Source organism: Antechinus flavipes, chromosome 4 (assembly GCF_016432865.1).
Source record: "Antechinus flavipes isolate AdamAnt ecotype Samford, QLD, Australia chromosome 4, AdamAnt_v2, whole genome shotgun sequence".
In the NCBI taxonomy this organism is placed as follows: Eukaryota; Metazoa; Chordata; class Mammalia; order Dasyuromorphia; family Dasyuridae; genus Antechinus; species Antechinus flavipes.
In genome coordinates, this window is record NC_067401.1 from 372,113,944 (window position 1) to 372,402,301 (window position 288,358).

The 288,358-nt window shown below is 35.9% G+C and overlaps 2 protein-coding genes, 1 long non-coding RNA gene and 1 pseudogene across 4 annotated transcripts; 2 read left to right on the forward strand and 2 right to left on the reverse strand.

Moving 5' to 3' along the window:
• Positions 1-61,234: 61,234 nt before the first annotated feature.
• On the forward strand, positions 61,235-192,530 carry PTPN14 (protein tyrosine phosphatase non-receptor type 14). Its single transcript, XM_051998379.1, has 18 exons — positions 61,235-61,543; positions 69,219-69,388; positions 110,107-110,204; positions 115,570-115,637; positions 123,156-123,226; positions 125,471-125,558; positions 131,284-131,372; positions 134,840-134,927; positions 136,011-136,093; positions 139,166-139,223; positions 143,011-143,089; positions 145,624-147,110; positions 152,642-152,776; positions 159,307-159,525; positions 165,245-165,373; positions 168,707-168,941; positions 174,620-174,783; positions 181,686-192,530. Exons 1-18 carry the CDS (start codon positions 61,370-61,372, stop codon positions 181,812-181,814), a joined length of 3,564 nt encoding a protein of 1,187 aa, XP_051854339.1. The 5' UTR covers positions 61,235-61,369; the 3' UTR covers positions 181,815-192,530.
• A 3,816-nt stretch (positions 192,531-196,346) lies between these two features.
• Positions 196,347-283,222, reverse strand: SMYD2 (SET and MYND domain containing 2). Of its 2 annotated transcripts, XM_051998380.1 has the most exons (13): positions 282,990-283,222; positions 282,320-282,764; positions 253,175-253,238; positions 227,704-227,814; positions 222,439-222,499; positions 221,217-221,341; positions 216,437-216,504; positions 211,581-211,683; positions 208,111-208,221; positions 205,897-206,017; positions 203,941-204,115; positions 201,265-201,373; positions 196,347-196,803 (listed from the first exon to the last, which is right to left on the reverse strand). In XM_051998380.1, the coding sequence occupies exons 2-13, from the start codon at positions 282,508-282,510 to the stop codon at positions 196,723-196,725; spliced, it is 1,320 nt and encodes a 439-aa protein (XP_051854340.1). In that variant the 5' UTR covers positions 282,511-282,764; positions 282,990-283,222; the 3' UTR covers positions 196,347-196,722. The 2 variants fall into 2 exon arrangements, with proteins under 2 accessions (XP_051854340.1, XP_051854341.1); XM_051998381.1 differs by lacking the exon at positions 282,990-283,222 and having other exon boundaries at positions 282,320-282,950.
• Positions 235,533-248,030, reverse strand: LOC127562556 (spliceosome-associated protein CWC15 homolog; annotated as a pseudogene).
• Positions 272,431-280,417, forward strand: LOC127562557 (uncharacterized). The gene is made up of 2 exons (XR_007953698.1): positions 272,431-272,834; positions 280,221-280,417. It is a non-coding gene; the product is annotated as an uncharacterized LOC127562557 (long non-coding RNA).
• Positions 283,223-288,358: the final 5,136 nt, after the last annotated feature.

The window sequence follows — 288,358 nt, forward strand, 5'->3', positions numbered from 1 at the left end:
GTGTTAAGCTCTTATCCTTTCTCATTGCTCTCTATTAAAGGAAGGAACTCTTTGATTTTTCTTCTATCAGGGATAACCTAATACTTCCAAACATAAATCCTTTTCTATTTCAGTTTGTGTCTTTCTCTAATAGCAAATAAATATTTACAGTTCTTGGTTGCTGTCTGGATTACCTAGGTGAACTTTTCACTAACAGGTAGTCCCTTAGGACAAAAATCGACCACAGCCACATTTTGTGTTTGCTTTTCTGTGATGCTAATCTGGCAAGAATGATGGAAAATCAACATAGCCATATTAAACCATCTCTTTTTACAGGAATGTTGGATTTCTGACAGATGTAACATTTATGTCCTGTATACATTTCATAAGGATGACTGTTTTTAATCTTGCCTGGAAGCCCGGGGATTGGCTACATTTCATTTGCTAGCCTCACTTTCAAAGGATTGTTTGAAATGCTGTGAATTATTTCTGGATTTGTAAACAACTCCAGATTTCTTATGCTCAAGTAAAAAAAAAAAAAAAAAAAACAATTACTGCAAGGAAGTGTTTTTGTTTTTTTGCTTTTTTACCCCCCTTAGTCACCACACTATGGCTTTATTTGGGGATGACAGCGAGTAGCAGCAAAGAGAATTTAACAATGTGTTGGTTTTCACTAAGTTGTTAGACTTGTCTTCTTGACCTTCTCCAATTCTGGGGAGTCTGGAGGTTTCCATAGGATTCCACTTCCTTGAGGGATAAACTTGATTTAATTCCTGTTGTGCTCATGAAGAAATACCTATGGACTACACCTAGTGAACTTGGAAGAAGTGGTAAACCTATTTGTGGACTGAACATTATAATCCAAGTGATACTCTCAGTTGCAATTTAGCAAATATATTTATTGTTTAGAAAAAGCATAAAAATGAAGGGCAGAGTATCTTCTTTTGTTTGTTTTTTCAGAGAGAAATTAAAAGAAAAGAAATTTGAGTTCAGCCAGAATTAACTTAATAATCTCACTCTTAATTTTTAAACTCAATGAAAAGAATTGTAAATTTAAAAAATTCATCTCATGCCATCTGTTCCAAGAACTTTTCCCCCCTGATAATCATAATTCCTACCTAGTTGTTTTGCATTTACTTTCTTTATATTGTATTATATTTATATTATACATGCTGTTCTTTTATTTTTCCGTCCCATTAGCCTCCTATACTTATGGAAGCTCCTGAAAACCCAAAAATATTTTGCTTTGGCATTTAGGTGGGTGCACTGGATAGAACATTAGACCTGGAGTCAAGACAGTCCTAACTTCAAATTCAGCCTTAGACACTAATTGTGTTCTCTTGAACAAGTCATTACAATTTCCTCATCTGCAAAATGGGGATAATAGTATCTACCTTCCAGGGTTGCTATGAGTATAAAAATGAAAGAATGTGTAAGTAGCTTGCATATCTTAATTTTCTCAACTTATACTAGCTATTATAATACTGTCCTGTATCCCCACGGCTTGGCACATAGTAGAATATGAATAAATATTTGTATTTCTTCTTCTTTTCTTCTTCCTCTTTCTCTTCTTCTTTTCTCTTCTTCCTCTTCTTTTTCCTGCTCCTCCTCCTCTTCTTCCTCTTCTTTTTCCTCCTCCTCCTCCTCTTCCTCCTCATCTTCTTCTTCCTCCTCCTCCTCTTTCTCCTCCTGTTCCTCGATATTGATGTAGAATTAAGAAGTGTTAAGTACATAATTATTTTGATTCTTAGAATAATCTTAAAGGATAATTTGCATAGTGATTAAAGAGGTAGGTAAGAAGTCTGGAAGATCTGTTTTATCTTTTTCCATCTCTCTTAAAATATTGACTACCTTTGTGATGCTGAGCAAGTTACTGTGAGTATTGTTCATGTCTTTTTATCTTTTGTCAGTAATTTCCACCCCCACCACTGCCCCTTGCTCCCCATTGCATCTTTACTTTTGAAAAATACAATTCTATACAGAGATTTTGACAAAGTGTGCAGTTGTCTACCATATTAAACTCTACTTCCTATTCCTAAGTTTTCTACTGTGAGGGAAAAATATATTTTGTTATTTCTTCTCCAGGCCTTCATTGTTTTTTCTGTTACTACAAAGCTCAGTTTTCTTTTAATGATCTCTTCATTTACTTTATGGTAAATCATCAGTATGTATTATTCTCCTGGTTTTGCTCATTTTGATTTGTATGAATTCATTTCAATTTAAACCTTCCCCTCCTGAATTCCTTATACTTTCCATGCAGTAATATTCCATTATATTCATATATGAGATTCTTCAATCTTTCCCAGGTAACTTACTTTGTTTCTAGTTTTACCACAAAGAGTGACTTGAATATTTTGTATACTTAGGGATTTTTCCTGGAAAGGAGGAAGACCTTTGTACTTACTCATTGTTTCTGAAAAAAGAGGTACTATGCTATTTACTTAGTTTTGTTGAGGGATGAGGAGTTGACTAGAGGACTCAGGCAAGATACTCACTTATTAGTATCTGATTAGATAATAAAGGGACTTATTGGAGAAAGATGACTGGGAAAGAAATAATTCTGTTGTCATTTAGATAATTTATTCAGAGCATAATGTTAAAGAATTTAAAATTATGGACTTAGTAGTATAGATCTGTTAATTTGGACTTTCCCTGACCCTGGATTGCAGCTCTGTTTTTAGGAAGCCATCTGGTAAATGTGTATTTTGCTTAAGAGGTATTCTTATATTATATTCTTGTAGAGAAACAACTCAAAATATAACCTTAAATTTGAATAAAGTTTGCAAATTTTACTTTTATTGTCTTGCTTAAACCTTGCAGAGCTCTAAGAAGGTGTTTCCTTTTTACAAATGAGAAAACAGATTCAAAGAGATTCTGACTTTCCCAGATACAGTGGGAGATGTCACCTGCAACCCAGATCTTCCCACTTCAAAATCCAGTACTCTTTCCTTGATGGCGTTCATAAAATTCTTTTACATACATTTCATCATTTCAAGATTCCTTGGAGATATGTAGGTTGAGTTTTATGCCCCCTGTTTTCCAGATGAGGAAGCTGAAGCATGTCTAAGGTTGGCAAAGTGGTAAATAGCCAAGTTGAAAGTAGGACACATGTTTTTGGCGTCGTTGGCTAGTGATATTTCTACTGTCCTATGCTTCCCTTTCCTGATTCCAAAGGTAGGAGAATGGGTTAATAATATCATATCTATCCATGGCACACTATTAGTAACTTTTCTTCTTGGCAGGAAGCTACTAAAACATTTGATTTATTGCTTCCTAAAAATTAGTCATTCCCACTTAATGATCTCAATCTATTAGTCTCTTAATGATCTCCGTTTATTAATTTGGCTCTTCTGTGCTCTGTGTGGCTTTGGAATTTGCAATCTGGAATTGCACAGAAGAGATATTAGATGTCCTTGGTGTTCCCTGTCAGCCCTCAAAATAGATCCAGTGGCCAAATTCAATGAAGATTCCTATCTCCGTTTAATTCATCTGACATCTTTAAGCATTTAATGTGTGCAGAGCACACTGGTAAGAGCTCTCTGAAATAAAGAATTCAAGTAGAACTCTGCCCTTCCTCTCAGAATTTTCATGACAGTACAGAGTGAAGGGTCTTTGTCCCTTCCCCACTTAATCTTTTCAAACTTAACACACTGCTTTCTTCAGGTATCTTTTAGGAAATTTTTTTTTTTCTATTTCTTTAGGTTGGTTATCCATTGATCTGAAGTTCATCTGGCCTACTCCTAACCAGTCTATCAGGGAAATAGATTGACTGGTTTACATTCTATTGTTTTAAGATAATGTTCTAAGTTTAAGCCAAATGAATTGGTGGTTGGAGAGGAGATTCTAGCTTGTTAGCTTTACCAACTCTAGGGTAATGACGGTGTCTTGTGATGGTACAATAGCTTTATTCCCAGCTCTCCCAAGGTTTTTTAAATTACTTCTCTTAGGAACTTCTATGGATGCTTCAGTGTCTCATTTTGCCTTTATAGTCAAGGAAGATAGAGATTCACCAATTAGCTTAACTGTTAATTAATTCTCAATCTTAAAAAAAGTGGGTACTGGTGGCTAGATGGTGCAGTGGATAGAGCCCCAGCCCTGAAGTCAGGTGGACCTGAGTTCAAATCTGCTTTGAGACAGTTAACACTTCTTAGGTGTTTGATCCTGGGTAAGTCACTTAACCCCAATTGCCTCAGCGCAAAAAAAAAAAAAAAAAAAAAAAAAAAAAAAAAAAAAGTGGAACTGCATCCCAACAATCCTTCATATTGGGAACCATGTCATCTATGATGATATGTACAACAAAGTTATCTTTTCAGTTTTGAGGCAGCTGAAGTTTCAAGTGACTCTTAAAATTAAGCACACGAATATTAAGAATTAATTTTATTTTGGATTTTTAGTCATCTAGGAATAGCCAGCATTTGATTCTGAGAGATTTGATTGAGGCTAGAAAAGAAAGTGAAGATGGTAACTCCTTAGAGAAGATGGAAAAGAAATTGGGAGTAATTTAGAGCAATTTTTTTGTTGTTTTGCCATAAGAGAGATTTACAAAGTGATATGTGTTTGTGTATAAATTCTAGCTGTTCTTAATAGTCATATGTATATGTTTGTAGTTAGTTATCTGTAAATGTATTTAATTCTGAGAGCCTTCAGTAGAATGTAAACTTTTCGAGGGAAGGGACAATTTTTGTTTTTATATATCAAGTTTTAGTTCCTGATGCATGTCAGATATAAAATTGACAATATTTGTTGAATGAATGAATGAATGAGGGATAAAAGAGAGAGTTTATTGGGATAAAAGAGAGAGTTTTGCAAGTTCTCAGCAAAACTCAGAATTACTTTAAAAATCCTAGGGAGAAAATGTATCCAGTTCATGTATGAAGTATCTAAAGGGATAGTATCATTGAAAATATAAGTTATGAAGAACTACCTGTTTTGTTTCTCAAACATCTACAAAAAGGGCTGATACTTATACCATCTACTGATTTCAAAAATAATTGGAAGTGGTACATTTGTTAAGGTCTTGACTTTTCTCTCCTCTGATTATGGCATTGACCAAGGATTAACCATATTAGGGATCGGTGGAAGCTAAAGAGACATTCCTGTCTTTTTAACAGCCTGCTTTGCTGTAGGTGGGGGATAGAAGAAGAGAGTTGCTTGGGAGTATTGTTGGGAGAGGAGTTAATAGTTAACCACAGCAACATGCCAGACATAACACCTCATATTTGAGTTTTGTGTGCTTAGAATGAGTAATGCTTAACTATTTGCTATTATTGACTAAGACGATATGCCTTTTAAAGTTGTATATTCTTTTTATGCATGTAACCATAATTTTTTTTAAATTTAAAAAATATTGGATGTGATTCTTTTGCAGAGGGAAGATAATCCCTTGTGTCTATTAGTGAATTTTAAAAAATCATATAATTATGCAAAAACATAATGAATTAAAGAATATTTTGATTATTTTTTGTGCATATTTAATAGCTAGAGAACATCTCTTTGTCAAAGTTTTCATCTATGTAATAATTTCTACAAGTCCATATATACTACATATATACTACATTTATGCACATACATAGAAACAAAGAAAGATACTCACAAATTGTACTTAAGTTTGGTTATGCTTCTAAGGTGCTTGAAGACCAAAAAATTCGTAAAAAAAAAAAAAAAATCAGTTCATTGTGTTTTAACCTTGTATTCCACAAAAGAAAATATTCTATAAAAGTACATTCTCTTTGTCATATAATGTATATATAAATATGATATATAAGCATACTATATGTATGTATGTATCTTGTGTATATAATGTTAACAATGAAGGCTACTGTGCTTTAACTGAAGAAAAAATACTTTAAAAAATATCATATTTCATTATGTTATTGCCCATTCTTCTGGCTGTATATATATACTAATGTGAGAGAAAGAAAAATTTTTTAACAGCAGTTTTTTCCCAACAAGAGAAAAAAAAACTTTTTTTGATTTGATCTCTTTATATTCTGATACCTCAGCTAGATCTCAGCTTCTGCTTCATTAATCAGCTAATTATTAGCTATCTGTAAATTAAATACTTAAATTTGTTCCTTGATAAAGTATATTAACAAGGGGCAGCTAGGTGGCACGGTGGCTAGAGCACCAGCCCTGAAGTCAGGAAGACTTCAAATCTGGCCTCAGACACTTAACACTTCCTAGCGGTATGACCCTGGGCAAGTCATTTACTCCCAATTGCCTCAGCAAAAATACATAACTAAATAAAGTATATTAACAAAATTTAGAACATATTAGTAAGATGGTCTAATTTTATAATATATTTTTTGGTACTGTACAAAACATTCATTTTCCCAACCTGTACAAACCATGTATCCCCCAAACATATTTCTTGCTTGCAATTGAAATGTTATGCCAATTCTTATATCACTAGTGATAAATAGTATAAATTAATCCAAGTATCAACTCCTTTAGTGATGTTCAATTAAAAATCATCTTTCTCCAGATTTTCTTGGAATTCTTCTCTCTCTCTCCCCCATAATATTTTAACTTGTATGTGTGTGTGTATGGCTAATCCCTCCTTTTGAACTCCAAGCTGCTTGAAGGTAGAAGCTGTATAATTTTAAAATCTTATCTCCATAGTATATTACATGATGTAGCCACATAATAAATGCTCATTGAATTGAATTTGCATACTCTTCCCCAGAAACTCCAGTTTACAATACACAAAAATGACAAGATAATATGTAATTCACAGAGAAAATTTTCATGCCCAATTCTAGTTATGAAAGTAGAGTTGGAAAGTGGTGAAATGATCATCTATATTACCCTTGCCCTTTTTGAAAACTGAGGTTCACATAGGTTAAATGACTTGTGAACTATTACAAAGAAAGTAGTTAGAAGAACCTTGTGGCAGGATATCAGGTCCTGTGATTTTATGCCTAGCACTCATTATCATACTGTGCTCTGTCTTGCCTTTCTTTGTTACTTTGGAAGCTTCCCAGATGAGATACTTGGCTTCAGTCTCTCTATGTGGGTGATAGGAATTATGGTTGTTGCTAGAATATTATTTAGAGGATTGAGGTGTTAGTACAAGATTCCTTTTTGGAAATCTTACATAAAAGATGCTTAAGTCTTTAAATATTATTAAAGCATCAAAAATGTATTTTGATTGACATTAGGTGATAGAAATATCAAGTGATCTGTTTCTAAGATAACCGTTATAATGTGGTGATTAGTAAAGATGGTAGCAAATTTCTTGTGATTAATTTACAATTGTCTTTAGGATATATTTTTAAGTCTATTCTGAATAATTCAGAGAAATGAGGGAAGATATGAATTGATACAAAGTGAAGTAATAAAAACCAGGAGAACACATACATGATTTACAGTACTATAAATGAAAAAACACAAAAATGTGATTAATTTCAATAATTGGTCGTCTTACTGAAAAACAGATAATGAAAGACAAGAAAACACAATACAGGCATATATATATGACTTTGCCTGATAGAGGGTAAGAGTTTTTACACTAATCTCCATAATCTTTTTTTTGATTCTTCCTATAATCAATGCTATACATTTGTGAGATGGTTTTCCTAGAGTAAGAGTAACTGCCATAGTAATGTAACATGATGATACTATTTGACTACCAGGGGACTGAATCCAGGAAACTTTATCTTTAACAGAGCCAACAGCATTAGTACTTTTTGGATTTGGGCTTCAAGTAAAGAGCATATCCCAAAGTTCTGTTTGGCTTATATATGGGTGTAAAACTGATTGTTGCCTTGAACCTCGCCAAGAACAGAATTTAAGAACTGAATATGGGGCAGAGATTTTGGTCTCGCAAAGTCTCTTGCCACATTTTATTAGAACCAAATGAAGAAATCAAGAAGTGGTGATGTCGTCATGATTGGTTCTTGGTTCAAAGATGACTTTCTTGAGACTTTCTGATACTTCTTAAAGGAAAGAAAGTGCAGGCCAAAAACTGTTCCATTGTTCTATAGACTACTAACAACCTTAAGCTTTCCTCAATCAAAAAAAAGAAAAAGAAAAAGCATTTGTTAAAGACCTTCTTTATACCTGAAACTGCTATGCAATTGCAATAGGGCCTGGACTTGGAATTTCATTGGTTTAGGGAAGATTTTGCAGCTCTACTAGTTCATACTTTCTCTGAAACTTTGTTGTTTGTCCTTCATTCTCATAAAAGGCCGTGACATCAGGGAGGTGATGCCATGACATGGGAATGAATTGGATTTAAGTGATGGTGAGCTGTGCAAAGTCATCAGCCTCACTTTTTCCTCAGTGTCTGGGTCCAGTGGCAAGATATATACATCAGGAAGACTAGAAATGATGCTTTAAAGCATCTCTGAAACTTTAAAGTTTAAAGAGTTATTTACAATACTAAGAGATTGATTGACTTGCCCAGGGTTATACATGTCTAAGAGCAACTAGTTGGTACAGTGGAGAGAACATTGCCCTTGAATATAGAAAGACATCTTTATGAGTTCAAATCTATCTTCAGACACTTATTACAAGCTTTGTAATCATGAACAAGTCTCTTAATTCTTTTTGCTTCAATTCCTCTGTAGAATGAGGTGGAGAAGGAAATGGCAAATCACGCTAGTATCTTTGCCAAGAAAATCCCCCCAAAAGGTCATAAAGAGTTGGATATGACTAAAACAATTCAACAACAACAGTACTTACATGTCTGAAGTTTGGGGATTCAAATATAAAAATAAAAATCTTCAAGAAGCTTATATTTTGAGGAGTAGAAGGAAACCAACATGTAAACATATAAGTAGATGTAAAATGGATAAATAATAAATACAGGGCAGTTTCAGTTTGGAAGGTGAAGAGAGGGGAAAGACTCAGAAGAGGGAGATACTTTCATTTTGGAGGCATAATGTTTGATTTGAGATTTGAAGGAAGCTGGGGGTTCTAAGAAGTAGGGATGAAAAGAGAATGCCTTCCAGACATTAGGAATAATTTGTGCAAATAAAGAGAGAGAAACATGTATTTCCTGGATAAATAAATAGGCTAGTGTGAATAAACAATAGATTATAGGAAAATGAGTAATATAGATAAGTCTGCAAAAGGAAACCTGAAATCAAATTGATGAAGTGCTTTAAATGGCAAAAAGGGGAATTTACATTTATCCTACAGTTAGCAAGAGCAGGGACATTGAAAGTTCCTGAGCAAGGAGTGAGTTGGTCAGATATGTGCTTTAGGAATGTCACTTTGGCAGAGAATGAATTTCAGTGGGACTGGATGCAGGGAGACATTATTTAAGAGAGTATTGCTATAGTCCAGGTGATGACCCAAGTAGAATGGTAGCCTTGTGGAGTGGAGAAAATGGGATGAATGAACAAGAATGGTCATTTGTTGTATTTCTTTTAGAACTAAAAATGAAATTAAAATTTCTGTTGGTAGTCAGGGTCTGGTGTAGTATGAGGCACAGGAAGAAGTGCTAATTGGGAGTCTGGATCAGGTTCAAACTATGAATCTTTTGTTTTGAAAACTGCCTAAAATCACTTAACCTTTAAGATTTTAGTTTCCAAATTTATAAAAGCTAAGTAATTCCTGTGGTCTGTTGCAACTCTGACTAGAGTAATTCTAAGTAGTATTTTGGATGTGGTTGAATAATAAAGGCTTATCATTATTGACGCACCAAATAAATTCTTTGGGAATTAACAATATTTTTTATGTGGATTTTTTTCTACCTGGTTTCCTTTTAACCTAGGGCCAAATGATAGCTTATTTCCCTAGGATTCAGAAAACTCTTAGGCCTTCTGGTATGAGAAGGCATCAATTAGCTTGACCCTTGAGTTGTAAGTTACCATCAAATGAGACTTGAACACTGATTTCAATTTTTTTCAATTTAGTTTCTCCCCGCTTCTCTCTTTAAAGGTTTATCTTTTCTAGCACATGAACAACTGCATACTGGAGATAAGAATGGAAGAGTAGCAGCCAAGCTTCAGATTTATGACCACAGTCTATTTCCTGTGTTTTAGTGGGATTCATTCTTTTTATTTTTTAAATTGCTTAACTATATCAAAGATACCATATCTTTTTTCAACTTAACATGCTTTTTACCTCCCCATTCCTCTTATTCACCCCTTTTTTTTTACCCCTCTTCCCCATTTCTGAACATAATACAACCTAGGTCATTTTTTTCTGAAGCTAACCAAAAATTTACATTTATTTAGCTTTACATTTACTTAGCTTTTTCTTCTTAAATGTGTGTGTTCATCCCAATTCTGGCTAATCTTATAATTTTCACAAGTTGAGATTAGAAATATAAACCATATTAAAATATAACTAGAATCACATAACTTTTTAGAATTAGAAAGGACCTTAGAATGGAGTCATAAAATCTCAAGAAATGAAAGGGTCGTTAGATACCATTTAATCTAACACCTGGACAAAAATCTCCTCTTCAACACACCTGACAACACCTGACAAAATAGTCATCTGGTCTTTGCTTATAGACCTTAGGTTTGAAAGGGAAACTTCCATGTCCTGGGAAAACCCATTCCACTTTTGGACTGTTCTCATCGCTAAGCAATTTTTCCTTATGCAAAACCTAAATTTACTTCTTTGTAAGTTCCCATTCGACTCATTTTTCTTCTCCTTAGAGCAAAATTGAATAAATGGAATCCCTCTCTTCCTTGTGATAACATTTGCAGCAATCCTAGGGGGTAAGGAGAACTCAGCAGTCTTCTTCAGGACAACTCCCCCATCCCCCCAATTTCTTCCATGGGATATCCCATTATAGATTCTCTATTTGTCTCTGTCTCTGTTTCTTTCTTCCTCCTTCTCTCCTCTCTTTGCCTTCCCTTTTCCCTCTTCCTCTATTAATGCTTCTACAGCTAAACTTTTTTTTATAATAGCCTTTTATTTTTCAAAAAATATATGTAAAGATATTTTTCAGCATTAACCCTTGCAGGGATAATGTTGTAAAAAATTACCCTGGCATGGGTTCTGTCAATAAAAAGTTATTTAAAAAAAATTCCTGGGGGGGGAGGGGGGAAACATTAACCTTTGCAAAATCTTTTGTTTCAAATTTTTCTCTCCTCATCTCCCTCTTTCCCTACAGAAAATAATCCAATATAGGTTAAACATATGCAGTTCTTCTCAACATATTTCCACATTTCTCATGATGCACAAGAAAAATCAGATCAAAAGGGAAAAAATGAGAAAGAAAAAAAATACAAGCAAATAACAAAAACAAAAGGGAAAATACTATGTTGTGTTACACATTCAATCCTCATAGTCCTCTTTCAGGATGCAGATCATTCTCTCCCTCACCAATCTATTGGAATTGGCCTGAATCACCTTGTTAAAAAGTAGCTAAACTCTTTGTATTGTGTTAAATGCATTTCTAGAAATTGACTGGTCATGCTATAACAATACCAACAATAATAATGTTTAAATGTTTCTTGAATTTCTACAGAAACTTTCTTCCAAAAACCTAGAAAAGACTGTCATTAACTATGTGACTACTTCTGTGTTGGCAGAGCAGTAGAAGCTTGTAGAAACTTGTGAATGAGCCCTCTGGTTCAATGATTAGCAAATAATAGGAGAGAAATCCTAAGTAGTCTGTTACTGGTTTGATCAAGAACCTTAAGATTACTTACTTTCCATCTGTAAAGGAGGAGTGAAGAGGAAGGTTAAGTGCCTTTGAAAGCTTTTTTTTTTCTTTGGATGAAAGCCCTTGAGTAGCCTCTGAAGTATGAGACTTTTGCTTTATGCTGAGCTCATGGAGAATTCTATTGATGACTTTTCCTTCTTAATGACAGTGGTCTTTTGACTCAGGGGGAAGTCTAATATTTTTCAGGAGTTAAAAATAATTGCTGCCACAATTTAATCATTGTTTTGGATATGTATGTATATATATATATACTCACTTGTATTGGGGGTATGTATATTGCTCACTTTTCGACTTTACTTTTTTGGGGGAATATTATATTTGTCTCTTGGAGATTTTGAGGAGTGAGAATGATCATTAATGAGACTCTGTGATTTCAGTTGCTGTGGGACTATTCCCAGTGAGAAGATTTTGTCTACCATTATCATCACTGGGGATACAAAGAAAGACCCAGTCCCTGCTTTCACTTTCTAATGAAGGAAACAACATACAAATACTTATGTACATGTAAGATATATACAATGTAAATGGGAGGCAGTCTCAAAGGAAGGAATTTAGCTGTGGGAAGACAATGAAAAACCTTTTGAAGTAGAAGCTGGGAGGTGGGAGAGAGAATCAGTGAAAAGTCTTGGAGTCAAATGATGGAATAGTGTTTGTAAGGATAACTGAGAATGTCATTGCCACTGGATTATAGGTGAGTTAAGTATATGAAGAGTGGAAAGACACAAAGGTTTATTGAATAGTGGGGTGACATGGCTAGAAGTGCAATTTAGGAGGATCACTGTGGCATTTCAGTGGAAAATGTACTGGAGGGAGGAAAAATCCAAAGCAAGGTAGCCAAGCAGAAATGTGTTGTGATAGTACAAACAAGAAGTGTTCAAAGGCGTGCACCAGAGCTGTATCCATGTTAATGGAAGTAAGAGAAAGTAGAGGAGAGTATTTGTGAGGGTACAAGGAGAAGACTTCGTAACAGACTGAATATCATATGGGGGAGCATGAGTGAAGAGTTGAAGGTTATGGTAACATACAGGTTGTGAAGTTGGTTACTGTTATGTTGGTGGTACTGTACATAGTCATAGGGAAGTCCAGAGGAGAAGAGTGTTTGGGGGGAAATAGGAGTTTTGTTTTACCCATGTTGGGTTTGGGTGTGAGTTATCTTGTTCAGTGGGTGCAACCGATAATTGGTAATGGGAGGCTGAAAGTTCAGAAGGAGTTAGAGCTAGATAAATGGGCCCCTTAGCTGCTTTGCAAGTTTTAGACTTGGTTTCTAGCGAACTGTCTGCATCTTATTTAAATAGGTTATCATCATATCCTTTATTTCTATTTTGGCTGCCAGATAGGTGGCAGATTTTCTGTGGTTGTTATTGATGGTGTTGGCAGAGGAGGTTTGTCCCCTTCTCTACAAGCATTGTTCCCCTCGATGGTAGTATCAAGGGCCACTTGCCAGGGCAGAATCCAAGTGTGCTCATCATATTACACACAAAAGTGACCTAGGTTAGGATTCTATTCCTCACTACTACTATTCCTCTGGTGTAGAGGGCTGAAACTATTGAATCGATGCGCTGAAGTCGGGACTGCTGAGCACTTGAGGCTAATTACTGATGGGACAATACTTTGTGGACATATGCTTGAAAACTGGTCCTTTCCACTATCCGTGCTGGCTCAATGATTGGTGTATACAAAGGATTGTAGGAGGGGCTAGGGGATGGAGTAAGACGAGCCAGAGTCACTCTTGGTGGTAGACAGTGGAGAAGGTGGTAGTGGAGATTCTGCTTCCATCCTGTTCAATCCTGCATCTAAAGATTAAGGACTTTTGCTTATCCTGACTCCTGCTGATTCTGGGGTGTCCTGGTTGCTAGTGTGGTCATCACACTCTGGGAGGATAAGAATTGTTTCTTTGTTTTCTTTTTCAGTTTTTATTCACTTTCACCCCAATGCTGCATCCTATTAAGCCATTTTAAGCAGAAGGAGTTTAATCAATGTTTGCTAAAGGAGTGAACACATGGAATAGCACCGCCAGTGCTACCCATACTGGGACTCTAAGCTAATGCTTGAAGGGCTCTCTATGGGGAATATGGGATGCTTGTTCAACTACTGGATGCTCTAGATGATTTCTGCTGTTCTTTCCAGCTCTGGATGTTTGGGACCCTAAGAATGAAAGAATGAAGAGAGATATTGGCACTGATTGATAGAAGTGCCTGAGAATTTGAGAGAAAGAGAGACAGGAAAAAAATCTAGCTGTCTCATCTTGAGTTTATCACTTCTCTATCAGTTTGAGGATCTGGTGCAATCCTATTGGTCATTGGATTGCACTGATCTGAGTTCTTAAGTCTTTCAAAGTTATCTTTACAATATGGTTGATTGTCATTGTTTAAATTTTTCTTCAGGCTCTATTCACTTTATTGGCAGCAATTCCTATAAGTCTTCCCTGGTTTCTCTGAAACTATCCCTTTAGTAATCTCTAACAGCATAGTAATATTACATTGCATTCTTATATCATAATTTAACTATTTTCAAATTCATGGGGGTATTTATTGCATTTTTGTCTTCTTTGGTGCTCAGGACCACACTACCAATAGTAGTGTGCTCAGTAAAAATGTGTTTATTTATTTCTTTTGCACCATAGTGTCTGTAGATTGCACTGCACTATGACTTAAAATACTAGAGTATCAAAATGTCAGAATGGGGCAGGATCTTAGAGATCAACCAAACTATTGAGTTTTCTTCTTTATAAAATTCTGAAACTGCAGTTATGCCATAATGTTAATAGAGACATTTGGGAAATATGTATACATGATATATGCAGAGTGAATGGGAGGGAATATCAGACTATGACAGGTCTCTTGAAATAGAATTTGGGAGGGAACTAGGAGAACTTTCCAGGCATGAGGACAACAGCAAAAAGCCCCGGAGTCAGAGGATGGAATAACATGAATGGAAAGATACAAATGACCCAGATTATATAGTGCTAATTAATAAATATTTCCTTTTCCTTCCTTCCTTCCTTATCCCCAAGGCAGTCCCAAGGCATTTAAAACAGGGATTATTAAACTTTTTTTTTTTTTTTGTCATGGCCCCCTTTGGCAGTTTGGTGACATAATATTCTTAATGTATAAAATAAAATAAAATATGTAGGATTACAAAGGAAATCAATGTATTTTTCCATCCAAATTCAGATTACTTTAGGTTATGAATTCCTCTAGAAAAAAGCAAAGGAAAATTGACAAAGGATCAGTGTAAAATTGTGAAAAGAAATGTAGTAGTTTAAGAGATGTTTTAGAAGGAGGAAGATAAATGAGTTGTGGATAATGAATGATGGTGGTTTGAAAAATGAATGGTTAGTTTTTCAGGAGAAAGCTGCTTACATATAGGTTTTATAAAAGAGAGATTTAAGAAAGAGAGTCTTAAGTTGGACTTAAAAATACTTTTCCAGTTATAATTCTGCATTTCTTATTTCTATCACTTTAAACTTACTGCCCAGTTTTTGCCAATTTTGTGGTGTCACTTTATTTCTCAGCAGCAATTTTTGACATACTTGGTAACTACTGAAAATTTCCAGACCTGAAATGATTTTTCAAAATAACATACTTTGTTTTAACTATTAACAAAGCATTTCTGAAAAGTAACTACAACTGAAGCAAATCTTATACTATAACTGGTCATTTCAGATCATCATTATATGCTTGACCATGTTATTCTGATGCTCATTTTATAATATCTGTGAGTTTTCTATTATCTAAAATTTTTTTAGCTTAGTCCAACATATTTGACTTGATTTGCAAGATATGTCCAGTTTTAATTTTAAAGAAGTCAGGGAGACATTGAAATAATATGTACAAGACCTTATGAAACTAGCAAGTTGAGATTACTACAAAGTTGAAGAGCTCATGAACTTGAGTTGGATTTAGAGAATTTCAAAGTCCGCAGGAAAAAATGAGAATACAAAGAGGATGCAAACATGAAAATAGATTCAGCACAAAGAGGAGTAAATATGATTTCTGTGAATTTATAGAAGTTCTAAAGAAATCACTAAAGTGCACTCCCTTAATTTTACAACTGACAAAACTGAGCACAGTTATTATTATTTAAAATGCTTAGCAGATGCATTCTTCCCTTTTTGGAATAATTTTTTGTTAAATTTTCTGAATTTTATATTATGTAGAAAAGTAGTATGTACAAACTGTTCCATTAGGGCTTAAATTATTTAATCAAGCCTGTAGCAAGAGAGTATAAGAGTTAGGTTTATAATTTAAATTTTGTGGACTTGTAGACCCCGGCTTAGCTCCCTGTGCTGTGCTATATCTCTGTCTGATTCCAACCCTATCCTGTTACGTTTATAAAGTATGTTCCATGGTATGACCTTCTGCCACAGAACACTCTGCACACTATTATTCCAGATTTCCTCTTGGATACCTTTTTCATCTGTTCACTGGGACCTAGTTATGCAGAAGCAATAAATACTTCAGAGCATAAATATTTTTGTTAAGGACCAAAGCACATTTCTAAACTAGTGAGCATAAGACTGAAATGGAAAATTACAGAGCACATTTTTAAGCTCAGGACTGAGAATGACAATCTAGTTGTTTTTGTGTGTGTGTGTGTGTGTGTGTGTGTGTGTGTGTGTGTGTGTGTGTTTAAAGAAACATGAAGTGGTGGTTATCAGTAGTGTGAAAAGTATATTAAAACAAGATACATCATGCTTTTTCATGAAGCATTTTTCTTCCTTTTTCAGTTTGAAAACTTCATTCCTACCCAATTGAAAGGGCTCCTAAAGTAGTTAAATCCCTATTATTCTTTATTGAGTTACATTTGAAATAATCTAGGATTCTTGGTGGGTATTTATTTCAGACTCACCCTGGTGCTGGTGAATATTTCCTGGTCCTAGAGGGTTGTAATTAAACTGGAAGGCTTGCCATTTATATTCTTATATCTTATATCCATATATATATAATGGAATTTTATTTTGCTGTAAGAAATGATCTCGGAGAAACCTTGGAAGCTTTGTTTGAACTGATGCAGATTGAAATGAGCAAAACTAGGAAAACAAGTAATAGAATTACAAAATTGTAAAGAAAAAAAGCTTGAGAAGACTTCAGAACTTTGATGCATGATTAATCAGGCTTCCAGAGATCCTGATGGAATATGCTAAACTACCTCCTGACTGAGGTAATGGTTGTAAAAAATATAATAAGGTGTACATTTCTCTTCATGACCAATGTAGGAATGTTTGAACTGACTATGAATACTTGATAAAAGGACTTTATTTTTCTTTCCTTTTTCCAAATGTATGGGCTGTGGTGGAAGAAGAGCAGAATTAGGGAAAAGGTTGTAGATAAAATAAGCATTCCATATATTTGTGTATATATATTCATATATATGTATGTATACATGTGTAAATACATATGAAATCACCTATACATACATACCTTATGGTGTTGTTTAGAATAAAAGAATTTTAATAATTTATTAATTTTATGTTATATATAAGTTTATATATTTCATAAGCACATAACTATATGAGCATAAATAAAATACATAAATGTAAAATAAAAATTTATAATTTAATAATTAGCCCATAGTCTTGATTTTTCCCTTTGAAAGGAAGACAGAATAAAAAACAGTAAACTCCAGACTTCTGCTCAGATTGGGATTGAGATTGAGAGTAGGGGAAATATGTTGGCCAATGAAAGCCCTAAAACAGGGATGGTTGCTGCTTAATCCAGAAGTGTTAGATTTCTTTCATTCAAGACTACTGAGAAGTTTCTATGAGTCTGGACTCAGAAATCCTCCCAAATTCACTTATGGTTGAGATAACACCTAGCCAAGTAGATTCATTTTCCCTCTTTTACTACGTATAAATTCACTTTATCTCTCCCATACAGCTTTTGTCTTTCTTCCTGCAATCCAGTTCTTTGAAGAGTGAGAATTTTTCTATTTTTGTCCTGTTGCTTTTTTTTCCACTTTATTTGGCATGGCAATTTTCATGTCAGAAATATTAATGTAAAGCTCCTCTTTTCCTTTGTTAATGCATTACCTTTTTTTTTTTTTAAATAGCTTTTTATATACAAAACTTATGCTTTGTTGGAATACAAGGGAGAGCTGTTGGAATACATGGGAGCCATCTAACAGTGGCTGCTGTAGATCCAACCCAGAATGTATCTCCTCTTGTGAAATGATGATACAAGGAGACTGAGAGGCAGTTGCTGTTCTCTGACCTCTCTGACTGAGAGACTGTTGTGCTGTCTGACCTCTCTCCTCTTCCCTCTGCCTCCAATTTATCTCATTCCTAGTCTGCAACATGTGTGTCAGCAAAGGCTGCCCTGCAACTCCTTCAGATGCTTATGATCCACAGCTGTGGAGGCTCTCGGAGAATTGACCTGCCCCTTAATAATGCATGAGTAATTTTTCAATACTGACCCTTGCAAAAACTTCTGTTTCAACTTTTCCCCTCCTTCCCTCCACCCCATCCCCTAGATGGCAGGTAGTCCCATACATGTTAAATATGTTAAAGTGTATAGTAAATACAATATTTGTATACATATTTATACAGTTATCTTGTTGCACAAGAAAGATCAGATTTAGAAAGACGGTAAAAATAACCTGAGAAGAAAAAACAAAAATGCAAGCAAACAATAACTGAAAGAGTGGAAATGTTATGTTGTGGTCCGTATTCATTTCCCAGTGTTTTTTCTTTGGGTATAGCTGGTTCTTTTCATTATAGATCAATTAGAACTGATTTGGATCCTCTCATTGTTGAAGAGAGCCATGTCCATCAGAATTGATCATCATGTAGTACTGTTGTTGATCATGTATGTCTCTCCAAGCCTTTTTGTATTCATCCTGCTGGTCATTTCTTACAGAACAATAATATTTTATCACATTCATATACCACAATTTACCCAGCCATTCTCCAATTGATGGGCATCCATTCATTTTCCAGTTTCTAGCCACTACAAACAGGGCTGCCACAAACATTTTGGCACATACAGGTCCCTTTCCCTTCTTTAATATTTCTTTGGGATATAAGCCCAGTAGTAACACTGCTGGATCAACTTTTTGAGTATAGTTCCTTATTACTCTCCAGAATGGTTGGATCTGTTCACAACCCCACCAACAATGACGTGTTACTTTTTAATCAATATTCTTTTGCATCATTTTCCTTTTCGAATATGACCATGTTATCTTTCCTAAATAAAACCAAAAAAAAAAAAAAGAGAGAGAGAGAAAAAATAATCAGCAAAATTAACACATCTACCAAGTTTGACTCTTATAATATATCTTATGCTTCATACCAATTCCCCCTCAGCTCCCCCCATTCCTGTAAAGAAGGGAGAGAGATGCACTTTTTCATCTGTCCTTCACGAAAGCCAATGATGGTCTTGGCAATTATATGGAGTTTGGTTTACATTTTTGTGGTTTTCACGTGTATCAAATATAGTCTTAGTTTGACCCAAGTATCATTTCAATTAGAAGCCTGTCAGATTACCTTCCCTTTGATATTGTATATACCTTGTTTGTGTTTATGTAATAATTTTTATATAGTTTCTGTAACTGGAATGTGAGCTGCTTCCTAGGAGGAACTATTTTGTATGTATGTATTTTTTTTTTATATCCCTGATATTTAGTATAGTGCCTAACATATAAACCTTTGATAAGTGCTTGTTGCTTAACTAACTGATGTTGTGCTGATTGAAGTTACAAAATACCACAGTATTCAAAGAATCCAAAATTAAGGCTCATCCTCCAAAGTCAGTGGAAAGATTTGTATTTGGCACAAGTGAGAAATATGTGGAAGAAGTGATATGACAGAGGATCTCTGAGAAATGCGATTTAAAAAGAAAGCATGAACTAATTATATAGCAAAAGTAAGAGACAGCAAAAAGACAGATGGACTACCTGTGGGTTGAGTTAGCATCCATACATTATAAAAAGAATTCAAGGGAAAAAGAGAATTCAAGGGATGGATTCTGTCTTTTGACTCTGTAGGAGGAAATGGATGAGAATTTCACACAAAATGAACAACATTAGGTTGGATTTTGTCAGTGTAGTTAAAGGAAATGTCAACCTTGATGAGGTCCCAAAACCATTGTTGTTTTAGAATGTTAGCTAGAACCCATTCTTTATATTTTATTGTAAAAAAATGTAAACCAAACTCCATATAATTGCCAAGTTTCTTAAATTATCAAGTAGATTTTCTCAAATTAAAGGTTAAAGTTCAGTCATTACAATATTTCTGCTAAAAATTATGTGGCATCTTTCTATGGAATTTTCACTTAGATGTATGAATGAAAATTCAATTGACTGCTTTGTGCCTAAGGCATTTGTTGGAAAGAAAGATGAAAGATTTGTTCAACTACAAGGTGTTTAATATGCAGCATAATCCAATTAATAAGCAATATGATCTTAAAATATTGCCACACCTTCACATGTTAATTTATAATACCACTTAACTATTTTACTGTATTTTCTGAAACTGGATTTATTGAATTAGGTTACCAACTCCTAAAAAAGCTCTTATTTCAGGGAAGAAAGTTGAAAATATGATTATCTAGAAAAAATTTTTTAGATTGAGAAAAAAAGAAATATTGAAAAAAATGAAAGCTACAATAATAGTGAATAATAATTTGTTATTCAGTCATTTTTAGTTGTGTCAATGTCTTTGTGACTCCATTTGGAGTTTTCTTGGCAAAGATTCTGTAGTAGTTTGCCATTTTTTCTCTAGCTCATTTTACAGATGAGAATATTGAGACCAAAAGGGATAAGTGACTAGCACATAGATGGTAAATGTCTGGGGCTAGATTTGAATTCAGGAAGAGGAATCTTTCTGACATCAGGCTGAGTATTATATTCATTGTACTACCTTGCTAGCATTTACATAGAATTTTAAGGTTTGCAATTTTATCCTCCCTACAACTCTGAGAGTAGGTACTATAATTATCTCCATTTTACAGATTAGTTCAATTTGATAAGCATTTATTAAGCACCTGTGATATACCAGGCACTCTGCTTAGTGTTTATGAGGTTGGTAAATGTCTGAGGCTGAATTTGAACTCAAATTTTCTTGATTTCCTGACTCCAGATCTAGTACTTTGTTAAGGTGAATAGATATAAGGGACTTTAAAGTCCATGTCATGCAGTGATTTCCAGAATTTAAATTTGTATAAGACCTTTTGATTTGAGATGGGTAAAAAAAAAATGCTGTGCTGACAACAAATTCTGGGGAAAAGAGGATTTCAGTGTATTTATCTAGCTGGGAAGCCCTCCTTCCTATCATGCTGCTGTTACGATAAAGAGATAATAGAACTGGAGAGACTGTTCTTGGTTACCTCTGAAAACAGCTTTCTGGTTTTGCCAAATATCTTATCACCTCCCAATTCCCTCCCATCGTAGGAGAAGATCTGTCTTGTGCCTTTAAGTTGTGGTAAGGAAGATAATAGGGTCATAGATTTAGTCTATTATATTATTTAGTCACTTGGAAGTGACCTTGGGTGATAATATTAGGTTCAACCTCCTTACTTTACAGATGAGTAAATTGAGACTCAGAAGAGATTGATGGATTCCTTTAGGGTCTCACAGGTAGTAGGCAGGATTTGAATTCAGGTGTTCTCTTTTTAAAGCACATTACTCCCTCTACTCTGTCCCCTAAACACCATCTTGAAACCCTTTGCTTGGCAATCCCAGAGACAATATCCCTTTCATTATTTGTAGAAGTTATGATAGCTGAAATGAATATGAGGTTTTTCCCATTTGATTTTGAGATTTGAATAGATCAAATGTAATCATGTAATAGTTATATTTTAGCAGTTTGCAGTTAGTTTTTAGCTGTGTTCTTAGGAAATCTGTGAGAAAAAGCAGACATCGAACCATCACTGGATCCATTTTCAAATATCCATCAAATCTCTTCAAATGTATTTGTCAACTTCCCCAAAAATGCCTTATGAATTCTGTTTCTCTTTTGAATGTCTTCTGCTACATCCTGTTGTGTTGTAATAGAAACAAGATAGAAATAATGAAAAATGAGATAAGACTTGTATAACACCTTAGTACTTAAATGTATCAAGTTTAGTGTCATGTAACTAAGGTGTTACCCACATTAATTTAAATCAAAGATTCTTAACCTTTCTGTGAAAATTCTGTGAACTTTCAAACCTCCCCCCTCAACATGTTATACACATTTACACAGAGTTGTGTATATACTTATATAAAAATCATAAATATATATTTGTTATCTTATATATATTACATATAATTATAGAATTAATATATAATAATATATACTATAAATATATTAATATATTCTATGTGGTCTATGATATATTTTAATATATCACATAGGATAATATATAAAACTGTATTTCAGTATAATTGGCTTATTTTGTAATCCTATTTATTTTATGCACTTGAAAACAGGGATTTGACTGCCAAAGTGGTCCATGAAACAAAAAAGATTAAGAACCCTTGATGGAAGTTTAGTTGCACCTTTTAAAGAGGCAAATCATGAAAAAGTGAATACAAAATTGCCCTCTGAGTCATCCAGATAATAAGTAGAGAATCCCAGCTGTGACAAATATTGACTTTACAATCCTGTCCTCGTCTCAGTGCTTCAGGCATCACTTAAACTTTGAAAGATTAGTATATTGAATATTTTCACTTCCTGTTTTACTTTGTGTATTCATTCTCACATTCTAGGAATGTGAGGTGTGGAAGCTCAGGAACCTCTCCTGTGTCTTGATATCTTTCATGATCTCTAAGAGACTTGGCATTCCATATGGCTGTCAGTCTTGTTAATATAAGCTGTGATAAATTAAAGGCTGCAATACCTTGTGTTCATCCCTGCCTACTTAAGGAAATATCCTCATGTCCCTAAATTTTTTTTAAAAAAAGAATTGCTCAGGCAAATTCTCACTCTAAAACTTTATTTAAAATTCTTTTTTAGGGATCATTAATAGCATATGGTTTTATTGTAAAAAATTCCTGTTCCTTCTTTTTACCTCTATTAAAAGTCTCCTATATAGTTGAAGTTAATCTAACCTCTGAGACGTGTATCTACTTCAATTTGGTACTGTGTGTTTTTTTTTCCCCTCTCTTCTCTACCCCACCTTCTTTCCCTCCCTCTTTAGGCATATCTGAACTGCCCACAGATCACTCATTTTGGGATATGCCCGGGCAGATCTATGTAACATGCTTTAATTTGTCAACATTGGGACAGACCCAAGATGAACAGGCAGAACAAAATTTCCCCCTCATTTCTGGATTTGCTTGCAACATATATAAACACAGAGACTTGTTTTTATATCTGTAATTCAGCCTGTGCAATGGAGGTTATGTTTAGGAGAGTAATAGGCTGGAGATGCTGACAATGAGATAGGATTGGGATAGAAGTTATGTGAATCTATGGGACTTGGCTTGGGCTTTTCTATAATTCCTGGACTTGCCTGTGATGAAGGTCAGTTTCAGGAGGTCAGTAACCTTTTTGCTTGCTTATTTCTGGGTAGGAAGAATGGAAAAACTGAGGGAGTTGATATTTTTCTTTGTTTTTCTTAGTTTTTAAACAGATATAGGGATCCCTGCTAATAAATACAAGCTGGATAGCTGAAACTAAAGACAGAAAAATAATGAATTCTGATGCCCAGTTTTGGTCTTTTTCCTTTCTTTGTTTTGGGGCTGCCTAGCACAGCAAGTTTTGTTTTCCTTCTGGATACATTATTCTTCCATAGGGGCACTTGATTCTAGGAAAAATTTACTTTCCTGTTTATGAGACATTGACACTAAGGCATGTACCTTGGAGTTGTTTTTCTTCTGATGAGGAAAGATTTCCATGATTCCATCTGGTTTCTCAACCAGTGATACCTATGGTCAGGGATTGTACATTTGAGAGATAGCAGGCTAGAGATGAAAGAACTTATTGGATGAGATCAATGACTGCATGGAATTACAATCAACAGAACTAAGCTGTCAGAATTTAAGACTAAGTACTATAAACAAAGACACATAGAATGTCCTGTGTTTTCTGAGTTGGCAGTGTTCTCTTATGGATTGAAATTTAATGTAAATCATTCAAAGTTGGCTAAAGGAATGATTTTATTGATATTGTTTGTTTGTTTTTAGGGAGAGTTAAACTGTCTCAGATTGCTTTTCTTTCTTGTTTCTTTTCTTCTCTCTCTGCTATCCCCATCCTCCTCCATCACACTCCTTCGAGTTATAGAGTATTTTAAGAGAAATACTGCATGTTCCTTTCCAAGAAATCCTAGATTCTCCACATCCCCCCTAATTCCTCCAATATCTAATGTTTGCCAAGTTCTGTCATTTCTGCCTTCATGACATCTCTTGTATGTTTGTCCCCTTTTCTTCTCTAACTTTGCCACCAGCATAGTCTCATCATCTCACTCCTGGACCAATGCAATAAAAGCTTGCTGGGGGGTCTCCCTATTTTAAGTCTTTTCTCACCGCACTCCATCCTCCCTTCTGCTGTCCAATTTATTTTCCTGAAGCTTAGGTCTGACCATGTCATTCTCTCTAGTCAGTAAACTCCAATAGCTCCCCTATTATCTTCAGAATTAAATATGAATTTCTCTTTTTCTGCCTGTAAAATCCTTTATAACTTGGTCTTTTTCTACCTTCCCAGTCTTCCTATAACTCACTACTCTTTATTATTTGTGATAAAGTTATGGCCTCTTGGAGATGTCTAGCTCAAGATGCTCTATCTCCCAACCGAACATTTTCAACGACTGTTCCCTAACCTATAATATTCTTTTTCGTTGCTTTATAGTTTCTCTAACTTCCTTAAAATCTCACTTAAAAGTCTTACCTTCTACAAGAAGCATTTCCTAATCCTTCAAATTAGTAGTTTTCCTCTGAGAATATCTCCAATTAATCCAATCTATATCTTGTTTGGGCAGAATTGTTTGCATGCTGTCTCCCTTACTCTACTGTACATTTCTTGAGAATAGACACCATTTTCTTTGTATCTGTAGGGCTTAGCATAGTATTAGCTCTTCAATGCTCATTGGGATAGCTAAGTAATGTAGTAGATAGAGTACTGGGTCTGAAGTTGGGAAGTCTGATTTTCCTCATTTTAAATCTGGCCTCAGATATTTCCTAATCTTGTGATTCTGGATGAGTATTTAACTCCCTTTGCCTCAGTTTCCTGATCTGTAAAATGATCAAAAGAAGGAAATGGAAAACTACTCCAATATCTTTGCCAAGAAAATGGGATCATTAAAGAGTCAAATATGATTGAAAAATGACAGAACAGAAAGGCTCATTGATCTGACCTGAGATAAAGAAATCATTCAAAGTTGGAAGCGTTCTTAAAGATGACATCATCTGTATTGTCCTAGAATCATGTAATATCAGAATAAATAGAAACAATAGAAATTAATCAGTCAAGCCTGTAGAATATTCTCCTTTAAACTGCATATATTCAATATATAATGGGTCACTTGCCAACTGGGGTGGGGGTGGAAGAAGGGAGAGTAAAAAATTAGAACACAGGATTTCAGGGTTTTGTAGGGGTGAATGTCAAAAATTATCCATGTATATATTTTGAAAATAAAAAGCTTTAATAAAAAAATAATATAAATGCCATACGTGGGCATTCCTCTACTTTCTTTTTCTTTTTAATTTTTTGACATTTTTATTTAAAGTTTTGAATTTCAAATTCTCTTCTTCTCTTTCCTCCCCTCCATCCTGAGACAATAAGTAATCAGACATAGATTATATATGTGCTATTGTGTAAAACATTTCCATATTAGTGATTTTGTACAAGACTAATGAAAGGGGAAAAAATGAAGGAAAATAAGTAAAAAGTAGCATATTTCAGTATGTATTCAATCTATACAAGTTTTTTCTCTAGAGGCAGATAGTAGGCTTCATCATTAGTAGTTTGTGATTGTCTTGAATGGGTATTGTTGAGAAGAGCAAAGTCATTCACAGTTCTTCATCAAATGATTCTGTGTATATTTTCCTGGTTCTGTTCACTTTACTGTGCCTCTATTCCTGTAAGTCTTCCTGGACTTTTCTGGAATCTTCCTGCTTGTCATTTCTTACAGGACAATCATATTTCATTATAATCATATTCCACAACTTATTTACCCATTCCCAATTGATGTTATCTAATTCTTAACTATCACAAAAAGAGAAATGCAAAAAGGTCTTTTTCCCTTTTTCTGTATGTCTTGGAAACATAGATCTTCTTCTTTTTTTTTTTTTTAATTTAAATTTTATTTTATTTAATAATAACTTTGTATTGACAGAATCCATGCCAGGATAATTTTTTTACAACATTATCCCTTGCACTCGCTTATGTTTCGTTTTTTCCCCTCCCTCTCTCCACCCCCCCCCCCCCCCAAGATGGCAAGCAGTCCTATATATGTTAAATATGTTGCAGTATATCCTAGATACAATACATATTTGCAGAACCGAACAGTTCTCCCGCTGCACAGGGAGAATTGGATTCAGAAGGTAAAGATAACTCGGGAAAAAAATCAAAAATGCAAATAGTTCACATTCATTTCCCAGTGTTCCTTCTTTGGGTGTAGCTGTTTCTGTCCATCATTTATCCATTGAAGCTCAGTTAAGTCTCTTTGTCATAGAAATCCACTTCCATCAGAATACATCCTCATACAATATCGTTGTCGAAGTGTATAATGATCTCCTGGTTCTGCTCATCTCACTTAGCATCAGTCCATGTAGGTCTCTCCAAGCCTCTCTGTATTCATCCTGCTGGTCATTCCTTACAGAGCAATAATATTCCATAACATTCATATACCACAATTTACCCAGCCATTCTCCAATTGATGGGCATCCATTCATTTTCCAAGAAAACATAGATCTTCTGATGGATCAAAGGATACGAACAGGATTATAGTCCTTTGGGTATAGTACCAATCTGCTCTCCAAAATAGTTGGATCAATTAATAGCTCTGCCAACTGCATTAGTATCCCAGATTTCCTGCACCCCCTCTAACATCTAACAGTTCCCCTTTTTTTGGTCATATTAGCCAATCTGATAGGTCTGGTTTAGTACCTTAGAGTAGTCTTAATTTACATTTCTCTGATCAGTAATAATTTAGAGCATTTTAAATGTGATTATAGTTTTCATTTCTTTATCTGAAAACTGTACGTTCATATATTTTGGCCTTTTATCGATTGGGAAATAATTTGTATTTTTATAAATTTGACTCAATTCTCTATATGTTTGAAAAATGAAGCCTTTATCAGAGATACTTGTTGCAAAAATTTTTTCCCTCATTGCTGCTTTTTTTATAATTTTGGTTGCATTATTTTGTTTGTACAAAAACTTTAAATTTTCTATAATCTGGCAGCTAGGTGACACAGTGGATAGCGCACCAGCCCTGAAGTCAGGAGAACTTGAGTTCAAATGTGATCTCAGACACTTAACACTTCCTGGCTGTGTGACCCTGGGCAAGTCACTTAACCCTAATTGGCTCAGCACCCTCCACCCCCCCAAAAAAGCAATAAATTTAATATAATCAAAACTATCTCTCTTACATTTTGTAATGTTCTCGATAACTTCTTTAGTCCTGGATTATTTCCTTATACATAAACCTTATAGATATAAGCTATTACATTGTTTAATTTTTTTACGTATAAATCATGTATCCATTTTGACCTTATTTTAGGAATACAGTATTAGATATTGGTCTACACTAATTTCTGCCTTATTGTTTTCCAGTTTTCCTGAGAGTTTTTGTCAAATAATGAGTTTTAATTTGGGAAAACTTGAATCTTTGGGTTTGTCATATATTAGATTACTATAGTCATTTATTATAATGTTATTTATACCTAATCTATTCCATGCCTCCACCATTCTATTTCATAACCATTGCCAGATTATTTTGATAATTACTGCTTATAATACAGTCTAGTATGGCTAGATTACACTTTTACTTTTTAAGAAATTAATTCCTTGATATCTTTGCTTTTATTCTTCCAGATGAATTTTGTTATTATTTTTTCTAGCTCTATAAAATAATTTTTGATAGTTTGATTAAATAGGTTATTTTAGATAGAATTTAAATTTTTATTATATTGTTCAACCTACCCTGTTTGCCTTGGTTATTACACTCCCAAGTATTTTATATTGTCTACATTTCTTTTAAATGGAATCTCTCTTTATATCCCTTGCTTATGAACTTTGTTGGAAATATATAGAAATGATGATGATTTATATTGTTTAATTTTGCATCTTACAACTTTGCTATAGTTATTAATAATTTCAAATTAATTCTCTAGGATTTTCTAAGTATAATATATCATCTGCAAAGAGTAATAGTTTTAATTTCCTAATTGTCTATTCTAATTCTTTTAATTCTTTTTTCTTCTCCTATTGATATAATTTACATTTATGGTACAACATTAATTTAAGTTAATTAATGTAAGTACAACATTAATTAGTGAACAACATTAATTTAAGGATGGTGAACATCCTTCCTTAACCCATAATTGTATTGGGAAGACTTCTAATTTCTCCCCATTATAGATAATGCTTGCTGATGGTTTTGTATAAATATTGCCTTTCATTTTAAGGTAAATTCCATTTTTTTCCTATGCTCCCTTGTTTTTAACAGGAATGGATACTGTATTTCATTGAAGGCTTTTATTTTTAAAATAATCACATGATTTCTATTAATTTTGTTACTGATATAATCACATATGCTGATAGCTTTTCTATTATTGAAAAAGTCTTGCATTCCTAGTGTAAATCCCAGCTGGTCATAGTCTATGATCCTTGTGATATTGCTTTAATGTCTTTGCTAGTATTTTGTTTAATTTGTGTGTGTGCGTGTGTGTGTGTGTGTGTGTGTGTGTGTTCATATTCATTAGAAAAACTAGTCTATAATTTTCTTTCTCTGTTTTGGCTCTTCCTGGTTTAGACATCAGTATCATATTTGTGCTATAAAAGGAATTTGGTAGGACTCTTTCATTTATATTTCTAAATACTTTATATAGTATTGAGATTAGTTGTACTATAAATGTTTGGTAGAATTCACTTTTAAATCTATTTGGTCCTAGGATTTTTTCTTAGGAAGTTCATGGATGCCTTGTTCAATTTCTTTTTCTAAGATTAGGTTATTTAAGTATTTTATTTCTTCTCCTGTTATTATGAGTAATTTATACATTTGTAGATATTCATCCATTTCACTTAGAAGGTCAAATTTATTGGCCTATGATTCCAGGGCAAAAATGACTCCTAATAATTATCTTACTTTCCTCTTCTTTGGTGGTGAATTTATTTTTTCATTTTTGATACTAATAATTTGGTTTTATTACTTCCCTTATTAAAATCAAATTAACCAATGATTTATTTTATTGCTTGTTTTCATAAAATCAGCCATTAATTTTATTTATTAGTTCAATGGGTTTTTTTTTTTTTTTGCATGTGTGTACTTTCAGATTTATTAATTTTTCCTTTGATGTTCAGGATTTTCAATTTGATGTTTAATTGGGGATTCTAAATTTGTTAATTTTTCTATTTTTCTAGTTGCATGCCCAATTTATTGATCAGCCCTTTTTGTATTTTATTGATGGCAGCAATTAGAGATATGAATTTCCCCTAAGTACCATTTTGACTGCATTACATAAATTTCATTGTTGTAATTTTCTTTAATGAAATTATATATTGTTTCTATGATTTGTTCTTTGAGGTTCTTAATTTGTAGCAATAGATTATCTAATTTCCAGTTAATTTTTAATCTTTTTTTCCATTGTCCATTATTGAACATAATTTTTATTGCATTATGATCTGAAAAAGATGCATTTACTATTTCTGGTTCTCTGCATTTAGTTGTGAGGTTTTTATATCTTAATACAAGATCACTTTTGTGTTGGTGCCCTGTACTGCTGAGAAAAAGATATATTCCTTTCTATTCCCATTCAGTTTTTCCCTGAAATCTAATATATCTGATTTTATTAGAATTTTATTCACCTCCTTAATTTCTTTCTTGTGTATTTTTTGGTTAGATTTATTTAGTTCTGAGAGGAGAAAGTTGAAATCTCCCACTAAAATAGTTTTATTATCTATTTTTTCCTATAACTCATTCAACTTGTGAATTTTGGTTTTTAATACATTCTGCTATCTGCTTCTGTTTTATGGGTGAGTTCATGTCATTTACATTTATCATTATGATAATTGTGTATTTCTGTCCATGCTATTTTTTGCTTGTTTATCCCTGTCTCTCTCTCATACACCCTTCCCCCCAGACTTTTCCTCCTTACAAATGTTTTATTTCTGGTTACCACCTTCTCTAATATACCTTCCCTTTTATCAGTTACCTCTTCTCTTCTGTTATTCCTGTCACTTTTTACTTCCTCATAGGATGAGGTAGATTTCTATATAAAACTGAGTGTATATATTATTTCATCTTTGAGCCAATTTTGAGGAGAGTAAGGTTTAAGTTTTGCCCACCATCCCTCCATCTTGCCCTTCATTAAAATAGCTTTTTCAGATCTCTTTTAGTGAGATAATTTACCTCCCTTAATCTCCTACTTTTTCCCCTGGGAGTTTTCTTTTCTCATCACTTTATTTTGTTTTTTGGGGTATTTTCTCATCAAAGTCACCTTATGTCCACACCCTCTGTCTACATATCTAATTGTTTTTGAAACTAATAAAATTTAGAGTTACAAATATTATTTTGTCATATAGAAATACTAGTTTAAACTTATTGAATTTCTTGTATTTCTCTCTCTCTCTCTCTCTCTCTCTCTTTTTAACTTTTTTATGTTTTCTTTTGAACCTTGTATTTGGAGGTCAGTTTTTTTTTTTTTTTTTAATTCAACTCTGGTCTTTTAATTAAAAATGTTTGAAAATCTTCTATTTTGTTAAATGTCCATTTTTCCCCCCATGAAAGATTATGTTCACTTTTGTTGGTTAGGTGGATTAATGGTTGTAATCTTAAGTTCTTTGCCTTCCTATTCTTTAGTGTGAAAACTGACACATCCTGTATAATTCTAATTCTAGCCACAATATTTGAGTTGTTTCTTTTTGGCTTCTTGGCAATATTTTTTCCTTGATCTGTGAGGCTATAATATTCTTGTGAGTGTTCATTTGCGGATCTCTTTCAGGTGATGATTGGTGCAGTCTTTCACTTTTTAATTTCTAATATTTTGCCCTCTGATTTAATACATCGGGGCAGTTTTCTTTAATAATTTCTTGAAAGGTGTTTTCCAGATTTTTGTGTTTGTTTTTATTTTTATCATGGCTTTCATGTAGTCCAATTATTCTTCTATTATCTGTCTTGGATCTGTTTTCTTTCTTTTTTTTTTTTAATTAAAGATTTTTAATTTTCAAAAGATATGCATGGATAATTTTTCAACATTAACCCCTGCAAAATCTTGTGTTCCAGTTCCTCTCTTTTTCCTCTATCCCTCCCCTAGATAGCAAGTAATCCAACATATATTAAACATGGTAAATATATATATATATTAAATCCAACATATGCATACATATTTATACAGTTATCTTGCTGCACAAGAAAAATAAAATAAAAAGGACAAAAAATAAGAAAAAAAAAATGCAAGCAAATATCTACAAAAAGAGTGAAAATGCTATGCTGTAATCCACACTCAGCTTCCATAGTCCTCTCTCTAGGTGAGGCTCTCTTTATCACAAGATCTTTGGAACTGGCCTGAATCATCTGCCTGAGGGCAGAATTCAAACTCAGGTCATGACTCCAAATGAACCATGTCTATTTTCTTATTTACTTAGCCATTTGTAAGAAAAATCTGTAATTTCATGTACAATCCTCATTTTCTGTTGTGCTATATATTTGCAAATGCAAATGATGTTTATGTTCAGAATAAAAATTTGAAAGGCAGCTCTTATTTCTTTTAAATCTTTTCTAATATAAAACCAATTCTGTTAACTGATCATTAGATGCCATAATGTTGGGGCCCTTCACCCTTCCAGATTTTTTTCTTTGAATGGGCCTATGTTAGTGAACATCTTCCCTGGGCTGTTGTGCCCAAAGTTGGTCCAGTAATCCAGATGTGATCTGAGTGAGTAAGCATATGGAACCCTCATTTCTTTCATTTAGGCTACCATGCCTCTTTTTAAGAGGCCAGAATCTTAAAAATTACATCAGTGTTTTTTTTTTTTTTTTAAATTTTTGACTGTCATATTACTTTGTTGACTCATGCCCCAAACCCTCAATTTACAGATGAGGAAACTGAGATCCAGAGAAGCCTTACTGCTTAAACAAAGGAACTTGGTTCCTCTGACTCCAAATTGAGTCCTCTGTAATGTAACAGACTGCTCCCTTGTTCAATTATTCTTTTTCTCTGGGTGCCCCAGAATTGGGCTTGATTCTGAATTAGCTGCTTTCCTGACTTAGAAGAATTCCACAGACTGCTTCATCAGCACTCAAGAGACAGGCATTCCAAGCTGCTGTTGGTTTAGAGGCAGCTCATGTTGCTGCTCATCATGTGGCAGCCTCCTGACTTCCAGGGAGACATGAGACTTGCTACTTTTCTACAATTGTGATTCACTGGAATTTCTCCTTTAAAATAAGAGTTTTGATGTTTGTTAGCATTACTTCCATTAGCATGGCTTTTTGAAATTTAAAGTTTTTAATTTGGCAATGAGTTCATTCATTAATTGCTATAAAAATGAATTGTTGATAGAATATTGAAATTCCAGAGCTAGAAGGTCCTTAGAGGTCATCTAATTCAATCACCTCTGCCTTTTTCTCCCAATAATAACTGGATCTGACTTTATTATTCTTTTGCTAAATTTTTAAAAATGGATTCCATATTGTTGATAGGCTTTTGCCAACTCCTTAGCCTGATATTTATAGGATCTTCAAAAATTTCCTCCAACCTAACTTTCTAGCCTTTATATTCACTTTCATGTACTCCATTTCAGCCTATCTAGACCTCTTAATTATCCCATGATCTCATGCTGCACTCTCCCATCTCCATGCATTGGTCTATACATATCCTATCTAGAGCATTATCATGCTCTCTTCATCTGTGCTCCTTGGGTCCCTCTCTTCCTAAAAGCCAAGCTTTTCTCTTATTGTTTTGGAGTGAATTGGAGATCTCAGGTTCTGTACAAGAAAGAAATAAGGCTGCCAGACTCAGCACAGTGTGAGAAGGGAGCTAGCACGATTAGGGAGAGAAAACATATATAGAATTGAAATCAGAAAGTTAAGTGTCATAAGTGAGAATAAGAAGTGATACTGGGGTTACATGAGCCTATTACTGGCTCCCTGAACAGTAATAGGAAGTTTCAAAGCACTTTTGAATGTGCTTTAGAGGAAAAAGGAACACGTCCAGTCAAATCAAGTCCACAAACAGTTCAAGATCTAAAGGCAAACACAATCCCTTCCCTCAAGGGACATTCTAATGGGGAAGACATCAGGCAAACAAATAAGTACATATAGATCATATACGTAGTCAGTGAAAGAAGATGAGAGTAAGAAGGAGGGCCAGACTGGGTAGGAAGGTGGAATTTTAGCTGATATTTGAAGAGAGATGAGGAGGCAGACAATTATTTTAAGAATGGGGAACAGCCATTAAAAATTCAGGAAGATGGGATTTAGAAGGGAGTAGGTGTAAGACTGAGAAAGTAGAAAGGGACCAGCTTATTGTGTGGTAAGACCCCCTTACCCACATTAATGAATCAGAAACATCTTCATATACAAAGAGAAAACATTTATTCAGTCCCTGCAGGAAGAGACCCAGACACATCCAGGAGACAGCTCCCAAAATGTGCTAGACCTAGCAAGCAGGAAGTAGTAAATCTGGTTAAATCGTAAAGACCCAAGTTTTTTCATTGGATGGACTAAAAAAGAAGTAACTGTTATTGACCAATGGTCACCAATGTTGTCTGCTTCCTGTGGGTCATTCCTGAAGCTGATTTAGCGGCTGACCTTTAGAGATCTGCCTGTAATCTGGACCCAAGGTCTGATCTTCCTGCTCTGCAGACCTCTGGGAATAGGGATCACATGACTTAGGGCTAGTCTGACCTACTCCATTTCATAGACTTTTGAGAAAACTTCACCTGATCTCACTCGTTATGAAAGGTTTTATAAGCCAAACAGGATTTTCTATTTGACCCTAAAGGGTAATAGGGAGCCACTGAAGCTTAATGAATGGGAAGGGGGTCAGACCTAAGGTGGAGAAGGGTGGGGAGGTCAGACCTGTGCTTTAGGAAATTCACTTTTATAACTGAGTGGAGGATAGACTAGAATGAAGAGGCAGAAAAATCTCGAAGGTTGTTGTAAAAATCAAGATATGAGGTAAGGAAGGTCTTCAGTAGGGTGGTTCCAGTGGCTGTGTGAACAGAGAGGAGAGCATAAATGATAAATATTGTGAAGGTAGAAACAACAAGATTTGGCAATTAATTGGATATGGAGGTGAGAGAAGGAGGTAAGGATGACATTTAGGTTGCAAATATGGATGAATAGGTTGGTGATAATAGTAAGACAAAAGTTAGAAAAAAGCATTTTGAATTTGAGATGTTTATTAGATGTCCTGTTTGAGATGGCCAATTTGTAATGGGTGATAGAAGACTGGAGCTCTGCAGGGGTTAAAACTAGGTATATAGAACTGAGAGTCATCTGTAATAGTGAAGGTAACGGAACCCGTGGGAACAGATGTATCCCTAAGGGAGGAAAATAGAGACCTCTGGTATCAATCTCAAGGAAAAAGGGGAGCCACTTAACCATATCTGATGGCTCATATTGACTTAGAAAATCCTTTATTAATACTATCTATTAATTTTGTTAAATTGTTCCCAACTTTATTTATTTATTTGCTGAGACAATTGGTTAAATGACTTGCCCAGGGTCACACAGCTAGGAAGCATTAAGTGTCTGAGGTCAGATTTGAACTCAGGTCCTCCTGACTTCAGGGCTGGTGCTCTGTCCCCTATACTAACTGGCTGCCCTCCCCTCTTCCCCACCTCCCATTATGTTTTAATCAGGTACTTCTCAATTATATTTTAATCAGATTAGGGTCAGATTTGGGAGTGACCTGGGCTACATGTATGTTCAGTAGCACTGGAATAGACAACAGAGCGAGAAAAAATGGCCTATGACTAAACCTTGAGGAAAACCCAGAGTTAGTAAAGGGTATAGTGTATATAAAGGTCTGGCAAAAAAAGATTGAGAAGTAGTTGGACAGGTAGGGGAAGAACCTAGAGAGGAGATAATCAGGAAAGGATTATCTGACAGTCCCAGATGATGAAGGGAGGTCAACAAGATTGATGATTGGGAAAAGATTTAGCTCTGGCAATTAAGAGAAATTGGTAACTTTGAAGAGCAATTTCCATTGAATGATAAGAGATCAAAACTTCTTTTAAAGTGGACCACAACATAACATTTTCATTCTCTTTGTTGATATTTGTTTGCATTTTGTTTCCTCTCAGGTTTTTTTTTTTTTTTTTTTTTTTCCACCTTGATCCGATTTTTCTATATAAATATGTATACATATATTGGAGTTAACATATATATTTAACATATATTGGACTACCTGCCATCCAAGGGAGGGGGTAGGGGGAAGGAAGAGAAAATTTGGAATAGAAAGTTTTGCAAGAATAATTGTTGAAAAATTACCCATGTATATGTTTTGTAAATGAAAAGCTTTAATAATTTTTTTTTTAAAAGAAAGAAATGAAAAAAAAAATGCGGAATGGAAAATGCACTGAAGAGGAGTATGGATGGAATGTCAGGCCTAGATTCATCTTCCTGAATTAAAATCTGGCCTCAGACACTAGCTGTATGACTGTGGGCAAGTCACTTAACTCTACTTGCCTCAGTTTCCTCATCTGTAAAATGAGAAGAAGAAGGAAATGGTAGACTACTCCAGTGTGTCTTTTCCAAGGAAATCCCAAATAAGGTCATAAGAGTCAGAAATGACTGTACTACAACAAAATACTCTCCCAATCAGGGAGTCAAATTTGGGGCCCAGCTGGTATTTCTTTTCAGCCACAATATAGAATATTTTAAAGAAGTAATGTGTAATTAAGGGGGAAAGGTAATTTGAATCTAGATGTAGAAGACAAGATTTTGTATTTTATCTTAAATATACCTTTTGACTAAATTAGAAGAGCCTTTATTTTTGGTGGTTATTTACCATAGCTCAGGCCCTCAAGCCAAGGTTATCTTGTAATTCCTTCTGTTAGGTTTTCAGTCCTTTGTTCATCCTAGCCCACAGTCCTCTGCCCCAAATATTTTATAATGTCATGCAGTCTTTGTATAATCCCCAAACCTGGAAACTTTCCCTCAGTTTATGGGGCCTTATCTGTCTCTCAAGCTACACCCATATTGTGCTCTTATCTAACATTTCATATGGCCCTTGGTGGGTGGGAGGAAAGTTTAGCTTTTGTTTTTATTTTTGGAAAATAACATTTTTATTTAGCGCTTAGTGAATAATTGTTTAACTGAGAATAACATCTAACTGTAAGGGGGTGCTCCATACATCACCGTGTTGTATTTTACTAAAAGAACGACAGTCACTGCTTGCCTGGATGTTTTCATATTATGTTTTTGAAGTCTAATCTTAGTGACGTTGCTACCAGAATTATGATTCAGTGACACATAGGGTAGCCAGGGTGAGGGAGAATTGCTTAAACTCCCCTGCAGCTGCTGTAAGGCTGCATACTATGCAAACCGGGCCAGTTGGGGCAGGGTAGGAAGGTCAGCCACTCCCCAACTTTCATGACACATAAAAGTACAAAAGGTCAACAGTGGGTCTTTGCTTTTCCATTTTTTTTTTGCTGGCTGGCTCCACCCCAACCTGGGATGAGAATTTGTGAGCCTAAGAGTTAGAAGGAAAAGAAAAAAGGTCCAAGGGCCCTCCCTACTTGAGGAATGAATTCTCTCCTTTGGACTCCCTCTTTTAAAAATTTGGGATCTACAATTTCATCAATATGAAGAATTCCTGGTTGTCAAAATTTGTTTACATTCTTAAAAGAGTTGCTTGTATGAACTGAAGAGTCTATATAAACTGTAGGGCCACTAAACCATACCTGACGGCAGATAATGACTTAGAAACTCCATATTAACATTATCTGTGTTTTATTAAATTTTAATTAATTTTGTTAAATAGTTCCCAATTACCTTTTAATCAGATTTGGGCCACTCTTAAGGAGTGATCTGGAACCATTAATAGAGACCATAAAGAAAAGAAGATGAATCTTGATTGAACCTTGAGAGAAATATAGTTAGTGAGTATAATTTATCTAGAAAAGAATATTAAGCAGTCAGACAGGTTGGGGAAGAACCTATACAAGAGACATCATTGCCACCCAGTTTGTCTGAGAGTAGGATTTGAACCAAAATAGTCCTTTTTTTCCTATAGAAATAAATGTACTTTATTTTATTATTTTAAAATAATAACCTTTCATTCAAAATATATGCAAAGATAATTTTCAATATTCACTCTTCAATACTTTGTATTCAAAAATTTTTCTCCTTCCCTCTCCTTCATTCCCTCCCCTAGACAGCAAGTAATCCAATATATATTAAACATGTTCTTGTGTAAAATTAGATCAAAAAGAAAAAAAATGAGAATTAAAAAGCCAGCAAACAATAACAACAAAAAGGTGAAAATACTATGTTGTGATCCATATTTGGTCCCCACAGTACTCTTTCTGTCTTCATCACAAGTTTATTGGAATTGGCCTGAATCACCTCACTATTGAAAAAAGTCATGTTCATCAGAAAATCATCATCTTGTTGCTGTGTACAATGTTCTCTTGTGAATCCAAATATTCCTTACTTCAAGGTCCTTTATGCAGCCTAGCTGCTTTTACAGAAATAAATTATTTATAAATAAAAAGATGACAGTATAACTCTAATCGTGTCATAGATTTTGTGTAGGAAGGAATTTAGAGATCATCTTGACCAGTGCCCTCATTTTATAGGTGAAGAAATCGATACTCAGTTTGAATAACTTGCCCAAATTCAACTAATGAGTTATATCTGGCATTCAGACCCTACTCAACCTTGCTTTCCCCTTCTCTTGATTGCCTTTATAGTAAAAGGTATTTCCTCTACTTCCTAAGAAATGTTGGTTTACTAAACTTAAGCTTTATAAATAAGTGGCAAATGCGGAATTTAAAACTTTTTAAAAATCTCTAAAAGCATGAAGAATATACCTGTGTGGGACAGGTCATGTGCAAGACCCCCTTCCCAATTAACTAATCAGAGATATCATCAGGTACAAAGAGAAAGCATTCATTTAATCCCTTCAGGGAGAGGTCCAGACACACCTGGGAGCCATCCCAACTCCACCATGTGCTCCTGGAACCTGGCCAGCTTCCTGCTTGTCCAGAGTTTAAAAGCAAAAGACTTGAGCTTTCTTATTGCATAGACTGAAAGGATGTAACCATCTTTGACTAGTGGTCACCAGTGTTGTCTGCTTCCCACAGGTTACATCATTTCCTGCAACTTCCTGTATCTCTAGGTTCTGGAAAAAGGCATCATGTTACTCAATACTGAGAAATACTTCATCCAATCAGTCCCATTCATACCTTATTGCAATAATTGACAGAAGTCATTAACATAAAGTTAGAGATGGGAAAGTTTGAATAAAACAGTTTATAGGGGGAAAGAAAACCAGGTTTCTTTTTTCTCCCACCACCTCTCCAAAAAATTGGAAAATTTGGGAGAGAATTGGAATATAAATTTTTTTGGAATGAAGGACAAAATGTAGTCTTTTGTTAAATGATTTTCAAAAACTATATCAATTATGTATGTGTATATGCACATACATGTAAAAATCTCTATAGTAAGTAGTATTTCTTAAAATGTGTGATCCAAGACACTGTGATAAGGGAATTTTAATGCTTACAGGTAGTTCTCTCAAAAATATTGAAGAGGAAATGTGTATTATCATAATCCTTCTGATATGTGCCATTATTTTTGCTTAATTTCCTACCATTTTGATTGAATCTTCTTCCTTCCCTCCTCCAACTCTCCTATGTGTATTTATTTGGATCCACAAAGTTTTCTCTGGCCAAACAAGTATTGGCTAATACACTGTCAAGGTAGTTTAGTTTTTGTGAAGCTGGTTTTATTTATTGAAGAAGAAATTGAGACCAGAAATAGAGGATAACAAACTGTTGGTTCAACAGAATGACTTCATGCAAAGTGAACTGTAAGAACCTTGGTTTCCTAGAACAATAAATATGTTTTATTTCTTTTCTATTAAGGTGTTTGGGATGAGAGAGATTAGTAAATTTTAAATAATCATAAAGACTCAGATGAGTTTTTTGGGAAGAAGATAAAATAATATTTTTTTATTAAAGAACTAGAACATTTTAATTTTATTAGAGAGTTCCTATTCTAAAAAATTATCTGTCATCATAATCAGAGATAGAGGATTAAATAATGATAGAAAAAGCACTAGATTGAGAGTCAAAGGAACTTGTCACTCTGAACAAATAACATCACCTCTTCAGCCATATTCAATTTGATGGTCATTTTCTTGTCTCTCTCTTTATGCTGTGGAACTTTTTTTCTTTACCATGTTCTAGATACTATCTCACCCTGGAAAATTTTTCTTTAGCTCCTTCCTCTTGGAATCTCAATTTTTAAGAAAGTGCCCAGACAGCCATGCTTACTTTTTCATTCCTCTCTAGACTTCTTTCTTCCTCTGGCTTCCTTCTCTTCACTTCCTCAAATTTTTTTTTTTAATGTTTATACCATTAGAATGTATTGTCTCTGAAGGTGAAAGCAACCTCATCATCATCATCATCATCATCATCATCATCATCATCATTTTATTTTATTTTTATATTCAGTTCTTATACTGCCTGGCACGTTGATAAATACTTGACTTGATTTGACAATTTGGCATCAGTTTCTTTATGAAATGAGATGACTGACGATAGGTAGCTTCCTAAGTCCCCTTTTAGAACTAAAATTCTTGCATTTTCTGAAGTTTAAGTGATAACAGTTAAGTGATAACCCTGTTATCAGGGTTAATAACAGCCTATAGGTTACTGGACATATTACATCTTTCAGACGTTTTTGGTGACTAAGTGCTTGCATAGCAAGATTTCTCATTTGCTTCAGGTGCCTTCACCTTCTTCAGCAGTGAAGAGATACTGGATTATGTTCATGTAGCAACGGGAGTATCCTTACATGTGGGTCTCCTAGAATAGGGCTCCTTAAACCTTTTCTACTCAGGACATCCTTTTGTTCTAGAAATTTGTTAATAACCCTGGGTATATGGGTATATAAAATAGGCATACAAATCAAATATTGATAAAAACACACATTCAGTTATGGGTCACGAACCCTCAGTTTAAGAAATTTTGTTTTAGAGTACCTACTCAGGATTTAAGGTGCTCTCTGATTCCATATTTACTCAAAACTAGCTCATGAGGAAAAATTGATAACTTTACTTCTTCCACCAGTTTGCCAAAGAATACAGTTAGGTAAAAGGAAGGACTTTTCATGAAGTGACATAGTAAGAAAATTCATAATAGAACATTCATTTGATTAACCTAGGGCACTCTCACAAATAAATATATATATATATACTAGCAAGTAGGGAGAATTATAAATCACCCATGGAAAAGAGTGTACAGGGAGCACACTAAAAGAGTCAACTCATGTCTCCTGGTGCAGGACTACCTTCAAGTCCCTGCTGATTTTGTAATTCCTACCGAACACTGTTGCTTACTTCTGGCCTCATTTCTTCAGACTCATCCAGGCTGTTTCAGTTCTCATGAGTTGGGGAGAAATGACTAGAACTTGTCCTTTATAAGATCTGGCTGTTGGGTCTAGTCTTAACCACCAATTTTGTAGACACATGTTTGGCAGAGTGTCTCCAGGCCAAGGTGGACTTCTTTGTATTTTAGGATAAGATCACAGAATTACAGATATCTCCAATTTAGGGTTAGCTATTCTATTCCCTAGGTCCTCTCTAATTTAGTATGCAAATGAATTTCTGTTGGGCTAAAGGTAAGGTAAGGTAAAGAGACCTGGTCTTTGTTTTCCACCCAATTTGCCTGCATTCCTTTCTTTATTATGCAAATATGCCAATTGCAAAGCTTGATTTTCTTGGATTTTGGCCAATGAAAAACCTCCTTCTCCCTTTTTTTGGGAAGGATTTAACATCAAGAAATAAACGTTAAAGAGCAGAGAAACCTGTTTTAATATGAGCAGATCTTCAATCTTCTGAAGTCTGCTAAGATGGTAAAAATAAATCTTTTAGAAGAAAGTAGAAGCCATTGTTACCGAGGACTCAGAAAACCAGACAAAATTCTATTCAGTAAAATTTTGGTCCCTCCACTCCTCTTCAATTCATTTTCCCCTATTCTTTTTTAAATCAAATTTTCTTTTCTTTTTTTTTTAAACTGTAAAAATTTGCTCCTCTCACTTCAACCCTATCCCTCCTCCCCACTATTCATGAGGAAAAAAAGTAAAACAAAATCCCTATTACAAACATTTATAGTCAAGAAAAACAAATGTCCACATTGGCCATATATTTTTAAAAACTCATTTTGTGTACTTTGTCTTTTAGAGAACTTATTTCTTGAACAAGTCTGGGGAGAGGACTTAGTATGAAAAAGAGAGGAAAAAAAGAATCTACCAGTGTATAAAATTAAAAGTGGAGACCATTACTGTCAAATTGTTAATATTTTCGTTTCTTTTCCATTTTTTTTCTCTAGCATCCTCATTTCATTTCTTTAAAAACATTTCAACAGTTTTAGTTGAATTTGTATTCAAATTGTGTTTGAGGCTTTGTTTGCTCCAATGGTTTTGGAGCCATTCTTCTCTGAGTTTTTGTCACTATAATAGCTTTTTGTGGTGGGGTTCTTTTTTTGTTTGCTCATTTTTACAGCTTACTTCCTAACTTTGGGTTTTACATTAAGGCCGGAGAGAAGGTCTGGGCCATTCTTGCTGCCACATTTTTTTCATATTGAGTGTTATGTTATTCTAAGATCTCAAAGACAGACATGGTACTAAGCATTCAGTACTCTCAAAGTAATAATGACTTTGGTTCAAGTTTGATTGCTGCTGTCCTAATTTGAGCTCTGCAAGTTCTTGACTTGTGTTTATACCTCCTTTAGAATTTCAGTGTCTTTCTGCTGGACTATCACTATAAATCAGCTGGGAAGCTATTGATTCCTGCTCTGGTAATTCTGCTTTAGCTTCAGATTAGGCTAGAATTAAGTTCCTCATCTGTTCCAGGAGTCAGTCTTGAATCTGAATTTGTTACTCACTTATTACACACCCTAGGGCCTAAGGTCACTCCTTACTTGAATGCCACCCCTGGACATCTAGTCCTTTGAATACAGGTCTCTTCCTCAGCCTGCCTTGGATCTATGATCCAGAAGTACGTCGTGACCCACAGAACTACTAGTTGGCACCTGTACCTGTATCCTGGAAGCTGGAATACTTTGGGATGTGTGCTCCTGGGGAGACCTAGGCCAGAGATTCACATATTGCTCTGTTTCCCTGTGGTGGAGAGGGACTGAAAAAAATGTGTTTGACTTACAGTGTGACTCTTAGTTTTCCCAGTCAGGATTGAGTCTGATTTTCTAGATATGTTTGGAGAAGTTTTGGAAGTGTATATGTGTGTGTGTGTGTGTGTGTGTGTGTGTGTGTGTGTGTGTGTGAGAGAGAGAGAGAGAGAGAGAGAGAGAGAGAGAGAGAAGCTTTCTGTACTTCCTGCCATTGTAATGCCAGAGAAACTGAGGCAAGATAGAGATTAGAGAGTTTTTAATATTTTATTTGAGTTTCTGAGAGGGAGAGATTTTCTGCTGGGCAGATCATAATCCATTTGTCCCCCCAGGGCTGAATTGAACTTTTCATCTCAAAGAATTCAGAATTGAGTGTGAGATTCTAATGATTTTTATATGGCTTTAGAGATAAGAGATGACAAAGGCAAGAGGTGGAGTCCGAACACTGGTGAGCATGGGAATTTCTAGGAAGGGACAATCAATTCGGTTCAGGTTGGGGATAGGACCATAAATTCTTGATAACTTAGGAGCCAGGTTGTCTGAACTCCCCCTTATCTGAAATTAAACATTTATAGTTTATGATCCTAGAGTAGCCAGCCTTAAGTTATATCAGTCCTAATAGTCAGGAAAGAGGGATTTGCAACCAGGGGGATTGAGGCAGAACAATTCAAGGAACTGAAGCAGAACAATTTAGGGTAACTGAGACAGGACAATTTAGGGAAACTGAAGGAGAATAATTTAGGGAAACTGAGGCAGAACAATAAAAAGAACACTGGCATAACACTATTCCGCTATTTTGGCTCTTCCTCCTCCATAATTTTCATAAGAATAAAGAAAGAACAAAGAAATCTAATTTAATTGGTGCTGTACTTTTTGAATGTGGTCATGTAAGAAATGAGGCTGCTTCATGAATGAATATGCTCTATTAATTGAGGTTTCCAAGCAGAGATCCAATGATCACTTGTTGGTTGTATTGTGGAAGTATTCATTAATTATAGGATTTGGTCTAAGACTGGTATTCTTAAGACTTTTTTCATCTTGACCCCTTTTGGCCTTTTGGTGAAGCCTATAGATTCCCCTCTCAGAAAAATGTTTTCAAATGCATAAAACATAGAGAATGTCAAAGGAAGCCAGTTGTATTGAAATACAGTTTTCAAAATGAAAAAAAAAAAAAATCCAAGTTCATGGACTCCAGGTTAAGAATCCTGCCCTAGATGATCTTTGTATTTAAGAGGGTATTTGATTTGCAGATTTAGGACTGAAAGGGACTATAAACCACTAAGTCCAAGTCCTTAATTTTGTAGATGAGAGAACTAAGTCACAGAGATGTTAAATACCTTGGCCTAGGTCAAACAACCAATCAGCTCCTGAGACTATTTTCCTTAGTCCTAAATTCAGTGCTCTCTCCACTTGGTCTTCCATTGCATTCAGGGCCATCTTCAGTTGTCCTGTTCTATACCTGGCCACTGGACCTAGATGGCTCTGGAGAGGAAAGTGAGGCAGGTGACCTTGCACACCTCCCTCACTTAAATCCAATTAACATTCATGTCATAGCGTCATCTCTCTGATGGCATGGTCATCTTCATGAAGGAAGGACAAAACAACAATAATAATTCCAGAGCATGCACCGTATTAAAGTTAATTTGTTATTATAAGAATGCTTTTTAAGAACTGAAGGCATTTGACATTTGGTCTCATGTCCTTAAAGGTACATATACCATGCACAGTTATAATTGCCATTTCTCCTTTTGCAAGCAGAGACCTAGAAGGCAAAACTAGATTTGTTCAACTCAAGAAATCTTCAATTTGGTGGTTACTGCTCATTACCTAGACTAGGGGTCCTCAAACTACAGCCCGCGGGCCAGATGCAGCAGCTGAGGACTTCCCCCTCACCCAGGGCTATGAAGTTTCTTTATTTAAAATCCCACAAAACAAAGTTTTTGTTTTTACTATAGTGCGGCCCTCCAACAGTCTGAGGGACAGTTTACTGGCCCCCTATTTTAAAAGTTTGAGGATCCCTGACCTAGACTGATGGTGAGATGAGGAAAAAAAATTTTTTTTTAAGAACACTTATTATGCTAGATGAGACATGGAAAGACACACAGTTTGATATGTAGAATTCAGAAGAATATGGAATTGCTTGTATGAATTAATTTCACTTAAGAGTAGTTATTTAATAAACAGAAAAATAGTATATGCAAAGATTTCAGTAATGTAAGTGAAAGGAACAAATATTGTTTAAATATTATGCTTAAGATTTGCATTGGAAAAGAGATGAGGAAATGCATGTGTCTCTTTTCTTTAGAGAGATGAGTGATGACTGCTATGGACTGTTGAATATTGTATTTTCTGTTTGATATGGTCATTTTTAGGCTTGGCTATTTTTCATTGTTAAAAGGGGAAGGCTCAATAAAAGTGGTCATATTACCAAGAAATGTCTATAAAATTAAAACAAAAGGAATACCAAGTGGTGTGTGAATGTGGTTGTGTGTGTGCAGACACACGCACATGTGGGTCCACACCTTCACTTAAGTAGCTTAGCCATTCCTCTTTGGAAGTTTTATTTTCCTGCATAGTAATTAACATTTCATTGAATCAGTTCAGATTACACAACACTTTAACAGCTGGCACGAGTTCATACCTGTTTTCATTCCTTTTTATTTCTGATTCAATCACTTGGCTTTGTAGGAATGATTGCATTACCTGCTCATAACACTTGTGAAAAAATAATACAACTCACATGGTACTATTACTTTATCAGAAGCTGATAGGGAATTGTTCATCTTGATTTAGAATGAAGGCTTGTATTCACTTGCCCTTCCTTTATGTTTAGATTCATCATGTCTTTTGAAGTCTTCTTTTTTTAGGCTCATTCCGAATAGACTAACCAGTTAGCTGTAAGGCAGGTTAGTAGGTATCTAATCTTATCTTAGATTCCCTGAAAACTGCCCACACTCCTTTTAGCCTCCCATTTTCCAAATCTGTTTACTAAATTAATGAAAATATGTGTTGTTGTTGTTGTTAGAATTTAAGATCATGCTTGTTAGTTTTGTTTCCCTAGTACTTATAATCCTTGGCACTTGATAGGTGCTTAATAAATATTTATTGATTTGACTTTAGGAAAGAATAGGAAAGGGAACTGTAGTACAGTACTAGGAACAATAAACCTGCAACTTAAAAGTTTTAGGTTCAAATAACAGCTCCTGCCTCATCTCATCTGTGGGACTTTGGATAAGCCATTGACACCATTCTATTGAAAACATTTATTAAACATTTGCTAAATAACACTAAAACACTCATTAAACACCACTTATATAATACAATGTGCAAAGCACTGGGATACAGGTAGAAAAGACCATCCCTATTTTCAAGTAGCTCATGTTCTTATGAAGGAGAGAACATGCAACTGGTCAAATAGAAAGGGCCCATGGCCCTTTGGCTGTAGTGGTGAAAATGATGGCAATGAATTTTCTTTAATTTCATTTCCACCAATGAAATCATCAGTTTTTGATATGACAATTTCTAGGAATTTGATGGTAAGAATTTTTTTTTTCTAGGTCTTTAGTCCTAGTTCTGCTGAGTCAGATAGCTACCTGTCAGATGAAAAGGTCCCATGGTCTTTTGGCTGTAGCGGTGAAAATGATGATAATAAATTTTCTTTAATGTAATTTTCACCAATGGAATTATAAAATTTTTTGATATGGCCATGTCTGGGAATTTGATGGAAAGAATTTTTTTTTTTCTGGGTTTTTAGTATTGGATCTGCTCAGGTGGTAGGGCTACATAATTAGTTGCTGAACTATTCAGGATCATCAGGTCTATAGGATTGATGGTGGTAGGGGTGGTAGGCCTTTGGGGTTATGGGTCCTAGAATAACTATCAAGTTTCGATGAAATGTGATTTGGATGGTTTGATCTTCTTGGTATATTACCTTTTTTAGGTTGTCTTGCTGTTTCAGTCAACCTCTTTTTTACCTCATAGTACCTCATTGATTGGTATTTCTGGCTCTTTGTATGTAGGAATTGCTTCTCCAGATGATGATTGCTGGGGTTGGGCTAGAAATGGAACTGCTGGTCTTGGGTGCATTGTATTCAGGGTCATGGACTCTTGATCAAGCCTACAAGAAGTTAGTGGTCAAGTCAACAAGCATTTGTTAAACATCTATGTGCCAGGCATTCTATAAGCTAAAGAAAGGTAAAAAGTTTCTACTTATAAAACCATCACAGGGTAATGGTGGAACTCCATGCAAACAAGTCTACGCAAACAAGATGGTGATGGAGGCTTTAACTGGCCCATGCTATCCCTCTCTCCCTCGGGATGCTTTACCCTCATTTTACTTGCTTTAACCTCATTTTACTTCCTGGACCTCTATCCTTATCAGTAAAATGAGTGAGCTGTGTTCCTTTCAGAATCCTTTGACCTGATAACAGAGTTCTTTCCTTAGTTTGGATTTTTAGAGTTTGTTCCAAGACCATTGCTTGTTCACATTCCTTGTCCTAGTGGTCCTTGCCAAATCAGGATATATTCTTGCTAAATGAGGCTCCTAGTTCACAGAAAAAAAAGTCAGAGCAAACTAGGCTTTGTTCCCTGGAGTTTTTACTGCTAGAACCTCACATTTGTAGAGAAATAAGTGGAAAGTCTTCATGAAAATCACCACATCCAACAGTGTCTGGGTCTTTCTTCCTTTTATCATATATTTCTTCACTTTGAACAGATCTCCCAACTCCACCTTATACTTTGTGAAATAGAGAATTAAAGGTGCTCTTTGTTGGTTTACCTGGAAACAGGTGTGGTCTGTGGTATGTGGTCTGTTAAGTCTTTTGCCTAGGTGATCTTGTCTTTTGCCTGGAGGCCGATTTGGACTCTCCAGGTGCTTTTGTGTTTGTCTTTTTATTGTTTGTACACAGGAAAGGGAGAGAGAACTTTGGATGTCTTTTCTACTTTTCTTGGAGTTGTTTTTACTTCATCAAACCAAGCAGCTACCTTTAGAATGTGAGCTTCTTGAGGACAGGCTGTTTTTGTTTTTCTTTGTAATCCTAGCTTTTAGGTACCTAGTAAATGCTTAATACTTGCTTACTGAATGATTATTTACCTAGGTAGGAAAAGGAGGTGCGGCTCTACTCTCTGTTACTGCTGTGCTTATTGAGTAGGAGTCATTGATGATCATGGATTTAGAGATGGAAGGGATTATAGAGGTCAAAGAATCAAACATACTAATTTTTTATAGATGAAAAAATTGAGGTACCATATGGACAAAGCACCTTGTCCAGGGTCAGAAGGTCCTAAGGGGACATAACTAGAATTTGAACCTAGGATCTCTGATGCCAAATTCTAGCATGTGGTAAGAATGAGACAGCTAAATGGTTCAGCAGATAGATTGTTGAGTCTGAAGTCAAAAGGATCTGTGTTCAAATATGGCCTCAGACACTTGCTTGGCTATATGATTTTGGGCAAGTGAATTAACCTCAACTGTAAAAAGTGGGTAATGATAGCACCTACCTCACAGGATTATTGTGAGGACCAAATGAGACAATAGTTCTAAAGCCCTTATAGTAGATACCTAATAGATGCTTGTTCCTTTCCCATTTTCTGAGTTTTCAGACTGTGTGTGTGTGTGTGTGTGTGTGTGTGTGTGTGTGTGTGTGTGTGTGTGGTGGGGGTGAGAGACAGGGGAGAAAGGTAGAATGGGAATGAAGTTAACATTTGCTTTCCTTAGGAAGAAAGGCCTTCTTTGGTGTTTCAAAATATTCACTGTATGTGAAGAAAGGAAAAAAGAGACTGGATATAGACTCAGAGTTGAATTATTACTGATGATTGTTATGCATTTTTGTTGGGAGGTGAGGTGAGGGAATTTTTTACCTCTTATTTTATTACTATAGGGAGCTCTTCCTGTGGGCAAATAGGTAAGAAGCACTTATTAATACCTGCTATGTGTCAGACTAAAGTGCTGGGAATACAAAGAAAGACAAAAGTCCCCAAACCAAGCAAACCAAAATAATACAAAAAGCCAATTCCTGCTCTTAAGGTGCTCATAGTTAATGGAGGAGATCACATGTAAGTAGTTTTGTACAAATAAGATTTATGGAGTGTGTGTATTTTTATATTTATATGCGTGCACACACATATATACACAATATATGTGTCTGTATACATAATGCATTTATATAGATTTACCACACTATGTACATATCTGTATCTATCTATCTATCTATCTATCTATCTATCTATCTATAAGACATGATTTCAGAGGATAGATACTACACTTAAGGAGTCCAAGGAAAAGCTTCTTGTAAAGGTTGAGGCTTCAGTTGAGACTTGAAGGAAGGGAAGATGAACAAGGAGACAATTCCAGGCATGGAGCTAGCCATTGAAAACATCTCAATCAGTAGCTGGAGTGCTTTGTGTGAGAAATCTCAAGGAAGCCAATGTTTTCTAATTGCAGAGAATAAGGAGGGAAGAAGATTTAAGAAGAATGGAAAGGTAGGAAGAGGCTAAGTTAGGAGGGTTTTAAAAGCCAAGTGAAAAATTTTATATTTCATCCTGAAAGTAGTAGAAAGCTACTGGAGGGGATTAGATTAAAGGGGTGACATGGACAAAATGATGACTCATTTGAAATATATTAAAGTCTGAATTTCTTGGGACATTAAGAGATTAACCTGCTTTAGATCACATTTTTAAAATATGTCAGAAGGAGGTCTTCATCTATTAGATCATGCATATTGTCTTATTAAATTCCTTTTATGAATCGTGGTCACATTCAAAAGGAAGCAAAGAAGGAAACAAGCATTTATTGCTTACTATGTATCAGGTACTACAGATAAAAATACAAGCAAAACCAAAAAAGATTATTCTTCTCCTCAAGTAGCTTGCGTTTTTAATAAGGGGAGAACAATGATATAAAGAGATATGAAAAGGGAGGGATAAGAATCACCTGTTGGTAATATGATTTTGAAGTTCAAAGAAAGTCAGGAACAAAGAAAACCTGGAGAAGAATGAGAATAGATGGGCCTGGGTTTCTTTACAAAATGGAGACTCCCAGAGGAACTCACCATTGATAGGAGGGATGGTGTAATCTTGGGGAGAAGTATACTAAGGTTAAGTGGGTCAAGATAGATGATAGGCTATTCCAGGGAAAGAGACTCATGGTACTGAGGGAAATTCCTGGATGAGCTAGTATCCCAGTTTTGATGTCAGGAAAAGTCAGGGTTAGGGCCAGGAGGGGAAAAAATAACAATACTTAAAGATTTTGTGACTCTAATCCCAATTCAAAAAGCTTTGATATGATTTTCTTATTATTCTGTAACTTTTCCCAGGGGATCAATAGCATTGTATAGTGTAAGAAAGACTGGATTTAGAACCAGAGGATCCAAATTGGAACCCATACTATGGTACTTCATTCTTTTTGGGTCAAGTCTTTGGATCTCATTCTCCTTTTCTATAAAATTAAATTTTTTGTCAAGTTTTATGTATTATCCTTTTGAACATGCTTAATCCCACCTTAATATCTCAATACTGATAGCATCTCTGTGGAAGGGAGACAGTAACTATTTAAAGAGTGGGTGGACCCAGTTGCAGATCTTCCATCTCTCAAAGGAAGGTGGAGTCTCCCAGGGCAAAGCATTTCTGGCATGAATAGAGAGAGTTAGACTTATTTGAGAAGAAAAAGTTTCAAATAGTTTTCAGATAGGATCAGTTGTGCACGTTTAAAAGGAGGAGTTAATGCTTTTCCTGAACTTCTATAATCCGTGTATTTCAGCATCTAACATTCTATGAAACTTGCATGTCTTTTTTTTTTAACCAAAGATAACTTTTTCTGAATTCTTACTAAAAGGTCATTTTTAAATGAATAATATATTTTAAATATAAAATAATTTTTTAAAATGAAAGGGCCAGAATATCTCAGTGAAAATTAAACCGCCCTTCTGTACATAATTGTGTATTTGCTTGAACCTTGATCTCCCTTTCCACTCCCCCATTCCCCAGTAGAATGTAAACATCTTGACAGTATATTTTAAAAATATTTTTTATTTGTATCTTCAGCATTGGCCATATAATAGGTGCTTAATAAATGCTTATTGATTGATTGATTTGGAAGAGGAGTTAAGGAGAGGCTGGCTCAATTTTATCTTTTTTTTGTCATCTGTCAAGTGGGACAAGCTTTGGAAAGTTTAGAATAATCATTTACACACATTTATCTCAGTGAATCCATCTTGTAGTATCTGGAACTCAAGGAAAAGGGTTAATTAAGGACACAATATTGTTATATTTTCATATTGTATAACTCTTGTTGTATTGTATAATTACAGTCTCAGCTTTCTAGAAGTCTTAAGTCAGGATAGCAAATTTTTTCTGAGTAGTTGATTCCAAATATTGTCTTAACTGTTTGGGCTGAAAATATTTCCCCTATTATTAAACAAAATATTCTTAACATCATCTAACCTTTGCTTAATGACTCAGGTTAATTATTAGAAATACTGCTGGACCCTCAGGACCTATTGAGATATGGAACTCTTTGCCCCATAATAAAACTTTTCAAACTCCTACTATTTTTGTATTTGTGTTTTAATATTTCTTTCTCATTTCTTGCTGGAAGTCAGTATTTTTCATCGATTGGTAGCCTATGATAATTGCTCTCTCATTTTCTAGTTGATTTTATTTTCTCATTGGCTACATATTGTAAACTAAGAGTTAATAAATTTGGAATGAGGGTTTTTTTTTGAGGGAAGTATGTCATCAATTTTTAGTGTTCATACTTTATATTATTTATTTTGGCTACTTAAAGGTATTTTGTTTTTATTTTGTCTTATTTTTACTACCTTCCTGATTCTTGGTGTTATGAATAAATGAGATTGAGAGACATTAGGCTTATGGATAAGCAATAATAATATCTAACATTTATACATACATATTATAAGTACTATGTGGAAGGCTCTGTGCTAAGAATTTAATGAAAATTATTTCATTGATACTTGGAAAAACCTTGGAGGAAGGTGCTATTGTTACTCCCATTTTACAACAAAATGAAGTGATTTGCACAGGGTCGCATAATTAGGGAAATATTTGAGGCTGGATTTAAACTCAGATATTCCTTCAGCCCAGAACTCTATCCACTGCACTATCTAGTGAGATATTTGGATATTCTGGAAGGAATCTTTTCTTTCTAACTTAATGTCCTTTGATAAACAAAAATGATGAGAAAGGTAAAAATATTACGGTTTAAAAAACTGGATAAAGCTAGAACTTACATAATATTTTATACTTTGCAAAGTGTTATGCAAATATTATCTGGTTTTACCCTTCCTGCAATTCTAGGACATAGATGCCATTATTATCCCTATTTTATAGATGTGCAAACTGAAGCTGAGAAAAGTTTAATGACTTGTCAGGTTCTCATAGTAAATGCCTGTGGTAGAATTTGAACTCAAGTTTTTCTGCTTCTGAATCCAATATTCTATCAACTATACCATCTAGCTACCTCAGTTATGATAGATAGAATACATGTTTCTCATTGTCCTACTCTTTTCATCATGGAATTATGAATATCAATTAGGAGAAGAGAAAAAAGGGGTTAATGACAAAAATGTGACTTCTGGGTATATATATGTATATATACCCACATATGAATACACATAAAATTTCTCTATAAACACATATACAAATAAACACACACACATACACACATACTTCACCTGGCAATGTTATGTTGGTATTTTAAGCCTTTCATGAGACTAGTACTTTGTTTTTACCTTTATTTCCTCTTAAAATGTAGCACAATTAATCCCAAACCCATCCAGTGTTCCAGGATATGATTACAATTTTATGTGTCATCACAACTTAGTGGAACGGAGCACAGCTAAGTGAAACTTAGGGAAGAAAATTGCATGTTGTAAATGAATTTTGAGGCACATTAACTTCCTTTTGGTTCATTTTTTGGAAAAGATGCAGATAGAAATGCCAACGAATAAATAACCACTTTTTATTTTTCTTCAATCTCCTTTCATCTATTCATCTATTCCTTGTTTCCCCTACCTCTTCCCAACACATACCTTCCTGCTCTTCTCCTTTTCATCAAAAGCATCAAACTTTTCCCAGACCCACAGTGTTTATGTGCAGGTTTACATACAGCATGAGCAAGTTGCATCATTTTTCCCTTCTTATATCCATACTAGGGCTGAATAGTTCTGTGAGGTGTGCTCAAGACCTGTAGTAATAGAACTAGTGGAAAAATTCCAGAGACTATTGGTAAATAGAAGATTCTGCTGAATAGCAATTAGATGCTTTGGGATATTTTGGGCCTTAACTTAAGGGAAGCAACAACAACAACAACAAAAACCTCATACTCCCAATAGCCAGGGGAAAATGAAAAAAACTAAACCAAAACCAAAAAACAAAATTTAGCTATTTAACATTTATTTGTGTTCCACATTCAACTGCATTTCCCTGGGAAAACAAGTGGGTTGCATTTTGATGTCTTTTGTTGTTATTGTTATTTTGTCTTGTTACCTAGTAGCATGTCCATGATAAGGCTGAGTTAATTCAGTTTAGTGTATTGTTGTGTACTTGGCTGATATTATTTTCCTGTTTTCAAGAGAGTATAGTTTCCTTTCTTATAACATTGAAAGAACTTTAAATGAGCAAAAGATTCATTTATTTATATTTTTGCTTAAAAAATCCTTATTTTCCTCTATCATCAGCCTAATTTCTCATGGATACATTTGGGAAAAATAAATGAGCACAGGAAATAATGAAAATTGTTATTTTTGGGTCAACATGTTGCTTTATCAACCTGGGAAGTCACTTAGGATGAACAGAAACACTCTTTCCCATCTTTAAGATCTATCTTGTCCTTTTGATTATAGTGTTCTCCTTCTCCCTCTCCCACGTCCCTTTTTTCTCTCCCATTTTCTCTCTCTTTGTCTCTCTGTCTATCGTCTCTCCCTCTGTGTCTCTCTGTCTCTGGTTCTCTCTCTCTCTTTTTCTCTCTCATTCCCATCCAATTTTGAGATTCTGTGATTCAGTAAAAACGAATAGATAATTGAAACAAGAATATGACATTTAATCTACAAACATGTTCTGGTCCCAATTTCTTATCCATTGTGTTTTAATCCCACAAATCTAACTTCTGATGCCACTACTATATTGAAATTACTCTCTTAAGCACTACTAATGATCTCCTTATTCCTCAATTCTGTAATTTTATTGATGGTTCACACCTTCCCTGCCCTCTTTGGGAATATACCTTTGTCACTTTGATTTATCACTTTCTATTCTTGTGCGCTTATGGGACACTAATGATTTCTGGTTTTCTTCTTATTTGTCTTATTGTTTCTTCTCAGTTTACTTTGCCAAGAAACATCATCCATCTCAGGTGTTAATGTTCTTTGAAATTTCATCTATTGCTGGGATCTCATCTGTTTTTTTCCATTGGTTCAATGATCATGTCTATTTGGATAAGGGGTGTGTGTGGTGTGTGTATGTATGTGTGTGTATGAAAGAAAGAGAGACAGAGAGAGAGTAAATAAATATTTCCACTGAACCCTAATCTGTTTTTTGGATTCTAGTCTAAATTTCTTTTTTTTTTTTAAATAACTTTTTATTGATAGAACACATGCCAGGGTAATTTTTTACAGCATTATCCCTTGCATTCACTTCTGTTCCGATTTTTCCCCTCCCTCCCTCCACCCCCTCCTCCAGCTGGCAAGCAGTCCTTTACATGTTGAATAGGTTCCGGTCTAAATTTCTACTGGTCATCTCCACTTTGGAAGTTCTGTGAACTTCTTAAATATAATTAAACTGTTACTCACTTTTTATCTCTCTTACTTCCCTACCCAAATAAACCAAACCAAACAAACAAAAACCCAACAAACCTTTTCTTCCTTTAAATTTACCTATTTCTTTTGAGGTAATCCCATCCTCCTGATCCTCTATGTTTATCACATTTGTAATCTAGCTTTCTCCTTGATTCTTCTTTTTCCTTCACCCCTTACATCTTAATTCTTCTTTCTCCTTTGCTTCCTACATCTGATTAGTTGTCAAGTTCTGCTAATCTACCTTCATAAGATCTTTCATATCAAATGTCATTGTCACCCTTTATGTATCTTGGTTCAAGTCTTTACTACCTGTAGCTGAGCTTATTTTAATAGTCCGCACTCCAGTTTATTCTTAAACACTGGCAAAAATAACTTCCTTATACATATCTATGAGATTTTTGGTTTATACGCTCAGTGGGATGGGAAATCAAGATTGTGGATACTGGTGTGTGTGTGTGTGTGTGTGTGTGTGTGTGTGTGTGTGTGTGTGTGTGTGTGTGTATGTATGTAAAATCCCCAGCCTAGCAAAATACCATGTAATAAATATTTGTTGAATGCCACGGAGTCTCCCATTTTCTTCCATTAAATTTTTAGCTATCTTGAATCAGGATTGCTCTAGTTTCTAGTGTCAGTTTAAGAAAATTCATTGGACCTAGTTGTGTGACCCTGGGCAAGTCACTTAATCCCAATTGCTCTCAGAAAAAAAAAAAAGAAAAGAAAAGAAAAAGAAAAAAGAAAGAAAGAAAATTCACTGGAGTCTCACTGAAAATCTTTTACAATTATAAGAAGTATCCTAAGATGGAAAAGACAATTTTGGGTCATTTTCCCCTGAAAAAAAGTACATTTGAAAGCAGATTGGCATAGTAGATAGTTAGCTATGAATTCAGCAGAACCTGATTTTAGGGACTACTTCAGATGCAGGCTAATTCTATGACTCTGGCCACATTTCTAAGACTCTGAGTGACAGAGAATGTTTGCATTAGGAGAGGATGTTCCTAACTGAGGGCTCCCAACATGAATAAAATCTCTTCTCCAAACAAATCAAATCATATATACTGCGAGGTTTTAAAAAAGTATATAATCTCCTCCCTGTCTAGGATTAGCTCCTAATCCTACAACTCATCCAGTTAGCATGCCCTTTAACTATAAAAGCAAATGTCTGAGCTTTAGTGATAAGAGATGCTTATGGGAGTGGTTGGATGAAAGCTTGGTGCACTTTTACACTTAATCTGTCTTATATTTCCCCTGGTACTTTTATTGCTTAGGTATAACCATTAAAAAAAAAAAAAAGCTTCCCTAAAGAATATGGCAGGATCCTTTAAATTGACATTGTAGTCATTTTTCTTTTAGAGGTATATTTATAACCTATACTTTGGGAAGCTCAAAAGTTATACTGACTGATGTATCATTTCTGAGACAAAATTTAAAAATACACACACACACACACACACATATATATATATATATATGTATCATGCTAGTTTTGAGGATTGACATGTATAGTGAGTAGTTCATCTTAAATTTGGGTAAAATAATAGAGGCTATGGAATCTTCACAGGAAAGCTTAAAAATAGGGATAGGTATTTTATAAAATTATAGCAATTTAGAACTGGAAAGTCCTTTAGTGATCACTTAGTTCTTACTCCTTAATTTCTAACTAAGGAAACTAAGATCCAGACAGGTTATTTGCCTTCTGATTTAATTGCCATCCTACCTGTAGCCTTGGAGTCATTTAAGTGGTCTCTCTGAGATCTCTTCCATCATGCTATAGATGTAACTCCAAGGAGTATGTATCTGTTCAAAATGCCCTGGACTTTGCATTTTCTTGGTTTGAAAAAATTAGCAATTGAACTGTGCATTTATGCAGGTTCAGCAGCCTTATTCAGAGAAGTTTAAAAATACACATTCGCCCCTGTCACATGTTGATTCTCTCCATAGATCATATATCTAAAATTAAAACCAGATGGCTGGGTATTTTTAAGAGAGATGTTGTGAGAGCTGTGTGCCATTATGGATTTTAAAGATGATATTCCTCACCACCATCGATATGTCAATGATGTTTACTTTTTAGATCGATTTTTTAAAGTGGGATTGGGAAGTTAGATATGTAAGCCATTCAAAATTTTCTTTATGTGTGTACACATGTACTTGTACATGTTACAACTTGGTGGGATGTTCTATCCATATAGTGTGGCATTTTGCCAGGGTTAGGGGTAATGGTATATTTCATAGAGGGGATTTTTTTTTTTTTTTTTTTTTTTGCTAGAAGCCACTATTGAAATTGGATCAGTGGCATCTGATTCTTCTTCTGAACACCATAGCACCATCCCATAATTCAGCAGTTCTTAAAGTATAGTTTGGGGAACCACAAAGGGGAAGGGTATATTGATATTCAGGAGAATCCTGTGGTCAAAATTATTTTCATAATAGTATTAAGACATTTTAATTTTTAATATGGTAAATATCAGTAGATATAGACCACAAAACTAAAAGCTCTTTGGAATCATCGGTAATTTTTAAGAAGTCCTGGGATCAAAAAGTTTGAGATCTTCTGTCATAACCAATTGAATTAGGTCAATCAATATTTTTATTGATTATTAAGTATCTGCTGTGCAATAGATATTGTGCTAAGTTATGGAGGTACAGAACAAAGCAAAAGATAGCCTTTTCTCTCAAGGAACATACTGTTTAATGTATGTTAATAGTTAACCTTTATATGTTGCCTACTATGTGGCAAGTCCTATGCTAAGCACTTTGCAATTGTTATCTTATTTAATCCTTGCAACAACTCTGGTGGGAGGCTTTTGTTATTGTTTAGATATAACCAACTCTCCGTGACTCTCTTTGGGATTTTCTTGGCAAAGATACTGGAATGGTTTACCATTTCCTTTTCTGGCTCATTTCCTGTAAATGAGGAAACTGAGGCAAACAGGGTGAAGTGACTTGCTGTGATCACACAGCTGGTAAGTGGCTGAGAACACATTTGAATTCAATTTTTCCTGAATTTCAAGGCCAGTACTCTCTCCAATTTGCCACTTAGTTGCCTCAAACTAAAACTGTGAATTTGACTTCCGGCTTAGCTGCTGATTATGGAACTTTGGGTAGGTCACTCTATTCTGGATTCCTTCCACAGATCTTCCATGTGTAATCTAAGGATAAGCAATGCCAGTGTACCTTGTAGGTAAACATGCTGATCTGCCAACATAAAGTATTTAAGAAATGCTAATGCCTTTCAGACTGTTACTTAATCAAGTCATATGCTCTAGCATCTATGCTTTAAACCATCAAAGAAAAAAATAACTTGTCATACGAAGGAATGTGCTATGGGGCTAGCAGGAGAAACATGGTATGGCAGTCCAGGGTAGTGTTTTGCAGTGTTGTAGAAAAGTACCCTGACAACCTGTGTTGAGGCTTGTGGTGCTGGCATGGAGTAGTCCATCAGCATTATTGAAAAGCTTTTATTTATTCATTAAAAAATGCCTATAAGAGCTTGCTGTTCATCTCTGTGCATCCCTGGGGCATGAGGCAAGGGAGAAAAATTCTCTGTAGTGGAATGAGGGAGCTGGAAAACAGGGTGGCTCCACAGTGACTTAGGTCATTGCTATCATTTGGGGACAATTAGGAAAGACTGAGAGTGAGAGGATAGTGAGCCTTGTGCTATACAGGAGGATGGAGAGAAGAGATGTCAGAGCATTTCAGTTTTCTAGTGAGTTTACTGAGCCATGCAGTTATAGAGTTATTGGCATGGATGGTATTGGCTTTTGTTTGTGTTGCTTCTTATAGTTGCTGTGACAACTTGGTCAGAACTGTAGATCATGCATCCAAATCTGAATAGACATAGGATCATATTCAATGTTGGATGTACTATAGAAACAATCTAACCTAATACTCTTCCCATTTTACAAATGAGGAAACTGAGCTCTAAAGAGGCTAAGTGGTTTCCTTAAGGTTACGCTGCTTGCAAGTGACAGAACTAGGATTCATCTTTACTTTTTTTTTAATTGAAACTTTTTATTTTCAAAACATGTGAATGGATAATTTTTAAAAATTAACTCTTGCAAAGCTTTATGTTTCCCCCACTTCCTCCCCTAGAGGGCAAGTAATGCAATATATATTGACCATGTTAAAAATATATAAAATCCAATATATGTAAGCATATTAATCAACTATCTTGCTGCACAAGAAAAATCAGATCAAAAAGGAAAAAAATGAGAACGAAAATACAATGCAAGCAAACAACAAAAAGAGAGAAAATACTATGTTGTGATTCAGATTCAATTCTCATAGTCCTCTCTCTGGGTGTAGATGGCTCTCTTCATCACAAGATTTGAAACTGGCCTCAATCATCTCATTGTTGAAAAGAGCCACATCCATCAGACTTGATCATCATATAACTTGTTGTCGCTGTGTATAATGATCTCCTGGTTCTGCTCATTTCATTTAGCATCAGTTCATCTAAGTCTCTCCAAGACTTTTTGAAATCATCCTGCTGATTGTTTCTTATAGAACAATAATATTCCATAACATACCATAACTTATTTAGCCATTCTCCAACTGATGGGCATCCACTCAGTTTTCAGTTTCTTCCTACTACAAAAAGGGCTGCCACAAACATTTTTGCACATGTGGGTCCTTTTCCCTCCTTTATGACAGTTCATCTTTACATTTTACTCTTGAGTACACATCAGGTTATCAATAAAATTTGTTACTAAATTAAATGTGGTAACAAAGTTTTGAGGTTAAATATGTTGAAAAAGTGGGACTATGGTAACAGTTTTTAATATTCAGTTTTTAAAGTATTTACTGAAAAGGGGAAAAAAGCAGTAATTTTAAATGGATTGAAAAATCTGTGTGGTTTTTCCCTTTTTTTTTTTTTTTTTTTGAGGCAATTGGGGTTAAGTGACTTGCCCAGAGTCACACAACTAGGAAGTATTAAGTGTCTGAGTCTAGATTTGAACTCGGGCTTTCCTGACTTCGTGGTTAGTGTAGTATCCACTGTGCCACCTAGCTGCCCTCTTTTTCTTTTTTAGAAAAGCCAAGTCAATATACTTTAAATGTATTTCCCCTCCATAATCCATTCAGTTGATCAATTCCAGTTAATTATTCAATAAACATTTATTAAGTAACTACTATGTGCATAAGATCTGAAGGACAGCAGAGATTATCTGCCTTCCCAGAATTAAATCTCAGGGGAAAGGTGGAAAGAAGGTACAGATACAAATAAGGGTGATGTTACTAATTAATTTTGTTGATCTACTACTTCCCTAACTTGTCTTATGAATCCTTTGAGTAATTAATGTAAGAAAAGAAAAAAAAGTTAGAAACAAAATTAATCAATAAAAATTGAGGAAAATATTAACTTTTGGAAACGTGGCTTCATGAAGGAAGTGGCTCCTGAACTGGCTCTTAAAGGAAGAAAAAGATATAATAAACAAAAATGAGGAAGGAATGTGTTCCAAGTACACAATACACTCTACGAGAGTGCACAGATAGGTAGAAAAATGCTGGTTAAGATGAACAAAGAGCTGATTATCCATAGGTATTTTGGGGACAGATTATAGAGAACCTTAAATGCCAGGTTATGGAGTTTATATTTTTTTCTTCCTAGAGGCAATATGGAATCATTAAATGCTTTTGATTAATGGACATGACTGATTTATGTATTAGGAAGTTTATTTTGGTTGGTATGTGAAATATGGAGTAAGAGTATGAAAACATAAATGCTTTGAGATACATATATACTTGTGTGTGTTTGTAAATGTGAAAACATTCAGAAAAACACATTTGTGAGAAGCTTGAATGAGGAATGAAAGCTGGACAATCTGAGTGTTCCACTTGTTCCCTCAAAATTTGGAGAAGGTAACGAAGGCCTTTAGCATGTTGAGTTGTTGTCCTTTGGCACACTTTTGGTAAGAGACACACCAGAAAGATAGGAGTGGATAAGTTAAAATCTGCTTTGTTTGAAGGAACTCTCAAATTAATGAGATCATATGCATTTGAGAATATGTTTGTATATATTTTTGTAGATATATTTGTATGTACATGAATGTGTGTTTTTTAAAAGTAGGTATGAAGATATCTTATGTAGAAAGTAGATATGAAGATATATTATGGTGGTTTGAATAAAGCCTGGCTCTTCCAGCATCACAGAATGGAAAAAAAGAGGAAGAAGATTATCTATTTCTAATTTGTTTCTAAATTTTTATATCACTGTAGCTCCCTTTTGCTGCTGTTACTTCATCCTATAAAACAGCCTACAAAACTTGTTGTCTGCCCCTTTAAATTATGAAAGCAAATACAAAAGCATTTCTCCAAAACTTATTACAAATGCTGGGGGATGCAGTGGATAGAGTGCTAGCACTGGAGTTAGGAAGACCCAATTTCAAATCTGCCTCAGATACTTCGTGATCTGGGACAAGTCATTTTACCTATATGCCTCAGTTTCCTTATCTGTAACATAGAGATAATAACAGCATCAGGGTTGTTGTAAGGATCAAATGAGAGATGTAAGGATCAAATAGCTACTATTGCTACTGCTACTGTTACTACTCTTACTATTACTGCTACTAATGTTACTTCTATTACATGTAGATACAGACAGGAGAGAGACAACATGGAGGTCTGGCTTTGGAATAGGATTCAAATAGGTCCAAGTTCTGGCTCTGACACATTAATTGTGTGCTGATGGACAAGTCACTGGCCTTCATAATTCCCTTCATAATTCTTCATAATATGAAGAAGTTGCTGGTGCATGCATTCATTGGGGATTTTGTATACCAGAAATGTTCTTATCACGTTGATATTATAAGTGTGGAATGACAGCAGCAACAAAAAATAAGTAATGATAAAGGTTTAAAAATAGATGCATCAGATAGAACACCGCACCTGAAGTCAGGAAGATTCATCTTTCTTAGTTAAAATTGGCTTCAGACACTTACCAGTTGGGGAACTTGGGCAAGTCATTTAACTCTGCTTGCCTCAGTTTCCTCATCTGTAACATGACCTGGAGAAGGAAATGGCACACCCACTTTAGTATCTTTATCAAGAAAACCCCAAATGGAGTCATGATGAGAGTTGGACATGACTAAAGTGAATGAACCATAAAAAAAGTGTAATAATTGATAAGGGCACCTAATTCAATGCTTGGCATCCTACTATACCTCCATCATAAGTATCTCTTGTTTCTAGTCTCTCCTCATTTCCTTCCTTCCTTGCCTATTTCTACAACTAGTACCCAAGGTACTACCTTAGGGCTCAAGAGCTTAGGAGGACTTAATTGAGAATGTAAGTCTTTTTGTTTGTTTCTCCTTGGGATTTGCTAATCTTCTATCCATTCTAACCATGCTTTTTTATCTTAGTTTGCAGCGGTGCCGCAGGACTGCCTTGTTGGGTATGGACACCTCTTCCCATACATGGAGGATCAGACCAGCTAGAGAAGTCCCCAAACCACAGGATTGCTGAGGAGCTTCTAAGACAAGGCGGGCAGCTGCCTTTGGCCACATAGCCATGCCATTTGGGCTGAAACTTCGCCGGACACGGCGCTACAATGTCTTAAGCAAGAACTGCTTTGTCACTCGGATCCGCCTGTTAGACAGCAACGTGATAGAGTGTACGCTGTCAGTGGAGAGCACAGGGCAAGAGTGTCTGGAAGCTGTGGCTCAGAGGCTGGAACTCCGAGAGGTAAGACTGAAGGGAAAGAACCAGCCATTTGTCTCTAGCATATTTTTCAGTCTAAGCAGACTGTTTATGAGGATCCTGTTATTATTAGCCATTGGCATGATTTTATCAGGGAGGTTTGTGAAACTCGATGGTGTGAGAAACAAGGACACCACCTAGAGTTTGCACTGTGTTTTGGTCCCTATTTGTTTCTTTTTGGGAAAGTGGCTTTTCTGGGAGCTGGAAAAGAAAGGCCATCTCTCCAGCAGATGGTTTCCAATTTTGAAATAGTTGAGTGGTTTGGTGCTTTTGTTTCTGTATTTGTACTTGACTTTAAAAATAACATTGAGAATAAAACTCCTACAGATAGGTTTATTACAGCTTCTTTGGGGTTTCACTATTGTCCTACAAATTGAAGGAAAGAGACAATCACAAAGAGTGAAATCATCATTTCATTTGTGACAACTTGTAAAATAGAGAATGGGAATTGTTATTTCCTTCGGGGTTCTTAAACATATGACTTTTTTGCTATTATTCTTCATTCGTGTTTTGTGAACGCATTTGGGGTTTTCTTAGCAAAGAATGGCTTTCTATTTTCTCCTCCAGTTTATTTTACAGATGAAAACTGAGGCAAATGGGGTTCAGTGACTTGGTCAAGGTTACATAGCTGGTAAGTCATACAGGTAGTAAATGTACAAGGCCAGATTTGAACACAAAAAGATGGGGCTTTTTGGCTCTAGACTACTCTATTCACTGTATTACTCAGCCGTCCTTACCTACAAGCAGTCATGCTTATGGAACTCTTGGTCTTTTTTTTCTTTAGAAAACAAAACACAGATCTCTTTGATGACTTCTTAGATCAGATACATCTAGCAATCTAGAGTATCAAGTCCAATTTTGCTCTCTCCCAGTTTTAAAGACCTCCAAGGAAAGATGTTATTAAAATGTCACTCTTGTTGACTGGAAAGAGGTGGGGAGTCTTGCAGCTTTGGATGTTCTATGTCTGGAATCTGCACAGTAAACATAAGATCTTATTCTAAACATGATTGTTAAAAAGGAATGTCATTAAAATGCACAGTTGGATATTTGCTCAAGAGCCATCAAAGGTGAGACCACCTGATTTGAATGGAAGCTCCAGTCTACAAGGTTAAAAGTAGAATCAGACATACCTGAAATGTGACAAAAAGGTTGTGCTCCAAGTGTATTGAGTGTTGAAAAAAAATTCAATTATAAAAAATGATTCATTATTAAAAAGAGACACAGTTTTCAAAGAGCACTTATTTCATAATGAAGTTGATGAACATTTCAGTATAAAATATAGAAAAAAAGTATTGTTAATAAAACAATGTCTGATCAAATTAGATAACACAGTAAAGCATTTATACTGCCTGGTACATGTAGGTACTAAATAAATGCTTGTTCCCTCTCCCTTCCAGTACTTAGCACAGTGTCTGGCATATAGTAGGTATTTTCTAAATCTTGATTGAGTCTGTCATTTTTTTTTAAAGTATATATTAAATTTAACATAAAAATAACAAAACTGCTTTGTGCCTGTTTTGAATTTCCTTCTGCTCTTCTCTTCTGTCTCTCTTTTTCTTTCTTTCTTCTTCCTTCTTTCTTTCCTCCTTTGCTTCCTTCCTTTCTTCTTTCCTTCCCTCCTTCTTTCCCTCTCTCCCTCTTTTTCTTCCTTCTTCCCTCTCTTTCTCTCTCTGCCTCTGTCCTTTTGTCTTTCTCTGCCCCTTTATCCCTCTCTCCTTCCCTCTCTCTATCTCTTTCTTCTTCCAACCTGCTTTGTCAGAATTTATTTTAGTTATATTTAAATTTGTACTACCTGATAGAATTTAGGAGAAATCTTAGTCTCTTGGTGATGTATTATGAGACATTCTAGTCTTAGTAATTAACAGATTCAAACAGAGGTCAGATGATTATATTTAAACTGATCCCCAATGAGTATGAATGATGAATTCTTTGAAGTCATTATATTTTCAAATTCTCTTTGTATAATTCCAGAGGCCTGGAATCAATCATTATATTTTATGCAATTTCTAATAGTGCAAAATCAATACATGGCACTGCTTTCTTGAATTCATCACAGATTCACCAGAGTAGAGAAGTAATGATATGTGTGGGATTGGACACTTCCCCAAAAGAAAGGCATTGGCCCAGTGTCCCATTTTTTCACTCTTTTTTCTAACTGTATGACCTTGTCCATCTCTTCATTTGTCCTAAATTAGGAGGTATTGATTTTCAATATTGGGTAAGAAGTTATCTTTTAGATTGTCATATTTCCCACCCTATAAAAAATTGTTGTCCCAAGTGTGTGCAGGAAGCGTTTGCTATGCTATTGCTCTTTGAGGCAAAAATAATTTTGTAGTTGTACAATTATATAAGAAGTCATTGTAAAATATGTTCAGCCTTGTAGGAATTTTATTATGAAGAAATTTTATTCTGTACTTTAAATTGAGGTTTTCATTAGAAAAGGTTTACTTTGTCATTTAATTATGCAGATGACTTAAAGCCCTTGGTTAACAACATTAGATTGCTAAAATTATTTGATAGAGAGAGGAGAAAAACAAAGGTCCAGAATCTAAAGAGAAATTAAAAAAAAAAAAAAGTAGTGTAAATAAAGTGGTCCTTGCAGCATCTGATTTTAGATTACAATACAAAATGATTTTTTAAAAAGTTGGTACTGATTAAATTTGGAGAGGTTGTTGATTATTGGAACAAATTATTTATATAATGTAAAGAAATTAGTGAATCTATTAGACTAGTGTTTGATCAGCCCAAAGATTCCAACTCTGGGGTAAAGATCCACTTGGTTAAAAAAAAAAATCCTGCAAAAACTGGAAAGTAGTTTGGCAGCAGTTGTTTAGATGAACACAATATTGTATAGCACAATTAATTTTGGATGGATATGTGACTTAAATATAAAAGGTGTATGAATTAGAGTAGCAAGATAGAAATTACCTTTTAGATCTGTGGATAAGAACAAAACTTTTGGTGAAATAATGAATGGAAGAAGATCACAGATGATAAAAATGCATAATGTTGATTGCATAAAATTTAAAAAGATTAGGAATAAAAAAACTAATATACCTAAGATTATAAAGGAAAAATTAAGAAGAAAGTCCTGACAACAAGTTTTTCTGATAAATATCTCCTTTTTGAGATATATGAGTAGGATCAAATTTGGAAGAGTAAGATGCATTGTATGAATAATAAGGGTCAAAGAATGTGAACAGGTAATTTTTAGTTTTTAAAGGAATAAATCTAATCTATTTAGAAAATGTTCCAACTCATGAATGATCATAAAAACAGAAATAAAGTGTTCTTAGGTTCTGTCTCATATCCAGCAGATTGATAAATATGACAAAAAGGGGACCACTAGAAAACCAGGTGCATTATAGCACTATGGTTGGGGGCATTGGTCCAACCATTGAGTGCTATGCCTCAAAAGTTTCTAAGCTGCAAAACTACTTCTAAGTCTATAAACTGTAGTGACAGAAGAAAGAGGCAAAGGACTCCTGGGTATACATATATATCATGTACAGCCCCTCTTTTTGTTGTGGCAAAGAACTGGAAAGTAGGGGAGTGTCCATTAAATGGGTAGGGAATGAATAAGTTGTTTTATATGAATTAGTACTGATATGTACAATATAATAATAATAATAAAATTGATGATGTTATATAAATATAATAAAATATTTTTGGCTACAGAATTCACAAAGGGAAAGTTTTCAGAGGAGTTTGGGAATAAGACTTATATGAACCTGCTGCAGAGTAAAGTGAGGAAAATTAAGACAGTTTTTACAATAACCCTATAATATATATAACAACATTGTACAAACAACTTTGAAAGACTTAAAAACTTTGAGGAATGCAGTGGCCAAATATGATTTTACAGGACTGATAGGGAAGTAGCTTACCCAAACCTGGACATAATGGACTCAAGATTCAGAATAGACGTATAATATGCAATGAGGGAATTTGTTTTGCTTGATTTTTCCCCAGTGGAAAAAATGTAGGAGAAAGAAAATGAATGCTTTTTAATTGGGGGGAAAAATTTAAAATAAAATAAGTTACTCTATTTAAAAAAAAAGATGACAGCACCAGAATTTGAAGCTAGTCTTTGATGTGTTTTTCCACATTTTTGAAAGGATTTTACTTGATTATCTGCACAGGGAAATGGGAAAGAATAAATTTACAATGGATCAGGAATATATTTTGCTACTACAATCCTTTTGTTACTTAACATGTTATTGTATATACTTCATTCTATAGTTGGTTAAATGTTGCTTTCTTATATATAACATTTAATTAAGACCTTATATGACAAGAACGTGTGATGAAACATGTGTGCTTACTTTCCCTTAATCAGCCTTGAAAAAAGTTTCATTATATATGTTAATTTTATGCAAACTCACCATTGGCCTCTTGTTGTAACTTTTGTTTTCTTGAGAACAAAGCTTCTTAAATAATGGATCTAGTCCCCATATGGGGTCCAATAACTGAATGTAGGGGTCTTGAAAAATTTGGCAATAATAAAAGGTATCATACTGCCAAAATTTAATTCTTTATGTAAAAATAAACAAGTATATCCATCTCATTAGTATGCAAGTTTGCTTATCTTTAATAAATGGTAAACTTACATGTATGCCAAATAATCATTGTAAGATAATTTTTTTTATCAGTATTTGATTTGTATTTATTTTATAAACCTATATACCTGCGACTACATAAAAATTTCTTGGGCAAAAATTTCGATTATGAGTTTATGAAGCCCTTATGTAGAAAACATTCATCCTAAGGCAAATCTGCTTTGGACCTCACTCAGGGTAGTTTTTTCCTTTTAAACTAAAATACCAAAATGATCTCATTATCATGGATCCTTCAGACAACACTACATTGATGAGTTAGTATATTTCAATTCTTTAAATATGGCCCAAAACAAAATCCTAGGAAATATAATGCCTTAGAATCTATTTTCCTCCCTATTTTTCTGCTTATTCTAAATTACTTTCTAGTGTTGCTTACCACCCTCATCCCCCATACAGTCTTACCCGCTTCATTCCTACATGATTTCTTTTGTGGTGCTAGAAAATGTGTTTGTTGTGATATGAAAAAACAAGCAGGATCTTAGGAGAAGGAATTATATATAACATTGCTAAAATAATTATCCATACGGGTCCTCAAACTTTTTAAATAGGGGGCCAGTTCACTGTCCCTCAGACTGTTGGAAGGCCAGACTATAATAAAAACAAAAACTTTGTTTTGTGGGCCTTTAAATAAAGAAACTTCAAAGCCCTGGGTGAGAGGGTAAACGTCCTCAGCTGCCACATCTGGCCCGCAGGGCATAGTTTGAGGATCCTTGTAGAGAATCAGAGGATTTTAGAGTTAGCCTATTGACAGTTGCCTATGCTTCTTTTCCACATCACCAGTAATATTCATGTTGAGACCTAGATATTTCACAGTTGCATTAACACCAAGGGGAAAAGGTCTTTTGGCCCCAATTCATTTAAATTAGTTTATCCTTCCCATTGCATTATTTTGCCACAGAAACAGTGCTTTGGCTCCATTTGTTGGCACTTTGCAATTAAAGCGTTGTGGTGAGTGGGTCCTGTTGTAAATATGCCCACTCCCATATCCTAAGAGGAATGCATTTTAGTTTTTTTTCCTCTTCCTGTTTCAGATATGGTTGTGAATACACTTGCAATCCCAGTAGTCACTTGACTGTGTAGCCATGTGTGCAAACAAGGCATTTGGATGAATAGCTAAATAGGCATCAATTATGTAAAGCTTCTTAAGGGAGTAGAAATTGTTTTTTTCTGCCTCCCTCCCTCTCTCCCTTTCTCCCTCCTTTTCTCCCTCTTTCTTTCCTCCCCTCCTACCCTCTCTTTTTCTCCCCCCATCTCTCGCCTTCTCTCTCTGAAAATGCTTAGTGTAGCTATATTGCCAGGACCTAGAGTTGTTATCGTCTGTCCTTTGTTTTTAAGAGGACTAGTGATCACAGGGTGATGTCTTGACTTTCAAGTGAATTGGTTTTGAGTGAGTCAGAATTGCACAGAATCATCCCTTTCTCACTCCCTCTTCCTGAGTCACTGAGGTCCAGTGGCAGGACAAAAATAAAGATAATTGGCAATGTCCTAGGATGCTATGGATGACCTTGGCATTTTCAATGCCTGACCAAACTCTTAGCGCTTCCCAATGCCTGCTTCTGCTGCTTTCATGGCTATTGGAACAAATTGTTCTCATCTACTCATCTGCCAGGGGAAGTCCTCACATCTTTGGGGTAGGTATCTCCCCAACTCACTGAGAGGTTTAAAGTCTGTTGGTTACCCTCACCCTGGTTTAGTTTTTTACCAAGGTGTTTTACTGGATATGGTTGATGAGCCTGCTATGGCTTCTTGGAGCCACAGGTGAGAGTTGGGTGAAAAGTGGATAATCGGCCTTGAAAAGATCTTGACAAACTCTCACACTTATCCTGAACACCCCATCCATCCTGTGCCAGTACACACAGTAGACACTTAATGAATGCTTATTGATTGACAACAGCTCAGTCCTAATCTCTTATCTGTAAAATAAGAGGGTTGAACTTTAAGCCTCTAGATTTTCTTCTATCTTTAAATCTATGTTTTTATCATTGAAAGAATGATGATTTGATAGTTACATCTAAAGGTGAAACACTGGTTATAATAATAGGGCTTAGAAAGAACTTGAGCCTTAATACAAAACTGATTATATTTGAGAAGTTGAACATTGCAGTTTTACTCTGGTGGCTGGAAAGAAGATTTCCAGGTGCATTACAAACAATTCCTGGAGAGAATATAGATTTAAAAGATTGCTTCAAAAGCAGTAGTGTGCTTTTCAGTGATTGCTGTGCTAATCTAGAAATCCTAACATAATATAATAAATACTTAGAATGCCCATGTTAATTATTTAGCATGTTGTGCCAGACTTATAGTGGTTAAAGCTTCAAGTCTAAAGATGAAAATCTCACTTTTATCTATGAAATCCCATAATAATCCATCAAGAATAACCACTGGGGGCTCCTGTTGCATCTGTGGAGTGGAAATCCTTCTGCTCTCAATGCTTGGTAGCAGAGAGTGAAAGGATTTTTATAGCAGGCCACATATGATCAACTATTGGGGTAGAATATGTTTAAAGGCATTTTATTAAAGCTCCAAAGAGATAAATCAATTTTCTGTTAAGATCCCTTTTTTATTGTTTGGAAATATCCTACTACATAGAAGCATTCCATTTATAGTAGCCTTGGTCTTAGGAATCAGGTAGTAATTACTGTGCGGCAGATGCAAGAATTGCCGGTATGATTCATATAAGATTGTGGAGCATTCAGATAGTATGTCAGTTAAACATGTCAATTTCCAGATATTAAACAGAAAAATCAATCACTACTTCTATAAAGTGCTAATGTCATCTGCCCCCATGATCTCAACAGAGCTTTTTGTAAATGTTGTTTGAATAAACAACAAGAATTGAAGTGGACATATGCTGCATCTTGGTTTGCATGTTGATAGATTCTTCTGATTAACCAAAAAGAGCAAAAAGAAAAGTTTCTTTTTGTGGAATGGATTTTTGCATTGATGAGGGTTGGATGGATAGAAATTGCCTGCTCTTTTCTATGTGATCCCGAGATGCCAGTCATAAGAATCAACTGATGTTATTTTGTTCCTTTATCTAGACACACTATTTTGGCCTCTGGTTTCTTAGCAAGAGCCAGCAAGCACGATGGGTGGAGCTGGAAAAACCTCTGAAGAAGCAGCTGGACAAATTCGCCAACGAGCCTTTGCTTTTTTTTGGAGTCATGTTCTATGTGCCAAATGTGTCACAGCTTCAGCAGGAGGCCACAAGGTAAGAGCATTTTCCTTCTCTGCACCCTCTAGGTGTAGATGAATGATGTGGGGCTAAGATAGTGCAAATAAGTCTGAGAACTGGGTTGGAGGGTGTCAAGATTTAAATAATTCCTTTATAATTTTGATGATTTTATTTTGAATGATGTAGTTAGCTCTCTCAGTTCCTAGGAGAGTCAATGAAAGAAAATATCAAGTAAAATCTGTGTGTAAGTCATCTTCCTTGGATCAAGTGAAACTCAAGAAAATATATGTTTAGGGCAAACATCTAGATACCCAATTAGAAATTAAACATCAAACCACGTGATCCTTTGGGGATGGGATTGGAGAAAACTAATTGTCCAGTTTCCAGATTGGGGATAGACTCAGTTCCTAAAAAGTAGGTGAACTGGGGAAACCAAATTTTTAGTAAGCAAGAGTTGTTTTATAAGCTCTGATTAACTGAAGGGGACATAGGTTACCATTTGGGATTCTTTTGACAGGAAGATGGTGTTTTGTTCCTGTGCAAAAGGATGAATTCTTTTTGTTTGATGTAGTCACAGACAATTTCTGTGACAGTATCATGAAAAGTTAAAGAGTCTCAGGCACAACAAGGCATTCAGTGAATAAATTGTATATTTCTGAAATAAGAGTAAACAGTGTTAACCTTTCATATCTCATCTTTGGCACACAGCCTAAGAACCAAAGATCCTAAATGAAGTGACAAGATATTATACCTAAAAGAAGGTGGCTTACTTTGGGTAACTTTGGGTATATGGTCATTGTACATGTAGGTCTTATCTTTTTGTGAGATGATCAGGCCACATTTAGAATTCTGTGCCCATTTCTAGGCACTGCTCTTAGATAAACATTGACTTGGTAGAACATTTGCTGCCAAAGGAGTGTGACCTCTCAGGATGGTGCTGGGGGTGAAAACAATGCCATATGAGAAATAATTGAAGGAACTGGGGATGTTTATCTTAGAGAAGAGATCACCTAAGGTTCAAGGATAGGAAGCATAGTAGAAGTCTTAAAACATTTGAAGGTCTACCATTTTTGTTTTGAAAATTACACTTAACTCCATCCTTAAGAACTAAGAAAAACTAAGACCAGTGAGTAGAAATTAGGGAAATAAATTTATTCTTGTAAATTTGTAGATATTTAGCAATGGAATGAAACCATGTGAGTTAGGATGACCATCTCAGGAGTTCTGTAAAAATCTTTCATTTATTCTGAAACAGACTAGACAAGATGATCCATTCCACTCAAAAGTTATAAATGATGAAGTATCAAAGCTACTAGAATTGCTGTTATTATATATTATTGAACTTTAACCATAAGGGCCTTTAAATTTCAAGTTGAGATTAGGGTAGTTATCATTGATGGGAATGAAGGAGGGACCTTCTATACTTATTGCACAACTAATCTGTTCATATTATAGAATGTAGGCTGGGCTGGTTGTATGGGGATCTTCCTGGCCTGAAATTTAGATACTATTTCCTGAGAGTTTTGAAACCATACTTTCGTGTTTTTGGTTGACACTCAGACCCTAGCTGGAAACCTGTGTACTTCAGTGTCATTCATTCATGTAATAGGAAGGAACATGACTGAAGGAATGTTACTGTGATTTCCTTTTTGTGTGTTTGCTAAAAAAGGAGGGAAAGGAAAACTTTCCTTCTTTGTGTCCTCAAGGGTTAGATGTACTGTTGGTCAGCAATAAGCTAGTCGGTTAGCAGTAGGCTAGTCAGCTGTGGTGTTAAAACCAATTTTAACTTCTGCATAACAAAGAGAGGGAGAATAAGTGGTCTGTTCTTCCCATGCCTATAGTAAAATATACATTTCCATGTGCCTTATAGCTTTCTTAGATGTCTCATTAATACAAAATTCTTTCATATAATCTGAAAGATTCTTTAACTCAATGGGAAAAGTAGAAAATATAGGAAGGAACATTTTGTAAAACTAGGCATTGCCACTTTCATTTAACCCATGAGTACAGCTCATTTTCTTTTGGCAAAAAGGGTCCTTCAAAGACATTTGGAGCTGAGGGTACTGGAGCATTAGGAGAATTGCCTTTTTTCTCTATTGTTCAGAAATCTGTAGCCTCTTGACCCTTGGAGGATACCAGTCCTATTAAGCTATATCCACAGTATATAAAAGAGAAGGAAAAAAGGAAAGGAAATGAATATGTTCAGATTAGAAAATGATGCGGAAAAAAGAGAATTCATTATATTATATTATGTCATGATATATTAATTATAGAATGCCTTTCTCAATTTCCAGAGGCAATTTGGTACAATAAATATTGTACTATTTATTATCTTTTGTGACCCTGGAAAAGTCACTTAATCATACTTAATTTCTATATATGTTAAAAAAAAAATCATCACTCAGTTTCCACGTGAGTTGGCGTAGGTGGCTGCTAAGGTCCCTTCTAGTATTAAGTCTAATAATGTGCGTTAAAAACACTAATAAGTTAATGACTTCTGTAGTAGTATATTAGGGAAAAAATACTGCTTGGACAAAGTGACATTTCAGAATCTCAGGCTTTTTGGTTTCATGGTTCTAGCCAAATTTTTCAGCTCCACACATGTTGCAGACTGCTGCTAAGTAGTCATTGGGAACTCCTGGGAATCTGAGCCCACTTGGAAGTTTTAGAAAACAGCTGTGGGCTGAGTGGAATATTGAAATTCTCTCCCCATCATTGCATCCAAAGAGAAGCTGGGGGTGGGGTGCAGAATTCCAGAGGAGTTCTTCCCAGAATGTCTAAACAACATTCATTAGGAACTAGTTAATGAATAACTCTCCAGTCATCCAGCTGTTATCCGAGTTACCCAGTCACAGGTGGAGATGGGCTTTGGCATCTCTCAGAACACCTGGGATCTGGAGAGTGGCTGACATAAAACAGTTAGTCTTTGTCATGCCCTGCAGAGTAAAATATTTGCATAGATTAGAAAGAGAAGTCTGCCTTTCATTTGTGGGTAACCCCTTGGAGGAGACTACCATTCAACCATCTGTGCTTAAAAAATAAGCCTTTGTCTGTAACCAACCAAACTTGTTTTTACCTAACAAATGTTTTCACTAGTCCAAGTCCCCAGGTTGAATATAACACCATTTTCTGTAGCATTAGCATGTCTAACCTTATCTCCTCTTTGAATTGGGAGCAAGTAGTCCAGAGTTGATATTATAGTTTCTGAAGTATATCTGTGAATTAGATCATATAGATATGATCACAGATTCATTGTGATGATACTTGAGACATAGGACTGGTATTAATTAGTATCCCGGGGTCAAAGGGTAGTATGCACATTTTAGGTATTTTGTGTCTCTCGTTTCTTCTGCAGATAGCTATCAAACTTGATATTCCTAAAGCACAAGAATGGTCATGTCACTTCCCTTCTGAAAAAGATCCTTTGACATGTTCTCGCCTCTAGAATCAAATGCAGACTCCTCTGTAGTCTAGTGTACACAAATATTCGAAATAGCATTATTGATAAAAGTTGGAAAGAAATTATGAACCCGACAATTGACCTGGTTGGAAAAACTATGGTAAATGAATAGAATGGAATATTGCTGTATTATAAGAACTGATCAATATAAATAATTCAGAGGAATATAGGACAATTTGTTATGAAGTAACAGAATAAAGAAAGTAGAACCAAAAGAACACTTTGCATAACTATAAATAAGGTTAGTAGGGAGAGGGAGTGGTTCTATATAGTGATTAGTCTTAATACTGAACTATCTGAGTTAAAAGGCACATCTATCCTTGCTGCTAACAATTCATAATTTGTTTGGGGAAGGAAGGGAAGTAAGTGATGTACTTTGTAAATGAGTTCAGATATTTCTTGGGAAGTAACCATTGTGTCAAAACAGAATATATCCAAGTGGGACATTTTTGAAGGGAGAAGATAGATGGGAAGAACAAAAAACAGAAAACAATCACTCACAGTGATAGAGTAAACACAAATGTTTTGTGTGTTTACATATATCTATTTCTACAAAAATACACAATCTACATAGAAGTATAATATATATTCTAAGTCTTGGGGTTTATTATGCTGAGTTGGAATATGGGAGCTGGTAGATTTAGGATATAAATTTGAAGGAGGAAGAACACTTTAGGCAGCTAATTCCACAGAATAAAATTAATTTCCTCAAAATTTGGTCATATATCCAGTCTGGTAACTATGATTCAACTGAAGTCTCCCCCAGTCCCCCATTTTATTTTATTTTCCATGTTGCTTTTTATATTTTTTCATTGCCAGTGTTGCTGTTTGAAAAAGGACTCTTGTTAAAAAAAATACCATCTTCCTCCCCTGTCATTCTGCTTCTGACTCAAAGGGAAGATTTCTGTAATGTGTTTTAATCATTTGCATAGCAACAGTTTTCTTATAAACACACGGGTTTCAAATTTTTCTGGACACTGAAAGAAAAGATGGTTTGTAAGACGTGGAAGAATTCTTAGTCAAACAGAAGTATATTTAATAATAGCAAGCTAGAGCCAGGAATCTGTTGGCAGTGACCATCACTTTTTGTTTAGCTATGGGGTTTTTCCAAGTTTTCCCTGGTGAGGAAGTCCCTGCTTGATTTCTCAGGTTTTTTTTTTTTCCCCTAAAATCCTTTATTTTTTTTCTTATTATTTTTGAAGGTTAAACTTTAATTCCTTAAACTTAGTTGTAGGTGTACATTCATAGTTACTGTGTTTTGAAATTTGTTTGGTTATTTTCAGAGAAATACTATTTACTTTTGCATTACTGATGCAATGCTGTTTTTATAATATTAGAGAGCTTCTCATTGTGTTGCTGAGGTCATGTAACAATTTCTCCATTTCCAAGACTTGTTTAAGGCCCACATGGTAATCCCAGAATATTTGCCTTGTTGATATGTGTACTGTACAATTTCAAGCAGTGTAATTACATTAGCCAGCATAGTACTTGTACTTAACAAAGGAATCCTAAACTGTTACCATCAGCTTTATGGATTCCAGGAGCTCAACACTCACACACACTCATACATATACCACTGTTATTTATTGTTTGCAATTTGACCTTGTTTGTCAGTTTGGGTAATAACAACTAGCATTTATATAGGTCTTTAAGATTTGCAAAGTGCTTTGCAAATATTGTTTTATTTTATCCTCTTAAGTCTAGGAAGTGGGTGTTATTATTATTCCTATTTTAAAATGAGGAAACTGAAACAGACTGTAGTTAAGTTAACCTGTCCAGAATCACACAGCTAGTGTCTGAGACTAAATCTGAACTCAGGTTTTCTTGACTCCAAGTCCAGAATTCTATTCAGTGCTCTATTTATTGTATTTATTATAATATAGCAATTTTGCTTTGATAATATACATATGTAGATATGTACATATAAATAAACATGTGTGTTGGATATAAAGACATAGATGTATATATGCATATATATTTTTGCATGTATATATCACTGAGAAATATTTATTCTTAAAGCAAGATTAAATCTTGGAATGGGTCACAGAGCCTTGTGTGGTTGCATGCATTTCTGCTGGAGAGACGATGCCTGGTAAATCATTTCAGAAGTTCTGAATTATCGAGGACTGTCTGCATTGTCTGACACCTATTTCGTTTTGGGAGTGGGATTCCACCGTGGGAAGAAGGAAGCTTACTAGGTTGCCTAGATAGGGCCAAGATGGTCCAAATGGGGAAAAAAAAGGAAGTCAAAGCTCTGTATTGATCAGTAGTGGCTGGTCAGATCCCTGAGTAGCTGCTGTAATTCCATTGTGGATGAGATAGGGATACTCACTCTCAAACAAATCAGAACAAATACTCAGGTATAGAATCTTGGACAATTAGGTGGTGCAGTGGATAGAGCTCTGAACCTAAAGTCAGAGTTCAAATCTGGCCTCAGATACTTACTAGCTGTATGACTCTGGACGAGTCATTTAATTCTGTTTGCCTCAATTTTCTCATCTGTAAAATGAGTCACAGAAGTAAATGACAAACTACTCCAGTATCTCTGCCAAGAAAACCTCAAAAGGGCTCACAAAAAGTTGGATACAACTGAAAATGAAAAAGATAGAATCTTTGGTTGGGGATTCCAGATGACATTGAATCCAACTTGGGTTCTGGTCAGTGTTCCAGATAACAACTTCTTATGCTTAAAAAGCTTCAGTAATAAAGAGCTTACATCCCCTAAGATAGTCCATTACATTTTGAGTTATTCTGATAAATTGAGAATTTTTCCTCATTTTACTGAAATTTACCTCCTTTTAAACTGTTTCTCATAGTTATGGCCTCTGGGACCAAGTTTAACAGTTTAAACGTGAAAAACCTACAGTTATTTGAAGAGTGCTCTCATGTTTTCTCAAAGTATTTTCTTACCCAGACTAAACATTCCTCATTCCTTCAATTTAACCTCAGATGTCAAGACTTTGACTCCTTTTACTGGTTGCCTCCCTTCCATTTTGTTAATGTGCCTTGTAAATTGTGGTGCTCCTCGTTGTGTGAAGAGAAGGGAAGAGAAGGGAATTAGCCTTTATATAGAAGCTACTATGTGCCAGACATTGTGCTAAGTACTTTTGCAAATATGATCTCATTGATTATTTGTGGTCTGATTATTCAACTAACATTTATTAATACCTAGTATATGTTGGACCCCTGACATAGAGGCTGACTAAATGCTGGGAATGAAAAGAACCAGCAAAAGTAGTTCTTGCTATTAAGGAATTTATGTTGTAATAGGGGAATGTGTGTATACACACACACACACACGTATACTTTATACACACACGTACATATATGTGCATGTGCATATAAACAAGTACACATGTACACATATATGTATATATGCATATATTTATATCTCATATCTCTTATATGGGGAGAGGGTCAGCCAGGTAGTCCAGTATCTCTGCCAAAAACCAACTTAATGGGGTTACAAAGAATCAGACATGACCAAAACTAAGGAATAACATCACTATCCCCACATGGAAAGTAGTCTGAGAGGAGAAGGCATTAGCAGCTGGAGCACCTTTGAAATACTTTCTATAGCAGGTGACACATGAGCCGAGTTTTAAAGGAAATCAGGTATTCTAGGAATAGGAAATGAAGAGGGAGAACATTCTAGGCATCAGGTACAGCCAGGGCAAAGATATGGAGATGGGAGTGTTGTATATGAGGAACAGCAAAGAAACCTATATGACTGGCAATTAAATGTACAGAAATATTAAAAGGGGAGAGAAAGGAAAGGGTCAGATTGTGATGTTTCAGATACCAAACAGAGGAGTTTCTAGGAGCTATTGGAATTTACCGAGGTAGTGGTGGGGGCATTTCACCATTCATTTTCTATCACCTACTCTCCTTAGTTCATTTATATGAACATCATGCTTCTGAGCCAGATCCTGGACTCCCTTTCTGATTCAGCTCCCTTTTATTTATTGTCTTCTCCCATTAGATTAGAACCTCCTTAAGAAGAGAAAAGCCCAGGGCTTAGAAGAATATAATAATCAACTTCTTGGTTCTGGAACTTATATACTTATTAAAGCAACTTAAGATTTCATAAGTTTTATTTGGTAGCCCCATTATAGAATCCTTTGTCCAGGGTATTTGGGAAACAAATAAAATATCACTTGTGAATTTAGAGCTGGGTGGTTAGTATGTATTTGCTGAAAAATATTTTGAAAAAAAGATTCCAATCAGTATAACTTTATATACCTTGGTTTTCTTAAAACCCAGTAGCTTATTGATCTGTTTTTCTTTGCAGTAAAATTAAAATGTAATTTAGTATTTATAGAGTTCTGATCCTGTTCAATCTTGTGAATAGTAAAAGAATTTTGGGGGGGAATGAATCAAGAATATACCCTCCAATACCTTTCAGTTTATCATACATTCATATGTATATTCATATTTTTTATTTGAGTGTAATTGTTTGCATGTTAGTTCTTCATAAGAACCTATTTGTGATTTGGAGGGTTAAATTAGGAAAAAAGTGGAAACCAAAACAGAATCAACCTTCCTAATTATTTTGTACCCTGTCAAAAATAATGGCTTAAAGGTGTTTAAAGAAAAGCCAGAATACCATTTCCGTTCAAGCTAAACATGATCCTGCTCTTTTTGCATGCCTGATTTTAATATGGTCCTGCTCCAGTGGGCCTCTAAACTTATGGGAAGCACATTCACAGGAAAGGGAGGGAGGAAACAGGTTTGAGTGTAGATCCAGGCTACTTGGCAGGATTGAGTATTCGGATTATATTGAAGGAAGGTCAAAGATCATTCCTTGTTGAATATTGGTACCACAGTGCTTGTAAGGGTAGTGTATGGGTTCCCTTTGGTTATATTCAGTGGCTTAGAACAGTTCCATCTCTACCTGTGGAAATTAGAGTCCATAAATATGATGCATCTTATGTTTCTCCTCCAAGTACAGTAGAATAGTGGGTCAGGAAACTTAATGCCAAATCCTCCAGTGCAAGATGTGTCTGATTTCCTGAAGTGATGACTGTTGCCAAGGTGTGTCTGAGGCACTTGATTCAAATCTTTGACCCAGCAGTGTAACTAGTTAGAAGTTATAGAAATTGGAAACTTCTACCCTCCTAGGGCTCTTCCCCCAAAGATCATAAACAGTCACTTGCCTGAATACTGCTATATACTTGAGTGGGTAAGAGTTCCTGATGTTTCCCATTGCCCCTAGCATAGTCTGGTAGTTAAGGGTTTTCCTAAGCTAATGTGCTACGATGGGTATCAAAGGCTAACAGAATGAACTTGAGCAAAAGAAAATTGGGTTCGTTATATCATCAAAAGCATTGTTCAGTATCACTTTTTATGAGTGATCTTGTATCAGGTATCATATATTGTTAAACAGACGTATCCTTTATCCTAGGAATGAGACCACAGTGGTATGGCTGAACATATAAAGCACACATGACTCAGTCAGCATAAAATAAATGTATACATTTTAAAAGCAGAGAGGATAAATGCATTTTGTGGGCATGTGAGTGACAAGGGAATCAGGGAAGTTGCATTTTTAGACAGGGTGGGGAACCTTTCTTTTCCTATTAGTCTTTATCTCTTCCCCTGGGACCATAATGGAGGAGGGAGGAGGGATGGTGGAGAATTCAGATTGGGTGAAGTGGTGAATTCCTGTACAGAACACAATGGTGTTATTTTTTAACCTGGCCCCAGGCAGTAGCTCCAGTGACCTCGTGAAACTTTTCTCACTTTTTGCTGCTTTTAAACCAGACCCTTTTTTAGTCTTACATTTCAATATAAGGCTGGGTTATAGCCTGTTGTAAACAAGTTAGTGTTCAAACAGTTTCTAGAGTGTCCCTCTTAAAAGCTTTAATTATGGTGCTTTTCTATTTCTTCTTACAACACCCTTTATTTTCTTCCTCTGATTCCTCTTTTTATTTTGAAATGTAATTTTAATAGATGCATAAAGTTTGACTGTGGGCTGAGAAAAAGTGACTCCCTTCAAGTCAGACTTAAGATGTAGCATTAATTAATTCCCTGTTGCCAAAATAATTTGCTGAGAATGGCAAATCCTGCTGGCTGACTCTAGCTAGTGAATAGAATCTTGTTCTCTCTCACTTGATTACTGAAAGCAGAGTTGTTCCTGTCAGCTTAAAGAAGCTGGTGATTTTGAAATTTAATTTCAGATACTATTTTCTTCTTTTTGTCATGTGATGGAAAGAGTATTGGATTTGGAATTAGGAAGACCTGGGATTAAAATGTGCCTTTACCATTTCATACTTGTTACAGGATAGTACCGTGCATAGAATGCCAGTCCTGGAGGAAGGATCCTCTTCCCTGAATTTAAATCTGGCCTCAGATACTTCCCAGCTGAGTGAGCCTGGGCAAGTCACTTAACCCTGTTTGACTCATTTTTCTTATCTTTAAAATGAGCTGGAGAAGGAAATGATAAACAATTTCAATATCTTTGCCAAGAAATCCCAAATGATTAAAGGCACCCTGTCTATTTGAGTTTGATAGCATTGCCCTACATGCTCCTCCTGTCTTTAACAAGATTAAATGATAAGTTCATGAAATAGCAACTTAACACACGGAATAACCAACCTCTATAAGTCTCAGTTTTTTCATCTATAAGGTGGAGATAATAATACCTATAGGACTCACCTCTTACAGTTGTTATAAAATTCAAATGAGATAATGTATGTTAAACTGTTCTAAAAACATTGTATAAATGCCATTTAGTTGTAATAGCTTAAAGAACTCCTGAATTACATAAACTTTTCTAAGAGAAAGCTTTTCATGGCTTTTCATTTCCTTGCTGCTATTGATATTTGCAAAAATTTAAGATCAGATTGTATCACTGAAACAATAATGGATTAATTGTTGCTTCTTGGTAGATATTAATTCTTGGTTTTAGGTCTCAGCTTCCTCATCTGTAAAATGGGGATTATATAATTTATCCTACGTGATGAGATGCTTAGATATGAAAATAAATGAAATCTCTTAAAGATGCTAAGATTGTGGTTGTCAATATCTTCTTTTTCCTCCATCCTTCTTTCTTCGTGTTCTTCCCTTTATCCATTCTCTCTCCATCCATCACCCAAGTACATTTAGGTTCAGAGGTGGACAACTAGCATGATCAAAAGATGTGTGTGTGTGTGTGTGTGTGTGTGTGTGTGTGTGTGTGTGTGTGTATGTGTGTGTGGGAGAAATTGGGGGGGGAATGTGCATGCGTGTTTGGAGGTGTGTGGGTGTGTTTTAGATAGATGAGGTATTTGGAGTATGTCAATTCCAACAGCCCAAAATATTTATTATTCTTTAGATGAAGTTATGAAAACATGGTTAAAAAGGTAGGGAGGAGATTTGTTCACCAAATCTTAGAATAATGAAAATATCATTGAAATTTGAAAGAAGTTTAAATTCATATCATCTGTTTACTTTTGACATAACAACAATCATTATCATACCACAAATCAATAAAAATAATTATACAAGAAATCTATAAAACCTATTTTCATTTTTTCTGTCCTTCCTTGACTGATTGATCCTCCTTGTTTCTTCATTACATTTGCCATTTTACACTAGTTTCAGATTAGGCTTTATGGATGAATTTTGGATTCTTATGAGGGGAATAAGGAACTCTAGAGTTTGGGATTGTGGTTTAAGAGGAGTTAAAGAATTTGTAAGAGTTACTATAGTTGTGATCTAATTCAGCAAGAGAAGTATGTAGGGCAGTGCTATCAAATAGAAACACGGGGCCTTAAGCCATATGTAAATTTTTCTGAAGGCCACATATTTTACTTAAAAAACCAATCACATATTGACATGATCTATGTTTTACTATATTATCTGTGTTTCATATAATTAATAATAATTTTATTTATTTTGATAAATATTTCTCACTTAATCAATAAACTTTTATTTAGGGCCTACTGTGTGTCAGGTACTGTGCTAAATACTAAGGATAAAGAAAGAGGCAAAAGACAATTTCTGATCTTGAGGAATTCATAATTTAATGGGAAGAGACAACATGCAAACAAACATAAAAATCAAGCTAGATACAGGATAAATAAAAAGTAAAGGAAGTAAAACACTGAAATTAAGAGGGGTTAGAGAAGTCTTCTTGTAGAAGGTAAGATCTTGGTTGGGACTTAAAGGTTATGGGGGATTGATGGTGGTGTAATAATCTTCAGAGATTTGTAGGAAATTTTTTAACCTCAACTCTTAAAATTCTATTCTTCCATTTTGGATATGTTATAAAAGAGGCAGCTAGATGACTCAATAGATAGAGTGCTGAGTCCATAGTCATGTAGTCATGAAGACCTGAGTTCAAATCCAAACACAGACGCCAATCCACTGGAGAAGGAAATGGGCAATTTCCCCCCATATATATGCCAAGAAAATCCTATAGACAGTATGGCCTAGAGGTCACAAAGAGTTAGATAGGACCAAACAACAAGAAAATATATTGTAATACTCATTTTTATAGCATCTTTAGTTATTCTGGTGCAATTTTATGAGCCATTTCTTCTATTCACAGTCTCCCACAAAAAGAAAGAATTATAAATTAACATTCCCTGGTCTATGTGTTGAGCATCTACTCTCTGCATAGAGAAAGAGTGCACTATGGAGCATTATGACTGGAATATTTCTATACATATTTTCATTTCTTACCACTATAAATTTCTTGAGGTCTAGACTCTGGACTTGAAGTCAAGAAGGCCTGAGCCTTTCTTGGGCACTTTTTTTTTTTTTAGTTAATTTATTTTTAATACACATTGTTTTATGAATTGTGTTGGGAGAGAAAAATCAGAGCAAAAGGGAAAAACTATGGGAGAAATAAAAAACAGGAAAAAAAATGAATATAGCATGTGTTGATTTACATTTAGTCTCCTTGGTTCTTTTTCTGAATGTAGATGGCATTTTCTTTCTAAAATCTATTGGGATTGCTTTGGTTCTTGGATACTTTGTAATCCTGGGCACCTCTTTCTATACTTAACCTCTTTCTCAGTCTACGTTTCCTCATCTGTAAAATGAGTATTATAACAATAACATTGATCTCCCAGCGTTGTTGTGAAAATCAAATGAGATAACATATGTAAAGTGGTTGTTATTCCTACCTCTTCTCTTCTTTCCTCTAGTCTGATGATGAGGTGACACACTTGAGTCAGGAAGATGAGTTCAGATCTGGCTTCAGTTTTACAAACTTAAAGTACTGTATAAGTGCTAACTGCTGCTGCTCTTATTTTCATGATACCATTCTTTTCTGGTTCTCTTCTGTCCTGATGTCTCCTCAGTCTCTTTTGCTATCTCAACATCCATATTATCCCCTTTACCCATGGTTACCTGAGGCTCTGTGCTTTCTTTTTTTCCTCTACATCTTCAAATTAATCAGCTCCCATGGATTTAATTATAAGTTGATGACTTTCAAACCTATATATAACGACTCTAGTTTCTCTTTTCAGTTCTGCATTATCGGTTGCCTATAAAGATAACTCAAATTCAACATGTCAACAAAGAAACTTATTTTCTTTTCCATCAAACTTTCTTTTTTTTTTCCTCTCTTCCAAATTTTCCTTTTTTTTTTTTTTTTGAAGGCACCACCATTCTTTCCTTCTATTGGGATAATATCCTTGACATTATCCTCAATCCTTCACTTTCCTTACCCTACATGTCCAAGCAGTTTCCAAATCTTGCTGTTTCTGCCTCTACAACATCTCTCTTATCTGATCCCTTGATTTTCCTTCTACAACAAGCACCTTAGTTCTGGCTCTTCACTTCTTGTTTGGACCTTGGCAGTGGTCTACTAATGATTCTCCCTGGCTCAAATTAGTCCATTGTTTAGCCTGTTGAGGACATCATGTATCTTGAGAGCAAATCTGACCATCTCATTCCCTTAATAAACTCCAGTGGCTCCTTGTTTCCCATAGGGATAAAATGTAGACTTCTTTATTTGCCTTTTAAGGCTCTTCACATCCTGGTCCCAAACTCTCTTTCCAGCCTTTGTATACGCTATGGCCCATTCAAACTAATCTTCTTTCCATTCTTCACACATGAAACTTCATCCCCCATCTTCATAACTTTGACTGTTGCCTTTGCCTTGCATACACATTCCCTTCCTAGAATGGGTTTCCCCCTTTTACAGAAGAGCTGTTCCCCCCAAAATGGAATGTAAGACACTTAAGAAAAGTGATTGTTTTATTCTTTGAATTTGTGTCTTCAGTGTCTAGCACATAGTAGGTTTTTAATAAATGAATACTAATTATTAACAATATTGAAAGCATTATCCTCAGGCTCATAGCACTATTAAAAAAAACTTCAAAAAATAGACTCACTTGAAAGAAATAGAAGAGATTTGGCTATATAAAAGTAAAAAGTATGAGCAGAAAGAAAAAAAAAAACTGTATTCTTTAACACCTGCTTCATTGAACATCTTATCTTCAAAGGGATTCAGGAAGTATGAAAGTACTGAACACCAAAACATGCATTTTAAATTTCCGACTTCATATGCTAATTAGGTAATTCATACAAAATTGTTTCATAATATCTTCTAGCTCTAAATCTATGATCCTGTGAACCTAGAATATGCTCAGAAAGCTAATTAGGTTTTTTAGTATCTCTAGCATTATTGCATAGGAGAAGAAATTGTAAGTAAGCATTTGTCTTTGAATACAGGGAATGCATTACATCTGGATTTTTAAATTCTTTGGTGCATAGATAATATAGTACTATTTTGAAAGAGAAATTTACCTTTTTGTGATACATGTGGAATGTTTTACAAATATATACATAGATCATCAATAGTTTGGCAAATCTTGCCTCCCTCTCCTCTCCAGTCTCCAGTATGATGTGTCCCCAAGTACAGAACCCTTCAGAATTGAGGTAACCTCAAACTTTTTAGGGAATGAACTGCATTTAAAAGAATTCCACTCGGCATCTTTGCATAGATTTTGCTTTGTGAATTTGTTTAATTGTAACTGTCTACAGAGGGAGTTTACATATTGGGAATTCTTTTCAGTGATGGAATTACTTCTAAGCACTTCTTCTCTTAAATTTTTTCACCCCAATTTTATCACAGACTTTTAGATTTGAAAGAGACCTTAGAAGTTATCAAGTGTAACCACATGAATATGTCTAACGCATGAATGTATGCTTCCCTTTTAATCTTTGAATCACAGAGTTTTAAAGTTAAAAGGGGCCTGTCATTGATTATCCAATTCTCCCTCCTCATTTTAGAAAACGGAACCAAAGTCCTACTAAGGACATTAAATGATTAAGATCACACAGATATTACTTGTAGAAATGAACAGAATATAAATCTTCTGTCTTAGATTTCAATATGTCTTCCCATATTCCCCGCAATTCCCCCTTCCCTCTTTTATACTTACCCTATTCTTCATACTCAGAGGAAGAAGGTTCATGTTTAGCTTTTTTGAAGCTAGTTTCTCCATTTTTTTTTTAATAATCAAAATCTATCCCTTTTTGCTTTCTTTATCCCCAAGAATTTTATACCACTTTGCTGGCATCTTGTTTATTTCACAAAATCAGACTTTCTGAATTAGAAAGGACATCAAATTGCTGTAACCTGTCCCAAATGTTAGAGTCCTGTGCCGCCTACATATTCTTCATTGTAGCCAGCTTAAAGATCTCCTAGAAGAATGGTCTTAGACATTTTCTATTAAAACAGCCTACTCCATTGTTGAGATGTTTTAATTATTAGTCAGTTTTCCCTCGCATCAAACTTATGGCTTCCTTTTTTTACTTTCAACCAAAGTTATTTTGTCAAATAAAGCATGCCTAGGCCCTGTTCCACATGGCATACATCTCTCATATTCTATTTTCTTTGCTATAACTCCAGTCTTCTTTTCTTCTGACTAAGCATACTCAGTCTCTACAAGCATTCTCAACTTTGATAGGCAAAAGGGAGGGGAAAAAGCAGATCAAATCTCAAAAGTCATATTCCCTTTGGCTCATTGTCCTGAACTGGAGTTTATTCCCATGTATAAATGAATATAAATATGGGTTATTGCTTTCTGAGTGTATTTTGCATATAATTATAGATTTAGAACTGGAAAATATTAGGAACTATTTTCTATGAATTGCTATATCAAGATAGAAATAAAATATTTTTATTATTTTATTATAATACATTTGTTATTTATTGTATTAACATATCAAATATGATTATTTATAAATTCATTATTTTTAATGTTTTTTATTATTTATAATAAAAGTATACAATACTTCTATTTGACATCATTATCCTGTGTAACAACTTCCCAAACCCCTTTCTCTTTTTTATGCCAGTCTTTTCTTTTTTTTCTGTACCTTTACCTCCATTGTAGTATCTTTCTCATCTTCTTGCCATTGCCAGTGGACTTTTTAACATCTTTATCCATCTCAACTTCTTGGGAACATTTATAATTTGTCCATTCACTGCTTGAATTCTCCTTTTCCTCCTCTTTTCCTTTCTATTTCCCTTCCTTTCCCCTTTTCCCCTCGTTTTCCTTCTTTCTTTTCTTCTCTGTCTCTGTCTGTCTCTGTGTCTTTCTTACCTCTTTTCTCTTTGCTTTTTGTAATACTATTATTTTCTGGCTATCTTTCTAACAATCTAACCTCTTCTATCTTATGTTGGTTCTAATTCTTATTTCCTTCTTTTAATTCTAGTAATCTTCCAACGATCTATTCTTGACCTTCATCTCTTCTGTCTATTTAGTCAGTGATAAAAACTTCTCCATTTTTTCGCCAGTTTCAATTTACTAAATGCAGAATTAAGTTGAATTATAAGCATCTTCAGCATATATATAGGGATTATTCTTAGAATTGCACCTTTTGCCCTGACCCTTTAGCTATGTTCCATTCATATATTTTCAATTGCCATTGGGTATATTCAGTGGAATATACTTGATGATGCATAGATGGGCAACATGATTTTCTATATGGAGTATGGCTTTGAAGTCAAGGATACCTGGATTCAAATTTTGTCCCTTATATTTACTTGCTGTTGGATTGCAGGCAGGCCACTTAACCTGGACTGTTTCCTTTCTATATAATAATACTTTTTTTCTCCAGGTTGTTGGAAAGCTCAAATGAGATAAATTATGTGATTTATATATTTACATATAAATATCCTTACTGGCTGTATGACTCTAGGAAAAAAACCTTTCTCAACCTCACTTTTCTTCTCACCTCCCTTCCTCCTTCCTTCCCTCCCTCCCTCTCTTCCTCCCTTGTTTTCTCCCTCCCTCTCTTCTTCCCTTCTTCCTTCTTTCCTTCCTTTCTTGTTTTCTTTCCTTTCTTGTTTTCTTTCTTTTCTTTCTTTGTAGTTGGGGTTAAGTGACTTGCCTAGGGACACACAGCCAGCAAGTGTTAAGTGTCTGAGATTTGAACTCAAATACTCCTGATTTCAGGGCTGGCACTCTATCCACTGCACCATCTAGATGCCCCTAAACCTTACTTTTCTCATAAGTAAAATGTGTATAATAACTATACCAGAGTTGTGAGAATCAATTGAAGTAACATAAAACACCATTCAAACCATAAAGTGCTACATAATTGCTAGCTATTATAATTATAGTTACTGGCAGAAGTAGGACTAGAATCTGGGTTTTATATTTTCTAATCTATTCCACTTTTTAGAATTCCATGTCATCTTTTCCTATTAACTCTGATGCATTCTTGCAATTGGTCATAACTGATTATTTTTATTTCTTTTTACTTTTTTAGGGGGTTAGGTTTAGGAATTGGACTTGATAGGGTTCTTCCAGAAGAAGAAATACTTTTTACCAGTGCAAGTCAGCACCATATCTTTAATTTATAGACTTAGGGAATTGCCCAGACAACTGACAGGTGAATTATCTTAATGAGAGTCACATAGTCACTGTGTTGGGGATGAAACTTGAATCCAGAACTTCTGATTCTTAGATCATCTCTTACATACTGTGAAATGCTTCTTCCCAAAGATAAATATAAATTGTTTTTATTCCTCATCTGGTATTAATTTTTTACTTTTGTTCTTGTTCAATTTATTCAGAAAACATTTATTGGAAGGTAATATGCTGTAGTTGGACTGAGAAACTTGATACAGAACCTCAGCTCTGAAACTCACTGCTCTGTAACCATGGACAAGTCACTTATCATCTTAACACTTAAGTTTCCTGATCTGTAAAATGGGAATATAGACCAGTGCTTTAGAAATCTCAAAGCTTTATATAACTCTGAGCAGCTATTGTACTAATCCTATTCTGTATAAAGCATACTGTACTGTATAAGCACTGCCCACAGTGCTCACCTTAACATCAAAAATTGTATGTTATTAGAAAACATGGTAGGGTGAAAAGTGCTTATTGAAGTGTAGCAAATTTAACTGAATTGGTATAAATCTGGTTGTGAAAAGCTGAGGACTAGAAAGTAATAATTTATATTCTATTTTTGTCACTACTGTTAATTCATCATAGGAGAATTCTGTAGACTCTTCATTTTTTTTCTGTTAAATATTTTCTTTATTTGAGGTCTTTTCCTTTAGAATTTTAAAATATAAATGTATATAAGAATTGTGAATATTTAACATATTGGATTACTTGCTGTCTAAGGGAAGGGAGGGAAAAATTTGTAACACAAAGTTTTACAAGGATGAATATTGAAAACTGCACATATTTTGAAAATATAAATTATAGGAAAGTAATACAAAATAATTTGACTTTCTTCAAAGAAAGGCTTATTGAGTTATTATTATTACTGAATTTGACGGTTTTAGTGTTTAATCTGTATCCTGCAATTGAATCAGGTATTTTGGGTCCTGCATTAATTCTTTCTGCAATATGGTGAGGTAATCATTTGCTAACATCATTCTAATAGATTGAATGTGCACAATGTTGAGTTTTGTTCTGATCAACATCATTGTGATGAAAACCTAAGTTAGAGGGGATGTCCATCAGTTGGAGAATGGCTGAATGAGTGATGGTATATAACTCCTATGGGAATATTATTGTTCTATAAGAAATGATCAACAGGATGATTTCAGAAAGGCTTGGAGAGCCTTACATTAACTGATGCTAAGTGAAGTGAGTAGAACCAGGAGATCATTGTACACAGCAATAATAATTATATAATAATGGACTTGGCTCTTTTCAACAATGAGATGATTCAGACCAATTCCAATAGACTTGTGATAGAGAGAGCCATCTGTATCTAGAGAGAGGACTGTGGGAACTGAGTGTAGATCACAACATAGTATTTTTTGTTGTTGTCTGCTTGTTTTTTTTTTTTCTTTCTCATTTTTTTCCTTTTTTATTGATTATTCTTGTGCAGAACAATAAATATGTATAGAAGAATTGCACTTTGATCTGTATTGAATTGTTTGATATCTAAGAAAGGGATTAGAGGAAGGGAGGGAGAAAAATTTAGAATACAAGGTTTTGCAAGGATGAATGTTGAAAACTATCCTTGCATGTATTTTGAAAATAAAAAGCAATTATTAAAAATATTTAAAAAAGGAAAAAAAATCTGAGTTACAGAAAGGTGTTCAAATCCCATTGGATGGATTTATTTAACACATTTATTGAATTCCATTATGAGAATATAATTTTGTAGTACCTTTGAGTTTAAATTGTTATATTCCCTTCTAACTCCAATTCTATGATTCTGGGAGAGCCTATGACTAGTTTAGATTTTAATCCTATGAATGATTTATTCCTATAGAGGAAAAATATCTGGATCGAACATCTTCAATCTCAGAACAGAATCTTCCTGGGCACACCTAAATACTTTCATGCCCATGTACATGGCTTAAAAGAGGTGCTGTAGAATGTGCTGGCACATGGGCAAGTGGTAAATTTGCAGTTGGGGCTGAATGTCTTACGTGGAATTTATGCAGGACTTAGCTTGCTAGCCTAAAAATAGTGTCAGTTTTAGGTGATGTCTTATAAAAACAAACCAAGCCTAAGTCAATGTCAGAGGAGAGATAAAGAATTATAATATTCAAGCTTTGCTCTAGTTTTTTTCCCCCGTTTCTTAGTTTTTTCTGTTTCTCAATTTTTTTTTGTTTTCTTAATATTCTTATGGTTTTAATGTTTAAAGTAAAATGGTTAACCTTTATTTGATATTTGTCCTCTCCCTTCCCCCTGACCATAGTATAAAGATCTAGTTCTCATTTTGTGCATGTTTGTACTTCTGATCCCTAGTATGGGTCTCCTAGCAGTCAGTCAACAAGCTTTTATTAAGTGCTTTTTACATGCCAGGTGCTGGCCTAAAACACAAGAGACATTTAATAAATGCTTGTTAAGTTGAATTGTGATGAGCTTCAAGTTAGGCTAGTATTATAGTTCTACTACTGTAGGGTTCACATGAGAACAGGGTCCCCCCAGAGGATATTATTACTGTTCTCATGAGAATCAGATCATAGATAGTGAGTAGTGATTAATGTTTATTAAATCCATACATTTCTTTTCTGTCTTTTTATGGGAATTCCTCAAGGAATTAACATAACTAACATTAACATTACTAACATAAATGATCTTGGGCCGTCATTTAACTTTTTAGTGCTCTAGGCAATTTAACTCTCTGAGATGATATGAATGAGAGAACATGCTGACCTACACTGATAGGGTTCCTCATATCAATGAAATCACAGATGTACTTCTTCTCTCCTATCCTTCGTGCCTAATTTAGTGTCACAGACACATAGTAGAGCCTAGTAAATGTTAATTGAATTAAAATTTACCTTTTCTTTATCTGTGATAATAGTAGAAACAGTGGTTTTAGATCCTAACACATCTCAGCATATGATGTACTCTGTGAGGAAGTAATAGTGATAGTTAAGAAGACAGGAAGAGACTGAATTGACCAGATGTTTATAGAAGAAATCTGCTCTGAATGACACAATTTGAAAAGCATTCAGGGTTTGATTTAAAAAAAAAAATTCAAGTTTTAATGAACCTAAATAAATGGAAAAGGACAGTTCTTACCAAAAAAATAATAAGTAATCGAGGTCAGTAGCTACTGGTCCATATGGCTGCCTTCTCATTTTATAAAATCTTTGTAAGAATAGACTGCCTCCATCCCAGTGCACAGCCTGAGTTGGCAAGCTGATAGATTTTTTTCAGATTCTCTCTTTGACTGACCAGTCATATCTGACTGAGAAGTTAAGGACCTGCTGTGTTTATTGTTCATTTTTTTTTTTAAATGAAGTCTTAAACAGAATGACTTCCAGACATATGTTAAAGTCATAGTAGATTATGTGATGCATGTGATCATGGAGATATTCTATTAAATATTAAACCCAACTAGACAAAATGGGACAATTGAGAAACCAAATTGGAAAAAATCATGTTTAACTAAGGTATTTTCTAGTGTGACAGAAGATATTGTGCACAAAGTTCAAAGAGAAAGAATCCCTCTTGTTAATGTAGTTCTACAGATGCTCCTGTCACATGGTGTTAGTTTCTTCAAGTCCCAGAACTGTATAGTATTTCATCAGTACATTCAGTTCAATCAACAAACATTTATTTCTAGTTGTTAAGGATACTGCCACTCCTTCCCCTCACCAATGAAATAGTCTGACCAAGCTATTTAGTTTTGGAAAATAAAGTTGATGAAGAATGCTCCCCTGACAAATTGAATGAGCAGCCTATTAAGTTAGTTCATCTCTATATAGAATCTTATTATATAAGAGCTGCTCTAGCTAGGAATGAGTGTGACCTAGAATTGAGTGAGAGAAGAGCATTAGATTGTATCATAACTGGGCAGTCATTCAGTCCTTATAATGCACCCATGTTATTTAATTGCTCACCAAACTCATTCTTTTATATCATTTTTTCCCAATGATACTACATGGCTAAAAACTGTGGAGCATGATTATCATAGGAAAATCAGAATTGCAAGACTGAATGGGTAGTTATAAGTTAACTGTAGCAATTGCTGATGATATATTCATTAAAATGGTTTGCATGTCATCAAAGATAACTAGGATTAAAAAAGGAGATGATTCTGTGAAATAATATCTTATACTGTGTCATCTACAGAGCAGTCAACAGGAAGATCATTGATAATAACTTGGGCGAAGGTCCTTTTCTCATCAGTGATGATGAGACCTCTGAATGACATTTGTTCATCTGCCTTTAAGATACCACAGTCCTGTGCAATAGTCCATTTGTTATCTGATAGCAATGGAATTCATGGCTCCTAGATCACACTTGATTCTTGAGTGTGTTAACTCATGTGAGGTAATTGAAGTTAGGAACTTCCAAACCATCAATCCCTTAACATTTGGGCTTCTTAAACTCTTCATATTGTCACGTTATATCCATGAGACATATGAAGTATAAGTCCAAGAGATAAGAGAAAAACATCTTTACCTTGGTAGTTAGAAAATCTGATTTTCTGAACTTCCTTATGGCATTATAGTTATAGCTTTGAAATCAGGGACTAAGTACTCATTTTTGTCATTTCTTACAAACATGGCTTCAACAACTCCTGTAGATACCTCATAAGAGAAGGTGAAGAAGGCATCTTCATTTTTCCATAAATATTCAATGAGTTCCATCTTTGCACAGGAGGCTTTCTTGCAGTTCTGCTTTTGGAGATAAACCATGTAACATGCATTAAGTTAGTTCAGCTCTATATTGACTCTTAGTATATAAGGGGTCAGACCTGCAATGATTTTGGCCAAGAACTGAGTGAGAAGAGGACACCAGTTTGTATTGCAGTTGGGAAATCATGCAATCCTTACCATGGGCCTATGTTGTTTAATTGTCCCCCAAACCCTATTGATTGATTTGGTTTCCATTATAGAAACTCAAGAACTTGCTGTAACTTTAGAGGCAATCTAGTCTAATCATACTTGATAATCAAGCAATTAGGTAAGCAGTAAGTACCTATTTACTGCTTACTATTTCCTAGGCATTGTGCTAAGTCTTAGGAATACAAATATAATCAGAAAAAAAGATGATTTATTCCCGAAGCATTTGCATTCTACTGGAGGAAGACAACACATAAAGAAACCCAAAAAATAATGGGAGAAGGAGACTAAAGTAAATAGCATCCAAGCATGGTAGGGAAAATCCAGACTGCTTCCTGGAGAGGAGCAAGGGTACCTTTTACAACATACCTGCCAAGTAGCCCTTCAGCGTTTGCTCAGCCTAATGACTGAGAATCCATCACCTCGTCCATCAGTCAGTTACATTTTGGGATTGTACCAATTGTTAGTAATTTTTTTCTTTAATCAAACCTAATTCCTTTTTTTTTTTTTTTTCCATTGTGCTTTGTTTAATCCTCTGGGTCAGGATCGTATAATCATAGATTTAGACCTAGAGGGGATATTAGATGGGCAAGTAGGTGCACAGAGCACCAGGTCTGGAGTCAGGAAGACTCATCTTCCTGAGTTTTAACATATTTTAATATGACTTCAGATACTTACTAGCTATATGATCCTGGGCAAGTCATTTAATTAACTCTGTTTGCCTCAGTTTTCTCATCTGTAAAGTGAACTGGAAAAGGAAATGACAAACCACTCTGGTGTCTTTACCAAAAAACCCAAATAGAATCACAAAAGAGTTGGATGTGGCTGAAAAATGACTGAACAACAAAGACACTTTAAAGGTTGTTGATTGAGTCCAATAATTTCATTTTATAGACATGACCCAAAGAAAAGTCACATAAACAATAAGTGACAAAATCAGAATACAAATAGATTCTCCAATTCCAAATCTGGGTCTCTTTCCATTGCTCTATGTTGACTAATTCCTCTTCTACCAGAAAGTACTTCAAATAAAAATAATAATAAGTTTAATAATAACACTCTTAAGGTTTTCAAAGGACTGTACAACAACTCTGGGAAGTAAATGTTATTGTTATTCCATTTTTCAGATGAGGAAACTTAGGTAGACCAGTTGAGTGACTTGTCCAGTGTTACACAGCTGTTAAGTAGCTGAGGCTAGATCTGAATTCTGGTCTCCCTGACTCTAAGACCATTGCTCTGTTCACTGGTATGTAATACACCCGTTATGATGTCTTCCTGAAACGACAATCTTATCAGGTGATTTGACCATATGTTACCTTAATGATGTCACTTCTTTCATGTGTATCATGACTTGTTGTTAGGGACAGCTTTGATATTACTGTAGACTTTGCCCACTAGTCTCTTGGGATAAAAAGGTGAATTTACGAATACTTACCTCCCTAGGAGGTATGGGAGTGTCTAGTACAAGGTCTCTTCTCCCACAAGACAGAGTCTTGACAAATTAGTCATAGGAAAATGCATTTCATATCAAAAAACTGTCAATTTCTTTTTTGTTAATTGATATTCCTACCCATCAAATCATGGTCTAATCACTGATTGAGTATGAGACAAATGGAATAATAATTTGTTTTACATTATATGTAAATCTTTTAAATATCTCTTTTCCAGAAGTTTTTCCATTCTCTCTGTAGTTCTTCTTTTTTCATCTTCCTGCTTTGAGATATTTAAAATCTAAAAAACAAAACAAAATGTAAAAAAAAAAAAAAAAAAAAAACCAAACAAACCACACTCCACAAGCAAATGGGAGGGAATATATGTTCATTTAATCCTCAGTCCTCACAAGGGATTTGAAAGGAGGATTTGTGTGGAGGCTGTTCTTTCTGCACTTGAAAATATCAGCAAGAATTTGGCAAAAATTGCAGTGTAGGAAGATGCAAGATTCTTGGGCTATGAGTTGTTGCTGGATTGGCATTTTATCTTTGGCAGCTGTTGCCACACTTGATATCTTCAGCTGTTTTTTTTTTTTTTTTGAAGATTCTACAAAGACATAATTATTCATTTAATATACTAAAAATCATCTTGCATCCCAGTCCCTGGATTCATGCAGTAATGTGCTGGCAACTTTCTGCTGGTTGGCCTTTTTTTTTTTTTTTTTTTGATCTCAGTATTCTACTCTGGATCTGCAGGAGCTCCTACTGCCTATTTTTTTGATCCTATCTTCAGTTATCCTTTGATTCGGGGAAATAGTTCCAAATTTTAAGATTCTTTTCTAGAAATATTGGGTATCACACGTTTACCACTTGCTCAGGCAGTCTTGGATGTGCTGATTGGTTTCTTTTTTATTTACAAAACATGTGCATGGGTAATTTTTCAATATTGACCCTTGCAAAATCTTGTGTTCCAAATTTTCTCCTCCTTTCCCTCACCCTCTCCTCTAGATGGGGGGTAATCTAATAAATGTTAAATAGTTAAAATATATGTTAAATCCAATATATGTATACATGTTTATACAGTTATCTTGCACAAGAAAAATCGAATCAAGAAGGAAAAAAAATGAGAAAAAAAACAAAATGCAAGCACAACAACAAAGAATGAAAATGCTATGTGGTGATCCACACTCAGTTCCCACAGTTCTCTGTCTGGGTGTAGACGACTCTCTTCATCACAAGATTATTGGAACTGGTTTGAATCATCTCATTGTTGGAAAGAGCCACGTCCAGCTGATTGGTTTCTAAGGTTTATTTGGTTACTAAAACCAAAGTTCTCTTCAGTTGCAGAGGTTTCCAATGGAAACATTAGAAGTCTTTGGATACTTATGTTGTCCTTAGTGTAATACAGGGTTCCTCAAAATACAGCCCACGGGCCAGATGTGGCAGCTGAGGATGACTATCCCCCTCACCCAGGGCTATGAAGTTTCTTTATTTAAAGGCCCACAAAACAAAGTTTTTGTTTTTACCATAGTCCGGCCCTCCAACAGTCTGAGGGACAGTGAACTGGCCCCCTATTTAAAAAGTTTAAGGACTCCTGGACTGTAATATCTTCCACTGAGGTTGCTTTGATATTATAATTATGAAACCAACAATCCTTTAGTATTATAACTAATTTTTTCTACTTATTTAGAGTCTTTCTTCCAAAAGAAGACATAATTCAGATTTTCTTTTTTGAGGGATATTGGGGGGAAGTTAATCAGCAAAGATTTATTTAAAATCACTACATACAGAGACACACACAAGTATATTAAGCATTTGGGATACATATTGAAGATAGATTTTGTTACTCAGTTTTCTCAAAAGGAAAATTCTCAGAAGGGTCTCGGAAAGAACCTTAGAGCACCTTGAGACTAACTTGTTTCTGAATCCCTTCTATAATATTTTTTCTCAGAAGTCCTCTATCTTTTACTTGAAAACCACATATTAACATTATTTATCCTCTATTGTGTTTTTATTTATTTTGCTAAATATTTCCCAGTTACATTTTAATCTGGTTTGGCAGATGATTTAACACCACTGTTGTACATGCTCTTCAACAATCCAACAGCCACTTCATTGAGGTATTCCTAATTTTGGAGATGAGTGAGAATAGGTCTCATCTTTGTGTGATGGATTTGGTCAAAGGAGGAGAAGGGAAGACGAAAGAAGGTGAAAAAGAGGAAGAATTGGAAGAGGATAGGAAAATTTACTACCTCGTAAGACAATCATTTGACTTTTATTTTATTCTAATTTTTAGAAATTGTTTTTCCTCTTTGGAAACTCATAGTGTGGGGTTACAAATTTAGAACTGAAAAAGATTGTAGAGGTTATCAAGTCCAGCTCTTTTTTTTTTTTTTTTTTGGCAAGTGAGGAAACTGAGGCTGAGGACATTAAGAGTGTCTAATCCAGGGTTACACAGTTAGTAATTATCTTCTTGCTCCTAGATCCAATACTGTGTTCCAGACTGCTTGTTCCACATGTTTTCTTTAGGTCTTCCTTTTGGAGCCAAATAGAACAGATCTGTTTTTTCAGTACTGTGACAGTTGTCTAAATCTGCTCTTGTTGCCATTGAAAAAAATTATTTCTGGACCATTTGACTTCAGATATTTACTAGTTGTGTAATCCTGGGCAAGTCACTTGAGCTCTGTCTGATTCAGTTTCCTTCACTGTAAAATGGGGATCATAATAGCACCTACCTTGCAAGGATCAAATTACATAATATTTGTAAAGCATATAAATAGATGCATAATAAATTCTGGTTCCTTTCCTCTCCTTCTCCTCTCATCTCACAGGATTGTTCTGAAGATCAAATGAGATAATATGTGGAAGTACTTTGTAAATCTTGAAGTGATCCTTAAAGACCAGGCAGTATTATAAACTTCCTGATGGCAGGCACCATAATTTTTCATTTTGGTATGTGAAAAGTAGGTTTTTTTCAACCTGTAGGTAATTAGTAAATACTTATTTACTAATTTATTCTAGATTTAGAATTGAAATTGATTTTTAATATGATTTCTGGCTTCAAATAATCTGTGGCTTAAATAGAGAAGCTATGTAGGTCAATGTTTGTTGATGGGGGGAGTAGCATCACTTCAGGAAAGCCCATGTTTCTGATTGTCTGGCAGGATATTTCCTTGCCATGATATTCTGATGTTTGCTAATGCACATCCTATTTAGACTTTGATTGTTTTCCCCCATGGGCATTTTTGAAAGACTTTGAATTTGAGTTAACATATTAGTGATTTTTTTGTATTAACAATATTGGCAGATTTTTGAAATAGTAACATATATGCAGAAAATGATTAAGCACTGTCAGAGGGGCACAAAAACTAAAAGAAATCCAGGGTTTGAGGCCAGTTTAAATCTAGAGTATGCAAACGAGGACTTTAATAACATATTATCAAAATTGATTGGACTGCCTTTTATTTACAAAGGAATCCTAAGTCGAGTGATCTGAAGGGAAGAAACAATGACTTTAGGTCAGAGTTTGTGAAGCTGTTGTGAATTTGAGAAAGAATGGTTGGTACATTGCATAGAGTATAATCTTCTCTTCCCTTTTTCGTCTTCTCTTTCTCCTTCACCTCCTCTTCCTTCTCTGACCAAATCCATCAGACAAAGATGAAACCTATTCTTGCTCATCTCCATAACTAGGAATACCTTTGTGAAGTAGCTCTTAGGTGGTTGGAGAGCATGTAAAGCAAAAGTATTAAAACATCTGCCAAACCAGATTAAAAGGTAATTGAAAAATATTTAGCAAAATATCTAAAAAACACAATAGGAAATAGATAATATTAATTTGTGGTTTTCAAAATCAATTTGTATCCCATAGGGATCTTTATGCAGAGATCCTTATATTGGTTTATTGGTTCCCATTTCTATTTGATTTTTGACTTTTGTATAAGAATTATAAGGATATCCAAGACATTCCCAATAAACTTTGGATGGAATATGCTATCTGTATCCAGAAAGAGAACTTTGGAGATGGAATGTAAATCAGTACATACTATGTTCGTTTTCTTTTTGTTTTTTTTCTCATCTGTTGTGTTTTTTTTCCTTTTTGTTCAGATTTTTCTCTCCTAAGATGATTCATAAAGAAATGTGTGTTAAAAAAAGTTAAGATACATGTAAAAAATAAAATAAAATACATTTGTGGGGGAAAGGAAAAAGTATAGGCTATCTGAAAAGTCTTCGTGCAATTTAAAGTTTTGATAGCTACATGATTAATGTAATTATAATTAAGTTTTTATTCAGCCATTCTCCAGTTAATGGGCATCCACTCAGTTTCCAGTTTTTGGTCACTACAAAGGGGGCTGCCACAAACATTTGGGCACACACAGGCCCCTTTCCCTTCTTTAGTATCTCTTTGGGATATAAGCCAGTAGTAGCACTGCTGGATCAAAGGCTATGCACAGTTTGTAACTTTTTGAGCATAGTTCCAAATTGCTCTCCAGAATGACTGGATGTGTTCACAATTCCACCAACAATGTATCAGTGTCCCAGTTTTCCCACACCGCTCCAATATTCCGCATATAATTAAGTTTTAATAGGCTAAAACTGAAGTAAGATTTTGGGGACACTCAGTATATGCGTTGAATATGGCATAACTGGATTCCTCCAACTCCTGGGAAGAGCTTTAAGCATAGAACCAATGACAGACAATTTTCCAAGGAAACAGCTTGGCTGAGTATGAAAATCCACTGTCCTGAAGTAATGAGATTTTCATTAATGGAGAATTTGTGATATGTTTCAGGGATGGCATACATCCCTAAAATAATGGATAGAAGAAAGTTTAGGTCGCTTGTTTCTGAAATTTTGATTCTTCTTTAAGAATTGGGGGTGTTTTTTTTTTTTTTAAGTTGTAAATGTATATAAAAAATCAAGAATTATCTTTAAGTAGATATGATAAAAATATCTTGTACATCTCACAAAAGTAGCTCTTTTCTTCTAGCTACATCATGGTATCATTGTTTTATAATTTTTCCCCAGAGAGTGCAGATTACAAACTACATTATTTGTTACTGCTGCATTTGCAGGCTCACCAAAATTTTTAGTATATTATGCAAACCAGCTTAGCCACTAACCTGGCCAGCTACCAGAAAGGCAAATCTCTAAGTAGTTGAATCATCCTACCTCCATATGTAATTTAAGGTACCTTTTCCCACAGTGGCATTGTGGGTAATGGTATAAACACATGCCTTTCAGGGCAGACAGGTGTATATTTTGAACTGATGAGTCAAGAGATATCTATTAGTAGCATAAGGGAGACGAGCTTCTGGATTTATTGCACGGCAGGAATTTAGATGAGAGGTTTTCAGTTGGCTAATTAGCAGTGAGTCTTATTGTACCTTTGTTTGTATTCCCTTTACCCAACAAGATCATTTAACTCCTCGCAGTTGGGGCCCAGCTGTGATTTATTTCTCTAAGTTTATAATTTGCTGCTTGGTAGCTCACAGAGGTAGGCTGAACCAATTGCCATAGAGCAAATGGACCATATCAAAGCAGTGTGACTGACCTCTCAGTGTGAGCTGATACCTGACTCATCTGTTTGATTAGAATTTCAATGGACTGCAGGGCAGACAGATCACTTTAGGTTCATTTCATCTAGCACATATCTCTTATCCAGGATCAGGGATCCCTATGTAAAGTGCAGAAACAACCAAAAATTGACTGACTTATATATACTCTACAAGAATGTCCTGGACAAGACAGTGAAAGAAGTAACATATGGGCTGGGAGTCTCTGTACCACCAAGCTGCAATTAAATATGTTTTTTTGCAAACACCATTTCTCTTTCTTTCCAAGTTTTAATTTCAAAAAGACTTTGGTTTTGAGGCATATAAATGTACTAGTTTAGAGGCAGTTAGCACAATAAATAGAGTTCTGGATCTGAAATCTGAAGACCTGAGTTCGAATATGACTCCAGACATTTACTAACTATGTGAACTAAGGCAAAGCACTTAACTTCTGTCTGCCTCAGTTTCCTCAGCTGTAAAATGGGGTTAATAATAATACCTACCTCTCATGGTGATTGGGAAGATCAAATGAGATATTTGTACAGAGTAACTCAGTGGATGATACATCTTGTGGATGCTTAATTAATGCTCATTCTCTGCTGCTAACAAAATAATTTCTTCACCCATTCAGTAGTTCTCCAGATTACTTGGGATGAGAAATTATTTCATAATACTATTTAAAGCTGATGTGGATTTTGGCCTTTAAATGAGGACTGATTTGCCTTTTTTCCATGAATTTCTTTTTGTGGGGAATGAGGTGGAGAGGTAGTCACATTAGAAGTTATTCTTAATGCCCTATCTTTTTAAAAAGCTCAGAAAAAAATGCAATATCCAATAAAATTGTAATCATTTGCCTTGGTATTTCATATACTTGAAATTGTGAATAACCTGTATGTTCATAAGGCAACACACTGAATATCATGATATTTCATTAAGCATAGTTTGTGGGTTTTTTTTTTTTTTCATTTTGTTAATACCCAGAAAGGAAGAACTACATGTTTATTTGAAGACCTGGGATACGGCTATAAAGATGTGCTTATTCAAACAAATAGATTTAGAAGTTGCATTAGGTTCTTTTGATCTTGCTCAATGAGGGAGAAAATCAACTTCATGGAGGATCTCTACATAGGGAAAATGAAGTGGAGAATTTAATAAGGATGTAGTGAATTTACACAAATTTAGATAACAATTTTTATATAGTTAATAAGGACTGACCTCATCACTGGTTTTTTTTTTGTTTTGTTTTTTGTTTTTTTGCTTTTTTTTCTTAATGGTTTTTAAAAACTGAATTACTGAGGAAATAATGTTCAAATTGTCATTCATTTCCTGTAGATTACATATATATTTATTTTTAATATTCATTTTTAAAAATTTTGAGTGCCAAATTGTCACCTTTCCTCAAATTTCCCCTACCTCAAAGCATGGGGAAGGAAACAATATGGTACTCATCATACATGTGAGGTCATTCAAACACTATTTCTATATTAGCCATTTGGACAAAAAGCAAGAAAAATATAGAAAAGGAAAAACAATATGCTTCAGTCTGCACTCATTTCATTTTCTAGAAATAAGTGGCATTTTTCATCTAGGTTGATAAGAGTAGCTAAACCTTTCACAATTGATTACATTATGATATTTGGCTATAATAATTGAATCACTGTGATTAAGGGTGACAGTTGTACTGTTCTGTGCTCTCAGATCTCACTTAAAGCATTGAGTTCTGTATCATCTTTTAGGATAGATATTAACAAATGAGAGCACATTTAGAGAGAGAGGGCTTTGATCAGGGCAGAAAGATATTATTAAAGTGACATTATCTGGAGATCCCTTGAAATCAGGAGAACTACTTAGCCTGAAGAAAATTTAAATTGTATTCTTCTTTTTCTTAAATATTTTGAAAGATTGAAGAGAGATAACAGTTATTTTTGGTTTGCTACACATTTTGCTGCCATTGTTAGACACTCAGAACTGATTTTCTTGAATCGTGGTCTAACCCCTACTGTGATGTATTTTTCCAATCCCCTTCCTTCCTCTTTCTTTTCCTTAAATCCTGGCTGTATGGCTCTTAACAGGTCTCAACATGTATGTTTCTCCAAGGAATGTAGTCTTTTCCCTTTTGGCTTCCATTTACCAGTTTCGTAAACTTATTTACATCAAATAGTTTGGCAAAATATCTTTTTTTGGGGCGGGACCTGGGTTTTTTTGCTTGTTTCATCAGCTTTCCTCAAAACAGTATGATCCTAATTTAGTTTATTTTCCATGACTTTTCCTCTTCCCCAGCTGGCTTTCATGAAGACTTTAATTTTGTAGTTTTTAAAGATATTTATGTCTAATGACATAGACTAGGGATGAAAAGAAAAAGTTTGGATCTCTGAGTAGAAGTGAGATCCTCTATATTCTCTTTTAAAATGTGTTGTTTAGAAAAAAATAAAATCAGGAATAACCCTGATTAAATTATAGGTTATTATTAGGGAATTTATTATACTTATAAACTATACTTGTTCTCCCTGTAATTTGTTATAATTAATGCAAGAGTTCAAGGGCAGAAAGCAAGGATCAGGTCATAGCATGCCTTCTCTCTTGCAATACTTGCTATCACTAGCCTTTTTTTCATAGCATAGTTCAGAAAGGTGTGTATATGTGTCTGTATTTCACACCATCCTTTTTAGGAGAGAATTCTAATTCTTTGACTCACAGAATGTATTTAAGAGGTCAAGTGACCCTCCCAGAAAATGGGATTAGTAGCAGATCAATGTTGAAATCTAGTGATTCCCAGGTCCATAATTGAGCTCAGAGATAGAAGAGAGACTAAGAAAAACAGAAAGATGGAGGTGGGGAGGACAGAGAGAGAGAGAGAGAGAGAGAGAGAGAGAGAGAGAGAGAGAGAGAGAGAGAGAGAGAGAATGTGTGTGTGTTTGTATATCAGCCATGCAAGTCCCAACAAGATAACTGCTTGTTGTCTGCAGAAGACTAGTAGAAAAAAATAAGATACTGCAAGGTTGTCATTGCCAGATTTTAGATTTTCCCTGTCCTTTTTCCGTGATGATTCACACCTTTGCATAATCACAGGTATGTTGACTGTATGGATATAATGCAGTGATTTAATTGTCTGTTAACTCAAGCCTGGATTAAAGAACAAAAGTGAGCACCTTTCAGTAAGTGTGGTGAGACAAATACAAAAGACTAAGGGTTATAGTTGACTATTTCTAAATAGCATATCCATTTTTTAATCTTTTTAAAACATCAATCAAACAATTTTTGAACCTAGAATTTTTATTGTAGAATTTCCAAGGTCCAACCAATTCTGTGAGTTACTGAGGTTGGACAGGCAGAGGAGGAAGCAAATCAATGAACTGCTTGGGTTCTCTGCCTTCCCAGATACAGTTTTTCACTTGATTATGGAAGACTTGAGCATTGGGATTAATCATCAGATTTTATAACTATAAAGCTCCCCAGAATAAATGGGATATGATTTCCTTAAGGATGATATCTTTAGTGACTAAGATTTAAAATGACTTCTTTTCCTGTCTTCTTTCCTTTCCTGTCTTCTACCTTCATAGTTATCTTTATATCCCTCTTCCCATTTCACCATTTGGTTAAAGTACAAACTTGCTTTATCATTTTTCCCTACCCCCAACCCCTCTCCCTAGTCTCTAAGAGAAATGTTTGTGCCAAAAGGGGGTAGGGGGGAGAGCAAGAGGTCTGGATGGTTCCACAAGTTAAGCAATTGAGAATAACCATTAACATCAAAGTGATGAAAGAGCATTATTTAATTCCTTGTTTCCTATCTGTACCAACAAACTGACACTGATCTTTGATTAATGTCTAGGAATGTCACAATCATGGGGCTTCTAAGTCATTTCAGAGAAGACAATGGTCATTGACCAGGCTTGGTAATTATTGTCAGGCAGAAATACAGTTGCCTTTATCTTTTACCTCATAGAATTGCCCTAGGTAAAATTCAGAGTGATGGGCCTGAAAGAGATGTGATAGAATTTAGATGAATAAATTGTAGAATTCTAAAGAATTATTGAAAGTCTGAGTCAAGAAAAGTTCTTGAGGAGTGTGTCATAGAAATCAGTTACCTAGTTATTCCTGAAACCATATCTATGTGTCATTAACAGAGATAGACTCCTGTGTAAAATTGGTTTGACCTCTTGTAACATTTCCTACTTTTGATATCATAGGGTAAGAAAAAAAACTCTGAGACTTTATGTTTTCACAAAAATAAGTGAAACTTGCAGAGAATATTTCCCAGCTTCCCTCAATAACCCAATAATAGATAAAAGGAGGAAAGGCATTTGTCAGTGTCTGCTGTGTACTAGACACTGTGCTAAGAGCTGTACAGATATCTCATTTGATGTTTAACAATCTTGGTGGTCAGCAAATTTTTCCTTATATCTCCCTCCTGTTGTAGTAACCTTGGGTAATTAAGTAAATAAGTTCATCTTTCCTTTAGATAAAAATTTTTTTTCAAAAGCAAGGACTATGGATTTTCTTAGTAACTTGCCTAGAGCCATTTGACTTTCTGGGATTCCTGGAAAAAAATAATTCTAATTTTTTATTCTGTTAGAGTAAATAGCTGCTAACCTGAAATTTTTCATCAAACTCTTAAACCAGATATCCTTACCTATGTCTTTGAATTCTCTCTTTCTACTTCCCAAACTTGTTGAGTGTTAGTTTTTTTTTCCCCCTCTCCATCCAAATCTATCATGGAAACATATTTTGTTGTTAAGTCATTTCTGATTCTTTGTGGCCCATGCTGTCTGTGGAGTTTTCTCAGCAAAGAGATTAGAATGATTTGCCATTTTGCCATTTCTTTCTCTAGTAGATTAGGGCAAAATTATGCCTAATTAGGCATCAAGTTAAATGACTTGCCCAGGGTCACACAGCTAGTGAATATCTGAGGCCAGATTTGAACTCAGGTCTTCCTGACTCCAGACTCCAGACTTCAGGTATCTGAAACATAGTTAGTTGTGAGAAATAATGTCAGAGGTATTTGGAAAGAGGCAGGATGGAGCCATCCTTACATGCTGCTGTTTGGGTAAAGTTAAGAGTGGTTAGCCATTACTGTTTCTTCTTGTCCCCACTTTTGAGAACATAATTTTAAAAAAATTACTTTGGTTAAAATGATGAGGATGACTTATTTGATTGTACAGGGAATGGTAAAAGTCTTAGTGCTGTTTTAGGATATTAAACCTTGAACAAAACTTTTAAGTTTTAATAGTTTAAACTGTACTAAGACACACCTTGGAGTCAGAGAACCTCCATTTTCTTGAAAAGTCCCCTAATGGACAGCTGACTGAGTGTCGTGTTAAAGAAGGTCCTTTAACCAAGGCATAAGATCCTGGACACCACAATGGCACCTAACTAGGGACATATCTTGTTAATGTGTAGCTAGTGATAAATGCTGCAAAGGAAGATTGATAATAGGCAACAAAGGCTATATGATCATGGGTATAGAAGGGACCAAGCCCGATACTCCTTAAATTACAGATGAAGAAATTGAAGCCCAAAAAGGGTGATTTGTCCAGTGTCGTTCAGCAAGTAAGTATCTGAGGCAGTATTCAAACTCAGATCATCTTAGGTTTTTTTTTCTTTTTTCTAAATAGTATTTTATACTTTCTTCCAATTACATGTCTAAATAATTTTTTGAATTTTTTTCAGAAAAATGCAAATTAAGACAATTCTGAGGTACCCCTACACCCATGAATATTGGAGGGGATATGGAAAAATACAGACCTAATACATTGTTGGTGGAGTTGTGAACTGATCCAATTATTCTGGAGAGCAATTTGAAAGTATGCCTAAAGGGCAATTAAAATGTGGATACCCTTTGACCCAACAATGTCTCCACTGGGTTAGTGTCCTGAAGAGATCATAAAAAAGGGGGAAAAGGACCCACATGTGCAAAAATGTTTGTGTCAGTCCTTTTTATAGTGGTAAGAAATTGGAAACTGAATGAATGCCCATCAGGTAGGGAATGGCTAAATAATAGTATACGAATGTCCATATTATTGTTCTATAAGAAACGACTAGCAGGATGATATTAGAGAAGCCTGGAGAGACTTTCATGAACTGATGCTGAGTGAAATGAGCAGAACCAGGAGATCATTGTACGTGGCAACAACATTATGTGATGATCAATTCTGATGAATGTGGCTCTTTTCAACAATGAGTTGATTCAGGCCAGTTCCAATGATCTTATAATGAAGAGAGCCATCTGCACCCAGAGAGAGAACTGTGGGAACTGATTGTGGATCACAACATAATATTTTCACTTTTGTTGTTTACATTTTGCTTTCTTTCTCATTTTTTTCCTTTTTGATCTGATTTTTCTTGTGCATCCTGATAATTGTGGAAATATTATATAATTACATATGTTTAACATATAATGGATTACTTGCCATTTAGGTTAAGGGGGGGGGGGAAGGGATGGAGGAAAAAAATTTGGAACACAAGGTTTTGCAAGGATGAATGTTGAAAATTATCTATGCATGTGTTTTGAAAATAAAAAGCTTTATATAAAAATAAAATTTAAAAGACTTTTAAAAAAAAAGTTTTGAGTTTCAAATTTTATCATTCCTTTCTCTTTGTCCCCTGAAATAGTGACCAATCCAATAATAGGTTATACATGTGCATTCAAGTAAAACATTTCCATATTAAAATTTTTGTATGAGACTCGAATTTTTAAAAAAGAATAAAGAAAGAAAATGAAAAATATCATGCTTCAACATGTATTTTAAAAATATCAGTTCTTTAGAGTCAGATAACATGCTTCATCATGAGTTCTTCAGGATTGTCTTAGATTGTATTGCTGAGAACAGCTAAGTCATTCATTGTTCTTCATTGAACAATATTGCTGTTACTGTGTACGATATTTTCCTGGTTCTGTTCAGTGCAGTTTGCTTTAGTTCATGTAGGCTTTTCCAGATTTTTCCGAAATCATCCTGCTTGTCATTTCTTACAGCACAATAATATTCCATCACAATCATGTACCATAGCTTGTTTAACCATTCTCCATTTGAAGAGCAATTTTTCTTGATTTCCAATTCTTAGCCATCACAAAAATATTTGTGGTTCTATAAATATTTTTATGTAAATAGGTCCTTCTTTTCTTCCCATCCTCTCCCCTTTTGATATCTTTGGATGTATACCTAGCAATCAAATGTAGGTCTTCTTGACTCTGTCTGACTGTAGCCAAACAAGTTCAAAATGTAATTTGAAAGTGCTTGACAAAATAAATGAAAATTCAACATAGATAATCTTATTTTATGATTTTCTAAGTCAGTATGCAAAAGATCTCTTCTATGTGAATTTAATAACATTACTCTACACTGCTTCTCATAGACCAAGATGGGCTGATAGTACAGATGAAAAAAAAATATTTTTAAAAGTATGGAAAAGAAGTAGGGAAGATGTTAGTTTTGAAATGCAAAAATAAAATAAAATAAAATAAAATAAAATCGAACTCTCTTCTCTCCCATCCAAATTTGGAAATTTGATTTATATAGTGTTATATGCTTGGATACAAGTGAATTGTTACTGATAAATTCTGCTATTTAACCAAGAGACTTTCTTTCATTGACCATGTATGAACCTCTTGAAGCAATAGAACATTGTAAATCATTTATTGTCCAGATTTTCTGGAGTTTTTACTAATTGGAATGACTGGACTTATAGACATCTTTAATATGGGTTACCTTTAAGCGATGTTAACTAAATTAAAAAAAAAAAAAACAAACAACATTTAAAGATAAGACTAGGCCTTGTCCCCATAAGGAAAGAACAAAACAAAAAAATGACTTATGGGGACTTGTCTTGCTGTGAAGAATTTCAAATTGCTTTGGTTATTTAGACTCAACATTGAAAGTTTGACTTTAACATTTCTACTTAAAAAAATGCTTGACTGCTTCCTAAGAGGATGAAGAGGTTGTATCATTTTCTTGTCCTGACAATTTATGCTCCTATTTACTTATTTGTAATTTTAATTTATATTTTTCTCTAATCTTTAAAGTGTGAGTTGAAGTAGTTATCCTTTGAAGTGTATTCTAGCTCTAAATCTGTGAATCTGTGAATCTGTTTGTATATAATCACCTTATACTAAATTGTAAGGTCCTTGATGTTAGAGGATGTGCCTATTTATCTTTGGTTCTTCTCTAGATGAGGTACTAGCTGGTGGTGTCTTAGGTAGAGCACTGGGTTTGGAATCAGGAAGAATTGAGTTCAAATCTGACCTTAGACATTTATTAGCTGTGTGATCCTGGGCAAGTTACTTAACCTCTATTTTTTCTTTCCTCATTTATAAAATGAGGACACACTGGAGAAAGAAATGGCAAACCACTCTAGTATTTTTACTAAGAAAACCTCATGATTAGGAAATCATGTAGAGTTTGGACACAACTTAGCAAATGTTTCCTCAAAGAACAATCACAGTGCTTAGCCCCTTGGGGGACAAGGGGAAGATTTATATGTTGTGTGTGTGTGTGTGTGTGTGTGTGTGTGTGTGTGTGTGTGTGTGTATGTGTGTGTGTGTGTGTATGTGTAATATTGCTTTCTCTCTCTGCCTCTCTGTGTCTCTTGTCTTTGTCTCTGTTTCTGTCTCTCTGGCTCCCTCCAACTGTCTTATCTTGTGATAGATGCTTCAGTATTTACAAAGATAAATAAGAGATGACCCTTACCCTTAAGAAGTTTACACTCTAGTCTTTATGATAAGATAAAATCTACAACATGAATGAATAATAGAAGTATAAGTCAATGAGGTCAGATGAAGAAGAAATCACTTCCAAAGTAGAAGGAAGATACAGTGGGAAATTGAGGAATCAAATTAATCTCAGTGTTTTAGGGAAGAAAGAAAGCGGCAATAAGTAGAACTAATGCAATCTTGGACTGCATTAAGAGAAGTATATCGTTTAAGCCTAAGTATGTGAATTTTCATTATATCTTCAAATGGTCAAATTGGGTATTGTATTTGGGTTTTGGTGCCATATTTACAAAAAGGTATTAAGCATCCAGAGGAGGGAAGCTAAGTTGGTGAAGATCCTGAGGAAGAGAAGACTTAGTATTATATCCTAGCTGTTTCAAGAATGTGAAGGATTGTCTTCTGACATAGAAGTTACACTTTTTTCCCCCCAGTCTCAGGGGTCAAAGCTTGGAACAGTGGGAATTCTAGAGAGGGGGATTTAGACTTAATGGAAAAAAAAGGAAAAAAAAAACCCCAAAAACCAAAGCTTGAGTCATGACCTGTTGGGTGTATTATTGAATCTTACTCACTTTTGAGTTGGTGATGGCTTTTGAAGTCCCTTTCAGATGTAAGATTCTATGACAAATAACAAAAGTAATTATAAATTATATAATTCCAATTCTTGGCACTTAAAATCTTTATAGTCTGGTTCCAGACTATTTTTCCGGTCTGGTTACTCATTAATGCCCTTGCTGAACTCTGTGATACACCAAATTGGCATCTTTGTTCTTAATTTTTAGGATCATAGATTTGCAATTAGATGAGATCTCATAGAGGCCATCTATTCTAGTCCTGTCATTGTATCAGTAACGAAATTGAAGTCCAGGGAGGTTTAGTGCTTTGTCTACAGTCATGAAGGGAATACGAATCACAAATGGGATCATTGCACAGGCTGCTTCTCCACATACTGCTCACTCCTACTTCTTGAAACCCTGCTCCCTTTGAAGAGCTGCTGAACTGCTACTTCTTTTAAAAAAAAAAGTCATCTAATATTTTCATTTGTTCATATTCCTCTTTCTATTACTTTGTCTTTTATAATTTATTTTAATATAGTTTGATTTCCTTTATTGTGAAAATGTATCTGCCTCCAAAAATGTAAACTTCTTGATGGCAGGGGACCATATGGACTTTGTATTCTAGCACCTGACACAGTTGCTTATTAAATTCAATTTTTTTATTTCAAATTTCATATTCCAAATTTTGCTTTTTTCTTTCAACTAGGGGATGTAGTTTTCATAGAGGCAAAAAGAGAGAATCCTTAATTACACATCAGTAAATAGAATTTAAAGTAGTGTGTTCCTTGCCCTACTGTCAGGTGAGACTGTGTGTCTCTTCCATTCCCTTAGATTCAAACGGTATCTCTTCTTTTTCCTTGATATAACACAGTGGATTGGTCATTTGGGAGAAGAAATTGAAATTTCAAAGGGAGGGGATCATTTATCTCAGACATCATAGTGAAGGGTAATGGCTCCGTTTAAAGTATGATTCATAGTAAATAAGAGCTCAGGAGAGTCTTTATCATTTCCTATTTGTAGAATAGGCTGTGGATTTTGGCCTACTAATTATTTTTTATTCAGAATTCCTTGATAATTAATTGTTTCAAGGGGTAGAAAATTAAGATTTCCATTGGTGGATGAAATGAACATTGGTTAATGCTAATAGTGACGCTGGAGAATTATGGCTAGGAGGTTTAGGCTGTTGTTTGTCCTTCCTTCTCAAAGAGGACCATGACATCAGGGATATGATGCCATGATTACAAGTGACTTAGATTTAAGTGAGTGAAGGCTGTGCAAAATCACCTGCCTCACTTTCCCCTCCAGAGCCACCTGGGTCCAGTGGCCAGAGAGATCCTAGATGCAGCGGGATGGGAACATCTTTAATAAGTCCGGGGCAACCCTCATTTACTGATTAAGGCTGGCTAGAAAGGCCATTTGTATGTAGACAAAGTGAGGGAAAGGTGGAAAAAAAGGGGAATGAGTATTAGGAGGGGTGGTACTAGAGAGGAAACACGTGGTATCAGGAGATTGCAAAGTGTTGAGTAGTTCTAAGATGCCATTTATAATGGCAAAGAAAAGTAAGGCCCCGTCCTTAGCTTCTGAGGTCAGTGGTCTAGTCTGAGGCTTGATGTTGTCTCGCAGCACATTCCTGTGTCTGTCTGAGGTATGCTCTTTTGAGACTGAAGATATGTGATTGCATTAGATTACCACCTTATGCAGGTAGGTGGGCCGACTCTGTATTGCTCAAAGTAGTTTGTCTTCACCTTGATTTTTAAGAAGTAGGAATCTTTGTAGAATAGAATTGAAATGTAGATTTGTACTGATAATATAGATCTAAATTGTGTTATTGTTGATATAGTTGTAAGTTCCAACCAATTGTCTGTAACTTCCCCCAAGGTGCTTTAGTTTAAAAAAAAAATCCATGCTGCTTTCAGCTCTCATACAGAAATCTGTTCTTCTCGTTGTTAACTCTGGATCTGGCAACCTTTAGTGTTATGGGTGACCAGGTGTAGAGAAGTATTTTGCTTTCTTAGTCTGTTAGGAAGAACTGGCTCTTATCAGCATTTCAGTCTGCTGGCGTACAAGCGGGTGACTGGATGAAAATATTCTCCAGCTGAGAATGAACAAGATGCGGCACCTGCCACATCAAACACAGATAAATATTGGCAAGACTCCTAATCATCTCCTGGACTGATAAACTAAGAGGAAGGCATTTTATCAATATCACCAGTGTGGTTTGTTGTGTACACAAAAGTTTCGTGTCCAAAAGCCTCTCTGTCGCTGGGCCTAAGAGCCAAGTGTGTATTCTCATGATTCTCTGTTCTTGTCCCTCCTACATACAGGTATCAGTATTACCTACAAGTCAAAAAAGATGTCCTGGATGGACGCTTGCGATCCACCCTGGAACAGGGGATCCGACTAGCTGGCTTAGCTGTACAAGGTAAGGTCCAAGTCAGTTAACCTACCACACTTGATACTCTGTAGTTGAAATCATGGTTTATTTTTATTTTTAGTGGTTTAATTTTTCTGGATTTGTCGTGGTAGAAAGAAAACTCACACACCCCTTCCCAGTCACTTTTGTTTTTTATACAATCTCAAACTGAGCTGAAAGGGGAAAGTTAGGGCTCTGATTTTTAGAAATTTCTACATCTTTTGAAAATCAATTTTGCTTTTGTAATACTAATTGAACTTGGAAAACTCACAGCTTTCATTCTGCTAGTAATTAAAATTTCATTTCTGTGTTTGTGGCCCATTTTCTCATGCCTATTCTATATCGGTATAGTTATGTTTTGTGGATTTATAATAATTTAAATTTGATGACCATTAAACATTAAATTATAATTTCTTTTAAGCTAATTACAGAGATGAACAGAAACATAAAACTGTAATGCAAGAAGATAAAGGACTAAATTTATATTTCAGTCTTTTCCATCTAGGTGGATCAAAATTTTGTTGTCTCTCTATGTATACAAAAGCTTGTATTTTTTTTTTTTTTGAATGGTGATTTGTCTTTGCCTTTTTTTAAAGCCAAATTTGAAAATGAGCACATAACATTCCTTTTTGTTTTTCTTTAAAACATGCTTTTTTACTTATTATATTTAACAAATATACTTTATTATATTTAACTTAAATATTATATTTTACTTATCATATTTAAAGAGAATTAATGTGCAAGAATGAATCCACCAGTAGCTTATTCATTACTAAACTGGGCATCTTGTATTTTGGACATTATTTTTGTGAAATCTGTTCCTTGAACCTCATTCCAAACAGAGGACTGAATTTAGCCCTGAGGGTTAGAATGCCTGCAATATGTGATTTCCCCTTCACTTCCTGCACTTCACTGTCCAAGCCCTCTTGGGTGCCTTCTTTAGACTCTTGAGGTATACTTGGCTTAATATTTCAAAATATCTCTAACCTATTAAACAGGTAGGTGTCTAGAGAGATAGTAGCTTCAGTCACAATAGCATGCGAATGACTATATCTTAAGGGATTCTGGAAAGATATACACAAAATAGATTGAGAGAACAGAAAACAAATTTATATATGAATACTGACAACCTACCTCATGACTATGCAGTCATTAACATCAATGTGCTGTTCCGTTGAGACAGTGGTAATGATATTCTACCACTCCCTTTCCTATGAAATTTTTTCTCTTTCTTTTTCTTTTCCTCATTTGTCTGGTTTCTGTTTTCCTTTCTTCCTACTCATTTTACTTCTCTGTCCTTTCTCTCTTTTCCCTGCCCTAGTCCCTCCAAAATTTTTGGGTGTGTGTGTGTGTGTGTGTGTGGTGATGGTGGTGTCTGGATTTTGGTGACAATTAGCATTAAATACGTTTCTGACAATAACTTTTTTATAATATAAAATAGCATAGATATTTAGATAGAATGCTGGGTCTCTAATCAAGAAGACCCAAGTTCAAATCCAACCTGACACTAGCTATGTAATTAATCTTAGGCAAATCACTTAATTGATTTTTGTTTTAATTTTTCATATGTAAAATGGGGATCATAATAATAACACTACCTGCCAGAGTTATTGTGAAGATTAAATAAGATGATATTTGTAAGATCTCAGCATAGTACTTGGAATGTAACAGCATTACATTATATTAAAACTGTTGTTATTCAATAAGGTGATTCAGGCCAGTTCCAATGATCTTGTGATGGAGAGAGCCATTTGCACCCAGAGAGAGGATTGTGGGAATTGAGTGTGTGCACCCAGAGAGAGGATTGTGAGAATTGAGTGTGGATCACAACATAGCATTTTCACTATTTTTTATTGTTATTTGCTTGCATTGTTTTCTTTGTCATTTTTTTCCCTTTTTGTTCTGATTTTTTGTGTGCACCATTATAATTATAGAAATTATATAAAATTTTACAATATATATTATATATGTTAACTACATATAACATATGAATTAATATATGATACATAAAATTATATTAAAAATATAGAAGAATTGCACATGTTTAATATATATTGGATTACTTGCCATCTAGGGGAAGAGATCAGGGGAAGGGATGGGGAAAAATGGAAACAAAGTTTTGCAAAGATGAATGTTGAAAATTATCTATGCATATATTTTGAAAATAAAGTTATAATTAAAAAAATTAATTTTAAAAACCATTGCTATTACTGTAGCTCCCATTTGATTATACTTCAAGATTTTTAAATTATACTTCAACAATCCTCAGTTAAGTAATATTAGTGATATTATACCAGAATTGCTGATGAGGAAACAGATTGAGAGGAGTTTGATCTGTCTGAGGTCATACTGATAATAAATGATTGAGCCAGGATTTAAACTGAAATTTTCTGACATTGAGTGTCGTGCAGGAGACAGTCATAAAGATTTTCATTTCACTCTAAGAACCAAAAAAAAAACCAAAGTAATTTTGGTTCAAACATTCAGGGACAGTCCTTTAGAAGAACTGTGAATTGTAGAATTATAGAAGTAGAAGGGACTTTCAGTTTCATCTGGTGTCATGTCTCCATTTTACACATGAGAAAATGAAGAATCACAGAATCAATTGATTTGTCCAAATAGATAGTGGTGGGGCTAGAATTAAGCCAGTTCTCCTAACTCAATCTTCAGACTATACTGCCTTCTGTATGGAATCAGTCTTCCCCCGTTGCCTTTTCATTTCGATTGAGTACAACAACCTTATTTGCTCTATTCCCTCTCCTTCCCCCCCATACCCACTCTCTACCATATTTCTCTATTTCTTTCAAAGGTACCATTATCCTTCTAGTCTTCCAGCTCTGACTCTTCCCTCTTCCTCACTTTCCCATCCCATATCCACTCAGTTCATCTTACCTGTTCAGTGCATTGTGATCCTCCTCTTCTCTACTCTCACCCAGCCCGTGCACTTCTTTGAGCCCTTATTATGTCTCAACAACACTGTTGGCAATAGCCTTTTAATTGGCTCTCTCCATCTCCGATTTCTTTCCTCTTTAATCTATCCTTTGCATAGTTGCATATTAAAATTTTAAAAACATAGCTCTAACTGTGCTATCCTCTGTACCAAAGTCTTCAGTGGCTCTCTCTGGTCTTTAGGACAAAGTGGCAACTCCTAAGCCTGACATTTAAATCCCCCCACAATCTGGCTGCCACCTGCATTTTCAGTCTTTAAGCTTTATGCTGCCCTTTTCATTCTGATCTCATTTCTAGTCCCATTACACAACATTTGACCTCCTCCCTCCATGCTTTTGCATAAGTGCTCCCCTGTGTCTATATTGCATTCCTCTCACTCCTTTCTTTAGAGCACATCTCACAAACTACCTCTTGCTCAGTCTTCTCTTGTTGCCTTAGTTATTAGAATTTTCTTCCTCTCAAAATTGTAATTTTATATATAGTCTTACATTTGTTGTTAGGCAGTTGTTCAATTGTGTCCTAGGATTTTCTTGGCAAAAATAAGATTTTGAGGAGTTTGCATTTTGTTCTCCAATTTATTTTACAGGTGAGGGAACTGAGGCAGACAGGCTTGAGTAATTTGTCCAGAGTCACAGAGCTAGGAAAGTCTGAGACCAGATTTGAACATAGGAAAATGAGTATCCCTGACTGCAGGTCCAGCACTCTATCCACATGCTACTTAGCTGCCCCTAAAATTACACATATATGCTTATTCACATTCATACATTTATACCCCCATCCCAGAGTATTTACTAATGTAGTATGTATCATATCCTTACAGTGGAAAGGATGTTCTTTAGGTCCTATTTTCTGTTTTTAATCTTTGAATCTCACTGCTCAACATTCTCTCTTCCATGTGATACTTAACAAATGTTTATTGAATCTGTCTGTACAAACATTTACTAAGTATTTGCAATATGAAGTACATTGTCCTAGATACTGATCTCCTAAAAAAGTTAATATTCCTAGCTATGGTAAAACTCCCTGTTCTGTTTTATCAGCTTTTTCCTGTCTCATTGTGTAATTAGAAAAATATTCTTAACAGCAGTGTTAGCCATTTGATGAAATGGGTTTTCCAGTTCTCTGAACATAAGGATGGATTGATAGACAGGAGAAAGTCTGCTATACTTGAATACATTCAACCCAACATGTAATTAGTTCCTTGTTATCTTTGTAGGGGGTAGGACTAATAAACTTTGCTTTCTTCTTGTCTACATCTGCTTCTCTGAAAGTCATCTTTTTTAAAAAACTTTTATATGAAATTTAATAAGACAAATAAAATCTTAAAATGTTTCTGGGCACATGGGATAATGGATTAAGAATCATCATCTCTTTATGGTATAGACACAGTTGATTCTCTTCATGTATGCTAGAACATATCTCTATGAGCTGAAAACAGAACAGAACAGCATTTTTGGCATCTCTCAACATGTGAAATTGTCTAGGAGCAGTAAAGATTTCTAAGGGTCTTGCCAAGGGTGATTTATAGTGGGGATTTCCAGCTTCAGAAATATGAAAAGTTAGGAATGGTGTTTGTTCTTCAGCTCTCCAATTAAGTGAAATTTAAAAGCCCCCATGGCAAGTTATTCTTAAGATTTCAAGTTACATATTTAAGAAATTGATGAATATAGGCTTGACTAAATTTTTAAAGGGAAGTTCTTTAAAAAAACATTTCTTTTCTATTCTCTTCATACTATTGAATATAAGCATATATCTTTTGATGTTTAGTTTTTTTGGTAAATATAAGTAACAGCTATTTGTGAACATACTTTTAACACCATTGTCATAAAATAATCAGGAAATAGAAGGAAATAAGAGGAAAAAAATTAGTTCATAAACATGGATTTAGTATCTGGTTGAATGAAGCAATGAATAACTTTCTATTTATGACTCTGAGTTTTAGTATTTCAGAATCCTCATCTGTAAAATGGGAATGATAGTAGTACCTATCTCCCAAGGGGTTGGTGTGAGGATAAAGTATTCCATGAGCCTTAAAGCTTTATATAAAATGTCCCAAAAGTCTTGGCGCATGTTTGTAAAATTCTTTGACTTGTAAAATCTCTGATTATTATTGTTGCTTTAGCTGTAGTTGTTATTTATTTCATCTTTTATTGATGTTGAGTCAATATAATAAAATGGAATAATGAGGGTTTTAGCCTAATGGATGGATACTGATTTGATTTCATATTTGTTATTTAAAGGATACATTCTTGTAGTAATTGGTAGAAGAAGCCATCTATTCTTTTGTTGTTGTTGTTGTTCACTGGAAAAACAAACAACTCTTCCCTAGAAATCTTAACTTAGAAGTAAGTTTATAGATCTGTATTTTCCTTTCTCCCTTTCAATCCATTATATTAAACACCATTTTCTTTCCTTTTTTTTCCAGCTGATTTTGGGGACTACAGTCAATTTGAATCTCAAGATTTCCTCCGAGAATATGTGTTATTTCCTATGGTGAGTGTATTCCCCCCCCCCCCTTTTTTTTTTAAAGCCTTTTGTTCCCAGATGGACTTGGATCCTTCCTTTGAAAAGAGAAACTTTTCAAAAGAGAAACACAGAGCATGATATGTATGTTCTCTTGGCAAGCTGCATGGTATTCTTTCAGAGTTGGGACATTCTTTAAAAAAAAGGCATTGTTTGGGGAAGGAGTAGGCGTGGTTAGGATAGACAGGTTAGGACTTGCAAAATATCCATTTCTGTAGTGAACTGGAGGTGTGGCTGCCTTCTAGTACCAGAGGATATGTCTGTAACTCTCTAGAGGATGGAAAGAGCTGCTAATTGTAAGGAACAGCTCTTTCCTTAGTTAGAAAAACTGAGAATATTTCCAATTAGAAAAGATCAACGATATTCTTCCCAATGGAATCTTCTAGTTTTTAGTAAAGGGCTTTGGATGTATTAGATTCTTAGCCAATGTTAAATTGTATCCCCATTCAAAAAGGAACTGATATCGTAGATAGCATTATATGCATTATTGTTTTTTTGTTCTAGAATCATAAAACTATGTGTTTCTTTTTTGGAAAAGTTTCTGGAGATCATCTAATTTAGTTGTCTATGATAATCTGGAGCCACCTCTATAAAATTCTAGGATACCTAGCATCTAGTCTGTTTGAATGTAACAGAAAACAGAGAGATAGAAGCATTGTCACTAATTTGCTCTGTGACATTCTAGATGTCACTTAATCTGTCTGCATCTCAATTTATTCATCCATAAAATTAGGAGGCAGGCCAAATGATCTCTGTAACATTTCTTCATGCTCTAAAATTTTAAAATATTGTAAAGTATTCTGAGCAGAGCAAAGAATAGAAAGATGATAAAGCTGCCTTTCCCCCAAGTGAGATTGTGAGAATGGTGTGTGTGAATGTGTATATACATGTATTTGTATTAATGATTAATATGGTCATACCATGAGAAAGAAAAAAACAAGCAAGTGAACAAAAAAGGTGAAAACAGTATGCTTTGATCCATATTCAGTCACCGTGGTTCTCTCTGAGGATGCAGATGGTACTTTCCATCGCAAATCTATTGGAATTGCCTTGAATCTCCTCATTGTTGAAAAGAGCCAAGCCCATCAAAATTGATCATCAAATAATCTTGCTGTTCTCCTGGTGTTACTTACTTCACTCAGCAATAATTCATAGTTCATGTAAGTCTTTCCAGGCTTTTCTAAAATCAGCTTGCTCATCATTTCTTATAAAACGATAATATTCCATTACATTCATATACCATAACTTATTGAGCTATATTCCCCAATTGATGGGCATCCATTTAATGTCTAGTTCCTTTCAAATACAAAAAGAGCTGCTCCAAAAAATTTCGCATATGTGAATGCTTTTCTCTCTTTTAAGATTTCTTTGGGATACAGATCTGATAATGACACTTCTGGATCAAAGAATTTGCAGTTTGATAGCCTTTTGGGCATAGTTCCAAATTGCTCTCTAGGATGGTTAGATCAGTTCATAACTCCATCACCAGTGCATTAGTGTCCCAGTTATCCCACATCCTCTCCTATCATCTTAGCCAATCTGAGGGATGTGAAGAAATACTTAACCTAACTCATTTAAAAAAAAGTACTGTAGTCCACAGTGATTACAACCTTTGAGTTTGTGACTGCACAATTAGCACAAACTATCAGCAGCATAGACACTGGCAGGTATAATTAATTATGTCTTCAGTGTTTTTTAGTCACTGAATTTTTCAGGAAATTCTACTGGGCAGAATCTCCATGTGTGGTATAAACGTATGTATGTTGAGGTGTCCCCAGCACTTAGCACAGGGCAGCCTGGCACATAGTAGGTGGTTAATAAATGCTAGTGGACTAAATTACTAATTGCACATTCTTGAAGCCTGTTTTGAAATGTAGAGCAATTTTGTATAGTGCTTTTCATGTTGATTTCCAGAGCACATTTTAATAAATGATTGAATGACGATTTTAAACTCTACATGCTACAAACATATTTTCTAGCTCTAACCAGAGCACTGAGATAGAAAACTCATGATGCTGGTGAACTAGTGAAAGGCTATAATTAAGTAGTGTGAGTATATGTAGAGTTTCATTTGTTTTAAACTGAACCTATAATTTTATCAGTATTGAGATCTCTTGGTGAAACCCTATACCAATGCAGTTCCAACATCTGCTCTCCAATGTGTAAGCTTAGAAAATTGAGAAAATTGCTTAAGAAACTGAGAACTCAAGTAACTTGACCTAGGTCACATAATCAGTCTTTGTAAAGGTGGGATTTGAATTCAAGTCTTCTTAACTCAGAAGCTAGATTTTTACCCTCTATCCCTTGCTTCTTCTTTATCTGTCAGCTGGACAAAGAGATGCACACATTTGTTGGAGGCTGAAGGGGTACAGCTTTTAGGTCCATTTAATCTTTTAAGGTTCCTAAATGATCATGGCATTTTCTCACCAGTTGAAAGAACAAAGTTAAATGGATAGTATATCCCAAAGGTGGGTAGTTATGTATAGACATGTAGCTTGCCATTTTTCATTAGTATGGTACCACTCTCACATTTTTCAATGACAGAGACAAATGCCAAAGGGAGGCCCAGCAGTTCTAGACAGAGACAGTTATTTAAGTACAATAGCTGACTTTGTTGCTCTTGTTGTTATGTAAAGCCTAGAGCTGAGGTTTTGTAAAATAATTTCTCCTATCTCCACCCTTCAATACTGCTTTATTTCTTTTATTCTCCTAAACTGTTTCTGAGTTTTACAAAATGATTGCTGAGATATATAACTGAATTTGTAAAATGCATAGTACATTTGCAAATCTGTATAAATCTGAAAATGCTCTAGGATTTGGCACTTACCATGACACAAGCCACATTAGTCAAATGACGCAAAGAAAACATGCTGAGGTTTAAAAGTTGAGGTGTGTATAATAAGTGTTTCCAAATATTCTGTTTCTAAGAACTGGGCAATTTCCAATATTTGATCTGTATTTATTCCTGATTTTTACCCTTACCCTGAAGGGTAGCATAGAGTAATTTATGGAATGCTAAGTTTAAGTCAGAAAGATCTGAGTAGAATTCTCATCTCTCAAATGTATTAGTTGTTTGACTTTGTCAAAGTCAATCTCTTTGAGTCTTAGGCAACTCTTTAAGACCATAAGATATGGAAGGAATGTAATCTGTGTAGGTGAAAGGAGCCACATGGAAGATTTGTATCTCCTTCACTAATAAGTAGTGAAATTCATAGCGTGGTATTCAGTTTTCTTGCTTTAGTTATCTTGGCTATTTCCTGGCAAAATCTATATATCTGGGATGCCTCTGAGGAATCATTTATCTTGATCACAGTCTTTTGGTACTCTCCTGGCGCTCATTTCAGAAGTCAGCATTGAAGTGAAGAGTTAAGTGATGATAGGTCTTCTGAATCCCATTTTGATGTAAAGTTTTATTGTTTGTCCTGCATTCTCAAAGCGACTTAACATCAGGGATGGCATGAAAATAAATTGGATTTAAAGGAGGAAGAGGAATACAAAATAGCAAGCTGTCTGCAGTGCAAAGGCACGATATACAACTGGATTGCTGGAGATGGTCCTAGATATAAAAGTTGGAATAATCTGGAACAAAGAGCTTGAGTTCAGCTATGATCTTGCCTGCTTGTGGCAACATTATGCTATAGCAGAAGTGGTAGACGTGGAGTTAGGAGAAACCCAATTGTAAATCTTCTCTTTGAAATAAACTATGGAAAACAATCCATACCTTCAGCAAAGTTGCAGGATACAAAATAAACCCACATAAGTCATCAGCATTCTTATATATCACTAACAAAACCCAACAGTTAGAGTTACAAAGAGAAATTCCATTTAAAGTAACTACTGATTGTATAAAATATTTAGGAATCTATCTGCCAAGGGAAAATCAGAAACTTTATGAGCAAAACTACAAAACACTTTCCACACAAATTAAGTCTGATCTAACCAACTGGAAAAATATTAAATGCTCTTGGATTGGGTGAGCAAATACAATAAAGATGACAATACTACCTAAATTAATCTATTTATTTAGCGCTATACCAATCAGACTCCCAAAAAACTACTTTGATGAACTAGAAAAAATAACAACAAAGTTCATATGGAAAAACAAAAGGTCAGGAATTTCAAGGGAATTAATGAAATAAGCTATGGAACCATGGATAAGTCACTTAATCTTTAAAGGCCTCATCTCTTTCTATATCTAAAATGAGCGTGATAATTATGCCTAGGAAGTAGAAAAACTCATTGTATCTTCATATGGTCATGCTACATTTGGAGAGTTCCTTTCTTTTACATTTTTACATTTGCATTTTACATTTTACATTTAAAGAACCTTGATAAAGAGAACATTGTATACAGTAACAACAAGATTGTGTGATGATCAACTATGATGGACTCGGCTCTTTTCAATAGTGAGTTTATTCAAGGCATTTCTAATAGACTTGTGATAGAAAAATGCCATCAGCATCCAGAGAGAGAATGAAGAAGACTGAATATAAATCAAAGCATAGTATTTTCACCTTTTTGTTACTGTTGTTTTTTGCTTGTTACTGTTGTTTTTTGCTTGCTTTTTTTTCTTATGTATTTTCCCCTTTTGCTCTAATTTTTCTTGCTCAGTAGGATAAATATGGAAATATGTTTAGAAAAATTTGCACACATTTAATCTACATTGGATTGCTTGCTGTCTTGAGAAGGGAGAAGGGGAGGAGAGGGAGAAAAATTTGGAGCACAACGTTTTGCAAAAGTGAATGCATTTTTTCATGTATTTGGAAAAATAAAATACTATCAAAAAATAAAGTTGTTTAAGCAGAAAAAAAGATTCTTTCCATTCATAAAAAACATAACAACAACAAAAACAAACCTAAAAAGAAAAAAGATTCTTCATTCATGTCTATCTTTTAAATGTTTCTTTTGATTACTGTTTTTGCACTTTTCTGTGCAACTCTAGTTTTTTCATCAGGAATGCTTAGCAATCTTCTTTCATTAAAGATTCATTCTTTTCCCACTGTAGGATTATACTTAGTTTTATTAGACAAGTTATTCTTGATTGTAAGCCTATAACATTTGCCTTTAGGAATATTATATTCTAAGCTTTCTACTTCTTTATGATGGTAGATGTTAAATTATATGTGATCCTGACTGAGGCTTCAGCTCAGTATTTTGATTCTTTAAAATCTGATTACATTATTTTTCTCTTTGACCTAGAAGCTTTTGGTTTTGACTATAATATTCCTGGGAGTTTATTTTGGGATTTTTTTTCAGAGATGATGGTGCATTTTTCCTAAGAGATTTAAGCAATTCCCTTTTATAATTTCTTGAAATATGATGTCTATTCTTTGTAGTCATAGCTTATAGGTTGTCAGTGCAGTGATTTTTAAGTTTACTCTCTTAAATCTGTCTGTTTTCCAGGTCATTTATTTTTGCTATGAGATAACATAATTTCTTCTATTTTTCTTTGATTAATACCTCTTGCTGAGTTATGAAATCGTTAGTTTCTTTTTGGTCCATTTTCATTTCAGAGCTTGTTGCTTGGACAAGACTTTGTACCTCTTATGTCAGGTTATTAATTTCTATTCCAAATCTTTCTTCTATAATTCTGATTTCTTTTCTAAATTTTTCCTCTGGTGCTTAAATTTCATTTAAAAAACATTTTTTTTAACTTCTAAAAACTCTTGCTTAATCTCTTCCATGAATTTTAGTTGAACTTGGACACAACCTGTGTTTTTCTTTGAGGCTTTGCTTGTAGGTGCTTTGAAGTCATTCTTTTCTTCTGGGTTTATGTCTTGAGTTTTCCTATGACCATAATAATTTTTTATAGTAGAATTTTTTTGTTTTGACTATTCTTGTAGCATCCTTCATGACTTTGGAATTTATGTTAGGGTTTTCTGTTCTTTTAGAACGCTTGTCTGGGTTCAGCTTGTGCTTTTGGAGGTCTTTCTACTGCTCTGTTGAGCAGTATAGCAGAGGTCTTCAGTGTCATGCTATTTCATTATGTTAGAGATAACTCAGGTGGGGACTTGAAGGCTTTTCGTTTTCCCAAAGTGTTCTCATTTAGGACAAAGTCTAAATATCTGTCCTCTCAGGTAGAGCTCTACAAATTCCTAATCTGGATTTGGTCTGAGCAACAGGTCTGTTGTGGGCTTGCTTCCTTTGGAATTTTAGAAAGCAATAGTTAAACTCAGACAATATCATTTTGAGAAGCTTTGGTGGTTCAGAGTAATAGAACTGCAGATTACCCTTTGGTCTGATATATCTGCCCTGTGTTTTCTACCATAGGTTTCACACTGGAGTTTTCACACTGGAGGCTAGAATTGACATTCCCTTCAGCTCCTGGTAGTGGAGCCAAAAATTAACTATTTGCTTCTAAAATGGATCTTTACAAATTCAAAAGCAAGCGTGCAACAAATATACAGGTCAGGGATGTTCCTTGCCCTGGAACGTGACCCCCAGGCTCAGAGATCGTTCCTAGTGTGCCCTAGAGTCATGACCTGGGATTGGGTAGTGAAGGGCAAAGCTGGCAGTTGGCATTTATTCTTGTGCTCTGTGGGAGGTCAGGATCCTCTGTGCTGTACCTGGGATCTCTGCTTTACCTGGTCTACAACCTCTGCCTGTGCTAGAAAGCACTAAGGATCTTCTTTAGTGTTATTTCCATTGATGAAGCGTTATCTGGTTCTATGATGAACCATTTGACAATGCCAAGGACTTTGCTGTTGAGCACTTTCTTTTCTGGAACTTCCCCTTCCCTTATTTCCATTTACTTCAAAGCAGTAATTAGAGATTTTATGTGCCTTACTGTTATAAGAAGTGCAAGTTTACTTTGTACATTGAAGTTGGTTATAGGAAATATATGAGTCTAATTCCATTGCCCTTAGTGAGCTTATAGCTTGTCTGTTTGTAGTATAAAAGATGCATAAATACAATGCCTTTATAAAACTTACAAAACTATCAGTAAATTATAAATCATTGTGGTACAAAAGAAGCCTTAAAAAGAGTTTAGAAATGTATGCCATCAATTCCAATAGACTTGTGATGGAGAGAGCCATCTGTATCCAGAAAGAAGACTATGACAATTGAATGAAGATATCTATATAATATTTTTGTCTATTTTTGTGATTTGCTTGCTTTTTTCTTTCTCATTTTTTCCCTTTTTGATCTGATTTTTCTTGTGCAGCACGATAATTGTGGAAATATGTATAGAAGAATAGTACATATTTAACATATATTGGATTACTTGCCATCTAGCAGAAGGAGGGAGGAAGGGAGAAAAATTTGGACCTCAAGGTTTTGCAAGGGTGAATGTTGAAAACTATCGTTGCATATATTTTGAAAATAAAAAGGTATTGTTTAAAAAAAAAAGTTAAAAACCTTATGCTGTCTGGTAAGCTAATTCAGGTATGGTTTCCAAAGGTAAATTTGGAGGAGGAGGATTTTGAATTTTGGTAGGATACAGAATGTCAAAATCTTTGTGAGATTCATTGAGGTCTATTTCTATAGGACTTGGCATTGGAAGAAGCTGTCCTGGAGGAATTGACCCAGAAAGTGGCCCAGGAACATAAAGCACACAGGTAAGGGAGAAGTGAGGAAAAAGAAGATGAGATATGATTGTGTCGATTGAATGAATGAACAAATTAATGATTAAATGAATTAATAAAAATTTATTTAGTTCATACTTTGTACAGAGCACTAGGCTAAACACTAGGGATACAAATAGAAAAAAAAAAACAAGACTCTCCCCTCTGTCAGAGAGTTTGCATTCTAAAAGGAGAATACAGAACTTGGATTGGGGTTCAGCTGCAAGTTTGAAGGAAAGTCCTAAGTGTTTTTAAGGTCCAGAAGCAAGACATCTTTAGGATCATTTCCATTGGAAAAACGTTTTCTGGTTCTATGTTGAACCATTTGACAATGGCAAGGACTTTATTTTTGAGAACTTTCTCTTCTGCAATTTCTGGCTATCACAACAAAGTGAATATCACAACAGAGTCACATGAATTTTTTGGTTTCTCAGTAATATAAATGTTACTATACTTCAGTCTCTTGAGTATGTAATAATGTTATATCTTAAAAATGTATATACCTTAATTAAAAAAATACTTTATTGTCAAAAAATGCTAACCATCATCTGAGCCTTCAGGGAGTCATAACCTTTTTGCTGCTGGAGGGTCGATATTGATGGGGTGGTGGTTGCTGAAGGTATGGTGGCTCTGGAATTTCATAAAAACGAGACAGCACTGAAGTTTGCCATGATGGACTATTCCTTTCACTGAAACCCTTAAAGGGCATTTTAAGGGTTTCAATATTGTTTCAGTTTCAATACTATTGAATTTCAGTCTTGTTGTATCTCAGGAAATAGGAAGACCAAATAGTCTTATATGAGTACAGTTTGTAGCTCCTCAAAACTATTACAGTAGTAACATCAAAGATCACTGATCACAGATCACCATAACAGATAATAATAATAATAATAATAATGAAAGAGTTTGAAATATTGCAAGAATTACCAAAATGTGTTTAGAGACATCATGTGAACACATGTTATTGGAAAAAGTGGCATCCATAAACTGGCCCAGTGCAGGATTGCCACAAACCTTCAGTTGGTAAGAAATAAAACAAAACAAAACAAAATAATGCAATATCTGTAGAGCCCAATAACATTTAAACAAGGTATACTTGTATCGACTTGGAATTAGGAACAAGGTTGGAATTATAGATTGAGTTAGAATTAGGTTTTGAGGATAGAAGGGGGTTTCTGATGCAGGTAATTTCTAGTTTGTAGCTATACAAATAGCTCCCTAGATGGTTTCAGGGGCTGTCACAATCTGGACTGGTATTCTGAGGGCTCTGCTATTGATGGCTATGTTTAACATAGGCTTTAATAGAAGAGATTCCTAATGTCCATACATTTGCATATATTAACATTCATATATCCTTAGCTTTCATACTTACTCTTGCACAGTCAGCATAAAAGATTAAGTTAGAGAATCTATTTCATCTAGTTTGTGATTCAATTTTGTGTCATTCATTCTTGGAGTTTTAAGTTTTGATGGAGGTTGTACTTTTAATTGTTTGTAACCCAGAATCATCCTACTACAATAAAATTCTTAATAGCCATTTGACTGGAGAGAGCAGAGGAAAAATTTATTCTATGGATTTGTTCCATGTGTTGTCTTTACTGGAGACTTCCTGACACTCCTGTCCCTTGAAATCCTGTTTTGAGTGGATATCTCTAGCTTTAGCCATATTAGTAGTAGTGAGAAAGATCAAAGGGCTAGACTTGGAGGGAAATGGTGAGAATCTCTGAGTCAAGGAAACATCAGAGAGCTTGATGTCACTGAGGACTACTTGAAGCTCTTCTAGGCCATTGCAAAACAAACATCCTTCCTATCCCTTCCCATCTTTCCCTGCTATTGTTGAAAGACAAGTGTAGTATTTCTAACTTTCATCTTGAACCTTTCCATCCAAAAATAATGTCTTCATGCCTTTAAAAATGGAGAATTATCTCAAATAAAGGAAATGGCTTGTATTAATTTTCAGCAGGCTACTTTATTCACAAGTCAATTTGGGATAATTTTTTAGTGGCCCAAAATTTTATGTAGCTTCCTTTACATTTTCTCACTTAATTAAAATACTCTTCGGGGGGAGAGGTTCTTGGAATTATGGAAACAGGTGACCATGTGTTACATGATATTATTCCAACCTTATGATGATTGCTATTCCCAAATTGAGCTACAATTTTGCATCATGAGGATCAAATCCGCTGGTTTTTGTCCTTATTTAACAGTTTCCTCTTTTTGATACTATTCTGGTTCTAGTGGAATCCTGCCAGCGGAAGCTGAACTCATGTATATCAATGAAGTGGAACGTTTAGATGGGTTTGGACAGGAAAGCTTCCCTGTGAAGGTAATGTACCCTGCATTTTCCTTTGCGTGGCTTTCTCAAAAAGAGTACAGAAATTTATAGAATAATGTTTTCTAAAATTTAGAGGGCAAAGATTATGCCAACCCTCTTTTCCTTGCCCAGGGTAGATAATCAAATGGTCATTGAGTTAATCAATGTTTATCTTCTGTGATAAATCAAATTTGAGTACCCAGTGACTACTGTGTTACAATTTCTCTTTCCCAGAAGTGAGCACTTTCTCATTTGTTCACTAATTCAGCAGATATTTGTAGAGGAATATGTTTACAGAATTCATCTAGATGCTATAAGGGTACAAAAAAATCTAAGGTCATGGTTTCTTTACCCAAATATCTTAAAATCCAATATGAAAGACAAGAAATATAGATATCAAAAGTTAAAATAAAATAAAAGGAAGGAAGTATCATGCATGCTGCTTATTTAGCAAGATTTCATGAAATATTTATATAATTAGGATAATATAGTAGAACCTTGGGAAGAAGAGAAGGAAAAAAATGTCACTGCCTTTAAGGAGCTCATAATCCATTGAAGGATCAATGAATACACATATAAGTAAATACAAAATATATGCAATATAAATACAAAGTAATTTCATGGATGGGGAAGAGTAGGCATCACACATAGCAGAGGTGGAGAATAGGATGGAGTCAGTAAGGGATTCAGTTAGGAGGTATCACTTACGCCAAATTTTAGAGAAAAAAAAAGGCATTCTTAAAGTCAGGTAAAGTGAAAATCCATTACAGGTATGGAGGTCAAAGGCAGAAGATAGAAAGTGGAGCATAAAATACTGGAAATGGGAGCAATATGTAGTAAACTTGGAAAAGTAAGCTAGAGCCATGTTGTGAAGGGATTTGAATGTCAAACACAAGAATTTGTATTTGATCCTTGTTCAACAGGGAACCAATAGGGCTTTTGAAGAAAGTGACATAGTCAAATAAGTGCTTTTTTAGGAATCAGTTGATGTAGAGTGGTGATATCAAATTTGAATAGAAAAAGGGGCCACTAATCTCTACAAAAGGAACTCTGCAGGTCTCATATTGACTAAGTTTTGAAATGTACTATTATCTGTGTATTCTTGTATTTTTATTTATTTTGCTAAATAGTCACTACTTTTCTTTTTTCCAAGCAACTATCTTGATTTTTATTATAAGTGGATGAAACTATTATTTTATTTCTAAAATTCTTTTTTTTTTTTTAAATTTTGGATTTCAAATACTGTTCTTCCCTCCTATTCCTACGACATCAACTACAAAAACAAACAATATGAGAACAAGAGAGAGGATGTAGAGATAATATGACCTTGGTATATATCCCTGGTTAAGGAGAAGGAGATGGATGTAACTTCAGCAAAGGAAACAATGGAAGGAGTAATCAGACAGTTAGAGGGAAAACAAATCAAGGACACTGTCATGAAAACTCAGAGAGGAGTGAATATCCAGATAAAGTAGTTAAGATACTTCAGAGAGATGAAGAAAGATGAGAACAGAGAAGAATTCTTGGTATAGTGGAAAGAATATTGGATTTAAAATAGAAAAACCAGAAAAATATTGGTATAAAAACCTTAGATCTTTGTTTCAGGGTGAAGCTTGGGGCTGTACAGAAATTTCCCGAAATCACTCCAAACTTATTGTCTCCTTCATCATTTCTGGATCCCATTTGTTTGTCATCCTCTTCATTAGTTCATTAGTGCATCATTCCCAGATGCATGTACTGATTGAAAAACTTCACAGGCTATCTGTCTAACTGCATTTCACAGTCTGGACATTCTTCACTGGGCAGAGATGTCATAAAAGGTATTTTTAAAGAATGCCTGACTAGAAAAAGAAGATGAGTTCATTACAAAGCAACAATGGTTAGATAACTCCCCAGATAGCCTCTTTACTCCTTTGGCCCTATTAGGTCAAGACATAAAGAGTAAAGTGGGCCTTTTGTGAACAATTGAAGTAAAAACATAGGCAAGAGTTACATAGGATGAATAGGCAGAGATGGATTGCGGCTTGCACTATTGGAAAATGATTCCTGTATCAATGAGATCATAGATTCATTGAAGCATAATGTGAAATAAGTATAAGGCAGATTTCTAGGTATACCCAAAATATTCATCAGCCTTTGCCGCTTACTGAATAACTATATATTCATTTGAAAAATAAAATAGTCATTGTTATGTATTTGCTGGGCAGATATTATATGCAACTATGGCAGGAAAGTTCACAAATAGCTTTTTCTCAAGTTAATATGAAATATGTATAATCAAAGACGGTCACCTATGACTTCTTGACTGACATTTGTCATCTTTTTTACTCATCCTTTGACTTATGAGCACTGCTTAGTAGGTGGGATAAAACTTTTCTTTTATTCCATTCCATGAATCTCTTCTATTCTGTTTTGTTTTCTATTCTTCTTGTCACAGTCAAGATACAGAAAACACATTTTTTTTAAAGATAAGAGAATAGTGTGCTTCTGAGCTCAAGGCCAAGTTTGGTTTTCTTTTTCACCAGTTCCAATCCCCTTTGAGTAGAAAAATAGAACTTCATTGGACACCTAAATACCACTGGCTCATTCCAATAATTTCAGACCTGACTGCAATTTCCTCACAAGCATTTCACTTAGAACTGGCTTCATTGGATGGGCTATAAGTGGCCTGTTTCCTCTTTGCACATGTGCAATTTGCTTTAATGAGAACTACCCATGTGCATCAGGGGGAGCTGAAGAGGGTGGCTATAGCTTGTGAAAATGGCTAAATGGTCCTTTTTTAGATTTGTTTAATTTTCTTTTGTGTCTCTGATGACTGCCCTTTGTAGGGCTGTAATCCATTTTCCCAGCAATAATGCCTTATGATGCCATCTGCAACCTACTTATATTTCAGCAGCCCACATAGTGTTATGATATGCTGGGTCACTGAAAAATTAGAGAAAACTTTTCTACTCTTTCTGGAAAATTGACTTTCCAATTGCCAATTGCCCTATTTTGCTTGTTTTAGACTGGGGGTGGAGAGCTAATGTTTCCCCTAAGTGCTGGTTTTAAAGTTTGTATTTTTCTCCCCTTTCTGGACTTATTAATAAAAAAAGTTTGTTTTGAGATATTTTGAAGTTGGGGCCAATATCAGGGAATAGATACAACCATGATGTTAAGATGAATTTTCTTGTTAATATAAGCTTCATTACTAAGTTTCTTTTAAATGGAAAAAAAAAAATCATTGAAGACCTCTGAAATCTCAGCGTTTATTTATTTATTTAATTTTGATTTTTGTTTAGTTTTATTTTAATAATATATATTTTTAAAAATTACATGGAAAGATGGTTTTCAGCTTTCATTTTTGTAAGATTTTGAGTTCCATATTTAACATATATAGGACTACCTGCGGGGGTAGAAGGAAAGAAGGGAAAAATTGAAACAGAAGTTTTTATAAGAGTCAATGTTGGAAAATTGCCCATGCATATTTTGTATATAAAAAGCTATAATTTAAAAAAAAAAGATTTTGAGTTCCCAAATTTCTTTTCTCCCTCCCTCCCATATCATCCCCCTCCCCAACTTAGCAAGTAATCTAATATAGGTTAGACATGTATATTCATTTTTAACATATTTCCATATGAGTTATGTTGGGAAAGAAAAATTAGAACAAAAGGGAAAAACCAAGAAAGGGGAGAAAAAAAGAAAAAAAGGTGAAAATAAAATAAAATAAAATACTTTGATCTGTTTTCAACCTCCGTAATTTTCTCTCTGGATGGGGATGGCATTTTCCATACAAGGTTTATTGGAATTTTTGTAGATCACTGAATTGCTGAGAAGAGCTAAGTTGATTATCACACAATCTTGCTGTTGTACAGTGTTTTCCTGGTTCTGTGTGCTTCACTCAACATCAGTTCATGTCACTCTTTCCATGTTCTTCTGAAATCAGCCTGTTTGTCATTTCTTATAGAACAATAATATTTGATTACATTCATATACCATAACTTATTCAGCCATTTTCCCAAATCGATGGGCATCACTTAGTTTCCTATTTCTTGCTACCACAAAAAGAGCTCCTACAAACATTTTTGTATATGTAAGTCCTTTTCCCTCTTTTATGATCTCTTTGGGATACAGATTCAATAATTATTTTATTTTTTCAAGTAGAAAGAAACTACAAACTTCTTTTGGTGGCACTGTGATTTAGTAGAGCTTCTAATTACTCCCTCTCCTTTATATCTTTGCTGTTTTTTTGTGATTTAAGAAGAAACTCCCAGATTATGGATTATTGGAATCTCTGTGATGATAGTGGAATAGATGTCATAGTCAGAGACAAATAAGTTAAAAAGCAGTCTGGGGGAAAATATATCTCACCCCCAACCCCTCCAAAAAAATGTTATTTTTCTCAAGATGCTCTTAATTTCTACTGTACTGATGTATTGCCTCTTTGGGTAGTACAGGTCATTATTGACCTTATCAAGTTAGTAAATATTTTGAACTGGAAAGAAAAAAATTCCTCTTAATTTTTCTGAAAGTTAAACATCATCACTGTCCTGTTTTAGGCATAACTCCACCTTAAACCATTGCAATAAGTGTAGCTACTTTCCATACTGACTAAATGCTTTCTAAGGGTAAAACTAGAACATTTGCAAAATATAGCTTGTAGGCCTCCATTTTTCATGAAGAATGATAGTTTCAGATAAATTAATTAGAAAGATTACAGAAGAATTATCTATAATCTCTATTGTTCTGTAATTTTCACTTTCATATTTTATATTCTTAGCATGAAGCACTATGATATAGTGGATAGAGGGCTAGCCTTAGTTTCAGGAAGATCCTAGGTTTAGGGCCTATACTTATCACGGACAAGTCCTTTAATATAGTTTCTTAATGACCCAGTGGTTATTTAAGACTTTAAGATACAGATGACTTTCTGATCTTCAGTAGTAAAGGAGAATTGCCATCCTGAAAGTTCCATATATATGGGTGAAAGCATAGGTAGATATCTGTATTGTCCTCCCCAAACTTACATACATACATACATACATACATACATACAGAATCTTTGACTTAGAAATGAGCTAAAATTTTCTTTTGCAGAGTGGCAGCTGAGACTCCTGGATGTTGTGTTCTTTTTCCTTTTGTGATTATTTCTATATTAGCCTGCTTTGTTCTTTGCCTTCCCATACCTCTTTCTATATTTCATTTGTTTTGTAATCTACATTTAAATCTATCTTTTTTTTTCTTGAAACCTATTTTCTCTGCCCTTTTAGAGACCTCTTCAAAAATATGCATCTGATTTAAAAATCAGATCATTATTTCCTGACATCCACTAGAAATGTATCCTTTATTGCTATGATACCTGTTTTCAGAAGTGAAATGAAGGAGTAGATTAATAAAAATTGAAAATTGGTAGAATCCTCCCTGGCCTTCACATCCAGCTATACATGACAAGAACAGAATTTCTCCGTCCTACCTGACCAATGGCCATCTAGCTTGTAGTTAACATCTCCATTGACTATGGACCCATTTTCTCCCAGAAGACTGAAGTGTAGTATGACCAAATCTGGAATATCTGCATTGTACTTCAAGGAAACCAATCTTTCTTTTGACTAAACATTTTGAATTCTTTTTTTTTTTTTTTTTTTAATTCTTTGAATTCATTCTCTCTCTCTCTCTCTGTCTCTCTCTCTCTCTGTCTCTCTCTCTCTCTCTCTCTCTCTCTCTCTCTCTTCTCTCTCTCTCTCTCTCTCTATTTCAGGATAATCATGGAAACAATGTGCACCTGGGTGTTTTCTTCATGGGAATTTTTGTGAGGAACAGAATTGGAAGGCAACTATCAATACACAGGTAGGGCTGGTCTGACAGTTTTTGTTTTTTGTCTTTTTTTTTGTTTCTTTTTCTTGTAATGCTTACAATAATGAAGTTAAAGGATCAGTTAGTTATCTGAATTGCTTAGTAGGTAAACACTTCTTTAATCTGTGGCTCTAGAAGTCAGATTTCTTTCAGCATTGTTAAGAGAAGCTCTTTGTATAATTGGGCAGTTATACAGAAATTGACCTTCCCTTTCTCTATGAGAATACTGAGGAAAAAAGGGCTTTCTTTCCTTTCCCCTTGGATGTAAGGAGCTCATTTTTATAGTCTACAGAGTTGATAAGGGATACTTGAGTTTTGAGTTTGGATTGCAAGCACAGTGCCTTGTAGTTATTAGGGACTTAATAGTTTGTAGAATTGGCTAATTGAAAGAAGGGGAATGATAATTGCTCTTATTTATATACTACCATAAGGTTTTTAAAAGCTTTTTATATATATTATCTCATGTGATTCTTAACCAAAACCCTTAGGTCTTAGGGTCCTTTGTCTGAGACTTCAAATTTGACTCTTCTTTATTCCAGTGCTAAATCTAACTACTAAAGCATATTGCTCCCACTAAACAACTTGATTATCAAAATGGAGATGATCCATTTTGTTTATTATTTGTCGAGAATATTTTCTACCTGACAGAAAGCCCTTGAGATTTGAGTTTTGTTATTGTTGAGTTATTTTAGTCATGTCCCACTCTTCATGACCAAATTTGTGATTTTTTGGCAAAGACTGGAGTGCTTTGCTATTTCCTTCTCCAGCTTATTTTACAGATGAGGAAACTGAGGCAAGCAAAGCTAAGTGACTTACAGCTACTCAGTATCTAAGGCTGAATTTGAACTAAGGTCTTCTTGAATCCAGGCCTGGCATTCTATCCTGTACCATGTAGTTGCCCTGAGGTTCTAATTACATTGTTAGTATCTTTAAATCTTAAAGATCACTGTGGTGGCTATCTGGGGCCAACTTAGCAGGTAACTGTTGATTAAGTTTTTAGTGTCAGAGGTCTATAGGATGATAGAAATAGAGTAGGCAGGGGCCTTAGATGGCATCTAGGAAAATCTTTTTTTCCTTCTTTTTATTGCTTATAATTATTCTTTTTCCCTCATGAATCACGAGAAGAAAAGGAATAATTACAAGCAATTTGTATTGCAAAATTTAAGGCCAGATCTTATATGAAGTATTTTCATAAGTTCTATATATCTAAAATAACCACAGACAGCAAGTAATCTGGATAAATCTGCAATTAATCAAACAATCTGAATCCAGAAATGAAAATAATTTTAATATACACCTTCACAATTATTTAGCCAACATAAAATAAAATTATATTTAATGAATGGAATTAATTAATTATTATTAAGATATGCTAGTCAGAATAAAGACTTTTTTTTTATATTGATTCAGTATGGGGTTATTATCACCTAAAATTATGAAGGAAAGGTCAAGGGACTTGACTATTATCACAGTGACAGTCAGTGTTAAAAGTGGGATTTGAACTAGAAATGTTTTCTGAGTGTGCTATTAGCTACCTTTTTCTTTTTAGGGTGAATTGTAGTGCTGATTATAACACCCTTATTGTGCTAAGAAATAAAGGAATATTGTATAAGTGGTCACTGGTCACAGTTATTATAATTGCTTGTTTGGAAGTTGTAAAGCCAAAACACTCTTTTCCTGTTAGGTAATTATGTTTGAAACTTCTAGTGACCAGAGAATAAATTTTATAGCCATTTTCAAGGTCTGATTAAACCAGACTCTCAGCAACCAGTTATTGCACATGGAAATGAGATGCATGGATGTTATTGGTAAAGTGAAGAGAATGGTGAATTTAAGAATTTTGAAAGCTTATTTTGGGGCTTAAATCTATGGTTGACTAGTTTTGTGAGCTCTTAGGCTACATATTTTCCATTGTGTTTCCTCATCCTTCTACCCATCAAACTCCAGTGACTTCCTGTTGCCTCCAGGAGTGTATACACAGCAATCTGTTTAGCATTCAAACCCCTTTAAAACTTGGCCCCCTCCTATCTTTCCAGTCTTCTTATACTTTACTCCCCAACACATACTTTCCAATCCAGTGAACCTGGCCTCCTGACTTTTCTAGGAATAAGATACTCCATCTCTTGGTTTCAGGCATTTTTCTTTGGCTGTTCTCCATGCCTTGAATGCTCTCCCTCTTCCTGTCTGCCTTCTGACTTTCTTTTAAGTCTCAATTAAAATCCTACTTTCTGCAGGAGGACTTCCTCAATGTTTCTTTATTCTAGCACTTTTCCATTTTAATTATTTCCCTTTATAATGAATATAGCTTGCTTTGTATATATTTGTTTATATGTTGTCTTGCCCATTAGATTGTGAGCTCCTTGGATGATAAGGAGTATGTTTTTTCTCTTTTTTGTATTCCCCATCTTGTCGCAAAATTCCTGGCACATAGTAGGCACTTAATAATGCGTGTTGATTGAGTGATCTAAAAGGGGTGCTCCAGTACCTTCACGAGGTGGAATAAGGATCAAATTGAATCAAATAAAATGATGAAAAATAATATTTATTGATAAATGATGTTTGTATAGTGATAAATGATATCATGAATGAATGATAGATTAAGAAATCAGTCCTTGCTGTCAAGAAACTCACAGTCTGATGGGAGAGACAGCATGCAAACAACTAGAGACAAACTTGCCTGTTATCTTGACTTTTGTCTTGGATTCCTGTGACTCTGGAAGAGGGTGAGGCTGATGACTCTGCAGTACTCTTCCTCACAGTATAAATCAGTATGTCACCCCAAGGTGTCATTGGTCTTCTTCAAAAATGAGGAATGAGCAATAGTATATAAGTTGGGCAAATTGGAAATAATCAACAGAAAGAAGGCACTGGAATTAAAAGATTCCTGTAAAAAGTAGGATTTTAGTTGGGACTTGAAAAAAGGCAAGAGACAGAATTAGGAAAGGGGGGAATTTTAGACATGGAGGACAGCCAGTGAAAATGCTATTTTCTTCTCTACCTCACTTTAAAGATAAGGTAACTGAGGCAAACAGACTTAAATGACTTTTCCAGGGTCATATAGCTATTAAGTATCTTCTCTGGGGCCAAACTTGGCAATTATAATAATGATACAATGTTCAATTTTCTAAATATGTTTTTTAAAACAAAACTACATCCTGACAGCCTAGGTGATACAGTAGATAGAATGCTCTATTTGGAATCAGCAAGACCTGAGTATCATATACTGTTTATCCACATTAGCTATGTGACTGTGGACAAATGGTTTAATTTCTCTCATGTCTCAGTTTTCTCATCTGTAAAATCATAATATTTTGTATTTATTCAGGTTTATTGTGAAGATTAAATGAGATAATGCACAAAAAGGACTTGGCAAACTTTGAAAATCATATAAATACTATTATTATTTTCTGATATACCTGGAAGTGTCTCTGGTCAAACTCAGTGATGTCTTTTTTGTTTAGGTGGAATGATATTGGCAATATCACGCATAACAAGTCTACCATTCTATTGGAACTAATCAATAAAGAAGAGACTGCTCTCTTTCACACAGTAAGCAACTCCCCTAGTGCTGTTCCATAAAGACAAATATAGTAGACTAAAACTCTTGCTTCTAGTAGAATAGAAGGATGTGTTCTGGTTTGTATCTATGTCTAGCACAGTTGCTGCCTAGCATCCCGATGGTAGGTAGGTAATAAAAGTTTATTGAATTCAATTGTCATTTAAATTCCATAAACTCATTGGGTTCCAGTGATTCTGGAAGAAAGAACGAGGCTGATGACTTTGCACAACTTTTCCTCACTTATTGTTAGTCAATACATCACCCCAAGATGTAATTGGTCTTCTAAGAAAATGAAGGAAGAACAAGAATATATAAATTGGATAAATTGGAAATCATCAACAGAAAGAAGGCACTGGAATTAAAAGATTCCTGTAAAAATCTTGAGCCAAGAAGCCAGAATTCACCAAAACAGAATAGAAAGGGTGGGATGTGCTCGTCTTCTTTTTAGACTTTGCTATCTAAGTGTATTGTTCCTGAAGCTTAAATTCAGCAGCCACAAAAACACTCCCCATACCATTCCCTATAGCTGACTTGTAAACTCCTGGTTAGGATTCCTGAATGCTCCTTCTTTATGATGGATCATGTTCTCTGATGTGCCATATTCACTTGTACCCATCCTTCTCCAGTTACAGGTTCCATCAGGTCAGCCACTGGTTGGGTTACACATATTTGCTTTCCTTAGCTGACCTGAAGTATGATGATTTTTTTTTTTTTCATTGTGCCCCAGAGGATAATCTGAAACAAGCAAATTAACTCATCTTCCATGGAGTTCCTGCCCTAAAGTCTTAGACTTTAGCTGCCTCACTTTTCTGCCTTAAATTTCATGGTGCTTAGTGTTTGTACCATGTGTTTACTTCCTTTTTGAAGCAATCTGATGCAAGCATGTAAGTCTAGTTCTTTCTACTTAACAGTTCCTTCAGCAACCACTAGACGCCCCATGATAGGACTTTTTGGTTAAGGGAGAGGGGATGTGTGTGTCATACATAGTTTAGAAAGTAGCCATGGGGAAATCTGTGTATAATCAAATAAATGTTTATTTTTTCCCTTCTGTTTTCTTTCTTTTTTTTTTAAAGGATGATATTGAAAATGCTAAATATATTTCTCGGTTGTTTGCTACAAGACACAAGTTTTACAAGCAGAACAAAATTTGTACTGAGTAAGTAAACATATGTCTTTGTCTCCCTTGAGGATTTAGTTTAATTGGGCTTAGTGGTTTTGTTTTGTTTTCTTTTAGTTTTATTTTTTAGTGATCTCTGTCTGTTTCACATCCCTCTTTACACCATTCCCTCCTATCATCTCATGATACTCTGAAGTCAAAAGAGCAGGCCACAGTAGGAAGTCAAGAACTTTCAGGGTCAAATCTTGTCTAATCTATGTGAGATTATATGTGTGGAAAAAATTCATTATATGAGCTTAACTGCTCACCCTGTTGCATGTGTGTGTGTGTGTGTGTGTGTGTGTGTGTGTGTGTGTGTGTGTGTGTTAGAGTTCCTTTGCGTGTGCATCCTGTAACTTCATTCTCCAGTCTCCCCCATGCTCACCCCACTATACCCCCACTGATAAACTTCCTGGTTTTGGAATGGCTTAGTTGTTCAGAATTTCCTAGGGTGCCACACACTGTCAAGCGTGGAGTATATTCAGAAGTGTGTTGTGAAGTGAGGAGCCAACTTGAAAGAAAAGAAGCCCCTGTCATCTTCATCACAGTCTCACTTACACAGTTGGCTAGCCCCTGCGTGTGCCTCTGGGTCATGTCATCTGACTGAAAATGAGAGGCTTGGGTAATTAGAGGAAAGCTTGCAAGACTCTAATAGGTGGCACAAATCCATATTTTTTAATTTTTTTTTCCTTTTTGGAAATAAGGATGATAATGGAGAGTCTGATGAGGGAACTTCAGGATGACCTGACCCCGGGAACAGCATGCTGGGGACTCATACTGTCATTACCCTGACTATGGTTGTCTTGAAAAGAAGTTTGTCAGCAGGGAGCAGGCAGCAATTTGGGAGCCTAGAAATATGGGGCGTCTAATTTTGTATCCAGGAGCTTCAGGAAAGTAAATGCAGAATGAGCAATTGCCTTCTCACTCCCCCAGTGGACACAATCAAGAGTATGGAAAATGTTGGCCCCGAGCAATCCCTGCTGAGGAATCTCTGTTGCTTTTCTAACTGTATCTTTAGGTCAGGGCAAAGTTTTTTTTTTTCCCTCCTCACATTAAAGGCCATTCATTCGTTTCATTCCAGCTATCACAAGTCACTCCTTTGTGAAATCTGGTCACCTTCGGGTGCTAGCTAACCAGGGATAATAGATATGCACATAAAATCCATATGCACATACATGTTTGCTTATATATCACATGTACAGCTATTGCAGATATATAGAGTTGTGTATCATGCATATTCACATGCATATATGTACACACATAGACTCACACACACAAATATATTTGTAGGGACAAAGGTGCATTCATGCATCTGTGCATACATACATACACCCTGGTGTGTATACTTGTTCTAGGGTTCAGTGTAATATAATGAAACATAGCAATGAAAATGGAGGAAGGGCAGATCAAAGAGGAGCAAATTAAGAAAAAAAGAAAATTTTATAGCTACCATTTGAAACAAAACATGGAACCTAGAAAACACCCTTTGCCCACTCCCTCATCTCGCAATATTGTGGTTTCTCTCTGAAACAGCTTCCATTTAAATGTGTATCTGAACCTAAATTCCTGTTTTAATTCATTAAATTACTCCTTGAAGTTAATAAAATCTCTGCCACTGAACTATATTGAGCTGATACGAACCATGGGAAGAACACCTTTCAAATGCTGCTTCTCCTGTCATGTGAACTCAACCATTTTCTCAAATTCTGCTTTAAAATAATAGTGTCACCATTTGTCTTTTTCAATGGCTTTTTCCTCAAATGAAGAGTACAGCGTAATTTAGGATCAATTAAAAATTAATTAAAATTGATTTAAAAATTAATTTAAAATAATTTTTAAAACATGAAAAAAGTTCTGATTTTCTTATCTACACATAAACACCTTCATTACTAATTTTAAAACTTAAGATCATACATTTAGAGGTGAAAGGGATCTTAGGGGTCATTTAGACCAGTTCTCCCATTAAGATAAAGAAAAGGAAGGCTAGAGATAGCACTTGGGGTTATTGTAAGGATAAAATGAAGTATTATGATAAATTTGTTATTATTTTTAAACATACAAATTATGTATTTGTAAAGAGCTATACAATCCTTAAAGTGCTATATAAATACTAGCTATAATTATTATTATTGTTATTTTTCTGTTGCAACATTCAGCCTCATGGTTGTAGAACTTGTTTCCTTAATAACTTTTCTTCTCCACCCCGTTATTTAGTGCAACATTTCCATCTGTGTTTGGTTATTCCAGCCTCTTTTTTGGTTTGTGTTTTGTAACCAGTATTTCTCTTGACCCATAAGTCTTGCCACATGTGTGCCTTATTGGTTTTAGCTCTTTAATGCTTGTTTTGTTTTTTTGGGGAGGGAGTTGTTTGTTTTTTGCAAAGGCAATTGGGGTTAAGTGACTTGCCCAGGGTCACGCAGTTAGGAAGTATGAAGTGTCTGAGGTCAGATTTGAACTAGGGTCTTCTTGATTTCAGGGCTGGTGCTCTATCCACTGTGCCACCTAGCTTCCCCCTCTTTAATGCCTTTAAGGTTTTCTGTTTAAGACTCCTAGGTCATTCTTTAGCCATCAATCCATTGTCCGGCTCTGCAGGACAATTCCTCCAGCTATTAAGCTATTAAGACTCAAAGCTGAGGTCTTGCATACTTTCTGAGCTTAATTGAAGACTTAGGGCTGATCTGTATGAAACTCCATCATTGTTTGAAACTTCTTCATGAAGGTTTGTTCTAAGGTATCTTGCTTTTGTTTCTCAAGAACTTCTTCTCTTCCTCCTACCTTTTTATTTATAAATGCAAGATTATTGTGTTTTCCTCTACTATGTTGGGCTTCTTGTGGAAAGGACTCTAAGTGTAGCAGTGCCAAAAAGACAAATTATTTCAGCATTAAATTATGTTTTTATATAATAATAAAAATTCTAAATTATTTTCCTCTCTTTGAACTTTTATTTGACAAGGGAGTAATTATTTATTTCAGAATTTCTTATTTCCCTCTAAATATTTTTCACAAATGGGACTTGCTCTTCAAACCTGGTATCTAAAGTAAATTGCATTCATCTTTCTGTCTTTCATGCAGACAGTCAAGTTCTCCTCCTCCCATCAGACGACAACCTACTTGGAGTCGGTCATCACTGGTATGTGGAACATTGTCATTATCAAGTCATCTCACTGATGGAGTTAGAAATTGAATTTGGTCTGGACTTCATTAGTGATAGTCTCATTAGTATGAGGAGCTCCCATGAGGAAAGTCTGTCAGTTCAAATTAGCAACTATTTACAATTTTCTATCACATCCAGCAGATGCTCAGTATATGGTATGGCAGGGTCTACACTTTCTTTAATTTTTTTAAAAAGAAGACAGTTGTCCACTTTGTCACAGTGTGCTGGAGATTCATGTCTATCATTTCCTATTAAATACAGATTAAGATTCTCTTTCTTCAAGACATTTGACTAATCTCATTCTAACATGAATATCTTATGTTTCTTTAGCATACACATTCATATAGAGTTTATACTACATTTTCATTCTCTTAATTTAAATTGCTTTGACATTCTTTAGTTGTTTTACGAATCATGGACTACGTCCCCTCACTAGGTTCTTTAAAAACTGGGGATGATGGTTTTTTTTTTTTTTTTTAATCTCCCTTCTTCCCACTGTAAGGCACAGTCTACAATTGAAAAAAAAAAGTTTTTTTGAATGAATAAATTAACTAAAAGTTGTTAAATAGCTAGCTGAAATAATAGAAGACTGTTTGCAAATGAAAATTTTAATTGACTTTTCCCTTAACCCCAAACTACTTTATGCTCCTTATCTACACTTAACGTTTTTTAAAAACTTGTTCCTCTTGACACTATAATAAGGGAATACCATTCTGATTGCAGCAGATACATTCTGCTCTGTGTTGTATTTTATGAAACTACAAAATTCTTATGAAAACCAAAACACCTATTACAACATTAGATCTAGCCACATCAGTGTTTTCTAGATAGAAAATATTAGAAAAGAGTAGTAGAGTTTGTTTTAGATCTGCCATTTCATTTTTTTGGAGTTTATAGCCTTGTTTATTTAAATCAATGTTGTATTTTTATAAATTTTCATTGGCTTCCTTCCCTTATATAATCTATTGTAGATAAATTTGATTTTTCTTCAGGAGACATGCATATTCATCAATACATCATTAGCAAAATAGTTTCCTTAAGGGAAATACATTGTTAGAAATAAATATTGCAAAAGACATTTCTTGTTTTAGTATTGATAAGTATCTAGATGAGCAAAGTGCTGTAATGGGTATTGTTTTAAATACTGCAGACATTTTCTCCACCCTTTGCGGTTGCTTACTCATATTCCACTTTTAATGACCTGATTTGAGGTTTCTTGTCATGCATACTGCAGTGGTTTGCTATTTCCTGCTCCAGCTTATTTTACAGATGAGGAAACTGAGGCAAAGAGAGTTAATTGACTTGCCCACAAAACTGAGGTCAGATTTGAACACATGAAGATTAGTTTTCGTAACTAGGCTCAGTATTTAATGTTATATCGCTTAGTTGCCCTATCCTTTAGCAACTTAAAAGTCTGAAGTATCACTTTAAACTCATTATCTGAACTGTCATTAGAAAAATAATGTTTCACTGTTTCCAAAAAAAAAAAAAAACCAAAACTCTTCTTTGCTATTACTTTTTTTTTCCCTTTCATTTAAATTTCAGCTTTTGAATCAGTGAGATCATTTCCTAAAAAAGATTTATAAGTATTGCTAGGAGGCCAAGTATTATTCTGTCCTTTGATCTGATCTTATTTTTAGATTTATTAAATAAAAGTTAAAGGCCTTCCTACTTGATCCTGATAACATAAGCCTATAGGAAACATGATTCACAGCTTCTCCTTTCTCACATCAGCTGACTTGAAATTTTTCACTAATATGAACGAAAGCAGGACCAAGTTCATTCTCTTGTTGGGCTGCTGATTTCTCGCTTTAGGTTACGCAATCATTGGCTTTAGAGCTGAAAGAGTCTGAAGAGATTATCTAGCTCTAAATTCTTAAACTACAATTTTTCCACTAGACCATAATATTGTTGAGGTTGGGAAGGGATCCTAAAGGTTTGGGGGTCACAGATCGGTGTCGTGAGGAGTCTTAAAAGAATTTGCAGGCTTGAACCCATATCTAAATTAAGGGGCAAAGTTTATTGTAATTTTTTTTTTGAGCTCAGGTCCTCCTGACTTCAGGGCTAGTGCTATATTTACTGCACAACCTAACTGCCCCGGTTTATTGTAATTGTAATGTCAGTTGAAGCTGGCAAAATTCCAAATGAATTTAGCCAGGAACCTAGAGAAAGGAGGTACCTTGATCCTGTTCTTTATGTCATTGATATGCTAATTTTATGACCTAAAGGTAGAAATGAGAAGTGGTCTCAGGAATTTGGTTATCACTGACCAGCAAACCTAGGACTATCCTAAAGCCAGAAGATAAAGACAAAATTGTCAGAACAATAGTAAGAGTCTCAGCATCACTAATATATTTTCCCTAAATCTAAGAGAGGAAATATTATATTCCTAGGCCAGAAGACTTTTACAATCACTGACAGACAGGTTGCCAGAAAGTTTGGGGAGGTAAGATGGGAGACCTCGAGATCACAGATTCCAAAGCCAGAAGACTTTAGAATCACTGACTAGATTGTTAGAACAGCAGCACCCTAAGGTCAGGGACCTTAAAATTATTGCTATCTCTCCTAGAAGCTATATTCCTTCAATATCTCTGAAACAGAGACTATGTAAGATGAAGGCAAGACCCATCTTAAATAATTTGCCCAAAGACACACATATAGCAAGGAGCTGACTTGAGATTCAAACTGATGACTTATGATTCTGAGTTCTCTTCTTTGTACTTATATCTTATACTCATTCTAGCCCAGTACAGACTTCCTCCTCACTATTTGAAAATCAGATGCTCCACTGTCATAGAAACAGGTTAAACATTGAATCACTCTTTCTGAAGATTCAGAAAAAAGCTTTTGGAAATTTCAGTTCCCAAAACAGCCAATGATATTTATGAATAAGTACCACTGCTAACAATGAATTTTCTTTGCTGCTCTCACCTATTTCCTTTCCCAAAAGGTTTTATCAACTTAAATTCTTTAGTGACTTTACTTTCTTATCTTTTCTATTTTTTTTTTTTTTTGCTTTTACTTTCTTGTTTGTTTCTTCATTTAATGTTTACCATCTCAGTTCTTTTGCTTTTTTAAAAACAAAAGAAACAAGGAAATGGTAGGTCGCTCCAATGTCAGACATATATGCTATCAGAAATGCCAGCACAATGTGATTTCTCCTGATTTTAATTTTTTTCAGTTTCCTAATTCCTGCTACTTTTTAAAGACAATAACCATTTTAATAATGCCAGCCAAATTCCTGTTGAAAATAATTATATGGAGAGTTAAAGGTTTTTTTAGAAGTAGAAAGGGCTTGGCCATCACTTAACCTAACACTTTAACTTTATAGATAAAAAATCTAGGTGCCCAACAGTTGGAAAGCAAAATAAATTTCTGGATTGGCCATGTACTAAACTGCACAGATACAGACACACACACGTATACAATTCATTATGGATATCTGTGTGTAAAGTTCTTACCATCTACTCTTGACCAAGTTAGTAATACCCACTCACTTTTTAATCACTATTTAATCTTTAATCTCAGTCCACAGAATTGGAGAGAAATGGAAGCACTGATAAGCAGAGTAGAGTTAAAGGGAGGGCAAGGGCAAAAAAAAAAAAAAAAAGGAAAAAAAAGAGCAAATAGGAGTAACCAAAGGTAGGGTTCATTTATGAACCTTGGATGATGGAGAAAGTCATGTATCTTAACTCTCTCTTCTAAACTAGATATTTTTCCTTTGCTGAGATTTTGCCTATGTTTTATATGTTTTTTGTTTCAGCCAAGACAACAGCCATATATTTTGCCTCCTATGCATGTCCAATGTGGAGAACACTACACTGAAACTCACACTTCCCAAGGTATTTTTGGCTTATGATTTCATAGCTTAAAAGGGGAAAAAAATGCAAGAAATCATAGAATATATTAGAGAAAAGGTATTAATATATTTGTTTGAACTTTGTCTTATTAAGTGGGAGATTCAGGAGAAATTGTGTTATATTGGAAAGAATGCTGGATTTGTAGTATGGAGTCTTAGATTCAAACATTGGCTTTTGAACTTAACTTTAATTCTTGAAAAAAGGTATATAACTCTTTGTTTCCTCATCTATAAAATGAAAGGATTTCTGAATTTTCTTCTACCTTGAAATCGATATTCATATGACCTGTGATTTCATTAACATGTGGAAACTTCTACTAAAAGAACTCCTTCTATCTGTACAGATTATGAACCCTTTGTGAATTATTAGGTAAGTCCTAGGGAGTTGTCTGAATCACTAAAGTGATAACTGAGTTTTCTAGGATTTGTCATTTTCAGAGGTGGAATTTGTCTTAGGTCTTAACTTAGGTCTTCCTGATGTTAAGGGCCACATTCTAACTTGCAAGACATATTGCCTATATTATAAATGCTTGGTCTTTATAATTCAGGATTGTAAGCATTCATAGGTTCATAAAGTTATATTTGAATAGGTCAACTAATCCAACCTGATTTTTTTTAAATAGATATGGAAGTCACCTAAGGCAGAGAGAGTTTTCCTAAGATTACAGAGATAGTAAATAACAGAGTTTTTGATTTATGAAAGTGATAACATTTTGTGTCCCTCTTAAAGGCTGTTTAACAGCTAACTCAAAGCAATGTTTTTCTCTCTTCCCCCTTTCCCTCTGTCTCTCTCTCTCTGTCTCTCTCGCTGTATGTGTGCAATATCCCAAAAAGAAGAAATTTAGATAATAGATATAGCTGTCAAACTTTGAAGGTCTATATCGAAGAAGAGAAATTAAAATTGTACTAGTAGTTAATTAAAAATATACACACACACACGAGAAGAAATATTGCCTTGCATTTGTTGTTGACGGTTATTTAAGAAGTGAACAAAATACAAGCTGGGGTAGAACATTATCAGAGAGCTACTTTTAAAAAAAATCATGATTTTTATTTCAATTGCCTTGTATAACCTTATATGCTGTTACCATGGGAATATATAGATCTCTCAAAGCCTAATTTTTAGCTTTGGCTTTCTGTCTTTCCTAGCACCAATCACTTTTCCCAGAGATAAGTTAATTTGTTGTGATTCCAGTTCATCTGGGGAAAACCATTCACATGGTAAAGATATTAATAAGCTGTGAAATAACCAAAAAGGAAGAAGGAAAAAGAGAGATTTATATTATAGATTTATTAGACAGTGAGTTTCTGAATTATTAATAACTGACTAAATTAAAATACCTGTATAAGTCAGATCCTCAGAACTCTGAAAGCTAATAACATTTCATACTTTTAAAAAGAGACTTGCAAGAGTTGATATATTTGTAATGGAATTCCAAAAGCTACTTAAGATATTTCATTTGGGTGGATCCTTCATTCAAGTTTTCTGTGATTCTCTGATCTCCAAGTTTATCCTACATAAGTGGGCTCTGTTGAACCCACTGTTTTCATAGATAACATGCCCAGTGATTTGGTCATAATTTTCTTCTGTTCCTTCATGTCACTTATCTGTGGCTTCTGTCAAGGTATCTATAATTTAAAAAACTGATTCTCTCCTCTCCCCTCCCCCCCCAAGATTTGAGTTTGCTTTTAAGTTTGTATCTTAGTTTGGATCATTCTATAGTGTTGTTTCTATCCTAAAGAGTAGGGGGTAAGAAAAAATTTTAATTCTTATTCATCATTATAGACCATTAAAATTAGATAATTATATCTATTATCTAAACTGCTTCATTATTTCCTAATATTTTGATCCCCATTCTTTATTTCCTCACACGTCAGGAACACTGCCCTTGTAGCAAAAAAGATAGAAATCTCAGAGAACTCCAACATGAAGGTTATACTAAAGTTTGAGTTTCATTAATGTACTTAAGGTTTTCCCAGCATAGAAATCTCAGTAGCCCATTGACCAGCCCTGCACAAAAAAACAAGTCCTGTAATTACCAAAGCTGTACATGGAGCTAAGATCTTACTTCAGTGGTAAACTTTTTAAGCTGGTTGCAATCTGGAAGTTAGCCAATGGATCCTCAGTCTCATTTTCAGTATTTTTTCTTGATTTCCTTGATTCTTTGATTTTCATTTAGAATGTTTTATAATTTTCCTTTTTAGTACTGATTATCTTTATTGGGATAACAGCAGGTTTTTCTTTTTTTTTTTTTTATATTTGACATATAGGTTGGGATTTGGAGTTTTATGTATTTATTTATTTCTTTATTTCCCTCTACTTTTTAGTACTGATTATCTTTATTGGGATAACAGCAAGTTTTAAAAAAATATTTGTCATAAGTTGGGATTTGGAGTTTTATGTCTTTATTTACTTGTTTCCCTCCACCAGAGCATGTCCACGTGAATGAAAAAACATGCATGGTGAGATGGGTGTTATTCTAGAAAATTCACACGTCTTCTTTATCTTTACTCTAGACAGCATTTTCCACGGGAATGAAGAAGCCTTCTACTGCAGATCCCAGACCAGCCTGGACCGGTGTGCAATGGACTTAAGTTACTTAAACGGTACTGTTACAAACGGCAGTGTCTGCAGTGCCCACAGTGGGAACTCCCTCAATTGCTCCCAGAACTTCATCCAGGCTTCTCCGGTGTCTTCCAACCTCAGCATCCCAGGGAGCGACATCATGCGGGCCGACTACATCCCGAGCCACCGCCACAGTGCCATCATCGTCCCCTCGTACCGGCCGACCCCCGACTACGAAACGGTGATGCGCCAGATGAAGCGGGGCGTGATGGCGGTGGACAGCCAGAGCCAGTCTCTCAGGAATCTCAACATCGGCAACACTCACGCGTACAACCAGCCGGAGGACCTGGTTTACAGCCAGCCCGAGATAAGGGAGCGACATCCTTACACCGTTCCCTACGTGCCGCACGGAGGCTACAACAAGCCCGTGGGCCGAGCTGACCAGATCAAGCCAGGTGGTAAGACTGTGCACGGGAAGAAGGTCCCCAGCGCCATCTCCCACACGGTGAGCACCCCGGAGCTGGCCAACATGCAGCTGCAAAACAGCCACAGTTACAACACCGCTCACATGCTCAAGAATTACCTCTTCCGGCCTCCGCCCCCCTACCCGCGCCCGCGCCCCGCCACCAGCACGCCCGACCTTGCCAGCCACCGCCACAGGTACGTCAGCGGGAGCAGCCCCGACCTGGTCACCCGCAAGGTCCAGCTGTCCGTGAAGACTTTCCAGGAGGACAGCTCACCGGTCGTCCACCAGTCTCTCCAAGAGGTCAGCGAGCCCCTGACGGCCAACAAGCGCCATTCCGCCGTCAATAAGCGCCATAGCCTGGAAGTCATCAGCAACATGGTGCGGGGGATCGAAGCCATGGCCCTCAAGACGCTCAACGCCCCGATACCGCGCCGAAACACCCTTCGTGAGCAGGTGCCGCCGGAGGAAGTGCCGATGAGTCACGACCATCTGCCCCCCACCCACTACCATCACAAGAAGACCTCCTCCGACGCCACGATGCTCATCCACAGTAGCGAGAGCGAAGAGGAAGAAGAGGCTCCCGAGACAGTTCCCCGGATCCCTGCCCTCCGAGAGAACGTGAGGTACAGCGCCCAGCTGCAGGCCGCGCTGGCCCGAATTCCCAACAAGCCACCTCCCGAATATCCAGGCCCGAGGAAGAGTATCAGCAACGGGGCCTTGAGGCAAGATCAAGTGAGCATGTCCGCAGCCACGGCAAGAAGCAGGGTCATGAGGCCGGGGCCCGCCAAAGCCATCAGCGTGTCTCGCCCAGACCAGCTCACCATCAATGGATCTTCTCTCGGCCCCTCGATCTCAGAACCTGACCTCACAAGTGTGAAGGAACGGGTCAAGAAGGAACCGGTGAAGGAGAGGCCTGTTTCTGAAATGTTTTCTCTAGAGGACAGCATTATCGAAAGAGAAATGATGATCAGGGTAGGTATTCTTCTTTTCCAGGTTATTTTCCTTGGTCCTTCTCTCCACCTTAGCGTGCCTTCCTAGTTCTTTATATCTGCGCACGCCCAATCTGCAAATGAAGCTCCTCTTAAAACAGAGAGAAAGCTTGCTCAGGAAATGCTGTCGAGGTTTCTAGAAAAATTGGAGCAAAATTTAAAAATGTAAAATTACTCAAGAATTATATTTCTGCAACTTTAATCACTTTGTATCCTTATCGTTCTCCCACAGCCAAATATTCCCTAAATCTCTGGTTTTATAAAGAGGTTTTGATAGAGAAGATTAATGTGGGTACATACTTTTTCTAAATAATTTTTTTAAAGAAGGAAAACATTTTTCACATACATATATATTCATACACATATACATACACATAATTTTCCTATACATATGCATATATGTATATTTATTTTCATATACACATAATATATACATATTGCATATACATATGGATGCATGCATATTCGTATTTATATACATACACATATCAGGAGATGAATGCATAAATTTCACCTTTCAGTGCTGGTTATCATATTTGAATGCATGGTACATCTGGCCTCATTTTTAAATTGTCTTTTTGTATTCATATGAAAAACACAAGAGCATCATAATGCTGAGAAGAATGGCCAGAGTTTCCCATCAGCAAAGTGAAGTATCCTCTCATTTGAACAATTTAGTCTGTTTTGCTGCTAATGGTATTTCCTATCCATACGTGTGCACAGGCCACCTAGATACAATTTTATATTAGACATGAATAATATGTGTTCTCTAGTCAATGAGGAAATGATGCTTCATGGGCAGAAGTGTTCAGAATGATAGGGAGGGAGGGAGATCTAATTTAATGAGATGGACATCTTCCTTATTCACTTGAAAATTGCTGAAAATAGGTTGTTGCTTTAAAAATATATAACCAAAGTCAGTATTGCTTAGTATTCTAGGAAGTTTTGATTCTGTGTGAAACCAGTTTACTTTTAACTAATCCATCTCAGATTGGTTTCTGCTTTTAATTTTAATTTAATTCACCATATCTGTACTATTAAGTAGCTTTGGGTCATTTGAGAAACTCTAAACATTTCTGAAATTTGCTCTGGTTGTATTTATGCAGTTTCTTGCATTTATAGGCCTGTTTCTTCTACCTAATCCCCAAAGAGCAATTAAGGTGAATGTTTTAGGAAACCCAAGCCCCAGGGTTTAAAAAAAACAAACTGATTCATAGAAACATTTTTGTTTTAGGAATTTTCTTGTCCTTATGTTGGTTTAGCCATGGTTGCAGCAATACTCAAAATCTAATGCAACTATAATTCTCTCCTTTCCCCCTCAATTTTTTGACATCTAGAGGCAAATGACAACTCAATTTTTTAATGCATTTTCTGAGAGAGAGAAGGAGGAAAAAAGTTTACCTAACTTCCTAGAATACTAAGAAATAATCCACGGGAAAGGAAAAAGCTCTACCTACAGTTTCTATTTTATCATATAAAGAGCATCAAGATACTGCTTGTAGTTTTAAGAGTTCAGTATATCTGCCTTAGCAGCTAGGTGACAGCTGGATATGTCTGGAGTCACAAAGACCAGAACTCAAATGTAGCATCAGACACTGAACTAGCTTTGTGACTGTGAGTTATTCACTTAACCCTATTTGCCTTGGTTTCCTCATCTGTTAAATGAACCAGAGAAGAAAATGGCAAACCATTCCAGTATCTTTGCCAAAAAAAACCCCAGTTGAGGTCATGCAGGATTAGAATTGACTATAATGACTGAACAATAGTTCTAAGGCAATTAAAGTCACCTTTGCAAGGCCAAATTTCCTTTTCTAAAGAATGTTTATTGCATTTTTGGGGCAGTTAGATGGCGCAGTGGATAGATCACCACCCCGAAGTCAGGAGGACCTGAGTTCAAATTTGGTCTCAGACACTTAATACTTCCTAGCTGTGTAACCCTGGGCAAGTCTCTTAACCCCATTTGCCTCAGCAAAAAGAAAAAAAGTTGCGGTTTATTGCATTTTTGTCACATTCAGCAGAACCCCATCTTAGCTAGCCCCTAGTCACATTCATATCCTTCTTCTAGTCATCAGATTGTTAAATTAAAGAAAAATAAGCAAATTGACCTGCAGCTGGGTAAAGACAATAGAAGAAGTTTCCTTTTCCCTTACAGGAAACCTAAATATAAAGAAGAACCAGTTTTCATATATTTTTTAGGCTTATTGATTAATGAAATGTAAAGCTGTGGTGTCAAGTTCCATGGTTGGTTACCCTATTTATTCAATTAAGTTTTGATGAATGCAATCATTTCCTATTTATTCCACTGGAGATCATTCACACACACCATTCAGAAGCTATTATTCATGGTAGTGTCTGTGTCTTTGGGCTACAAGAACAGTGAATTAGAAGGAAGATCATTACTACCCTGACCTTAGCTAACACCCTTGTATTTCAAGGCAACTCTTGTTCTAAACTATGGAACTAGAAGGTGGTAGAGAGAGTTTTTTGAGACTCTGCCTAGCTCTCATAGTAACCTTTCTCTTGAACTAAAAGCATAAAAACAGTGAGCAAATTTATCTCCTGCTTTATTTCTTCCCTTGTTCCATTCTGTTTATGCAGATAGTAGAGAGTCAAACATGAAGATAAATATGAACTAAAACAATTAGGAACATCTTGTTTGTATGATCCTGCTTTGCTTCATCCTTGAAACTTTTTCATGATTTCTTTCCCAAAATTATTTCCTTCTGTGACTGCAGTTAGGTTAGAGTGCCTTCTTCACTAAGTAGGAATATAATAAAATAAGGGAGGGATATTGTTAGTATATGGTGCTAAGAACAACTCAAGATGAATTCATTAGTTTTATGGAGGAGTCTCACCAAGCTGCTTCAGATTGACATCTCAGAGATTCCTCATCTCTTTTTACACTTGTATAGTTGCTACTTGGCCTGTTTGGGAGGGACAAAATCAGACAGAATATAATAGCGCACATTTCTATAGTACTTTTACGGTTTGTAAAATGCTTTTTCTTTACAATAATACTATGAGGTAGGTGATAGAAATTTGATCCCCATTTTAGAGATGAGATGATTGAGACTCATAAAAGGTGATGACTCTGTTCGTACCTCTGTTAAGTATCAGTCACATTTTAATCCAGTCTCAGTGATTACAAATATGACATTATTAAGTGTACAATACTAGTGTACCATACTATTAAAAATATCGAATACTATTGAAAGAAATGATGAATCTTGGTATGTTGTTGTTGTTCAGTCATTTATTTATTTTATTTTTTTGGTCACATCTTACACTTGATGGCCTCATTTGGAATTTTCTTTGCAAAGATACTGTAGTGGTTTGCCATTTCCTTTTCTAGCTCATTTTGTAGATGAGGAAACTGAGGCTAATAGGGTTAAGTGACTTGCCTAGGGTAACACAGTTAGTGCCTGAGGCCAGATTTGCACTCAGGAAAATGAGTCTTCTTGACTCCAGGTCTACTGCTCTGTCCATTGTACCATCAATCTGCCCATCTTGGTGTATTTTCTGTAATAGAAGTAAAAAATATTTTAGCTCAGGAGAGGAGGGAGTACAGAAGATTAGAATTTGCCCTGTGGCATGCTTCTAGTGCTTTAAAAGGTGATTATCCACTTCATGGATTTTTATATTCTGTACTTCAACTTCATTCTTCTGTGTCCTGCTTCTGGAAAAAAGATTGGGAAGGCTACTTAGAGGCCTTGAGGAAGGCAGTGTGATTTAGTGGAAAAAACAGTATTCAGAGTCAGTCCCAATTGATCTCAATCCCAGCTGTGCTACTCATTGCTGTAATGTTCTTGGAAAAATTATTTTGTCTCTACGATCCTCAAATATTTGTAAAATATATTAAAAAATGTAAAATTTGTAAGATTTTTGTAAAATGTAGGAGTTGGAATAATTAGGTTTTTTTTTTTTTGGCAGATTCTTTTATCTATAAATCTATGATCAATGAAGGTTCATCTTAGGGAGATGTGTAGGGCATTGGATAAGATGGAGTCAGGAAGACCCAAATTCAAATTTGACCTCAGACTTTTACTAACTATATACTTGGACAAGTCACTTAATCTGTAAAATGGGATAACTTAATTGTAAAATGGGGTAATGATAATGTCTGCCTTCCAGTACTGTAGTAAGCATCAAATGAGACAATATTTGTACAGGACTTGGTACATAGCAGGAACTATATAAATGCCAGATTAGTTGTTATTAGTGACATAAAGTCTTTGTGCCATCCTTTTCCCTTCTAGAGTAAAATCTAGATCATGATGGGTCAGAATGAATGCCTTAGGTGTCAGGGCAAGGATTTCTAGTGCTTTCTGCACATCTAGGTAGACATTTAGGGATCAATACCAGTAATGTAATCAAAATATAATAGTGCCACGAACCTTCCACTTTACATTCTAGTAAATCAAGAAACCAGCTTTTAGACTCAATTATAGAACCATGCAGTCATGCTCAAGTGCTTTGTAATCCATATATAAAATATAATCCATATCACTATATAGCACTTACACAAATTTTCATCTTCTATCTTTTTTTTTTTTTTTTGCAAGACATTTGGGATTAAGTGGCTTTCCCAAGGTCACACAGTGACCTTTTTATTAAATATCTGAGGCTGGATTTGAACTCAGGTCCTCCTGACTTCAGTGCCAGTACTCTATCTACTACACCATCTGGCTGCCCCATTTTATATCTTCTTAATACCTAACACACTGCTTTGCACACAGTAGGAGCTTAACAGATTTTTATCAATAAATGAGTCATTTGTTCTTCCCTTATAATTAAGATCACACCTTTGATCTCTAGATTCATTTCTCTTTTGCATTTATTTTAGCATCCAAAATCTATATATGAAGGAACATTCCCTTCTGTAACGCTGGAGTTAGATCAGAATACTTTCTTCACTAAAATAGAATGTAATATTAAATATAACTCCATGAAGTCGGGGACACTTCACTTTTTTCTTCTCTATCTCCCTGGAATGCAAAAAGAGCTTAATAAATCCTTACTGATTTAATTGGGAGCACAAGAAACTTTTAGTTTCTATTATGTGGCCCAGAACTCACTTAGAACTTGAGTATTGTGAGTGGATGATTCAAATTATTATCATCATTAGGTGGGATTACACAAGGAAATCTAATGGCCTCATCCTGTACTCCTTATCACCTACTTTAAAAACAACAACAAACAAAAATAACAAAAAACCTTACAGATACTTGAGGCTCTTGCCCAGTTGGGTGAGCTCTCTAGTGGTATATATTTATTCCTCATTTGGAGCTTTCCTTTTGAAAGTAAAAACTCATCACTCAGGTAGCAACTGGTTCCCTGAGGCACATGGTGAAGAATGGGAAAGTTGTTTTTGAATTTACTCTGCTAATAGTGATCATCTACATTCCTTGGCTGGGGAATTACAGATTTGGGGAGATTAAAATGCATTCCTGTATTCTACTGGTGTTATAAACAATTACTCAGACAGAATGAGAACGTGCCTTTTCTTGCCAAAAGAATCTAGAGAAGCAGAAGATGGAGGCTCAGAAGAGACCACTCATGTTGGCAGCATTGAATGGACTCTCAGTGGCCCGGGTACCAGGGCGTGAAATTAGCCACGATGATGCATCTCGGATGACAATGGATGATCGGGTAAGTGTTGGACTTGCTAAACATATGGCTTTTAAAAAAAAAAAAAAATCTGAGTTTCTTTTCACCCTAATTTTCAAAATTTTAAAAGAAACTACTTTGTTCATCATATCAGATTTTAAACAGCACACCGATTCATTTACTTAAGAATGCAAAATCTCATACTTTTTCTCCATTAATTAATTTGGTGGCTATTTTAACATTGCCTCAATTTCCTTTTTTATAAATTTGTCAAAGAGGTAAAGTATTACTTGACTTAAATGACTAGTACTAGCTATATGATCTGTGAAATGATTATCTTACTCTATGCAAACGTCCTCTACTGCATTCAAAGTATGAATTGTTGGACAGCCCTTTTTTTTTAACCCATAAGTCCTAATACCCATAACTTTCTAATGCAAAAAGTGTTTTATTTAATAATTGTTCATCCTTCATTCTTGAAGGGGCCCAGTGACATCATGAGGGTGATATCTTGACTTATGGGTAAATTGAATTTAAACAGACTTTACAAAGTAAAGTCATCAGCTTCATTTTCTCCTCTAGAAGTATCAAAATCCAGTGATAACATAAAAGTCAAGATGACTGGCAATGTCCCAAGATGCAGTTGAATGACCTTAACCTTTCTAAATTAAAGTCTTTCTCAAGCAAACCTACACACTTAAATGCATAGTACATATTTACCCTTTCTCTGGTGGTTATTGCTACCTTGCCTGGAGTCTATTTATTTTATAGTGAAAAGGGTCTTGGATTTGAAAACAAAGGACCTGAGTTCATATCTTAGCACTATTATCATAAAATATAGGATCTTGGGCAACATTTTTTATCTTTCTCATGCTCTCTTTTATTGTCTCTGAGATAAAGATGTTCACCTTCATGACATTCTAATATTTTTTCTAGCTCTGGGTCTGTTATCTTATATTCTGCTGCTATCAGGAAGTGGCAGAATCATGATGGATAATTTCTATCTAGTATTAATAGAGCTCAGGTTTTTAAATCTCTAATTTTCATATGATTAGTGGTTTGATCAACAAACAATGACTTTTAAGAAACAAAGCTATAAACCTTTCTTGAAAAATGTTTGGCTAGAAACAATTGTCTTAAGAAGATGAAAGACTCCATGAGAAATGTAATAATTGGCTCTTAGCTGATAGTTACAGAGTGCTCCATTTGCCAGGATTTAAGATCCCTAAGAAGGGAGGGAGACCAAGAAAAAAATCCAGAAAAAGCATTTTCACTTTACTAATATCAGTTAGTCATTAAGTATTTGTCAAGTGCTCAGTATATAAGAAGCACTCTGTTAAAGTGTTAGGAATATGGTTCTTGCCTTTAAGGAACTCACATGCTAATTGGGGAAACTATATTCAGATAACTCCATATTAAAATGATATACTGAAATGATAGAAAGAAGTCATAAGAAAGAATACCCTAGAAGTGGTGGGTAGTAAGGAAGGAAAGATTGGAGAATGGAGAAAGCCTCCCACTGAAGATTGGATTTGACCTGAGTTGTGAAGGAAGCTAGGAAAGTTGAGTGAGAGGTGAGGAGGGAAAGCAGTCTATGATTGAGGGATGACACCTGGTGGAAATGCATGGAGTCTGGAGACAGTGTTGTGCATAAGGAACAGCAAATGGATCAATGTAGCTCAATTGTAGATGGACATGGAGCAGAATAAAGTATAAAAAGATTGACATGGTAGGAAAGTGCCAATTTTGAAGGGCTTTAAATGCCAAAATAGAGAATTGTATATTTGATCCTAGACCAAAACCACTGGAGGTTTTTTTTGTTTTTTTTTTTTTTGAGAAAGAAAGGGGGGGGGGAGGGAGAGAGAGAGAAGAGGAAAGAGACTGAGACAATTGCGGGCAGGGGTGGGTGGGACTTTCTTGAACTATGTTCAGCTAGAAACAATTGTGGTAAGAGAATGAAAGGCTCCATGAGAAATGGAATATATAATATAGAAATAGTCTTTTAGCCAATAGTTACAGAATGCTTAGTTTTCCAGGATTTAAGATTATAGAGTGGAGGGAATCCAAGGGGTGGGGAGAAGACACAGAGAGAGTGGGAAGGTGAACATGGTCAGAACTACATTTGAAGAAGATCATCTAAGCAGTAGATTAGAAAATGGATTTGAATGGGATGAGGTTTGAAGTGGAGGGAATAATTAGAAAACATTGTGATAGTACCAGATTTCAAATTATATTACCAAATGGTAATCATAAAAACAATCTGCTACTGGCTAAGAAATAGAGTAATGCATCATTGGAATAATTAGCAATATATTGACATGTAGGATGTGAACACAGTAGTATACTGTTAGATAAACTCAAATATCTAAGCTTTGGGAGAAAGAACTCACTAGTTGAAAAAAAAATTACTGGAATAACTGGAAAGCAGTTTGGCAGGAACTAGGTGTAGACTGACATTTCACACTGTATAACAAGATAATATTAAAATGGGTACATTATTTAGGCATAAAGGATGACATCTTAAGCAAATTAGGAGAGCATGGAAAATTTTATCTATTAGATCTATAAGAGAAGTCTTTGTGATCAAATGAGAAAAAGAGGATTAGTGGGAGTGTAATGGATAATTTTGATTACATGAAAGTTAAAAGGTTTTACATAAATAAAACAATGCTGGCAAAATTAGAAGGAAAGGAAGAAACTGGGAGAAAAATTTATGGTAAGTTTCTCGAATAAAGGCCTCCTCTTTCAAATATATAGGGAACTCTATCAAATTTATAAAAATAAAAGCTCAGTTTATAAATAGTCAAAGGATATGAACAGTTTTCAGAAGAAGAATTCAAAATAATTAGGTCATATTTTTAAAATTCTCTAAGTCACTATTAATTAGAGAAATGCAAATTAAGTACCATCTCACATCTTTCATATTGGTTAACATAACAGAAAAAGAGAATGACAAATGCTGGAGGGGAAAAATTGGGACACTAATTTACTTTTGGTAGAGTTGTGAATTGGTTCAATCATTCTGGAAAACAATTTAGAACCATGTCCAAAGATTTATAAAACTGTTCATACCTTTTGACCAGCAATACACTACTAAGCCTATACCTTAGAGAAATCAAAAGAAAATTAAAGGGACCTATATGTAAAAAAAATATTTATAGCAAATCTTTTTGTGATTGCAAAGAATTGAAAACTGAGAGGATGTCCATCAATTGGGGAATGGCTAAGCAAGTTGTGGTATATAATTGTGATGGTATCCTACAGTGCTATAAGAAATGACGAAGGGGATGATTTCAGAAAAACCTGGGAAGACCTATATGAATTGATGCAAGGTGAAGTGAACAGAATCAAGAGAACATTGTACATGATGACAACAATACTGTAATGATGATCAACTGTGAAAGACTTAGCTACTCTGAACAATATAATGATCCAAGACAGTTTGGAAGGACTCATGATGAGAAATGCTATTCACCTCCAGAGAGAGAACTGATGAACTCTGAGTGCAAATTGAAGTGTAATTTTTTTTCCTCTTTGTTTTGTTTTGTTATTTTTTTTTTTTGCAAGATGGCTAATATGTAAATATGGTTTGTATGATTTCACATGCAAAATGGGTACCATATGTGTAGATTTATGGCAGTGGGACTAGGGATATAGATTAATGAACAGGAGATAAAGGGATCTAGAAGGGTGTATAAAGTTATGGTAGTGGGGTAAGGTATTCAGATTAATGGGAACAGGATAAGGTAGGGGGGAAAGGATAAGATAAGGTGGGGTAGAGAAGGGAGTTTAAATTAATGGGAGTGGGATAAAGTATGTAAATTAATGGGAATGGGATGAAGAGAAAATAAAGGGTGGGGGGGAGAAGATAATGGAAGGATCTTTGGGGCTAGGGGAGCTTAAATAATAGCCAGGCAAGTTAAAGAACAGAATTAAAGTAAAAGAGTTAGCAGGTATAGGAAAGAATTTTTCCTATAGATCCTATAGTCTTGGATCAGGACTAGAATTTTTTATAAAAAATAGTAGGGCTAGTAATCATTAATTTTAGAGAAAGTCAAATTTAAGGATTTAATCAGGAGAGAAAACTACCTTATATGTCAGCCATATTAATATTGTTTTAGATGCATGTTTACATGTGGGTAAATCTGTATGTACATAAATGTTTGAGTACATGTGAGTATGTATATATGTAGGTGTATATATGAATATATGTAGATATATGTATATGTGTAGGTGTATGGGTAGGTATGTGTATATATATTACATTTATATATCTATATAGTTATGTCTATATGTATATATAAATATATATGTGTCTAATTATATAGCCTGTTTGGAGAAGGTGGTGAGCATGAAAGGGAAAAAAAGAATAAAGTAAAAAGTGTACAGCAGAGAATAAAAGAATAACCTACAAGGAAACAAAGGAAAGATGGACACTCATGAATATAATCTCTTTTTATTATTATATGTGCTTTCTTGAAATGGAAATTTATTGTTATATATTTTGAATCCTTCCTGATGCTAGGCACAATACATATTTTTAATTTTTTATTATTTTCCTTTTCTGTCTTTTTTTTTCTAGTATGTATTTTTCTTATTTTGTATTCAGTTCAATTAAAAAAATAAAAAAATTAATCCAAAAACCCCCTCAAAACCCCAACCTCAACCCAAATTGTATATTGCGGGGTTTTACAGTTCTATTATTTACAGCCATTATTTACTGTTCTCTGCAGAACAAAGAAATATTCATGTTTATTTTTGTTTGCCAATTTTATAATAATAAAAAAGAATTTTAAAAAACAACAACAAAAAAATGGGTATCACATTGTTTGCCTTCTCGATGGGTGTTGGAGGAACCAGAGGGATGGAAAGAATTTGGAATTCAATTTTTAAAAATAATAAATCTAAAAAAAAATAAAGTAAAAATAATAAATCTTAAACAAAAATAAATTTTTGCAATAGTGGTATGTGATGAGTGCCTGTTGAAAAGTGGTGATTGGGTGAGTGAAGAAGAGATGTGTTAGAAATGTTTTAGAAGTTAAAAAGTAGCATGATTTGAGATTATATTGGGTATGTAAGGTGAGTGTGAGTTAGTAGAAGCTGTGAACCAAGATGGTAAGCCTGGGTGACTGGATGGTCCCCTCAGTAATAATAGGAAATTTGGAAAGGGAGGAAGGTTTTTGGTGAAAGGTGATGAGTTCAAAATTGTACGTGTTGAGTTTGAGATTTCTGTGAGATATCCTATTTGAGATTTAATGACAGCTGGGGATTGTGGAAGCTGAAAATGTAAATATGGGAACCATCTGCATAGTTGTGGTATTAAAACCAAGGAACTTGATGAGATCAGAAGAGATAGTATAGAGAAAAACAGGAATAGTCTTAGGGGTACCCATAGTTAGTGGACATGACCTGGATAAAAATCCAGCAAAGGAGACCAAGAATGGATAGATTGAATGAGAACCAGAAGAGAGAGCACTGTCATGAAGACGTAAGAATATCCCAGAGAAGAGGGTGATTGACTGGATCAGAGATTTATGAGAGTTGAAGAAAGATGAGGATTGAGAAAAAGCCATTAGATGTTTTAGTTAATAGACCATTGATGACTTTAAAGTGAACAGTTTTTGTTTTTGTTTGATGAGGGAGATCTGGACTCACTTAAAGGCAGCATCCAAGAAACCAGTAGGTAGAGACAGAAAATTAGGGAGTCAGAATGATAGTGATAATATGCTGTAGAAGACTGGAGGACAGGAGATCAAGGATGCATGTTGGAACGTTTGCTTTGGTAATGAGGATGGCTACCTGTCTTTTCATGTGAGAGAGAGATGAAATAGGAGATACTGGAGGAAGACATCTGAGTGCTATGAAAAGAGGAGGAGGAAGAAGAGAAAAAATGGACCTTCAGTTTTTTCAGAATTTTAAGCTAAATCCACAGGTGAGAGTAATGGGGGTATGTATGAGAAACCATGGAGGCTTGAGGTGGGATGATAAGTGTTAGAATAGCTGCTGTGCTGAATGGGATAGTTAATTTATTAGGGAGGTATTACAGGATAAATTTGCTGCAGTGAGGGCTCAGTTAAAGTTTTTTAATATAAATTTATAGATTTAGGATTATAGACATATGGAAAGAAGACTCAAAAGAAAATATGGCAAAAGCCTGTCATTTTAAAAATTAGGAAATTGAGACCTGTGAAGGTTGAGCAGTTTACTATAGCCATTCCCTGGTATTGTATCAGATGATCAATTTGAACTTGTCTTCAAAAAAAAGATGCTAATGGATTGTTGAGCACACACAGGTTATCCTTTGGATTTTGCCTTCTGTCCATGCTTCATGTTGATATTCTTTTGGAGGTCCTGATGAAAAATAATATGGCAAAGAGAAAAGAAGCTAGAAAGAAGAGAGGAATGATAATCCCCAGATTAATTCACTGTTCCTAGTTTCATTGAGATTAAAATGTATATATTAGCAAACTATCAGTGCTATGATTTTAGGTATATTTTAAATGATGAGTTTGTATTTGAATCATTTCAAAATGACAAAATTGAAAAAAATTAAAATTTATGTCCTTTTGCAGTTTAGAACCCTGAAGAAGAAGTTGGAAGAGGGATTGGTATTTACAGAATATGAGCAAATTCCAAAGAAGAAGCCAGATGGTGTTTTCACTACTGCCACACTCCCAGAAAATGCTGAGCGGAGCCGAATTCGTGAGGTGGTCCCCTATGAGGAAAATCGTGTTGGGCTGGTACCAACCAAAGAAAATAGCACTGGGTATATCAATGCCTCCCATATCAAGGTAAATGGGCAAGTATATGGGGGAGGTTTTGCAAAGAATGAGGAAAGACTTGAGGGCTTCTTATTATAATGTTTGGCTTTTCCCCAATCCCTCAAGCGATATTTGTGAATGCCCATAATTTTCTTAGTAAATTATTTCATCCTGCCCATTACTGCAGGGAGAAAAAAAGCACACAGATAAACTAGTAATCTCTGCAAGAAAGGAGAGTCAAATACATATACTTTGGGTGCCATTCACTGCAAATAGAATTTTTTACTTTCCATGTGGACTATAATTCTCAATATATAGGAGAGATATCAATCAAGCCATTTTCACTTTATTACCTTGTGAAATTTATTGCAGAAATTAAAGGTATGTCAGAATCTACTTTAAAATGAGATATGTGTGTGTGTGTGTGTGTGTGTGTGTGTGTGACACACACACACACACACACACACACACATACATCATCATCATCATCATCATCTGTTTCCTATGGGCGAAGTGGAGACAGAAAAGACTAGAGATCAGTGAAAATGATTAAAGGTTGGGAATTCTCACGTGGTTGCTAGAAGCTAGGGCCCAGTGGTTCATTCTGATGAGATAATTCTTGCTGGTCTATTGTTGCACTTGGTACTCCTAGCCATGGTAAGTGAATTCCTGTCTGCTCTCTTGGGTTTCTGAATGTTCCAGATCCTACTGGGTCTATGGGTCCTGGGACCCATAGCATTCTTCCTAGGGCAGAAGAGGTTAACGTTTTTTATATGACATGGACCTCTCTGGTATTCTGGTGAAGCTTATGGAATCTTCAGAATAATTTATAAAAGATTAGTAGTTGAAGAAAATAATAAATTTCTGTTAGAAGTTACTGAAAATAAAGATATAATTATTTTCTTATTCAAGTTAATAGACTGCCTGAAATTTGTCCATGGATCCTGATCTAGGGGATAGGCTGTGCAGTAGAAGTCTCAGGATGGTCAGAGGAATATCTGGGCAAAGTTTTACTGTGTAGTTGCTAATGTTTTTCCTAATTAGCCAGTATTTCATTTTTGGACTGACTTAGACTCCCTGCTGTACCTGCTGCTGCAGCCTTCCCCACATTATGTACTGTTCCATGGAAAAGACATTGTTTCGCTGGTCACATAAATGGTCACTAGCCTTTGCCTCCTGTTCACCTTGCTTGAACTAGCACCTGTCTAGATGTTTTGAAGGAGGATGGCTGCAATTTGCTTGGTCCCGGTAGTTTCAGCCTGGAGTTAGAACAAATACATAGATAATGCATCTAGCTCAGGAGCACATGGAGGTTGTATTATGACAGGACTTCTCAAGACAGAACTGTGACCTCCAGAAATTTTTCTGGATCATTTGTAATTGGATCTTCTTCTAGGTTGAGGAATAACTGAGAAATTTGAAATTCATAAGATGAAGAGTCTGAGAATTTTGCCATCCAAAGAAAAGCTTTATATTTTAAGTGATTTTTTTGGTGTTTGTATATGTATCAACAATGGAATTTAGGGGATTTATTAAGAGAGAACTAGCATTTTTTTTTTTTTTGATGTGGTATAAGGGTTTGCTGAGTCTTTTTTAGGACTGATCATCCATCTCTGGTGTTTAGTCCCAAACTCACCTGTGGCTCCAAAAACCTATAGCATATGTAGCAACCACACCTCAGCAAAACTGTCTCAGCAGATGGGCTAAACCAGATTGTGAGTAACCAAACAACAGACCTCAAATCCATATCAACCATGCAATGGAAAATAGAATAACTTCTAAGTCTGAAGATTCCCTTGAGTTAATTTGGTAGTGATCATTATAACATGTAAATATGTAGATTGCAGTGAGAATTCAAACTCTAGTTTACTAGATTACTCAGCTAATCATCTCATTAGCTACAGAGATTTGGCTGATTTTATGTTCTGTGAAGTGCAGAGATCTTTACAACATTACCCTCACAGGATTTGAATCGTTAAAGACCTGTGATTAGTAGTTTTTCTTGTTTATGGGTGACCCAATTATGAGCAATCTTTTTGTGTGTTTCTCAGGAGTTAAGTTTAGACCACTACATATTTCTTGAGTCAGAATGTGTTGTGTCCTGTTTTCTAGAGCCCCAAGTTGGGGTGATTAAAATATCGAGTCCTGTTTTCTAAAGCCCCATGTTGGGCGCCAAATGTTGTGTCCTGTTTTCTAGAGCCCCGCATTGGGCACCAAATGTTGTGTCCTGCTTTCTAGAGCCCCCAAGTTGAGGTAACAAAATGTATCGTTGCTCTCTAAAGCCCCCACACTGGGGTGATTAAAATATACCTTCCTAGTGGAGAAATGATGAAGTGGGATTCCCGAAGATGGTGGAAAAATAGAGTGCATTTATTTCAAGGGCTTTCCTCTTTTTATAATGTACAAAAACAACTCTGAGCACATAGGACTACATAAACAACTTGCTATGTAGTTTGCCACCTGGTATCACTTTTCCACGTGCTATCTCTCTGCTTCAATCTCAACACAGGTTGTCACCACCCCCTGACTTCTCAGATGGGCCAAGAGCTCTTAGGGGAGATGAGGAGCCAAACCAGACTTTGTCAGCAGGTTCCTTCTGGGCTGAAGGGTCTTATACCTTACCCAGAATTTCCCCACTGACTGTGACCCTCTACAACAATGCCCATACATGCATGTATACATATTATCCATAGCTAGTGTCTGACCTGAACCAAACAAATTTATTCAGCTAGTTAGGATATATTTTTTTTCCCTATTTGCTCATTTCCACTGTTTTCTCAGTAGAATTGATGGGAATTCATACTTTTAAATTATAGTGTGAAAAAAGTATGTATTTCTTTATGATAAGAATTGAATAAACCACAACCTAAGTTTTTTGAGAGTATTCCTTGTCCTGTAAGATTTTTAATCTTTGACCCTAACCCATAGCAATATTGGCATGATCTTTTTAACTTATATTAACTATTAAAGTATCTTCCAGAATCAGTTGTAATCACTTTCTTTTTGTAGTATAAAGAACGTGGTATGTCAAGAAAATAATTTTTTTTTTTTTGGTATCTGAAGTCAACTATCCCCATTTTTTTTTTTTTGTACTCATGTGCATTATCAGAAGAATCCTGTGGGCAGAACAACTAACACATTGTTCAATTTATGAGACAATGAGAGAGACAGGAATAAAATCAATTATCTTCAGTATCTCAGCCTTGATTTATGGTTTCAAATTGATAACAAATCATAATTTTTAAATAGAATAATAGATGAGTGGACAATCTGTTGAATGCAGCAACATTTTGATATCTCATACTGTTGATACAATGTCACCCACCATTTTCCATTATTTTCCCACCTTTCAAAAATAATTGTCACTGCTAAAACTGTGCTCAGAGACGCATTCCCTTCCCTAGCCACTTTCTGAGAGGGGCTCATTTGTCATTGGTAGCCATGGTGGACATAGCATGATTAGAGCATGTACAAATCTGTAATTAGGGTTTGGGGATATAGTTTTTATGTTTTGTCAGTATTTTATCTCTGGATTACAAAGGGTTGGCTTTGAAGGTAGAGTCATATTTGTGAAATCTATCTTGGTAGCTTGTACTCTCCCTCTAGGGTATACGTAATTCAGAATCTGATAAACTTCTGTTATTGCATGAGAATGCTTTAAGCTTTAAGCAGTGCCTTAAGCAGCACCCTCTTAGAATATTTAAAGGTCACATGTAACATGCACCCGAAAGGCAATTCCTCAGAGAAGTCCAATTTTTAAATGTACATGAATTTTATTTCCCATAAATAATAGAAAAATGTAGTTAACAGTTTTGACTCAAACGTGCCTCGATAATGGGAAGGAAGTTGACAAGGTTCTGCCTAGTTAGAATCATGTTAATGTGTTATTTCATGGGACATAAAAATGGAATGAAAAATTAATGCCAAACTAATGCTCAAAGTTCATTGCTTTCATGATCATTTAAGGATCGGCATTGGTTGATGTGTTTAAATGAACTGGCCTGTTTATTTTCAAGTCAGTTTTGTGGCTCAGGGCAGAGACTCCCTTCAAAGCATCCACTTTCCCCTCTTAGCATAGCCTTAAGCACTTTGGCCAGTCCTTTCGTTTGTGGCTGTTTTTATCTGATATTTATAACTCTGTAGCGAACAGTGGCCATGAGCTAAATGTTAGTATCCTTTCAAGATCATTTCCAGCTGTACAGAGGTGATTTGTCTTAGTCCAAGATCACAAGTTCATCTCTTCTCATTTTGAATGGGATATGAAGTTGGGCTTGTGGGATTATGATGTGACAGAGTTATTGTAGAGTATGATGGAATAAAGATCTATGTGAATTTATGATTTGTCTGCTGGGTGCTGGCTTATAGAGCATTGGTTTTCCCTTCTAAAACAGGAAGAGATGTTCCTAAAACAAATTTTAAAAGCCCCAGGTGTCTCCAGTTGTTATGTTTCTGGAAAAATGAAAAATATTTAAAGTATAATATTTTGTTCAGGATTTAAAGAAACAAAAATTGTTTTTATTTTAAACTAGAAGGTCAGCAGAAGAAGATGAAATAATATAATTATTTTTTATATATTCTTAGCTCTTCTTTGTAAATTATCCAAATCTGAATTTACAGTCAGGAAAATGAAAATATTGGTGGGAAGTAGGTCCTTTGAGTTTTTAGCTCACCAACTTTATTTCTATGGAAAAAGATTGGCTTTTCCAGTTTGCCTCTAATAATTTTTTTAGGCAGTTATATTCAACTGTAATAGATTATTTTACTAATGGATTTTGATTTTTGAATATATAGCTGTGTTCTACACAAATGTATATATGTGTTGCAATAATTCTATTTGTGAAGCTTTAGCATTTGACTTGTGGTATAGATAAGAAAGATGTTCCTTCTTTTGTTGATCAACTATCAAGGCAAAAGCTCTTCATTTTAAATGCAGTTGTCTTTTATTGTCAGGCATAAAATGAGACCACAAAAAATGAATTTTTCTTCCCTCATTTTACTGGAATCCCCTCATGCTGGAATTTTATTCCAGCATATTTTATCAAAGAGTGAGAAAGACAGATAGATGCAACATTGGGTATTAAATAAATATTTTGAATCTTTTAAAATTTTCTTGAATTGACATATCTGAAAAGTTTTTTATCCCCCATTAGATTGGAAACTTCTTGAGGGTAGGGCTCTCTCCCCAACCTTCCATTTTGTATCCTCAGTGCTTAATACTTTATCTTTCATTTTGTAGATGGTTAATAAATGCCTATTGAGTAGAATTAAATCAGTAGCAGAAATATCTAATTTATTCAGCCACATGAGATGTACCATAATATATTTCCCTTTTATTTTCAAGTATTAAATATAATGAAAATATTCAAATAAATATTAAATGCATGACTAGAGCTATATAAGCCTCTGAATTAACAAATATATTAGAGTGTTAGATCTGGGGGCAGGAAGATCTGAGTTCAGATCCAACCTCAGATACTTACTAGCTGCATGTCCCATAGGGTAAATCATTTAACTTCCATTTGCTTCAGTTTCCTCAGCTATAAAATGAGGATAATAATAAGTCCTTTCCCTTTCCTATCCCTTCCTTCCCCTATTCCCTTCTTTTTCCCATTCCCTTCCCTTCCCTTCCCATTCTTTCCTTCAACTTATCATCTGACTTAATTTTTGATATTTTTAACTAACATATATTTTTAAGATGGGAAAGAAAACTTCATGGAATTAGTTTAATGGTGTCCTCTCTGATTTTTAGGTAGCTGTTGCTGGAGAACAATGGCATTATATAGCAACTCAAGGTCCTCTGCCCCATACCTGCCATGACTTCTGGCAGATGGTGTGGGAGCAAGGTGTGAATGTGATTGCCATGGTTACGGCAGAAGAGGTATGTAGAATGGTGGCAAATAAATCCTTTTCCACGAGTGCAGGTGACAAAACAATATGGTTGATTTTTTTTGGAATTCTCCCTCCCTAATGACCTCTTTTTCACAGATCCTGTTTGGATCAGAGGATCAGATATAAAGTTAGAAGGGACTTCATTTATCCATTATCTAGTTCAGAACCCTCACTTTAGATATGAAGGAAATTAGGACTTAGAGGTAAAGTCACTTGCCCAAGTTTGCACAACTAATAAGTGCCAGAATCAAGGTTTTGATCCCATGTTCCACGGCTCCAAATTCAGCTCCTTTTCAGCCTAACCACACTGCCTTCTTGGCATCCTCTTATTTTTCTCATTTTTTCCATGTAGGTTTTGTTATTGTTGTTATTTTACTCCTAGAGATAATTTATGCTTGTAACTTTTCCACCTCTGTCAAGCCATTTTAAACTACTGCTTAGATTTCTATGAACCAAAGAGCAAAAATAACAAACTTCAGTTCAGCTGGATGACTTTTTGTTTGCCAAACAAAGCAACAATCTTTCCACTGGAATCTGAGAACTTTGGGCTGTGCTTGGTTAAATTGACATATTCCAAGTCTTGGGCAAGGCCAGCTCCACATACCATCATTCTTATCAGCTGAAAAGAGACCAGAAGCTGTTGTTCCTGTCTCTATTCTTTGAGAAGAGGAGAGATTCTTTTTATTCTTCTGCCAAGCCAAACAATTATTCTATTGTAATTGGAGAATAACACCACTGGCTGATCAAGCAGCCAACTTTGTGCTTTGCTCTTTAAAATGAGGAAGATGAAGGTTACTTTTTTTTGTTATCTGCATCAGTTTTCCACCAGCTCTTTTCAATTGCCTTTCATTATTCATCCCAAGGTTTTACAGAAATCCGATTAATTGTAAAATTTTCCCTTTTTTGCCTCTTCAAATATTGATAATAGTAATAATATTCTAATAATATTCACTTATGTTGTAAAGTGGTGAGGAGAAAATGGAATGAAAAGAGACTTTTATTCTGGTTTTTATCCATTCAGAGTAGGTACTCTGATTAATTTGTCAGATTATCATAATGGAAGACTCCTAAAATAATGTCCAAAATCTTGAGCCAAGTCTTGTTCTATGACCGTTCTGGAGAGAATGATTTGTTCTTCTCTTAAAAATGTCAAGATCTTACTATATCTCATTAAATTCATAAACCTGGACTCTAGAAATTATCTAAACCAACTTTCTCATTTTATAGAAGAGGAAGCTTGGGCTCAGAGAGATGAAGTGATTTGTCTGACAATAAGCAGCCAGACAGGGACCAGAACTGAGATTTTCTGATACCCATTTCAGCTCTCTTTTTTGCTAAAGCATGCTGTCTAAATGTTTATAATCAGCAAGTATCACTTAATGTCTAACCAAAATCACTCAGGCTAAAACTTATTCCTTCTTTTATACAAACCACATTTGAAATTAAGGAAGCTTCTTGAAGCTTCCCCCCCTTTTTCTTTTTTTCTCCTTTAATTTTTAAATAGGCCTTTATTTCTATAGTCTTGGGTGCCCAAACTTTTCCATTGTGGGATAATCTTTTGCTTTCCAAAGATTCTTAGTCACCAGAGTGTGGGCTGGGTGTGGAAGTATGCTTAACAGTAAATGAGCTAGGGTTGGATAGTGTGTGGGGGTGTAAAATTATGGCCATGAGATTTCCTCTAGCTGGAAATCCCATAAGAAAGGACGTATGGTAGACTGCTGACCTTGAAGACCAATTAGATAATTATTATATTTTGCTAGGTGGGTAAACCAAGGGTTAGATTCATAATATGGATGTATCTCACTTTCTGGACTAGATCTTTGCCTGAGAAGTTCTTTGTCAATTGCATTTTAATAAAATGTCCTATTTCACCTCTTGCAGGAGATGGTATTTCTTATTTATAGGAACCCTTCTAAGAATCTTGCCAAGCCAAAAATCTTCTTGTAAAACAAATAACCATTACCTTTCTGAAAAATCTAATAGACAAATTTTGAATATTTAAAAAAATTGAAGCGCATACATTTCTGTAATTCACTCTTTCCTTGGCCGTAAGTTGCTGAGAATGTGAATTTATGTTTCTGTTAGAATAAGTGTCTAAATCAGATACTATTTGCAAGAGGCAGGGAGTCTCTGGCTCTCTTCCCAATATTCTCACTGCTCATCTCATTCTCCTTCTGTGTAAGAGATTGAAGATGAAGAAGTTGCATTTTTTTCAGAATGACTCTAAGCCAGAATATACACATACTTTACTTTTTGTTTCTTCGACTCCTTTGGGAGTCTGATGAAGCCAGTGGACTAGACAGAACATTGTTTTTAAATGTATAAAACAAAATACATAGGATTATGAAGGAAATCAATCATACTGAAATATAATTATTAAACTATAAGGAAAAATAATTTCATAGTTTCCAGGTTAAGAAGTCCATGGGGCAATGAAGAGAATACTGAATTTTGAGTCAGGGAACATAAATAAAACTGGTACATTTATACAATCTTGGGCAAGTTTATTTAACCTCTCTAAGTTTCTGTACTCCCATCTATAAAATTATAGGTTTAGATTAAATTAACCCTAATGTTCTTTTTAGCTATGATTCTAAGATCTTATTCCATGAATTAATTTTATTTTTTCCCTGCATTTCAATATTTTCTGTTTTCTATGAAATTATCCAGATTTTATTTTCCCCATTTGTCCATTGTTTTTATTTGGTTATTAAATTATAAACAGTGTTGTTTGATGACCAAACTAGTGAAAGGATTTTACAGTTGTCTGGGGTGTTATTTTGCTTTTGATCATTCAAGATGGAAAGTACCCAGGATGGCATAATAAGATATGTCTGAGTTTGGGGGTTATGTTCTTCAAAAGGAAATTTATGAAGGCCATTAAGAATAAGCAGGTTGTTCTTAAGTTTTAGCTTTAAGAAAATACTTTAATATTCTTTCTCATAAAAAGCAATGAAAAAGTTTAAAATTTTTCCACTGTTATATTTGTTTGTATAATAATTGTTAGAATTATCTAAAATCTTAGGGAGTATTCACATTCTGCTACACAAGTTGCTATTTTCACAGAGAAGCTATTCTTCTCTTTTGAGCATTTGCTTAGTTATTAGATTCTCCCCTTATGGGGAGAAGAGTCAGGGCTACTACCTTTTCCCCCAGGACCTCTCATCTAGCATTTTGTTTTGTGACTTAAAAATGCATTTATCATGTAATACTGCCCATTACAAGGATGTTTCTTGAATTGAATTGAATCCATTTTCATTTTTTGCTTTTTGTGTATGTGTGTGTATATGTGTGTGTGTGTGTGTATGTGTGTGTGGTTTAGGAAAGCGGAAGAACCAAGAGCCATCGGTACTGGCCCAAACTGGGTTCTAAGCACAGCTCAGCCACCTATGGCAAGTTCAAGGTGACCACAAAGTTCCGAACTGATTCTGGTTGCTATGCTACCACAGGTCTGAAGGTCAAGCATCTTTTGTCTGGGCAGGAGAGGACAGTGTGGCACTTGCAATATACCGACTGGCCTGATCATGGTTGTCCAGAGGATGTCCAAGGCTTTTTATGTAAGTTCTTTGTTCCATAAAAAAGCAAGTACTAAATTGCATTGCCATTTCAAGGCAAGCCACAGAAGAGAGATTTCTTACTAAAGTGTTAAAGTCTCACCCAAGAGTCAAGATTATAGAACATTGGTGCTAGCTTTAGCAGGAATACCTGATTAGCTTTATCACTATGCACTAAAGGACACCCTAACTTTTGTTTCCCTAGTAGCAGGGATTTCAGGTGTGTGTTACCATGCTTGACCATCTCCTTACACTCCTTTTAGCTGCTTGCATTAACTGTAACCTTTTTTCTCCCTAAAAAATTCAACCCCCTTTAATAACCATCTTCAATCCTGCTCACTTTATTCTCATACCCCAATTTTATAGGGCTTATAGGAGGAACCTGTGTCATCCTTGTTTCTCACTGGCATTTCAGTTGCCTATTTTGCTAATTTAGATCCACAGTCTTCAAATTTCATATTATCTAATTATACTGACATCCTTCTGATCTTTGCTCTTCTCATTTCCTAACAACTAGGATACCTTTCTACCTCCCAGTGACTTTCCCATGAGTTTATGATAGAGAATACAATTCAGTATATGAAGGAATTCACCACAGATGCTCATAAGCAGCCATTCTCCAGCTTTCTAGAGGGAGAAAACAATCTGGGTTTGAATGTCAGGAAGGAAGAGGTTTTAATTAAACAGCAGAAAAAAAAAATTCCTGACTAAGAGATGAGAAAGAAGAGAAAATCAATAATTGGTTCTTTATGGGTAGGATTTTACTTATCTAAAGGACCAGAGGATCTGGAGAGGACCTATGAGATCATTTAGTTTCTTCTTTTTGTTTTCTGGATGCAGAAATCTATGTCAAGATAATTGATTTATTCACAGAGGTTGTAAGTTAAAGAACTTAAATGATAATTTCAAGTTAAGCACTCTTTCCACTGTTCTATGGTGTGTGTGTGATCAAATTATTTTGAGGGCCCTTCTCAGGCTAAGATTTCACAAAAGATTTATGAAAGAAAGCTTGTAGAATCAGTTTCTCTGGATTTTTACATGAATAATAAGCTATAGTTTTCCTAGGGTAAGTTAGATGTTGCCTTGCCTAGAAACAAAAGGGAAGAAACAGATCATTTCTTTTTGTAAAAAAAAAAAAAAAAATGTTATTTTTTTGGTTTGAACTTAAATATCAAAAAAAACTTTTCTAAGCATACAATAGAACACAAAAAAATTCTCTATGAAACTCTAAATCTCCATTTCATAGCACTTACTTTTAAAAATATGTGTATATGCATGTGAATAACTTTTATACATTACTTTTGCACTGTTTTTTTTGCTTGTGCTTACTTTTGTACTTTCTTCAATTTTCTTCTTTGTTTTTGAAAAAAAATTTCATTGTCCTTCTAATTTCTTCCTTCTTTCATTGAAAATTGAGAAAAAGAAAAACTATTATAACAATTAAGTATGGCTAAAAAAAATAAATCCATACAGTGTCCATTTCCAAAAATGTTCTGCTTACTTTACTCAGCATTAGTTCAGTCCATTCAGGTCATTTGAAATTATCTTATAAATAATTTCTTATAAAATAATAATATTTCATTATACGCATATATACACGCCACAATTTATTCAGTCATTTTCCAGTTGTATAGGAGGCAATCTAAGAAGTCCCTGAGAGTCTAGGTTTTTTTTTTCCCTTTTGCTCCTCTCACTTCAGGATCAAGAAAATTTGTTTGACTTAAAGCTTTCTTTCCTTTAAGGGAGTATCATCCTCCTTAATACTATGTAACACATCCCCTTTCCCCATATCCTTGATTATTCCTCTGTGAATTTGATGTGTTTCTACACCAGATGTGTGCGTGTGTGTGTGTTTCACCCTCTTTTTTTTTCAGATAAGTGAGGTTCATCTGGTACTCACATTCCTCATTCATTGCTCCTTATTTATAGAACTTTCTTTCCATGTACTTGAGTTATGGGAAGTAAGATTCCACCCCTTTCTTCTTCTTTTCTACACTGTTGTTGTTTAGCTATTTCAGTCATGTCTGACTCTTCATGAACCCAGTTGGGAAATGATACTGGAGTAGTTTGTCATTTCCTTCCCCACTTATTTTACAAATGAGGAAATGGAGGCAAACAGGGCTAAGTGACTTGCTCATGGTCACATAACTAGAAAATGTATGAGGTCAGATTTGAAGTCAGGAAAGTGAGTCTTCCTGATTCCAGACTCAGCATCTTATTCACTGTGCATTTCTTTTGACTTTGTCACAAGCTTCCTTGTCCCAACCATGAGAACAGAACCCTTCTATTCTAGGACCTTTATTTTTCTTATTTAATTCTCTAAAAATCCTTTAATGGCATTAAGAATCTAAAGGAACACTTATTTCCTCTATCTCTATGAGAATGTAAGAATTGCTTCACCATGTATCTCCTGCCATCTGTTCAAATATATTTGCTTCTCTAGGTTTCTCTGGACTGTGGAACTTTTTAAAGTTCTTATTCAGATATGGTATTTCCATCAGAACTGTTTGGAAATTCTTTATTCCATTAAAGGTTCATTTTTTCCCATATAGGGATTAAGCTTTTAAAGTTATTCTTAGTTATAGGCATTTATTTTTGGTTTTTGAAGTATTATATTTAAGTTTTTTCTTTTCTTTTCAGTTATTGCTGCCATAGTGATCCTGACTATAATTCCTAGGTACCTGAATTGCTTCTCTACTAAATGAAAGGATTTTTTTTCCCTTTCATAGGGGAATTTTGCATATTGGCCATAGCCATTCCTGGGATTTGTCCTTTTGGGGTTTCCTTCAGAAGATATTTGATAGAATTTTTTTTCTATTTTGTAACATTTTCCTATTTTCTATTTCTATTTTCCTCCTCTTTTTTTTTTTTTTTTTTTCCTATTTTGCCTTTTGGTTTCTAAAAGATCTGGGAATTTTTCAAAAATCCAGTATTTTTAAAAATACAGTATTCAGGTCTTTATGGTTTAAAGGGAATCCAATAATTTTAGAATGATTTTTCATAGGCTAGTTTTCTGAATCAGTGTTGTTGGGTTTTTGGGCAAAATAAAGTGACTTGCCCAGGGTTACACGGCTATTGTTTCAAGTGTCTGAGGATAGGTTTGAACTTAGATCCTCTTGATTATAGGGAAGATGCTCTATCCATTGCTTTACCTAGCTGCTCCCAAGTCAGTGTTTTTTGCTTTGTGTTTTGTTAAAATCAGTTTTTTAAATCAAATTACTTAAATTTTCTTCCTCATTAAAAAAAAAATCTTTTGGTTTTATTCCAATATTTCTTGCTGCCTTATTGAAGCATCATTTCTATTTGGTCAATACTAGTTTTAGGGAATTGATTACTTGAGTAGGGTTTTACCCTCTTTCAGAGCTAGTTTTTTTTCCACTTCTTCCCTCCAGAGCTTTTATTTGCTTCTTATTTCTTGCTCCAATTCTGATACATAGTCATGTAATCCTCATGAATATTCCTTTATTCATAGTAGAGTCCAGACCAGAGTTGGCTTACTACTCTATACCTTGGGACACAGCCTGTTGTTCCCAAAAAAACCAAAACAAAACAAAACAAAAAAAACTTTTGTGGAGTGATTCTGTTACTGAGAAGGTGAGAAAGGTATACCCTTAGAAGAATAATAGAAGCTGTTACCCATCAAGGTGAGAAGGTATAGTGGTTAGGTCCTGAAACTGAGCTCTCAAGGTCTTACTAGTTTCTCCCTCTGCCCCGATCCCTCACTACCCTTCTTTAAAAATTAAACCTCTACTTAGGGTACTGAGAGGGGAAAAAAAGAGCTTGGTCAGCTAGGTAACTGACTAGAAATCAAGGAAATGTTTTATGCCAAAAGTTAATTGAAAACACTTAAAACTTTCTCCTATTTGATCTAATTGAAAAGGTCAGTTTGAAGTGGTGAAAAAAATAGATTAGAAAATATTATAAAAGCATGTTTTGTTAATTTTAGGCATATGGATAAATACGGCTTAACAGATTTTAAATTTGCTAATGCATGTTTTCAGTATACATTCTTTTAGATTGTCTAAGATTTATCCTTTTAAGCTAGACCATCAGCAAGCAAAGTATCTAGGTAGTATTTCTTAGTCTCTTAAGAAATTCCTTTATTAAATCACTCTGTGATATTATGCCCATACTTCTTACAGACAGCTAACAGATATATCATCTTTTTGAATAGGACTTTTAACTCTCTTATAAAATTGTTAAACCCTATCCATCAAATCTCTTTTCTCTTGTTCAAGAATCCATACGATAAACTTCTCTGTGATTTTGAAGAATCCAAATAAAAATTTTCCAGAATAAAAGTTATCTCTGCAGACAAATGTATATATTGTTTTATTGTCACTCTTTGAATACTATGTAACCTAGTGTATTTTCTTTTCTTTAACCTTAGCTGCTGGGAAACTCACAGCCAGATTCATTCCCTAAATAGTCCTTAATAATTAGCTTATCTCAAATGCCTGGTAAAGCTATTCATTTATTCCTCTTAAATGATTTGTCCTATTGGTTTAATCCTTAATAATTCTAACTTACATTATTTAAAATTTTATAAACCACATCAAATCTTGCAAGAAGGAGACTTTTAAAATATATATACATATATGTATATATATTTTGGGGGTTTCAATAGTTTCTTGAATAGATAAGAATAATTCTTTTAGCTTGCAATATCTTTAATAATTATTTAAATTGAACAAATGTGCTTAGAACTCTTCACTAGCTTAATCATTTTCCTTTGACTTTATTTGTTATAAATTTTATAATATATATGAAATGATTTATTGAAAAGCAGGAAATGCTTCTTTACACTGCAAAATCTTAATTAAGATTTATTATTACCATACTGATTAAAGTGAGGCTTCTAGATAACACATAGTTTTCAGATATTTATTCTCTCCTTATTTTCTGTGACACATTTTGTTACTGACTAGATCCCTGTTTCTTTGTAATATTGGTCTTTCCATATTAAATAGTAGTAAGCGTGGGTATCAGGCTAGATATTAGAGAGAAGGCTATATAGCCCTTTTGCTGAGTGGAAGATGTAAAGGGATACACTTTGATGGAGGAGAAAACATGACACATGTTATCTTTGGTTGGGAAGGTTGGGAAGTTTTAAGCCATTTAATTTAATACCCCTGTCATAACAGAATGAAAACTATAGTGAACACTGAGTCCAAAAAAAAGTCTATTTAATCTCCATTTTAGAAGCAAAAAATGAAGTCAAGTCTCAGTTGACATTCAGGCTCATTCTACAAGGGAAGGGAAGAAAGGGGCAGATGGATGCTCTCTTTCCCCAGAAATTGGCTTTGACAGGCAAGAGTTTCAAGGGGACCTTGCTGTTGTTCTGATCCCAGTCTGTTAATAGCAGGAATTGCTGTAAGTAATGTCTAGAATCATCTGCTTATGGGACCTGGGGATTTGCAGAAGGGAAAAACCAGAATTTAATTTTTTAAAAAAGAACTATTTAATTTAAAGGACCAAACTCTCCCATGGACTAATTGACTCCCAGCTGGTACTTTCTGGATCCAAGACTGCACAGTGGGTACTGGCCAAATAATTAGTGTCTTGTAAGAACTGTAAATTATTGTCACTTAAAAGGAAAAAAAATGACTCCATGAATTTTTTCAACCTTTATATGAAACCATGTAGAATTTTTGCAACATGATTTGCATTTTGTCTTGCAGCATATTTGGAGGAGATACAGTCAGTGCGTCGCCATACCAACAGCATGCTGGATAATACCAAGAATTGCAACCCTCCAATTGTAGTTCACTGCAGTGCTGGTGTAGGGAGGACAGGGGTGGTCATTCTCACTGAACTGATGATATGCTGCTTGGAACACAATGAAGTAAGTTGGTTTGTATTCCATGTGACTGTCTTATCTTAGGGAGATAAGTCTACATGATGGAAAATGGCATTTTTGTTAAGAAAAATAAATAGTATATACAAATTGATTTGTGAATGAAAAGTTTCACCTCTATCCTTTTCTATTAACTCCTCCCCAAATACTTATTTTCAATTTTCCAGTCCAAAATTTCCTAATGAAGTGACTCTACTAATCGGTGCTAAATTTTTCCAGTTTGTCAAATGAAGAGGTTGTACTACAGTGAGGGTTCTTAACCATTTTTGTGTGTCTGTGTGGTCATAAAGACAGAATGGATGGAATGCTAGAATTAGAGTCAGGAAGACTTGAGGTCAAATATAACTTGAAACACTAGATAATATAAACTTCAGCAATCTCAGCACTCTATGCCTTTATTTTCTCATCTATAAAATGATGATAATAATAGCATCTCTTTTCCAAGTTTGTTGAGATTATATGAGATAATATGTGCAAAATACTTTGCAAGTCTTAAAGCATTACAGAAATGCTAATCATTATTATTATTATTTCTATTTTTATTATTATGGGATCTTACTATCAATCTGTTGAAATCTATGGATATCCTTAGAATAATGGCTTTAAATTTGTGAAATAAAATGTATCACTTTACAAAGGAAACTAATTATACTAAAAAAAGATTTCCTTATCTGTAAAATTGTGATACCACCACCTATCCTACTGACAAAGACTCTTGTGAAAATCAGATAAGCTAAAATCTATGGAAACCCTTTTAAAATATCAAACACAGAGATACTAAGGGCAATAAAGAAATGAAAATTTGGAGCTAGATTTCTTAAAATTTTCATTTTATTTTGCATCCACTTTAAGAAATTTATACTCTTTTTGAGACCCTCTGGGTTTATTGTGAGATGTTTTCATAATGATTTGTATTGTATACTTTTTTTTTAATTTAAATTTTATTTTATTTAATAATAACTTTGTATTGACAGAATCCATGCCAGGGTAATTTTTTACAACATTATCCCTTGTACTCGCTTATGTTTTGTTTTTTCCCCTCCCTCCCTCCACCCCCCCCCCAAGATGGCAAGCAATCCTATATATGTTAAATATGTTGCAGTATATCCTAGATACAATACATATTTGCAGAACCGAACAGTTCTCCTGTTACACAGGGAGAATTGGATTCAGAAGGTAAAAATAACTCGGGAAGAAAATCAAAAATGCAAATAGTTCACATTCGTTTCCCAGTGTTCCTTCTTTGGGTGTAGCTGTTTCTGTCCATCATTTATCCATTGAAACTCAGTTAGGTCTCTTTGTCATAGAAATCCACTTCCATCAGAATACATCCTCATACAATATCATTGTCGAAGTGGATAATGATCTCCTGGTTCTGCTCATCTCACTTAGCATCAGTCCATGTAGGTCTCTCCAAGCCTCTCTGAATTCATCCTGCTGGTCACTCCTTACAGAGCAATAATATTCCATAACATTCATATACCACAATTTACCCAGCCATTCTCCAATTGATGGGCATCTATTCAATTTCCAGCTTCTACCCACTACAAACAGGGCTGCTACAAACATTTTGGCACATACAGGTCCCTTTCCCTTCTTTAGTATCTCTTTGGGGTATAAGCCCAGTAGTAGCACTGCTGGATCAAAGGGTATGCACAATTTGATAACTTTTTGGGCATAATTCCAGATTGCTCTCCAGAATGGTTGGATTCGTTCACATGTACTGTATACTTTTAAGGTGTTTTCTCCCACACTAATTCTGACTTTTGCAGATATTGGCTCAAAAAAAAAAAAAAATAGAAACCTAAGACAAACTTCACTTATGACCCCAAATCCTACACATCCCAAATGTCATCATGAAGATGCCTTATGAGAATGTTTTCTTTTTCTGGCAGTAGATTCTTTTTTAGAAGAGGAAAATTTGTATTGTAGAATCAACTGTTAATTTACTTCATGTGATAGCCCATCCTAAGTTATATAGAGATATGACTTCCTCTCTACTTGTTGGAATAGTTTGCTGCTCTGAATCTTTACTATACTTAGGCTGTCTATCATTCCCTTACTACTAACATAGAGGGACTGCACACAAAGAATTTATACTTCCTTTACTCATTGAGCTTTGATATAGCTTACATGAGACCAGCAAAACTTAAAATATAAATGGTAAAAATAGGATCTTTTTAGAAGCAAAGTATTGAGGAATAGCTTAATAAATTGTGGTACACAAATATAATGAAATATTGCCATGCTGCAAGAAATAGCAAACAGGATATATACCTTTGTTGTCCAGTAGTGTCTTATTTTGCAATTTTCTTGGCAAAGATACTCAAGCTGTTTGCCATTTTCTTCTTCAACTCATTTTACAGATGAGAAACTGAGGCAAACAGGGTTAAGTGTCTTACTCAGGATCACATACTAGTAAGTGTTGGAGGTAGGATTGAACTCATGAAGATGAGTGTTCCTGACTCCAGGCTTGTTGCTCTATCCACTGTATCACCTAGTTGCCCTTGTTGAATATACAGAAGCAAAGGAAGACTTTAAAGACTTTAAAAATGAAATAAGGAGAGCCAGGAAAACAGAATACCCAATAACTACAGTAATGTAAATTTAGGCAAAGGACAACAATCACAAAATAATTGAAAATTAATGATGCACCATAACAAAGAACAAAGTTTGGCCTAAAGGAAGAGGCATGAGAAGGCACCCTGCCTCTGCTTCACATAGGTAGCAGGGCAGTTGGTGGTTAATACTTGGTGGTTGTAAAAGATGGAGTATAACTTTAAGCTTAGTCAATTCAGAAAATTGATGGAATAGAAGGAAATTTTGTTTTAAATGGGGAAGCATAATGCACAGTCTTTGTCAGAATCTGATTTACAATTTATATAATTACTTTGTAAAGGCTGTAGTTTGAAATCACACTGAATAATATCTTATGAAAGATGTTTATATTGAAACCTGGAAATTTAGACACTATTCTGGTAAATATTATGCACTATTCAAAGGCGTATAAATACTCTGATCCATGAATGATTAGCTACAGAATGTTTTGTAAAGTAGAGGGGAAATGGATGAAAGAAGTTCCATCCCTCTCTTACTGTGAAAGCCACTCTTAAAAAGAGAGAGGGATGGATCCTCTCATGTAGCATTACAGACCAGCTAACTGAACAAAAATTTTATCACTTCCTTCCATTTTTCTCCCTACATTAGATTCCTTTCTTGACTTTTTTCTTTTCTATACACTATCACCCACATAATGCCTTTGATTGGAAAAAAAGAGAGGGGCCACCCAAATCCAAATACAGCTGTTATTGGTTAGGTAAAATAAATGAAATCACTCTATATGTGAATGTTTTTTATGTGTCTGTAGCTTATAACGGGTGGGAAAGTACAGCATAATCCACAGGAGAAAGAAAGGCATATTTAGATGCCCCTCCTTTTTCTGCTTTGTTGTATCCCTTTCATCTCCCATTTCTACACCTCCCTCTATTCCTCTATTTTGTTCAACTCGAGGAGCAGTGTTTAGTCGGCTTTTCCTGACATGAAAGGTTGTTCTGTTCTGGGCTCTTTGGAGAGCCATCAAAGCCTGAGCCATGATGATGTGATGACACAAGGGCTCATTGATCTCCAGATGTCATTGGCCCAGTAGAATGCAAACAATGAGCGTCAAAGCCAGGACAGGACTGAATGATGGGCTTGGCTACGCGGGCCTGGCTTTGACTCATTTTTGTGTGCTTGGCTCAACCAAGCTCTCTCTGGTGTGGCTAAGCATAACTTAATTCCTCAGCACCTTGTTGCGTGCCAGGACATTCTTTGGTGGAACTTTGCAAAGCCAAAGAGAACTTCTGTCTTCTCTGATAGCCAAAGGTGATGTGATGACTCACTATTTTTCCTCTATTCTTTACTTTGCTCTGCAGAAAGCATATCTAGAAGCGGGTCTCATCTGTTCCTTTCTTCATCATAACTAATTGGTTAGAAAAGTATCTTAATTTTGTTATGATTCAGTGCCTAATTGAATTCAGGCCCCATTAGTTTTAAAAACAAATCTTATCAATATTACTGTTTTTACACAGCTTAAATTTCTTTCATAACAGAATTTTTTAAAAGAAAAACTAGAGAAAAAAACTAAACAGAAGTGATTAATGCATTGAGAAAATCTAGAAACAAAAACAATGTATCATACCTAATACTTTCCACCTCTGCAAAGGAGAGGTATCTTTTCATATTTGTTCTTTGGGGTCTTTAGCCAAAAAAAAGTTTCTGTTTATTATTTTCTATTTCTTTCTGCCCTTTCTTTTTTTCTGCTCTCTTTCCCAAAGACCTTGTCAGATTAAAGTGCAATGCTATGACTTTGTGTTAGAAAATTAGATTCCCTTGTGTCCAGATAGATTTCAGAGCATACCCAGTCCATCCTCTTGGTGTAGGAAGCCTTTAGTCCAACCTCCACCTCTGGCCTTTAGTACCATTAGATTAAATATTTCAGCATTATAACTTCTGTATTCCTTAGAATTTGTTCTTCAGTATTATGAAGATGCTTTTTCACTATGGGAGTTCTGCTTTCTTTTAAATATTTTTCTTACAATGAAAAAGATTATTAAAACCACTGAATCAAAGGCTTATCCATGAGGGCTTGACAGATTCTAGAAGTTCCAGCAGCATGCGGTATTAGGATCATTGGATTTTCAGCCTGAAATTCAAATCCTGGCTTTATTATTTATTCTTGGCAGAAGTATGGGCAAGGCATTTACTTTCTCTAGCAAGATCTCTGTTTCTTCTTCTTTAAAATGAGGTTTATTTGACTATATGATACCAGAGGTCAATTCCAGCTTTAATTCTATGATTCCCCTGAATAACTCTTCACTGTGCTCTATAATCTTCTTGTTTTCTCATGCTTTCACTTATCTGAATGCTGCCAGTAAAATTTTAGTGCCCAATATAGTTTTTTCCAGGAAATGGCAGTTCTGTATTTTGCAAGACATTCTCTTGACTGAACAAATTCAATTGACTCTCCTGCCCAGATAGGCTATACTTCTATTCAGCAAATGGCAGATATTGTGAACTTAATGTTTTACCTTGTGTTGGGAAGGAAAGTGTGGAGACATCACTAGCAATACTGAACAAATGCCAACTGCAGAATGATGGGAGTGAAAAGGAATGACTAAATGCAGAACCTAAGTGATTTTAAAGATGGTCTTTTTCTTTTTAAATCTAAAGATTTTAAAAGATTCTTTCACTTTGCAAATAAGGAAATGGAATATCTTCAGATGTTAAATGACTTGCCTGAAATTTTAAAGTTCATATTCTAACCCAGGTATCTGGGCTTTTCTGCTATACCCCATCCTGCAGTACCCTGCTGGATTTGATATAAAGTTTTTACAGATTAAATTTCTGTTTCTTTTATTGTTTTCAGGAAAAGCCCTTTAATCAAGTATTTGAGATTCCTTGTCTTCATGTTACTAGATGCTATGGAAAAGAGTTGGTAGAAACAAAAAGATCCCCAACCTCAAGGAACTTACTGCTTAGCCTTTGATTTTTGAATGTGGTGGGAGTTCAGGGCTTCACACCTGTTAGTGAACAAAATCTTCCTGAAACCTCCATTTTGGGGATGGATTCCTAGGTGTCCAGCGTCCATAATTCTCTCCCACCCTCCCAAGTGAAATACCTTTTTTCAGTTCCACTTTGATATGTTCTTTTTCTCAATTAGTATGCAGTCTGACCAAGGTCAGGAATAATTTTCTTTTTTCTTGTATGTTTATCCCCATTACTTACATGGTACCTAGCACATAGTAAGAGTTTAAGAAACATTAATTTGTCTTGTATACAACCCCCCCCCCCCTTCTTTTTAGTTCCCAAGGACTCCATTTTTAAATCTCAAGAGTGAACAGTTAGCTGAAAATACTTTTATGTTGACTTTCTGTGTATTTTGTATCTTTGTTCATGTTCTTCACCAATAGAATATAAGATTCCTGAATATAAGAACTGTTTTATATCCTGTTCTGTTTTTTGTTTTAGTTTTTTTGGTCTCTGTATCCCCAAGGCTCTACTATCTGCTTAGTAGATGCTTAGAGAGATTTTGTTGAATGCATTCATATGAGTAAAGGAGAAATAGAATGAATTCCATTTTAGGTGTGGCTGTTTGGTAATTTTCCAGGGATGTTTTTTATGCCTTCTTGTGCTTTAAATGCTATTAAAAGAGCAAAAGCTTACTGTTGGAATTTTATTATTTCATTATTTGAAGCTTCCAGATTGTCTTTGCCTTTTTATATGTCATGTTATATCACAGATTCATTAGGGCACCAAGGCTTAGGAGCCTGCCTCATTAACTTACACATTCAGGTTTCATTATGTGGCTTTTGAATTTTCTCTTAAAGATTTTTAATGAATGGAAATGGCCATTGCTTTCTGATAAGAAATATCCCTTGACCTTGTTTCCAGCACCACAAACTACTTTGTAATCTACCAGATGTTTGGATTATAATTTGCATAATTACTTGTGACATTTTACAGTTGAGGAAAACTGAGGCAAATTGAGTTTAAGTGAATTCTCCATGTCATACAACTAGTGGTGTCTGAGACCTGAATCTGGTTTTTAACTCAGGTCTTCCTGACTTCAGGCTTAGTGTTCTATTGACGTTTTACCTATCTGCTGTGATTATCAACCGTAGCAACATATTAACCAGAATGATTATCTGGCTTTCTGGAAATAAGAATATATATATAAATAAGAATATATATATATATATATATATATATATATATATATATATATATATATATATATATATACACACACACATAATATACATTTTTTTAGTAAATTCTCCACAGAAGAGAAAGTGCTCTTGTATTTTACTGTTTTAAGACATAATGCTTTTTTCCCTTTCATTTTACAGAAGGTGGATGTGCCCATGATGTTGAGACACTTGAGAGAACAGAGAATGTTCATGATCCAGACCATTGCGCAATACAAGTTTGTCTACCAGGTCCTTATCCAGTTTCTCCAAAACTCCAGACTCATTTAATTTCTCATGAGCTATAGCTCCTTGTGGGAGTGGGTCCTACAGAAGCCTGTGGAGTGAAAAGGCCTCTAGACAACATCTGGTGGGCCAGTATGCTGCAGATGGCTGGCAACGAGCACATCCCAATCTCGCCAAAGTTAGGAGCTCAAAGGTTCCTCATGAGAGGAACATGAAAGATCCTCATGGATTATTTTATATGAGATAATTTATTTTTTCCCTTTGGAATAACTTTTGTGAATTTCTGTAATATCTTGTTGTACCATTTATAATGACTCTGTGTTGAACCACATTTTGACTGATCTGCATTGTTACTTCTTTGTGGGGAAGACTGCCTGCTGGGTCACCTTAGAGACTGAGGCTTAAGATAGGAAACACATCTTCTCATTTGTAGTTTTCTAACAAACTTTATAATTCATTATCAGTTACAATTGTTCAAATATAAAGGAGGCAAAGGAATGATTCCTTCACAGAAAAAGCAAGGAAAAATCTCCCTGAGTGATTTCAATGAGTATTTTTGCTTTTTAGACTGGCTGGCTACTCTCTCCTTTCCCTTCTAATCCTCTTTCCATTACCCTCATTAGCCTCTCAGTTTCTGAGATTAAGTTAGTGTTTGGGAAACCAGAAAAAAAAAATTCTTCTTCTTGCTTTGAGCATTGCAAACTTCCAAGCTAGATAGAGTGCTCTTGTCTCAGCCACCCACAATTCTGAGATAAGTATTCTGTGTTTCCCTCCCAGGGACTATGTTTCTTGTAGTTGCTTCCTTTGGTGGGTTCATTGGATGAGCCCAGTGGCCTTTGGGGCACTCTGCCAATCCCATCTGTTCAGTCAGGCTGGCTGCCTGATTGCTATCAGCTGATGGACCAAAGTGAAAAGGTACTTGACATTTTTCGTTAGTGGATAGGTGCCCGGTGGGCTAGGTGATAGGTGCAGTTAGTCTATCCATCAGTCCATCAATAAGTTATTGGAAATGTTGCAAAGGAAACAGTTGGGTGATCTGATTTATAGGAGCTCTTTGGCACTCATATAGCCAGTGTCTTGGCAGGAAACCCCCAAAAAGCTTAACTACAGTATGTGTTACTCATCTCTATCTTTGAATGACCTATAAAGACAAAAGCCAGGACTATCAATAACCTAAGAGCTGATCCAGGTCCATTGCTTGTTCCTTTCTTGGTGGTCATATCCATTAATTCTTCTACTGAAATACTTTAATTTTTATATACTCAGCACAGGCTAGTTCCACTACCACCCCTGTCTTGAGATCTCTTTGGCATTCTGTCTTATCAGTTGTACCATCAGTACCCTTATAATTTTCTTGCATTGGTATATTGTGTTTCATCTTGTTTACTCCTGGCATGGATTTAATTCAGTGCTTGATTAGACTTGTCTTTGATTCTCCAATTCTTTTAGGAGACAGCCATATTGCAGTGCCTTTACCAAAAAAAAAAAAAAATTGTGAGTCCTTAATTGGTATTGGTATTGTGCTGATGTTGGTATTCTTTTTTATTATGTGCACTCATTGTTCCTTACTGTGTATCTTTGCCTGGTTTGAAAGTGAACAGAAGGAATAGCCCCAGAACAGTGAGAAGTATGATCATGTTTATGAATTCATTGTTGTGTGGTAGGAGCTATAAGTAGACCCTTATAAGTAGATCAGAATGGGAATTGCTGTTCTCATCTATACAGCACTTTGCATCTGACCACATATGTCAATTCACTTTATTTCATTTCATTCTATTAATTTGTAAATTAAAAAAAATGTGGAGTTACAAAACTCTCCTCTCTCCAAAAGGACTGTGGGTTACTGTAAAGTGTAGCTTCATGTAAGCTTTGCCAGATTCTGGGAGTCTTAGCACATGTGTTCCAAAATCAAAGCCATAAGTATCAGTAGTAGAGGAAAAAGCACACTTTAGTTTTTTGGATTGGACGAGGGTTTAGAACTAGATGCTCTATTTAATTGAAGGTTTTGCTTTTTTTTTTTTTTTTATTACATTATTTCAATGTATGATGATGAGAATTTTTTTTATTTGTTTGGTTCCTAAACTGAAGAACATCCAGCACTTGTTTACATGAGGTCTCAAATGGGTGCTTTTTTCCCCTTCAAAATTAGGTGCATTCTCATGAGTTTCACTTAAATTAGTCCATTGGAGCCACATTGAACTCTGTTAATAGTCTTCAGTGCACCAAATGGAAGGGAAAGAGAGATAATCACAAACTTTGTGGGTGGTGTTTACATCAAATATTAAATAAACCCAAAGGAATGCCTTTTATTAAAAATACTGTAGATTTTGTACATTTTTTAAAAAATGCTTTTGGTCCTTGAGCACATTTTGCTTTTCTTTTCAGCTTTCCAGCAAATGCCAACACATCTCTTGTTAAATTAGTGGCAACCGTTTAAAGTCCTTTTTGTGGCATCTGCATAATAATTGCCCAGAGATGCTTTATATCTGGGAAACAGGCCAAGGAATAAACCTTGAAGCAAAATGTATTAAATTAGTTATCTAGTTAGAGCTTTTGGAATAATTTCCTGATGATGTATCAAGTTTGAACCTCGAGCTGTCGAGTTCCATTGCTGCAGTTTGGATTTGAGAGGGAGTGAATTAAATGAGGAGTGGGCGGTGGTGGACATTAGTCTCCCAATTCAGAGCTCTCTGGTAGAAATGTTTGTTTCTTCTGCAAAAGCCTTACTTGTTCAGACAGATTTAAATGAAACAACAAGATCCATGATACCCATATTGGAAATGGAAAATTTAACTAGGCAGTGATATAGATTTATGTGTACAGTGTATAATCATTGTGTGGAAGGGAGAATGTTAGTTATCATCTATCCCATATACATCCTTAGTAGATAGTAGGCTCCCTGAGAAAATAAAGGGGAAGTGAGATAACTGATGAGTAGTTATGCTCAGATACTCCCACGACCTCTTTCCTTTTCTCAGTTTTTTGCTTTCATTATATCTGACTATTTTTGACTTTTGCAGCTTTTTTTCTTCCTCTGTTTAGAAGCCTGGTGTTGCATATAGATGTCAATAGGGTCTAGAGAAAGAGTGAACTCATTGTTATCTTGTAACTGCCACTGTTGAGTTTCCTGGGCCACATTTACTATCGAATTGATTAAATTTCTGAAAGCAGATCTCCTGCCCAAGAGGGAGGCACTGAAAGAGTCACGTTCTATTCTTTTTTTCATAGTACTCTATGTGTAAAGCTGTAATTTTAAGAAGTAGTGCCTTAATTTTTGCCCAAAGTTTGAGTTAAAGTAATTGCCTTATATCTTGATATAGCCTTAATTTTTCAAAATTGCCTTCCAGTCCAGTATTCTTATCAACACAGGGTCTTTAAACAGAGCCAGAGTAGGTGACTTGACTTTATATCACATCCTTATTCATTCAGATCATGTAACTTCTTGGAAATAAACTGTGTAACCATTTTTTTCCCTGCATTTTATAAGTTTTTGAAACAGTGCTTGGCTCATAGTAAGTGCTTAATAAATGCTGGTTGACTGATGTGTGAAATTCTAAAACTTCCTCAAGGAAAATCAGGGAAGAGAAGATTTTCAGAACAAGGGAATAACCAAAGAGGAAGAATAGTGATCCATTTAACATGTAGCTATTAAGTTCTGACTGTGTAGGCACTGGGGCCACAAAGACAAAGAATGTAATAGTTATTGTCCTCAGGGAACTTATAGTATATACAAATTGTAGCACAAGTTGTATGAATTACTTTCCACTCATTCACAATCATATGGCACCATGTTCCTTGTTGCTGGGCAAGTACTTGTGGAATGAATGAAGTTCGCTTAGCTTAGAATGTGTTCTAGTTCTAGTTAAGATGTGTTCTAGTTCTGACAATTCTTTGAGTCTACCAGACCTTAGCATCCTCCCAGTTTTTACAGTTTATTAATAATTATTCTTGGTCAAGTCATTTAAATACACTTTGCCATGCTGATCATGAACCCTAGCCAGTCAGGTTAAGGGGTAAGTAGTAGTATTCTTTACAACTCATGACAAGACTTACGTGGAAATTGATCATTGTTCTATTAAAATTTCATAGAAATTTCAAAGGAAATGTCATATTTAACTAATTTGTGTGTGTTTGTAGACTGAAGTTTATATGTTTGCTTGGATTTTTATCCATATTAGGGCAGAAAGTACATTATGTAAACACATAAAATTGCTGGGAATCCAGATCTTCAATGTTTTCTGTGACAATGATCAGCATCACACTATTTTACCATGCTACTGGGTATAAGTTATAGAATTGGCCCCTGATCAAAGAAGATCAGGTAGACAACAAAATACTTCATCATGGACTCTGTTCAATATTTTCCACTTAGCACATTTGATAGTAACAGAAAGGAATGAGATTTGGATCAAACTTCACTTTTTTCACTTACAGAATCTTCATGAAAGGCAGTCCTCTTTTTGCCCAAATGTGAAATGCTTCTACCAGAGTCCTTTGATTTTTTTTTTCCTCTGAAAAATGAGATAATGACTATAGCTAACCTCTGAGATACTTTTTCTATGAGTCAACTCCAGCTTCTTCTTCTGTCTTATTGAATAGCCCTTACCCAATAGTGGTTGACTCTGATGGTTTCTAGCATTTCATTAAAAGATTGCCTAATCTTTACTTACCCTTTATTGTGGCTTCTTTTGTTTCTTGGACTTCACAGACATAATAGCACAGTTAGGCTCAGTGATGACTTTAAAAAAATCTGGACCGTATTTTGTTGGAGGAAGGAGGAAGTAAGGGGAGGATAATGGACCAGTGATTTAATTTCATGAAACTGTAGAAACTCCTTCACCATGCAATCTGCAACTCAGATGTTACTTTGAATTACAGACTTGCTGGGGATCAATGAGCGTAAGTCTAGATACAGCTACTTTACAGTAGAGACAGAACTTCAACTCGGGTCTTCTTGACTTCAATTCTGGTTATCCAGCTTTATCTCCACTGCCTTTTAAACTTTTCTTAGGTCATGACTTTAGATATTTCCAAAATTTAGTGTTTTTCATTTCTTTTTTGATGCTGTATTTCCTTGAGATGGGTATGTGATCATCATCATCATCATCATCATCTTATTCATATTTTCCTTTCAATAGCCCTGTGAGTTAAGTAGTGTAAGCATTATTATTCCCATTTTGCAGATGATGAAACCAAAGCACAATTCAAACTAATTCAGTAAGCATTTATTAATTGCAGGGTGAGAAACATCATGGAGTACTGAATAAAATTCATCTGAGTCCACAAAATCCTAGTTCAGGTCCCCTCTCTGACATATCATGGCTTTGTGACCCTAGGCAAAGTGTCTAATCTCTTAGTGCCCCCAGACAACTTTTTATGACAATAGGCTGCAGGATGATTATTTATATTCACTGGGATGAGAAGGGGGTTTCTTTATTGGGATTTTTCTGCACCATTTAAATTATGGCTCCAGCCCAAAAAAAAAAAAAAAATTGTAAGCATTGTGATTAGATTAGGTTAAAAGTGCCATACAGGCATACGGATGCATCCTATAACTCTTAGAGGCCTGGATCCATACTCAGCCTTCTGTAGTTTAAAATCTAGTCTTCATTCCATGGTTTTGTGTTGCTCCCTTGAATCATCAATTCTCTAAATTAGTGGTAGTGATCAGTGAGATGTAGTTATAGATCAGTACTCACTACAATAAACTCTATGGATGGATAGTCTGTATGTTTTTATTATAGTGTGACTATTGTTCCATGAAGGCATCTCTTAGAACATGGAAGTTTTATATGGAGAGGGTCTTGCGGTAATCATGATTATTCAAGCAAGGTCTTGTACTTCAGTGGGCAGGCCTTGCCCTCTCCTGAAATGCAATCCTGACCACCTAACCTCAACAAATGGAAGGATCCTGACGGTCCCCTAGCCAGAAAAAGAGAATTTGCCTTTTGATCTGGTTCTTTGATATGGTTGCTAGGAAAAGCAGGTGTAACCATTTACATTCTCTTTACAGAGAAACAAAAATCTTTTTCAGGGCATGCTAGGACCAGTCTGTGTTAGGGAGGCTCCTGTTGTGGAAGAGGAGTGGTTCATTCTGCTTGGAGAATGTTGTTCTCGGCCCCATTTTGGTGTCACTCAAGCATTTCTCAGCGCCAATGAATTCCTTCCTGGGGTGGTAAAGATTAGAAGGGCAACATGGGCATTTGGAATAGCAATCTGGTTGTCTTTTGTGAGATACCAAGCCACATTGGGCCTTCTTGGGGTCTCTGTAGGGTCTTGGATAGTGACTCCAGCAGTACTTTTAATGGATTTTGTTAAGTACAAATTGCCTTCATTTTTCAAATTTTTTTTCTGAATTAGCACTAAACAAGTCATTGATAACAAAGGAAAGAAAATTTGGGCATATTCTGGATTCTAGTAAATTTGGTAATGCAGTAAACTCTCAAGTTTACTTAAGTTAATGGGAATAATTTATCTTGATGAGCAAAAGTGATTAGTCCTTCTAAGGTGTTTTGTTTTTTTCTGACTTTCAGGTTGACATTTCACTAGTAGCATTTTAAGATATATCAAAACATTATTTGTTGAATTTTGCCCCACTCTTTGTTAAGAGGCCTAGTGATGCTCCTGTAGAAAGAAACATGATTGTGCCTTGAGTCAAATGGGAGAGTGCGATGTTTTCTGAAAAATGAGTAAGAAAAACACTGATTTTATAACAACAGCAACACTTCTATGGTGCTTTAACAATTTGCAAAATACTTTTTACATATCCTATCTCATTTTGTTAACATTTTGCAAAATACTTTTTATATATCCTATCTCATTTTGTCTTTATGACAGCATTGGGGTCTAAGTGTTGTTATAAGGTTAAAAAGCAGGCAATGCTTTTTAACGAAATTCATCTTCTTGTTGAAGATCAAATGTTAAGCAAATCCAGAATTAACACCTAGAACCAAATACTCCTTCCCCAGTTAGAGTTTTTCTTCACGTTAGAGAAATTTCCTGGACTTTTGCATTGAGCATTAAGCATAGTTCTCTCTGCTTCCGTTTCCTCAGATGAGGGGCTTTTTTGTCGTTTGAAGAAGGAAGCATGAGCATCCATCCCACATAGTTTGAAATGTCAGTTAACCCAGTTACTTGAAAAATAAATTCTAGATTGCTTCCTTACATCATTTGAAGGCCAGAACTGGTCTGTAACTGTCCCTGTTTCATTTTGAATGTGTGGTTTTTTGTTTGTTTGTTTTGTTTTTGGATGCAAATGAAAAGCCATGGCTGATCCTGCTTCAGTCTACCAAAATCATATTTTCAAAACTTGTTTTGTAAATTTTCCAGTGTAAGTTTATGTGTTTACTTTAAGGTAGAGAGACTGGGAAGGTGGAGAAGCAGTGTCTAAATAGTTTTCATAGTATTCGTTTATTTTCACATGTTTTTGATGTCACTCGAATGTTCATTCCTTAGCTGATTGCACACTTCCCAGTGAGAAAATAAGTGCTCTTTAGGCAAGGACTATTGGGAGCTGAGAAAATTGTATCTCTCTATTGGCATCTGTTTTCATTTTTTTAGTAATTCTTTGACTCGGTATTTATGTGAAGTAGACATTTAAATAAGATAGACTCCCAGATTGTTTAGTTCAAACCCATAGTGGGTTTCTAAGTTTAAATTATTCTGTTTGTCTTTCTACATTGATCAGTTGTACCAAGAGCACTCTCTACTTTGTTTTGTACTATGGAAATATGATTTTATTTGCTCAAAATACTGTGGACTATACCTATTTGTAGGTGAGTGCCTCACAGTATTAATAATTAGATTTCATAAGCTTAGACTTTTTTTTTATCCCTAGGATCATTAAAGTATAGCCACTGTCATACCCTTTGAATAAAAACTATTTTTTACTAGAAAATATAAAACGTAAACAATGATTTGCTGAATACAGTGACCAAATGGACAGATTGTCTTAAATAAGTTGGGGGAGTGGAAAAGATAGGCAGAAATTCTATATCATCATCATCATCATCATCACCACCACTGCCACCACTACATGAAATAACCATAATTTCATTGAGTGCTGTAGAAATCATCCTTTAATTGTTTAAGCCTAACACACTGTAGCTTTAATTCATGAAAGCTTGCCTATTTGACTCAATAATTTCAAAATAGTGCATTTTGTTAGTAGGAAAATAGTCATCTAAAATCTTTAATGTGTTTCTACTCATTGACTGACTAGCTGAAGGAAATTTTATTTTTAATAGACAAATCAATCTAGTTTCAAGGGATAGCCCAGATTTATACGGTCTCCCAAATAAAGTCTTGCTTTTTACAACGGCCATGGTAGAAATATATAGATAACTGATAGGACTTAGTCATATATCAGGAACTGAAGTTACTCTTTTGTTTTCCTGTTGATGATGATCAGTGACTGATTGCTTAAGTTCTATTCACTATCTGACAACCTAGAAAAAATATTGCCCCAGTTTGGTACTGCTATTTAGGAAATATTTTGTGATAATTAGTCAAAGACTGACTTTTCATAGAATCAACGTGGTAATGACCAAGACTGTGACATTTATAATTGGAAACAGAACCTTTGGAAACTAATTTCTAATCTCCATGTGCTAAAAATACACATTTGCTTTTAAAGATTCTTTGCAGAGATAACTTTTTTTTTCAGCCATGAACTTGAATGAGTTCTAGGTCCATCAAGACTATCAAACCTTAACCAGGTTGAAGTTGGTCAACTCAAAGTAATTTGGGAAAGATGGTCAAAGAGTCTGGCTATTTAATCAGGACTTACCAGTTCCTGTGATGTCCCTTTCCCCTTACTCATGTAGTGAAATACAAATTGTTATCCTAGATAAATTTTGATAAAAAGTTGAGAGGAAGAAGCCAGAATGTTTGGTTCGGTTTGTTTCCTTGACCATCGCACTCAAGACCTTTGATACATGAGTGTGATGTGTCATCCATCAAAGGTGGAAGCACTGTGAGTTAATAATCTCTCCAGGAGCAACAAGGTTGTATCAGTATTTTTAGGGCTGTATTTTCTCTCCTCCTTTCCTTTCTTTCTTCCTTAGTCTTACCCAACTGGCTGAAGTCATAGAAACCTTCCAAACCTTCTACAAAGTTATTAATATAACTCATCAAAACAACTTGTTTCCCTATCTAGACAAGGAAATCACTCCTGTAACCTACCTTTTACCTTGCCACTCTCTGTAGTCTTACATATCTAAGTAAACCTCACATTTTGATTATAGGAGTAATCCTCATTGGGGTGGACGCCCTATGGGCAAGCTTTGCTTCTTGAATAGCAAAATTATTAGGTGGTTGAATACTTTGAAAGGAAAAAAAGTTTACACATGCAGATGACTATTAACTCTGTAACTGTATGTAATTTGTATTATACCAGATAACTTGCTGTTAGCTTTATATCACTGGATTTTATTGTCCTGTTTTAACTTTAGTAGTACTCAAATGTTTCCATCGGTCTATGTTTATATCAAACACTGTAACAAAGTAGAATAATTCAAGGCGAATGGTGATTTAAATAGTATTTTGTCTTGATACTATGTACAGGTAGTTCCTAGCTGACAAACAGTTCTTAAAATTCATTTGTAAGTGGGTTGTTTGGAATTCAAAGCACATTTTGCTTTGCTTGTCAGACCACAGCACCTTATTTGACCCATGATATAAGTGAAAAACAGTACTGTTAGAGTTACATTGAAGAGGCCTGGGAAATATTACTCTTCCTACTGGAGACAGTGAATTTGGAATGTTGAGTACATGGCTTTGACTCATTTCCATCCCTTCCACTGTCAGCAATGACTACTTTCTATCCAGTAAGAAATGAGTCTTCCTTAGCAATAGCCACTGCTCATATGGCAAGAGAGGAACATGATAACTATGGAAATAAGTACTTCAAGGTTTACAAAGTGCTTTTCTTATAATAACCTTAGGAGGTAGATAGTGTGGGCATTTTTAATTTTTTTACTTCCATTGTTAAAGCTGGAACATAAAACAAAGCATTCTGAGGAAATATAGTGGAAAGGAGTGGATTTAATCAGAAAAACGGATTTCAAATCCTGATTCGGCCACTTATTAAATGTTAGCTTTACCACATTGCTCCTTTGCACCCCATCTCCTCATTTATAAAATGAAAGTAACAGGGTGTCCTGCCTATCTTCCATAGTTGGTGTGAAGGTTATGTGAAGGCACCTTGAGAATCACACAGGTTACAGGTGTCTGTTCTTATTGTGATTATCATTGGAAATGATTCTTGTTCTCTTGGTATTGAGATCTCCCCCCACTCCTGCACATATTCAGCTTGCTGAGAGGCTGGCCAGCTATCTGTATATACATTTATGTCAGGGATTGTCAGCTTATGTATAGAGGTCATTATTAATTTGGTATGACATCCAAAAGATGTCATACCAGGTTTATAACGTTGAAAGCCTTTAAATGAAACAAAAACTATGCATGCTCTTGTGGTATTCATCAGTAAATAAGCTTATGCTTGCCAGTTTTATCTTGTGTATAAAACTGACTATTTTTGACAGTATTTTTTGCACTGTTTCCTTTTTTTCTGTTTTTATAAAGTTCTGTTAAGCCTTAGTAACCTACGATAATATTTTACGGTGCTCACTGCTTTGTTGTAAATAGTTTCCTATATGCTTTTTCCAAATGTGAGACTCTTTATATTCATGGTTTGTTTATTTGTTTTGGAAAAGATGTCTATCCTTCATATTCATATGTAATAAACCCTTTTTCAAAGAACTTGATTGGTATTTCTCATTTCTTTTTTCATTCCAAAAAGATTGATAAAGAAGGATATCAAAGAACTTGATTGGTATTTCTCATTTCTTCTTCATTCCAAAAAGGATATCACTTTCTATTAACATCTGCTTATATATATATGAGTATACATATGGCAGTCAGGGTCAAGTTGCTTAGGCTCACATAGCTGGAACATATCTGAGGTTGAAGTTTATTTCAGGTCCCCCTCAGTTCCAGACCACTCAATCCTCTCCCCGCTATAATATTTAACTCTCCCAACAATATTATTAAGAAAAAAAAAAAACTTCAGGCATTTTTTGCCTTGTAGTTTTTTCCCCAAAAGCTTACTTATTTCATTCATCAATATTTTTCCCTGACTCAACAACTCACATTGAGGTTTGGTTTGAAAATGAGTAATTTTTGTTCCTGGGAAGAGCCCCAGAAAGCTACAGGAAAGGCAATAGCCACTTTTGGTGATTTTCCCATGCATGTGCTACCCAAGCCAGGAAGACCAGACATGGGAAGACAAATACCCTGGTGAGAATTTGGAAAACAGCATACCATAGTGAAAAGGGAATCAAGATACCGGACTTTAAATCTCAACTTGAACACCCATCGCTGGATCACATACTCTTTGTTTCCTTCTCTGCAACACAGGGATGATATTATTTGTACCACTCTACTTGATTGATCTTTTGTGAAAGAATGCTCTGTAAGTCTTAAAAATAAACAGCAAACATTTTCTCCAACCTATGAGTTGCCAAGGCCAAAGAGTGCATTATCTACCCCCGGGTGCTGAGGCTGTTTTTAGAAGAGCAGATTGCCTGTCGCTATACTGTGGCTGCAGTACTCATGCTAAACTCATGCAAACCTTCATCCCTTTGTGCCTGAACTATTGCAGTGAGTTAGTCTTTTGGCCACTGTTTCACCCCACTCCAGTTCAGCTGTCAATGACTTTCTTAAAATGCATCTTTAAGAAAATGTTTGTTGTTTACTTGGTTTCATTGTTCTTAAATAATATATTCCATCTCCCAACTCCATGCATTTTTATTAGCTGCCCCTCAGGTTTGGAATTCTTTTCCCCACTTCTACTCCCTGCTCCTCCCCCCAATTTTTTTTTTTAGTCACAGCCAAAAATCTCTCCTGCCATGAGAAATGTTTCCCAAATCTTCTTGTGTTAATAATGCCTCTCTTCCACAGATCATTTCCAATTTATGCTGTCTGTGTCTTGTTTGTACTAAGTTGTTTTTGTCTCCCCAGTACACTGTGAACCCCTCTAGAACAGGAGCTATCTTTTGCCTTCCATTGAATCTTTCTTAACACAATGCTTGGTACATGTAGGCATTAATGAATATTTATTGACTGTTGTTGTTTTCAGCTGTGTAGGACTCTTGTGACGTGATTTGGGTTTTTTTTTTTTTTTTTTGCAAAGAAACTGAAGGGCTTTACTATTTCCTTCTCCAGCTTATTTTTATAGATGAAGACACTGAGACAATTTATGCAGAATCACTCAGCTAGGAAGTGTTTGGGGCCAGATTTGAATTCAGAAAGACAACTCTCCTGACTGCAAGTCTGGTACTCTTATCTACTGCATCATCTAGCTGCCCTGTTTATTGATTGAGTAATTGATAGAATCTATTAAAGTGTGTGCTTTTTAAAAATATCAATACCTTTGAGAGAGTCCATGACTCGGGTTACGCTACAGAGTTCACTGATTAAAAATATAAGTCCATATCAATACTATTCATAGCAGCACTTTTGGAGATAACACAGAATTGGAACAAAGTAGATGCCCATCATTTGGGGGATGGCTAAATACATTATGGTACAGAATATAATGAGATATTGTTGTGTTGTAAGAAATGATAAAAATGATGAATGCTGAGAGGCAAAGAGAAATTTACATAATTTGAAGAGCCAGGAAAACAATATAACCAATGATTATGACAATGTTGATGTCAAGAACAAGCATAAAACAATCAAAAATGAATATTATAAAAGTACAAAGGACAAACATAGTCCCAAAGAAAAGAGATGAGTAGACCTTTTCCCCCATTCCTTTGCAGAGGCAAGAAGTCCATAAGTAGGGTACATTGCATAAATTTTCACTTTTTTATGTTTATTAGTCTTGCTGGGGTTTTTCCCTTTTCTTTTAAAAATCTTTTTATATGGGATGCCTTTCTGTGTTTAATGGCTATAAGAGTTATAAGTTAAATAAGGAAACAAACCCAAGTATGCTTCTTTCTGGTCTTCCTTTGTCCTCGTAAGTGTGGTTTTAAGGGCTTCCCTGAATATTCTAATCCAAAAAATTCAGCCAGCTCCCAACTCATCTCTCTTGACAGGAAAATGCAATCAGAAAATGTTTAAAAAATTATCTATTTCTTGGTAAGAATATCTTACAGGCTTCGGGGAGAAATGACCTTTATAGCTTTCCCAACTGCTGCAAGTTGCTTGTAAAAAATTAAAATTGACTTAGGTTCAAACATTAACAAGTTTTGATTATTAACTGATGGGTGAAATTCTTGTTTGGACTTCAAGAAGTTTTCCTCAATGAAAAAATTCCATCATTCTAGACCAAATACTATTCCATGTCATCCTCCCCCACAGCAGCTGTTGCTAACAAACACTGTCCCTAGGTTGGCTGATGTTTAAGTTTTTGGTATGCCATAAGCCAGGTTGATCAAACTCAGATCTTATGGTTCCAGAGCCAAGGATGACATTGGAACGATGTATGACTGCATAAGATGGGGGCTGGGCATGAATGAAGAATGAGGGAACCTGGCATCCCACGGGCTCCAATGGCTTTAGAAACACCTCCCACACTAGATATGCTGCCTGAACAGGCAGCCTGCCTTAAGTCATCGTTTCTGTTTGCCTCAGTTTCCTGAACTGTAAAAAAGGAGCCCCATAGTAGCACCTACTTTCTAGGCATGTTGTAAGGAGAAAATGAAATAATATCTGCAAGGGGTTAAGCCAACATTTATCAAGCACTTACTATGTGCCATGTACCTTGGTAAGTGCTGGGGTTAAAAAAGAAAGGCAAAAGATAGCCCTTGCTCTGAAGGAGTTTGCACATAGTAGGTAGTATATAAATGCTATTATTATTACTGTTGCTTTTATCACAATTATCATCATCATGATGTACAAAGTCAAGTGGTCCATAAAGAATTATGGGAAAATACAGAAGAGTGGCAAAGTCTTATGTGCAAAGGACTATCAAACAGTTCCCTTTGATCCAGAAGTGTCTCTACTGGGCCTGTACCCCAAAGAGATCATAAAACAAGGGAAAAGAACCCACATGTGCAAAAATGTTTGTGGCAGCTCTTTTTGTAGTGGCGAGAAACTGGAAACTGAATGGATGCCTATGAGTTGGAGAATGGCTGAATAAATTATGGTATATAAATGTTATGGAATATTATTGTTCTGTAAGAAATAATAGCAAACTGATTTCAGAAAAGCCTGGGAGAGATTTATATGAACTGATGCTAAGTGAAATGAGCAGAATCAGGAGATCGTTGTACACAGCAACAAGAAGATTATGTGATGATCAACTCTAATGGATATGGTTCTTTTCAACAAATCACTTCCCCGTCTGGGGCTTAGTTAATCCACTTATTAAATAAGCGAATTGGCCTAGTATTATTTCCAAGATCTCTTACAGGTCTCAATTCTGTAACTTAGGCTATCCTTCTAGAAAGTATTGGACAGACTTACAAATTAGGCCACAAATCCCCCATAGGATTCTCCATCTCCACATAATCTCACAAATCAACTTTACAAATGTCTTTAGAAAACAAATAAGAAACAGACTATAAGGACTTTCATTATCCCTTTTATTACCTTACATCACTCAGATTTATTCTAGACATTAAAACAGGCAAAGAGGAAGGAGAAAAAAATGGATTTTTTTTTCCCTTCCAACTTGATCTGTCAAAAGTATATTGTAGGAAACCATGGCATTATCTCTTAGAAAAAGAGCATTCAAAAATTAATTTCTATGAAGGATTAAGAAGTTTAAAATAAACCTCTGAGTAAGCAATAGGTAGGTAAGGTTTTAAGTGCAGTGAATGTTTCTCATTCCAGTTCTATTAGAGAAATGCCAGAGGGCCATGCTTCCAAAGGACCCTCATGCACTCAATTCTCTGAGGTTTCCACAAAGAATTTAAATAAAAGCTGAAGGGGTTGCATAGGTTCAGTGGTCTTCAATTTCCTTTTTTATCTCGGAAATGTATGGATGATCTTTGCCATGAGCTACTTCCATAATAGCGATAGCCTAGAGGAGAAAAAAAAAATAAATGAGAAAAGTGATGGTTTTCCTTTTAGCCCTCTCACAGATCCCTTTTCAGCCTCTTCCATTCGAATAAATGAAAAGAAGGAAGGGGGAGGTTTCTTCATGCTTACTCTGTGGCTCAGGTTGAGAAATGGGATTCTTTATTTTTCCTAAAAATGATTCAGGCTCATGGCTTTTGTGGGGGTTAAAGTTAAAGGATCTTAGTGGTCACTTAGGCTCACTCCCTCATTTACTGATGAGAAAACTGAGGTGAGACTCAGAGAGTAATTTCCTATGATCACAAAGAATTCTTTTTTTAAAGAAACTTAATAAAATAGTCTGAAACAAATCTTCTGAACCTTTTTGTTTATGGCATAAACCTCTTTGACAGCTTGGCAAAGCCTAGGAACAGTTCGGAATGTTTTTAAATGAACAAACTATAAAGATTGCAAAGAAAATCAATTACGTTGAGATATAATTATGAATATGCATTTTTAAAGAAAGCTCTTAATCCTAAGTAAAATCCCAGACTCTAAAGCAAGTCTAAACAGATCAAACATCAGGAAAAGATTACCCAGATAATTAAGATTTAAAAACCAAATAAACAAACAGGCATTCCCATCTCTTATGGAGTGTTTCTCAAGGTTGCTTCTGTGGTGAGGCCTTTTTAGCCTCACTCTTCTGGATATTTTAGGAGAAAGAAGTTCTCCATATGGTTTGGTTAGTTGTGTTCACTCAGGTCTAGATGCATTGATCCGAGAAACCTCCAACATGTATATGAGTGATTTCTCCAGGAAAGGAGAAATTTACCAGTAGGGAATGGGAACTGCAGGGTGGATTTGATTTAAATCTAATCAACTGAAGTTACAATTTAAATCACTATGACCTGAATCTTTTTTTCCACCAAATTGTCTCTTTCCTAGCAAAAACTAATTTTACAAAGCAAAACTACATCCAGAGGCTGAGATTTGAAGAAAAGCAAGGGATTCAAGATGTAGATGTGAGGAAGGGGTATATTAAGGCATGTGACCCAGCCTCGTCAAAGGTATTGAAGAGGGATACGTAAAACGTCACATACAAGGAACAAAAACTAAGTCAATTGTATTAGAATAATGTAAATAGAATAATAGGGACTGTCTGGAATGGTAGAGAGTAGCCAAATTACAAAAAGTCTTAAGTGCTAAGGCAGAAGAGTTTTTACTTTACCCTAGAAGGCAGTAAGAAGATTTCTGTGGAGCAGAGCTTCAAGGTTAGACTTATGTTTTAGGAATATTAATTTGGCTGTTTTGTGGAGAATGGGCTGGAGAAGATGGATATCTAAAGCAGGAAACTCTTAAATTATTATGGGTGACAGGTGAAAAAAGTCTACCTGAACTAGAGTAGTTGTGGTCTTAAGAAGAGACAGGTTTGGATGTGAAAGATATGGTGCAGGTAAAACTATGATTTGACAGATGATTAGACAGGAGAAAGAAAAGAATCAAGAATGACTTGATGGCTATAAACTTGGGAAATGTAAATGATAGTGAAATTCTTCAAAGAAATAAGGAGGCTTGGAAGAAGGGCAGGAAGGAAGGTAAAAAAATCTGAGATGCCTATAGGACATATTGGGCAGATATCCAACAGATAACTGGTGATATAGTATAGGAATTCAAGAAAGAAATTAAAGCTGGGTATATCTATATAGGACAACCATTTTCATAGAGATGCTAAGAGAATCCAAAACAGCTAATGAGCTTACTAAGAGCTAGCACAGAATGTGCCAAAATGTTTGTGGCAGCCCTCTCTGTAGTGGCTAGAAACTGGAAAATGACTGGATGCCCATCAATTGAAGAATGGTTGGGTAAATTGTGGTATGAATGTTATGAAATATTATTGTTCTGTAAGAAATGACCAGCAGGATGAATACAGAGAGTCTTGGAGAGACTTACATGAACTGATGCTAAGTGAAATGAGCAGAACCAGGAGATCATTATATACTTCAACAACAATACTGTATGAGGATGTATTCTGATGGAAGTGGATCTCTTCGACAAAGAGAAAATCTAACTCAGTTTCAACTGATCAATGATGGACAGAAGCAGCTACACCCAAAGAAAGAACACTGGGAAATGAGTATAAATGCTTGCACTGTTGTTTTTCTTCCCGGGTTATTTTTACCTTCAGAATACAATTCTTCCTGTGCAACAAAAGAACTGTTTGGTTCTGCACACATATATTGTATCTAGGAAATACTGTGACATATTTAACATGTATAAGACTGCTTGTCATTTGGGGGAGGAGATGAAGAAAGGGAGGGGAACAGTCGAAACAAAAGTGAGTGCAAGGGATAATGTTGTAAAAAAAATTACCCAGGCATATGTTCTGTCAGTAAAAAGTTATAATTTTTTTTTAAAAAAAGAGGATTTGATATAAAGCCGTGAATTTTCATTTAACACTGTTGATTAAAAAAAAAATGCACGCCTTGTAATAAAAACTATACATTATTTTCAACTCTAAAAAAAAAAAAAAAGAGCTAGCACAGAAAAAATAGAAAGCACCACAGAACAATGGGAGATACTTGTGATTGGTTGGCAGGAGATAGATGATGTGCCAAGAAAGTAGACTGAGACATAGTCAAAAATGTGGAAAAGGAATCAAGAAAAAACAGTGTCACAAAAGACAAATTGGGAGAGAATGTTTAGGGAAAAAAATCTAGTAGAATGAGAACAAAAGATTAATCACTGATAACTTTGGAGAAAGCAGTTTCAGTGCAATGATAGAAATTAGAAGCCAGGTTACAAGGAAGTGAGAAGTTAGTGGGAAATAAGGAAATGGAGGAAACACTTTCTAGTAGTCTGGCTGTCAAAGGAGAAGAGAACTAAGAAAATAAATTCAGGGTTAGTTACAGTCAAATGAAGAATTTATGAATGGGGAGGCACAAGTCATTTTTGTAGGTATATCAAAAGAAGTCAGTGACTGAGAAATTGAAGATGATAAAAAGAATGATTGATAAAGCAAGAATGACTGATGAAGAATGAATGATGGATAAACAGGATGGAGTGAAATCAAGGGCATTAGAAGAGGGGTTGATCTTGTCAAGGAGATTAGAATAAAAAAAGAACGAATAATGAATGATACAGAAGTTTTATATGTGGAGGAGGGGACAATCAACCTATCAGTCAACAAGTATTTATTTGAATAAGTGAGTACAGAGTGGAAGGCCTCTATTTTCTCAGTAAAATGGAGGTGAGGGCCTCTTCTCAAAGGCTTCAGGGAGGGAGTTGTCTAGAATGTGAAGGAGAGGTGAGGTTGGGATTATCTATAGTGGGGGGTCACAAAGATTTAACATAAGGATGGCTTTGCAGAAGTGGGGCCGCCTTTGTAGGAGAGATCATGAAGGACTCATCTTCACCTCTTGCTAGACCATGCCCTCCAACTGACAGTATAAAAGACTTGGCTGTGATTACAGCTTGAAGCCAATGAGGCTAAGGCTATGGGCCGGATCACAGTGTGAGCCTATTATTTTCAAATAGAAAAAACTCTGGCCAAATGTGTGCCATTGGTCACAGTAAGTTTCTGTCAGGAGAGTGAAAAATCATCTCCACAATTATAAAAATAATTCCTCCAGCTGGTGGGTCAAAAGGGTCATCTTTGTATAAGAAGTGAATTATCTAAGTTGTCATATTAGGAAAAAACATTATTTCATTTTATATTCTTTGGGATCCAGACAGAAACGACCTTCTTTTGTTACTCAGACACAACAGTCCATCTGCTTTCTCACATTCTCACCTTCTCCTCCTGATGGCCAGCATTTATATATGGCATCAAGGTTTGCAAGTGTTTTACATATGCTCTCTCCTTTAGTCCTTACAATAACCTTAACTTAAATAAATTTAAAACTCGATTTTTTAAAAAAATAACTGAGACTACAAGATTGAGTGATTTGCCAGGAGTACACAGTAAGTATCTGAGGCAGAATTCCAACTCTGGTCTTCAAGACTCCAAACATATTCTCTCAACTGGGCCAAAGCTCCATTTAGGCTTGTTCATTCTTTCTGAGGTCTTTCCCAATGCCTCCCTCTTTCCATCTCCACAACTACTAGTGCCTCTTCCCCTCCCCCAGATCACTCTGTTTTTATTTTTTATGTAGATCTATATATACATGTGCTTCCTTCCAAAGCTCCTTGAGAGCAGGTATTGTTATGCTTTTGTCTTTGTTCTCCCAACTTCTGGCACAATGCCCTTATGTCACAGAGATATAATAATTACATTAATGAAGCACTGCAAGAATAACTTAAACACTTAAAAAATTTTCACAATTGGCAAAGGACTATAGCTCCATATAACACTGTAAAACAGGCAGTAGTACCAATATTTAACTTTCAGAGGCGACTAAAGCAAGCTTGGCTAGGAGAAGATGGTCCCATCCTCCCCTTCCACAAGAGTCTACAGAAAAGCCAAGTTACTAGAGAAAAGGAAAATTACCTTTTTCAGGGCTTTTACTCCTGAAGCTTTGTGTTCTAGGCCCATATACAGTCTTCCTAGCTTGAGCCACATGGAGGCCACATTTAGGGAATACAGTGGATAATGTTTGCTAAAAGACAACAAAGAAAGGAGAAACCATCTTATTATCAGATCTTCTACTCTGGCATTCAGGTATCCAACCTGGGGAAAGAAGAAGCTTGAATACACGCCTTTAATTCAATGTGTCTGCAGTGCGTTAAACCCCATTCCGTGGCTCAAGGCTTCTAGACCCAATCAACAATCTCAGAAATGTTTACCAGTACATACCAGGGAGCCCAGTTGGAAAAGTCTGGAGGAATCAGCACAACTTGGACCAATAAGTACTCGCCACTTCAGAATGCCCTTTATGTGCATTGTATTGAATGTATTTCAAGGGTTGTATGCAAAATAATTTAAAATGCACTGGGAAAGGATGCTCTCTGGAACAATCTTGTGGCAAACCTATTTTTAAAACAATGTTCCCTTTATCCAGTATGGATATTCATATGTTGCTATTAATATTTTGAGCCATCTTAAGATCAAGCATAGCTTCATTAGAGAATCCACTCAAAGAAAATGACTTCCTGAAGGTGGCTCAAGGATACCATTTTTATATATTAAGAACAGCATATTATCACCGTAAACTTAGGTTTACTTAGTTCTTCCAGCTGCATGACAAAGGGGAGGAAGCAATGCTATTTAAATTTTATAAAGCCAAAGACCAAACTTCCCACTTCTTTGCCATCCTCTTCTGACCCCAGTAGAGAATATACTGTATATATCACACATACCTTAGTAGATATTTAGTGGAATTTATTGAGCAATGTCTGAATTAGTGGGACGTGCCCCTATACTGGGCAGTTGTGCAAACCCTTTCCCTGGAGAACTCGGGTCTCCCTACACTGGCAGCATCACCCAAATGGGGGGTTCTCCTTTGCTCTTTGGACAGGTGGGTGAGAGAAGCTGGAACTCTGGAGAAGGCTGAGGGAGATGATGTAGCGGTTCAGTGGTCTGCCCCGCAGAGGCTCCTCGGGAGGTGGGGACTAAAGGGGACACTGAGTGACTCCGGGAACCAGCAGAGAACTACGAGCTGGACTTCCCTTCCAACAAAAAGAGTGGCCGGATATTTCTGAGCTAAGTGTGGGAAAGTTTTGAGGAAGCTCTGAGCTTGCACATTCCTGGCCTCTCCCATTCCGGGGTGCTGGGAGGGGGGTGGGGGGTGGTGAGGAATTTATCTAGAATTTAAATGGCAAACTCAGTATCTGGACAGTTTTCAAGAACTTACTTTCCCCTCTTGCTCCCTCTGCCGGCCAGTCAAAGCAGAGCTATCTAAGGACTGAGCCTTCAGGGTAAAGGCAATAAACTCCCTGAAGAGAGAGTGAAATCTAACTCTTAAGTCTGAGGGCTTGAAGGGTCCCTGAGGATTTATCTTATCCATCCTATTTGTATTAGTTTTCTGTTCCAAACCAGAGAAGCTCTTTCCTGCTTTCAGAAATTTTTTTTTGGGGAAAAAGTGCTTTGGTCTTCCTCAGCCACACATCCCGGAGTGTAAGCGCTCTGTCAGGATACTGTTCTGGGTCTAAGCTTAGGATGGTATCCAGCAGGTCCAAGTCCAACTCCTCCTACGCTATCCTTGGCAGAGATGGGGAACAGGAATGGATGAGTCACTGCTCTCTGGAAAAGGGTCCACCTTCAGGAGTGACCCCACAGCAAGTCACCTCCCAGGAGAACGGGCAAAAATACCCGAAAAAGAACAAAAGAGTTTTAGTGGCAAGAGAACGGATAGGGAAAATATGCAGGAAAGCATAATTCTGCACCTCATTATGATTAACAATGGGCCTTCACCCAGAGGAGAGGCACTCATATCACCATGGACAGAGAGCCAGCCCTGAAACAAGGAAGACCTGGGTTGAACTCCACCCCTGATACATGCTGGCTGGAGAGGCAAGTTGCCACTTTTTAAGTGAAAATTCTTCAAGATGATAACCCTGCAGAGAAGGGACGTGCATTGGTAGAAAAGTTTTCTCACCTGGAAATTCCCTATACGAATGAAACCACCTCCAGGCCCTAACTCTGTGTCTCCTCCAGATTATCCTGGGAGGTAGGAGACATTCATCTTATAATGAAGATAATGGTGTTTTAGGTAGATCACAGCTCTTGCCTAAGGTCTCACACATAAAGTATGTACTCGAAGTGGGCTGGGCTTTGGGCCTGAGACCTTTCCCACTATATAAAAGAATAATTCTTTAGTCTGATCTACTGCTAGTCCCATGGGGCAAGTGTGTAAAATAGTTCTTAGTTCTGGGAGAATGGGAAAGTTGACGAGTCATTTGAATTCCATGGCTAGGGCTTATACATGGTTAAGACTCATGGAAGGATGGTTTAATCCTTACCAATATGGGTATCACCATGGCTAGTGAGGGTGGGGAACTGCATAAGTGATAACTATCCCAATGCCTGGCTGCCTCTGAAAGCAGGGCCCTAAAGAGACAGAACAGCTTCCAAATAATGAACACAGACTTGCAAGTCTAAGAGGTGCAGAGAACCAAAGGCTGCCCCCGCTAAACCACATTCCAGGAAGAACCATCAATCAGCTTGGATTCTGATCATAGAAAGAAAAAAATTCTTAAATAACAATTCCATTTATCCCCAAGTCACCTGTAGGGCTTAATTATTTTCTGTCCATAGCGCAAGGCACCTTCCCAGTCCTGCATGTATAAGCATACGCCCATAGCTTGGTACATCATGTGTAACATGTACACATTGCTGTCTTCAAACAAGGAGCCCATCTTCTCCTGGCTGAGTTCACAGATCTCCAACAGCTCGCTAGGGGTTGCATTGGAATCAAGAAAAAATGTGCAATATGGCTGGCTACCCAAAATTATGTACATGGACAATGCTACCCTGGGTCACAAGGTTTGGTAAAGTGTTTGAAGGACACCCAAATTCTATATTCAAAGCATCCCAGAAAGGGAGCAATCTACATTGTTCTTAAATGTTTCTTGAAAATGAAATAATTCTAATAAAATTATTTATTTTCTTTGATTAAAAAAATAAAAAAACTGAGGGCCCCATATTACACTGGAAGCTAAAGAGCTTTGGCCATATGAAAACTGAAGGTCTAAATTAAAGGATAATTTGAATCATATCTTAGAGGTGAAAGGGAAATTAGAAGTTGATAAGCTCATAGGTATACAGCTAAAAAGGACTTACAAATGAGGACACTAAGGGACAAAAGAGATAGATGATTTCCCCAAAGTCATGGAGGTAAAAGGAGCAAAGTCAAAAATTGGAAATCAGATTCTGACATTCCATGTTCAGTCATTTTTTTCTTCTTTTTCTTTTTAAAAATTCTTATTCTGAACTGAAACATCACATAAAATGAGTGTTTCCACTTAGAAATTAGAACAGAAAAAAAGATTGTATATAAAACTGAATAACAACTAAAGCTTGTTTTTTCTTTAGCATATAACAAATTCAACATATAACTTTCAAAGCTGTCCTCATCTGTATTTCTTTTTGGTCTTTTTTTCTGTTTTATTTTGTGCATTAAAAAATAAAATCCTTAACATTTTCAGGGATACTTTCAATGTATATGCTGTCATCTCCAACTCAAGGAAAGAATTCCTCCTGAAAAACTTCTACCAGGTGATCATTCAGCCTCTCCTCAAATAATTCCAGTAATGGTGGCCTAGTCTTAAAAGAGCCCATTCTATTTTAAATAAATCTAATTGTCAAGAAATTGTGCTATATACTGAACCAAAATTTGTCTCCCCTGTATTTCTACCTACAAATCTTGGTTCTTCTCTCTGTAGTTACATAAAGTATATTAAGTCCTTTTCTCACAAAGCAACCCCTAGGACAGATTGCTATTATATGAAATTATATTATTATTCAAGCCATGTAGCTGTGAAAACATTCTGGGCAGAGTTTTGGTAAATGGGGAAATTTTAGAGACTCTTGGGCAAGCTTTCAAGTTTTGAATATCAGCCACAGGAAAAGCTGGTTCACTTAAATGCAACAACTGTAGGAAATAACGGTGCAGATAATGCAAAAACCAAGGATAACTCCCTCCTTTCTATTTCCTTTCCCCACCTCAAGGCCTCTAACACTTAGATTTGCGTGTAAAAAAGCAGCCAGGGACACTTTTGGACAGACATGCATTCAGCCACATAAATTCTTTGGTACCCCAGTCCTATCTTTCCCATTGTTCATCTACTTTATCTACAGATTGCTTTATTTATAGTAAGTATATAATGCCTGCTTTTTCATTATCTAATTAATTACTTAATTCATATGGATAACAAGATTGACTGCACAATTACTGAGTGTCTACTAAGAGACTTGATACTACAGGGCTCTATATAGGTGTCTTTAAGGAACTAAGGCAAACTTCAAAGAACTTTTTCAGACCCTCTTCAAAGAAGCAAAGTATCCCACCTGGAAGCTGAATTCAGTCTAAACTAATCAAGTAAGAAATGGGGGAAGTTGTTTTCTACACTTGACAAAGTATAAAATCTACCCATTAAAGAAGCTCTCTTTGTTTAAGATTCAAACTCCATGCCCCCCATCTTTCCCTCCTCATCTCTTATAAGGAAACTGAGAAAAGGATATATTTATAATGCTTGGCCCGCCTAAATTCCTCAATGACATTCCGTGCATATTTCACCATGTCGCGGATGCTTTCGGCCTTTGGGGGCTCGCTCAGTTTTCGTATTTCCACCTTGGCTTTATCCTGCAAAAAATATATATGAATATTATAAAGGGAACCATAACAGTGGAGAAATCTTTCAAGCACATCCCTGTAGATCAACTTGCAAATTATTAGATGCCCACAGGCACTTGTGGAAAAAGGGAATGGGGGGCTGTAGAAAGGATGCTGGATGAGATGTTGGAAGGCCTGAATTTGAATCCCAGCAGAGCCATGGCCAAATTTCTTTATTTCTTTCAGTTCTCTTTATCTATAACATGGGGGCTGATCATATAAGGTGTTTGTTTGTTTTTTTAAAAATAAACTGGATTCCTGCTGACTGGAAGAATGAACACTCATGTGAACTGATGCATAATAAAGTAAGGAGAACTAGGAGAATAACTTCCACAATAACCACAATAATATAAAAGAGAACAATACCGACCGGAAGACAGCAGAACTCTGATCCAATAAGACTAAATGTAACTTGGCAAACAGCTAAAATAAGGTAAGTAAGGCAATTGTATTTTCTTATTTGTATTTTCTTCATTATGGGAGAGAAAATCATTGCAGAAAACTGGGAAGTATTAAGCAATGTAAAAGAAAAAAGGCATGAATAAAAACACTTTTAAAATTTCTAAATTTTATAAATTTATAGAAATTGATTTATAGTAAGGCACTTTCTAACTTGAGTACTCTGTGCTTTAATGATTCTGAATCAGTGTGGGATGAAAATTAGTCAGCAGACCTGAAAGAAATTTAATATTTTTATAATTTTTTTAAAATTGGATTTCATGAGAAACTCTGACTAGAGCTTGTTTCTCAGCATGCATTTGTGGCCACATGGAGAAGAAAACAGGGCAGGGTTGCTGTGGTAGTGCTATAGTAAACTCGATCTTTTTGGCCTCAGCCTAAAAACTTCTCTAAATTGGTTTGTGAAGTTGCTGGAATTCTTTCTTTCTGGTTTTGCTTCCCTCCCTGTCTCCCATTTTTTCCTTACCACTTCCAAAGGTATATTCCATTTTAAAAGATGGCAATTTGGAAATTCCTTTCCATGCCCAAATATTCACGAAAGCCTCTTCTTGCACCTAGTACTGAGTTGCCAGAAATAGGTTTCACATAGAAGGAAAACAGACCAGTAACGGAGGTTTCTAAGAATATCTTGGCAAAGTTGGTGCCATCTGTAAAACGAGGAAGTTCAAATTGATGTCCACTAGGCCCTGCCTGGCTCTCAGACTGGCTGAAATATCATATGTCAGAAAAGCTACTCTGGATCAGCTCACTGATCCCTCTATTAATTTTAGTCTTTCGTGTGTGTGTGTGTGTGTGTGTGTATACGCATAAGTATACACACACACACCAGAAACAAAATTAAAGGGTTAATTGGTTTTTCATAAAGAAAAATGCTCTCCTTAACAAACTTCTCATACTTTGGTGGGGCATTTATGCTAGGATAGGACTTTGTGTCCTATAAAAGGCTAGCACTTAAGGGATCTTTAGAGTTCATCTTTATCTTAGAGATGAACAAACAGACCTAAGAGTACTTTCAGGGACTTGTCCAAGATCACAAAGTTTTCTGGAGGCAGGAAGAAGGGACTAGCACCCACACCTTTGAGGAGCATGACCTACACCTCCTAGGAGCATGTGCTTTCCCTCTACAGGCTGCCATGATAAAAGACTTTTAAGATGTCATCATCTGAAAAGGGAGAAGGGAATAAGCATTTACATAGCACCTAGTATGTGCCAGGCACTGTGCTCAGTGCTGCTTACAAATATTATCTCATTTATTCTCACAACTACTCTGGGAGGTACAGGCTATTATATTATACCCACTTACAAATGAAGGCAGACAGGTTATATGTCATGCCCAGAATGGCACAGTTGCTAAGTGTCTGAACTCAAGTCTTTGTGTCTTATGGTCCACCACTGTATGCACTGTGATGACAGCTACCTCTAAAAGCTTTCTCCTGAAAAGGGACAGGAAGGAACACTTTTTCCTGAGGTGAACAAATTTCCTGAGATGTGGGGAGTCCAATGTCAGTTTGGAAGGAGGAGGCAGATGTTCCTTCTGGAAATGAATCTTGAGAAATCTAGGGATGTCAGGGTGACCAGGCTTGTCCATGCTACAGAAGCCTTACCTTTGCTTTGGTAGTACATTCCCTACACTCGCATGTAAAGAAATAGGAGTCTTTTAACCGGTCATTCCGATCCTCTGTAGGATACAGCAGGTCAATATAGCTAGTAAAAACCTAAGGAGCAAAAAAAAAAAAAAAAAAAAAGAAAGAAAGATTATAGTGTAGAGAGGGACATGGTATATAATTCTTATCACAAAAGTAGTGTGGTAGAGCTCTTTGGGTTCAAATTCTCCCAGATACCAATTCTGTGGACCTGGTTTTTTTATTTGTAAAATGAGGAGTTTGATTTCAATTAGAGCCCCAGTTCTTTTCACTCTAAATCTATAATACCGTTCTCTAAGATATTAATATTTGAAATTATTTCATAAATAATCTTAAATTAATGATTTCCTGAATGAACTTTAAGTTGTAGTATAGTACAAAGAGGGGAAAAAAACAGCCCAAGAAAGGCACAAAAGTTGAATAACTGGAGCTTACCATTCTTTTATATTAACTTCTCGTGTTGGGAAAATCCCTTCCTACCAGTCTAAAATGTCTTAATTCTGAAGAGGTTATTGGTTCTCTTTGGGTGAACCTTAACTAGCCACCTAAAAGAGGTTCCCCCCAAGCGACCCTTGCCCGTGCCCTGGCTTTAGAGGGCTGACCGTAGCTTTCACCCAGCAGGGCCCCATTCATGACTCCTGTAGAGAAGAAAGGACTCTTGTTTGGCCATGGTATGCTATCCTTGGTATTCGCTGCCTACAGTTTGTAGTTTTTTATACTTTTATGGCATCAAGTTGGATTTCTTGAATGCTTTCAGTGTGGCCGCCCCTGTGTGGTGAGACATTTCCCCTTCCTCTAAGTCACACTGCACTGGAGAAAGAACCTTCAAGTGTAGCTTTTGTTGCCGAGAGTTCTGCGTCCCTGCCGAGGGCAGCCCCCAGAGCGGGAGGCCTGGGAGACGCAGAACTCCCGCCCCACACAGCGGGCTGCTTCCGCTTCTGCCAGCTGGGCCCAGGAATTCGGGAAACTCTTACCTGCAGTGCCCCTCAGGCTGCTCCTGAGTTTTCTAACGTGCTCCTGTCACTAAGCCTCTGAGCATATGGAAGGGGCCAACATTTAAATATCCATTATCTATTCACTGGGACCGGCGTTTGCTGATCATCCCACATAATCAGGCAAATGTCTGACTGAACAGATGGACCTCAAATAGCCTTTTAAGTGCCAACAACCTTGGGCTCCAATACACACATTTGAGAAGAAAACTTGGAGGGGGCCCCCGGGCTTGATTCTAGCACCCCAAACTCAGGAGCCCACGGAAGCAAAACATCAGGTTCAGTCCACACTATTCCTCGCACCCCTTTTCTTTGCAGGGCTGGAAGCAAGAGAAAAAGTGCCTTTCTACTTTCTTAGGGACATCACTACACAATTTTTCAAAAATTCAAGGAGTAAGGGGAGAGGGAGAGAAAAGGGCCGCAGAATAAGCCTTCCCCACAATCTTCCTCCATAAACGCCCCCATCACCTTTTCATCTTGCGAGGGCTGATGGACAAGCCTGTGCAATACTCGCACTAGCCAGAAGATGGCGACAGAGTCCAGCAGACGGTCCCTGCCCATCTCAGCTGGTCATTGCCACAAATTGCTCATCTCTTCAGTCTGTCCCCAAATGAGCATTTCTGTCTTAAATGACTTAATTATTCTGACTAATTGGGATTTTTTTTAAACAAAGAGACACTAGGGTAGATTTTATGAGACGGATATTCAGGAACCTAACAGTTCTGCCAAGGATGGAGCACATTTCTCCCATTTGTAAGAAGGCACAAAGCTCTTTTTAGGCAATGGCTTGTTTTTTTCAGAACAATCTGTATTTCAAGACTCTGATGTAAAATACTCAGATTGAGATTTACGTTAGAAATTACCAAACTGATATTTGACTTAAACTAGAGAATGATAATAATCGATGTTCCTGCCGGTAACTGGAATGTAACTGTGATCTACTTTTAAGCCAGATCCTACCAGACAATTTAAAGGATTAAATTGTGAAGTACCACAATGCAGACACTTTGCAAGTCACAATTTCACACACATTAAAGGAAATATAATCCTACATCAGGCACTGAAAGCAGAATACTGCCTGGCAAATGTGAAAATAAAGTGAAAATAGCCAAGCCAGAAGAATTGGGGGGAAACCAACAAAGTAACAGAAAGATAAGTGAGTGAGTAGAAATGGACCAAAAATCCCAACTAAGGGCTTTGAAAGAGGAACTGAAAAAGTTTTGATACTTTATTTCCTGAAATTATTTTAAATAAATTTAAATAAAATTGCTCTTAACCAAGTTTAGTTGTTTCCATATAACTATATATATATATTTCTTGAAAGCATTCAAGAAATCCAACTTGATGCCATAAAAGTATATATATACATATAGCCATATAACTTTGGCAACATCTAATCAATACCATGTGATGACAGTATAGAAAACATAAGAGAGAATAATGAAAGACATCCATTCACCAAGAGAGTAGCACCTCTAACTCAGGACAACCCAAAAGAATGTAAGCTTTTATCGCAGAAACGGATTCATTTTTTCCCATTTCCTCTCTATCTTTGTCTGGCACACAGTCAGTGCTTAATAAATGCTTACTGATTAAGTGATCAATTCACTCATGCAATTCTTTGAGTGAAGTTAGCCTCTTTTCTATCTATCTAAACTGCTCTTTCTGTTCGTTCCTTACAAGAGCCGGATATTTGACCATCCATCTTAATTGAGTGTTTGAAGGAAAAAAAACAAGCACCACAATCTTTGAAGCAGCAACATAATTTCTGTTGACTGCCAAGAGCAAGTTAGTGGAGAATGTGAGTTATAGCATATTACCAATGATAATTTTCACCTAAGAATTGAATAAGGAATTTCAGCCAGGATATGTGTGATTTGAAAAGGAGGCAGGCTGTAAAGGAAGGAATAACAAAAGAATGGTGTGAATGCTGCCCATACGATGACCTATGGGGAAGCATAGAAGGAAGTTCTACTAAAAAAATTTACAAAAAGACATGGGGAAGAATCACACAGGATGAAAAGACATGAAGGTTTGGGGTCTGTACAGAACACAGATCCACTGAAGATGACAAAAATAAACAATAAAAGCAACCCTTGAATATAGAAGGATATGAAAAAGCTGTGGCAAAAATTATTAACGTAACAACAATTCAAGTTAAGATAGACCCTAATTCAAAGACTACCAAATTGCAGTAACAAAAAGAAACGAGTACTAAGCTATAAACCTGGATAATCCACAAAACAGATAAGTTGTCCCATGAAGAAACTGAGAAAAGACTATAAAGTTGAATGGATGAAATTCGTGGCCATTATTTTCAGTTCTATTCACTTCACTCTTCCTGCTGACTTTGCACTGATTTCCCCCCACAGGTTAACTTACAAGAAAGGCTGGCTGACATTCATACTACAGTTCATGCTGGTTTATGCTCACACTTACCTCATCTCCAGGATTTATTTCCTGCACAGCTCTCACTTCGGCCAGGGTCCCCTTATAGGTGACAATCACGTTGGGACAACAACTGTGGTTCATCAGTGCAACGCTATTGTCAATGGAAAAAAAACAAACTATTTATCTCAAGGTGATTGGCAGGAAATTAAGCACCACTCAGCTGGAGAGAAACTTTTAAAGAAAGACTGTCACTTCATAATACTAATCTTTTAAGCTAGTAATTAACAATTTCACTCACTTTAAAGGAAGTATAATCCTATCTAGGGATTATAACCTTTAGTGGCACTGAACAGCATAGCTGCCTGGTAAATATGAAAATAAAGGGAAAATGGCCAAGCCAGAAGAATTGAGAAGAAACCAACAAAGTAACATAAGGTTAAGTGAGTAGAAATGGACTAAGAATTCCAACTAGGGATTTTGAAAGAGGAAATGAAAAAGTTTTGATACTTTATTTCTTGAAATTATTTTAAATAAAATTATTCTGAACCAAGTTTAGTTGTTTCTATTGGTGTTTAAATAATAATTTTTAATAAAATTAAATTTAAATGTGTGTCCTCTCAAGATGTAAATTTCCCTCTCATTAAGATGCATGGTTTCAAGAGCATCATATATCTAAACATCTTCCATAAACTAAAATAAGCAAAGGCCACTTATCAATCATTTTCCAAATCACTTTTTTATATTAAGGTACCATTTCCAAAGCCAGCTCTCTTCAGATTCTGAAAAAAAATCCTCATTCTCTGCAATGTCTGGTTTCCTACATGGCACTCTGCTTAGGATTTCTTGGCTGATCTTGACTGAGCAAATTCATTTGTGCTCTCTGCACCTCAATTTCCTCATCTGGAAAATTGGGACAGGACTGCCCCTGCTGTTCTCATTCTACTTCTCAGGACTGGTGGGAAGGATAGACAGTTCATGTATGTGAGGGGCTTTGAGCTTCTTCTGATTGTATCAAGGTCAAAGTTCTAAGAACAAAAATGTCTAAACTACAGGGGAAAAAATGCTTGATCTCTGAAAATGCTACCTTTGAAATCCCAAGGCCGACACGAATTTCAACCCAGAGGACTTTTTTCCCCCCAATTAAAACTGTCTGAAAACTGGGGCTCATCCTCACACAAGCTCTCACATCTATAAATGTTATTGTTACAGTGTCTGATATTATAAATTCCTTACCTTTGATTACTAAAAGGAAAAAAAAAAAAAACCTTTCTTCCATTCACACCAAGAATACAAAATGACAGCACTGACTCAGTAGGTCAGTTTGTTCCTTGAGGTCTAAGGGAGAGCTAGCAATGGCTACTCCTGGGTACAGAGGAGAGACCAACTACTTTCTTCTTGCTTTCCTAAACTCAATGCTATCAGAGGCTTGGGGAAAGGATGAAACTGGCTATGTGGCATTCTATTTTAATTCAGCTTTATTGGAATGTGATGAGGAGGGATTCGGTGCACCCTCCTCCTACTCCAAACTGAAGACCAAGAAAGAGACCAGTGGCTTGACAACATACATGAAAGAAAATCAGACTCTTAAATATAAAAAACCCTCAAATCTAAGAGATTTTTCAATTTCATTAATAAAGTCAAAATATACCAACATAATGGCTCTCTTCCAGGAAATATAGCATCTGTGTTTTTTTTTTTTTTTTTTTTTTGGGGGGGGGGAGGGAGACTGGAAATGTGATTTTATTAATTTAGGGAACTCCTTTGAGACACTTCTTCTAATAATACTGAATGATACTTGCAGTGTTAGACACTTGATGGACACCCCAAGAAGCCTGAAGGTATCAGAGTTGGGCTATCTATCTATCTATGCTCTGTCTCATTACAGTGCCTCATGCCGAGTTCATTACAAAACAAATGAAAAATATTTTTTTAGGCACCCACAACTTCAAAAACAGAAACTTTTTTTAATTAAAATGATCAACTATGATAGACTTAGCTCTTCTCAGCAATTCAGTAATCCAAGGCAATTCCAGTAAACTTTGGATAGAAAATGTTATCTGCATCTAGAGAAAACAACTATGGAGACTGAATGCGGATCAAAGCATGCTGTTTTTGTTTTTTATTTTCTTTTGTTTTTTTTTCTTTCTTGTAATTTTTCCTTTTTGTTCTTATTTTTCTTTCTCAATACATGGAAATATGTTAAAAAATGAATGCACATGTTTAGCCTAAATTTTTTTTAAACTTCCAACTCTCCCCTCCCCAATCAAAGAAATAAAAAAATTCAAAAATAAAAAGAATCTGAAACTGTTTGTTTTTATGGTGGCATAATTTTTTTTTTTTATTAGCTATTGAAAAGTACTGAAAAAACTCCCTTGTTCAAAATGTTTTCCTATTGTGTCTTCGGTCAAATCCTCTCTTCAATATTTGAAGTCCTTTCTAATCCAGCTCCAGTTTTTCTTTCTAGGATTCTAAAATAACTTGAGAGACAGAATGATACTGAAGGCAGGGCACTGGATTTGAGACCAGAAAAACTTGGGTTCAAATCCCATAAAAACTAGCTGTGGTGACCACAGGGAAGTAATTTGATCTTTCTGTGCTTCAGTTTCCTCTCAGTAACATGAAAGAGTTGAGATTCATTGATTTCTAAGGTTGTTGCTAACTCTGAATCTGAATGCCAGTTGAATGAATCTAAATTCATCAGAGCCTCTCTGCACCTCAATTTCCTCATCTGGAAAATTGGATTCTACTCCCAAGATTCTAAGTATCCATCTAACTCATATTTTGGCCAAACCGGCCAATTCCTTGTTCCTTCTAGGTAACATTTAACTCTCATTTCCTTCCACTGTGCAGACTGGGAGTGGACTTTTGCACTGCCCTCTATTAGAATCCTTGCTCACTTCAAAGTTTAGATCACTCACATCAAATGTTATATTCCGTGAGATATCGTTAGGTATTCACATGAGACCTTTCATGATCCTTCTGGCTGTTGATTCCTTCTCTCTCCCAGATAAATTTTGGATTTACTTTTAATTAACCAATCAATCATCAATCTTTCATTTATTAAGTTCCTATAACATTTCAGGTATTATACAAAGTGCTAGGGAAACAAACCAGCTCTTGTCACTAAGGTGTTTACATTCAATATGGGAAGATGATATTTATAAATATAAATATATACAAAATAAATCCTTGATAGATTATGTATATGTAACTATGCATGTATATATATAAAATATAAACATACACAAAATATGCATATGTGTGTATGTAAATGTATGTATAATAGTATTTCTTTATATCTATATATATATGTGTCCTCCCCCACACCACTCCCTACATAAGACAGTTGAGGGCCAGATCTTTTTTGGTTTTGCCTTTGAATTACTAATAACCAGTCACAATGGTAGGCATTTAATACATGGATGCTGAATGATACTTTGGTTCCTAAGATACTGGTTTCAAAAGAATTCACTTCAGAGATAGATTTGTTTTCATTGAGATCTCTATAGGGAAACTCTCCAATGTTCTCCTTTCTCCCTTAGGAAAAATGTCATGAAGTCACTTCAGTGTGGCTATCAGAATTCAGACAGTGGCGAGGGACTCCATGTGGTCTTCCAGTGCTATTATTAATAAATAAACCTTCTAGTTATTCTAGAGGAAGGCACAGTCATTGCTGTTCATCCAACACAAAGCAACTTAGTAATTCGTTGGTGACTTCTTGTCCCCTGGGTTAAGCAGCAAATTGGGAAAGTCACAAAAATTCAAAAAAACAAACAGCATAGGAGATGAGAGACTGAACTATGACCAAAGGCAGGGATACTGTAAGGGTCTTGCCTGCATGTGTCCATTCAAACATGCAGCACCTCATTTCTTTTGTAGGTAAACCTTATTGAATTCATATGACATTAACTTGTATTTTGATTTAATTTGGATACAGGCTATGTTCACTGTTCCTTTGTACTACCTCTAAAAAAGGTCATTTGTGTTTGGGCAAACATGAATATGGGGAGGAACATATAAACTATATATGAAAACAAATTGGTTAAACATTTTTAAAGCATTCATTTTCATTAAATGATAAACCTGCTAGTATCAAAACAAAACCATGTCTAATAATATCCAATGATCAAATGAAATACCATATGTAAAGCATTTTGTAAAACCTTAACACACTCTATAAATGCTAGTTATATAGCTGTATGTACATTGTTCTTTAAGAATAACATTTGTAAAGTGCTTAGTATAATTGCTGACACATAGTAGGTACTTAATAAAACACCTACTGCTTTCCCATTTTTTCTCCTCAGAAATATTTTGTTAACCTCATTTGAAACAGTCTCTCTTCAAAAGTGGGGGATGGGTTACGAGAAACTATATTTCTTTAATAAGTTTCTCTAATTCACTACTTCAGCTGGGCCTCCCCCCCAATTCAGTCTGAATTAGTGAGGTTTTTCTGTATTCATGCTGTGCTTTCCCCATATTCACAATGATCAAAAGTTGAGATGAGGTGAGAGCCAATATTTCTTCTAAGCAAAGCTATGGAAATACCTTAGTTGGCAATTAATCGTTAAAACTGAAGATTACCTGAACTGAAGATTATGTAGAAAGCAAATTTCTCAGCAGGGTATGGGACTATTGCTCCTATGAACACTATAAAGTGTTCTTTAATAACAGTTCTCTGCCTGGCAGGACTTAACAAGCAACTGCTCTGATAACTACTACCTTCAAATCCTTAAGTGCAGGGGAAATATTTTGAAACCTGGCAGAATTTAAAAGCTGTCTTAATTTACTTGGAGTTTTATGTCTGCCACATGCAGACATTAGGTAGATTATTTAAAAATCAAAAAATTCAAATTCATGTTAAGCTCGAGAAAAGGAAAGAAAAGAAGGCAAACCCAGCCTACTCTGGAAATATTGCTGATCCCAGATGTGAAAGTTCTTCATCTTCAATTGTAAAGCCATTGCAATTAACCTATAAAAAAGAAAAAGGGAGAAAGAAGCAAATGAACAAAATAAGAGGCAAGAATTCCTTGGGGGTATAAACCACTGCCTTTCTTTTTGACCTCTGTCTGTCACTAGAAAGACAATCTAATAAGCATCTTTCCATAACATGAATATACCTCCATTTTTTTAATATGATGGTTTTCCTATTGACCCTAGTCAACAGGATATGTGCTTAGAGTTCTTTCTCTGATAAAGTAAAGAGAAAAGGAGAAGCACTTTATACTTTTGTCTAAATTCTTTATTACACTGGAACATTTAAAAACATAAAAAAAATTGTTTAAAATCAGTGGGCCACTAGCTAGGGCTTGATAATATTTGTTCTACAGACATAGAGATCAGTGTTTTGATGGAACTTTTCGACCTTACTCAACATAGGGTATGAGATGAGAAATTTGTTCCTGAATATTGTGACTTTGCCCTGTTCCCCAATAACTGTGGCCTACCGACCTGGGTCATCTCTAGACTGGATTTTTTTTTTTTTTAAATCACAAAATTCACAACAGGATGACTTACTTCTTAAATCTCATACTACAATTCATGATGCCCATGGCTTAGCACCTTACTACTGTTAATTTCCAAAGCAGGAATAACTTGAAGAGGTTCATTTGTTCACCCACTCCCATCCTTTCCTTGGCATTTAAAGCCCTTTATGATCTGTAGGCTGATTAGACATTATTTCTCCTCTTGTACTCTACACTCCAGTCAAACTGGTTGGGTGCAGTTTCTCATAACTAATGTTCCCTCCCTCATTTGGACCTTTGCACATGGCTACCTCCCAATTCTGAATGCTCTCCCTGCTTACCCTTGCCTCTGATACCTTTCCTGGCTTAGCTCTAATGCTACTTTTCTCAAATAGTCGTTTCCTAATTTCTTAATTTATCATTATCTCTCCTCCACATCCTGCTCACCAAAACGACTTCCTTTTTGTCTCTTATATATCTGATACTTATTTATCTGTGAATATGTTGTATGTTTAAGTAGAATGTAAGTTCTCCAAGAGCTGAGACAATCTCATTTTTGTATACATATATATACACAGAGTCTCAGACAGAATAGGTATTTAATAAATGCTTGTAGATTAATTAAGCCATGTAGTCAGGTAACTATAAATATAAATAAGTTGTGGCAATCTATGGTTACCCCACGTTCTGCCACAATTGTCAAATAATTAGCTTCACTCAATCTGGGCACAAATACCTATCAGGTCTTATCTGAGTACATTTCAATTCCTTTGGTATCAGGGGGAAAAATGGAAATGACGCTAAATTGTAAAAAGAAAAACAAAATCTGCTTCACGGTAAGCCATGAGGCCTGGATGCTAGTACCCTTAGAGAATTGATTGTTTATTCAATAAGCATTATTAAAAACCTATTCTTAAGGCAGCTGGTAATATAGTGGCTAGGGGATGAGCCTGGGGTCAAGAAGAAATGAGTTCAGGGCCAGCCTCAGTCACTTATTAGCTATCTGAGTCTGGGGAAGGCACTTAATCTATTAATCTCAGTTTCCTCGTCTGTCAAAAGGAAATGGTAATAGCATCTCCCTCCTTGGATTGTTATGAAGATCAAATGAAAATAGTAATAATTATAAAGTGCTTGCCATAGCTCCTGACATATAAATGTTAGCTGTTACTATTACTATTACTTTACCAGCTTACTTTTTATCCCACAACCTGTGTCTTGCCCATGGCAAACATTCAATAACAGAAATACACTGAGGCAATTCGGTGGCACATAGACAGAGTACCAGTCTTGGAGTCAGGAAGCCCTGATTTCAAATCTGGCCTGAGATACTGACTAGCAGTGTGACTCTGTGCAAGTCACTTAACCTTTACTGCCTTAAAAAAAATTAGGAACATATCATAAAATCCTAATTTGGAAGCTGGGAAATACCTCAGAGGCCATCTGGTTCAAATATCACTTTTTAGATGAGGACATTGAGGGCCAGGCAGGTTATATATATCCAAGGAACCAAATTAGGGTGTTAATTCAGGTGCTTTGACTATAAATCTGGCACTCTTATTAAGAACATAGCCTGCTGCCCTTCAGATGAATAAATGAGTAAAGAAATGAAAGAGCTATCTGACTATCTGACATCTCACTTTACCACTTGCCAACTTCCCTGTTTGTATGAGGAAGGGTTAGATTTTGATGAACTCTGAGATCTTTCTCAGCTTTAACATTCTATAAATCTAACTCCAGCCCCTCTCCCTCTCCTTTCCCTATGACAGGAGATACAGAAGGCATTTCTTCATGGTGGCGAGTGTTTTCAAAGTTTCTTTCTGGAAGGTCGTGATAGAAGCTCCAATTCTACAGCAATTTACTTGGCAAGTTTCTCTTCCCCACTAAAATAGCCAGGCAGAAGAAGAAAAAGTAAATTTCACCTATTAAATAGGAAGCATAAGTCAAATCAAGCATACACGCCTTTGCTAAAGTTATTCTCTTAATTAGCATTTAGACTAGATGTAGGCTGTGCAACAAAAATATACTTCCCAACAATGTGTGTATTTGTGGTAACTAAAACACACCTCAGTCCCAAGGAGGGAGTGTGGACATGTTCCATTGCCAGCAGCAAGTTCATTCCAATACTCTCTCCACATACAGAAGTCATCTTCATCTTCTTGCCTTCTCACTGGCCATTTGCTATGCTAAAATGCATTAATCTTCACCATCAAAATTCTCCTCTTCCTTCAAGCTTTGGTCCAAGTGCCACCTCTTCCAAAAAGTCTTCCCCTGACCCCTCAAATTTTCTGTCTGCATTTTATTTTTGTTTCTATCTTGTCTGTTTTCTGCCTGATACAATATCAGTTATTTGAGGGGAAGTACTTTATAATTTTTTAACTGTATCCCAGTAGTTAGCAAAGTGTTTTTGTAGAGAAGCAGAAGTTTAGTTCAACAAACATTTATTCATTAGCTATCTGAGTAACTCTGGGCAAGCGACTTTCTTCTCTTTGAAAGTTTTTCTCTCTACACAACTGAGAATAGACTAGATGACTTAGAACCTTTCAGCTTTAAAGTGCTATAGTTCCTCTTGTGACCCAATTCACTCTCTCATGACCTTCAGAACGATCTGGCATAGAAATCCAAAGTGTGATACCTTGAGGGCTTTTCATTAGTACTCTAACAATATTTTATCATAGCTAGTTGTAATGTTTGGACTAGTTTTCTGGGGACGGGCCTTTGTCTCAGCAGGATAGCTGCCACAAGAATGGTCGGGAATAGAGTCCACAGTCTTTATTGTCTCCTTCACAGTCTGTGTTTGTCATAGTCTGACTCAGTCTCAGTCTGTCCCAGTCTGACTGACTGTATCCCACAGTCTGACCCAGTCTCAGTCTGACTTTGTCCTCAGTTCTCTCAGCCCTTAAATACCCAATTACAATTACCCATCATTACAGCATACTGAGTATGTGCCAACTATAGAACCATTACATCACCATGCTAAGTACTAATTGTATGTAAACTAGAGAATCATTATCTCATCAATTCCACTGAGTTGTAAGTATCCTTGTTTCAAGTATACTTCTCCAGAGTTCCGGCCTTCTACAGCTTGAGCCAATTTTCTCTTTTTTCTCTGGAAACCAAAACCTGCCCTGCATTACTATCTGTACCATCTCCATTTACATAACTCAAGACTGGTTAAATTCCTTTCACTGTTTCCTTCCGTTGTCTATAAAGGTTTAACCATTTGTTTTTGATATTCTTATTTTCCAACCCTCTTTTAGACCTACTCTTTGTTCCTTTAATTTTTAATTTTGATTATCTAGGACCTTTTTCTTAAAAACCAAGAGAAGTGGAAAATAATTTTCACAGTTTACTAATGTCAACCATCTTTACATATATATGATTTGATATTTATTTATTTAATAATAATAAAAAAAAATTAGACAATCAGGGTAGACTTAACCCTTTACTCCCATCTCTTCTTTTAAAATATCAGGTCATTCATCAAATATTTATTAGGCACCTACTATATGCTAGGTACCAGGTGAGGTAATGGGAATAAAGAAATTAAATGAACAATTACTGCCCTCAATATCAATAGGAAGAAAGGGGGAAAATGTTCCCACAAAATAAAAGTTTAAAATAGAAATTTAAAATTGTCTTTGAATTAATTCACCACCTCCACCTCTCTAAAACCCACAAGAAATGAGTTGTCACTATTGTAAAATGTCTTCTCTTTCCTCTTAGAGGATAAAAAGTCTTTGAGGATAGGTGTTGAGTCTCACTTTACAGTATAGATCACAGTGTCAAGCACCTGGCAGGTGCTTAATGCTTGTCAAACTGAATAACAACAATCAATTTTACATCAAAAGCTGTTTCTACTGTTTTACAATTTATACAATATTCCCCCCCACCTCCCAAGACATTCAACAAGGCCCAAATGATAGATTTCCATTTTTATTCTCACTAGGTTCATCAGAGGCACAGAACACTTCTATTCTTATTTCATCCATGAGGAAAACCTGCCCAGTGTCACACAGAAAGGTAGTGCCAAATTCAAGATATGTATCCAGGACACTAAGAGATTATATCCAACTCTGTCTATGCTATTCTCATGTGCAAAAACACTGTGCATGGTAGTGGAGGAAGGAGCAAAGAAGTAGGTAGAGAGAGAGAGAGAGAGAGAGAGAGAGAGAGAGAGAGAGAGAGAAAAGGTATGAATGAGACTGTTGAACCTTCTTACCTGTGCAAAAAGGGTAACCAGGCTAGCATTGTCTGGGTATTCTATGTGCTTGGAATAAAAGTGATGAAGAGCAGAAATGTCACTTTGGATCAGTTCTCTCTTCTCATTGTCCAGCTTATCCAGATCTATGGATAAAGAAAAAAATCCATGTCACCTACGCAGACAGGTTGAAGACCCCTTGCAATTAAGGTGTCAACTTTCTCTTATTACTATCAACGGCAAACAGAAGACAACCCAAGAACGGATCTCAGGAAACATCACTCCTGACCAATTCTCCCTTCTTGATCAATTCTGGGTCCCCTTTGGGAAAGAAACCAATCATTTTCTAGGAAAAAAAGAGATGAAGTATTTCTACTTCCTCCCTAACCTGAAGCTATTTGTGTCCTGATATTTCAAAATGACCGTAGCAATAAGGGACATGGGTGAGGGGCAAGAAATGCTTCCAGTCAAGAAACATTTATTAATCACCTTCTATGTGCCAGGTAGTGCTGGGCATCCAAAAAAAGGTAAAAGGTAGTTCCTGCCCCTGGAGGAGCTTGCAGTCTATCGTGGGAGACAACATGCAGTCAACTATGTACTAATTCTTACAGGCAGCATAAATTGGAGAAAATCATCACAGGGAAGGCACTAGTATTAAGAGAGTTCTTCCTTATTAAGGAGGTCTCTCCAGAGACCCCTCCCCTCTCCCCAGGCTCAAACCATCAAAGGCTCTTACATGAAGAACTGGAAGTGGCCTCTTATATCCAACTTCCCCATTTTGTAGTTGAAAGGTTAAGTGATCCCAGGGTCTCAGGGCTAATAAGTATCTGCAAAGGGATTCAAATCTATGCTTTCCTTGACTGTAGGTCTAATTTCAGTCCTCTATTGCCTTTCAACAATTTGGCCAACATTAAGAAACTACACAGTTGCTCCCAGACAAAACCTTTTTTGAACAACTTAATTTTGCAAGGCTAGTACTCCAATAAAGTCCAGAAACTTATCTGCCTGCCAAAAAAGGTGAGATATGATAGAATTGGTGCTGTGTCATCAATTTTACGAGCTACCAGTTCTCCTTTTCTCCTTATTCATAATTCTGTTTGTTGTGGAGAAAGGAAATCATTAAAAACAAGCAAGCAAATAAAACATGTAGACAAAAACAAGTCCTCTTCCTTCTACTTGGCTACCATATGGTAATGGTTAGTGTGGTTTGTAAATTGGAAAACCTTAAGGTGCCAGGACTTACGTGATTCAAACTCCTTTACAGCCAACAATTTCTCTGATGATGTTCTCTCATGGTGTGTCTTCTAATTAATTGGGAAAGAAAGTATACAGGTTCAGTTTTTGCCCTAAGTGCAAGATCACAGTTATAACTTTAAAATCAACACTTAAAACTTCTGTTTTGAGAACATCATTTTATATTGTAGCAAGAGAAGTCTTATGGAATATGTGTGTGTGTGTGAGAGAAAGAGAGAGAGAGAGAGAGAGGTGTTTGTAATATAAAAATGAAATAAAAACTAACTAAATAAAACTATTTTAAAAAGAATTTTGTGCAGAAAGAAAGTTTTATCCAATGAGATCAACACTAACCCAGAATATTCTTTCTTCCTCTCTTTCTTCCTCCTTCCCTCTCTCTCCCTCTCCCTTTTTCCTTCTCCCTCTCCCTCTTCCTCTCTCTCGGCAATTGGGGTTAAGTCATTTGCCCAGGGTCACACATCCAAGAAGTGTTATATGTCTGAGACCAGATTTGAACTCAGGTCCTCCTGACTTCAGGGCTGGTGCTCTAGCCACTGTACCAACTAACTGCCCCAGAAAATACTCTTTTAAAAAGTGACCTAGTCTGGCCTAGAGGTGAGACTATGTTTCTCTCCTCTTTTGTCCCACCCCCTTGGTGCTCACCAGATTGCCGATATCAAGAGTTCTGATTGAAGAAAGGATAAAGTAGGAATACACATCACCTTACTTTCTGAAGGATAATGAAAAACCAGAGCTTAGCCTAGCACCTGGCACACAGTAAGTGTTTAATAAATGCTGCCAGATGGTGACTTGATCAGACCTTTGGCCATCCTGCCTTGAAGGACCATGCCCAGGGGTTAACTATTAAAAGATCATCAATTTAGAACTAAGGGGAACCTCAGAGGCTAAAGTCTTACTTTCTTATTAAGGAAGAGAAAGAAACTGAGGGACAGAGTCATACATACTCCAAGTCTAGTACTATATCCACTCATATCTCTTAAGACATGTCTTATTTTTCCCATTGCACTGACACAAACTTAGCCCAGTTCCAACTATCCGCTGATCAACTGCCTAAAGTAAATTTAGATTTCATAGTTTAGAAACTCCTCTTATATGCAAAGTAAAAATAGCTAATTTTAAGGTCTGCAAAGCTCTTTTATAAATAGTATATCATTTGATCCACACAATTACTCTGGGAAATGGGTGCTACTATAAGATGATATTTATGAAGGTTCTTAATATAGTATTTGGTACATAGCAGGTACAATATAATGGTTTATTCCCTTCTCCTTTGATTCTGTTATAGCCTCATTTTGCAGAAAACTGAGGCAAACTGAAGGGACATATGAATTCAAGTCTTCTTGACTTCAAGCCAGTATATTCTCTCCACTGCACCAAGTGATTGCTTAATACATCCACTGGTCCCAGTGTCTGTGCCTTCTATGGCTTTTGTCTCACCCCAGGATGCCTGCTATAGTGTCAGGTAAGACTTTCAGTATGTTGCTGGCTTTGTTCTAAACACCTGGAGAGGAATAACAATGTTAAGTGGGATAGGAGTTGGGAATCAAAAATAAAATAACATTTGCAAGAATTCAAAGATAATATCAATCTGAAGCTCCTCCTTGGCCATCCTGGCAAGTCATTCAATTCATGGTTGAAGGTGGTTCATCAGAAAGATATGGCAAATATGTAGTTTAAACATTTAGCTTCAATCCTTCTACCCCATCGCGTCCCACCTCACCTCCATTCCCCAAAGTATAACTGGAACACTGAAGGCCTGCACAGATTTTGTGATCCTTATGCTGAAGACTTCTGACAGATTTTTTTGAGCTGAGTAACTCTCATTTAAAATATATAGTATTATTATTACTATGGCAAATCTACCTGGCATAAACTCCTTACAATGGCATGGTAACTAATGGCCAAGTATTATACAATAATTTTTAATTGTAACAAACTGTTCATTTGTGAAAAACTTTTAGAAGACTTGCTATATCAGATGCACCTGAGCTTAAGAACCATAACAGAAAAAAAAACCAGCAGGCTAACTAATTAAGAGAGTAAAGAGACCATTAACTGCTTTCCCTAAGAGAATTTGACCATAACCACTCAAAAAGACAAGGTATGATTTCTTATATAATACAATATAATCTTATAATAATATATAATCTTAAATAAACGTATGCATTATATTATATAGAATTATTATATTTAACATACACAAATAGAGGTAATGTGGATGTATAGATACATGTGTATGCATATGTTTATTCATATATACACGCTTGCATGCACACACACACACACACACACACACACACACACTTTTTTTTTAAAGAAACCTTCAGTGAAGGCAATTCCATTACTTCCTTTTCCTTTCAAGTTCTCCAGCTGTCAGAAAGTTCTTCCTCCTAGCTAACCTCTTATTACTAGAGTATAAGTTTATTTTCTCCTTTTCCTATCCTTGGTGAAAAATAAACTCTACCTTTCAACAAGATCTCTGCAGATTCTCAAACACTGTTATTAAGCCTTCCTTTCTACCGCCCATTAGTCTCCTCTTTTCCTAACATAAAAAAAAGCTAATTTCATTTTTCAAAGCTAACCCTGTTATTTCTCATAAGCTGGTGGAGCCCAGAAGAGGGACAGAGTACTCCAATGAGTCTCTGATTATACTGAACAGAGGAGAATTCACAGAAAGATTATCTCGGAGTTCCAAAATGATATACTCCTATTTACACCCTTCATATCATATTTGAGCTGTGGACATGTGCTAATCCTTGTGAATAAATTTGGCTTAGATGAAAAATAGAAAAATGAGGTGGGGAAGGGAGGAGAAGAGGAGTTGGCAAAGGGGTGGATGAAATTTCACCTTTAAAAAGATTTACAGTAGAGTGTCCTTGCCAACAACCTCACCCTAACTAAATAGAAGATCCTTGAAAGTATTTCTGGTATGTTTCACCCATCCTACTACATTGCAGTATAAAGACAAGTCATTTGGCCCTTTCCTAATCAGGACTTCCTTTGTCATTCTGAGATTAGATGTTCATAACTGGCACAATAAAGCAGGGCAGGGCAAAACGCTACGGAGCTGGTAGTTACACAGTCACCACACAGAGGTCATCAACTTAAAGTGCATTAAGAATCTGGAAATGATTGCTCTTATCTCTTTCTCTCTTTTCTTCTCTCTTCTCCCCATAGAGAGTCCTGAAGTCAGGAAGATTTGAGTTTTTACCTCAGAAATTTATTAACCCACTTTGTCTCTATTTGACTCAATTTCCTCAACTGAGGGTAAAATGGGGAAAATAATACCATCCACCCCACAGAATTGTGAGGATTAAAAAAATTCTTAGTACAATGCCTGGTAAACAGTAGGTACTATATAAATGTTTATTTCCTTCTCTTCCCTTTCACCTTCCTCTTCATTAACTTCTTCCACTATATTTCCCTGCTATGCCTCTGGTTTGCCAACATATACACAGTTTGGATCCACCGAGGGGCCTCAAGATTGGACAAGTGCAGAGTGTAACTCCTAAAACTACAGCTTTCTTGCTGTCAGGAACAAGAATGATGAAATGATTTAGAAACAATATGCCCTGACCTCTTGCATCCTCCAAATCACTAATTATGAGAGAAATGCAAATCAAAATAATCCTTTCACTTCATACCCCCCAAATTGGCAAGGATATCAAAAGGCAGAAATAATCAGGTTGTAGAAAGATAAATAAACTAATGCACTGTTGTTGCAGCTGTGAACTGGTACAATCATTCTGGAAAGCAAACTGGAACTGTGCAAATAAGTAACTAAAATGTTCATACCACTTGGCCCAGAGATTCCACTTCCAGGCATGTAAACTAAGAAGGTTTTTGACAAAAAAGAAAATCTCCATGTATACCATAATATTTATAATTGTACTTTCTGTAGTAGGAAAGAACTGGAAACCCAGTAGATTTCCATCTTTAACAAAAAAGCTCAACAAAGTGTAACACAAAGATGTGATAAAATATTAAGGATGAAAAAAAAAAAAAGGAACATCATGAATACAGAGAAATAGACTTTCGTGAATTGATGCAAAGAAGTACACAGTAAAGAAAACAATTACATAATGACAACAATAAATGCATATGCACACACATAATACAGCAAATGTATATAACACATGTTAACATATACAACACATGTATAACAGACACAGCAGCCCTTATATTGCACTGTATTGTGTGTATACATGACTATATTGCACAAATGTACATGTGTGTTATATGTGTGTGCGTGTGTGTGAGTGTGTATTTATAGACAGATATTCAGATAGAAGATAAATGTTACATATACATATACAACCCCCACAAAGCAACAGAAATGAATACTGGGTAAATTTAAAAAACCAAGCTTGGCCACAATGAAGATGGCCAAGATTATCATGCCTTGCTCCTTTGCAGTAATTCATTTCCACAGATGTGGAATATGGCTTGTAACATCAGATATTATGTTGATAAGTTTTACTGACTTTTTTTCTGTCTTTTCATTTTTTTAGAAAGAAATTCTTTGTAATAAAACAAGCTTTCTGGGAGGGAAGAGGAAGAAATATAAGAGGCAAATAAATTTAGGTGATATGATACCAAAAGATAACAATAAAAAATTGATTTTAAAGGAAGTTTATGGAAGGTTTCAAGAATGACCAGGGGAGCACTTTTTTTTTTGCCCCAGATCCATTCCATTGCCTCAACCATTTTCTTTATCTCAGTACACATACTACAAAGGAGTAACAGGAGTTTGAGGGAGGTAGAGGGAAAAGACAGAAGCTTTTCTTGCAAGAAATTCTATATTGGGGAAGAAAAGCTTGGAATGTCTCAAAGGATTGTCAGGAAACTCTGGCATCCTAGAATTCTTACATAATGAGCCAGATTCCTTAAAGTACGTGGAGGGTAACTAAATTCCATTGCAGTCCTTCAAAGTGGTGCTCAGAACAGGCCCCTGTCGCTGTAATCTTGATCAGTTTTAGCCATGCACGGACACCCACAGAAATTCTTCCACAGGACAAATAAAATTCTAAATGTAAGCTTTAGTGATTTTTGCCATGTTTAGCTATGCATGGGCACCCACAGGACAAACAAAATTCTGTACTTAGGTTGTTTTTGCTATTTGATGGCCTACTACGGATATGAATAGGAAACTGAGTCAAACAAGTCATTACAAAAGCTGGGCCCACTTTTCTTCCTGACTCACCACAAAGACAAACAGAACTAAATGGCTCTGGCATGTGGTCCTTTTCCTCACCTGTTTGGCCAGGATCCTTGCAGTGAGCCTTACAGTCTCTGAGGGATTCCAGTTTTCCCCAAACACACACATAGCAGAACACTCCAGCTTGTGCATGGGCCAATCTTCTTTCTGAAAGGTTAAAGACAGTAATAATCATCAAAAACAAACAAACAAATCACAAAACAAAAAAACAAACAAAAAACCCAGACCATAAAACACTGAAATAAAGCAAAGGAAAAGAGGATGCAGTCAGTTCCCCCTAGTTAAGGTCAAGTGAAATGTGTTTCCTTTTTGAAACCACGAGGACACTCACCAATATTGAAGATAAAAACATCTTTTTAAGACAGAAAGAACTCTAACCTTGAGCTGGTCCTGACAGATGTTTCTGAAATGAGGAAATTTACTTTGTGCTGCTTGTATTCACATCTTGTGTATTTCTATGGCAACTTCCCTTAGGAATCCAGTTTATTGCTCTGAATAATATACAATCCACTCTCAATTATTCATCTGTTTAGCTTTTCAGTCATGCCTGACTCTTCATGACCCCATTTGGGGTTATTATGGCAAAAATACTACAGCAGTATACCATTTACTTCTCCAGCTGATTTTACAGATGAGGAAACTGAGGCAAACAGAGTCAAGGGACTTGTCCAGGGCTACAAAGCTAGTAAGCTTCTAAACTTGGATCTTTCTGACTCCAGGTCTGCTAGCTACCCTGATATCTGTGGATTAATCAACTTACAAGATGATCTATGAAAAATGTAGTCTCTAAACTATTTTTTCTTGGCTAGCCAAGGACCCTTTTAGATACATTCCCTATATAGTCAATATTCAAATTTTGGATGAATTTTAAATCCTCATGCAGGCAAGTTGTAATCAGGAAAAGACCTGGCTAAAAAAAAATCCCAACAATTCCCTAACCTATTCTCAAACCAAACACTAAAATTCCTCCTTAGATTCTTCATTATGGTTTGGAAACTGCCCTGAATTGTACAATGCTATGCCAGAACAGCAGCCTCTTGGAGGCCTTTCCAAAATGGACAGCGACAGATAGAGTATCTGTCATCTGAGCAGCAGCCTAGCTAAGTCTGGAGAGGCTTCTGGCCAGCTGGCCCCAGGAAAGTGAATTTTTGAGCCACCAAGAGTTGTCAGAGATACCAGGCAGGTATTGATAGAAGAAGTATCTATACTATAAAATCACAGATTTTAACTATTAAATATGTATTATGAAGTCTGACAGAAATGACTTTTCTACCATTTAAAAAATATTTTATATCAGAGGATCACTGTTCTGGGTTAGCTAAATTTGTGTTCTTCTTGCAATTAGATAGCAACTGGAAGAGACTTACTAGGGATTTCTATATGGGAATAAGGGGTAGAAAAACAAGCATTTACAATATAGTACCTACTTTGTCTCAAGCACAGTGTTACATTCTTAATAAATATCATCTCACTGAATAAATAAAGATATGTGTAAGAGAATTCTTCTCAAGATTCCATAGAGAGTCAAAGGGAGAGGAAAAGGGAAAAGGGATAGTATTACATGTCAAGGTATAGTTCTACGGATTTTCTGTGAAGCTACACTTCATGTGTGCATATAGTATAACCAGTGTCCCGGGGAGACCAAATTCAGGAGCTGTGTTTCTTTTTACATTTCTTTCCCTCACTAGTACTTAAAATGAGAAAAAAATTCCTGTCCTGATTCCTTCTGAGCAAATAGCTTCATCATGTTTCTCTTCCTCCTCCTCTTCTTTTTCTTTTTCTTCCTTTTTTTAAAGCCATGTCCCCAAATCTTCTTCTTCTTATTTGTGTGTTTAGCACAGTGCCTAGCACATAGTAGGTACTTTACTGGTTAATTGAAAGATCCCTCCAACTCTGGAACTCACACACTGGAAGTATCTCAGTATCATTGGATGGCTTGGCCTGGAATCCCCATAGAAGGAGAACACCCAAAGGAACCATATCCTCATTTCTCACAAAGTTGTGCTCTGGACTTCTCTACTAATTCCCACACTGGATATTTTCATCCCTTCCACTTTCTTTTCAGTTCTCTTTTAGGTGTTTTTCTCCCTATTAGAATGTAAGCTCCTTAAGGTCTGGGACTTTCTATCTATAGTTTCATTGGCAGTCCTTAGCAGAGTTTCTAGAATACAGTGAGAACTTAATAAATGCTTGAAGAATGAATGTGCTGAAACTTGTAATCAAGGCAGAGCTCCTTCAAAAAAAAGTATTCCTTTCCCCCCCCTGAGGCATTTGGGGTTAAATGACTTACCCAGGGTCACACAGCTAGGAAGTGTTAAATATCTGAGACCAGATTTGGACTCAGGTCCTCCTGATTTCAGGACTGGTGCTTCTATCCACTGCATCAACTAATTGCCCCTAAAAAGTATTAATCTTGAAAAAAAGTATGTGTATGTGTGTATATTTTAAAGCAGTTAGAAGATTTGATAATTGCTTTTCTCTTTTATGAACTTTACCATCTAGCTATAGCTATAGGATGCACAAAGATCAGCTTTAAATGGCAATGGGCAGACAATTCCTGTGGTTATGCTTAGAAATGCTATCTAACCACTGATGAGGCAATATGGTACTGTGAGCAAAAAAAAAAAAAAAAAAAAAAAAAAAATCTCTACACAAGGTCAAAAAACCTTACTCTCTTGAATGTGTGACCCAGGGCATCTAATTCACAGTATTTTATCTGTAAAATACAGATAACAAACTGCACTATATTAAATACTGCTGTGAGCATTAGGGAGAGGAGAAGAGGAAGGGAATAAGCGTATGGTATAAAGCAGACATTGTTCCATTAGAATTTTAATAGCTTTTAAGAATTTTAAGTATTTAAAGGCTTTATAAATATTATCTTATTCAATCCTCACACCAATTCTGTAAAGTAGATGCTATTATTAAGAACATTTTATAGTTATAGAAATCAAGAAAGGCAAAAGTGACTTGCCTAGGATCACAGAGTTAATCTGAAGTCAGGTCTTCCTGATTCTAGATCCCAGTACCCTATCTACTGTGACACTAGCAGCAAATATATATAAAACTGAGGCAAAGCACAATATCAATGCTATGATTCATTTTTATCACTCATGAATGGTTCTAGGACCTCTGAATGCTCTGGTTACGAAAAAAGACATCTATGAATTCATTTCAGTCCCATTACCATCTACTTTATATCAGTTGTCCAGGATATACCCAAATTGGCAGTGATGGTTCACTGGCTACTACTTGAAAATCTTGATTGCCTCTTTACAATTTTAAATTAGAAGGACTATTAGTGGTGGTAACAGTAAAATGGAAACTGGATTCTCACACACACACACAAAAAGAAGAAACTAAATTATGGAGTCAGTTCCAGATTTCCTCCCAAAATCATATTGACTAGACAGAAACTTCACGATCTCCAAAGAAATCCACATCTTATTAAGTCCTCCCCAGTTTTTAATGTTTATTAATAGGGTAATATTTATGCATAAGATTCAGAACTAAAAGAACCTTAAAGATATTCTAACCCAAAGCCTTCATTTAACAGACAGAAGTCCAGGGAGATGATGAGGTGATTTGTTCAACATCATATACTTAAACCAGATGAGGTCTTCCAGCTTTAAGATCAGTATTTTTTTCCCACAGAGATAAGCTACTTCTTAGTTTCATTTGCTGCCAATTAATTTTAATTTTGGCCCAGATATTGTGAATCCACTAATGTGGAGAATCTTGAACATAAAATCCCTTCACCAATGCATAGTCTCATAACTCCAGTTACCTGGATATCTCAAGCTGTATGTTTCATAAACATCTTAAACTCAACATATCCAACACTAAACTCATTTCCATTCCTTCTAAGTCCTCTCTTTCTAAGTATCCTATTACTGTCAAGGGCAAGGATGTTACCATCCTTTTAGTTGCCCAGGTTTGTACCATCCTCAACTTCTCAGTCTCTCATCCTTCACATCTAATCTGTTGCTCAGCTCTGTTGATTCTATCTTTGTAACATCTCTTGTGTATCCTCCCTTCTCTTCTCTGATATTGCTGCCAATCTTCCTCATTACCTCATACCCAAATTAATGCAAAAGCCTACTGGTTGGTTTCCCTGAATCACTCCATGCAAGCCTTCACTCAGCTGTTATTGATCTTCTCAAAGCCCAAATCTGATCATGTCAACCCTGATCTCCTTCCCCTTCAAAAAGCTCTACCCACTCCCTATCAATTTCAGGATCAAATATAAAATCCTCTATTTGGCATTCAAAAATCCTTTATTACCTAGTTCCCTCCTCCCTTTCCACCTTCTTTGAATCCAAAGCATTTAACCCTGAGACTAGAATATGGCACATGCTTAATCATTACTTGGATATCAGGAAGATTCATCTTCAAATAAAGCCTTAGACACTTACTAGCTGTATGCCTCTAGGCTCACCCTGTTTGCCCCAATTTCCTCATCTGTAAAGTAAGTTAGAGAAGGAAAATGTCAAATCACTCCAGTATGTATACAAAGAAAACCCCGAATGGGGTCATGAAAAGTTGGATGTGACTGAACTATAATACAACAATCACTCCATGTTGACAGACAATGAAGATCAGCAATTTGTCTACAACTTCTGTTATTGGAGAGTTGTCAGGGACACTGAGGATTGAAGTAATTTGCCCAAGAATCCACAAGTTACTGGATGACAGTCACAAAACCATATAATTTGAGAGTTGTAAGGAACTTGAATGGCCAGCTAATCATGACCCATTTACTGAAGGAAGAGCCACTATAAAACCTGACAAATGGTCATCTACCCTCTGCTTGAAGACATCTAGTAAGGAGAACCCACCACATTTGGAGGCAGCTAATTTCACTTTAAGCCAGCTTTATTTATTGGAAAGCTTTTGCTGATGTCTAGCCTATACCTGTTTCTCAAACTTTTTACCTGATGCTCTTGGTTCTGCCCTCTAAGGCCAGATGGAACAGTTACAATCCATTCTTTATGTGTGGCACTTTAAATATTTGAAGATAGGTATCATATTCAGGCTAATGATGGTCAATAACTTCAACCATTCCTCATAAAACAAGAATTCATTATCTTTTAGTATTCTGGTGGTCCTCCTTAGGACACTTAAACCTATCAATTTCCTTTTTAAACTACTTTGCCCAGAATCAAGCACATAAGACCAGATTTAGTCTGAAGAATAGAATATAAAACTGGACCATTAACAACTATTCTTTGAGTCTTACCATTCAACTAATTTTGAATCCATCTGCTTGTATTGTTGTCTAATTCTCTTTCCATCTTCTCCACAAAAAAAAAAAAAAGGATGAGATAATCTTAGCAAAAGATTCCCTAAAATCTATATATCTACAGTATTTCCTTCATCTATTATTTTAATAATTCTATCAACAAAGGAAATGAGGTTAGTCTGGTATAATCTGCCCTTGATGAAGCCAGGCTGGCTCTTTGTAATCACAATTTTCCACAATGATCTCTTTAACATCTACTCTAGAAATTTTTGTAGGAATCAAAATCAATCTGAGTGGCTTAAAGTTTGTAGAGTCTGTTCTCTTTCCTTCTTTTTCTTCTCTCTATCTCTCTCTCTCTTTTTTTTTTTTTTGAAAATTGGAATATTTTTTCTTTCCCAAATTCTTTGGAAAGCAAATCCCAATTCTGAGTCCTAAAATAAATGTTCCTCTGCAGAGACTATCCTAGCACACTGTATATTCAGTTTAGTCATCTACATGTTGTCTATAGATAAACTCAGATATCTTCAAATGAAGTCTGAACAGTCACTTATTGGGATGTTATAGAGATTCCTTTTCAAATAAAGGTTACATCTAGCTGTCTCTTGAGATCTCTTTCAAATCTAAGATTCTGTGATGCTATTATGCAAAGGATGAGTTCTAACAGTTATATTTCAAAATAAACAAGCTAATCAGAGTTAAAAATCAGAACTACAGTCTCTTTCATTTTGCAAATGTGTACTATTCATCTGAAAAATTCAAAAGACCCTTTTCCTACTATTCAATTTCTGATTCTTTCAGACTTTCAGATCCAATGTTGAAATTTGATGATGGATGATCCTAATAAATAGTTTACAATCACGGCCCCTCTCCTCACATAGGAAGGACTCAGTATTATTTAATACAAAACGCAGCACAGGTCCTTGGGTATAAGCTTTATGACAAGACACACAGCAGAGTTAAATAAGTCCGTGACAAATATAACCAAGAGCAGAGGGAGAGAGAAATGACAAGATATGCACAAGGGAGATGAAGATCTGTTTTTAGCTGAAGCCTGAAATGAAAGTGTTATGATAAAGTACAGAGGTAGAGAACAGGTGGTTGATTCCATCTTGCTGAGGAGAAATGGGCTCTTTTGGCAACTTCAGGGGTCCAAGTAAACAGTGAAAGAAGGAGTGAGAACAAGTAAAGGAAAGGAGAAGAAATTAGGGAGTATCTGAGGCTAGAGGCCAAATAATCTATATAAATATTTATTTAATGCCTATTGCATAATGCATGTGCCAGGCTTGGGGGTATGAGAGGTAGCAAGAAAAAGGGATGAAAGGCAGGAAAAGAGCCCCAAAATAAGTTTTTATCATAGCCCCTGATCCTGGAAAGCTTGAAGTCTACTTGTTTTCCTATTAACAGATAACCCCTAATGATTGCAGGAGGCGTGGATTAAAATGGACATAAGAGTCAGAAAAACACAAATTCAAATCTTGCTTCTGACATATGTGACTAGATATGTGACTCTAAGCAAGCCAATTAACTTTTTAAATCTCTGTTTCCACATAAAGTAAAATGACGATAATAGCTCTTACCTCAGCGTCATTGTTTGTCTGTGTGTGTGTATGAGTGCGGGTGTATATATGTATGTGTATTTCAAGTAGAGACACATCCTAGTGCTTTTCTCATAATAGAGTCTGTCAAATTGACTTGAAATATTCCTCTCTGAGAAGACCACCATAAAGATACAGACATAGAGCTTCTCTATTCTCTATATATGTTCTATATGTGGTTGTTAGGAACCAAAGATAATGACATTTACATCAGCAACATAATAGTGAGATTCATAATATTCAGAATCATTATATAGCACATTGTTACTTATGTAATATGGACATATGGACATAATATTTCCATATATTATATATTACATTATGTATAATGCACATATAAAAATACATTATACATATATTACATATAATACATATATGTAATACATTGTATAGATATAATATATTGTTATAAATTATATTAGATATGCATGACATATGATGTTCTGAGGTTACTGTTATGTAACACCTACAGCCACATATAAATTGGATGGATAAAATAAAGGAGTTTCATGTCTGTATATGACGGTGATCCTTTAAGAGAGAAATTCTAACTCAAAGTCATTGAGACAAATACCTATTAGGAGAAAGCTAAGCTAGGTGTTGATACTTGTAGGAAACACTCAGAAATGCACTTGATAAATGAAGCTCTAGCTTGGATGCAATATTTACTGTTTTGGCATTAGTGGGCACGATTACCATTTAAGAAACAGTAGAGATCTGAATTTCTAAATTAATTTACAGCAATGATTATTTCCAGCAGAAAATACCTAGGATTCATAAGTTCTAGAAATGATAAATCAATCCTAAAAAAGCAAATGGAATTTTAGTATTTCCAAGGTCATCACTTCTACCCTTGCTACCCTTTTCACCTTTCCTCATCTTAATCTCTCAGTAGAGCCTAACTCTACAATGTTCTTTTCTCTCAATAGAGGCATATAGTGCCCAAAATGAAGAAGATAATAGTCTTATAATTTGATTGTCAGAATATATCTGGAATATTGTGGTCAGTTTTGGGCAACACATTTTATGAAAGTCTTTGACAAAATAGAGTATTCCAGAGGAAAGTGACCGGGATAGTGAGAGACTGGGAAACCATCCCATACAAGTTGAAAGAACTAGGGAAAAAAAAGAAAATGTAGCCTTCCTTAAGTTCTTCTAGAATTGTTCCATAAAAGAGAAATCAGATTTGTTCTGGGAGACACCTACGAATACTTATTTTTTAATGATTAATGTCAGTGATAATTAACTCACTTGTCACTGTATAAACCGTTTCTGTGTTCCCCACTGCCCTTTTCCTTATTCTTATCTCTCAACTCAAACCCTATAGCATTCCATTAGAAAACTAATCTTTTCACTCTTTCAGCTATATTATCTGTAATGCCTGCTTTACATTACTTTCATTTGCTTTTTACATTGCATTTACTTTCATTTTAAACCTTTTCTTTTCTTGGTCTTTCCATTTTCTTGCACTTGCTAAGACCTGGCTCTGTTTTGATACTGTGGTTTCCCTGACCATTCTTTACAGAATTGGTTGTACTTTAACTTACTCAATCAGACTCACTAGTCATATCTGGGATTACTTCTGCTCCTGGTTCCCATTTCCAGACTCCTCCTTGACCATTCTCCTTTAGTGTTGTATGTTTATTCAATCATTATTTCTCACTCAATCAAGATTTTGGCACTTGTTATTCATTGACCTCCAAGACCTCTCTTGTCCTCAACTAATTCAGTGTGTGTCTCATAATCTTTCTCTCCTCCCTAAATTCTGCCTTCATTCATGGGGACTTCAATATAAATATTGATAACCCTCTTCCCTCTCAGTTCAACTTACTCATTTGCCTACTCTTCCATGTCAATTAAGGTAGACATAGTGAAGATCATACTCTTGATCTGGCCATTACTCACAAATGTTCCACTTCCATGATCAAAAACTCTGAAATTCCTTTTTCTGATTATAATCTATTGTCATTCCACCTCTCCTCTGCATTGTAATCCTTAACCCTGTTCTGTCTCATTGACCTACAATGCCTCTGCCTCTTCGTTCTTTCCCTTCCTGCACTAATTACACTCTATAGTTCCCTATCTTAATCCCTTGGTGAACCAATTCAGTTCTACAATGTCTTCTTTAAAGTCTCTTGCCCCTTTAGCATATCCTTCTATTCACTGCCTTTCCCTACTTAAGTCACCTACAGCTGAACAAAGCTAGAGAAAAATCACTAAAGTGTGCTGCCTGGATTCATTAAAAATTTATATTACAAAATTTCAAATGTGGTCTCACTGTGACAAGGCAATCCTTTTATAATCCCTTAGTCTCAGTTACCATAGGAACTTTTTCAAATCTTCATTTCTCTTCAAACTTTTCATGGTTCTATCCATCACTCTAGCAGGTAAGAATTTTGCTTTATCTTACTGAAAAAATTGAGGCTAATCATAGAGAGCTCCCTCTTTTCCTTCCTCATCTCATATCATTCACCTTCTTCTCATTTGCTCTTATCTCACTTCTCCTTGCCCTGACAAATCCCTCTACATGCACAAATGATCTCCTTCCTGTCTCTTTGGCATTGTAGGTCAGTGAGACAGAACAGGGTTAAGGATTACAATGCAGAGGAGAGGTGGAATGACAATAGATTGTGATCAGAAAAAGGAATTTCAGAGTTTTTGATCATGGAAGTGGAACACTTGTGAGTAATGGCCAAATCAAGAGTATGATCTTCACTATGTCTACCTTAATTGACATGGAAGAGTAGGCAAATGAGTAAGTTGAACTGAGAGGGAAGAGGGTTATCAATATTTATATTGAAGTCCCCATGAATGAAGGCAGAATTTAGGGAGGAGAGAAAGATTATGAGACACACACTGAATTAGTTGAGGACAGGAGAGGTCTTGGAGGTCAATGAATATCTCCACTCTCTTACAAATCTTCAATTTCTCTTTGTAAAATGGTCACTTTTTTTTCTCTTACTTAATATTTTATCTGTTTTAATCAGTCAAGATTTTCATTCTTACTATCACTACTACCTTGCTTCCACAGTCCTAGAAAACATCAACTATTATGAAAAAGTGATGGGGGGGAACCCTGAAGCTGTCCTCTGAGTCTGGAGGGAACTCTTGAGAAACTCTCCTCTGGGACAGGCCTGCCTCAGGAAATCAAAATGAAGTGGTTTCATCCTATTATCTTGGTGGGACTAGCTGCATCCTCTATTGAGTTGAGTCCAGGACCACTCCTACTTAGCCAGAACTTAAGTGGTTTCCTTTAGCTGGAGATGTAAATTTGACATTTCTATTGATCTCTATGGAGCTGAAAATTGGCTTAGGACCACCCTCAGTAAGTAGTCTCATTCAAGTAGAAATCTAGGCCTACAGGCAATGACAGCACTGAAGGAATCTCGTTTGATTGAGACTTTAGTCTCAGATTTCCTATTTAAAGGGCAATTTTGGGGCTCATTTCTTTGCAGAGGCCCAAAAGCAGGACCATGTCAGGCCAAGGGACTTCTCCTGGGCATAGCTGCCTGCAAGGATCCCCTGCCCATTGAGAAGACATTCTCTTCTCAGCATTAACCCTTCTTTATCTCTCTCTGCCAGGATTTCTCTACTAGACCTTTATTTCCCTACCAGGATCTTGCCACTGAAGAAGTCAGCCTCCTAGCAAAAGCTGACTTCTCAGTGCCATCAAACTTTTTGCCAGTCTAACTTTTCAGGTTTGTGAATTCTTTCACATTGGACTTACACCGACCAGAAGGGGTTCCCACAACTCTCTGTACTGTCAATAACCTCATCAAAGGTACAGCCAATCAGAATAGATTTCAACATGGCCATGCCCCCCAAATTAATTGTTTTAATTTGCATCAGAAGTCCTTTGGTATCCTAGTTGGTTATTACAATGATGAAAGTTCAGCACAATAATATTCCATTCACAATGATATACCCAAAACTTGCTCATCCATTCCCTAATTTATGGGTACTCTCACATATTCTCATTCTTTGTCACCTCAAAAAAATATTTTTATACATCCTTAGAATTTTTGTTAGTTTTTTGTTTGGGACTAGTCTTTCCCTCAAACTACTTTTTCACTAATTTTCCTACCATTTTCTCTTTCCTTCTTATTTCCTTGTTGAAATGTAAATTTCTGAACCCAATTCTGTATAAGTGCACATACATAAATGTGGGTACATGTGTGTATATTTATGGTCTTCCTTCTTTTGATCAATTCAGATGTTCAAGTGTCAGCCATTCCACCCAGCTGCCTTTTTTGTACATGTCTACTAGTGCACTTTAATTATATGAGGTAATTTTCTCTACTCTGCCTTTCCCTTCCCCCCAGGGTATTCTTCTTCTATCTTCTTCTTTTTTTTTTTTTTTAAGATCACCTAGCATAACAAAACCACTCCCAAACCTTATCTAATTGGACTTCTACAGTAAACTTTGATGATAATAGTGTTCGGAAGGAATTCACAACTCCCTATATTTGAATATAAACAGTTTATCCTTGTTTAGTTTTTTATCCCTGTTCATTATTGTTTACCTTTTGGTTTCTTCTCACCCCTTTGAACTTCAAAGTTTCTCCACAGCTCTGATCAACAGGAATGCTTAGAAAGAAATTCTCTAGTTCTTTAAAGATGCACTTTCCCTCTCCTGAACCATTATAGTTTTTTTTTTTTTTAAGCAAGCTATTATTAGTTGGAACTTATATCTTTGCCTTCTGGAATATCATATTCTGGGCTCACCATTTCTTTATAATGGTGACTGCTAACTCATGTATAATCCTGATTGTGGCTCCCTAGTACTTGAATTCTTTCTTACTGGCTGCTTGCAATATGTTTTCTTTAATTTGGAAATCCTGGACCTCAGTTATGATGTTCCTGGGAGTTTTCACCTTAAGGTTTCTTTTAGGAAATAACCAGTGTATTCTTTCTAGTTCAAAGAGATATGAGTAGTTTTCTCTTAAGATTTCTTGAAATATAATGTTTAGGCTCCTTTTTTTTGTTCATGTCTTTCAGATATCTTGATGATTCTTAATTTCTTTCCTCCTCAATCTGTTCTTCAGATCACTTGTTACATTTTCTTCAATTTTCCCCCAGCCTTTTGACTTTATTTTAATATTTCTTATTGCCTCAAGGAGTCATTGCCTTCTATTTGGTCCATTCTAACATTCTAGGAACAGTTTGGGCAAAGTTTTGGACATCCTGGGGCAAGCTATTCATTACTTTCCAATTTTTTCTTCTATGGTTCTCATTTCTTTTCCAATTTTTCTTTAAATATTTAATTCCATTTTTCCTCAAATAGTTTAATTCCATTTTATAAAAACACTAAAAATATTTTAAACTGTTGATTCCTATTTTCTAGGACTTCTAGGTATGTTTGCGTTTCAGTTATGTTTTCTGTGAGAGATTACTTGTGGACATTTTGGAGTCATTCTCTTCTTCTGTGTTTGTTTCTCAAGTTTTCCTACCATTACAACAGCTCATTTTGATATCTTTATGTTTTTGCCCATTCTTCTAGCAACTTCTTCCTCTTTTGGAGGGAAGGGGGAGAAGGGGATGAGCACTGAGGATTGTTATTTGAGGATCTCAGAGACAGGATAGAGACGTGCAAGTTTTCAACATTCCCCAAGTGGCCTGATCTAGAACAAAGTCTGATTGCTGCTCCTCTGGTTTGAGTTCTGCAAATTGCGGACCTGAATTTGGGGGTGAGCAATAGATCACTCAGCTATTGGTCAAAGACCTGTCAGGTCAGAGTGGTAGAGTTGTAAGTTGCTTGCTTTGGTTATTCCTCTGTAGTCTGAGATAAATGCTGGAAATGAGACCCTGATATGGGCCTGGCATGAGCCATGATACTGCTGCTTCCAGCTTCTTAATTATCTCCATTATCCAGGATGCCTCCTCAGTCAGCTCTGGGTTGAGACTCAGAACTGGTGAGTGACAAAGCTGTCAGTTTGCACCAGTCCATCTGGCAGTACCATAGTACGGGTCAAAGGTTGTCCCAGTAAAGTTTGGGACTTTCTCTTGTCCTGGTGCAAACCTCTCCCTGAATACTAGAGTGCTCAGGGTTAGAAGCCTGCTCCTGGCTAGAATCATTCTCAAGTATCTGCAGACTTTCTGTCTCCTGATGACAAGTTGTGCTTGCAAAAGATTTTCTGTGGCCTTTTCTGGAGTTCCCCATCACAATTCAGTCTGACACATATTTAAGGTCTATTTGGAGAAGAGTGGATGGGAGCTCACCAAATGGTTTCCTAATAGTCTGCCATTTTGGCTCCTCGCACACATCATTTTCTTTACTTTTCTTCCCCCCTCCCTCCCAGAACACAAACTAGTTTATTAAATGATAAATCAACAATGTGAGAAGAAGGGTTAAACCAATTTCTAGATCCAGAATACTATTACCAAATAAAATATTACTGACCAAAAAAAAAAAAAAAAAAAGCTATCTTTAAATGCAGAAAATCTATAAGCCATTAAGAGCATGAGAAGAAAATCCCAACCAAACTAAAGCCAGAATGACCCTTAAAGTTTGAATGAGCCTCCTTTGTAATAATCAACCACATATAACCACTTGACATATTTCTCTATGAATTTTTTGTTAAATTCTGATGGAAGGATATCTTTTACAAATTTTTTGTCCTTTTTTTTTTTAGCTCATCTACTACTCTGACATAGTTCTTAAAGATAACATCATCATCCCATCTTCTTTTTACATTTAAGTTGGCTGAGGTTGGTACCAGTGAGATTAAGGAGAGAGTTTCCACTAAAGATATTTTCCAATGTTGGAGGGGATGTGGGAAAACTGGGACACTGATATATTGTTGGTGGAGTTGTGAACACATCCAACCATTCTGGAGAGCAATTTGGAACTATGCTCAAAAAATTATTGAACGGTGCATACTCCTTGATCCAGCAGTGCTACTACTGGGCTTATACCCCAAAGAGATACTAAAGAAGGGAAAGGGACCTGTATGTGCCAAAATGTTTGTGGCAGCCCTGTTTATAGTGGCTAGAAACTGGAAAATGAAAGGATGTCCATCAATTGGAGAATGGTTGAATAAATTGTGGTATATGAATGTTATGGAATATTATTGTTCTGTAAGAAATGACCAGCAGGATGATTTCAGAGAGGCTTGGAGACACTTACATGAACTGATGCTAAGTGAAATGAGCAGGACCAGGAGATCATTATATACTTCAACAACAATACTATAAGATGATTAATTCTGATGGACGTGACTCTCTTCAACAATGAGATAAGCCAAATCAGTTCCATTTGTTCAATAATGAATAGAACCAGCTACACCCACAAAAGAACTCTGGGAAATGAGTGTGAATCACTACATAGCATTTCCAATCCCTCTATTTTGTCCCCCTGCATTTTTGATTTCCTTCTGAGGTTAATTGTACATTATTTCAAAGTCCAATTTTTCTTGTGCAGCAAAATAACTGTATGGACATGTATACATGTATTGTATTTAACATATACTTACTTTAACATATTTAACATGTATTGGTCTACCTGCCATCTGGGAGAGAAGGTTCGGGAAGGAGGGGAAAAGTTGAAACAGAAGATTTTGCAAGGGTCAATGCTGAAAAATTACCCATGCATAGATCTTGTAAATAAAAAGCTATAATAAAAAATATAAAATAAAAAAAAAATCATTTGCTTAACAAAAAAAAAAAGGAATTCTCTCTTCTTCAGCCTTTTGTTCTTGTTCCTTTGGGGCTTGTTCTTCAACTCTTTTTTTTAAAATTTTTTTCTAGTTCTGCTAGTAGAGTGGCAATATCATCATCACTTTCTCAAAATCCTCATTTTCATCAACATCATCCTATTAGGGGATCATCTGCATCAAGATTGGCTTGAAGGAAACTGATCTAACTGAGGTTACTTAGATACAGAAAATGAAGTTGCATGTTCACTAGTCAGATGATTTTTTTTTTTTTTTTTGCAGCAACTCTCTCTCTCTCTTCTAGTTCTCACCTGAGACCATGGTTGCAAACATCTTCTGGAGCACCCTGAATAGCTTGTCTGCATTTTATCTTTGATGAGAAGAGAGATCTCTGAATGATTTTGAAAACTGACTCAAATCACCTTCTCCTCTACCATCTTTTGCAGGTTCAAATGTAGACCTCACTACTGTCATCATCTTCAATATTCAGACAAATTAGGGTCCCATAGCCCTCCGATGTTATGCCAGCACAATTACTATGCCTCCTTCCCACGATTCTCTATGCTAGGACCCGAAGAGTTTGGAAACAACTAGACTCTCTCTCCCCCTCCTCCCCCCCACTCCATTTTCAATGCTTGACCCTCTGTATCTAGAAATCTGTCCTTATTTATCTCCTATCTTCCACTAAGTCTCAGTAAAAATTTCATTTTCTGTAAGTAGCTTTTCTCAATTCCCTGTAATGCCAGGTGGCTTTCCCTAAGATTATTTTTCCATTTATCTAATTTATTGCTTCTATATAGTTGTTTGCATGTTGTCTTCCTCATTGGCTTGCAAATAGGGCCCTTGAAAATAGGGCCTGGCAACAACAAAATAATATGATGATCAATTCTGATGGATTTGGCTCTCTTCAACAATGAGATGATTCAAACCAGTTCCAATTGTTTAGTGATGAAGAGAATTATCTACATCCAGAGGGAGAACCATGGGAACTGAATGTGGTTCCCAACATAATGTTCTCACTCTTTTAGTTGTTGTTTGCTTGCATTTTATTTTGCTTCTCTTTTTGTTTCTTGTGTGTCATGATAAATAGTGTAAATACGTATGCATATGTTGGTTTTAACATATATTTCTACCATGTTTAACATATATTGAATACTTGCCATCTAGGAGAGGGCATTGGGGAAGGAGAGGAAAAAATGGAACACGAGATTTTGCAAGGGCTAATGTTAAAGAATTGTCTGCACGTATATTTTGAAAAATAAAAAGCTTTAATAAAGAAAAAAAAAAAAGAAAATAGGGCCTGCTTTTTGCCTTTTGGGGGGGGGAGGGGGATTTCTGGTGCTTGGTACCATGCTAAGAACATAGCAGGCCCTCAATAAATGCTTCTTGACTTGACATGCATTCAATTTAATTAACAAGAACATATTAAATTCCAAATATATGCAAGATAAGGTAGCTGGAGTTATAAAGAAAAGAAGTAGTCCTCTACTAACAAGTAGCTTATACTATATTGAGGGAATAAGGACACAAACAGAAAGGTGAATATAAGCACATATACACAGCAAATGACACTAATTAGCACATATGTAGTCTTTAAAATGCTTCACATACAGTATTGCACTTGATTTTCAGAACAACTTTGTGAAGTAGCTGCTGAGAAATGTTAAATGGGTCACATAGTATTATTAAAGGTCCTCAAATGAACTCTCTCCTTCAGATATGGCCTAAAACAAGTAAATCATTATGATATAATCACTACTCTAGTCCTGAATATTACACAATGCAGTGCAAGATAGCTCTTGATTTTTTGATTATTGTATCTTATTTCCCTTTTTAAAAAAAGAGATACTTGCACCTAGTCCCTCTAAAATCTCTTCAACCATAATCTAAGGTTTTAAAAAAAATTTCCAAAAAGTATTCAGTCAGCCCATCTGCCATTTTGTCAATACTCTAAGATAGAGTATATCCAGTGACTTGAGCTCACCGAGGACAGCTAAATATTGCCCAACCATCTCCTCACTCTCAGGTTTCCAATCTTTATTAGGATGATTTAGTTCAGTTCTCCTAGTTCAACAATTATTCTCCTTTTTTGTTCTTGTTTATCAAACACTGAGTTATTGAGTTCAGTTGTTTTTGATTTTTTCTTATCTAGTCTGCTCCGCTGATTAACTTTTTCATTTTTTTAAACCAGTAGCAAATGGTTTTGATGATCACCACTTAATATTATATTATAAAGTCTGGAAGTGCTGCTCTCTCTTCATTCCTATTTTTTTCCCCCCTCTGAACTTTCCTTGAGATTCTAAGTGTTTTTTTCTAATATCATTTTTTTTAATTGTAAAAGGAAAAAGAAGCAATCTAAATAATTCATTGTTTTCTCCATCTTGTGATAATTATCCAATCCATGCAAGGCACCAAGCCTTCCTTTGATCATCCTCTTTCCCCATGATGCCAAAAGAAACCAAACTCCCCTTTTGTCCTCTATCTCATTCACTGCTAGTCTCAGCTCATTCTATTCTTCCATTCTCTTTATAACTCTTACAAACCTACTACTCTTGTTTTCATTCTCAGTTCCTTCCCTTGCTTCTACCTTCTACACATGTATTTTTAAAATCTGAATTTATCACTGAATCCTACACTGTTTTCTTTTTTTTTTTTGTCAGCTCCTTTTTCCTTCTCATTGAAATAACTTCTATTTGCTCACAATTTCATTACTGAGAACTTCCCATCTCTATTAGACATCCCAAATATATATTAAGTCTTAATATACTACCTACTCAATCTTTCTGTTGAAATCTAAGGAAAATCTAGGGAGCATGTTATATGTACCTTTTTTTTTTTTTTTTTTCTTTTCTATCCCTCACTCACTAATTAAATTGCACATTAAAATGTTGTCACTGTTATGACTGATCTATGTTTTCCCTAAGATAAGGAGCTTCTACTGAGGGACATATTAGCACCTTCTCTGTAGTTTACAGCCTTGGAGATCTGCCAGCAGCCTTCAGAGGTTAAGTGTCTTCCTGACTCAATGCCAGCCAGAGGTCACCTCCACTGTGCCATGATGCTTCTCTAATTACTGGCTCCTAAAGTTGTTGTCACTTCCACTGCAGTAATCAGTTCTTCATCACTGATTATAATCAGGTACAGAATAACTCTTGTCTTTGTTGTTGCCTGTTCTATCTTCTGAAAGATGAAATTATTATCAAGGCAACAAAGAGATTTATGAGGTCTGCTTTTGGCTGAGAAACGGTGTCAGATGCCCAGGGAGCTGGAATCCCCTATCACTACAATATTGAGTTTCCTTGCCAGATCTGTAAACAACTTCCCAAATTTATCATCTAATTCATCCTTCTGTCTGGGTTGGGTGTAGTCTACTTCTATAACAAAATTGCTTCTGTTTTTCTTTTGGTCAAGCCTCACTCCAATCTTCTCCATAATGTTTCTGCATTCATTCTCTTTCTCTTTCCTGCTCTATCTTCCCTCCTTCCCTTTCTCTCTCTCCCTCTCCCAACTCTTTCCCTCTTCCTATCCCCACTCCCCAAAAAAGAACAATTAAGGAGTGGATCAGAAGGCAGTTCATTCCTTCATCAAGGTCTTGAAACAAAAGCAAGTTGACCACTTTTAAGTGGTTTGTAGAGGGGATTCTTATTCAGCTATAGACTGGCTTACATGTCCCCTGTGGTCCAGCCACTCCAAACTCCAATATTCTATGATTTCCCCTGTGCCAGATATACAAATAACCAGTTGAGGAAGGAATCCCAGATACAGAATAGCTGATAAGAAACACAGAAATTCAGATCTGGAAATTCTCTCAATCTGTAAACCAGTGACTTTGGCTTTTTTCTCTGTGAGCAAGATACTCCACCTCCTGATTTCATGTCTTTTTACTAATTGCCCAATCCCTGGAATTTTCTCTCTCTTGATAGTTCTTCTGACATTCTAGTTTCTTTCAAGTCTCAACTTCCAAAAGAAGCCTCTCCTAATCCTTCTTAATGCTCCTTCCTTCCCTTAAGATTACCCCCATTTTATCTTGTTGTCTCCCCATTATATTATGAGTGCTTTAAGAACAGGAAGCATCTTTTGCCTTTCTTTGAGCAGCTGGGGACACACTAAGATTTAAAAAATATTTTCTGCCTTAAACAGATCATCCATGTCAGACCTTTTCCCCAATCCCACCGAACAATTATTAAGTGCTCATTATGTGCTTGGCTCTATGGTAAATAGCAGAGATACAGAAAGGCAAAAGTCACTGTGCTCCAGGGGCTTAAAATCTAATAAGAGGGACAACAAGCATATAAATGGGTAAATTAAGACATATGCAAAGTAGATGGAAAGTTCTAATAGGGGAACCAGGACAGGCTTTTTGCAGAAGGCAGCATCTGAGCTGAGACTTAGAAGAAGAGGTGAGAAAAGAGACCATTCCAGACACAGAAACGAGAGATGGCTAATAGACTGCTTCTGGACAGGGCAGTGGCTAACTAACAGCTCGGGCTTAGCTGCTCGATGTGCAAAGCTGCTTCTGCTGGTCTTGCTTCCTAGTATTAGGAAGTAGCTCGCATTAGCTGTAATGGCTGCAGGCAATGAAAGTTGATGACTCACCAGTCATCAACTGTAGCCAAGGAGGAGGAGCTATCCCAGGCTGGGTGATATTAATTTTCACCTCTGCTTCAGAGCTGAATTTTTTTTTCAGATGTGTAAAGCCTCAACAACTGACATATATAATGCCTTAATTATAATAACAGCTGACAATTCTATAGCCCCTAAGAGGCGGTGAAGACCTTCTTCTGGGTAGGAGGGACAGGGGAGGCTGGAATTCGGTGTTCTCTCTACCAGATCACATATGAATTATTTTATTTTATCCTCAAGCACTAACAAGCAAGTGAGGCAGATATTAGCAAGCATTTTTGCTCCCATCTATAGACAATGAGGTTGAGGCTCGAAGTGGCCACACAGCTAAGAGCATCGGGCACTTATGACTTCAGTCCAGCTCCCTTTCCATTACATTGGTTCCTCCCTGTCTTACACAAGGGTAAATGATTTATGCTACTCACTCACTATCGATAAACCAAAAGTTTATTCAATAAAATGGTGACTGTCGCACTTGTGATGACATATTCTGGAGAAAAGCTGATTTAGGATTGCAGTGCTCACTGTTCCCATGACACTATGGGCTGGAGAGCAGGGATCCCCTTTTGCCTTTGTATCCCCAGTTTAGCACAATTAGCACACAGTAGGTGCTCAATAAGTGTCTATCGATTGTTCATTACCAAGCAATAGTCATCCTAATTAGTAACTAGATCCATAACTTTCATTGGAAAAGGGGAAAGGAATAAGCATTTCTATTGCACCCACTATATGTCAGAGACTGTGCCAAATGCTTTTCAAAAATATCATCTCATTTGAACCTCACAAGGTATGTGTTATTATTATACTATTTTGTAATTGAGGAAACTGAGTCAAACAGAGGTTAAGTGACTTGCTTAATGTCAACCTGTAGAAATCTATTGGTGGATGGCAGTCTCTGCTTATGCTGTATGTCTCCACTCCCATCTGTTGGGGCCACTTCCAAAAGCCTACTTACAACTCAATCACCTCCATTTCATTGTGAAAAACAGATTTCCTCTCCTTGGCCATCCAGTTAAGAAACACATTTTGGGATGTTCCAGTTCCCACTGATTATCCTGCTAACGAACTTCCCAAAATATCCTTTTGATAAGGGTATGGTAAATTGGAGGCAATCTCTGCCAAGAAGTGGTCTAACTGAATGAATAATATATGAATTTCTCCAGGCCTGTTTGTAAAAATAAATGTACTTCATTAAAATACTCAGTTCATGCCAACTTACCAGCAATTCTCTCCTCTCTCTCTCTCTCTCTCTCTCTCAATCTCTCTCTCTTTCTTTAAAAAAGTTTTCATTCCCTTTATTCTTTAAACACTATTCATTAAAACTCTTCCTCTGGCAGGATCATACTGAGTTATGTAAACTAAGAAACAGAGGAGGGATAGCCAATTTATTCAAAAGGAGACTAAAAATCTAAAATGTTTTAGATTAGTTTTAGTCTAAAACTGGGGCTGGTAGGCTGATTATTATCCTATGAGTCTAAGACCTCTCTGAGGAAGGACTTCTCCACAGAAGCAAAAGGACCACAGTAAGTTGTTTTCCCCTCTGTTTCTTCTAGAAGACGTTTTAAATAACATGGTTCTTTGATTTAAACCTGGTGCTCTATCATCAAGAGGTTCTTCTCACTCCTCAATTTCATGTATTTTTAAATTATCCCATTTTGCTTTTTTGAAAACTGCTGTGGGTAGTTTTTTGGGAAAAGACATTTGTTTGCTTAATGAATGTTGAAGAAGACAGAAAAACATATCCTCCCACCAATTATCAACTACAGTATTACAAATGTCACTTTAGGTTATTTTTCAGTCATTTCCAACTCTTCATGACCCCATTAAGAATTTTCTTGGCAAAGAGACTGATTTGTCATTTCCTTCTCCAGCAAATTTTACAGATTAGGAAACTGAGGCAAACAGGGTTAAGAGACTTGCCCACAGAAGTGCTGCTAGTAAGTGACTATGGTCAGATCTAAATTCAGGTCTTCCTGATTTCTTGATTTTCAACTTCAGGCCCACTGCTGCATCCACTGTTAACACCTAAATGTTCTCTCATATTTGGGTACTTGTCAGCAATCTGGGTAATGTCTTAGAATTCCCAAGATCTTGATTTCATAAGCAAAAAATAATTCCCATTTCTTATGGAATCCTAGGACTTCTCCTATCCTCTACCACAAAACACAGGGGTGTCTTTGCCCATTACTACTATGGAGAATGACTGGACTTTATCTCATCTATCTTTGCTGCCTTATCTTAGCACCAGAAACCAGCAATTAATGGGACCATTACAAGGCCTTAAGGGACCAGTACAAGAAATCTGTCCAGGAAGAATCCTGCTACCAGATCTTAGAGGACACTGCTTTAAAAGAATGATGCTTTTTCTACTGAGACACCAACACTTTTACAAGGTTTTCTCTCAAGGACGGATGGTCTTCATTATAGTCTACACTGATCTCATCCAAGATTTTCCTCAAATTGGGCCCTACAGAGAGTATATAAAGCTTACAATACTAAAACAGTGTAATATCCCTAGCATCTGGGGCCTAAATCAAAAAATATCTCCCTCTAAAATGGAGCCTAATGAATATTTCACCATACAAGTAAATCAAGTAGAAATTCTCAAACATCTTCATAAAGATCGTAAGGCCTGAAGGAATGTCCGAAGTAATCTGATTAAATTTCCTTATTTGAAAGGAGTTATCCAGGTCACATGGGATTTGAGGAAACAGTCTCTAGAATGGACTCTGAAATACAGAACCCAGGACCCATGTTTCTGATTGTTAAGTTTGTGTGATCATAAATAAGTCACAGTCTCTCTGAGGTTTAGTTTCCTTACCCACAAAATGAGGAATACTGTACTAATTATCTCAGAGTTCTTTGTGAACTCTACAACAATACTTAAAGGTGAATTATTATTAGTAGAAGTAGTAGCAAAAGTATGAGTTGGAACTAGAACGAAATGTTTTGAAGACTCCCTAGTGTAGGAGTATATCTCTATTATATTATGCTGCCCTGCCACTATGAACATTGTAAGTGCTCCTCATTTCTTCCAGACAGATTTATCATAATACCTTGTTTTAGGACAATGTTTAATATAAAACTACAATATTCCCTTCATTCTTTTTTTATTTTTTAACTTGCACATGATTTAGCCTCAATTTGATTTACCCGAATGGCAGATTTGAGAAATCTGGGAAGACTTGTATAAACTGATTTCTAGGTACCTTGTACTGGGTGTCCTTAAAGTCTTCCCCCCCCCCCTTTTTTTTTAATAATTATAACTTTTCATTGACAGAACCCATGCTTGGGTAATTTTTTACATTATCCCTTGCACTCACTTCTGTTCCAACTTTTCCCCTCCCTTCCTTTACCTCCTCCCCCAGATGGCAAGCAGTCCTTTACATGTTAAATATGTTACAGTATATCCTAGATACAATATATGTGTGCAGAACCGAACAGTTCTCTTGTTGTACAGGAAGAGTTGGATTCAGAAGGTAAAAAATAACCCGGAAGAAAAACAAAAATGCAAACAGTTTACATTCAATTCCCAGTGTTCCTTCTCTGGGAGTAGCTGCTTCTGTCCATCATTGATCAACTAGAACTGAATTAGATCTTCTCTTTGTCGAAGAAATCCACTTCCATCAGAATACATCCTCATATAATATCGTTGCTGCCGTGTATAATGATCTCCTGGTCCTGCTCATTTCACTCAGCATCAGTTCATGTAGGTCTCTCCAAGCCTCTCTGTATTCATCCTGCTGGTCATTCCTTACGAACAATAATATTCCATAACATTCATATACCACAATTTACCTAGCCATTCTCCAATTGATGGGCATCCATTCATTTTCCAGTTTCTGGCCACTACAAACAGGGCTGCCACAAACATTTTGGCACATACAGGTCCCTTTCCCTTCTTTAGTATCTCTTTGGGGTATAAGCCCAGTAGTAGCACTGCTGGATCAAAGGGTATGCACAGTTTGATAACTTTTTGTGTCCCTAAAGTCTTAGTGAAGTTTTAATTGCTTAAATTCATACCATAGAGCTATGTTACTTAAATCTTCACTAAGATTTTGGGGATACACTGTATACAATGCCTAGAATAACGCTAACAAAAATATCACTAAGATATAGCAGAATTCACATTATTCACAAAATCTAATCTTGGTTCTAGAGAACAAATGTTGAAACACTCTTCCCTTTGCATGATAGAGAGGAGATAGGATGTAAAAAGGAATCATTTGCTTATACTGTCAACTCCCAGATGCTGGGGTAGTTTGATTTGTGGAGCTGTTTTCCTTCATTCTAGGACAGAGTTGGTTTGGAAAGGAATGGTCTATAAATATCACCTTTTATTTTCTAATTCCTAAATAGTCAATAGCCAAAGAGTTGTCATAGCTACTGCTACCATGAAGTTTGGGGCAGCTAGATGGCACAGTGGGTACAGTACTAGATCTGGAGATAGGAAGACTCATCTTGAGTTCAAATACAGTCTCGGACACTAGCTGTGTGATCCTCAGCAAGTCACTTGAGCCAGTCTGCCTCAGTTTTTCTATTTGTAAAATGAGCTGGAGAAAAAAAAAGGCAAACCACTCCTCTATCCCTGGTTAAAAAAACAAAAAACAAAAAACTTCAAAAGGAGTAATAGAGATTGAAAAAGGACTCAACAGCAAAAGGAACAACTGCCCACATTTTGATATTTAGAGTCTGGTGGAAAAAAAGAGTGGAACAGATGTTATGAATCTCCTAATATATAAGATAAAGATATGAAAGGGATCTTACATGGCAACGAGTAAATACCCCTTCGTTTTACATGAGGAACTGGGGTCTAAAGAAGCCACACGGAATACAGGTAGCAGGGATTGGATTCAAAGCCTGGTCCTCCTATCTTTAATCTAGAATGTTTTCTAATTGCATCATTTACAGATGAAAAAGCTAGGGTCCATGGCAATCACTTGTCCAAGACCACAGAAGTAGCAGTAGGCAGCAGAACTAGATTTGACCTTAAATCTTTTGCTAACAAACTCAATGTTCTTCCCATGGCAAGATTCTGCCCCACCTCAAACCTCTGCTTTATTTCCACCATGCAGTTAGGCAAAGGAAGACCGTAGGAATGATGGGATCATGTTCCAAGACTTAGTAACCTCCTCAAACTTCAAGAGAGGTAAACAATGTCATGCAGTGCAACTGGTAGGCATATGCCACAGGGGCAGGAGAGAAAGAAAATAAAACAAAAAACAAGACAAGTGGTGGGGACATACCTGAAGGAGTCGTCCCCAGGGATAAGACAGATTGGTGAGGGGAGGGAACAAGCGTTTATTAAGTGCCTATTGCATACCAGGTACTTCACAACCATTTCATTTGATTCTCACAATAATTTAGGTGCTATTGTTATAAATATTAGAACACTTGATTACTGTGAGTTCCATGAATTAAACTCCTATTCATTAAATAAATATTGATTAAGTAGTTTTAGAAGAAGTGCACTTTTACTGGGGCCTTGGTTAGCTTAATATTGGCTTTTTTTTTTTTTTATCTTTCCTCAAAGTTTCTCTTTGCCTACTGTAGAATGCAGCCAAAACTGCTGTCTAGCTACTGCTTCCCAAAATATTCTCAAATCTCTAATAAGAACATGAATATGGGCAAAGAGTTCAGAGTTACTGAATCACAGGGCTATAAAGGGCTTTATAATATCTTGTTCAAACTGAACTAGAAAGACCTCTTCTCTACACTATTACCAATTAGACATTCCTTAGCTTTCTGCCTGAATACCCCCAGTAACACAGAAATCACTTCCTCTCCAAATGATCCATTTCTTTTTTGGACACATCTAATTGCTAGAAGGTTTTTCCTTATCTTGAAAAGAAATCTGCATCTCCTTCCCTGTAATTTCTACCTATTGATTTTCATTTAGCCAACACTTCTCTGAATCTTGGTTTGAGAGATATTTAGAGCAAAGTCTAAGGCTACACTTAAGATTTCTATGAATTAAGACCTTCATTTTAGGTTTTAAAAATAGCAATTTAAGTGCATGCAATTTGCTAGCCTTACTTTTTTGTAGTCACTGATGGATGGATAGGTAGGAGAATAAAGTATCCATGAGGAACACAACTAAATTTTTTAAATCTTGTACTTGACCTTGAATGGTAATTTTGTTGTATGGCCTGAAATCAACTTTTCTTCTTCTGGGAGAGGCCAGAAGAAAAAAAGCTGTTATCACCTCAAGTAGAAGCTATTAAACTAAGTCTGTCACAGACTCTTAATTCAATCTTTTTTTTTTTTCAAATAAGTTAACTGAAACCCCTGATTTTGATTATACCAATATAGGTATATTCTATTCAAAGAGAGGAAGTGAACCAACCTTCAGGAAAAACCAGACCCTCTTCCCTCTTGCTTATTCAGGCACGTACCTGACATTCCACATTGCAGTAAAATGCTTGTCTACATCTTCCACATTTCGACAATCCTTCTTTCCTTAAAAAGAAAAAGGACACTGTAACATCCACCCTGTAGAGGAGATGGACACAGACACACAATCCTATCCAGTTTATCATGCAATAATAAATAGGTTAGCAGAGTCAATATTTTAGTAATCTTAAATTTCCCATTAGTAAATATCATTTTTTCAGAAAAAAATTTTGACCACAAGATCAATGGTCAAACCCCAATGGAAATGGCTATTAGTCAATCTGAATATATATATAAGCATTGTTGTTGTTCAGTCATTTTAATTATGTATGACTCTCTGTAACCCCATTTGGGATTTTCTTGGCAAAGAAACTGTAGTAGTTTGCCATTTCCTTCTCCAGCTCATTTTACAGATGAGAAAACTGAGGCAAATTGAGGCTATGACTTGCCCAGGATCACACAGCTAGTAAGTATCTAAGGCCATGTGACTCCTGGCCTAGCACTCTTTATCAACTGTGCCATGCTATGATACTGTATATGATATATTTGCAGCTGTCTTTATTCTGTGTAGTTACAACAGGTGAATCCAGCAGTTTCTTTCTCAGAATGGCAGAGACATTATCTATCTTTGAGGTTATTAAAAAAAAAAAAAAGATTATGGAAACAATATGCTAATTAGGAAATGGGGTGGTTCCTTCCTAGCTTTGCTATGGTCTTATTTTGTTTCTTTATCAGTGAGTTTTATAATGAAATTTGCCAAAAAAAAAAGAATGAAAAAGCTTTCAAGCATATTGAGAAGGAGCAACTATCATACATATATCTTCGTGTTATTTTCTATATTATTTGAAAAAACATTTACTGTATGGCTACATGATACTTTCCCTCTTAAAGTATATAGACCCAAATGAGTTCAAATTAATCTAGAAAGATATAGAGTTGGCAATTCAAGTAACCTGGCTTATATTGTTCTCTAGATTATAATTAATTAAAAGCATTATGGTTTTGAGATAAGAATTATACTAACGAGAAAACTTTTAAAGCTCTTCAAGAAAAAGTTAATCAATAGGAAAAACCTGTGGGGAAACTGAAGCTTGCAGTGAGTGATCTACAAACTTAACTTGACATAATTAGAACAACTGTAAGTTGTACACCAAGAATCAACAAGATTTGAATGGAAAGGGATTTGGATCTGGAATCAGAAGTTATTGCTCAGTTATTGCTCAGTCATGTTTGACTCTTCATAACCCCATTTGGGGTTTTCTTGCCAAAGGTACTAAAGTAATTTGTTCTTCCTTTTCTTGTTCATTTCATCAATGAGGAAATTGAGGCAGACGGTTAAATGACTTGTCCAGATCACACAGCTAATAAGTGTCTGAGACTGGATTTGAACTCTTGAAAACATAAGTCTTCTATTGTTGAATATTTAATACGTGAAGAATACTACACTAGTTAATATAATGGGATAGAAAAGATTAACTAACAAGGCAGGCCAAAAGTGATAGAGCAAACTTAAAATTTAAAGACTTAAGAATTAAAAGCTTAAGCTACCATGCAGAGATCTAGCCCATGATTCTCTGACTCAGAAAAACATAAACCAAAATAATAATGTTTTCTAATTGTAACTCTTAGTATTATTTATGGCTTTGTGACAAGAAGCCAATTTCTTGCATATCAGTTTTTTCCCGTCTGCAAAAGGGGGATGATAATTCCAGCATTATCTTGTAGGTCTGATATTTTAAACCCGGGGTTTAAACACTCCAAATCCAGGACACTAACAACATCTTTTAAAAAGAGAACAACGTGAAAATTTGGTACCATTGATGGCTGCAAACAATAGCTAAATAAAATACCTGAATAGGAACATTCTCAAATGAAATCTCTGAAACACAGATTGATGGACACATCTGTGCATCTCTATCCATATTGTCCCTCCTTAATCAGATACAATCTTGTTTTTGTGTAACCTTTATATAACAAGAACTGTACTGTTCCTTTATAAAACTTTCCATGTTGCTGTGTACCTTATTAGATACAGACAAATACAATTTTTTTAAAGAAAATAAAATCATAAATTAAAACACAACTAAAAAAACTTATTTTTTTCCAAGTTTTATTCTATCTCTTCCTTCCCCTCCCCCCAAAAAAACCTTTCTGTGTAATTCTTGGCTCCGGTAAAGTCAACCTTTTTATTTGCAGAATCATTTGACTGCAGGGGAGAGGAGGGAAGGAAAATGGGAAGTCAATCACGGCTCCAACTCCACCGCAAAGTATGCTGCTGCATTGCAGCAGACCAGAGACAGCTATCTGGTGCCTGCAGAAGGACAGACCTGACCTACCCAGCAAGAAATCAGCCTGCCACCCCTGATGGATCCCTCTCCTTGAGCTGGCAAAAATACAAGGAGAAAGAAAAGAAAAAAGTCATGCTGCTGAATTCTTTGCTCCTTCTTGTCAGCAAGCGGTAGTCACTACATTACTCCCACAGAATCCAGCAAGTTTTCCAAAAATGATTCTGTTGGAACTAAACAGACTGTCTTACAGTTTTCATGACAGCACTTGAATCTCGAGAATCAGACTGCACGATGTGTGGGAGAGAAACACATTTCAAAGCTGAAGCATAACAAACATTCCAAATTTGCTGGTCTAAAAAAATTGACAAGAGCATAATAATCTAGCTCAATATGGCCCTTATTTCTAGGCACTTTTGGATACAAGGACACAATTGCTTTGGAGATATCCAGAGGTTATCCAAACTCTTAATCTGTGTCTGTGTGGAAATCACAGATTGGTTAAGAACTTATCCCGTGCCTACTATAAATGGAGTATCTAGGTAGCAAAAGGATATGTGTGTGTGTGTGTGTGTGTGTGTGTGTGTGTGTGAGAGAGAGAGAGAGAGAGAGAGAGAGAGAGAGAGAGAAAGAGACAGAGAGAGAGAGAGAGTGTTGTGGGAAGGGGGAAGAGGGGTGCAAAACATACACAAAAAAAGAAAGATAACTTTTTTTACTATTCTTATACCATATATGGGAGAGACAGACTCAAATGCTTGATAGCAATTTGCTTGTTCTTGGTCAACAAGTGATGGAATATAGTTCAAGGCAGCTAGGGAGATCGATTGTTGAACTTGGAAGTAAGGAAAACTCGACACCTTTTATCTATGTGAGCCTGAGAAAGTCAGATTAACTCTCTAAGACTCAGTTTCCTCATCTGTAAAATAAAACATAACAAAAGCACTCTCAGGGTTGTTGTGAGAATAAAATAATATTTATAAAGTCCTTTGAAAACCATAAAGTGCTCCAAAAATGCTTATCATCATCAGCATCATTATCATTATGTGTAGAAAAACTTGAAGGCTAAAAAACCTGGGTTTGAAGCCTAGCTTTGACATGTTCTGTAATCTAAGTCTTCATTTGAAAAATGGTTTGCTGTGAGGACCAAACATGTAAGTTATATAAAACTTTGTAACCACAAAGCCGTATAAATTAGGGTTATTATGCTACAGTTTGAATACATAACAATCATGTGATTAGAGTACAATGGGGATATCTCAGAAAGCTTTTTGGAAACAGTAAATTTATAGATGCTTAATATGTGTGGTTGTATCTTCCTCCATTAAAAAAAGATCTACTTTTAATTAAGATGCAGCTTTGACTCATTTCCAGGCTCAAAGGCAACATCTCAAGGGGAAAGCAGGCAATTTTAGCTGTAATGATTCAAGTATGCTGAGATCTCCAGTGGGATTTAATCAGAACAATGTGGCCACTCTCTTTTTTGGGATCCAGTGGCCAAGGTTACTCAGTGTCATTTCAATAGCCAATGCTGCTCTAGATCCAGTCATTTCAGTGGCCAAAGAATCTAATCTCTTCATCTACAAGCTTTAAACCCAAGTAAAAGGAGATGTTGAGTTACTTTCTCAAATCCTTTTTCCTTTGAGGGACAATTATCCTGAAGGTGAGAAAGAAATCCCAAAAAACAGATTCAGAGAATAAATTTGGAACTAGGAAGAGCCTGAGAGGTCAACTAGCCCAATTCGCTCATCTACAGATGTAAAAACTGAAGCCTAGATAGAAGTGACTTATCTAGGGTAATACAGGTAGTTAGAGCAGAGCATGGGGGTCTGCATGAGTTTAAGCCCAGGTCCTTGGATTCTAAACCAAATTTAGTCTTTTTTATTATATTTCTCTACTATAGCAACTCCTGTGACTGATAGAGCCAACTTTGATGAGGACCCGGTGATAGATTGGTCATCTGGCTACTTATGAAAGCCTTGCTCCATTTGGCCTGGGGGAGTCCTTTACTCCCTATAAGCAGGCAAAATGACATATAACAATAACAACAATAATAATGATATTAATACTTATATAGTGCTCTTTATATGTGCTGATACTGCTAAGTGCTTTACAATTATTATCTCATTTGATCCTCACAACAATCCTGGGAGGTAAATAGTATTATTTTACAAATGAGGAAACTGAGTTAAACAGTGATTGAGCAAGAGAGGATTTGGACCCTAGTCTTCTCTCTCCAAAGTTACTCATTCCACTGATCCATGCTGCCTCCAAGGCTTTCAGTTTTCTCTAATTGGAAGCACAAAAAGCTCATCTCCCCATTCAATACAAGCAATATTAACCTACCCTACCTCATCATTCCATGGGTTCTGGTTATCTTGCTTGTTAAGTAATGGCCTCTATGCACACAGTGATGTAATACTGCAGATCTTTCACTGTAGTGCAAAATGCTGACTCTGGCCAGATTGTCCTTATCCTTAAATACCAGTATTTTCACAGCATCTTAGTACAGTCCATAAGATGGAGCTCACTATCAATGCAGGTCTAATTATTTCTTAAAGGATCTCACAGGCCAGTTCTCTTCTGTCAAGTAGAGGAGAAACTTGAGGCAATTATTGTCACTAATTCAGGAAAAAGTCTGCTTTTGTGTGAAAAACTTCAGGGGAAAAAATATGACCCCAAACTTTTTGCTTTGAATTATCTGGCTTATTGTCTCATCTTCCTTCTTTCTTTCTTTCTTTCTTTCCTTTCTTTCTTTCTCTCTCTCTCTCTTTCTCTTTCTTTTTTTCTTAATTAGGACAGGCTTGAACTTTAATAGTTCTACTATCTCATCTTTGAAATAAAGTCTCACTGAGCTAGTAAGTGAAGAAAATGTTTTATATTACTGACAAGGAAGTTTTAGCTAGAAAAGTTTATTCCTACTGTTTTCCAAAAGAATAAGTTTTCTGTATATCAAATCTCTGAAAACTTCATAGAGCAGATAAAACTTTCACTGCAGTAATTATTAACATAAGGTTTGTAAAACATATTCACAAGATTATAGGGTTTACAAACATTTAATTTATTATATTAGATTAAGAAACTGAGGCCCAGAAAAATTAATCTCTAAGTAACCCCTGGAACCTAGGTTTTCATTTTTAATTTGTGTCCTGGCTTAGTATAATGTACTATGTTCAATAAATCCTTAATAAATTTGATTGCATAAATGAATAAGCAGCCTAATTTTAGATTCTCCTAATTAAAAGGATAGGGAGAATCATTGATGTGATGTGACTGATTTAAAAATCTTTAAGATACTTCAATCAGTCAGCAATCACCTATTAAGTACCTTCTATGTGATAGGTAGACCCTATGGTAGGTGTTGTAGCAGGGGAAGACAAGAAGTTCATAAATAGATTTATATAAAATACATACAAAATAAGTATAAGGTAATTCTGGGAGAGAGGGTAAGAGGAGCTGGGAGAATCAAAAAGGGGTCACATTCAAATGAGTGCTTAATGATGCGCAGGACTGATGAATCTGGGGGAAGTGAGTGGGGAAAATGTAGAGAGCAGAACTTTGGAGAAGTGTACTTGAAAGAAGTATACTTGAAACAAGGTGTTAGCTCAGTGGAATTGATAAGACAATGGTTATCTAGTTTACATATACTTAGTACTTAGCACGGTGATGTAATAATTCTACAGTTGCTGTAATTGATATAGGGTATTTAAAATGAGGACAAAGTCAGCCACATAGATTCTATCTTTGACCATCCTCATCATGGCTCTCATGCCTTCTGCACTAAGATTAAGATTGGGCCACAGCAGACCAGCCTAAAAAGCTGAAATACTGAATTGTAATACTAACTGTTGTAAGATGTCTCTTCCCCACAGACTGCATTTTCAAGCATACTTCTCCAAAGTTCCGCCCTCTACAGGAAAACATAAGGGTTTTTAAGTGCTGAATATATTCCTTCTTATGATATCCCTTCCTAAGTCAAGTCATGCAGAGTAATCAGGGTTGATTTGGGGAGAATCCTTCTGTACTTTTTGGGGTGCTCTCCCTTTTCAGCACTTACCCTAGTCTTCATTCTGCATTTTGCCTTCCAGCAACCAGGGTTTTTTCTTTTAAAACAGTAAAATCAAACTCCCAGGTTGCATCTCTTGCTGATAAAAGAGACCATGATGCAGTAAGGAATTGGAGAGGGGCAGGGTGCTGCGCTTGCAAGGAAAAATGTCTTTTCAGCATCTCTAAGTTTTTACTAATTTCATCCTCCTCCACTAAAAATGAATGGCAGTCATATTGTGTTCTAATAGAGGAATCTAATGTCAGAATGTTACCAATCAGATATAGAAGCTTAATTTATTTAGAGACAGATGAAGATTGTTAACAAAATAGGACAAAAACTGAAAAATCAAGAAAGGTTAACAAGAGGTTGCTATGAGGTGCAAACAGCCTATTTTTTCCCCTTCTTCATTCTGGGATTACTTCCAAACTGAAACCTCACAAAACATGTTGAACTTTAGGGGCTAGGACCATGCTTCAAAAAACAAATCATTCTGCCTCTCATTGATTGACCAACAATAGACCCCAAGTTAAATCTCACTTGGTCAATAGTTGGGCCCTGATTAGGTCAGACCTGAATGTAAAGCAATGATTTCTGTTTTGGCCAGAAATTAAGGGTTTTCCCCTCCCAGACTGACTTTTTTTTTTTTTTAAACTAAGTTAAAGAAGTCATTCTCTGCTTAATTTCTTACCTAGCTTTAAACACTGATGGGTGTTATCTCAGTCAAATCTGTTAAAGACCTAGGTCTTAAAAAGCTTAAAAAGACCAAGGTCTCCCATTTCATCCAGGGCTATTTCCAGTCGTCCTGATCTATATCTGGTCACTGGATCCAGATGGTTCTGGAGAGGAAAGTGAGATGGGGAACTTTGCACAGCCTTCCCACAATTGAATCCAATTCACTTGCATGTCATGGTGTTACCTCCCTGGTGTCATAGTCATCTTTAAGAACAAAGGACAAACAATAACAAATGAAACAAAAGATTCTAAGAGGCAGAACTGAGGAAAGAGCATAGAGTATATGTTCTAGGGATTGGGATAGACAATGCAAAGCATAGAGACAAGATATAGAACATTATATGTGACACCAAGAAGGCTAGTCTGGCTGGACTGTAGGGAGGGATAGGGAATAATATAAGATAGAAAAGTAGGTTGGAGCCAGGTTGTGATGGAGCTTTAAAAGCCAAAGTGAAAATTTTGTATTTTATGTTGAAGGCAATGGGGAGCCACTGAAATTTATATTTTCTGCAAAGGAAATTATAAATACTCTGAAAGGCTAAGCTGCAGACATTTGATTTATTAAGTTGCTTAGATACAGTAGTTGAATTTTGGGAAATAAACACAGATGCTTACAGTATCTTTTTAGCTCATGAGGAAAGTATCCTGGCAACGAATTTTTAAAGAATAAACTATGAATTCTTTTCATTCTTCTGCCTTGAACTCCTAGCTCAGAACTTCTAATTGAATATTATAGATTCTTGTCCCATTCCATTAACCTACTACCTTCTCTACCTCCTCTTTTCATGTAGGAGAATGAAAAAAAAACTGACCTTTTCTATTCAGCATGTTTGCTTTTTTTTTTTTTAAGCCATTTTCTAATTTGATATTTTTTAGATTACCCTTAGATTAAAAAAAAGACAAGGGTAGGGATGGGATGCAAATTGGTAAAGCACAGCTTTATTCCCCTTTTTGACAAGATTTTTATCTTGTCTTTCCAAAATGCTGGTATTACTGACACATTTTCCCTCTCCTCCTGCTGACATCAAGGTGTCTTTGAACTCAAAGTACGTTCACATAAACAATGTGGGGGAGGGAAATGGGAGATCATATCCTGGGAAAATACAGACCTGCTACTGTTAGAAACAGAACTTGGAATACACTACCACTATCTAAGGAAATCAATTTGAACTGAAAAACAAAATAAAGATATACAGGGCGATTACTATGTCCTTGCTTTTAAAATTCCAAAGCCATGAAGCTCCAAAAATCTGTCATGTAATTAACAAGTCTGGCTAGTTAAGGCATTGATTGTCACAGGTGCTGTTAGTTTAGATAAAAAGAAATCTGATCATACAAGCACCAAACACTTTCTGAAATGAAGCTTAGCAGGTTTTGCCATGAAAGAAAATGATACTGGCATGGAAGGGGATTTGTAGTAACAATGACTTTTCACCAAAGGTGGTAGGAGATGAGAGCTGACAGGCAGGGTCTGTAGACCCAAGCAAATGAAAGGAGAAAAAAAAAACTTAGATCTATAAGGTAACCTAAGAAATAAGAAAATAGGAAACAAAATTAAGCTCTCCCATTTCTTGTGAGATTGTATAAATAGGCCATCTAAACCTTATTTTTGAGTGAAATAAGTTAAGGAATATTAGAATCTTATTTATTATGAATGATATTGGGGGCAAGGACAATACTTGTGCTATAGAGCATCTGTGTCATATAGCAGGAGAGATGCACAATTTAATTCACGGTATAGCTGAATCCGTGTGTGCAGCAGGGTGCTTTATAACAGCGCCTTACTATACGTTTATATTAATGCGGATCTTTGTTCTTGAGCTCGTTAAAATTTAGAGTCCAGTTCCTCTATAGGAGGCAGGTACCTTTTAGGACATTAAGGTAGAAACTAATAGGTTTTCCCAACTATTAGAACTGGTGCCATGATTTATGGGGAGGAAGCAGGGCTGGGTGGTCAGCTCAGCACCTGAATGATAAGAGGTGAAGCTTCATTCATTCTGACTTCACTGATCAGGAGTCTGTGATAATTCAGACCCCAGCTCTGCTGACTTTTATCTTTATGTCACTAAGCAAGAGTATAAATTGATTCTCATCTATTTCTTAAAGTACCTGCAACAATTTCTAAATCTTACAGCTTCTTCTCCTGCTCCCTTCTATAGTGTTATAGTATATCTTTTCAAATAACAAAATTATAATTCTTTAAAAACACTATGTAACCCAAATACAAAAGTTCTTCAAATATGCTTTTTTTTTTTGCCATAGCTACTTTGCCTTGCCTTACAAAAAATTATTATTATTTTCTTTCTCTTCCTTTACCTAAATTCTTCTACATGGATAAACAAAATATCTGTTTATCCTTACTTTCTTCTTTAGAAACATAAGTAGCATGTTGAGGTGTTTTTTGGGGGGGGGAAGGAAAGGAGGGGTTAGGGGAAAGTAGAATAACTATTTCTAGTTCTTCAGATGTATGCACTCTTACCCTATCAATAATTCAATTAATATCACTTACAATATTTCTCCTAGTGATCCTCTCAACATTTTAGATTCAGAGCAACACATAGGTGACTTCAGAACTTAAGCTCCAGATGAGCTGATGTTTGGCCAGCTGCTTTGCAGACACCCTAAAGTGGTCTCCCCTCTTCCATTTCCAAGGTGCATATGCTCCCATCAAATATTAGAGTCAAGAGACAAAGAATGCCCTCTTAATTCTAACACATAGATTTTGCATCCTCACTCTTTCCCTTTCATTAGCAGAACAGCAGACTAAATCTCCTTGGTTATTTTCCAGTGTGAAAAACCAGGTTATGGATTTTTCCAAAGCACTTGCAAGCAATTTTCTTAAACAAATGGCTAGTTGTAGTTTTCAACTAAAAAGCTTGAGGAGATATACTTCCATGATTTTCTAGATTTCTTTTGAACCTTGTGGATTTTAATAACTACTCTGAAGCAAAGAATATAGCTATTAAAAAGAAAAAAAGAGGTGGGGGGGCGGCAGGGGCAATGTTCCATTTGTTGAAATAGCCAGTGACATTCAAATCCGTTTATTGAACTAAACTTTATTTTGCAAAGCACTAAGCCAGGCTCCTTTTGTTGAGACCACACCTGTGTATAAACACCTTCCTAAGCAGATGTAACTTAAGACAGGGTTTTTGCCCAGCGGTCTGAGCCCTAGGCTGAGCATGAGGAAGGCACAAATTGGATCTGAGTCTCAACCTTACAGCTATTAGGCTCTCAGCAAGCCCCAAACACATTGTACCTCAGGGTCTTCATTTGTAAAATGAGAATATTGGACTAACAGGTTTAAGATCTTTTTCAGTTCTAGGATTTTATGACTTCTAAAATATTTTTCATTATGTCATTCTTTTCTTCAAAAGCTTTCAAGAAAAGTGTTTCCTATCTTGAGATAATTTTAATTCCCCTGGTCTAGAGCTGCTACCCACTCACTCCTTAGTCAAAGCCCTGCCCTTTGGGCAGAGTGATTTCAGCGGCACAGCACAAAGTGGTCCTGTCCTTCTTGTCACTACCAATGCCCTCTCTTTTCAAATTCTAGTCATTCTTCAATTCCAATCTTGAGTCCCATTTCTTTCACTAAGACTTCTTTTTAACTATTCTAGCCCACCTTTATTCTCTGCCTTTTCTAAACTCTTTGAGAAGCCCATGGTAGAGCCCAGAGGTAGCAAATGGGTAGCCTGTGGTCCAATCAGATGAAAAAATAATTGAGAAATGTTTGAAAAAATAAAAATAAAATGACAATACAATACAGATAACATTAATGTGTGTGGTTTCCTCAATCAATGTGTAGCTTGCAGGGGTCCCTTTCTATTGGAATTTGATAAAATACTAAATTTGGAGTTAGGGAGACCTGAGTTCAAATTTTGCTTCTGATATAGACTAGCTGTACAAGTTACTCAAGCTCTCAAATGTCTCTTTTTATGATGCCTTTCATGTGTGTTGTAAAAGGATTCCCACTTTGGCACAGATTGGATTAGATGGTCTCTAAGGTCCTTTGTATGGGCAGCTTGGTGGGATAGCAGATAGAGTGTTGGAGTCAGGAAGATCTGAGTTCAAATCCAGTTTCAGACACGTGCTAGCTGTGTGACCCTGGGCAAGTCATTTAGCCCAGTTTGCCTCAGTTTCCTCATTTGTAAAATGAGCTGAAAATTAAAATTGCAAAGCACTCCTGTAACTTTGCTGAGAAAATGCTAAATGGAGCAATGAAGAGTCAGATGTTACTGAAAATGACTAAATAACAACAACAATAACTTCTAACTCTGAGATTCTAGGATTGCCATTTAGCCTTCTTTAGATTTTTCAAGAGGGTAGCCTTCTTTAGATTATTCAAGAGGGCACTTTAGGATCCTGTAGGACCTTTGTTGGTAACACATCAACTCTATTATTTGCAGATGTGGAAGTAACAAGCAATTAGATGTCCAACTGATGTAATTCTGGATAAAAAAAGTTTCTCTGTTCTAGTTTTCCTATAAAGATTTTTAGAATAGTATTAATGATGGTTAAAAGAATCCACTCCCATGGAAGAATTGCAAATATGTTAATCAGTACCAATACTATTGGAGATTCTTCCACATGATCCAAAGACCAACAAAAATAGAAAAGCTCCTTTTCCCCAAGAATCCACTAAAAAAAAAAAATTAAGAAAAAAGTCTATATACACAATGCTGACTTCCATTGTCAGGCTACAATGAGTAACTTGTATTTCCATAATTTAATTAATCTCTTGGTAAATTTTTATTATGGGGAAGCTAGGTGGAACAGTAGATACAGTGACAGTCCTAAAGTCAGGAGAACTCATTTTTATGAGTTCAAATCTGGCCTCAGAAATTTATTAGCTGTTATTTAACCTCATTTGCCTCAGTTTCCTCATCTGTAAAATAAGCTAGAGAAGGAAACAAAAAATCATTCAAATATCTTTGCCAAGAAAATCTCAAATGGAGTTATAAAGAATTGGATAAAACTCTACAAAAACAAGCTAAGTAAGTGCCTTCTATACTCTAGAATTCCAGTATGCTGGACATTAGAGATCCAAATACAAAGAATGAGACAATTCCTACTCTTAAGTAGGTACATTTTTATAATTAATACTTTTAGATTTACAAGGCACTCGCCTCACAGAAATGTGGACTGTGGACAAGGCAAGTGCTATTTATCCCCATTTTATTGATGAACTGTCTTAAGAGTGAAACAGACTATGCCTTAAGAAACTGAGTTGCTTATTACTGCAGGTCTTAAAGGAATTGTAGGCTTCGTGAATACTTGCTGAGAGGCATTTTCTAGGCAGGGATTAGACCAGATGAATGTTTTGCTCCCTATATAATTTAGGTGTGTGTGGGGGCTGTGAATTTGATTTTTAAAAATATTTTAATTTTTAAAATTCTGAAAATATTTTAACAATTATATACTTAATAACCAAAATAATTTAATAAAATATTATTTATCTCTTTTGTAATTCTATGTATTTTATTTTCTGAATTTATGATAGGAACAGTATTCTAATCCTTGCACCCAGGAGATTAAAGCCAGTTTTTCTCCTTAAAAGGTACTGAAATCTGGTTAGTTCAAGGGATTAAAGGCTCAAGTTGCTGAACTTACTTTCTGGTGAGTCCAAACCCAAGACAGCAATGGGGAGCATCAAGCATATTCTGACTCTTGGCTGGTGGATGCCAATTGATAACTCAAGCAATGACCAAATTGAAGAGTTCTCAATGTCTCTCCTTACTGACTATCCTGTTATGATTCAGTAAACTTCCTTTTGTTAATTCACGTGAATGATTTTGTTTCAATATTGAACCTAAACCACTAGGAAGCCAGGCCCATCTCAGAATAGCTTTTTAGGATATTTAGTCAAAGAAGGGTTCCACTGGCTTCATGAATTGTCAAAGGAGACTAGGATACAAAAAAAGGTTATAAATCTCAGGACTTAGAAGCTAAGATTCATTACAATTCTAAAGATATGATTCTATAATGCCAATAATTGATTCAACATCAATGGGCAATTCATTTTTTGCCAATTTGCAAAATTTGTACTGCCAAAGGCCCTTACTTTAAAAAAAAAAAATCTATAAACAAACAAAAGAACTTGACTTTTGATAAATGAAGCAAGATTTATCCCCAATTCTATGTGAATGGACATAAACTCTTGGCTTAGGGTGGGGGAACTAAGCAGAGGAGGAAGTTATGTTGACCACATAGTTAGGAGAAAGCATGGCTTTCTTTTGTCTTTAGGAAAGACAAGGCACTAGGATTTAGAATCAGCCACCAACCCCTATGCAATGGGAGATAATCATTTGGGGTTGTTTTTTTCCCCCCAATGTTGTCAGGTAGTTGTTACAATAATTATAGCCTTGTGTTTTAAAGATATACTTAGTGTATCTTTTTGAGAAACATAATTACTTAACAAGATATAAGATTATTTTAAAAATAAGTGGGGGCAATGCAAAGAACACTTTTGTTCATAAAAATAAGATCAAATTCATCAAATTTACCCATGTCTGACAATAAAAATGAGGTTCAGCTTGACTGGCTCCCAAAAAGAAAAATAGGAAATTTAAGTTTGTCCAGAAGTAGAACATCAATTAAAAACTAGGTTTATTGACTGGCTCAGATCAGAGAAGAATTTGCCAAAACTGCAGTGCGATATTTGTGGAAATGTTCTGTCAGATGAGAGCCTGAAGCCAGCAAAGCTTTCTCAACATCTGAAGACAAAGCAATCAGATTTTCTTTCTAACAAAAATCTTGAAATGAAATGCCAAAGTGACTCCTTTTAAGAGTATTTATTAGCCAAAAAAAAAAAAAATCACTAGCTGGGACTTTGCATTTTAATTGCTTTTCAAGTAATAGCTGGCATTGATATTGTATCAAGCTAAGTGCTTTTTTATAAGGATGATCTCATGTGGTGAAGCAAATACTACAGTGGCTATTTCCCCCATTTTGCAGATGAAGAAATTGAGAGTTAGGTGAAATGACTGACCAAGTGTCGCAAAGCTCACATCTGTGGCAGATCTCAAATGTCAATTAATTCCAAGTCCAACATTCTTTTCACTACACTAATATTATTCGTTACAGGTGAGGAGCACCACAGTGCACAGAGCATCAGTTCTGGAGTCAGAGAGACTCCTCTTTCTGAGTTCAAATCTGGCCTCTGACACTAGTTGAGAGAGACCCTGGACAAGTCACTTAAGCCTGTTTGCTACAGCTTTCTTATCTGGAAAATGAGCTGGAGAAGGAAATGACAAAGCACTGCAGTGTCTTTGCCAAGAAAACCCCAAATGAGGTCATGATGAACTGTACACACAATTGAACAACAAATTTAGTCAATAAAGTCAAAGTAAAGTGATTGGCTGGGGCCTGGACCTGTGATTCTAGTGATTTATAGTAAACTCTTGGATGAGAAAACCTCCTTTACAGATGAAGATCAAATCTGTGCATACTTTTTAAACTTTATTTTTCTTGGTATGTGTGTGTTTTCTTTTACAACATGGCTAATGTATATATATATTTTGTTTGAATTTACATATATTATTGATATATTGCCTGCGTTTTCAAAAGGAGGGGGATAGGAAAGGAGTGAATTTAGAACTCAAATTTTTTTCTTAAATGTTAAATTTTTTATAAGTAATTGGGAAGTATTTAATGCAATAAATTATATATATATATATAGAGAGAGAGCACATATATACATATGTGTGCATATACATATATGTATTGTACTTATGTATGTGTGTACATAAATATAGTTCCAAGGCTAGCTATGACATTATACTAAATTCTCTCTCAAGCCAAGCAGGGCAAAAAAGAATCAGAAGCAAGTTAAATTTAAAAGATCAAAGAAAAAAATCTTCAAGAGATTGGAGAAGACAAGTTGTTTATACCTGAATCCAGCAGAAGTCTTCAGAAGCCATATATAGGAAAGACATCATCATGAGAATCCATTCCCAGTGAGCCTTTCATTGAAGGCAAGGTTCTTGGTCTGAAATCTATGTAAGGAACCTTTAGCCACTCAGAAAAAAAACCATCTGCTACAAGTCAGGGAATTCCTCAAATCTAAAGTTGGGAAGTAGGTCTCAGAAGGGCTGAAGTACTTGGGAAGCTTGCCAAAATGAATCAATCTACTTTGGACAGAATTCATGGTTTGATTCCACATCAAACCCTGAAACCAGTTGGATCTTTTGTCATTTTACATTTGGTGACATATATTTCTTATTCTCAAAAAACTTCATGTTTTGTGTCATTTTACAGTAGATCCCATATTTACCATTACAAAACTGAAAAACATAGAATACAAGCCCCACTACATTTATTGTTCATTAACTTAAAAACACACTTGATCTGTAATAATAACAGCTAATGCTTAGATAGCACTTACTATGTGCCAAAGTGCTGTACAATATACTACCCAAAGACTCTCTTCCAGCAAGTTACTTCCTCTACATAGAACTAAATTATTCAAGATTCCCTGAAAGCTATAACAACATAGATAACCTTATTTGACAACCATCTGATCATTATGATCAGGTGATGCACAAAGAAGAAGAGAAAAACTTGCCAAAAGTATTTGGCATAGCCATGCAAGGGATCTGACATTTAATTCAAGTTGAAGGAGAATTTTTTCTACCTTGAGAAGTCTTCCAGATCCCCCTGTTTGAAGACAGCACTCCCTGGAACAGAGTCTCTTGGAGATCTGTAATCACTCTGGAATATGGTCTAACCCCACACACAAGAAAGTCCAAGCATTTAAAAATATATAATCTAAGGCAACGGCCTTTAGTGAGATAACCTATAATGCTCATCCCTGCCCTCAAGGAGTTTGCAATCAATTTTTTTTGAGAGGGCCTGTATACCTATAAATAAGAAAAACGTGTATGAAATAAATTGTTAAAGGTAATTACAAGGTGATTTAAGAGAGATTTAAGAGAGAAGTACTAGAAGCCAGGGGTGATGGCTGATAGCTAGAAGGCTGCCCACGTTCCTGAGAGTCACAGCTGGCTTTTCTATGAATGACCAGATAGTAAAGGAAAGTTGTTTCCTAAACACATGAGATTTTTTTTTGGGGGGGGTGTTATTTTTCCTTTTCAGTGGCACATTTTTGTCCTTTAAAGAATTCTCAAAGAACTATGATTTCCTTCTGTTCACTGTGGCTCTGTGAATGCTTTTGCAATTGAGGAGTATGCTAAAAGAAATGGGAACCTTGTCCATGGAGCTCACACAAAATGAAGTGTGTGGCTCTGTCTGTCTGACTGGCTCATTCAGTTAAAACTAGTTTTTTAGGAAGGTCAAAATCAAGGATTTGATCTTCGAATAACCCAGTTATTCTAAATCTCTTCCACAAGAGACTATAGTCCTAATCTAGCCTACCCTTCAAGCAAATGAAGACTCCTCCAGTTACAAGGAGAAAGAACAAGAAGCCAAACTATAGAAAGCCGCGCGTTCTAAAGGGAGGACATTTGTAAGAGGCTTGTCATCTTTTTATGGCAAACAGCAGCAGTCCTGGTTATAGCCAACAGCTTCTCCTTTGGCACAATTCTTCTGGGTGTTTTGGGAAGAATTATTCATCCTCAGAGTGAAGGGAGAGGGTTATAAGCTTTGCAGTCAGAGGAGCTAGCTTCAATTTCTATTTCTCATGCTTATTACCTGTGTGACACTGGGCAAGTCTGAGCCCTCAATTTCCTCATCATCCATGAAGAAGGAGGAAAGAGGAGGAAGAAGGAAAAAGAAAGAAGGAAGAGGAAGAAGAAAAGGAGGAGGAGGAGGAAGAGGAAGAGGAGAAAGAAGGGATTAGACTAGTCAGCCTCTGTGGTTTTTTCAGTTCTTTATTTATCATCATCACCTTTCTCTAACATTAGTGAGAATTCTCTTTTGTAAGCCACAGATTAAGGCAGCACTGTGCCAGAAAAGGGTATAGAATTTGGTGTCCAAGGGATTGTGCTCAGACCATGGCTTCTCTATATTAAGAGCTATTTAAGCTTAGACTAATCACTTTATTCTATTTGGGCCTCAGTTTCCCTATTTGCAGATTAAGTCTGTACAATCTATGATTCTTTCAGTCAATCAAAAGAATAAGCATTTATAAAATGCTTACTAAGTGTCAGTGGAGAAGGAAATGCAAACCACTCCAGTACTTTTGTGAAGAAAGCCCCAAATGTAGTCATAAAGAGTCAGACATGACAACAACAAAAAAACATTCCAATGCCTGTACTAAGGCACTGGAATAATATAAGCAGAAAGACAGACTTACAAGGAGCTTACATTCTAATAAGGAAAAGAGCACATAAAAGGAAGTTGAAAAGGGGAGTGGACAAAGTTGATTAAAATATCTGGCCCTGCAGCAGAAGGGAGAAAGTACAGAGAGCAAGAGAAAGAAGACAGGGGATTTGGGTACACTCTTTTAAAGAAAGTTCTTGGTGCAGGCATCCAGTCAAAAAAGAGAAGATAAATATAAGTAGGTAAGCTGGATTCCAATTTCTGGGCAAAATGTGAGAAGGTGCTATTAAAAAGAATTAGATGAGCCACCCACACTGGAGAACAAAACTGATGAAAAACAAATATTGTTCCATCTTTGGCCAGGCAGTCCACCATGGCAGTCCATCAATACATATATCATGGATAAGAACTGTAGATGGTCAATGAACAGAGTTCAGAACGAAACTAGAGAAATAAGAAAGAACTGAATATCATTTGAAGAATTGGGCAGAACTTTTGACAGCAATATCTTTCCATTAGAGTTAGATGGCTTTGAATTATAGAAGAACCTGATTTTGAAAAATTAAAATTAGAAAAGAACCAAAGAATAACGGCAAGATGCAGAATAATGGGTATAAGAAAGTCGCCATGTATCACTAATAAAAATTTACATGAAAGAACTGAAATTAAAAAAAAAAACAAAACTTCAGGGATATATACGATTAGCAAAAGATGAGTATTAATTACATATCAAGAGTGAGGGATAACAAACTATCTGAGGGCTGCATGTTACCCATGAGATAGCAGAAATATCAAAGAAAGACCTCATATTTTCTGGAGGATTTACGGAAAAGCCTGACAAAAACTACATAGAATGGAACTGTCTAGTGGACACATTGTGATGTGTACAGAGTATTGACACCCATAAGAGCATAAATTCATCAAAGTATTGCTAACAGCAGTTTGTAAACATTTAGAAAGGGAAATAAAGATTCATCAAAAAGAGGTCATGTCAATATCATTTCCTTTTTCTGACATAATTTCCAAATTGCCATATCAGAGCAATGTTGTAGACCAATATACTGGATTAATTTAACAAGGCATTTGACATTCTCTCATAATATTCTTTCTAGACAAAAGAGATGAGTACTAGATAACTGTACAGTTGGATGGATTCAAAACTGGTTAAATGACTGGACTCACAGAGTCAAATTGAGTGATGTTAAGATATTAATAGCGGGATGCCCCAAAGTTCTATTTTTTGGTATACTGTGTTAAATATTTTTTAATGACTTAGCTGAAGGTATATATAGAACAATGAACAAATCTGCAGGTGACAAAGTTGGGAGGGACAGGTACTAAAATATCTGAAAGTATAAAAATGGCAGATTTAATGGCAGATTCAATAAAATTGAATCATGAGAAATTGTAAGGTCTTGACCTTCAGGTCAAAAATCACAAGTATAGGATGGCAGAAGCAAAGCTAGTTAACGATTCCTCTGAAAAGTAATGTAGAGATTCAAGTGAACTGCCAACCTTATAAGAGTCAATAGTATGACCTGGCAGATCAAAAAAAAAGGCTGATGCCATGTCAGGGTAATAGCAGGCTAGTATCCACCACAGGGATAATGACAATCCTGCTGTTTTCTATCTTTCTAAGACCACATCTGGATTATAGTATTCAGTTTTGGGTACATTTCTGAAGGGGCTTTGACAAGAGGCAGCATGGTTTCATGTAAAGCAGTAGACTAGGTACTCAAAGAGCCTGGGACCAAATATTGGTGCTGCTATTTATAATCTAGGCAATCTTGGTCTCTTAATCTGTGAATCTGTGAAATGAATGGGTTTGATTGGGAGCCATCTAAGATCTTTTTAACCTCTAAATTCTGTACATTCAGAAGTATGATTAGTCTGGCAAGAGGACTGATAACTATAATAAGAAAATCATTTGAGGGCAACAGAGATATTTAGCCCAGAAAAGCCAACATTTAAAAGTGGCATTATAGTTTTCTTTAAGTAATTGAAGGACTGACATGTGGGAGAGCGATTATATTTGTTTTGCTTTACTTCTAACATGAAAATTATAACGAAAAGAAGTTATAGAAAGGCAGATTTCAGCTGGGTGGGGTGACACATGCCTGTAATCTCTGATGCTAGGGAGGCTAAGGCTGGTGGTCCATTAGAACTTGGAAGTTCTGAGCTACAATGTATTCTCAACTGATCATGAGTTGCAGTATTCTAAACTGATAGGGCATCCAAACTAAGTGTAACATCAGTAGAGTGAACCACTGGGAGCAGGGGTTGGCTGCCAGGCTGTCTACAGAGGAGCTAAGTGGATGGACTATTTTGGAAAAGGAACCAGTCAAATCTTCTGTACTAATCAGCAATGGAAGGAATACTCATGAGGTACTGCTGCACTTCTAACTTGGGCCAGATAGGGAGATCCAGTATCAAAAAATGAATGAATGAATGAACAAAGGCAGATTTCAGAGCTAGATATGAGGGAAATTTTTATAACAACTTGAAATGTCCAAAAGCTACTGCAAAAGGTAATGTTTCCCACCACTGAGAGTTTTAAATCAAAGATTCTTAACTTGGAATCCATAAACTCTTAGAAACTTTATTTTGATAAGTATATTTGGACATAATCCAATTTCCTTTGTAATTTTATGTACTTTATTTTCTGTTTATGGGTCGATAAAATGGGACAATAGGCTTCATCAAAATGTTAAAAGAAATCCATGACACAAAAATGATCCTTTAAAAAGAGTCTGGCTAGCCACTTATAGACGATTTAGAGAAAATTCTTTTTTCAAATTATTAAAAAAAACTTCAATGAATTAAATATTGCATCACTATTTTTTTTTTAACATTTTCTTTTAAGGTTAAATTTTATTTTATCTGCCTCTTCCATCCCCAACCATTGTAAAAGCAAAATTAATTCCTGCATTGTTCTGCACTGGCTCTATTCAAAATTTTAAAAGCCCCAATCTGCACTCAGAAAATGGATAGCATGTTTCATCTTGAATCCTTTGGAACTGTGTCTTTCATTATATCTTTATAATGTTATTGTATAAATTGTTGTCCTGGTTCTGTTCCCTTCACTTTGTATCAGTTCATAGAAGGGTTCAGAGCGTTTTCTGAAATTATCCTGCTTGTCATTTCTTATAGTATAATTGCATTCTATTACAATCATATACCACAACTTGTTCAGTCATCTTCCAATTCACAGACTGTTCCTTGGTTTCCAATTCTTAGCAGAGTTGCTATGTATATTTTTGTACATATGTGTTCTTTTCCTTTCTTTGACTCTAGAAATGACTCACAATCAAGAAAGCATGAGGCTCTATGGTCTCTGAAATTTAATGACTCATTGCTAGTTAGGTAATTTTTCTCAATACCCACTATACAACTTCTATCATCAGTGATATAATCTGCAAATGTACTTTTTGTTTGTGATCTCCACAAACAAAACTTTATTAGGAGTAACATTATCACAGTTTACTAAACATTTGTATTTCTGTAAAGTCATGGATGGGAGATGATCATTTTACTTGCGATCCAGAAGTCATGCTTAGATCAGGTGGCTCAAACCTCAGTCTGCAAGAACAAAAGGGTTAGAGTCACCTGATTCTTGGATAACTTTTCTTTTTTTGAAACTGGAATATTTCCAACAAAGCTGCCATATGACCATACACAGAACTCTTCCTTGCTCTGGGTTTCCAGTTCTGGCAATAAAGGGATAATAACACTTGATCTCTATCTTTCAGAATTATAGGGAAAAATTGATTATGACTAACCTCCCATTTCTTAGTACTATATTATTAAATAATTAAAAGATTTACCTCTCAAGTACCTGTAACACTAAAAAAAAAAGGAAGTGTCACCTGCAGTGTTCTTAAGAAAGGCAATGTCATATAGTGGAAAAAATGCAGATTTGGGGTCAAGAAAATGCAGTTCGAATTCTGCCTTAGACATTTACTTGCCATGTGACCTTGAGTGAATCACTTAAGTTCTCCTCACCTCAGTCTTCTCATCTTTGGAAAGGGAATAATAACAGCACCTATCTCGTCTCACAGGATTGTGGTGAAGAACAAATGAAACTCTATGTAAACTGCTTTGCAATCTGAAAGTCATACATGCTCATTCTTCTTATTGCTTTTAATGTTTAATAGGGATGATCAAGAGAAGAAATACCTCAATAATCATTTTACTTAAATTTAAATAAGGAAAACTTTTTAGGCACTTCCATTGCCTAGGATCAAGAAACAATTGGCAAAGTAAGAATGTATTAAAGAAAAAAAAATAAAGTCCCTAAAAAAAGGATTTCTTTTTAGCTTTAGCAATACTTAAGAAACAATTACACTTCTGGAAACACTTTGTAAAAACTTTCATTTTTAAAATCAACTAGTGTAAAGCCTAGCAGATTTTCACTTGGAATTCCAGGGCTTTTCCCTAGCAGTTTCATATTTTAGTAGCACTGCAATGGTAAAAAAGAGAACATGAAGTCAAGACAAGATGATTAATTAAAACTGAGTTTAGGCAGAAGAATGTAAGTATATCATTAAAGGGAAATACCATAGGCCTCAGTTAACAGACACACTAATACTTATTACAAAATTATTTAAGAATCAGAATATTTGGAGCTAGAAGGGAGAATTAAAAGTTATTAAGTTTTAAAATTTAAAAAATACTTTAGAAATTAACGACAAAAGACTTGGTGTCGCAGGAAAAACACTGAATATAGAATCTAGAAACCTGGGTTCATTTCCCAGCTCTTCCTGTTGGTCAAACTATATGATCTTGATCCTGTATAACTTCTCTGGACCTTAGCTTCCTTATTTATGAAATGAAGAAGCTCAACTAGATAGCTCACTCTACTATAAATCCTATAAGCCTCTGCTAATAAAAAGTATTCACTTTCTCCACATTCCAGAAAAAAGAAGGTGGTATAAAAACTGTAAGGACATTATGCTGTCTTTGAAGGATTAGGTAAAAAGGGAATATCACACCAGGTCAAAAGAAAGGAGTCTAAATTACCAAGACAAACCAGCCACACCAACTTCAGACACCAGATGTTGGTGCCTGAGTACTGTTAAGTCTCATTTTGTTTTAAAGGCAAAAATAGAGGAATAGTAATTTTGGAATCTCCAAAACATGGTACAAAATTCTGAACTCTTAACAATGGAGAACTGTGCTGAGACTTAAAAAGGGGAGATTGGATGCTAATTGTGAAGTGAAAGTTTTATACAAAGTTTTCTTGGCAATTACCTTTATTCCAAGTTCTCAAAATAAATAAATCCTTCATGTTCCTTACCAGATTACATATATCCTTGAAGACTACTAAAGTACTGACTTACCAACTATATGGTTTAGCCTTGGATTTTTAAAAGGATTTACAAAGGGTCTAAGAGTTTTGAAAGCTGTAAAAATTAATGCTAATAGTCATGAAAGAATAAAGGTTATTCTGTATCATAAATACTTTAAAAAGTTCACTTCCTGGCATCCTGGATCAAAAAAGATTATAGGGTCTGAAGATATTTAAGGCAGAGGTTGAAAAATAATTGTCTTTCTAGAGTTATCTGAGTAAAGGGGAATGATAATATAAGGAACCTTTAAAGAACACTTTAAAATTTGCAAAGTGCTTTTACATATATTATTTCTCTGATCTTCTACAATTTCTTGATGCCAAATCCAACATTTTATCCACTATGACAGAACCATTTACGTTTCTTATCACAGTAGCTCTGATTCTCATAAAATCCAAAAAATATAGCAAACCCAAGAAAAGAATGTCTCTTATCTGCTTTTTAATGTCTAAAAGCAATTTATTCTTCCCCTTAGCTTTGCTTAATTACCTTTGATATACATGACTTTTTTTTTTCCATCAAGGGGAAAAAATTGATTTAAAAAGGCATGGCAAAATGGAAAAAACCTTGGAAATGAAGTTATAGAGGATCCTGTTTTGAATCCTTGCTCTTTAAAATGCTGAAAAAACTCACTACTTCCATGGGCTTTGGTTTTTTCACCTGTGAAATGAATAGGCTGACTATAGATGCTCTCAAAAGTCCCTCCCAGATACAATCCTAATATCACCTCAATCTTTATGAAGGAAAGCAGCGGTGAAGTGCTCTGTCAATAATTATCCAGAATTTGATTAAAATACTTAGTTATACCAGAAACAGGGCCATACCACTTTTCATCTAGAGGTCATTCTTTTTTCTAAGAGAACAGAGCTGATTCAACATTTGAAGATTTTGTGGATCTGTGTTCCTGGGATTTTTTTTAAGGAGGTGCTAGATGATGGTTTTGATTCACTGGTGAATTGCAACTATGAATCTGCTGTTTCTTTTTATCTGCAATGCATTCCAAATGTGCAGCCAGCTCTAAGCCCCAACAAGTGATAGAAGAAGTTTCCCTCACATATGAAAAATATGCATGATATGATACTATAATATCTGAAGTCTTAAAAGACTGCTACTTGCCACAGCTGCAAGAATCCTGCTGTAGATTAAAGAACAGAGAAACCTAATCGTTCTGCTTTAGTAGCAATATCCTTCATGCCATGTGGCAAATACACCTTCCTGGCCTCCTTTTCTAATATCCTTTTATTTTACTTTAAAGTATTCTCATAGTCTGTACTGAAGGATTAGACAAAGCTATAACCACAAGAAGGTGTTTGAGGGCATTACCCCATTTTCATGAAGTAAGGCAGGACCTACCACAGCTGGAAATCACTCATCTCAGTGATACTGTTTGTCAAACATCAGATTTGGAAGGGAAGGGTCAACACACTTCAAATATAATCTGAGAAGGACAAAGTACAATAGATATTGTGTATTTTCTCTAAGTAGAGCAAATAACTAGTCTGGAGGTGCTGCCGCTACCAAAATTTGAGGAAAAAGACTCTGGATTTGGAATCAAAAAGAGAAGACCTGAGTTCAGATACTGCTTCAGAAACTTACTAATCATGTGACTCTGGCCTAGTCATTTAACTTCTCTCAACTTCAGCTTTTTCATCCATAAAATGGACTTAATAATAGTATCTACATCCTAAGGTGGTTGTGAAGATGAAATAACATATGTTAAGTGTATTGCAAACTTTAAAGTGTTATATGAATATTAGCTATTATTATCATGACTATTATTAGCCATCATTATTAGAGGAAGTTAGATCTATTTTCTTCCCCTAAAGAATCTCTACCAACTGCTATTCAGAATCAACCCCATCCCCATAAGAAAGCCTTTTTTTGTGTGTAGCAATAGCAGATGAACAGAGAGATTTATCAAGGGGAGGAAACAGGTATGGTTCAATGGTTGATGAAACATTGATTGATACCTAGCACCAGTAGTGTACAGGTATTTAAATGATTGATTAAAAGATGAGAGATTAGACATTATGACAGAAAATGATAAAAGAGGAAAGGACCATGTTATTGAACCCATAATAAATTTGGGGGACATTCATGGAAAAGAATACTTTGTATAACCAGTCAGTCCAACATTAGTAGAATTCCTAGGTCCCATTGGCATTGAGAGACCTCAAGAATATAATTATGAATATACTTTAAGACCAAATAAATCTCAGTGAGCTGAGTATAATGCAAGTTTTCCCAATTGATGTTCTAGGGATACCTGAAATGGGGAAAGGACTATTTGTTGTCCCCAAATTTGAGAAGTAAAAATCTGGCATGGAGAAGACTTGCCCTACAGCACTGTACACAGAATGAAAAGCAACTGTAGCACTGCGGCTGCTTTCTCCTTTACTGAGAACAAGAACATAACTCACCGTTATGCTCTAAATGCTCTAAGATTTACAAGGCTCTTTCTTCACTATCTCCCTCAGATTTCTCTTCCCCAATATCCTATCTCTTGCCAGCTCTCAACCATTCTATCTTTTTAACATCTCTCATACTCCCCACCTTCTCCCCTGATTTTGCTACCACCCTGATACAGACCCTCATCACCATGTGCCTTGATTGTTGCCAAGAGCCTGCTGGTGGGTCTCCCTGTCTCAAGTCTCTCTCCATTGTAGTTTATCTTCCCTTTGGCTGTCAAACATCTTCTAAAAGTGTACTCTCTCCAGCACCCCCCAGCCATTTAAATAAATTTTTGATTACTCCTATTACTTCCAGGATCAAATATAAAATCTGTCTTTCAAAGGACTTCATAAATTGGCCCCTTCTTACCTTTGAAATTTTCTTAGACCTTACTCTCCCAATCACATATTATTGGATCAGTGATACTAACCTCCTGCACCAGAAATTTCCACTTTTGTGCAATTTTACTGGCTGTCCCCTACACCTAGAATTTTCTCCTTTCTCACTTCCACCTCCTAGCTTCCTTCATGTCCCAGCTAAAATCCCACTTTTTACTAGAAACCTTTTCTGACTCTGTCCTCTCCTTAATGAGAGTGCCTAGCATGTTCAATTTATCCTTTCTATATCTTGTTTGTACCTTATTGTTTGCATGTTGCCTCCCCCATTAGACTGCAAGTTCTTTTAAAGCAGGGACATGGGGGAAGGGCGTCAGTCTTTGTATCTCCAGGCTTACCACAACACCAGGATACTTAGTGGGTGCTTAATAACTTCTCTGGACTTGATTGTTAGGTAGGCAATACAAATATAATCAAGTCTGCCTTAACGATGAGACAATTGAGACATTCCTAGCTTAAGGTCACAGATTCACTCTCATTTTTGTATTAATGCTTGGCACATCTTAAAATACTTAATAAATGCTTGTCGGTAGCCCATCGTGCAACCATCCTTCATATTTTCATTAAGCTTCCATACTCAAAGCTCATCAATACCTTCATTACTCTCCTCCCCGAGTTGACAGTGAAAAGATTCTCCCAAATTCTTCATTTAGGAAGGGCACCCATACTTCCAAGCAGCAACTTTCTCCAGGTCCCCCACTCCTTTCTTTTTAGTGTCCCTTGGGATGTCATCGTTCCTCAAGAGATTACAAGTTTCTTGAAGTCAGCGACTATCTTTATTTGTGCTTTTATTCTCATCCTAGCCAAGCCCTTAGCCTTTAATTATCCCTAGTGCATACAGGTGATTAACAAATATTTATTTTACTGAATGAATAACTGACCATAAGAGACACAATTCAAACCCAGGTTTGTTTATTTTTTTTAAGAGCAAAGATTTTCTTATTAGCTCACATACCTATGAAGTTTGATGGGACTAGAATCAGCTAGAAGACATTTATGTTTTCTTAAATTGTTCTAATGCTGATGAAACATTAATAATATCTTCCAGACAAATAGCTATCAATTTCTTTAAAAAAAAAAATCTGGTGCAAGATAAAGCACTTTGAATAACAATTTTTATACTGAAACATCTCCACAGCAGGAATTTAATTTGCCACTCACTGAAGAAGTTTCTATCACCTAGAGACTGCAGAATGTCTCATTTCTGAAGAGCTTGATGTTTTCTTCAATATGGATTTAGCACTGTTAAAAACGGTGCTATGAGGAAAACAGGGGGAAGGGGAAACTTACTTTAGCTATATTCATTATAAAAATTCCTGAGCAAGAGAATTAAAGCCTTTGGTTTTCTTAATCTAGAGTCCATGAACATATTTTTTAAATAGATTCTGATTCTTGTATTTTAAAAATAAAATGTTTCCTCTATGATGCTATTCATTTTATGTATTTTAAAACATTCTGAGAAGCGGTCCATAAGATTTCAGCAGACTCTTCAAGGGATCCATGACTACGAGGTTAAGAACACCTCTGCTTTAGTTTTATTGGAGGAGGATCTAACCTGTACATTTTCTCATTTACAGTATTCTCACCACATTCCCCTGATGTGGTATGGAGACAAGGAAGCATTATCCTTATCATGGAAATGGAGAGGCACAGAAATTGACTTGCTCTGAATTACTATTTAGCAGAAGAACTCTGAAAACAAATCTAATAAAATCTTCACCCCCCCCCCCAAAAAAAAAAAAAACAAACAAAAAAACTGGTGAACTTGAAAGAACTTTGGTCTGTCATTCTCCTTCCTTGAATAAATTTGGTTTGGCTTTCTAGAGAAAGAGAAAGACAGAGACAGAGAGATAGACAAGAGAGGCTTGGAGGGAGAGAGAGAGAGAGAGAGAGAGAGAGAGAGAGAGAGAGAGAGAGAGAGAGAGAGAGAGAATGAATGTATTATGAGGTGGACCTGATATACTCCAAACAGACATGTGTCAGTTTCAGACAGATGTTTGTAGTTTCTCAATGAAGATGGGGATTACAAAAAGAAATGGGACCAGAAGTGAAGAGGGATATGAGATTTAACAGAGACACTGGTGAATACAGATGGGATCAATGTAAACTTGATCAAGGCTAGTAGAATTGATGCTTAAAGACATTTGTACTGAAATCATACTGAATTAATGGCTTTTGTTGTTACTGTTCAGGCTTTTTAGTTGTGTCATATCCTTTGTAATCCCATTTGGCCCTTTCTTGGCAGGAATACTGGAGTGGTTTGCCATTTCCTTCTCCAAATCACTTTACAGATGAGGAAACTGAGGCAAAAAGTTGGGTTAAGTATCTTCCCCAGGGTCACACAGTAAGTGTCTATAGCTGAATTTGAACTGAGGAAGGTGAGTTTTCCGAATTCCAGGACCCAAAATAATCATTCATGTAAGAAATATTTATTAGACCCACTTTGGACAGAATCCAAAATTAAGTCAAAGAATTGTAGAGTTGTAGTTCTGACTCTAAAACTCATTAGAAAAATTACAGTTTTCACTTCTCCATCTAGCAAATTAGATACCACCACCTGCCCAGTTTAGGAATGAAATCATAAATGAGAAAGTGCAGGCCTATTGTTTACAAAGAGCCATACAAATATAGTGTTATTAATCTTTTCTCCCTCTTAAACAAGGAATGCTATTTCCTGATTATAGAAGGGTTCTCTCTACAACTCAGCTATATTTATAGGTGTACTTAAATAATTACCTGGGGTAGTTCCCCACATTATACATCCAGTCTTTTTCAGTCAAGGCTTGAATTCCAGCCTATCTGATTGACAAGCCAACTCTTATCCCCTCATCCACACTGCCTCTTCTGAATTGAAGTCTCCAAAAATACCACCTCGCCCAAAGCTTTACCTACAGTCAGAGCATTAAGGGAAGAATCCTGCTGCTGAGGAAGTGGACCAAGCAAGGGAACAAATGAAAAAGTGTTGGACCTTCCCCAATTTAATGGGTATCTGAGAGTGGTAGCTGCTTGGAGGTTACCCACTTAAAAGAAAAAGTTCTGGTGGGAGTAAATAAAAGGAGAAAAGCCCAGCAGGAGCCCCAGTGCTTGGGAAGTGACTGACAGGAGGCTCGCTACTCTACAAACTTGGGGTGCGGACTCTAACGAAACTAGGGGTAGCATCCGTACATAGGCTGCTTCCTTAGCCCCTATACAGTTTTCTGGCCGCCATGCCCCCTGCAGAAAGAACCGGGCTAGGGCTTGTAGGGCTTTGGGTGCAATCTGCCCCCAGTACTCGGAAACTCGCTCCAGGAGAGCCCTTGGCTCCAGCCCGTGTTTGTCCCAAGAACTGGAGCGGGGTCCAAGCATCGTATTACTCCTAAGTGATTGAATCTGCGAAGGGGTGGGGCTGGAAAGCGGCAGTCCGTGCTCCGGAAGCCCCCGGGAGCCGCGGCGCCGACCATTCCCCAGAAGTTCCCTTCCTGCTTCCCCCCGCGCCTCCCCCTCCTCCCCCGCGCAGCCCCTCCCCGCGCTGCCCCGTCGGGCTCTAGGACCAGGCGGAGCCCGCCGGCTCTCTCCCGCTCACTTCCTCCCTTCTAGCAGCCCGCCGCTGCTACCACAGGGGTAAAAGGAGTAAGGGGAGTCCCGGCTGGGGGGCGGAGGGGCGGCCCCCAGACCAGGCGGGAGGCGCGCGCCTTACCTGGCGAAGCAGTATTCGCAGTGGTTCCCCCGCTCGTTGACCGTGAGCACGTAGGTGTAGGCCGGGCAGGAGAAGAGCAGGTCCCCGACGCCGTAGCGATGGCGGGCCCGCAGCCCCCGGCCTTTGCCGGGGCTGAAGAACCGCTCGATGCCCGCGTCCTCGCCGTCGCCTCGCGCGTCCTCGGCTCTCATGCTGGCAGCGAGCCCGGGGGTCCGGCCGGAGTGCGCCCTGCCCTGCCCTACGGTGCACGGCTCGGTCCCGGGCTCGGCGGCGACCGCTGCCGCTGCTCCCCGCGGCGCTCCGAGGAGGGAGGACGGCGGCGGGGATGCCAACCCAGGGGTGGGTGCTGCCCGCGGTCAGCTCCCCGCCTACTGTTACTGGAGAAGCGTCACCTGGAGCCGAGCCGAGACAGGCAGGGGGTGGGGGTTCACACCCGCATGGGGAGCTAGGAAAGCAATCCGCGAGGCGCCGTGTAAAGGCCGACTAGCTCCCCGGGAAAGTACTGCAAGCCACCCGCCTGGTCCTAAAGCCCACCCACCGAGGGAGTGGACGGCTGTGCGAGGCACGCGCCGCTTTTGCCCCCCGCGCCCACGGCCTTTTGGTTCCGGCCTGAGCTCTCCCGCACTTGACTTGCCCCTTCTCTTGTTCAGAAGGGACACCCGGCACTCACCTGAAAAGTGGGTGTGGCTAGCCGTTGAGGAGATTCCGGCGAGTGGGTCTGCGGGCGCGGTGGGCTTCTGGATGCATCCTCGGTTGTATCTAAATGCTACGGGATCTTAAAATGCAAAGCTCTACTTCCACCTTCTCTAGAAGTCCACAAACACTTATTAAGCGCTTACTATATATGAGTTAAGTGCTTAAGAGTCACAATGCCAAAAAAAAAAAAAAAAAAGCCAATTCCCCTCCCCCTCAGCGCCTGCCTTCAGGGAGCTCACAATTCAGTGGGGGTGGGGCGGGGACAGAAAACCTGCCACCCCAGTGGACAGCAAGGTGTATACAGGATAAACTGGAAGTAATCTCAGAAGAAATTGATATTAACTGGGGATTAAAGCGGAGACAAGGAAGCTTGCAGGCACGGATAAGGAGGCAGAGCAACTGAGGCCAGGAAAGGCCGCGCGTGCTTGCCCAAATTCCCATAGGTAATGGATAGCAGAGCTCGACTTTGAAACCAGCCCTTGGGACCTCAGGCAAACCCGTGAGGTGGACGTCCAACTTGCTCATTTTACAAATGAGTACAAGCAGACGCAGAGAGGTGCTCTGATTGCAGATGCAGTGCTCCTTCCAGTATGACTTCGGTCTGTGCTTTGGTTTTCATGTAAACCAACTTAAACAGTTTCCTTTAAAAATCTCAAAGAAAGATAAATTATTCTTGTCTGAAGAAAACTTAAAAATCTCCTTATCAGTAGAGGTAGAGGAGGATAAACGGGACCTAGGGATTTTATTAGGGAGACATTTGAAGAAATTGGAAAGAAATTTAGAGGGATAGAACACAAATCCAGTAAGCCTTAGTCCCAAGGCTAGAGGCTTTTAAAATTTGCACAGTATTCTCTCGGAGTTTCCAGTTTGTGCTAGTTTAAAATCCCTTTTGGCCCCAGTGTGCTAGCTAAATACTAAATCCAGGCGATTAGTCTGGATTATCAGTAAAATCAGTCTAATTGGCTACCTCTCTGTCTAGTGAATGGGCCACTTTGAGAAGAAATTCAGAAATCTCTCTTCAGAAAATTTGTAATCTAGTTGAGAAGTTGTTTGAAGGAGAACCCGGAAATCCTGGGAACCCTGCTAAATTATTCTTTGCAGTTGCTTGGGAAAGGGTTATTTGAGCTTTAGTTTACCAAACAGTAAAATAGGGACAGTTGGTCCCATGCCTTCCTCAAGAAATCGGAACGATTGAATGAAAAATAGTTTTCAGCACAAAATACAAAAATTGTGCTGATTGTATTGTACAATATAGCTATAAACTGCCTTGTAATTCAAAGATGAAGTGATTCATGTGAGTTGGTATAGTCAGAGAAGTCTTCATGAGATCAGGAATCGAATGAGAGGAAAGAGATCAAGAAAAAAGGTCATGGGGCATGAGGTGGCGAAGTGGATAGCGCACCAGCCCTGAAGTCAGGAGGACCTGAGTTCAAATTCGAACTCAGACACTTAACTCTTCCTAGCTGTGTGACCCTGGGCAAGTCACTTAACCTCAATTGCCTCAGCAAAAAAGAAAGAAAGAAAAGAGGTCATCTGTATGAAGATAATTGACATTTAATTCAGCACATTTGAGAATCATGGATCTAGGTCTCCAAACACATGTAGTTCTTAAGTTTGCATGGCACTTTATATTCATTACCTTATTGAATCTTCATAACTATCTTATGAATTAGATTGTATTATTACCATTTTTATAGGTGAGGAAACCAGGTTCAAAGAAATTCAATAACCTGCCCATAAGCACACAGCTAGTAAGCCTTGGAGGCAAGAATCTAATTCAGGTATTCTTGATTCTTATTTGAGCAGGATTTCATAGAATATTATATAACTTCTGCAATTTATGTGTGATGCGGCCAATGGTGCAGTTGGAATTTTGCTCCTCTTTTAGAAATTGCAAAGAGCAGCATCAGATTTTAATGAATATAGTTCTGGCCTAGGAGTTATTAAGATTGGGATTTAAGTCCCACCCTTGACATGCATTAACCATAGATCAGCAAGTTATTTCATCTTTCCATATCTCATGCAGGATATACTTCTATATCAAGACCAAAAGTTAAACTTGCAAAGTAGACATGCCCAGCCTCTATTTTGTTATTCAGTTGTGTCCATGTCTCTATGACTCCATTTGGGGTTTTCTTGGCAAATCTGTATTTTTGGCCTTCTCCAGATCGTTTTACAGAGGAGGCAAATAGGGTTAAGTGATTTGCTCAGGTTCATACAGTAAGGATCTACGGCTAGATTTGGATTCAGAAAGATAAGTCTTCTTCCTGACTTCAACATTCTATTATGCCACCTAGTTGCCTTACTTCACACCTAGCCTCTAAGGCAGGAGTTATTTGAATGATTAAAGGGAAGGCTGTTGGAAGATCCTGGGTCTTAATGTATTATAATTGACATTGCCAAGCATATGGCCCAGACCAGAACAGATGTCAATTTTAAGCAGCATAAGTGACTTTATTTTTCATGGATGCACAAACTAATACAACTTAATCAAAGTCACACATCATATAATCAATGACAAAGCCTAAATTAGAATTTAGTCCACAATTTAGCTAACTAACTTGAATAGCTGATCTTATGTAAGGAGATACTTCCTGTTTTGATAATGAAGACAGCACATGCCCCCAAAACAGGAATACCAGAGTTTTGCCTCTGGCACATACTGGTTGTTTATGGGCAAGTGATTTCTTCCTTTCCTTCTTCCCTCCCTTCCTCCCTCCCTTCCTTCCTTCCTTCCTCTCTCCCTCCCTCCCTTCCTTCCTTCCTTTTTTCCTTCCTCCCTCCCTTCCTCTCTCCCTCCCTCCCTCCCTCCCTTCCTTCCTTCCTTCCTCTCCCTCTCTCCCTCCCTCCTTCTCTTCCTTCCTTCCTTCCTCTCTCCCTCCCTTCCTCCCTTCCTTTCTTCCTTCCTTCCTTCCTCTCTCCCTCCCTTCCTCTCTCCCTCCCTTCCTTTTTTCCCTTCCTTCCTCCCTCCCTTCCTCCCTCCCTTCCTCCCTTCCTTCCTCCCTTTCTCCCTTCCTCCTTTCCTCCCTTCCTTCTTCTCTCCCTCCCTCTTTTTGGAGGCAATTGGGATTGATAATTTACCTAGCTTCACACAGCTAGTAAATGTCAAATGTCAAAATATTTGAATTCAGGAATTTGAGTTTATGTTTCCTTTCACTTAGTACAGTCTTGTAAGATCTTCCAAGTTTCAGTAATTGCAGTTCATAACAAAGTTTGGCAGTATTTGAGCCCAATGAGAAGTGACATGTGGAATTCTTGCCAGCATGGATAGGTCAACAATGTTTAGGATGATATATTCTTGGAAGTTAACTTGACAAATGCATTGTTAGCAACCATTTTAAATTTCAACTTATTCTCATTAGAGACTGTGTGTCCCTGGATTGGGAGAATGTTTTCATTCTTTTTTTTTTGTTGTATTTTCTCAATAAATATATTTTTGTAAAATCTAATTGATATTAATTGGTTAGTTTGATAGAAGAGTCAATTGATGATACCCAAGAGATAGTAACTTATGAGTGGTGATGATATTTTGTAAATCTTTATAGACAATTCTTGTAATATCTTGTAAAAGTCTTGTCTCTCATCTCACTATCATCCTGGAATGAGGGCTTAAGCCTGTATTAATAGAATTACCATTCTATGGTCACACTATTATTAATAGTCCCCTTTAACACTCCATGATGCCTTGGAGTTACTTCTAGAATTCTGAAGTTGAAATAGGAACTTAGTCTAGTTGCTGTCCTGTCAATTGAGTTATGGGTAGGATAAGAATTCTCCCAGAGTCCACTTATGTAAAATGAAGAAATTGAAGTAGATCGCATTCACATGATCTTATGATCTGTTGAGTTTCAGTCCACCTCTAAAACTTCCATTCTTGTAGCAAACTGATTAAAGGATAGCAATGAAGCTATGGCAAAGCTATGGAATTTTTGCCTTTATGCTGACTACACCTGGGAGTGGGCTGTGACTGAAAACTAGCCACTTAACAATCCAGATGACTAAGACTCTGTGTCTCTTTCTTCAGAGATCAGGGGCAGAACACTTAAGCAGTTCTGTACCTTATTTTGTTCACTGTCTCTTGGGGCTGCTAATTAAGGGGTAAGATAGTGTGAGAAATAATACTGGACACCTGTTTAGTTTTTTTAAAAAACTATTTTAAATTTGTTACAAGAGAAAGTTCAACTGGGTAGTGTTAGAGCATGGTGGAAAGTCTGTATTTGGAAATGAGTATGATGTAAAAATAAAAGATATTGCTAAAATGTAAAAAAAAATTTTAAGATATTAAAATTCATTAGCAGTATAATTAGTAACAGGTTATAAGGAAAACTATGTTATAAAACAACCACTAAGGAATGGCAGCACACCAATCCAAAGAACACTGATGACAGCACACTCTTAAAAGAGCTCATACTTGTCAGTCTATCACTTCACATTCTCACAGACTCTAAAAATAACCTTTTTCCAGCCTGCCAAGCCATACCCCTCTCTTTGAGGACCTTATAACTAGCATGACATGGAGGAAAGGACCTGGTAACATTTTAGCAAGCTAAAATTCCCAAAACAGCATTGAAAAGAGGACAAGGTCTTCTGCTTGTTAGCTTCCCCCAAAACAGATGTCAGAGAAATACAATGTCTTGCTGACAAATTATCCATGGAAAAAATAGATCTCACCTTAAGGGAATAAAGCTGTAAAAAACTGTTTTTATTTAAAAAAATAAAAATAAATCTTTTCTTTAGGATTCTAATGTTGGTTGTTTTTAGATTCCTTCAGTGCTATCATCATTTTATCTTCCAGGTGGTAACCTTCTATTTATAATCTCTTCTCCATTAGAATATAAACTTGTAGTCTGGAAAGGGATTTGGAGGCAGGAGGAGAGAGTTGTCTTATTTTTGTCTTTATTATCTCTAGCAGTCAACATAGTATTTTGCACATAGCAAGCACTGAATAAATCTCTCATTCATTCCTGGGTTCCTTAATTCGAGGTTTTTTCATTTTCCTTCATTCCTTAGATCCAGAAAATTACCAATTCTTTCACCATATCTCCTGTTGTTATCCCTTCTTTTCTATTTCCATTACCATGTGGCCCTAACTATATTGTCCTCATCTTACCAAGATAACAACTGCTCTCTTTCTCTTTCATTTTTGCATTCTTCAGTCTATTTTTAGGGAAGCAAATAGTTGGTGCTGAAGATAGAGCCAGGAAGATCTGAGTTCAAATATGCTCATTGTGTGACTTTGGGGAAATGATTAACCTTCACTTGCCTAAGTTTCTTCATCTGTAAAATAGAGATGATAAGCATGATCTTCTCAGTGTTGTGAAAATCAAATGAGATATTTAAGTG

Excerpts from the sequence above, each read along its gene's own strand:
- SMYD2 (XM_051998380.1), bottom strand. The coding sequence starts at position 282,510 with ATGAGAGCCGAGGACGCGCGAGGCGACGGCGAGGACGCGGGCATCGAG. Across the intron at positions 208,222-211,580 it reads AAATAAATCCTGGAGATGAG|GTTTTTACTAGCTATATTGA; the intron begins GTAAGTGTGAGC and ends TTTGCTCCTTAG. Across the intron at positions 206,018-208,110 it reads AATGTACTACCAAAGCAAAG|GATAAAGCCAAGGTGGAAAT; the intron begins GTAAGGCTTCTG and ends TATTTTTTGCAG.
- PTPN14 (XM_051998379.1), top strand. The coding sequence starts at position 61,370 with ATGCCATTTGGGCTGAAACTTCGCCGGACACGGCGCTACAATGTCTTA. Across the intron at positions 123,227-125,470 it reads CAGGAACATAAAGCACACAG|TGGAATCCTGCCAGCGGAAG; the intron begins GTAAGGGAGAAG and ends TTCTGGTTCTAG. Across the intron at positions 159,526-165,244 it reads TCAATGCCTCCCATATCAAG|GTAGCTGTTGCTGGAGAACA; the intron begins GTAAATGGGCAA and ends TCTGATTTTTAG.